The 261,843-nt window shown below is 46.0% G+C and overlaps 3 protein-coding genes and 1 pseudogene across 4 annotated transcripts; 2 read left to right on the top strand and 2 right to left on the bottom strand.

Moving 5' to 3' along the window:
- Positions 1-18,649: 18,649 nt before the first annotated feature.
- On the top strand, positions 18,650-42,130 carry ELMOD2 (ELMO domain containing 2). Of its 2 annotated transcripts, none has more exons than XM_075543762.1 (9): positions 18,650-18,737; positions 19,964-20,110; positions 22,946-22,974; positions 25,266-25,363; positions 27,323-27,452; positions 33,004-33,137; positions 36,480-36,548; positions 37,215-37,348; positions 41,894-42,130. In XM_075543762.1, the coding sequence occupies exons 2-9, from the start codon at positions 19,969-19,971 to the stop codon at positions 42,037-42,039; spliced, it is 882 nt and encodes a 293-aa protein (XP_075399877.1). In that variant the 5' UTR covers positions 18,650-18,737; positions 19,964-19,968; the 3' UTR covers positions 42,040-42,130. The 2 variants fall into 2 exon arrangements, with proteins under 2 accessions (XP_075399877.1, XP_075399878.1); XM_075543763.1 differs by having other exon boundaries at positions 18,699-18,816.
- Positions 42,131-46,723: 4,593 nt separating this feature from the next.
- On the bottom strand, positions 46,724-53,506 carry UCP1 (uncoupling protein 1). The gene is made up of 6 exons (XM_075544809.1): positions 53,381-53,506; positions 52,427-52,625; positions 49,044-49,244; positions 48,851-48,952; positions 47,873-48,053; positions 46,724-46,835 (listed from the first exon to the last, which is right to left on the bottom strand). Exons 1-6 carry the CDS (start codon positions 53,504-53,506, stop codon positions 46,724-46,726), a joined length of 921 nt encoding a protein of 306 aa, XP_075400924.1.
- Positions 53,507-93,349: 39,843 nt separating this feature from the next.
- TBC1D9 (TBC1 domain family member 9) lies at positions 93,350-237,703 on the bottom strand. The gene is made up of 21 exons (XM_075543761.1): positions 236,694-237,703; positions 174,986-175,096; positions 153,052-153,170; positions 144,518-144,746; positions 143,833-144,094; positions 142,068-142,275; positions 135,916-136,122; positions 133,773-133,943; positions 132,932-133,082; positions 122,828-123,042; positions 119,295-119,412; positions 115,761-116,046; positions 115,347-115,476; positions 106,713-106,811; positions 106,494-106,562; positions 104,381-104,621; positions 101,436-101,501; positions 100,409-100,495; positions 97,545-97,619; positions 97,348-97,451; positions 93,350-95,543 (listed from the first exon to the last, which is right to left on the bottom strand). Exons 1-21 carry the CDS (start codon positions 236,821-236,823, stop codon positions 94,815-94,817), a joined length of 3,807 nt encoding a protein of 1,268 aa, XP_075399876.1. The 5' UTR covers positions 236,824-237,703; the 3' UTR covers positions 93,350-94,814.
- On the top strand, positions 199,174-199,279 carry LOC142444084 (small nucleolar RNA SNORA66; annotated as a pseudogene).
- Positions 237,704-261,843: the final 24,140 nt, after the last annotated feature.

The following is a 261,843-nucleotide window of genomic DNA, read 5'->3' as shown; positions in this document are numbered from 1 at the left end:
TCCGCACAGCCTTCTGACTCTCACTACCATCCAGTGGAGTCGGGCTCATAGTGACTCTACAGGCCGGGGAAGACCTGTCCTGCTGGTTGTCCAAGACTGTAACTCTCTACGGGAGAGGAAAGCTTCCCCTTCTTCGACAGAGAGGCTCGTGGTTTCAAACCACTGACCTGGACAGCAGCCCAGCGTGTATCATGCTGTTCCTCAACTTCCCCCATTAGGAGCCCTGTTGGCATAGAGGTTAGCCGTCAGGGTGCTAACGGCAAGATCAGCAGTTTGAAACCACCAGCCACTTCGCAGAGGAAAGAGGAGGCTCTCTGCTCTCCTCAAGACTGCCAATCTCTCAGTGTCGGGATTGGCCCACTCTGACCCCACCGCAAGGAGGCAAAACACTAAGGGTGTGCGGCAGATCTGCCGGGGAAGCAGAGCAGGGAGGTCCCGAAGGAGTGCAAAGTTTAGGCTTTGAAGCCAGGGTGTAGCACCTCATCGGACTTGACTGGAGGACACTCCTAGAGATCAACAAACAGACCTTGAACTATTTACAGACTTTTCCTTTTCAAAAAATTTATTTATTTATTTGGGGGGAGGGTCATTGGCATTTTTGTTGCGGTGGTGGTCATTGTGATTTCTGTCTTTTTTTGTATTGCTATGCCTTGTTTTTTTATGTGCATATTATTATCTCTGCAGGTCTATCTAGGTAAGATAGGTTGGATGAACAATCTGGAGGGAAATAAAAACCAACAGGACCAATGATTGGGGGTAGGGGAGCATGAGAGAGGGAGAGGTGGGGGAAAGGAGTTGATGTTGACCAACCCAGGGACAAGGAACAACAAGTGATCCAAAATTAGTGGCAAGTAGGGTATGAGAGGCCTGGCAGAGCTTGATCAAGGACAGTGAAACCGAGAGAAATTACTGAAACCCAAATGAAGGCTGAGCATGATAGTGGGACAAGAGGAAAGGAAAAGGAAATAGAGGAAAGAACTAGGAGGCAAAGGGCATTTATAGAGGTCTAGATAAAGGCATGTACATATGTAAATATATTTATGTATGAAGATGGGGAAAATGTACCTGCATATATTTATAGGTTTAGTATTAAGGCAGCAGATGGACATTGGGCCTCGACTCAATACTCCCTCAATGCAAGAACACTTTGTTCGATTAAATTGGCATTCCATGATGCACAGATGAACGCGTGCATAAGCAAATGTGGTGAAGAAAGCTGATTGCATCCGGCTATCGAAAGATATAGCATCTGGGGTCTTAAAGGCTTGAAGGTAAACACACAGCCATCTAGCTCAGAAGCAACAAAGCCTACATGGAAGAAGCACACCAGCCTATGTGACTGTGAGGTGTTGTCGAAGGGATCAGGTATCAGGCATCAAAGAACAAAAAATCATAACATTGTAAATGAGGGGGCGTGCAGAGTGGAGACCCAAAGCCTATCTGTAGGTAATGGGACATCCATCCCCTTACAGAAGTGTCATGGGAAGGAGATGAGCCAGTCAGGGTACAGTGTAGTAACAATGAAACATACAACTTTCCTCTAATTCTTAATGCTTCCTCCCCCACCCGCCACTATCGTGATCCCAATTGTATCTTACAAATCTGGCTAGACCAGAGGATGTACACTGGCACAGATAGGAACTGGAAACACAGGGAATCCAGGGTGGATGATCCCTTCAGGACCAGTGGTGAGAGTGACGATACCAGAGCGTAGAGGGAGGTGAGGGTAGAAAGGGGGAACTGATTATAAGGATCTACATATAACCTCCTCCCTGGGATATGGACAACAGAAAAGTGGGTGAAAGGAGGGACACAATGGACAGGGTAAGACATGACAAAAAAATGAATAATTTATAAATTATCAAGGGTTCATGAGGGAGGGGGAGGCGAGAGGAAAAAAATAAGGAGCTGATACCTAGGGCTTAAGTGGAGAGCAAATGTTTTGAGAATGATGAAAGCCATGAATGTACAAATGTGCTTGACACAATGGCTGTATGTATGGATTGTGATGAGTTGTATGAGCCCCCAATAACATGATTTAAAAAAAAAAGATGGACAGTCTCAGAAACCCACAAGGGCAGTTCTGCATTGACCTGTAGGTTGCTATGAGTCAAAATTGACCCAAAGGGACTGAGTCGTGTGCTTGTTTTTCATCATTACTATCTTCATTCTATAGATGAGCAAACAGACAGAGAAGTTCCTGTAGACAATTTGCATCTGTACTTCAAGATCATAAGCGCTGATTATGGCTACCGGAATCCATGTATCTAAACTTTTGTATCTTGGGGAGTTCCATGTCTCCTCCCAGGTGAGAAGTAAAGAGTCAAATGTTCTGTGAAAGAAAATAAAACAGTCTGAGGTACTGTCCAAGGGAGACACAGTTCTATCCATCACCCACTCATCAAATCCCTCCAAAAAGCAAAAACAAACTCACAACCATCACGTCGATGCTGATTCATCCTGACAGTGGGAGCTAGATAACTATGTCAACTTGTATGAAAATGTTGAGGTGGTAGCCAATCTGTCAATTAGGTCATAGCCTGATGGCGCCACCATGTGGACATGGCCTTCTTATGAGGAGGGCCCTGGGAAGCTCCCCCTCTCGGCCTTCACCTTCCTGCTTGCTGAGAGCTGCTGGAGCCCTGCGACCTTTCCACTGACCTTGGTTACACTGGACTCTGTACCCACTGGCCTGTGATCTTACTGCATTCTGCATCATTGCGCGTGGCTGTGTGAATCTGAAGAGGGACTCATGGACTAAGATGTGACTTAAGGATTTGAGTTGGGCTGGGTTGGGATGTTTCCTTGATATATAATTACTTCTTGGCATAAAGTTCTTTTGTACATATATGAGTGTCTCTGGATTCATTTTTCTACTTAACCTGGCTTAACACAGCGACCCCATAGGACAGGGTAAAACTGGCCCTGTGTGTTTCTGAGAGTGTAACTGTCTATGGGAATAGAAAGTCCCATCTCTCTCCCTCAGAACGACTGGTGATTTCGAACTTCAGACTTTGCCAATCACAGCCCAACTTGTAACCACTATGCAACCAGAGCCGTGAGTTAAAGGTTCAGAAGTGGACTGCACTGTCACATTTTAATGTGTATGCCACCAGAATGAATCTTCCAATTAATGTTTATGTCTGACATATAATTTCTCTTTTCAAAACTAAATAACATGATATTTAATATCTTTCAGGACATTTATTGAACACCCACTCCCCTTCCATCTCTGAACTAGGGTCTGGGAATACAATTACTCACTGGCTGGTCCTTGGCTCCAAATCCTTCTTCACACTCAGATGTGGGCTGAGCCCCTCACACACTATTAAACATGTTCGAGACTCTGTTCAAATAGCACGTCCTCCCCAAACCACGAATGATCATCCAAGCATGTAGAGAGCAATTTCTAATTTAAGAGTCAGTGGGTATCGCAGTTAAGTGTTTGACTCTCAATTGAAAAGTTGACAGGTCAAACCCACTGAGAGACTGCTTGGAAGACAGATCTGGTCAAGTGCTTCTAAAAGCTCCAAGCCTTGACACCCCCGTGGAGCAGTTCCACGCTGTACCTGGGACTGCCAGGAGTAGGAATCTGATCAACAGTAACTCACCACAACAGCAGTGACCTGCAAACTCTCACAGTTCACCTCTCAGGACCCTCGCTGTGCCTCATATTTGATCTTCCTGTGCATATTTCATCTCCTCTGTCCCTTGCAGACAGACACCACATCTTACATGTTTCCATACCATCCATTGCGCATCACAGAGAGGCAGTGTCGATGGAAACTCAAGCCTGTGGTACAACTGAGCTACAAACAAAAGTCACCCTCTGCAGTCACTAGCTCCTACCATGTAAGACGACAGTGAAGACCACGCTAAGGAATGCAGTTGATAGAGAATACTGTGATGTTCTCCAAGACCTCGGAGCCCCTCTCCCACCCCCCACCCCCTTTAAGGTTTTCTTTGAAAAACGTAGTGTCACCTCTAAGCCCTGGGAAATTGTGGCGGAGTGAAAGTTCTTAAGATAACTCTCCTGTCCATGTCTCTGTAACACTCACCAAATAACTGGGTGGGACTATGCCGTAGGGGCGTGCCCAACACTGAGAGAGGATTGGTCAGTTTTAGTTGCCATTCTCCTCGCAGTAAGAGTGAGTCATGTCAGTAGGAAGAGAGAGAACTCCCAGGGCCATTGAAAGCAGAGATCTTAATGAAAGCAGAGCTCATTCAAGAAGCTTCTGTCTGAAGTGGCAGAGGCTGAGACCAAAGGTACCAGAGGCTATAGCAAGAAGACTGTGAGACATAACAGAGGAGCAGAGCCAGACTATGGGAATGGGAGGCAGAGCAATAGGCTGGCTTTGTGGCCCATGGAGACCGAGGCCAAGGGACTAGTCGGCTGAACGGCTGAGGATCAGAGGAGACTTGGCTGTTGGTTGAGGCCATGTGTGTGCAGAACAATGGCTGAATCTGGTAAAGACTACTTACTCATGCTGACTTGAGGTACCCTGTTAATAGTCCTATTAAGGGGTCTTAATTGTGAGTATTGTCTGTGAGCCCTGTGAGGACATTATAATGAGTCACCCAACCCAGCATAAAACAAGGGTGTCATGGGAAGCAGAACCATTGGGGTCGGAGTCCGTAAAGAAGGATGAGTGGGGGATGCAGTTCTGACCCCTGCCTCATACCAATAGGTAAGCCAGAGGAGGTCCTACATGCCCCCCCCACCCCATACCATTTTCTCAGAAACTCAGAATTGTCAGGCTCAAGAGAAGTATTCCTAAAGCAGTAGCAATAGATGGAGTATCCTCTAGGGATATTATCACTGTTACAAGTAGCCATTAAAACTTCTTTAGTTAACCTCAGTCTAAACATTGGTCCCAAGACTGTTATTAGTACTGAGCTGTGAGCTTAGTGGGGATAGATTTTTCTAGTCTCATAAACTGTAGAGTTTTGAAGTGAAAAAAATGACAAAACATAATAACTGGTGATACAATGTCAGTGGCCCAGGCCCGTTATTTTCTGTCCCAGGTTAGTTAGAAAGAAGTCCTCTGTTCCTGGGCTCAGCACAATATTATAGACAGCCCTATGTCTATAACAGCTGCCCTTCTCATACATAAGAAATGCCCAGAGACCTTATTGAAAACTGATTGTTGGGCCCACACCCCATGTTTCAGAATCACTAGGTGAAGTTTGGAACCCCACATTTGCATTGCTAACAATCCCAAGGTGATATTAAAGCGGCTGATCCAGGGAACCACACTTTGAGAACCACTGCAGGTTGTAAAACCAACAAAGATTAGATTTAAAATAAGTTTCTGTATATGAAAGGCAGGGTAGGTAGATCAACAGAGGCAATAACTGGACTGGTAATTCCCTAGGGCCATGGCAGGGGAGGTGGGGGGAATGTGAAGCTAACAGCAAAGAGTATCAGAAGAAAATATTTTGAGGTCGATTGTGGTGATGATTGCACAAATCTTCCAAATGTGATGGAATGATTAAATTGTATGGTTTGTAATGCATATGGCAATAAAATCATTTAGAAAATAATTAGTAGACAAGGATGCCCCTTGTCCCTACTCCTATGTAACATCGTGCTGGAGGTCCTAGCTAACAGTATGAGGCAAAGAAAAAACATCAAAGTATTCATCTGTGGAAGGAAGAGGTGAAATTCTCATTATTCGCAGATGATATGATTTATAAATGGAAAAATCCGAAAAGTCCACAGTAAAGTTCTAGAAGTGATAGAAGAATAGGAAATGGCAGGATACTAGATCAGCAGACAGAAGTCTATTGGACAGCTATTTAGATTGAACAAGACCACGGAAGAGGGGATCAAAAAGGTGGTACCCTTCACAGTAGTCACGCACAAATTGAAATATTGAGGGATATACCTGACTAAAAAATACAAAAGATTTGTATAAGGAAAACTACAGAACACTATTACAAGAAACCAAGAGTGACCTCAACAAATGGAAGGATAGCCCATGCTCATGGATCAGAAGACTCAATATAGTAAATATATCAGTTCTGCCCAAGGCACTATATAAGTTCAACGCTATCCTGATACAAACACCATCATCTTTCTTCAATGAATTGGAAAAACTGATTACCAACTTCATATGGAGAGGGAGGAAACCCAGAATCAGCAAGGAACTCCTCAAGAAGAAAGACAAAGTTGGAGGGCGTGCTTTACCTGAATTTAGCACCTATTATACATCCACAGTGGTCAAAACAATGCGGTATTGGTATAATGACAGATACTCAGACCAATGGAAAAGACTGAAAACCCAGAAATAAAATAATCAGCAAAGGCCCCCCAAAATATCAATTGGGAAGCAGATGCCCTCTTCAACAAGGGGTGCTGAAAAAAATGGATATCTACCTGCAGAAAATTAAGCAAGACCCTTATCTCACTCCATGAACAAAAATAAACTCAAGGTGAATCACAGACCTTGAGGAAAAACCCCGAAGTATTAGGGCCATCAATGAGGGAACTGGGACAAACATGAGAACTTTGGCTCAGGGAATACACAGGCTATCAGAAATAGGGAAGGACGCAAACACAAAGGAGCCACAAACTGATGAGTGGATATACTGAAAATAAAACATTTAGATACATCAAAAGAATTCGCCGATAGAATAATAAGAGAGTCTATGGACTGGGAAAACATCTTTAGTAATGACACATCAGACAAAGGCCTTATTACTAAAATCTACAATACTCTGCTAACTTTCAATAAGAAAAAAAACCCAAAACAATTGCCCACTGAGGAAGTGGGCAAAGCACCTGAACAGAAGTTTCACAGGAGCAGAAATCTAAATGGCCAATAAACATATGAGAAAATGTTCCAGATCATTAGCCCTAAGAGAAATGCAAATTAAAACAACTATGAGATACCACCTAACACCCTCAAAGATAGCCCACTTCAAAAAATCAGAAACTAACAAGTGTTGGAGGGGCTGTGGAGAGATAGCAACTCCCATCACTGCTGGTGTACCTGTAGGTATGTACAGCCACTATGGAAATTGATTTGGTGATATCTAAAAGAGATGGAAATTGAACTACCATAAGACCCAGCAATTCCCCTACTGGGTACATACCCAGAAGAGACAAGAAACAAACCAATGAACAGACACCTGTGCTTCAATGTTCACTGCGGCACAGTTCACAATCTCAAAGAGTTGGAAACAACCCAAATTTCCATAAACAGATGAATGGATTAAAAAACTGTGGTTCATACATACAGTGGAGTACTGCACATCGCTCAAAAGCAGCATTGAGTACATGAAGCACATCACCGCATGGGAAGAACTGGAGGAAATTATGTTAAGTGAAGTAAGCCAAGCACAAAAGGACAAGTACAACATGATTCCACTGAGATAAGGGAAAAAAAGCAAAAAGGGACATAGGGGGAAAGCTGCTATGTACATACATTCCTGGGGTGCAGTCCAGGTACTATGGTAGGAACCAAAGCCAACCAAGGGATACATTGACAGTCAACTAAAAAGGAGTGGAGGTAGGGGGGCCGGGGAAGAGACAGGGGTACCAGGGAGCAGGGCACTAACCTGTTAGGGGAGGGTATTGTTTATATCTCCATAGGAGAGGGAAACGGAACCAGACTTCAACCCAGCGCACCAAGACATGAATGCAACATACAGGCACGAAGCAGGAAACCAATAGAGAAGCCTGTGGGGCCGGCCCTCAATCCCAACTATATGGACACCCCCTACCCCCACCCCCATAGGAATGCACTTCAGAGGACCACACTGAAGCTGCCGCTCAGGAAGTGGGGTGCATCTGACTAGAGCTCACAGGAGCAAACAAAGAGGGAAGGAGAGAGAGTGGAACACATCCCAGCCCACTAAGCCCTGAGGACAATATCCAAGCTCTGAGCAGCCAATGCACAGAGAGGACCACAGGGCCGGTCCCACCAAGAGACACGACATACCTCACTGACCTATAGTGCTATGGGGGAAGCACTGGGGACATGGTGCGGGATATATGCCAGATCCGATCCCACTGCACCCAAGCGAAACACTAAGGACGTGCAGCAGAGCAACAAGGGGAGCAAAGCAACGAAGTCCCCGAGGAATGCCAAAGGTGGACTTTGGGGCCAGGATGTGCCACCCCAGCAGACTCGACTGGAAAATACTCCTAAAAGTCAACAGAGAGACTAGAATTGTTTGAGGCTTTTCATTGTTTGCTGTTAGTTTTTAATTTATTTTTATTTATTTATTGTTTTGTTTTAGTTGTTGTTGCCTTGTTTTTTGTTTTCTTTTTCGGTTATGTTTTACTTTGCTTTGTTTTTGCGCATATTATTGTCTATCTGGACAAGACAGGCAAGATGAAAATCTGGAGAGAGAACAATGGGACTGATGGTTCTGGGGGGACACGGGAGATGGGGAGATGGGGGAAAGTAAGGGGGCTGCCAACAAAGCCAGGGACAAGGGAACAGCAAATGATCTAACATTGATGATGAGAAGGACATAGGATGCTTGGAGGAGCTTGATCAAGGACAATGCAGCCAAGAGAATTACCAAAACCCAAATGAAGTCTGAACATGACAGTGGGACAAGAGGACAGTAAAAGGAAATAGAGGAAAGAACTGGGAAGCAAAGGGCATTAATAGAAGTCTAAATATGGGCATGTATATATCTATGTATATGTATATATGTGTATATATATTTATAATGCATTACAGCAGCAGATCGGCATTGGGCCTCCACTCAAGTACTCCCTCAATGGAAGAACCCTTTGTTCTACTAACACGGCACTCTGTGATGCTCACTTTCCCCGACAAGATCACTGAAGACAAGATAGGTATATAAGCAAATGTGGTGAAGAAAGCTGATGGTGCCCAGCTATCAAAAGATGTAACATCTGGAATCTTAAAGGCTTGAAGATAAAAAAGTGGCCATCTAGCTAAGAATGTACAAATGTGCTTTACACAATTGATGTATGTATAGATTTTGATGAGTTGTATGAGCCCCTAATAAAATGATGTTAAAATAAAGAAAATGGCTTGTGCAAGTGGGAGAGTTGTGATATTCTAAGTGCAGGGCTCAGTGTATATTGTGAGCTCAAAAGACAATGCCCCACAGACCTTGCAGGCAGCATGGCATCACGCAGGGGCTACACCAGAAAGGCTGAACATAGAGAACCCTGCTGCATGAAATGAGCCCTGCCTTGAAGCTGCCTGCACCCTTTCACGCGGGGCTGGAGCACGTGGATGGGAGAGGAAGCAGAGCCTGGCTTCCCCGGGAATGTGGAAGTGGCGGTCATTGGACCTTGTGGAAACCCCAGGATCAGTGGCTGTCCAATGAAAAGGGACCCACGATCACCATACATGTAGTTCTTTGATGCCCACCTCGCAGTGGGATGACAGGTTGTGCGATCCATTGTGCGGGGGTCTGCACTTGGAAGAATTGATCCAGAAAGCTCCCCCCACGCCCCCGCATCAATCCCCGTACTTAGGGTCAACAGAGCCTAATCGAACTGTGTAGGACAAAACCTCCTGGGTTGTGACTCAAGGTGGAATTATCCTACCCTAGACTCCTCAAACCAACGTATCCGGAATGCTGGGTCACTGGGAAAATGGCTGATGATAATAATGTAATCGACTTATACTCCAGGGGGCGTGATTGACAATGCTGCACTTCTTTATTTATTAGGAGTTTTGCTTTCTTGCTTGTAGCTTGGTTTTCTTTCTTTCTTTCTTTTGTATGTGTGTGTTTTGTTTGTTTGGTTGCTGGTTGGCTTACGGCTGCTATTAAAGCAGTGGGTCTTATAGGGTTTTGATTTTGTCATAGCATAACCACCAAAGTAACCCTGAACATGCAAACCCCATGGACAGGCAGATGGAGTCTGGGCTCCTACTTAAATCTAGCCCAAATTCAAGAAGTTAGTTCTGCTAATATGGCCCTGCTCAATACTCATTATCATGAAATGATCACTGAAGAATAAGGGAGCTATAGCAAAGTGTGGTGAGGAAAGCAGATGGTGCCCGGCTATCAATCAGAACAGTGTCTGGGAGCTCAAAGGCTTGTATTCACACAAGTAGCCATCTACTCAAGGAGGTAACTGAGTCCACACAGAAGGAGCACATCGGCTAGTGTGATCCAAAGATGACAACTACAAAATTTAAATATGGCAAAGGGAAAAGTATCAGAGCTAAAATGATGAACACCCAATTTGTAGAAGGCAATGGAGGACAGTGGGAGCCCAACACCCATCTGCAGAGTATCTGGTGAGACTGAGCTGATGGCAGATCCCCGCTAGCCACAGGCAACAGTCTCAAAGAGCCTTGCTGTCAGGCAGAGACCGTTGTAATCATGAATATGCTGGATGGAACTCAGTATTTGTCCAGGTGACCTCCCTATGGACCCGACCTGAATTGGTTCTGGGTGCAAGGATCACTTACTTGTACCACGACAGAAATTTCTTCCCTGGCATTCTGAATGTTGATGGCGGTCTTTTCTTTCGTACTCACTACTTGTATTTTTGTCTTTATATGATTTATTATTCTATCCTCGCCACCTTATTTCTATTTTGTTTTGTATTGTTTCTGTTGGGTTTTTCTTGTTTGTAAAGCATAGGAGGAGTGGATGCACAGTGATAATAACTGATATAAGGGTTTACTTTAATAGTGAATGCAGGAGTTGTGGGGGGGTTATAGGGAGAGAAAGGGGATTTCAGGAATAAATAAGGCAGGAGAGAAGAGTGAGTACTAGAACTGATGGTGATTGGACAACTCAATTTAAAGGTCATTTAACCATGGGGTGGGGGAATGTGCTGGAATTGATGTGGTAATGATTGTACAATTCTCCTGGATATGACTGAACTATTAAATTATATTATATGTAAATTATGTGTCAATAAAAGTGTTGGGGGGTGAAAATGATACAAACTAATAGAAGAAGTGGCAGAGGGAATGCGTGAGGATTTCCAAGTCAGCATTCAAGAGGACTGACAACTCTTGCCCCCTCCCTCTTAGAGCCCAGCCACTAGCTGTGAGGATGTCGAGATGAGGCTGCTGAATGACCAGAGGCTGCGGGGGAGAAAAGCCCAAGGTGGAGAGCCCATCAGGGACAGTCCAGCTCCAGCCATGGCCAAGCTGAATGTAGCAGTCTGAGAGACCTCAAATGACGCCAGAGGATTTGCCAAACTGAATCCAGTCAACCTACACAGTCGTAAGTAACCAGTTGTGGGCACGAGAAGATGGTAGGGAATCAGCTTCACGCTGCTGTCTTCTTCTGAATCAGCTTGATCTAAATGTGATCTACTGGTTAGCCCACTATATCGTCCCTCAGAAGTCCCATAGAACCTTCCACAATTACATACTTTTTCCTGGAGTATCCTCAGTGTTCCTTGATCAAAGCTTTCATCTTCCAGATGACACAGTTAGTCTGCTGGTTATTGTCTATGACTTGGTCAATATCTTTGTTAGGTTGAGTTCTTTAGAGAAGCCAAATCAGCGACACATGTGTGTGTGTGTTGTGTCTAAAACGAAATTCCTATCGAGCAGTGGCTAATAAAATTGTAGACATAGGTAAGTCCAGTTCAGCTCAAGTCAAACTTCTCCTGACTGATGGGAATCTGATGACTGGGAAGAAGGGTGACAAAGCAGAGGCAGCAGGGGGCGCCGGCTGGTGGATGCAGAGGTCACAGGTCCGCTGAATGAATCCATCATCCGTAGTCCACTGACAGCTCCTGGGATCGGTAGGTGATGGAATGTGGGATCAAGGAACCAAATACAACACTCAGCCCCAGCAGAAGGTGAGGGACCAAAGAGGATTTGACTCTGCTCCGTCTCTCTCTCTTATCCAAAAAGGCTGATGACACCAAGAGGCGTCATCAGTCTCCATCCCAATTGACAGGTTGGGCTCCACCCTACCCTCACCCAGGACCAACTCCCCAGCCATCACAATATCCAACCATTGCCCTGAAATAGTGAGCATACTGTCGTATGTGCCGTTTCACCTTGCCCATTACATGAACTGAGCTTCTTTGACTCGTGTGTGTGTGTGTGTGTGTGTGTGTGTGTGTGTTCACAGTCTGTGTAGCCACAGGCTGTTAGAACAGATCTCAACCATTCCTTACTCAGGAATGCTTATAGATAAACCAAGAAGCCTGCTTTATTTTGGCTAAAAGAAGGTCGAGACGTTCGACCGTGCAACAACAGAAATGAACTGCTTCTTGAGAGCTCTAAAATTAATCCTGAAGCAGTGACGCTCCTCACGCTCGTGTGTCTCCAGTGATGCTTGTTCCCATGATGTGAATTCTGGTGTGCGAACTTTGTTGTGCCACCTCCCGCTTTACGACTTCTCCCTGAGACTCCGCCCATGCTATAATAGATACCCCAGGTTTTGAGATACTTGGACGGTCTTAATTTGGGGAGATGGTTTTCACTAGAAATAAAGTGAAAGCAGTCCCTTGAAGGAGCCCTGGTGGTTCTGTTGGGGAAGTGTTAGGCTGCTAACGGCAAGGTCAGCGGTTCAAACCCACCAGCCATTCCCCAGGAGAAAGACGAGGTTACCTGCTTCTCTAAAGATGGAAAGCCCTCCACAGGGCCACTGGGCGTCGGAATGGACTCAATAGCACAAGCTTTGGCTTGAGTCAAATAAAAGCACGCAACCAGTTCCCGGCCATCAAATCCACGCAGACTGAAACACAGTGACCCTATAGCACAGAGCGGACCTTCCCCTCTGAGTTTGTGAAGCTGTGACTCTTTTCAGGAGTAGAGAGCCTCATCTCTCTCCCAGGGAGCAATTGGTGGTTTTCAATGGCTGGCCTTGCGGTTAGCAGCCAACATGCAATCCATGCTGATAAATTGGTTTTATGAACTCTTAACATTCGCAACTTTTGAGTAACAAATATCCCAGTGGTTGCCACTAGGTGCCAGTATTACATTTCAGTAAAACCTCTAAGCGGCCTGCAATTTAGTGTCCGACACGTCTAATAGCCTCTGTTAGTATCACTGGGCCCAGTACCATGTTTGGGTCCATGCCTATTAGAGATTTTTCAGGTAAGAGTTTCCCAAGGTTACCACTGCTTAGGATTCAATTCAAAGAAAGCTGCTCTCTTTTCTCTTCCTACTGTAGGCCTGAAGGACACCTGCTGGGTAAAGTGGAGGGAGGGGCGGTGAAAAGAGCCAGGCCCTCCAGGAGGGGGAGTGACAGGGTGGCTGCAACAGGGGGCTCGAGCCTGGGAAGGCACAGTGTTTCATTCTTCCTGCATAGAGTCGCGTGGGTCGGGACTGATTTGATGGCATCTAACAAGTCACTTTATTTGGACTGATAAGATCCCCAGGTATGGGTAAGGTGCTGAGCTGCTAACCACGGGGTCAGCAGTTTGAGATCAGCAGATGCAACTCGGGAGAAAAATGAGACTTTCCACTCCCATAAAGAGATCCAGTCTCAGAAACCCACGTGGGCAGTTCTGCCCAGTCCTACAGGGTCCTGATGAGTCAGAATTGAGTCGATAGCAGTGAGTTTGGTTTGCTTTTGAGTATCCTTGGATCTTTCTAAGGATAAACTCAATGTTCTTCCTTTTTTTCCACCTGTCTGACTGTCTGGTCTGTGCCTGACTTTCTTAATTAAAAGAGGGAAAGAAGACAAAGAAAAGTCTTTACATTTACCACGGACTCGGGTTTCCAACAGCTTTCAGTTGTTTCTTTAGCCAGCTGTGCCCTCCTCCCTCAGCGCTCCCTGAGGATTTCTGAGCTTGCCGCAAAAGCATGCTGCATTCCTGTTTGTCTAGTGTCCACTGCATCCCAGATTTGCCTGACGAGGTGGGGTGTCCTATGTCCTTGTCTGTGACCATCTGTGCTCCTTTGCTTCGTCTCTCCTCGCATGCTAACACATTCTTAGCCCTGAGGTGGCTGCAGAGGAGCCCTGGAGGCGTAGTGGTTACATGTTGGGCTGCTGCCTGCACAGTCTGCAGCTGGAAACCACGAAACACCCAGTGGGAGAAAGATGGTGCTTTCTACTCCCACAAAAAGTTATAGTCTCAGAAACCCACAGGGACCATCTACCTTCCCTATGGGGTCACTCTGAGTTGGCATCCACTCGGTGCCGGTGAGGTGAGTTGAGGAGGGAGGTTTGCAGAAGTAGCTCTTGTGCTCTATTCAGTAAATATTGGATTGCTAACCACAAGGTCGGCAGTTCAAAACCACCAGCCACTCTGCAGGAGAAAGATGAGACGTTCTAAGCCTGTAAAGACTTACAGTCTCAGAAACCCACAGTGGCAGGTCTACTCTGTCCCATGAGGTTGCTATGAGTTGGAATAGACTACATGGCCATGAGCAGTTTGTAGGGAAAGTCCCAAATCCGTTTACAGAGCCCCCAGGTGGATGAAGCCTCTACTCAACCCCTTCTGGCCGTTAACCAGCCATGTGAACAATCTTGCTCTCAGGCAGAGTGCTTTAGAAAGAGGATTACCAGCCCTGTACCCAGTTCACCAGCCCCAGGAAGAGGCAGTCTCTCTTATGGGCTGGTCTGGGTGTGTCCTTTTTGGAGATCCCCATACTGGGGTTACACAGTCACAAGTTAAGCCCTGATTGCTTTGGTTGGAAGGCCCCAGACAATGTGTAAGCTTTTCTGCCTAAGATAAGACACATGGTTTGTTTCCCAATTCTGTGGTCCCACCTGTAACTATGGTGTGATGATGTGCAGGCTATCATGCTTCTGCACATTCCCTTGGCTCTCCCATTGTCCCTTCTTAAAACTATCCCAGAGAACCTGTGGGTGCTGCTGTGACCTCATGCTCATGGTCTCTCTCTCCTCCAAATTACCTTTGCCTTTACAGTTTAAGAGTTAAAAATGTTCTCCTTCCTTGCCTCTGATATACGGGGTCTCTTTTGTACCCCAACACACTCTGATTATCTTCAAACCCTTGGATGTCATTACCACTTTGTGCTGAATGATGTGTCTTCATTTCGTCTTTGTCCTGTTTCCAAAACCAAAAAACGAAACTGCCATCAGGTTGATTCTGACTCATAGCAAGCGTGCAGGACAGGGCAGAACTGTCCCTGTGGGTTTCCGAGACTGTAACTCTTTATGGGAGCAGAGAGCCTCATCTTTCTCCCCTGGCGGAGCTGGTGATTTCAAACTGCAGACCTTGTGGTTGGCAGCCATGTATTGTACACTACACCACCGTAGCAACATACCTGGGATATGCACTTTCTTTTGTACCACCAAGCAATGCTTAGGACTTGTGGGAAGTGCATCTAGAGGGGCTGTGAAGCCTCACGTGAGAAGCGGAATCAGCCAAAGAAGCTAAAATCCTAGTGGGTCCCGGAAACCTGGGAGGAAGAGAAGCACCAGGAAGACCACCCCCCCCCCCCTGCGAGCATGTACTGGGAGGGGAGAAGGAGCTGAGCTGGGACAATTGGCAAGAACTGGACCTTTCTGACGCTTTGGTGTTGAGAGGGTCAGAGGCACAGGAAATCCAGATTGATGTTGACATCGTGTGGAAATTGAGGCGCTGAGAGGTGTGCTGTCCCAGAGGAGGATCCTTCCAACAGGGTCCCCATTGATACCCTCCTAGTGAACAGGGTGGCCTGGTTACTCTCATCAGCCACATGTTTGCAGAAAGCAATGGGCCACATTTCAAGGGAGTCTGTGTCATGGTTACAGAAACATGATTGGTAGCAGATCTCTATATCACAGTTTCACTCTATCTGTATGTCACAGTTGGATATAGAAATGGAAATGGACAATGATGAGGGCATGTACATTGCGCTAGACAGAGGAGCTCCCCAGATTGGTCCAGGGCTTTCTGACCAAGGCAACCAATGTATGACTCATGTCTATGTGACCCCCAAATGGCCATTTCCACCAAGGATGCACCCAGGCAAGCCCCTAAAGGGAGCCTGCCCCTCCCTGGATTGGTGAGGGTCCGAGGTAATCAGAGGTAATTCATGCTCTGCACTCTGGCTGAGGGCAACGCTGTTCACATCCCTGGTCAATGGTCAGAGGAGTTTAATAGAGGCTTACTTATTCCATGTGTGGACTCAGCAAAAGAATGTGGGGCTTTCAGTGTTATACTTAACCTTCTGCTAACACGGCGCTCAGAATTTATGCTCTTCGTACAGAGTACAGAACTCTGCTTCCAATAAATGCAGTCCAGTCAACTTCCTAGGTTCTAGCCGAAAGGATGAGCATTCTCTTGAAAAACACATAACAAAACTGTGAAGTGGGTCAAGAGACAGTTTGGAGACAAGGAAGAGAGAGTTCTTTCCTGTAGTTTCAACCCCCCATGTTGCCTTTCAAGGAAAAGGATTAAATGTAATTTTATTATCGAATTATTTTACTTCATGTTATATAGTTTATGTAATAATGGAGATACTCCTGAATAGAATTTGGTTTCTATTCCTTCATTTGTCAAATTGGCTCTGTACTTTGTCTTTCTGAATCCTTGAATATATTAGAATGTGTGTGTGTGTTTATTAGATTGTTTCTGAGATGGTCAAAGCCGTGGTATTTCAGTTGGTTCATATGCACGTGAAACATTGGACATGGAATAAGGAAAACAGAAGAGTAGCTACATTTGAATTATAATGTTGGGGAAGAACACTGAAAGTAAAATTGATTGCCAGAAGAACAAACAAATCTGTCTTGGAAGAAGTTCAGCCAGAGTGCTCCTTACAGACAAGGATGGTGAGACTTCTTCTCATGTACTTTGGACATGTCATCAGGAGAGACCAGTCCCTGGAAAATAGCATCATGCTGCCTCTTGTTCCTTTTCAATCCACGTTTTTCCTCAAGAAAAGAAAATGCTGATCTCTTGGGTCAGATCCTAGGTATGGTACTTACATAATCTCCTGTCAACTTATAAATGGGTGAGATCTAGCCTGTCAATCAGGCGATAGCCAATGAAGCCCCTGTGTTGGCATGGCCATCTCTTGAGGATTCTGGGAACTCCTGTATCCTCCCTGGAAGCCAGATGGACACTGTCTGCTTTGTCTTCCTGCTGACAAGCTACATGGAAGTACACTTAGGCAGCCAGAGCCCTGGAACTAGAGGAGCCAGCTGGAGACCCACACCAGCCATGCGATGCTTCCACCACACTGGATCCACAAGACTTTCCACCTACTGGCCTGTGACCTTCCTGCAGTCAGCATTATCGCATGGCTGCTTGAGGCTTAAAGGAATTTATGGACTAATATTGACATGTGGGGTATTGTCAGACTTATGGACTTGAGCTGGGCTGGGATGTTTTCTTAATGTACAAGTGCTCTTTGATAAAAAGTTCGCCTCAGACCCATATGAATGTCCATGAATTTGTTTCTCTAGTCCACCCACCCCAGACTAACACACTAGGGAATGTACTGGGCTGTACTGACTGGAAGCAGAGTCACGTTACTCTTGCCTGCACTTAGTACCATCTGCTGTAATAAATGTATTTTTTTTTTTTAGTGTGGGACTCCCTTTTGAAATATTGCCTGGTCTGTAACAAGTAACCAACAAATGGGCATTAATTAATGAAGTACTGTTCAAGGTTTTGATTATATCCATAAATTACTTTTTCAATAAAAACCACTAGTTAAGGAACACAGTTTTTGATAAATAAACCGTTAGATATTTATTGTTACAGGAGAAGTTCAGCTGTTTTCTCAACATATGAAGATGCTTCAAAAAGTACATGGGAACATTCTATTCGCTTTTCATTCTATTTTTTCCATGCACTCGTTGAAGCTCCCTCTTCTGGAGCCATTCTTACCTGTCACATATGGGCCAAGGGCAAGTCATTTGAGTTCCATTTCCTCATCCTCAAAGTGGAGCTCGTAAGACAGTGCTTAACCTTGGTGGTGGCGGCAGAGTTGGTTGCATGCAGGCTCTCCTAGGGAGCAAGAGGAGTTGAGAGGTACAATCTTGGATACACACAAGGCAGTGAGTTTGTAAACTTGAGGATCCCTGGAGGCATAGTGGGTTACAGCCATAATGATCTCACTACCACTGAGTCGATTCCGACTCACAACAATCCTATACGACAGGATATAGAACTTCCCCTTTACAGGAGCAGACAGCCTCTTCTTTCTACCACGGAGCCACGCGCAGTTTCGAACTGCTAGCCTTGTGGTTAGCAACCCATCCTGTAAACACCAGGCAGAAGGCTAGCATTTCCAAACCAAGAGCTGCTAGGCCGGACAAAGATGAGACTTTTGAATCCTGTTAAGAATTCGCCTCAGAAACCCAGAAGGTGCAGTTCGATCCCGTCTTATAGGATCACTATGAGCCAACGTGGCCTCCACTGCGGTGAGTCTCATTTTATTTTTTGTAAACTTGATACTGTAAGAATGACCAAAAATACAGTGATGCCTCTGGGCTTGGAACACTCTTCTTCCTCCTCCAGGAGACGGCTCAAACGACACCTTGGTATTAAGCATTCCCGACTCCACTGCATGTAATAGTTGAACGCAAAGGATCCCAGGTGTCTGGGGACAAGTCTCAAGAACAGCCCTAGGAAGCAGACGTCTTTAGGACCCGGTACTCTGCCGGGCTGCCGTTGCCACGGTAACCGCCTGGCGTCCCCAGCAGCCGAGCAGGCGCGCAGGGGCAACTTCGTCGGCCTTCCTTCGCCTGCTAGCGATAGGCGGAGCGCAGGCCAATCGGAGGACGCCGCGGGGGCGGGGGGCGGGCTCTGCCCTGGCAAGGCGATCCCTGGCTTTGCCCCCGACTTCCGGGTCGCGGTGCTTGCAGGGATCGCTCCGCGAGTAGCGTCGTTTCCGTTGCTGGCTGTGAGTGCAAGACTTGCAATTGGGGAAACCGAGGCATCTCCTGCCCCACCCCCACCCCGTAGCTCCTCCGCGCTGTGAGGTGGCTGTTGTTGTTGTTTTCCCTCCCCCAGCCCTACGCGGTTTGGTGCGCGAGCGCTGCGGGGTCCGTGTAATGTCCGCCGGCCCGGGACTGGCAGAGCTTTGTGGGAGCCGCTGCCCGAACCCAGCTCGGCCTGGTCTCGGGGAGGGGGGGGGCGCGGGGACAGCGACTCCCCGACGTCTGGGGGGCTCAGGCGCCAGGGGACGATCGTTGCCTGCGATGCCCATTCTGACTCTTCTTGTGATGTTGAGCGCGGACCTGGGGCAAACATGTTACAGATACAACATGTTACAGATACAATTGAGCCCACCTCCGAGGGCCATCGTTCCTGCACCCGGCGGCTGGGCTTTCCGAATCTGGCATTCCCTGCGGCCCTCGCCCCGGGACGATGCGCCTGCGGGGATCTTGTAGGCGAGGAGGAGATGAGGATTTTTGTGTTTATAAGCCCCCCCCTCACTTGACTCCCCACTCCGCTTTCCTTGAGAACTGGGGGAGTGTACGGAGGCTACGATCACTTTTATGGAAGATGTAGTTTTTTGTGTCCTGGTATTTCTGGCCCCGTTGCCTCTTTGAAATGAAAAGTCAGGAATTGACCAGGGTGATTTACTCGATGTTAAACTTGTAAACTTCATTTATCAAACCATGCATAGCGTTTTTGCTGACATCAGCTGAAAGAATTATCCTTAAGGGTTGAACAAAAGGGTTTTTTTTCTGTGTGAATACAATTCTGGTGTTTGGTGTGTATATATGTATATATATATATTTACATTCTTATTTCTTTGGTCTCTCTCGTTTTTGAACGTTGAGATCCAATATTGGAGGCATGAGAAATTAAAATAGCCATAAAAACAATTGTTTAGGCAAAAATTTTAAAGACCAGATTATTCTGGTTTTTGTTTTGCAATTTATTTAATAGTTTGGCTCTTAAGTTGTGATTTCTGCAGTTAGTAATTTTAAGCGCTACTTTGACCAGCCATCATTGAATTCCTCTATGGTGTGTATTACCACTTTTATCCTCTTCTGAACTGCTTCAGTCAGCACTACTACAGAATAGATACAGTGAAATACTCTGGTTTTGATGAGTTGATGAAATATATTAGTTTTGATGAGTTGGACACAAGCCTGTCTTCTGCATTTCTTTTTCCAGAAAACATGTTTATTTCTTTGTGGGACTTCTTCTACGGAAACTTTTTCCGATACTGGATGAAATGGATCTTACGACAGATGACTGGGAAGTGTGAATTGCAACGGATTTTTGATACCTATGTAGGTGCACAAAGGACATACAGGATAGGTAATACTAATTTGAAAAAAGAAATAAAAAACTGAAAATTGTAGCTCTGAATGGATTTTCCCTCTCAATGATTGTAGGGACGTATAGTCCCTGTGTGTCCTAATCAAGTCATTTGAACTCATTTTCATAAACTTTGAATTATGGCTATGGATCTTTCTCTAAAATGTTATAAATGTATAATAGAAATGAATTAGTATTTAATTCCCCTGGTATGAAAACAATGGTCTTCTGTGGCTCCTTCAGCTTACTATTTGCTCCTTCGGTTGCACCGACGTTCTAGAGAGAAATGGGTGCTTTTACAATCTCTTTGAAATTTCCACTCAATTGATGACAAAGGGTGAAGAGGTGGCCTTAGCCTCACTTTGAGAGTCAAGATCCTTCACCTGTCTTTGAATTTCTTATTGGGATCTGTGGAAGGCTGGTAACTAGGAAAGATTTCAACTCAACCAACTTCACTGCCGACAAGTGGATGTTGGCTCATAGCAACCCTGTCGGGCAGGGTGGAAGTGAACTCTTTATGGGAATAGAAAGCCCCATCTTTTGCCCACAGAGCAGCTGGTGGTTTTGAGCTGCTAACCTTGCAGTTAGTAACCCAACTCATAACCCACTAGGGCTCCTTAGCAAAGATTCCTAGCCACTCGATTCACATTGCCCAATATGGGATCACTAGCCACCTGGGCTGAGTACTTGAAAGGGGACTAGCTTAAATTGGAAAGAATGTTGCTGTCAAATATATACTGCATTTTCAGAGGCTTTCTATGAGAGAAAAAGTGCAAAACTGTCTCAACAACTTTATATTCATGAGATGTTGGTATGATAGTCATGTGGATCTATTGGGTGAAAAACAAAAGTGATTTTTTACCTGTTTCTTTTTCCTCTTGACTGTGGCTGCTAGGAACATGGGCTTGGGTTTTCCCCACGTTGCTCTCAAACCCAACATGTCCTTGCTACCACGTTAAATGAGCGTACAGATGAGTGATGGGGTCCCAGGGGAGCGGGAACTGTGGCCGAGGTTACTGCTGCCGGGTCACGATAAGGAGAACCAAGGAACTGCCACAGCAGTCCGGCCTTACTTGCTTGAGTGGGAAATCGCAGATGAAGCAGATTTCTGTTTTGTGTTGAACAAGCATGCTCCCACTGTGAAATTCCTGGTAGGTTTGGGGCACGGGACAGTGGCCGTTGGGCCAGGCCTCTCGGCATTAGAAGAATGATGGCCACAAAATGAGAGAGTAAACCTCAGGGCAGCTGGGCGGTTGAACTTTAATGACTTCCTGAGACGTCTCAGACCTCTCTGATTAAGGGATCCTTGCTTTATCTCGATTTGCCCTTTTGACCGCTCTGAGGAGAACTAAGTACCTCTTGATAAGAAACTTGCCATCCCTGTTGGCTGGTGCTCTGTGGTGTGGGGGAAGAGCCTGTGTTAAGGCTTTCTGTTGTGGCAAAAACATTCTCTCGAATTTTTTTCATCTCTGAGAGAAAGCCCTGGTGGCATAGGAGGAGGCAAGTTGGTCTGTTAACCACAAGGTCAGCTGTTCAAAACCACCAGCCACACCTGGGGGACAAAGATTTATAGTCTCAGAAACCCACAGGGACAGTTCTACTCTACTGCCTACTGGAGTTTGGATGGGCCAGTGTATCAGTAAAGCCTTTCTTGCCATCCCTCAGACAGAGCTGAGAACAGAGAGGCTGATTTGTGAATTGTCTGGGAGAGGAGAGTGGGCCAGAGAACCTAAAGTCCCTTCCTGGTCGCCTCTCTGTTGTGTGGTTCAGTTGCTCACGCCTCCAGTCTAAATGCTCCCTCTGTCGGGTGAACCAATGAAAGAGTCATAGCCGAGCGCATCTGCACTGGGGTCAACCCAAGACGGTTTTCTGGAATATGAACCATTCCTAGGCAGTCATGCATGAATTTGTGGGGGTGCGTAGACACTTGGGGCCTATACAGTGAGCCCAGAGGAAGTTTGGTCAGCTCTATCTCTGCAGGAGCCCTGGTAGCACAGTGGACTAAGCATTGGGCTGCTAACAGAAAGGTCAGCAGTTTGAACCCACTGGTCAGTCTACAGGAGGCAGATGAGGCCGTCTGTTTCCTTAAGAGTTTTGCAGCCTGGGACATCTGGGGAGCAGTTCGACTCTGCCGTGCATGGACTCTCTGAATCAGAATTGAATTGTCAGCAGAGGACTTTGGGACACACTTTGTAGAGATCCCTAACTCATTCAGCTCACTGCCACTGCCATGGAATCAAAACATGGAATCAAACACCTGTTATAGGACCAGGTGGAACTGGCCCAGTGAATTTCCGAGGCTGTAAATCTTCCTGGCAGCAGAAAGCCTCATCTCCAATCCCACAGAGCAGCTGGTGGGCTTGAATTCCTGACTTGGTGGATAACAGCCCAACACATAACTCACTACACTACTGGGTCTTTAGGGCTCACCAATGGTTTGCTCTTGGTTACTAACCTGGAGGGTGAGGGTTCAAACTTGTACAGCTGACCCATGAAAGAAAGGCGTGGTGGTCTGTTCCCATTAAGATCGTAGCCAAAAGGACACCTCCACCCCCGCCCCAGGGAACACTGCTACGTAAGTCAGAATTGACTCCCCAGCAACACGTTTGGTGTTTATCACTGCTGCTCTGGCATGTTTGTTGGGTTGAATCTATGGGATAATATTTCTCTATACTGCAACCTCTAAGATGCATTCTTTGTTATATAAGTAAAAATTGTATCTTCAGAACTTACTGAAATGTGTGATTGCCTTCATGTTTTTTACTTTTCATAAGCAGTAATTTAGAAACAGCATTTAAGGGACAACTTTTTGTTATTATTTTTTTTTCATTTCAGAACATTCCTTAACATACTCGAAGAATAAGGTAAGACTATATAGAGATGTTGATTCTAGAAAACAATGTGGAGGTTTGATTTTTTTTTAAAGAATATCTTGATTTTCAAACGAAATGTTCTAAATGCCCTAATAGAAGAGTCTTTGCTCTAATACGTAAGTGGTGTTCCATCCCAGATCTAGAACAGCAGTGTTCTCCAGCTGGATGGTGTGCCAGGACACCCCGGGGAGCTGTGAACAGAAAGACAACTGGGCCCCACCACCTGAGTTCAGTTTCCATTCCGACTGCATTTGTAACATGCTCCCAAAGAGTGCTGCTGCTGCTGCTGCTGCTGCTGCTCTTGGTGGCCAGGTGCAGCCCTTGTGAGAGCCATTGTGTTAGCACATCAGTGTCCTCTGGGGATCTGTTCGGGGCCCATGCTTCGTTTCTGTAGAACACAGTTTTTGCATTCTCCACACGGACCAGGCCGCATTTCTTACACACCCGCCTGAGAGGAAGCCCTTTTGCTTCTGCTGGTGTTTAAGCTTCAACATCTTTCCTGTAGCCAAATTATCCCCGAGCTTGGTGAACTAGACCTGGTTGACCATCTCTGAATCCTTACTGGTGGCTTAGAATATTCGATCCTTTTCCTTTGTAGCTTTGCGTTTTCTCTGGGGGAGGCAGGGCGAGCCTGCCCTCCTGTAAATAATTGTGAGCATTGCTTTATAGGGCCTGTATCTCCTTAAGATGCTTGGCTATTGAGTACCTCCACGCATGCAGTCATCCTTGGTCAGTTATCTATTACATGCAGAATATGAAAAGGGAAACCACATAGAATCTCCATCCTTAAGGAATGTACCACTTACATATCAAAATACAGTACAGACAAGGAGCTTGGTGGTACAGTGATTAAAAGCATCCATCGCTAACCGAAAGGTCAATGGTGCAGAAAGCCCCCGGCGTTCTAAGGGAGAAAGATGTAGGAGTCTGCTTCCACAAAGATTGTAGCTTTGGAAACCCTATGGGACAGTTCTGCTCTGTCCTACCAGTTAGGGAGTCCCCAAGACAGGGATCAGGGGACGCCCTGTGGACTTGTCATTTGAGCTGCTTTTAGAAATAGGGAGGGCTTATGTGTAAGGAGCTGCTTGCTTGAAAGCTTAGTGGTTCACACCCACTCGCTGCGACCAGAGAAAATTTTGGCAGGCAGTCTGCTTCTGTAAACATCTGCAGCCTCGGAAGCCCTACGGGGCAGTTCTGCCCTGTCCTGCAAGGTCACTGAGTGGGACTTGACTCGATGGCGCTAGGTTTGGTTTTCTTTCCTTTGCTTCCCCCATTGAATTACAGGGAAAGGGGAAAAGGGGTACTCTGGATGAAAGCCTCGGAGTCGGTGGGGGCAAGCTGTAGGTGTGCTCAGAAGTAACGCAGTTGAATTGACTTGGACTGTAAGGGTATCAAAAGATGGTAGCTAACGGAGGAGGAAAGAGAAACAGTTCAGAGATCAGGAAGGCATGTGTTTGCTTCTTTGTTTAAAGTATAGGTTCCAAAACTTATTTGGCTCACTACCCCCGCTTTTCAGAAAAAATAAAATAACTCAGTGCTCCTTAGAAATGAAAAACTATTGTTCCGTGGCCTCTAGTCCAGGATTAAGCATGGGTGCCTGCTTCTTGTAGCCCCTCTTGGTCATTTCCCTGCTCTGTGTGGAGTATCCCACCCACTCTGGGAAATCCTGGTTTCAAGGAAAGGCCCAGGGGATGTTTATAGCTGTATGGTTTTTCGATGTCATAGCCCCATGCACACACCAAGAAAAGAACCAAAATAGTCTCCCTAAGCTGGTGCTAGTGGCTGCAGTGCTGGTGGGGTTGCTGTGGTTTGGGGCTGCCAGGTAGATTGCAGCGACAGCGACCCCATGTGGCAGAGTGGAGCTGCGCTGTCGAATCGCCTTGGCCGTAGTAGTTATAGAAGCAGATTGTGGGATCTTTCCCCCACAGAGTCCCGGGGAGGGTTTGAACAGTCCCCCTTGGCTTAGCAGCCGAGCACTTAACCAGAGTACCACCAGGGGTCGGTTGATTTCTCCATTTAACGTTTTTAATACATAGATTTATTGTAATTATTATCATGCCATTAAAATTTGCTTCAGAAGCACAGGGTGGCTCCCTCATGAAGGACGCCTTTATCAGAAATGTCATGCTGCATCTCCTGCATCAGACAACCTGTACGGACACTTACATGAGTGCAGCCCTAGGGAGACTTGGAAACTAGCTTCTGAGTTAACCCGGTTAGATGACTCAACATTCACTCGTCTTTTTCAGCCATGGGATGCTTTTTATTCCGCTTCTGTTTAGGTCTTGCAGGAAGCTACCCGGGTCGTGCAGAGTGAGATTGACAAGTGTGTAGAAGATATCATGAAGGAGAAGAACATTAACTGTGAGAAGGATGTCAGGTATGCGGTTCTGCAGTGTTCTTTTCATTTTTTATGAGGCGCTAGTGTCCAGTGAGTGATTTGTGAGCGGTTAGGGGAGAAGGGCTTGTGGAACACAGCTAATCCGCTCTTCCCATTTCTCTAGATGAGGAACTTCATCTAGAGGCGTATGATGCAGTGGGGTATGCAGTTGGGTGCTAATGGCAAAGTCAGCAATGTGAGCCCATCAGCCACTCCTTGGAAGAAAGATGAGACTTTCTGTTCCATAGCCATGAAAAACCTGGGGGACTTGTAGGCGGCAGTTCTGCTCTGGCTGACAGGGTTTCTGTAAGTCAGACTCAACTCCGAAACAGTGAGTTTGGTTTTTGAGAGATAAAAGCAGAGCTAAGACCTGAGTTTTCTGGTCCTCAGCTGAGTGCTTTTGCCAATTTCTTTGGTAACAACATGACTTTCCCAAAGCTCAATGGCGCAACTGCTAGGTCCCTGTTCTTTAAATGTACCTCTGGTTTCCTTCACCCGCTGAAGGCCATCTTGCATCCTCTCATGTTAGCCAGGTGCCTTTGCTCCGTCCCTACTTAGAGCACTCTCAGACAACCAAACTCACTACCGTCATGTCGATTCTGGCTCATAGGAGCCCTGGTGGTGTAGTGGTTACATTTGGGCTGCTAACTGCAAGGTCAGCAAGCAGCTCAAAACCACCAGCCACGCCAAGGGGTAAAAATGAGGCTTTCTACTCCCATAAAGATTTACCATCTTGGAAACCCACGACAGAGTTCTACCCTACCCTGCAGGGTCTCTGTGAGTAGAGCACTCTAGCGTAGCATTGAAGCATTATACTGTAGTCATTGATTCGCTCGTGTTCTTCCCTGGTAAATTCTAAGTTCCTTAAGAAGAGGGGTGTTTGCTCACGTAGTTTTCATAACCCCAGTCATAGTGCATCAGCCGACCCAGTCGGTGGGCAGCAGTTTGTACTCTTTGTGTGTTAGTATACAGGAAGGGGCCATTTATTTTCCTGGAACAGGGATGGCAGAGGGGAGAGCTGTACGGTGACCCTTGGGTTGCACACTGATGAACGGGTAAGGGGGGACATTCTCTGAAGAAGGGCAGTGCCAGCAAGACACAGAGAGGTCGAGGTTTATGAATCTCATGGAACTTAGGGAGTCTTACGACTGGAGCGTTGACGATGTGGCTGGAGAATTGCTGAGCGCCTTGAATGCCACACGGAGGGATTTAGAATGTGTTCTCTGTTTTGATAAGCAAATAAGTTACATGATCAGATTTGATTTTTGGAAAGATGGGAAGATAGCCGTGGGGATGAGGATGCTGGAAGAGGGAATAAAGACAGAACCGTTCGGAAGCACTTGAGGCATTCCGACAGGAGATGATGAAGCCAAATAGCAGGGGGCCCAGGAGGGTGTCTTTGAGGCTCACTGCAGAGATGGTGGGATAAGAACGTGGGGACCTTTTGGATATGTTGTTGATAGAGTAAGAAGACAGTTAGAATTCTGCTTGCTCAAACTTGATACGTGATGCCTTTGACAGATTAGTCTTAGAAAGGGCCTGTTTCTGAGAAGATAAGCTGCGGTGTGGACCAGCTCAGATACCTGCTGTATCTCAGGTGGTTCATTGTATATGTTGGCTCCTTATATATTTGGAAATTGAGGTCTGTAGCTATGTCAAGAAATAAGAATTTGGAGTATATGATACTGTCTAGGGAAACCGTGAAAAATGGAAGAGAAAAAAAAATGTTTAACGGTTAAGTTTGCAATTCCTGCACGTCGTTCCCCTTTCCAGACCCTATTTCATTATATTGTACATAAGACTTTGTTCATGCTTCTTGTTTAAGGAGGTTCTTGGTGCATTTAGAAAGGCTCTTCTAACAGCTAAATGCGTTTCTGAGTAGACATAGGAATGGCACGCTGTGGAAGTCATTGCTTTATCGGGCTGTGATTTATAACTAATACATGTTACAATTTTCAGCTTCAAAATCTGCATGAAGGCTTGCTTGCTGCAGATATCTGGTTATAAACAGCTGTATGTGGATGTTGAAAACGAAAGAAAAAAGCCATATGATTCTGATAACATGCAGCATGAAAAGCTACTCCTCCAGGTAAGGTTCGTCTTGTCTGCTTGAGGCACTGGACAGATTCACTGGGCTTAAGTGGAATAAGACCACCTAGTTCACTTGCCTTTCAAAACATGTTTGGTTGATATGGGAAGATTTCTAGAGAAGTATTTTTACAGTTTTCTAATGAATATCATTAAAGGACAGTCCCCAAATTTTATTTTGATGTTTTTTATTCTGAAATAAATAACCAAATTGTACTGGGGGAGCTTTAAAGGATGGATCCACGAGCTTCATATTTTTTACTTTTTAATATACATTGAGTTAGATGCTTTCTCGGCATACTCTGTAACTGTTCACGTGGCCATGCGCCTTTCAGGTTACTGTGGGATTTACGGAGTGTCAGTTGCACATAATGCCACATTAGATTGAAAAACTAAGAGAATAAAGCAACTTGTTTGGAATGCTCTTATTCAGTGCTTCTTAATTATACAATGCAGGTGGACATGGACGCATTGGCGTCAACGAACACTAGCCCAGGCATTAGCATTAATGATCAGCTAGCCCATCTTAAGTGGGGCCTAGACCACACCCACAGCCTTCTGTTACACCTTTTTCAATTTAACTTTTAAATAGTTGGAGAAAATAACCTATCATGCTTGGAGTGATGACTTTGCCACAATTAAAGTTTCTGTGGAAAAGTCCGGAGCCTTAAAAGAAAATACTGTTGACCGCCGGTGAGAGGCATCATTGAAAAGCAATCGCGCTGTCTTTGACGATAGCTGTGTGAGCGGTCCCACGCTCTCCCAAGAAGAGCGATGAGAAATCTGTAATGGTATCTCTGTCCGAACGCTGACGAGGAGGCTGAGGATTGCAGCCCTGTGTGGTAAAAAAAGAAGAAAGAACATAAAAAGGGAACTTCCAAATAGAAAAGTTACTTTTTCACTGGTCCCAACCCTCCCTCTCCTGGCAAAGCGGATGGGCAGCTGCAGTACACTTGGACCCCAGCTTGCCTGCTCTCGTGTGTCATGCTTTGTGGTGAACTGTTGGGTCAGCCTGTTCTAATCTCTGGGAGCTGCCTGCAGGACCCCAGCTGTCCTCTGACCCAAATTGAACTTACCAACAGTGGGAGAGGGAGTGGTGAGCAGACAGAAGCCTGTGACCACCTGAATGCTACATAGTATAATAATCTAATGTCCCAAACTCAACAACAAAAAAATCACAAGACATACAATACAAAAAAAACCAAAAAACAAAATTGAAAAGGATGACCCATTCTAAAGAATAAGGCATAGGCGGAAAATTGTCTTTGGGGTAGCTGTAAACAAATTCTCTAACTCCAATCTCACTGACATCAAGTCCATGCTGACTCATAAGCTACCCTACAGGACAGGGTAGAACTGCCCCTGTGGATTTCCAAGACTGTAACTCTTCATAGGAATAGAAAGCCCCATTTTTCTCCCGAGGAGCAGCTGGTGGTTTTGAACTGATGACCTTAACCGAACCACCAGGGCTCCCTGTAGACAGATTAGAAGACTTTAAAACCTCAGTATTAAAATGCTCATAATCTAAACATACGTTCCCTCGCTTATTTGCCATACCACCTCCTTTACAGGAAAAAAGCTATCCAGTGTTCCCCTGGCAATTAAAAACTGGTGCTCTACCACATAATCCAGGATAAAGTGTAGGTACTTGCTTTTACAGTGTGCTTCCCCGCCCCCCCCCATTGTTCTAGCACCCCTCAGGGCGCTGGTGCCCATTTTGGGAATCACTGAATTAAAGGGATAAAATGAACTAAAAGGAAAAACGATATATAAGCAAAACAAATAATAAAGAGACACTATTAAAGGAACCAAACAGAATTCCTGGAGTTGAACTATAACCGAAATGAAGAATTTAGTGTACGGTCCCTACACATTTGAGCTGGAAGAGGAAGAAATCAGTAAACTGGAGAATAAAGAAGTTGAGATCATAGAGGCCGAAGGGACCCCCGCGGCTCAGGAAAATAACAAATGAAAACAAGAATCAGTGTAGCTAAGCTGGACCACCACTAAATGGGTTAACGTGTGTCATGGGATTCCTAGGAGAAGTGAGAGAAGAAGAATTGAAGAAATAATGTCAGAAAACATTCCAAATTTTGGAAAGTATTTGAATCTGTCCACAAATTTATGAATCTCAGTGAACTCCCAATAGGCTAAACCTAAAAAGATCCACCAAGAGACACATAACTAACACTCAAGCGCCAAAGAGAAGATGCTGAAGGCAAGAGAGAAGACATTGTCACATACGAGAAGGCCTCAGTAAGGTTCGGTGGCAATTTTCCTTAGAAACCTTGTAGGGAAGAAGGCGGGGAATGATTTAATTGAAGCAAAAACCCTGTCTCTGTGTGGCAACCTTGCCTTTAAGAAGGAGCTCAGGGTCCTAATGAATTCACGCTGGCTAGGCTTGCAGGGGAACTGCTACTGCAGTCCTTCTGATAGACTGGAGGGCGGGGTAGAAAAGAAAGATTTCCAACAGAGGTCATCTAATGGCACACATCAGGAAGGGGCCCATAGTATTTGGGTTTTATGATCTTCTTGGTTTTTAACTTTGGTAGTCACTTCTAAATGGCTCTGAAAGATCAATATATAAGCTATCCATTTAAGTTACTGGGCACATAATACATAGAGATGATAATAACAGCTACAGAAAGGTGGTAGAAGATGGAATTGTGTAGGAACAAAGTTTTTACATGTTACTGAAATTTAGTTGGTACGATTTAAACAACGTTGTTATACATGGGAGATGTTAGATGTGATGAGGCACCAGACCCAACCCAACTGCCTTTGAATCCATTCAGAGTAGAATTGTTCTTCAGATTTCTGAGACTATAGATCTTTACAAGAACAGGCAGCTTTATCTTCTGAAGAGTGGACTGTAGGTTTGAACGGTCAACCTTACAGTTAGCGACCCAATGCTTAAACATCTAAAAATGTAATGAAAACAGAGTCAAATGGCTCATTACTCCCTCCCTCCCCCAAGAAAAAAGAACTAACGAAACACAATTGATGGCAGTGCTGGAGAGAGTGAGGACCAACAATGTTTGAGATCTCGAAATAACAAACGGGCAGAAGTTAGTTTTTAGATATTGCTAATCAGCATGGATGTAAACAGATTGAACTTTCCAGTCAAAAAGCAGAGTGTGGTAAGTGGATTAAAAAAGAACTGATTTAGTGCTTCGGTTTTACCCCCCTGCTTTGTTGGCTGGCGAAAACTACTAACAGCCAACCAAGGAACTAGAGTTATGAACAGGAGCAGACGGAATGGCAGGTGTCCCCAGGTACAGCCCTCTCCTTTGCTGCAAGGCCAGCACTGACTACCATTACTGAGCGTTTCCATCAAGGGTTCTGTAGCCAAATGCTATTCAAAGAGGGGAAACTGGCATGACGTCTATCCAGAGCCATGAAAGCTTCGGGTGCCCCCTCCCACCCCCCACGCCCCGCCCCACCAACTACTGCCCTGAGATATTTTTTAAGCCTTATACCAAAAACCTATCCCCCGAAGTTTTATAAAAAACCAAGCCATAGTTTAGCTTAACTAGTAAGAAATGCCTACCTTTCAGGATCTATGTGGAATCAAATCACCCACAGCAGCTGGGAAGATTAGGTAGGAAACAGGATTGGGACAACTCCGGGAGAATACAAATTGTTGTGCACCTTGAAGAATACAGTGTCACTGAGTGGTCCATGCAGTCATTGTTGATTTGGTGTATGTTCTGCTATCTGCATCCTCTGTGGCAGCAATGAAAATAAAGTATATGCAACCTTGAAGATAAGGCAGGTTCCATCCCACAAGCTAATGCCACTGTAAAGCAAGGCACATAGATTTTAGTTTGTCTCCCGGTGCGTATGGAAGTTACGTGTACATGTGGCCGAGTAAGCGTGCAGCAGCTTTATGGAGAAGTCTGAAGTATTTCAGGAACTACTGGACTGACATAGGCACAAAGTGAGCACATGGCGTGGGAGATTGACACCCGCTGACGTGCTCATTGCAGGGTTTCCACAGCCTTCACTTCATGAAAACAGCAACCAAAGCCCTTCTATACAGCACCGACAAAATGAGGCTGGCCTTTATACTAAAAAACTGCTTAAAGTTCACAATATGAGAAAGTAGAGCAAAGCTCCCAGACGGAAGGAAGCAATGGAAGTAAGGGCAGAGAGCAATGGGATTGAGAATTGCAAGGCCGGAACTAGGAATTAGAAAGAATCAGTGAAACCACAGGTACATGTGTGGCTTCATATATATGTGAATATATGTGTGTGTATATATATGTATACTGGTTCTCAAAAACCAATGTGTATATATATACACATTGGTTTTTGAGAACCAGTGATTAGAGCATCTCTCACCACATCACTGAGGCCTTTCTGGCATATCAGACCCTTTGCTGAACTAACGTGAGCAACTTGCCTGAGTGGGTAGTGAAAGGAGAGACCAGATGAGAGACCCAGAGTTGCGACTGGGTGGGTTTCAGTGAGTGTTGGCCCTGTTCTGCAGCACTGTCCTGGACTTCACAGGTAATTTCAGGTAACAGGATACTTCTTTCATTTAAACCATGGCTGTTGATTTGGTTCCATCCCGTGGAGATCCCATGTGTGTCAGAGTAGAACTGCACTCCAGAGAAGGGTTTCGTGACTGATGTTTCACAATCAGTTGCCTTTCTTGCGAGGTGTGTAAGGGAGTCCGCACGCCAGTCTTCTGGCTGGTGGCCGAGGGCCATAACCCATGGCACCCTCCAGGGACTTCTGTTTCTCCCGTCAATGTCCTTGCCTCAGCGATGCCTGAAAAAGTAGTGAAACAGGGAAAATATATGTACTGCCGTTTTGCAAATTTTCACACGTTTCTTGTCAACTTTTATTAAGTATTTTCTTTGAAGACTCATGTTGTCTCTCCCCCCTCCCCCCTCATTTTGCAATGATGAGCTTGTTGGTGTGTAATATTGATAACTGTTCTAAATTCTTAGTCTTGGGGGGATATATTTAGCGAAAACCAAGTCTTTTTTTTTTCTTTTTAAACTGAAAATTTGTAAATTATTAGTCACATAGATTACAACATAATTCATACCCTTTCCTTCAGGATCCCTTTGTAACTTAGACCTATTTTTCTTCTTCTGATGTAGGCACTCATAACCCACCATCATAATAACAAAACACCAAGCCAGTTACCATTGCGTAGACTCTGACTTAATTATACAGTGTCTGAGACCAGGGCTAAGGACGTAGTGATGTGTTCTTCTCAGGAAGCAACTGACTGCTTTTGTCAGATATGTATTAACTAGAAGTCATGATATCTCACTGTTTTAGATTTCTGTGTATGATTGGCTATGTATTAAAAATCTATTTTTTTATATTGATCTTTATACTTTGGGAAAAGCTGCATGTTATGCTTTCTGTTGTAATTTCAAAGCTCTCAAAATACAGTTTTTCATCCCCGTGGTTTGTCCCCACATGTTCAGTGAAAGCATTCTACTTACTAGTAATATGGGCTATGAGAAGGGACTGTCGTGGTTAATGAAGGACATCACTATGACTTGTAATCTGGAAGCATGTTTGTGCAGCTTTGGAATCTCTTAATGCCCAAGAACAAGCTGAAGGCTAGAATCTCCAAGCAATGGGGCGACATTGGTTTCCAGGGTGATGATCCCAAAACAGACTTCAGAGGCATGGGCATACTTGGATTAATCAATCTTGTGTAAGTGAAAATAAACTTCCTTTCTCCTCTAAATGGAATTATATGCTCTCTTTGACTCAAATAAATTGTGATAGTAATTAATGTAGTTCTCCACACTATGAAGATTTTAATAGCTGCTATGCTTAAAAAAAAAAATAGGACGGCACTGGAAATTGACTTCATATGTGTTATGATCTCTTTACTTACGAATGCTTCCCCTTTTTTCTCTTCCTGACGACTCCCAATGCAGTGTATGTACATATATATATATATATATATATATATATATATATTTACATTTTTTTCTTAACTTTTTCTTACCCCCTTTCCTCCCTCGCTTATCTGATTTCATTTTGAGGAACAGAACCGGTGAAGATAGTAATATAAGCTCTCTCTCTACACTCTACTATGACACTGGCCTCAGTCCCTGACTTTGCTGAGACGGAACTTTCCTTTCTCTCCTCTGACACCTGTGTGCACGATGATCCAGCCAATATCCAAAACTGCGTGGCTCCAATCGGAATTGACAACCCAAACTAGCTGGAGACATAAATTGGAAAATTAATGTTCTCCCATGATGCAAGTGAATAGGTTCTAGTGTTTGAGTTCATTTGAATTGTAATCTGTGGGCCTGAGGTTAAATAGAATGGAGCATCTGACCATTAGAGAGTTTGGCTATTTCTTACTGTGGAAAAACTAGTCTCCAAATGGAGACAAATTAAATGAATATTTAAAGAAAGCATATAATTTCAAATGGATGGTTATTTGGGGGTGGGAACTAGAGGATGGGGTGTCAGTAATGTTTCCAATTTAAAAAGTATTTCATTTTTCTCTAATATCTACACCTTATCAATATGAAAATTCTCCATAATTCCACCTCAGTGTTAAATCACAGAAACCTTTACAAGAAATAGTAACAATTAACAAAACCAGATTGCCAATTTTGACTTTGTTAAACAGAAACCTGCACTTGAAATTTAAGTAGAATTCATATAGTTGGTTTTCTGTTTGGACATTATAAAATATTTGAAAATTCTTTATCATTTAGGTCACTCCAACCTGGTTTCTTTTTATCTTAACCTTTATAGGTTATATTTCTTGTCATTTTTAAACTACTAGAACAAAATATTGATGTTTGACTCTTGACTGTTAATGCTATTGTTTACTTTCTTAACTTTTGCTGAGTAACCTTGTTTTTGGCTCTGTATCAGAAATCAAGATTTCTCAGCATTTGCCAGAAGAGAATTCAAGTCAGCTTACAGTTTAAATAACTTAATAGAATCGGGCTCTAGGCTGCAGGAAGGGTTCTGGTAGCCCTTTAGATTACTTTGATATGTTTTCACCTTCTTAATGTCTCGTTTTAAGGTCCCCTGGTGGTATAGTGGTTATGCATTTGGCTGTTAACAGCAAGGCCAGCAGTTCTAAACCACAGGCCAGTCCTCAGGAGAAAGACTGGGTGTTCTACTCCCACAAAAGAGTGATGTAGTCTTGGACACTCCGACGGGCAGTTCTACCCTGTCCTACAGGATCACTGTGAGTTGGCGTCGACTCGATGGCCGTGAGCTTGGTCTTGTAGAACTTGTGTTGAAAATTGACCAGGGCTCATATGCATTTGTAATTATTTGTCAACGATACACAGATCAACCCCAACTTATGACAGGGTTCAGAGACCCTAGAGGTTGGTTCTCACATAAATTGAGTCCCTGTCTTTGTTTTCATTTGTATCAGTTCTGCCATTTATTATCAATATATTATACATTTGAACTTCATTCGTCTTTGGGATTTGGAAACTTTACTGGCACACTTACAAACAGGCTGACATCCAGATAGGAGGGCATTTCAAAATCTTCACAGAAAAATCCCGTAGCCTTTTCATTTCCATGTGTCCATGTATGTCCGTAAGTCCCCTTGCTTTACTCATATACAATGTACTAGGAAACCCAAACAGAGCATGGCTGGTAGCTAGTGCAGGTCGTTGAAACGCAAATGTGCCCTGAGCCTGGGACAGCGTGGACTGGAGTGGTGGTGAGCGCAGGACTAGATCCGATTCCTCTGTGTGGTGACACCTGCTGTCCCTGACTGGACCTAAGACTCCTTAGGCTCAAACGACAGGCAAAGTGAAAACATGGGACGAGCTGTTAAGAGTGAAGATGTGTAACATAAATAATGTATATTAAACAGGGAGATTTTATGGTGAATCTCTACTCATAAAAATTTTAATCATGATGCCTTCTAAAATTTAAGTAACAAAGGAATTTATTTGTCTACTTATCCTTACAAAAAACACCCAACCAGCCCAAGATTTTGTCCCTGTCTTTGAAAGCTCAAAGAGGTTGCTGTGGTACATGCCAAACGGCTTATGAGCCTTCCTTTGTAGTTTATAGACTTTTCTTGCATCTCCTCGTACCTCTGTTGTGGTTATTGTTTTAGTTGGATCACTTATTAAGAAAGTAGCTTTGGGTATTTTTCCTTTTAGTTAAAACAAGAAGTTGTTGGCTTGCTTCTAATTGCTCTGAAAATGCATTTAAACAGTAGAGACTTAGGTTTCCGTCGATGGAATAAGCCTAGGCGAAAGGAAGGATGTCCAGCGGGTGTGTATTGGCTGTTTTACAGAACATTGAAAAGAAAATGATAGCAACATGAGGAACTTTAGTTTTGCCTGTTTCAATTGCAGCACTATTGTTAATAGCCAAAAAGGTAGAATCAAGCCATACGTATGCCCGCCAGCACAGGAGTGGGTCAAGTACGGTGCACGTTCATATCCGCGTACTCTGCCTGAAGGGTTCCTGGTTCGTTCCACACGATGTTGAGCCATAAAAACATTATGCGGAAGGAAATAAGCTGGCCCCAAAGGGCAGGTATTGTATGAGTTCATTAGTATGAAGTGCTAATATCAGAGAGATCAGAGTTTACACGTGTGGTTCCCAGCTGTAGGAGGGAGAGAAAAGTATTGTTTAGGGAACACTGATCACTGGGAATGGGAATGGAAATTTGATAAGGAATTGGTATTGGTCAAACGAAATGATTAATTGATCTCACAGAATTATATACATGAAAAATGTTGAGCTGGTAAATACTTGTATTTTTTAACAACGTAACAAAAAAGGTAGGTAAAAAGTCTCTGTATAGATACTTGGTTAACATAGTTTGTAGTCCTACCAAGAAACTCTGTTGTATCCTAGATGGGCCGGATAGATCAGAATTAAAATAGATTCTGAAGCATATAAGTCATTGAAGTGATTTTGATAAAGTCCAAGGTCATTGTGGCAGTAAGCTAAGACTGTAACTTTTAAACACTGGTTCTGGATAGCATGAACGAGGAAGGACGCATGTGCATTTCACTCTTTTTCTTAAATTTTTTAGGTATTTCAGTGAAAATTACACCACTGCAGCGCATCAGATTCTCTCCCGCTCAAATCATCCAAAATTAGGGTAAGACGGGATATCTCCGAGAATTTGAGAGTATCGGATACCTTTCATTTTAATACTGCCCTCAATATTTTAACATACTATTTAATAATAAGATTAGGATACACTTTTAACACTAAAGGTGATCATGAACCAATTTTCTATGCATTTCAGTATATTTTTGCCACAAGATAGGGTTTATCTTCAAAAGAGAGCTAAGAGCTTTTATAATGAGTTTTTGTGAGAAGTAGATTTGAAAATGGAGATAGAAAGAGCCTTGCAATAAGAAAACATTGAAGCAACATGCAAATCGAAGCCATGATTAGTTTTCTCATTACTATTTTATCTTTATGTTCTGATGATGGTGTCAGATCATAAAAAAATAAATTAACTCGAGAAGACGATAGCTGATTAGTCAATGTATCTTAGGTTGTTTTTTGTTTTCTTTTAAGATTAATTTCAGACACTTGTAAGAACAGAGCTTTGTTTCTTAGATTATTAACCCCCTCCACATCAATAGCCCGTCAAGAACGCTTTCTGATCCATTCTGATGTTTGTTTGTAGGAAATATTGAAACTCAGTACTGTGTTAGAAACGGAATGAGCGATTTCACTAATTTTGTACAAAATTTGACATTTCTCTGATGAGCCGTGTGGCTGGCTGGTATAACTGGTGATGTTTCTGACATAGGTATTCTTATGCGATAGTTGGAATCAATCTTACAGAGATGGCTTACAGCTTACTGAAGAGTGAGGCTTTGAAGTTGTATCTCTACAACGCTGTTTCCGGGATACCAACAATGGAACACTTTCATCAGTTCTATTGTGAGTATTCGGGTTCGGGAATTAAAGCTGAGTACTTCCCAGAGAACTTGTAACCCACGAAGAATATATCTGACTTCATACTCTCAACAACAGTGAAACACGTGAAGGCTTTTTATTTAATGAACATAGTGTAAAACTTCTACCAAGTGTACAACTTATGCTTGTCATTTTACTGTTTACATTAACAACAAAAATAATAGAAGGAGGGTCCTCATGAATATTTCCTGTTCATTTCTATGTTTGTTGATTTTAAAAAAAATGTTATTTCTTCACATGCATATGAATAGAGTCAACTGTAAAATGAATTTCCCCTTGAATACAGGTTAATAAATGATGCTGAGTCCCGGGACAGACCATTTATATAATATTTTCTTACCGTTGCAAAGTAATATAAAGAAATTTCTCACCTTATTACTTCTTAATCAGTTTTCCTTGTCATATGATCAAAAACCAATGGTGTTAAAGGAAGAAGTCCAGGTATTAAAGGAAGAAGGTGTTAGTGAAGAAGAAAACTCTAAAAATTGATGGAATGCCAATTGAAATGTTTTAAAACACGGATGCAGTGCTGGGAGTACTCATTAATATATGCCAAGGAATTCAGAACGCAGCTACCTGCTCAGCCAACTAGAAGACCTGTTACTTGTGCCCCTTCCAAAGAAAAGTGGCCCAAAGGAATGTGAATAGGAAGCAATATCACTAATACCACTTGCAAGTAAAATGTTGCCGAAGATAATTCAGCACAGTTACAGCAGAACGTTGACAAGGAGCTGCCGGTATTTAAGCTGGATTTTGAAGTGGGCATGGGACAAAGGCTATCATTTGGATCTTGTCTGCGAGCAGAGAACATCAGAAAGATGTGCACTTGTATTTTATTGATGGTGCAGAGGCATTCAGTGTGTAGATCATAACACTGTAGATAACATTGCAGATAATGTGAATTACCGAAAACTTCCTGTACTCCCAAAGGTTCTGTACATTGACCAAGAGGCAGCCTTTCAGATGTAACATGGGGGTACTACAAAGTTTAAAATCAGGCAAGGGTTATGTCGCTCCATTGTATGTCACTCCATTGTCAGGGTTCTGTCGCTCCATTGTATTTATCTCATCTCTATGTGAGCACATGATCTGAGCTGGACTGTGTGAAGAAAACGTGGCATCAGGATTGTTGGCCGTTCATGTGCAGTTGACATAACCTTCTTTGTTGAAAATAAGGAGACCTTGAAGCACTTACTAGTGAAGCTCAACAGATACGGCTTCAGTGTGGATTAGCCCTCAATGTAAAGAATAGCAAACTCCCCCCAATTGTGCCAGTAGATACCATCGTGATAAACAGAAGTGATTGAAGTTGTGAAGGATCCCACTTTATTTGGATCCATAATCAGTGTTTATGGGAGCAGCAGTCAAGAAATCAAATGATGTATTATGGTGGACGAATCTGCTCACAAGACCTCATTTGAGCATGAAGAAGTGAAGATGTCATTTTGAGGACTAAGGAGCTCCTAACCCCAGCCGTGGTATGTTCAGTCACGTCGTGTCCACGTGGAAGATGGACCACGCATAGGAAGACTGGAGAGGAATCCTTGCATTTGGATGGCGGCGCTGCTGAAGAACACGGGAAGTTCGTGGCCTGCCAGAGCAACAAGCACACCTGCTGGAACAGTACAGCCAGCACGCGCCTTAGAATAAAAGATGGCAAGACATTGTCCTCCATACTTCGGATCTGTTACCAGGACGAAACAAAACAAACACCAAACTCAGTGCCGTCTGGTTAATTCTGGCTCTTATAAGACATAGTTATTTCAACTTCTGTAGGACAAAGAACTGCCCCTGTGAGTTTATGAGACCAACTCTTCTCAGGAGTAGAAAGTCTTCTCTTTCTCCCGTGGAGTAGCCAGTGGTTTGGAACTACTGGCCTCGTCGGCAGTAGCAGCCCAACAGCTAACCAGTCCCTGAAAAGGGCATCTTGCTTGCGAGAGGCGAGTCAGCAGAAGAGAGGAGAACCCTCAACAACACGGGCTGACAGATGGCTGCTCCAGTCGACTCAGATGCAGCACGTGTCAGGCTGGGGCAGGGCGGGCCTCTTGCGTTCCGTCGTACGTAGAGCACTAGGACAATTTGTCTCTCAACACGAAGCAGATGGTATTCCTTTGGAGCCTCGTTCTTTGCTTTTCGCACGTATCCTGTTTGACAAAAATGGTCCTTACTGTACATCAAGAAATTCATCTGAAATTTTTCCTTCAGCTGACTTTATGAAGGAAGGGTTCACAGCTGAAAATGTGATTGTCCTTGATGACTTGTGTTTGCTCGATGATCAGTATGTTTTAAAAGTGAAATTTTCATTTTTTATACTTGGCAGTTTTGATAACCAGCCACAATTTTTTTGCCTTTTAAAAAAATCAAATGATGTATTATGTTGGACAAATAATTGGGATTTAATACATATATGATTCCATGCTTCAGTCACGTCCACAATCAATTTCCAAATATTCTTTTTCTACATGGACTCCTTGACATCGTCTCCTTTTTGCCCGCCTCCACCACTGTATGCCTTCCTTCTGAACCCTGATTGTATTTGCTGTCCCTATAGGTTCATCGATCCTGGGTTTCATATTACCAAAAAAAGGAAAAGCATAGAACTCAGCTTCAAGAGGTGCTCTCCATTGGCTAAGACCTCTGAGACACACTCTAATACAGCGGTTCTCAACCTGTGGGTCGCGACCCCGTTGGGGGTCAAACGACCTTTTCACAGGGGTCGCCCGATTCATCACAGTAGCAAAATGACAGTTATAAACCAGCAAAGAAAATAATTGCATGCCCGGGGGGATCACCACTACATGAGGAACTGTATTAAAGGGTCGTGGCATTAGGAAGGTTGAGAACCGCTGCTCTAATATGAACAAACACAAAACAATCCCAACCAAAAATACAGAACATGGTGGAAGCCAGATCAGGTCCAGCCTGCATCATAGGGAGATCTACTGATAAAGTGTTGACTGTTCGGGTCAGATTCATGCTTTTGATCTTCTGTACTTGCTCTCCCAAGCACTGTTTACTGACCACTGTCCTCCTGTCCCTCAGTTTTAGTTAGGGGGCAGTTATTGAGCCCCCACCCCTTGTTTATCCTTCAAGAGGTCACGTATTTTTTCTTGAAAAGCCTTTCAGAGGGGAGATGAAACTGACGCAAACGGAGTTCATTTGATAGCAGCATAGAGAACCACGTGGGAGTGTTGCTATCTGGGCCCGTAGTTGAGCCTCTGCCTCTGTTTCTTCCCCTTTCAGCAAAATGAGACGAACTTGCCACCTACAGCAGAAGTTGTTGTGAGAGGAAATCACCTAATGGGCAGTTTATAAGGCTTGATTAGATAAATGCATCTGGTTGAAGACAAAAATGGGACTTAGGGATGGTTTTCAATTTACCTTTTTCTGTTCTCAACAATTTAATATGTTTATCCCCCCCCCCCCCAGCATATTGAGAGCGAATACAGATAGCCTCTCATTCCACAGTCACTACAGTTGCTACCACCATCGGTTCCAAGGCAGTCTCTCCCTTCTTGAACGCTGACAAGAGCTTCCTTTCACATCCCCTGAGCCCCTAACTTGATTCTTGTTTTGAAAGTCGCATAACTTCTGGGGGTGAATGTGATTCCTACCGTGAGGATATTGAGGAGCTGTTATGGCTACGCCGGGCTGTTTTAGCTATTTAGCTGCTGGCATACAGCATAGCAACTCAGGGCAGCCCCTGGGTGCAGAGTGGAACTGCTCCGTGGGGTTTTCTTGGCCGCGTTCTCTGTGGAGGCAGTCACCAGGCCTTTCTTCCTCGGAACCACCCAGGTGGCTTGAGTAGCCAGCCTTTCTTTGAGCCCCCAGCCAAATGCCACCTGTGCCACAAAGGCTGCTGAAGCTTCTGTCATACTTTTTTTAACGAGAGAAGAGGCTGCCAGTTCATGGAAAAGTAGAGCTCGCTCTTAGGCTTAGACATCAAGTACAATGTAGCTTTATCCCTGGTCTAACATTGGTATTTCTGAAGTTTCCCCTCTGTTTATTATTTTTCTCTTCCTAAGGTATCTTCTGAATGTCCTGCTCACATCTTGTTTGGTTTTTTATGTTGTTGAGAAAAGCAATAAGTGACATTAAATACTGAAGTTACCTTCGGGTTTTATAAAACTGTTCAGATCATCCTTCCAAGGATCATCAGGTTTCTGTGTGGTCAAGATTGCTTTAGACTGCTGTCTCCTGAGCTGGGGTTCAAGGCGTCCTCCTGCTGCAGTGGTTAGCGCGCTCGGCTGCGAACCAGGCCAGCAGCGGGCTCCCGCCAGCACCGCCACGGGAGGACGGTGAGGCGGCCTCGGGAATCTCGGGGGACAGTTCCACTCTGCCCTAAAGAGCCACTGTGAGTTGGAATAGACTGAACGGCAGTGGGTTTGCGTTATTTTGGTTTATTTTGCACATCGAATTTAGTAGCCAGTTTTGTGTTTTCAAAATGAGACCGTTTGTCATGTGAATTCACTCTCACGCATTGTATTTGTGTTTTCTTTTCACCTGCAGGCTACCTTGTCTATGAATTCGACAAGTTTTGGTTTGAAGAAAAGCCAGAAAGCATAATGTATTTCAACCAATACAGAGAGAAGTTTCATGAAAAGATTAAAAGACTTTTACTAGACTCGAACGTAGCACTCACTTTAAAGCTGTAAACCTTTACCCATAGTACTTCTATTTCTACCACAACATTTTGCACTCCCAATAGAATTTATATGTTGTAATAAAAATTATCTGAACCAGTTACACACCTTATATATAATTTCGTACAAAAAATGTTTCAGAAATTCTATTTACAAAAGCTAGTGGACAATCAGTGTATGTTTACAGTTGCTTATACACTGTTCTCCAAAGGTACCTTGCCCTTCCAAAGACCCCTCGGTAGCATTCTGTGACCTAGAGTCGGGAACTTGGGGCTCAGCCAGCCCATTTCACCTAAGCGTTAAATCAGGTTTTTGTGTTGTACTCAACCGAGGCAAAGTGGTCTTCATGTTTGCTGCGGTGTAGGTGGCCAACAGGTTGGCATCTTTCGAGGGCCCTTGTAAGGTGACTGTTCTGGTTTATTTTCTGCATCTTATTGTCTAAGTTGATGGACAAGAGCAGGTGATGAGGATGCATCTGCATCTGCCACACGTCCTGGTGTTGCTTCCTCATGAACAGCAAGGGTACAGACACATCAGAGGAGTACAGATAATGTCCTCCTTTCTGGTGTGCCTTGATGATTAGTATGAAAACTAACGGAGCAGTGTCAGTCTTGGTGACTTATCTTTTTATTTAAATGCCACGCTTTAAAATATGACAGTGTTACTGTGAAGCGTAGACGTTTTCTCATCCTAAGGTATTTGGTTATTCATCAGTGATAGGGGTGGAAAACCCTTATTGCTTGGAGTAAGGGCCATTTTATGAAGGTGCTTCACCTCTGTATTTTTGAAGAGAGATGTATTTGCTAAGAAAATCCAGAGTCTTTGTAATCAGAGGACAGTTTGTATTTCAATAAAGTTGTTCTTAAGGAATTAAGAAGAAAACACTTGTGAAGACAAAAAAAAACTCAGTGAAACAGCATGGGTTTATTGCCTTCGTGAGGACCCCTGCGTCTTGTCTGGACCCCATGGTTCTGATGTGTGGCTTGTCTGGGTCCCCTTGAGGAGTCGCCTGAGGACGACAACTATGCATTTCGTGTGGCTTTATTCTCCTAAAGTCTCAGGAGGACAGCAGATGCTGTCAGGGATTGGGGTAGTGATGATGTTCTAGTGGGGAAGCATGTTTTTGACATTTGTACTCAGTAAAAATAGCCAAGCGTTTGAAGGTAGATTCTCATCAGATTCCCAATTCTCCTTCAGTCCTTCAGAACACAGCCTATGAAAGACAACATTTAGTCTAAGACATGTTACCAACCACGTCTTTGAACCTTGTCCCTTAGCAAGTGTTGAAGGTCTGGCTCTTGAATTCGATAAAGCAACAGTTGAAACTCTCCGTTCATTCATTGACAAACCTTAATGCTTGTCCAGGAGAAGAGGAGTGGTAAGAAACACTGGAGTGGGAAATAACCAAAGCCACACCGGCCAGTACAAGGATGCAGAGGACATGCATTAGAATGGTTATTCTGTAAACAATTGAAAATGATTCTTCAAATGTGCTTCCTTTGATATTAGAATAGTGACGATTTCTTGAAGGGGCTTCTGACCCTTAGAGGTATGGTAACTTTAATGTGTTCATGTTTCACTAGAGCTCTGTGATATGTGGCAAACTCCTGACAGGGATCAGGTGTTGACCATTGTATCCGGTGTGAACTATCACACGGGAAGCAATTTCCTTGGCCTTTTATTCTTTGTGTTAAAAAATATTTACACTCTAATCTTTCAACAGCTGAGATCTTGAACCAGTCTTTTAAACCCTTGTCTGTGTCTTTACTAAAAGAGTGATTGGATTATGAAAGGGGAAACCTTTTCCGGAATTATTCTTTTAGGAAGGAAAACCAAACTTTATTGTTAACTTTAAACCGTCATTATATGGTTTGTTTAATATTCTGTTCTTTAAATCCAACTGTGTGCGTTATGGATATGATTCTGTTTTTATTTGAGAATCAGCCCTTTCAACGAGCTCTATGGTGAATTGATCTAAATGCCATCAGTAAATTCTAAAATTGGATCATTTGGAAACCAAGCTAAATGTCACTATTGGAAATTAGAATGTGAAATGAGCCTTCCGATTTGTATGTGACAGTGACATTTGTGAAAAGACAACTATAATAATGTCCAATAATAATGTCCGCCTCCCCTTTGCCCGTTCGTGTGTGTTAAAATTTTATGTAGTTTCAAATTTACATTTTGCATTTTATCTTTTTTATGTAATAGAATGTCAAAGTAGTAATGGGGTATTATGCTATTGTAGTAGCAGGAAAACGATGTGTTTTTAGCATCAAAACGTGGCTCAATGTTAAAATGAATTTTGTGTGTGGTAGGTTAGAGAAAGTTTGCCAAGACTAGCCTCGGAATGTTGTTGCCGCAAGGGTTAAAGTTCTGATTTGTTCTGAAGGACAATCTGTCAAGAATTTAAGAAATCAGGGGGTATCAGTGAACCTTAAGCAGCCTCTTTTTGCATATAAAAAATGGTGAGAGAACTAATTTTTCAGTCTTCCTGGCACCATTTACATTTTTGAAGAATGCCCAGCCTGGTTATTTCTTTCTTTCTTTTTTCTGTTTTAAGAGCTACCTGGATTCGTATGTATTTTTCTATGTCAAAATGTGCGTATTCTTCTTTATTCCAGTGTTCGCAATTGTTCATGTTCTCTCCCCTCTGCAAGCACTCAGTAAATCAGGACTTGGTGAACGACTTGCTTAAAGGAGAAGTGCCGTGCGCGCGCGTGCGTGTGTGTGTGTAGAGTGGACTGCTTGGGGCACAGGAGAGGGGTGTGGCTTGGCAATGTTTGATCATCTCTCTTGAAATCATGGTTGGGGACCAGCAGCTCTTTTCTCAGGTTCAATGCTCCACCCCACTTTTCTGTGAACCAGTCTAGGGAGGCTTAATTTCCATGTCCTTGTTTATGGGTCTCCGGCGCAAACCATTTTCAAACGAAGATTAATGGGATTGTTAAAATCTAAGCGAATCGTGTCTTGGACGTATTTTCTCCTGGCTTCAGCTTTGGATGAAAAACGTTTTTAAGGCGCAGGTAAGACGGCGGCTACATTATCATAAGGGAATCTTACGTTCTTGTGGAAGGATTTAAGCAGTAGCTTTCCCAGGGTGGCCAAGTGTCTGTTGGCAACTTAGAGAGTGGCTTTAGTCTTTGACTAAGGTGGTTGACATCTTGTGTGAAAGCAGTGGTGTGAAATGTGATGTCATGTTGTTCGGAATCTCAAATGAGCAAATAAAAAACATGTTGAACTTTTTCTAAGGCTCACTCTTATTTTCTTCCCCACCCCAATATCTCTTACCAAAGTTGTGTGTGTGCTCAAGAAACTTTGCTTTTCTTTAAGATTTTAATCTTATTCATGTTGCTAACCAGTGAGTCAAGATACGGAAGGGGGGATAAAACAAGCTTTGTGTTCTGTGAGTTTTAAACTTGGCCATTATTTTCTTACCTAAGACGCTGTTGAACGAGGACAATTGTGTATGGGACTGAAATTTGCTTCACTTTTAAAGAAGCCACCAGAAAACCATTGTCATCTCCCCACCGTCCACACTCAGCCTATTTTTGTAAAAGCCCAAACCCAAGTCACTGCCACCTGGTGGGCTCTGACTCATAGTGACCATGTAGGCCATGACAGAGCTACCCCCGGGGGTTTTCTGAGACCTTATTGCTTGGCAGTAGTAGAGAATCTTGTCTTTCTCCTTTGGAGTGGCTGGGTGGTTTCGAACTGCTCATCTTGTGATTAGCCCAACAGGTACACCACCAGGGAAGGACTCATGAATACGCTGTTGCATTGTTTTGTGTTGTTTTTGCTTCATAATACCTTGAAGCCGTGCTCACGTTATTTTATGGCTTGCTCATTCTGTAGTTTTACAGCTGTGCAGTGTTGCACTGTGTATGTGTGTGCACAAACATATAGACGACAGTTTTCCTTACTACGTGCAGCGTTTGGCCTTTGTGATTGAGCAGTGTCGGAAGGAGGACCTTGTAGGGCTGCAGAGGTGCCGATTCTCTGGGTGACCTTCCTCCTCCACGCAGTGGCTCGTCATGAGCTACGCATGCAGTGCCTGTTGCCCCACGCCCGCACCAAGCAGTGCACCGGCACTATGGGCACTTGCAGGCTGTGAGGAAAAGCTTACTGCAGGTGCCAACGATGAATTCGCCTTTGCCGAGAAGATGCTATGCATCCTGCCAGGAAGCTCAGGTGGCTGCGTCTGTCATTCCAAGGCACCTGCAATGACAGGTACCTCCTACAGCTGGCAGCGTGTGATTCCAGGAACAATGGAATAACTCTCATAGTAATGCCCCAGTGAACATAGTGTCCTAGAAACGGTGAGCCCTTCCACAAAACAAAGGTCCTGCACATTAAAAGCAGTACATTTCACATGAAGTGTATGCCTACTGGCTGGAAAGACTTTCGCTTGCAACCCAACTGTTTTGTGTTCCAAATGAACTCTCATGCTTTAGATCCAGGCGTAGATCCTAAAAGATAAACCCAGAAAAGTATTCGCAATCCTTTATTGACTAAACTAACTGGAAACTGTGATGAATAAATTAAAAGTCCTATCTTCTGTGGTAACTGTCCATTCTGAAGTATGTCTAAAATGGCATTTCACTCAGTTTCCCTTTATCACCAGCTGGAGCTATAATGAGAGCCTGTTAAAGTTCTTCAGGTTTAGCCCTGAAGTGAGGAACCAAGATAGCCCACATCAGTCAAATGCGGTGTCTTGCTTCGTCTTGGACAGTTCTCGCTTCAGCTGCTCAAAGCACACAAACATGATGACGTTCCAGGATGCCAGGCGCAAGAAGGACGGCACGAACCTAGAGAAATGGATGTGGCCACATGGTTAGCTGGATTGCTGACATCTGCAAGCGATTCACAGGCAGCTCTGCTGCTCTCATCTGCAGGTGTGTAAAAACACCTTCCCTTTCTCGGTGACTGCGTTTTTACAGACCCACGACACCCTTTCAAACCGGAGCACGGCAAACCCTTTCTGCCTTCACTCCAAGAATTTCTACCGTCTTTTAAAAAAATGTTTTAAGGAGTTTTTGTTTTGCTTTCGGACAAAGAGGTAGGAGATCATTAGGAACTAAAAAGGAGAAATCAAAGAATAACTGATGAATAAGTGAACGACACTACCTGATAGGCACCCTGTCTGGGTTGAGTATTAGACTACCAACCATCAGGTTGTTCGTTCAAAACCACCAGCCGCTGCACCAGAGTAAGGTGAGGCTGTGATGCCATACAGACTTGCAACCTGGGAAACCCTGTCAAGGGTTGCTTTGTGTCAGAATCCACTGACTGGCAGTGGATAGTCTTTCCTAGAAAGGTGCTTTCCAACATAATACTGTTTTTACTGGGGAAAATGATGTGCACAACACTGGTTTTTAGGAGGGTATGTATGGTAATTACCGCCCAATTTTCTGCATCAATTTCCTAGATCAGTGGCAATAATTTCCCCCGTGTTTGCTTTACTAAAATTCAGAAGCATACTAAATCAATTATCCAAAATAACAAAAATCAAAGCTTGTTTTCTCATCATGCCCTACTGTGCTTTCTTTCCCTTGTCTAGCTCCCTCCCCCGCCCCCAGAAGTCAAATTACTGACCCCATTTCCATTAGGTTGGGACCTCCGACACTGATTCTGAATGAGCCTCTGACCAAGGTCGAGCTCATTTATTAACCTGTTGTAGTCTTTCTAATTTCCTGCACCACAGAATTGGAGGTGGGAGAAACTTGTGGCAAAGACGGATAGTGGGTGTACACTGTGTGTACTAAGACTGGCAAGGTAAATGCCAGGTGTTCAGACCATACTGTTCCCAGGCACCCAGATACCTTCTCAGAAGATTATATCCTACCCTTTGAAAAACGCCGGCAGCCCTTCCTTGGTGAACATGTTCATCACGCAGTTGGGTACACTTGAGTAGAATCCTGGCGGAGAATTTATAAATCTGGTTTTCACCACATCTGCTGGAGAGGCCAGGAACGTCGTGCAAAATCCGGCAATCAGAGCAGCCAGTAAGTGACAGGGCACATCATCTGGAAGAGATCACAGGGATGGCAGCATGCGGTGAGAGAGCTTGCAGTCTATTCACCATAGATACCTCAATAAATACACCAATGGTTCTACTTGCCCTTGAAGAAAAAGACAATTAGAATATAGCTTCAGTGGATAATGAGCCATCGGGACCTAAAATAATGCCCAATCAACCCAAAACCTACTCCCACAGTGTCAATCTGACTCGCAGCAAGTCCAAAGGACAGTACAGCTAGCCCGTATGTTTTCCAGGACTGTTAGTCAAGTCGTCATCCAAACAGACTGCCACACCTTTCTGCCTCAGAGCCGGCCGCTGGTGGGCTGCACTTTCAGTTAGCCCAGCCTCCTTGGATGCATACGAAGCACTTCACACTTCTTTACTGAACCGACGCCATTGTCTAGGGAGACTTTGATCGACTCTGGAACCTATTAATGTTTTGGGGAATCTGCCCTATGTTAACTACTGTGTGCGTGAAACTGCTGATGAGCTGCTTACGTATCTAGCAGTTGTGCAGTGCTTGATGGACCCACCTCTGGAATTCTACTGTATAGTCAGATTGAAACAAAAGTCCCATAAACTGGTGTCAAAGGACACTAATACCGAGGTGGTTTGGTTGTAGCAAACATCCCCCAAACTTTCGCCATTTTCCTGCTTCTCGAAATAACCACATGTAACATTCAAAATCATTATTTTAAAAAGAGGACCATTAGAATTGAAGACTGCAGTCTAATGAGGCTGTGGAGGAGCCCGGGCATGAATGATCCGTGTGCCGACCTGTTGGTCACCACGGGAAGTTACCTGCTAGTATGTCGTTTTTCACCAAGGTGTGCTTCATTAGGTCGTATGTGACCAGCTCTACGCAGTTGATGATGATATTTCTGGCCAGATTGGGAGAAGTCCCTGGAAGAAAGAGTGCGTTAATCGTTTGTATGAGAAGGTGCTAACTCGAGATGTGCGTTTCAGTGGTCACCAAATCTTAGAAATCCGTTACCTTTCCAAAGACAGGTGAAGCCTTCCGTGGTGGCTATGATTCTATAAGCATTGTAGGTCCCGGTGTAGCGTGGTTTGAGCCCATGCAGATGGCTCTGTGCTTGAAGTCTGACCTTCACAACCTCCGTGGGCTGCCCGATGAACACGGCCACGCATCCCGTTGTTAAACCAGCCGAGATCCTGCTTCCTAAGGTAGCTGGTGCTATACAGGGAGGGAGAAGATGGGTGTTTGTTTTTTTTAAATCCAAGGCTCAAGCGTATCCAAATGCCTTTTTAATTTTTAGTGGATACTATTCATGGCAGCCCTCCTACCTTGATTCTACTTCCCTAAGGCCTGCCCACCTGTTGGTCATACATGAAACTTCTGTAAGGGCGCAAACCCCCGGCCAGCGAGTCCATGCTGATACGGGGTGTCTGCGGCTCTACGTCTTTATGGGAGTAGGTAGCGCTTTGTCCTGTGGAGCGGCTGCTGGGTTTGACCCTCTACCTGGGGGTTAGCAGTTCGACACTCCCCTACCGTGCCACCAGAACTCCTTGGCAACTTCAAAACTGGGAGAGAAAAGGAGACTTCCAAGGAAAACTAAAACTGCCCATCTACACTGGCTCGGTTCTGTCCTCTTGTTTAGTTCTGTTTTTCATTGTGGACCAAGTGAGAGGAGGCTTCCGTTTCCAATAATTCTTCATCAACAACCATGTCAATTGTTCGACCTAAGAAAGCCCAAGGGGACAAACGGCTCCCAATGGGGACAAAAATAAAAGTCATTTTTACGTGAAATTTTGAAAATATTTTTGTTAATATGGGGATTTAATAAAACTAGAGTCTTAGAATTATTTACAATTAAAATCCCTAATGATAGAGGACTGTAGCGTTGTAGTGTTTGTGTCTGGTGTCATCTTGTTGGGAGGGTTCAGACAGTAGTTTATTATGCCCTATCCTGGCATACAATGGTTACACATTGGCTCCTAACAGTTGGACCATTCGCAGTTTGAAGCCACCAGCTGCTCCAACGGGGGGAGAAGGTCTACTCCCATAAAGAGTGACAGCTCAGAAACCCACAGGTCGTTTTACCTGTGGTGCAGGATGGCCATGAGGCAGAACGGACTGGATGGCTGTGCGTTGGGTTCCTATTAGTAGGGGAGATGGTGGACGAGGATGACATCCCAGTTGGGAAAGAAGATGGGCAGTGACAAAGAGGAAGGCACGCAAAGAAATGGATGCACACCGTCTGCAACAGTGAGCTCAAACGTAACAATTGTGCGGACGTGCGGCACCTGGAAGTGGTACATTCTGCTGTACGTCGGGTCGCTATGAGTCGAAACCGACTCAATGGCACTGAACACTAACAGAAATCGCCTTTATCAATGGTCCCATAAATGTTTGATTTACACAGGTTACACAAGGCAGAAATGAAATCTGCTGTGATGGGCACAAAGAATATTCACTTTACAGCATTACATTCTAGCAGAATGCTGCCTTGGCTCATCTGCTCTGCCTGAGTCTCAGATCATTGCTAATGGCGTGGTCTTAGACCCATGGCTTCTCTGATACTTAGTTTCCATTCTGGACAATGGGGGTGGCAGTTTCTATCTCACTACATTGCCGCATTAATGAAATGATCCCCAGAATCCTTCCTACCAGGCAAGGGCAGTGGAGTGCAGTGGTTAAGAGCCTGGGCTCAGAAGCCAGAGCCCTTTGAAGTCATCAGACGTTGGAACGAGGCCCCTTTTGTTGCCCAGAGCTAAGCCCTGGACCATTTCCCCAACTGTAAGAGGAATAGTACCTTCCTACTTGTGGTCCACTTGCTGCCGGACAGCACCTAGCCCTCGAATGAACGAGAAAAGAACCAGCCTGGAGCACAGCACCGATCTGATGCCCAGGGGTCACTATGAGCCATAGTTTCCCGAATGACAGCACAGTTTTTTCTGATTGGTGGCTTGTGTTTCAAACTGACAGGAACTCTTGGCATGCACTCAGACTCAAATAGTGGGATTTGTTGTTTATGTCTACTTTCCTGCTCTGGGCATTTTTGTGATTAGAGGCCTTAGAAACATCTTAAAAAGAAAATTCATTTCCTAGTCTCTCTCTTCCCCCCCACCCCTCTCTCTCTGGCTGTTTTTATTCTCTGACAACCTGAGTTTTTCAACTTCGCCGTACTGAACTGGTTGTGTGCGGGCAAGTCTATGCCAACTTGTCACTCTAGGACAGAGCAGACCTGGTCTGTAGTAGTTATGCACTGGGCTGCGAGCCTCAAGGTTAGTTCTTCGACCCCACCAGCTGCTCCTGTCAGGATAAAGGCAGGGCTTTCTACTCCTGTAGAGGACTGCAGTCAGAACTTCCGGGGGCAGTTCTATGTGCTGTCCTGTGGGGTCACTAGGAGTCGGGACCCACTCGATGGCAGTGAGCTTAGTGTGTTTTATATCATTTCTAAGTTGTAATCACTATGGCTCAGATTGCCAGATTGCTTTTGTCTTCTTTCTGAAGAGTTCCTGTTGGTTGGAACCATTGTTTTCAATGAGCAATGCAGTGCTTCCCCATCGTTCCACCAGACCTCCTCACGCCCAAACTCCAGGGGAAGTTTGTTAAAACACAGATACGCTGAGTCCCACCCTGAGAGTCATCCTCAGCAGGCCTGGGGTAGTCCCGCCCTTGGTGTTTTAACAAGCTCCATTCTTTGGGGGACTTTGACTAAGCTGATGCTTCCCAAACCTCTTAAAGCGGCAAAGGGTGTGACTTGGAGGAATAAGGTGCGCCTGCCCCAAGTCGCCATACATCCGTCACTTCCCAGGCGTGTGAGAACTGGGCAGTAAATAGGAGAGCCACGGCAGAACCGATGCGTCTGAATATGGTGCTGGTGAAGAGCATTGGACGTGCCAGAAGAACACCCAAAGCTGCCTTGGGAGAAGTGCAGCCAGGAAGCTCAGAAGCAAGGGGAAGAGACTTCCTCTCGCGCCTTTTGGGCTTGTGGTCAGAAGAGAGCAGTCCCTGGTAAAGAAGACCACGCTTGGTCCAGTAGAAGGTCCGCGAAGGAGGGCTGCAACCATGGGCTGAAACAAGGACAGGGAGCATGGCCCCCGACTGGGGACACAGTGTGCCCCTGGGTTCTACAGAGTCACTGTGCGGTGCTAGCTACTGACAACAGCCCTAACAACAGTACCTCCAAAGGATTTCAAAGACTAGGTGATTTAAAGAAAATAATAGTGAACCAACTGTGAAAAACCCACTCTGTCCTTTTCTGTTTTTTAATGAACCAGGCTAATTCTCTGGGGGGTAAAGCTTCTAATAAGAGCGTTGCCATTTCCATAGAAGACCCCTACCCAGTGTGCTACGTTTTTAAACAGAGGTGGGGCCAAGGTGTGCTCCTCCAGAGAGCAAGGGAGACCTACCGTCTTTGCCCGCCGTGAAGTACTCCTGTACGGTGTCATAGAGGCCAATCCTCAGCGAGGCAAAGCTGATTTGTCGCTGGATGCCAGCGGGCAGCCCGCTGTAGAGCTTCGGGATGCCTTCCGTTCTTGCCAGCGTCTTGATCGTTCCCAAGACTCCTTTGTACTTAATGCCACTGGAGATCGGGCTTTCACCTTGGATCTGGAAATGGGAAGGGGACTTGTAGGAAGGAACTGAAGTGTAAAGTGCCTACGAGGGCGGGCCCTGCCTCCTGTAAGCGAGTCTGTGAATGTTACAGATGGCTAAAAGGCGCAGTGGCTAACGCTTTAGAGGTTCGAATCTACCCAGAGGCACTTCAGAAGACAAGCCTAGTGTGCTCCCTCTGAAAAGCCAGTCCTGGGGGACAAATGGAGCACAGGGCTACGCTGACACATAGGACACCATCGCCCTGAGCCCATGGACTCAGTGCTGCCTGCTTCCTGGTGGGGAAACAGACTGACAGCAGGCTGCCTCTGTGGGGATATTCTCCGAGATTTCCCCCTCCCCATGCTCCTATTTTAATTCTTTTTCATTCCCAGCAACTCCTCCCCAAGTATCTAGTTATTGGCTGGCTACAGAGGACACGGAACATCCCCTGTCCCTTCACAAACAACCCACTAAGCTCACGGCTTGGGGAACTGTCCCTGCAGAATTAAAGGATTGTACACTTAATACACATCGCTTTAGGGGTGGCGCAGCAACCCCCATTCTCTGTGACTCTTTGGGCCCTCCCGTTAACCCCAGGGAGAGGTCCGATTTCTGATGTTCCCTCATTCATTTCTGTAAAAGGGCCTACTCTTTGAAGGTGGCAGCTTACCTGTTAGCTAACACACAGCCAGTGAATGAAAGGCCGGCACAAGGCCCGCACAAGTGCCCTTCCTCCTGTAGCCCGCAGCCGCCCCAGTGAGTGCCCTTACCTGGAGCCGCACTTTGGCCGTGTCCAGCGGGAAGGTGATCAGGTCCGCCACGCAGGCTGACACCCCCGCCGAGAAGATCTTCACCCCCATGGTCGGGTGCACTTCGGAGGTGGTGGGGCTCACCATCTTTGCTCAGAAAGCCGAGTGGGGCGCGGGTGCAGAAGAAGGGTTTTAGCTCTCTGGCGGGACTTTGCTTTCTCGCTGGGCCTGGAGGGCTATGGACAAGAAGGGCTGGGGCAGTGGTGTGGCCTTGGTGGGGGGCAGGCAGTTGGCTCAGCCTCGGGGTCTCTTCTGGACCTGTCTCCCTTGCCACCTGCACCCAAAGCTGGAGAGCACCATGTGTCCCTGCCCCGAACCCAGTGACTTATATAGCCTGGTCCCTTGGGGGCTGGAACAGGCACGGGTCCAAGAACTGGGCCAAGAACCTGGCCTGGGCGTGCCCTGGGGTGCCGCTTCCCTCCCCTCCTTGCTCAGCACTGAAGGAGTCACCTTCAACTCCTCCAGCCTCTGCACCTCGCCTTCTGCGCCCTGTGCCCCACCAGCAGAGGGAGGCAGCGTGCCAAGGCGCCCCCGCCGGCCTCCCCCCGCACCCCACCCCAGACTTCTACCCTGGGTCAGAAGGGTCAGCCTTCCGCTGTGCACCCTGGGCTGGGTGGGAGCACCCCAAACAAGCCCAGCTCAGCCTGATCAGTGATCCCGCCTACTCAGGCTTCTCCCACCAGGGGCTCCTTCAGGCACTCCCCTCAGCCCTCTGACTTGCCTGGCACCTTGCTGGCACTGCCTGGGACTTTCACCTGCCCTTTCCTCAATGTTTAACTTTCAAATCTTCCGATTTCTTCTTTTGATGACCTCTTCTGGCAGGAGGTCATCAGTGATCATTTACTAAAGCGCTGGACAAAGTGAGGGATCGCGTGCTGTCTTTAGGGAGAGCAGGGGCCAGGACCCTGGAGGTCGCAGGGGGCCAGGTGCCACACTGCCTCCTATGGGCTCTGTGGCCCTGGGCAAGTCATCATCTTTAGGGATTTTGTTCCCACCATGTAAAAAGGTTCTAGAATTATCCTAGCTCTGAAATCCTAGGCTGCTTCCTACGGTGAAAAACATTGCAATGTGTGTGATGGGAAATCGCTGAGTTGTAGCCCATTAATATGGCCCTCCTAGTCATAATTCCTTGGGTGGTGTATTGATGAGAGAGCGAATTAGCGTAGCAGGGCTGGGGAGCTTTGCAAACATCTCTGAGCCCGAGTAGAACGCTTCCATAAGGTTGCTGGGAGCCTGAGTGTGTGTACTGGCCGCGGGCATTATGGGGAGAAGGGAAATACCAGGCCCCAGCTTTCAGGAACTTCTGAAAACGGAAGATCTTTGGGTGTCACCGGAGTCCATATGCAGACTCTACGGCTTGCTGGAACCTAACCCTGAAGTTAGCTGCCCCAAGAGTCAATGGAAGTCACAGAGCCACCTCCTGCAGGAGGAGGGAGGGGGATAGGACACAACGTTCACAGAGAGCAACTTTCAAATCCTCCATAAGCAAGGATGGCATGTGCTTTGCAAAAAACAAGGCCCGAGAGACTTCCAAGGGAGGTCTGGTTTGGAGGACATGCCCGAGGAGGTAAATGTTGAAGGGAGAAAACCCAAAACCGAACTCACCGTGACTCCCAGCGACCCTGTAGGATGGGGCAGACCTGCCCTGTGAGGGTCTGAGACTGTAACTGTTTATGGGAGTAGAAAACCCCATCTTTCTCCCATGTGGCGGCTGGTGGTTTCAAACCGCTGCCCTTCAGGGTCACAGCCCAATGTGCAACCAACCACTATGCCAGCAGGCCTCCAGCTTGAACATAGACTAGGTCTAAATAACAAGAAAAGAAAAGGAAGACAAGGTAAATTTTCTCCTCGGGAAATGCTTCTTGAAGTGAAGAGTGCAGGACGTGATCACTTGGCACAGGTTAAAAGTAAAGACCTTGGGGAAACACAAGGTGACTGTCTGGACTGGGAAAGCGTGTGCTGAGGAAGAATAAGAGAGAGGACGAGAAGTGGGTAAGAGATGAGGCCACAGTAGCCAAAGGAAGCCAGCCAAGAGCGGAGCCTGCAAACCTCACTGGAATATGGCTGCATGCACCATCCCATGTCTGCACGGCACTTCACACGGTGCAAGGTTCTCTCACACAACAGACAGCAAACTTTACACACGGTTGGCTGTGGAGTCAAAGGTCTTTGAAAGGTGATCCGGAAATAAAGAACTTGGGGAGTAGACTCGGGAAAGATGCCAACAGATTGTGACAAGATAGTTGGAATGGGGAGAGGTGTTTGTTTTGGTTTTGGGTTTTTTTTTTGAGGTAAGAAAATATTTTAGAGTCTTGGAATGGATGGTTGAATAGCTACATGCCCAATGATTAAGAAGCCAGACATATCTGGGGAGTGGTGGTTTGGAAGTGATGAGGGTGTGGTTACTTTCTATGGAAAGAGTACAATGAGATTAGAACAATGGGATAGAGGGTCCTACCATTGAACTACTGAGCGTCAGGGGCTGGGAGGAATGGGCTTGAGAGGGGGAAGAGAAGAAACAGTGGTATATCCAAAAAAACCCCAAACCCAAACTGACTGCCGTTGTGTCATTGCGGACTCATAGTCTCCAAGACTGCAAATCTTTACAGGACCAGAGAGCAGCCTCATCTTTGTCCTGAGGAGCATCTGGTGATTTTGATCTGCTGAGCTTGTGGTTACCAGGGCTCCATTATATCCAGCCACAGAATCACACCACTTGAGGAGAAAGAAGAGATTGGCTCCAAATCAAGGTCAAGTTTAGAAGAGATGTCAAGAGACCTCAAATAAAGGAAACCTGTAAAACATAATTTGGCCGTAAAACATAATTAGTGATGTTGGGGAGTATGTCTGCGGTGGAGTTATTAGGCTAGACAGAGACTAGTGAAGAACATTAGGTTTAGTCTAAGACATACGGGGTGCTATTGTTCCTGGCCGGCTCCCATGATCCTTTGCTGCCAATGCTTGATCCTCGACCCTCCCCCCAAACCTCTCTCTGGATTCATCACCACGGTTCTTTAAAGCCTAATCCCAAAGATTTTCCCACTCTTCCATTCCATCTGTGTGGGAATCCCTGTCCTTCGTCTAGTACACGGGCAGACTTGTGAATGATCTGACCACAGAACAAGATCGAACCGACACGTCATTCTTGAAGCTGCAGCCTAATAGTCCTTGCGACTTTGTCTTGTTCGCTGTGCTACTTGCTGTGGGAGCCGTTGGCCATCATGCAAGACGCCCTGCTTCTCTGAGGCTCTCCGTGATGGTGCAGGAGACTCCCACCAAGGTGCAAGGCATGAGAATGAAGCCATCTTGTATCCTCCAGAGAAAACCCGTCTGCCACTCACCGACTCATCCCCATCTGTCTGCCGAATAATAGAACTCAGAGGCATTGGTTCTGATCCATACCACTGAGTTGGTTCTGATTCATAGCACCCCTACGCGCAACAGAACAAAACACCGCACAAACACCGGCACCATCCTCACAGTCATTCTTGTGTCTGAGCCCATGGTTGCAGCCGCTGTGTCCATCCATCTTTCCCAAGCAGGATGTCCTTCTCCAGGGACTGGTCTTCTCTTGACAACGTCCGAAGTAAGTGAGGCAAAGTCACAGCGTCCTTGCCTCTACGGAGCATCTGACTCGACTTCTCCCAGGACAGCTTTGTTTTTCTTTTGGTAGTCCATGAGTCTTGGTACCGTCGTCTGTACCAGCACCACAATTCAAACGCTGAGAACCCAGCTGAGCCCTCTCCAGACACCTGGCCTGTAAAATTGTGAGCTCCAATGAGAGCCAGAATTGAACAGGGAGGGAAGGAGGGAAGGAGGCCTTTTTTTTCTCTCCTGTGTTTCACGCATTGTCTGGTTGTTTTACCTTCAACAAGATGCGACCTTACCGTTTCTCTATGGCAATGGTTCTCAACCTTCCTAATGTCATGACCCTTTAAGACAGTTCCTCATGTGGTGGTGACCCCCCAACCATAAAATGATTTTTGTTGCTACTTCATAACTGTAATGTTGCTACTGTTGTGAATTGGGTGACCCCTGTGAAAGGGTCGTTCAACCCGCAAAGGGGTCGCAACCCACAGATTGAGAACCGCTGTTCTATGGCTCTCTATTGAATGCAAGATATTTGAGTTTTCCTTCTCTGACAGGCTCCAGATCTTGCAAGTTTTACTGTATAATGCCATCGTTGTCATTTAAGCCAGCAGCAGATCATTAAACATGACTTTTACCTTTAGGAGAAGCTGGGAGTGGAATGACCTCTCTCTTTGCCGCTCCCTCCGCACTGCCTTCTTGATGAAGAGTTGGGTGGGCAGAGTGTGGATTTGCACTGTAAAAATGTTACCATACATTGTGGAAAGAAAACTGGGTGAACTCGGATGGTTTGTTTGTTTCTATGCAGCATGCGCTTACATATCTTGGAGACAGAGTATGGCCAACCAGAAGGGAAGGTGAAATAAAAGGGAAGTTACCACCAAGTCATCTCCCTCGGTCTGTCTCCTAACGGAAGCCAGCCATGGGTGTTAGGTGCATTGAGTGGGTTCCGGCTCCTGGTGACCCCGTGCATGCACAGGAGACTGAGACCCTGCCCGCTCCTGCACCATCCTCACCACTGCTCCTCTGGTGGCGCCTATTGTTGCAGCCACTGTGCCAATCCGTCTTGCCGAGGGGCTTCCTCTCAAACGTTAGGGATGTAGGTGGTCATCCTTAACAGGCGAAAGGTGGGGGGCAGAGACACGTGGAAGGGTAAAGGGGTTGACTGACACGAGACTGGGGCAAGAAGGGCTGCATCGGCCCCTGGGATCTGGAGGTGATCTGAGGGTGGCACTTGGTACCTCCAGGAGGCACTGTCAGGAGAGCCTGTGAGGTCAGGGGGCACAAGGTTCTGTAACTGACTCTGGGTTGCAAGACGCAGGCTGCCCTCGTGTCTGAGAGGCTCTAGAAAGTGGGAGAAAGTTTGTCTCAGGTTGGGAGAAAACAGTAGAGGAGAGGGCAGCATCTCCTGAGGGTCAAGTTTCCGCTCCGCTGGCACATCGAGGACAAGAGGTAAAGAGTAGGTCAGTGCGAGCAAGGGTGATTGACCGTCTGTGACGTAGCAAAGCAGTTGCAGCGAGTTTCCAGCGTACTTCATGCCTTATTTCTTCTTCTGAAACTGAACATTAAAAACTGCATTGGCTCAAAACGTGGTCTGACAGTAGTTACCAAGCAAAACGGCTCACAGTGACTACAAATGAGTAGCCGTGTTTGGCTTTCAGTAGCATCTTACTTTCCCACGATTCTCTCCTTAGCCACTGGTCAGCTATCTTCTAGTGAAGTCCCACAGATAAATGTGCAGATGACACAGAAAGACAATTGATGAAAGAGGAAATACACACTTTATGGATGGAGGGGGCATGTAGAGAATAGGAAATATAAGTATGTCACCTAATCAGTTAATACCTTGCTCCCTCAAATGATCATTTCAACACCTGCAGATATTATACAACTCAAACCTAATATGAATATCCATCTTGTAGCTGTCCATGGATTAAAGCATAGCATGATATTTATAAATGATAAATAACATAAGTATGATTACAGTATCAATGCTAAATACACTTTTACAATTCTTTTAGAAAACAATTGGCAGGGTGCAATGAACCAAGAACCTTCCCATTGTGTTTGATACAGTAATTCTACTTTTGCTTATTTCTTCTAAAACAATTACCCAAATGTGGAAAGGTTGTTTATAGAATGGTGCTTATTGCAGCTTAATATTTTACATAAAGGTCACGGGGAGGAGACAAGTCAGTGAGGGTGCAGTATAGCAATGATGAAACATACAACTTTCCTCTAGTTCTTAAATGTTTCCCCCCTCCCCACTATCATGATCCCAATTCTACCTTACAAATCCAGCTAGACCAGGGGCTGTGCACTGATAAGGATGGGAACTGGAAACACAGGGAATCCAGGACAGATGAACCCCTCAAGACCAGTGGTGAGAGTGGCGATATCAGGAGGGTGGAGGGAAGGTGGGGGTCAAAAGGGGGAACCAATGACAAGGATCTACATATACCCCCTCCCTGGGGATGGGCAACAGAAAAGTGGATGAAGGGAGAGAGAGTGTAAGACATGACAAAATAATAATAATTTATAAATTATCAAGGGTTTGTGGGGAGGGGCAGAAAGGGAGGGGAAAAATGAGGAGCCGATACCAAGGGCTTAACTAAAATGCAAATGTTTTGAGAATGATGATGGCAACAAATGTACAAATGTGCTTGACACATTGGATGTATTTATGGATTGTGGTAAGAGTTGTATGAGGCCCCAATGAAACGATTAAAAAATATTTACAACTGTAATTTAGTAGGGGTGGCTCTACTTTTGATTTGGGATCTAGTTGTGTAGGCATCTGGGTTGGTTGGAGGAACAGTGATTAGTGGTTCAGGAGCATATTAGTGGTCCCTAGCAATCAGTCTTGATGGATTGATAAGCACAAGGAGAGGCACCTACTGGAGAGCTGGGGAAATAGCAAGGAGAGGCAGGATGCTGTGTGGAGTTCACTGACCCAACCCCAAAGCAAGCAGAGAAAGATGATCACACTCTGTATTAGCAAGGACTGTCTCATTTCCTTTCTGATTGAGGTGGTATAGCATCATGCTTAAAGAACAGGTGGGTTTTGAAGAGAAAAAGCCCAAGTTCAAATTATATCTGTGATACCAGCTGGGCAAGCTTAGGCCAATTGCTTCACATCTCTGAAACTCACACTTGTGATTTTTACAATGCATATGTTTTGTCACTAGGTTATTCTTATTAATAAGCTGTTCTTCTGTGCTGAGAACACACACACATGATTTCACAGGCGCATGGACTTCGTGATGCTGGTTGCCATGGAGGCACCTGGCCGATGCATCTTATTGATGTTCCTTCATTTTCGCCGACCCTCTGAACCTCGTAAACTTAATGTTGTTAATTTAGCAACACCCACCTGTTAGATTGTATATTGCGATTGTACATTACAATGGTAAATTACATTACATTACAATTACAACTTTAATTGTAAACTACAGAGACCATTGTAAGCATTTCCCAAAATGTAACCCTCATGACAGAGAAAGATAAAGAAATCTGAAGGGACTTCCAGAGTTCGTGGGAAAATTCCAGTGCCAGTCCCGCAGACACTCCATTTGTTCCATGAACTTGTACTCCTGTAAGTCTCGTTTGCTAGGTGAGTAAACTGAGTCTTTATGTGCATCGTCCTAGGTCGCATGGTTAGTACAGCACACACACTTCTGATGCCCGTATGCTCAGCTATGTTACGTGTCACATATGAGCGTGCTGCCAAACTTCATAAAAAAACAAAAAAAATGTTTGTCTTCTAACTCCATTTTCCACTGACTTCTTGCAAGCCCCTGGACTGTTGCGATGATACTTTTCTATGTCTTGAAGATGTATATTGGCAAGGTAACCGCATATATTTCCTTCTATAAATCCTATCAAAATACAAAAGAACACATAAAGAATATACATATGCTTCTCTTGGCATGTGCGCTTTACTCAGAAGCTTGCAAAGACAAGAATAAAACTTATATTTCTTTTTTCGGAAATCTATCACTTTGTTTGGCTTCACCTCTAGTGGAATCTGATACCAGAGGTTACTGTTGGTGGCGGTGATAAGAACACACACTCGCTGCCATGAAGTCGAATGCTGACTCACAGCGACTCTATAGCATTCTATAGGTAGACCCGCCTCTGTAGGTTTCTGAGACTGTAACTCTCACAGGTGTAGAAGCCTCATCGTTCTCCCCAGGAATGGCTGGTGGTTTCGAACTGCTAGTCATGGTGTTAGGTACCATCACATTGATTTAGATTCATATCATCCCATAGAACTGCTCCATAGGGTTTCCAATTTTACAATTGTAAGTGTTTCATCCTGTTGTACCAAGAGTCATTGTGTGTTGGATCCAACTTGATGGCACCTAACAACAACAACCTTACAGGAATAGACCACTAGGTCTTTTCTTGATGGAGCAGTAGGGTGGTTTTGAACCACTACCCTTTCAGTTAGCACCTAGTGTTTCATCAATGCTCCTCCAGAACTCCTTGGCAGAAGAGATGAGAAACTTTAGAAACATTTATAAATTTAGAAAAAGTGAGACAGAGATAAAAGATCAGCAGTGGGAAGAGAAAATGAAAAGGAAGAGGTGACTTGGGGCGTGGGATGCTACTGTCCTCAGATATGTAACATAATCGAACCCAGTGGGATGGGTGAGATGTTTTCTCTGTGCAGAATAAGATTTTTTTTAAAAGGGGACGCTAATGAGTGGGCATGACAGGGGCACCGATTTTAGATAATAGTCTAAATGACCCAGAGATGGAATGGGGTGCGTTCTCTATCATGGCAGGTATTGCATTACAGGCCCTCAAATACTCCCTGCCATCTGAGACGCTAACTCTCTATGGGAGTAGAAAACCTCCATCTTTCTCCTGAAGAATGCCTGCCCCCAATCTCAAAAATCAAACTCACTGCTATCAAGTCAATTCCAACTCATCGCCACCCTGTAGGACAGGGTAGAACTGCTGCTGTGAGTTTCCAAGACTGAAACTCTTTATGGGCGAAGCAAGCCCTGTCTTCCTCCCAACGAACCGTTGGTGGTTTCGAACTGATGACCTTGAAGTTAGCTGCCCAATAAGTAACTACTATGTTACTAAGGCTCTTTGAATTATGGGCAGTTGCATGTAACATTCCGGGTAGATGATTTAGTGTGTGAAGGGCCTGGCGTTGAGCCTGTCATTTGCTTTGTAGGCCATTTATTTAATTTCTTTAAGCTTCTGCCCATATCATTAGAGCAATTGTCACTCTGATAATATTGTGATGAGGCAATTAAATCACGCTGTGAAGATTTTAGCTCTAGAACTATGGTGTGGCACATAGTAAGGGCATACATAATAAAGGAGTTACACTTCACATTTTTTTATTAAGGCAATTTGCATATTCACTTTCTGAGGTGTTGTAGGAAGCCAAGAGCATCCAACTAAAAGTTTCAGTAGTGGATGCTAAAAGTCACTTCACACCCTGAACTTTGGGGTTCGTGATTCTGTGACCAACCTGGGGGCCCAGTCATTACTGAGAGGCAGGATGCCAGGTCTCTGAATTGAGAACTAGGAGCAGTGTAGGGGTGAGGTGAGGACATTCCCGATGAGAACCCGTCTTGAGTCTCCAGTGCACGGTGGATGCTGAGCCTCTCTTTTGTTAAGGTCAGCTGTGCTGAATTAGAGGTCATGGCCTGGATTCAGACTCCTCTCCTCAAGTACGTCTTCTTCCTAGTCTCCCACTACAAATGGAAGTCGCAGAACAGTGCGTCCTACCTGGCAGAAAGGACTTGGTTAAAAGTCAGAGACTGCAGCCCTAACGTGGATGTAAGACAGGCCCTGGGCAAGGGAGCAAAGACTGACTGGGGTGACGCTGGAGCATTCTTTGCAAGACCTGCAGAGGTCCCTTCAAACACCACTTTCCTGTGTCCAAAACTATGGGGTGGGGGCAGAGGACTTCTCAGCTGGTGGCCTGACCTGTGAGCAAATGCTCCCTAGAGAACGATTGGTGTTGAGTGTCTGGGATAGATGACTCTTCAATAGCAGGCAAAGGTGCATTTATTTCTTCCACAGTGCGAGAAAACTGGGAGAAAGAAATCACTGTTTTCCACAACATTAACTTTATTGTCAGACGCTAAGGCCGTAAGTAAGGGGAACTGCTCACAGGGAATGTAGTGCCCCCACCTGTGAGGTGCTCAGGCTCCAGGACAACAACAGGCAAACCGCAATCTGAGATCAGTGCCCATAAGATATGCAATTATGTCTGTGCGCTTACAACGGCATACACATTCTTTTCACCTTTTCCTTGACTGGTGAAAGCAATTATTTGGAAGCCACTGTGGCTGGTTGGAAAATGTCTAAATCATATCAACGAGAGAAGAAAGCTTCTTTTTCACGATTCTCCCATGACCTGTACAATGACCTTTTGGTCATTGTCCAGGAGCGTTTCTTTGCCCGGCTGAACTTCACAAAGCGCACAGTTGAAGTTGAGCTTGCCGAAGGACATGCCCTTTGTCGTTATACTCCGCTCACATGGCTGGGTCTCTTTTGAAGGGTGAGTTTTATTTGCTAAGACCCTTTACTCAACTCTCTTGTCCAGCATTGCTCAGTAGACTATAAAGGGGGTCCACGTTTGTGATACCGATCCACTGGACCAAGCTGTTACAAAATATTTCCTTGTTCCATGAATGTCTAATTCCATATACACTGATTGAGCACTTACGACATATTCCCTGAGATGACAGCCACATGATGGAGGATTTTGATGTAATATGTTGAATATTATGTTGGACATGGAACCAGGAGATCCAAATGGATGCTAAGTGACGTTGACTCAGGTTTGACTTATAGCGACCTACGTACAAGAAGGAATCGCTGCCTGGTCCTGTTCCATCCTTACAATCATTGTCATGTTTGAGCCCACTGTTGCAGCCACTGGGTCAAACTCACCTCTTCTGTGGACCATCTCCTTGATTAAACATCATGTTCGTCACCAGGCACGGGCACCTTGATAAAATAGCTGAAGTAGGTGAGGCAGTCTCACATCCTCGCTTCTCAGGATCCTTCTGGCTGTACTTCTTCCAAGACAGATGTGTTTGCTCTTCTGGCAGGCGGTGGTACTTTCAGTATTCTTTGCCCAGCCCGTGAGTCAAATGCACCACTTCTTCCGTGGTCTTCCTCGCCCATTGTCCACCTTTCCTAGGCTTAGGAAGCAATGGAAAAACTCCTGACTTTGGCCAGGAATTCTTTCATTTTCAAAGTGGCACCTTTGTTTTCCAACACTTTAAAGAAGTTTTGTGTCCAGTGAAAAAGGTGGTTGGATGTCTTGTCAGCTGCTCCCATTAGAGTCATTTGTGGATCCAAGTAAAATGAGAAGAAAAGTAGCTGATCTGGAGTGTCGCGACTGAAAAGGCTTCCTGAAGAAGGAGCAGACAAGGTCGTGTCCTCAAGGGCACCTAGGAGTTAGTCAGACAAATGGGAATTGGGGAGGGAAATCATGCCAAGCTGATGAAATCGCCTAAGCCAAACATGGAGCCACAGAATAGCAATGTAAATGTGGGTAAATGAAAAAAAAAATGCATTGGTATTTCTGGATCATTAAATACATGGCAGGGGAATGCAAGAAAGTAGATTTGGGCTTATGGGTGCAGGGGAAATCCTAGAAGTTTGATCTTATTCTCTTGTAAGGAAGGAGGAGATTTTAAACAAGGGAAACGACAGGACTCGCTTTTATGATTTGGATAGGCTTATATGGTTTGGGGTTAAAGCTTGAGGGATACCAGACTGGGGGTGGTCTTATAAAAATGATTAGAGATGTGAGGGGAGGACAAGGGCCAATGGGGTCTCAGTCTAGGTTTATCATTTGGATGAGGGGAAAAGGCTATGGCAGAAGCTACCCCACCCAACCTAAACCCTACTCATAGCACGGGGACCCTGAACCTTTGCAGTATTGGTAGACTGTAGCTGAGACCCAGAATCACGGAAGAAAGTCGGAACCAGGGTACATGGCTCCCCTTACCCAAATTTGTGATTTGACCCACTGGGTCAAGTTGTTACCAAATTCTGACTAATTCCATGAATGTGTAATTCCACACACATTTATTGAGCACCTACTACATCTTCTCAGAGAGCCTAGGCTCCTGAATAGATCATTTTGTATTAGGAACTGATCACAGTGTTGTGTTCAGCTGGGAATAGGACGCAGGCCTCCTGCACGTGAGGGTTCCCACTTAGGCTCCCTTGGGGCTCCTGTCTGCTCTGCTCCGTTGGAAGTGAGGAGTAAGGAATCTAGGTGAAAGATGACGGCAGCCTGGCTCAGCGTGCTGCCAGGAGAAATGGGAGAAAGGTCAGGTCAAACTGACAAACTTTCACAGAGGGCATACTTCTGAAAGGAATCACTTCAGTAGCCGCTATAAGATGTAAGGGAGCGTGTGGAGCCCACGGAAAGTGGCCTGCATCTAAAAATGCAGGCAGCACACGGAGCCGTTGGAAGTTGAGTCAAAGAATCAGGGCGGAGGCACTGTAGACGCGCTGGGAGAAGGGCCTGGAAGACTGGACCATGGACTCCAGGAAGACCAAGCAGGTCACCACTTCGCTGCAGGGCCACAGAGTGTGTTACACTAGGATGTGTGTTGGATTTTCTTCCCCACATTTCCCCTTTCTCTCCATCTCCTTGAAGCAGGTAGCTGGGGTTATGCTCACTGCTTGAAGGGATGGAAAGTTGGGTGAGGAAGACATGATATACTGAAAAATCTTCGATTTTAGATTTATTCCCCAGATTCTGGACCAGAAAGGGAAAGAATGCTTAGCAATTAAATTTGGGGGAACACAATTCTACTTTTGGAAACTCTGCAGGGCGCAGGGCTGCTCGGACATGTGAGAATGAACTCGCCAACTGGTTTCACACGTGGAGGAAGATGACTTCCAAGAAGAACAAATACACAAGGAGTTCTAACCCTGCACCGATGCCTCTCCACACAGCCCCAGGAAGGAAGAGCAGCCTTGGGGGGTTTCCCTGCCCCAGGCCTTTAAAGGGGCTCCTTGAAGACCCTCCTCCCTCCCGGGCTTCACCCTGTACGCGATCTAGAGCGCGACTCCCGATGCAGGCCCTGCAGGACAACTAAGTCCATCTGCTGCCAGGTGTGCAGCAGGGGCGTTGTCCTACTGACGTGACAGGGCACCCCTGAACTTGCCGTCTGGGGAACATTCATCCCTGAGACCCTAATGGTAGGTCCATAAGGGGGACAAGCTGGGAAAATGTCCCCAAGGGAGAGAACCCACAACAAGAAAATAAGTGGTCTGAGATGCTCAATAGGGAAAAGAAAATACTAATTTATCATAAGCTAGTCAAGGGTTGGAAACCTCCCCATGCATTTTGGTGAAAATTGCGTGAGCAGGTTGACCAGCTTGTGGAGAGATGGATAAAAGTGAAGCGCTCAAGGATGAAGCTGAGGGCAAATCCTACTGTGGACGTTCAGAGGAGGCTCTGGACACACTGCACCCAGAACACCACTTGGCCTGGTGGGCCTGGGGTCATTCGGGCTTGCACTGGCACCAAGGGTTTCCTGGCACCAAGATGGGTCTACATAGTGTCTGCCCTCTGTGACCAAGCTTCGTGGTGAAGCACAATATTACTGTGGCTGCAGACCAAGCTGGGGGCGCCAGGTGGGGCAGCTCTCCCCCCATCACTTATGCAGCAAGTATCCCTATGTTAGTCTAGGTACATTAGAGAAACAAATCCACAGAAACCCATATGTATAATAGAGAGTTTTATATAAAGGGTAAGTACACATAAAGAAAATACCCCAATCCAGTGCTGCTCAAGCCCACAAGTCCAACATTAGCCCATATGTCTGACCTCAATCCACAAAGTCCTCCTCCATCCCAGAAAACACACACAATGATGTCAACCATAGGAGGAAAGCCGAATCAGTGAATGTATAAGCATTGCAGTATTGACAGGGGTCTCCACACGGCTGCTCCAGCACCCAGGGCTGCATTGGGGTAGGTCTGTGTGGCTTCTCCTCAGGGATGTCTTGCAGGAAGTGAGCCTTGCCAGCTGAAGCAGGGAATGGGCTAAGGCAGCTGCACCCTTGTCTGACCATCAGAAAGCAAGAGAACTGAGAACTAGAAAGGCGAGGCTCACCCAGCCATTTATCCCTCCTCCCTTCAATTAACCCCACATGTGTTTATCAGCCAGGTTGGCACAATAAACTTTAACTATCTCAATCCCAGTTTGTCTATCCTATAACCTTCCGTCCTGCCAGCCACAGAGGGGACCCAATGCCATCTCCTTTCCAGGAAAACTGTCCAGGGTGCTGTTGCAGGAGAGGTGCTCACCTGGTTTTGTCTCTGTAACTAGCCACAGCTTTCTGGAATGATGTGATGGATTGAACGTGTCCTCCTGAAATAAGTGGCGTAAATCCTCACCTTGACGTCTGCGGTTATAATCCCACTTGAGAATGGGTTGCCTTGGTTAATCAGTATGAATTAGTAGAAGGTGTATCTTGAATCAATCATTTTTGAGATAACAGAGAGAGAGAGAGAGAGAGAGAGAGAGAGAGAGAGAGAGTTAAGAGCTGGGATAAAGTGGTTGCCAAGACAAATGGGGATCTCCAAGCAGACAGGAATTAGAACCTGAAGAGACAGGGCCCTTCCTCCAGCACCAGCCCAGGAAGGCTGCTCCCAGGACCCGTGCTCTGATTTGACTCTTGGCCTCCTGCACTGTGGAAAGTAAATTGGTTTGGTAACGTCTCCCACTTGTTACTTGGCTTTTCTGTTACGGTGCCACTGAAGAGGAAAGACAGACTGTGGAACGAGAGGACAGGAGTGCTGCTTAGCAGACCCTTCAAACATGGAAGAGGTTGTGGTGTTGGGTAATGGGGAGAAGCTTCAAGCGTTTAAAATGCTTACTAGTAGAAGCCTAGGTTGTATTGACTAAGGAAGACGGCAGATGATGAGATACACTGGAAAGATGGCGCTGGTGAAATACATTGAGAGTCTCCAACCTGCCCAAAGAACAAACCAGGAGGTCTTGGAAGAAATACAGCCAGAATGTGCCTTAGAGGCAAGGAGGGTGATGCTTGGTCTCTTGTACTTTGGACATGTTGTCAGGAGAGACCTGCCCCTGGAGAAAGGAAGGTAGAGGAGCAGGCCTCTCTTTTAAAAAGAGGAACGCCATTTGTTGAGCTGGATCCGCACCGTGGCCGCAACAATGGGCTCACACATGGTAGGGCTGTGAGGATGGGACAGGACTGAGTCGTGTTTTGTCCTGTTGTGCGTCAGTCAGGGCTGACTTGACCACAATAACAACGTGAACAACAAGGTTGCCTTGAAAAGATTGTTGGTAGAGTTGTGGATTTTTTTAAATTGCTTTATTAGGGGCTCATACAACTCTTATCACAGTCCGTACATACATCGATTGTGTAAAGCACATTTGTACATCCATTGCCCTCATCGTTCTCAAAACACTTGCTCTCCACCTAAGCTCCTCATTTTATCCCCTCCCTTCCTGTTCCCCCTCCCTCATGAACCCTTGATCATTTATAAATTATTATTTTGTTATATCTTGCCTTGCCCGATGTCTCCCTTCACCTACTTTTCTGTTGTCTGTCCCCCAGGGAGGAGGTCACATGTAGATCCTTGTAATCGGTTCCCTGTTTCCTATTCACCCTCCCTCTACCCTCCCAGTATCACCACTCACACCACTGGTGTCCTGAAGGGATCATCCATCCTGGGTTCCCTGCGCTTCCAGTTCCTCTCTGTGCCAGTGTGCATCCTCTGGTCTAGCTAGATTGTAAGGTAGAATTGGGATCATGATAGTGGGGGTAGTGGTGGGAGGAAGCATTTAGGAACTAGAGGAAAGTTGTATTTTTCATCATTGCTACATCACACCCTGACTAGCTCGTCTCCTCCCTGAGATACTTCTATAAGGGGATGTCCAGGGGCCTACAAATGGGATTTGGGTCTCCACTCTGCACCCTCCCCCATTCACTATGATAAGATTTTTTTGTTCTGATGATGCCTGATACCTGATCCCTTCAACACCTTGTGATCACACAGGCTGGTGTGCTTCTTCCATGTGTGTTTTGTTGCTGCTGAGCTACATAGTCATTTGTTTACCTTCAAGCCTTTAAGACCCCAGATGCTATATCTCTTGATAACCGGGCACCATCAGCTTTCTTCGCCACATTTGCTTATGCACCCATTTGTCTTGAGCGATCATATGAAGGAGGTGAGCACACAATGGTATGATTTTTTGTTCTTTGATGCGTGATGATTGATCCCTTTGGTACCTCATGATCACACAGGCTGGTATACTTCTTTCATGTGGGTTTTGTTGCTTCTGAGCTAGATGGCTGCTTGTTTACCTTCAAGCTATTAAGACCCCAGATGCTATCTCTTTTGATAGCTGGGCACCATCAGCTTTCTTAACCACATTTACTTATTCACCTGCTTTGTCTTCAGCAGTTGTGCCAGGAAGGCGAGCATCATAGAATGCCAATTTAATAGAATAAAGTCTTCTCTTTTTTTTATAAAACATTTTATTAGGGACTCATACAACTCTTATCACAATCCATACATACATCAATTGTGTAAAGCACATCTGTACATTCTTTGCCCACGTCATTTTCAAAGCATTTGCTCTCCACTTAAGCCCTTTGCATCAGGTCCTCTTTTTTCCCCTCCCACCTTGCTCCCCCCTCCATCATGAGCCCTTGATGATTTATAAATTATTATTTAGTCGTATTCTTGTATTGAGGGAGTACTTGAGTGGAGGCCCAATGTCCTTCTGCTACCTTAATATTAAACCTATAAATATATGCACATAGATCTATTTCCCCACATCATATCTATTTGCATATGTAAATGCCTTTATTTAGACCTCTATAAATGTTCTTTGCCTCTTAGCTCTTCCCTCTATTTCCTTTGACTTTCCTCTTGTCCCACTATCATGTTAGCCTTCTTTTGGGTTTCAGTAATTCCTCTTGGTTACATTACCATTGATCACACTCTACCAGGCCTCCTACACCTTCCTCACCACCTATTTGGATCACTTGTATTTTCCTTGTCCTTGGGTTTGTTAATGCCACTACCTTTCCCCCACCTCTCCCTCTCCCATGTCCCGCTGGAATTATCGGTCCAGTTGTTTTCTCATCCAGATTGTTCATCCAGCCTATTTTATTTAGACAAACCTGCAGAGATAATAACATGCACAAAAACAAGACAGAGAAAAACCAAGCAACAATATACAACACAACAACAACAACAAATGACAAAAAACACACAACAAGAAAGAAAAGCTTGTAGTTAGTCCAAGGACTGTTGGCCTTTAGGAATGTTTTCCAGTCCAGTTTGTTGAGCACCATGCCCTGGCCCTAAAGTCCACCTTCAGCATTCCCTGGGGACCTCACTGCTCCATTCCCTTGCTGTTCTGTTACACCCCAAGCTTTGCCTTGGTGTGGCAGGATCAGATTGGGTGCCATTCCCACACTGTGTCTTCAGTGTTGTCCCGTGTAGGGCTATGGGTCAGTGAGAGATGTCATGTCTCATAGAGGGGCTGGCCATGTGGTCCTCTCTGTGGACTGGCTGCTCTAATCTGGAACACTGTCCTCAAGGACTGGTGGACCAGGATGTGCTCCACTCTCTCCTCCTCCCCCTTCATCCGCTCCCGTGTACTCTGATCAGATAGGGCCCTCTCCTGAGTTATGGATTTTAGAAGCAATTCTGTGAGGGCTGAGAAGGAAGAGAAGCTAGCTACAGCGGAAGTCCCTAATGTCTTAGAGAATGGATATGTTGTCAGCAATGGCAGGGTGCTGGAATTGTGGGCATTACATATGCTTCAGGTGAGGTTTTAAACATACACATTATGAAGGCATGAAGAAGGGAGATTCTTTATATACAAAACTTATCAAAATTATTTTCAAGTACTTGATGGAAGGTAGAACTTGAAAGTGATGACCTTGAATAGTGGATGGGTAAGATTTCTAAGCAAGATCTTAAAGAGGCCCCATGACTCTTCCTCAATGCTTATGGTCACATGTGTAAGGAAAGAGATGGACTTAGAAGTGACCTGTGCACATGCCCTAGAATGTACACCAAGGGTGTAACTATGTGACTCGATTAAAGAGAGGAAGCCTGTGACTGATGGCCCGAACCAACTCTCACAGCAGAAAACCCATCCAGTTAGGCTGAGTTCACCTGGGTTTATCTCTACAGGGTTCCTGTCGCTTGGAATTCCACAGGGAAGGAACAGGTCCCAGGAGCTATGTTTGTTGCCTACAAGGAAAGAAAAGGACCGTCCTGGAGCAGCTGGCAGACCAAGAGCACTGTGGGAGGTGCATGGGAGGCAGGAGCTTCTCCGTTTGGCAATGTGAGGCCATGGCCACAGCCAGGTTTCCAAGAGTGGGATCTTACCACGCCAGTTCTGGAGCATGAGGCTGAGGTTAAAGTAGATCTCGGGGAGGAGCCAGCCCCCAAGGCTGAAGGCGTGGAATCGTCATGCCCAAGGGGTAGACGAGCAGGGCCTTCAAAGAATTGAGGGAGTGGGGTTGTGACTCAGATGGACAAGGAGAACAGGGCTGTCCAAACTCAAAGGAGTATCATTGCTGTCCCAGTGAGCCTAGAAGGGGGCTGAAGCCCAAGGCCAAGAGGCTTTCACCCAGCATCCAGAGAGTATGGCCAACACCCAGAGTCTTAAAGCCAGAACACTGCCTAAATGATCTTAAAAAGCAGATTCTTTTCAATCCTTGATAAATAATGTAACATTTTTTGCTATTTTTGTTTGTTTGTTTTGGAAGCGACAATCCTTTCTTTTCTTCCAGTTTCTTTCATTGATGACAGAAACGCCTAGCCTGCCTTGGTTCACCAGTGTACTTCGCCAACTGAAACCTCATAATCTGGATCTTGCAGGTTCACACGTGTGAAGAACGTTTGCCCCAGGATGCACCATGTCTAAAGCAGCAGCCATATCTGTTTTAAATGATCCCAAAGATCGATTTGGGGCTTGGAGTGATGGAAGACTTTTTGGATGAGGTGATGGATTGAGCGTATTTTGCATATAGCAAGTGATATTTCTTACTCTTGATCTTCCATGCATGTTTCTGTCACTTCCCCTAAATGATGGGGTGGGACTCTGCACATGGGGTATGGGAAACGTTAATAGAAGGGATTGGTCAATTACGGTTGTCATTGCTCTGGCTATAAAGTACAATCTCGGAAGAAAGAACAGAGAGAATTCCTGGGAGCCCCGGGGTGTCATAGCTATGAATCGGGCTGTGAACCACAAGGCTGACAAGTGGAAACTACCAGACTGTCTGAAGGAACCTTTCTTCCTCCATAAAGAGTTACAGCCTTGGAAACTTCCCGGGCAGTTCTGCCCTGTCCCACAGGGTCACTGTGATGTGGAATCGATTTGATGGCAGTGAGTTTGGTTGTTTTTTATCAAAGAAACAGAGCCACTTGTCTCTGGATGACTACTCCCATGAGTCTAGCCTGATATCATACTTTACTCACGTGTTCAGGGCTAATTCCATCGGGGTGCTTGAGCTCGGGTGGACTATGGAATTGTTGCTCTTGCTAAGGACAAAAGAACGGAACAAAACAAACATGCCAGCAAGAGAAGTGTTGCCTTCAACGAACAGTCAACGAAAAAGACTCTGTCTTTGATATCTTCTGATTCCGGCTTGTGCTACAATGTACCTTCCCATCTAAACTCCATCACTGTGAACAGTTTCCATGAGTTCTGTGTGGCCATTGCAATAGATTATCAGAGCGGGCAGCAGAGCAGAGTGCCATCATATTTCCTATGCTCTCCTGCAGAGTGACAGAAGGATGGAGCAGGCTCCTCGGTCAGCCATGGGTTGGAGTGGAACCGATTCCCCTCCACGTGCAGCCAAAGGAAATCAGATGTGACCTCCATGCTGCTTTAGCACAAACACGTGAAATATTAGCCATCACAGGGTAGCACATTATGGGTTGAATTGTGTTCCCCCGAAATATGTGCTGCAGATCTTAGTAACCTCTAAACCCATGGGGAATAGGATCTCGTCATGAGGAAGGATGACTGTGGGGAGTATCTTCAATGAATCTCTTTTGAAATAGTAAAAAGAGAGAGAGAGATTAAACAATCAAGAGAATGAGCACAGAGAGGGTAAGCCAGATGCCATGAGACAAGGTGGTGGTTCTGGGGAGTATGGGAGAAGAGGAGACAGGGGTGGTGGTGGTGGTGGTGAGTCAATTACGTCAGGGGCAGGGCAAATAGCAAGGGACCTAAAAATGACGGCGAGGAGGGGGTAGGGTTTCTGATGGTGTTTGACTAATTGTAATGTATCCGAGAGGATTTTCTGAGAGGCGAATGATGGGTGAACACGATAGTGGGGCAGGAGGAAGGAAAAAAGAAGTAGAGGAAAGAGCTAGGAAGTAAAAATGATATATATATCGGTATAAATATGTATATGTGTAAACATATAAAGATGGGTGTATTTGTCAGTTTATGTAAAGATATATGTGTGTAAAGACAAGGAAGTAGATGGACTTGGGGCCTCTACTTAAATCTTACCTCAGTACAAGACGGGTTTGTTCTAATATTCTAGCAAGGCCTGATACCCACCTCCCTGACACAATCGCTGAAGACAAAATGGGTACATAAGCAAATGTGGTGAAGATAGCTGTTGGTGCCCAGCTATTAAAAGATACAGTGTCTGGAGTCTTAAAGGGTTAACGTTAAACATGTGTCCATCTAGCAGGGAAGCAACAAAGCCCACATGGAAGAAGCACAGCAGCCTGTGTGATCATGAGATGTCGTCAAGAACAGGTATCAGAAGCTTAAAAACAAGCAATCAAATTGATGTGAAGGAGTGTGGACAAAGTGGGACCTCAACGCCCCCTGTAAGATAATTGGACAGTCCCTCACAGAAGGGCCACACAGAAGGGATGAAATATCCAGGGTGCACTATAACACTGCTGAAACACATAACTATACTCTGGTTCTTTAATATTTCCTCCTCCCACTATTATGGCCTTAGTTTGCCTCACTAATCTTGCTAGACCTGTATATGTACACTTGTACTATCAAGATCTTTCCATGCATGCAATCCAAGATAGATAAACCCCTCAGAAACAGCAATGGGTGTAATGATTCCCTGAAGGCATGGGAAGAGAAGGGAAGGGGGAGCTGATAGCAATGATGACTGTATGACCCCATTTGAGGGAACGAACAATAGAATTGTAGGTGAGTGGATCCATTGATAGTGTAAGATATGAAAATAATAATAATATAATATATTAAGGGTCTATGGGGTGATATGGAGGAGTTAAAGGGAGACTGATATTAAAGAGTTCAAGAAGGAAAGCGTGTTGAAAGTGATGATGACTGCAATTGTACAATTATGTTTGAGCTAATGGAACTATAGATTCTAATAATATCTTTAAAAGCTCCTAATAAAGTGTTTTTTTAAAAAAAAAAAAAGGTGGTGGTGACATTGAGCCAGCTCCGATGTTTAGCGACTGTACGTGTCACAGAAACACCACCAGACCGATGCCATCCTCACAATGGGTTTTCTGTCTGAGCCCGTTGTTGCAGCCACTGTGTCAACCCATCTCATTGAGGGCCTTCCTCTTTTTGCTGATTCTGATAGAATGTTCCTAGAAATATAGACACAGGAGGATCTCAAACAAAACAAACAAAACAAACAAAACGCACCAGGAAGCAGAAGCTGAAGAGGCAAGAGCCTCCCTCCAGACCCAAGACCCAGAGCGATAGAAAGCCTTTCCCAAAAGCCAGCCCTCTGAACTTGGATTCTTGCCTCTTAAAGTGTGAGGAAATAATTCCCACAAAACCCACGCATGCTAGATACTTGTGTTACAGTGACGCTGCATGGCAAAGGCACACACCTTTACCCTTCACGGCTGTCAAGTTAACAACCCTCTGGGACGGGGTGCAGCTGCTCCTGTGAGCTGCTGAGCTTGTACCTCTTCACAGGAGCAGAAACCTCATTTTTCTTTAAAGGCACATAGCAACATGGGCATGTATGGAAACGTATAAGAAAACAAGGACCAGAAGAACAGCCAGTATCACCGTTAGCCTCGAAATGCCAGCTGGTGTTAGAAATACCTCCGGGAAGAGCCAGGAGATGGAAAATAAAAGCCAGTGAAAAATGCGCTGTCTGCATCTCAACAGGATCCTGCAATTTGATCAAGTGCTTTGAGGACTGTTTCTAGAGACTGCTGCTCTTTTCAGCAACACACAAGTCAGTCTCGCAAACAGCTGCCTGGCATTGTGAGCCTTAGACTGTAACAATATCCCCAGTTTTCACGGCTCGGTATGAGAAACAGCTATCAGTCAGTGTCACAGAGTATCTTTGGATTTCCATGGTATGCATCAACCTATAACTTTTGTAAATGTAACCTTTGTTTTGTGTTTTGAGATATCGGACTTTTATACTCAAGTTATGAAATAATCTCCTGTTAAATTATTTCTTTTGTGGCCTTTTGTATTCAGAGCTTAAGTTCATTAACAGCAAATTTGTTACTTACACTTATCTAAAATCCACCAAACTTCACATAAGCACCATAAATATTTCGTTTTCTCACAGTACTTATGTTGACAATGCAATCCATGCATTTGCTCTGGGAGATCCATCTCTCTCTCTCTCTGAATCCACAGACACTTTATCTTTGTTCAGATCTTCGCTCTGCAACATTCAGAAGTACTGACTGCCATTTTTCATGTAACGACTCTTATATGCCTGACTTTTGAATTTGTTGGACACGAGTCTCAATCCAGCTCTGTAACCTGGACACTTTGTCATGCATAATCTTAACGAGAGGCAACTTTAAACATTAGTTGCTTAAATTTCAACCAGTTCTTTACATAAGATTCAGAGCTTTTACTAATGCAAGCACAAGTTTTTAAAAACAATTTTTCATAAGCAGGTGCTGGCTCGGGGATGAGTACTAAGAGTTGGTACTAGTTAGAAAAAAATGTATTCACTATCGACTTTTCTGTTAATGTGGAATATTTCAGAAAGTTAGATATACAAGGTCCAAGTTTATTAAAAAGGTTTTTTTTTTTTTGCCCTTTAAGGTGTATGTGCTGAGTGCCCCAAGAGTACTGAACACCTGTGCTTTTAACTCACTTATTTACTTTTCAAGGGTAAACTCAGTTAATAAAAAAAAATCCAACAGAGCATTTTCTATCCATAAAATTATTTCTGATGGTGAAGTTAGTATTCCAGGGAAGCGGGAAACTATGGGGAGCCAACACATGCAAGATTTCACATCTTCTCCAGGTATGAAAACGCTCTGTCTTCCGCTCTGCATCTGGGGCGGGACTTCGATCGTCCCTTGCCTCTCACACTCAGCATACACAAAGGTAGAGTTGAGAGTGAACCCAGCCTAACCTTCCTACCAGTCTTTAGTGATTAGAAAGAACAATTTGTTTAGGACAGGATTTAAGAGCGAATGGTGTCCAGGGAAGCAAATATTTCAAGGGAGTTGTTTCAACATCTGTTCATAAAGTTTTGAATGAACATCTCTAAGTCAGGAAGCAATCAGCTGTGCAGAGCTCAGAAACTGGTTAAGATGCTGACCGCGTGGTCAGCAGCAGGTCAGTGGGGAGCTCATTCTTCCACGGAAGCTTCCTCCGTAGCTGTGCTCGGGCTATGCATGACGTAGACAGAGAGGGTGCTCCAAGAAACCGAGATGGGCTTCGGTCGAGAAGGAGAGGCTGAGCCACTGCAGAGAGAAACCCTGCTGCCATTGTTGTTGTTAGGTGCCATTAAGTCAGCTCTGACCCATAGCTTTACCAAGCACGATGTGGTCTGGTCTCTCCTGACAATGTGTCCAAAGTACATAAGAGGGAGTCCTAGCATCCTCGACTCTAAGGAGCCCTCTGGCCCGACTTCTTCCAACACAGATTGGTTTCTCTTTTTAGCAGTCCATGGGCTTTAAATATTTCCACAGAGAAACACTAGGGGGCTTCAAAAAGTTTGTGTGAAAATGGAATTGAAAGACAGTAAGAATTTTCGCTTTCATTTTACGAAGCCTTCTGGTATATGGACAAGGCTCAAGCAATTCATTCGGGATTGGAAAGGTTCAAAGCCAAGTCAGGAGAGAGAGGCATGATCTGAGATGATGTTGAAGAAACAACCAGCTGCTAGGGAGTCTACCAGCACTTCCTGGTAGAGTTAGAAAGCACTTAGGGTATTGAGGTGGTTAGATGTTATGCCAACTTAATGGTACCTGTGTGGGCGATGGGCTCCAACCTTTCCCTCAGGTGGTAGCCTGGTGGGAACCTCTTGGTGGTGTGGCCATCTAATGAGAGAAACACTAGGACTCTCTCTCTCTCTCTCCCTCTCCCTCTCCCTCTATGTGGGCCAAACCCTGGGGCTGTCAGTGTCCTGCCATGTTCCCACCAACTGTAGATCCATGTGACTCTGTACTCCCTGGCCTGCCTGTAATCTTCCTGCTTCTACTTCCTTGACCTGCAGCCATGTGAGTCTACAGAGAGCTCTGGCTAGCATCAGACCCATGGACTTGAGTTGGACTGAACTTGGCCACTTTCTGGATATATTTCTTGAAATAAAGTTAGCTGATCTAAATAGAAACACATCTATCTTGATCTAAAATTATTTCTTGAAAAAAGTTCTTTATTATGCATATATTAGTGCCCCTGCTTATTGTTTCTTTAGACAGCCCAGTCTAACATGAACATGGTGTCGTTTCATTTGAAATGGTGATTCATGGTGGCAGTAGGATCTCCCGTGGGTTTGAAGGTTGTGGATTAATTTCCATAGACAGCATACCAGTGAGGAACTAATAGATGAAAGTATTTTTGCTTGACTATATTTACTGCTAAATAAGTTGCAAAAAAGAATGACACAATAATAAAACTTCTATGTATCTTTCTTAGCATGCCTGTCTTTCTAAATAAAAACATCACCCACCACCCCAAAAGGAAAAAAATATTGGATAAGAGAAGAAAGTTATTAAGCAAGGACTCAGTGTCTGGGTGTCCTCCTACGGGGCCCCTTTTCCTTTGGGTGAGGACTACCTGATGGAGCTCAGAAGTTGTGTTGAATCATCCTGGACATTTGCAAGTACAACCTTCTTTCCCAGGCCAGCCACATCCCTGGCATTGTCAGTCACATGCTTAGAGTCTCAAGAGCTTCACATGAACCTCAGGAGGCAGAGGGTTACAGTGAAAAGGTCTGGGACTCTGAAGTCAGAAATGCAATTCAAATCGTGGTTTTACCAGTTGCTTTCTCTATGAGATTGATAAAGAGTCTTACTTTTTTGTTGTCAAATGGAGATAATAAATATTTGCCTTGGAGGCTTGTGAGAATTAAGAATGATATACTGTATATAAAACTCCGGACAATGGATGCAAGTGAAATGGAAGTGGTTATTGTTATAAGCAAAAAGAACCTTGCTTGCTAGAAATGAACAGTATTTGAAGCTCTGTCTGATGAAGATCAAAGACTACAGCCTGCAATATGAATTACATCTCAACATAAATACAAACAACAAAAGCAACAAAATTCCTCAACAATAAAGCAAACAAGCAAAACAACTGGGCCCACAAGCAACATTGAGTTAAACAGGGAAAAGACTGTAGTTAGTTCTCAATGAGTTCATTTTACTTAGATCCACAGTCAACATCCATCAAAACAGCAGTCCAAAAATCAAACCATGTATCTCACTGAGCAAATCTCCTGAAAACCAACTCTTTAAAGTTTTAAAGAGCAAAGAGGTCACTTTGAGGACTCAGCTGCATCAAACTCATGTGGTGGAGCTGGATAAGAAATGAGGAAGGCCTGGAAGAATCACTGCACTTGAATTTCGGTGATGGCAAAGAATATTGAAAGTACCATGTACTGCCAGAAAAACCAACAAATCTACCTTGGAAGATGAGCAGCCAGAATGCCCTTCAGAAGCAAAGGGATGCTTTGTTCTAATGACCTGGCATTCGTTGATGCTTACCTTCCCGACATGCTTGCTGAAGACAAAAATGGGTGCATAAACAAATGTGGTGAAGAAAGCTGATGGTGCCCGGCTATCAAAAGATATAGCGTCTGGGGTCTTAAAGGCGTGAAGATAAACAAGCGGCCATCTAGCTCAGAAGCAACAAAGCCCACATGGAAGAAGCACACCAGCCTGTCTGATCACGAGGTGTCGAAGGCATCAGGTATAAGGCATCATCGGGAAAAAAAAATCTTAACCATAGTGAATGAAGGGGGATGTGCAGAGTGGAGACCCAAAAACCATTTGTCAGTCACTGGAGATCCCCTCACAGAGGGGTCGAGGGGAGGAGATGAGCCAGTCAGGGTGTGATGAAGCACAGATGAAGAATACAACTTTCCTCCAGTTCCTAAATGCTTCCTCCCCACCAACTATCATGATCTGCATTCTACCATGCAAGTCTGGATAGAGCAGAGGCTGTACACTGGTGCAGATAGGAACTGGAGGCACAGGGAATCCAGGGTGGATGATTCCTTCAGGACCAGGCGTGTGAGTGGCGATACTGGGAGGGCAGAGGGTGAGTGGGCTGGAAAGAGGGAACTGATTACAAGGATCTACATGTGACCTCCTCCCTGGGGGATGGACAACAGAAAGGGAGATGCTAGACAGAGCAAGATATGACAAAATAATAATTTATAAATCATCAAGGGCTCATGAGGGAGGGGGGAGTGGGGAGGGAGGGGGAAAAAGAGGACTTGATGCAAAGGGCTTAAGTGGAGAGCAAATGCTTTGAAAATGATGAGGGCAAAGAATGTACAGATGTGCTTTATACAATTGATGTATGTATGGATTGTGATAAGAGTTGTATGAGTCCCTAATAAAATGTTTTTTAAAAAGTTACCATTCTGGGAAACCGCTGGAGCTGCTCTGCTCTGCCCTACAGGGTTGCTATGGGGCAGAACCGACTCTGTGGCAGTGAGTTTGTAGACTTCCTTCTCCATCCTTCCCTGCTTGACTACTTATTCATTCACATATTGATTCAAAAAACAAAAAATGAGCCCCCCTTCACTTGTGGGCCCTGGTCGTGTCTCCCGGCTACATGGTGACTAGCAGATGGCATTGGCGCTGAGATCCTGAGTGCTGCCCGTGAGAAAGAGCAGATCCTGAGCAGTGCTCTCTCTGCGGCCACTTTGCAGAAAATCACGCTTCCTTTTGTAGCCTCCCATTCATGTCACAACACAGAGCATCAATTTGGGTCAGGCATTCCTGTAGCGTGCTGATCCTGTCTCCGTGGACGCAAGTCTTCAACCGGACCTTACTGCCTGTCTCCTCAAAGTAAGAATTCTCAATGTTGCCACTGGGTCAGGTCAACTATTCCATGCAAATGTGCTGGTTATTGTGGAGCTAGATGAGGGGGTACCGCCCCTCAAACAGGACAAACTCCGCTGGGTGAAGCGGTGCTTTTGTAGTACCAATTTTCCCCACTAGGCAAGCATCCAACAGCTTGCTCTGTTATAGAACCCAGTGTGTCGCCTGGGAAGGTTCTCTCTGGCCAGTTAATTTTTTCATAAAAGCAGTGTTGCTCGAGCCTTGTTGATTTGGTGATGGCTGATTTAAGGTAATGGCATGCAGCTGTGAAATTGGTTCCTGCTCGGGAAAAATGCCACAGAAATTCTTGTGATGCTTCACACAGCTTACGAGGACAGCACTATGGGGGGAAATGCAAGTGTATGAGTGGTTTCCTCGTTTCAAAATAGGTGAAATGCCAGTTGGACATGTGTTCTGAACATCCATCAACTTCCTGAACGGACGAAAATGTTGACTCAGAGTGCCTTTAGAGTTCATTTCTATTTAGAGGTTCTGAAAAGATAGCATAACGGTGTGTGACCAAAAAAGGCCTGATTTGTGGCAGAAGGGGGACTGTGTTTTCCACCGCGACAGAGCACCTGCTCATGCAGCCATCTCAGTGCATCGTTTTTGACAAAACACAGCATGTCCCTTTTGTCCCACACACCTTACTCACTTGACCTCACTCTGTGTGACTCCTTTTGATTCTGCCAATGAAGAGGGACATGAAAGGACAACAATTTGATGACAAAGAAGTGACGAGAAAAATGAGGGAGGCACTGTCAGACATCCAAACAGATGAATTTGAAAATGTTTCCAAGAATGGAATCACAGATTTGGCAAAAGCATTAAGTGTCATGGAGAGTAAGTACTTTGAAGGTGATAAGGTTGTTTCATAAAAAAAATGTAAATATGTAGCTTTGAAAAAAATCTGGTTTTTTTTGGGGGGGGTTATTCCCCTCATATAGATACATACACATACATATATGTTCCCTTTATACTTACACATACATAGACACACATACACATATCGATGCGTGTGCATATTCATATACATGAACCTGGGTGACATAGTGGTTACTCCTGGTCAACCCAGGTCAGTAGTTCGAAACCCATAGCTGCTCTGTGGGAGAAGGATGAGGCTTTTGACTCCCAGAAGGCGATACAGCCTCAGAAACACTCAGGGCAGTTCCACTTTGTCCTATGGGTCACTGTGCCTCAGCATCCACTCCCTGGCAGCACAGCTGGGCTTTTGTTAATCCACCCACCCTCTCTGAGCATGTCGAGTAGGCATGGGGGGAGTGCTCCTCTGCCTACCCGCTTTCTCTCCTTATCCGAGTCCCACGTGCCACTGTGGGGAACCTCGTGCATGTGTGTGGGACCTTGCAGCGTGTGCATCCAGCTCCAGATTGCACCCTGCAAGCAAGCTGATACAGACGCCCTTCGACCCTAGGCTGCCTGTGCCCAGGATTTGTAGATTTCTCAGAACAGGATGCTCTGACAGGATCCTCTGATGGGGTGGCCCAGGCCCAGGTGGTCACAGTCCCCTTGGTCCCTCAGACTGCCCCAGGAGCAGCCCGGCCAGAGGAAACCATTACTAGAGCACAGGGTGCGTGGGAGAACACCAGTTAGCCAATGCTGAGGGCCCCACAGAGCCCAAAGGCTCCCTCTTTGGTGGCAGTCAGCTGTTTAGTTGCTGGCATTCGGTGCTGCCGAGTCAGTTCCTACCGCAGCGTTCCTCTGCACAGCAGAACAGAGGCTGTCCGACTCGGGCCAGCCTCACAAGCAGTACAGCCACCGTGTCAGTACATCTCGGCAAGGGCCTGCCTCCTTTGCTGCCCGTCTACACTTCCAAGCATGTTGTCCTTTTCTGGAGACGGGATGGTTTTTAAAGTACCACTCAATCTAGGCAGAGGAAAGGTTAGCCTACAAGTTTAGCTTCCCGAAGCACTTCTTTTCTTCTCTTTACTAGTTAGGGTTCACTAAATTCTTCCCTCTGACATTGGGCCTCCACTCAAGTACTCCCTCAATGCAAGAATATGTTCTTCTATTAAAATGGCATTCCATGATGCTCACCTTCCCGACACAACCGGTGAAGACACATGTGCATAAGCAAATGTGGTGAAGAAAGCTGATGGTTCCCGATTATCAAAAGATATAGCGTCTGGGGTCTTAAAGGCTTGAAGATAAACAAGCAGCCATCTAGCTCAGAAGCAACAAAGACGACATGGAAGAAGCACACCAGCCTGTGTGATCATAAGGTATCAATAGGATCAGGTATCAGGCATCATCAGAACAAAAAATCTTACCATAGTGAATGAGGGGGCAAGTGTGGAGTGGAGACTCAAAGCCCATTTGTAGGCCACTGGACATCCCCTTGCAGAAGGGTTTCGCAGAGGAGAGGAGCCAGTCAGGGTGAGATGTAGCAAAGATGAAAAATACAACTTTCCTCTAGTTCCTAAATGCTCCTCTTCTCCCCCCCCCCCCCCCCACCACTATCATGATCCCATTTCTACCTTGCAAGTCTGGCTAGACCAGAGGATGTACACTGGTACGGATAGGAACCGGAAACACAGGGAATCCAGGGCGGATGATCCCTTCAGGACCAGTGGGGTGAGTGGAGATACTGGGAGGGTAGAGGGAGGATGGATTGGAAAGGGGAAACTGATTACAAGAATCTACATGTGACCTCCTCCCTGGGGGATGGACAACAGAAAAGTGGGTGAAGGGAGTCATTGGACAGGGAAAGATATGACAAAATAATGTTTTATAAATTATAAAGAGTTAATGAGGGAGGGGGAGCTGGGAGGGAGGAGAAAAAAATGAGGACCTGATGCCAGGGGCTTAAGTGGAGAGCAAATGTTTTGAGAATGATGAGGGCAATGAATGTACAGATGTGCTTTACATAATTGATGTATGTATGTATGGTCATAAGAACTGTATGAGCCCCTAATATAATGATTAAAAAAAAAAACTTCCCTTCCTTTGTTTCTGGCGAGGGGTTGGTTCAAAGGAAGCTGTGGTTAATGAGGAAGGGGCAAACAAAGAGGGTGCAGGGCCTCCCTCTGGAAAGAGCAGAGGTTTGTGTGTTTGCCAGTTCGCCAGAATCTTTATGGTCTCCTGGGCACCCCATGAGTCTCAAGAGTGGAATTGTGTGCTCTGTCAAGTTCTCAATGCTCATGTTCCCAAAACAGGACATTAGGCTTTTCTTCGGAGGACCTTTGGGGGACAGGGGAGGCTCAAGGTCCAAGTCAGTTACCAGCCACGTGTGTGAACCCTGTGCAGTACCCAGGGATGTGGCCAACGGAACGCAGAAGTGGCAGGTTCCTAAGGGGGCTACCGATCCTTCCTTCGTCTTGATGTTTCTGAAACCTGGCCTAGTTCTTCTATCCAGTGAGCTTTCCCTTTCACATAAGGGCTCATTTGCATACCAAATGTGGGCCAGGACAATGACCCTGCCTTGTTGGCCGAGGGACCTGTAGTGCAAGGCCTGCCCTGCATTGATGCCTCCGCCAAGGGCCAGTTTTATGATTTTAAAGGCAGTACTCTACAATCTTTAAAGTTTTCCCTCCTTTTAGCTTTGTTGACATTTCTCCACTCCGACCCTCAGTGTTTTTAAAAGAGCTCTTAAAGCAGTGGTTCTCAACCTGTGGGTCATGACCCCTTTGGCGCTTGAATGACCCTTTCACAGGGGTCCCCAAAGACCATCAGAAAACACATCTTTCCGACGGTCTTAGGAACTGAGACACTGTTCCTTTATCCTTCTCCAGGCCGGTCCGCCCACATGCAGATATGCCCACATACGGGTACCTGGTGTGAAGACGGTTACCCGTGCTACACCACGCTTCTAGACAAAATTTCATTTATTTGTCATTAGAAATAAATATTTCGCAACATAGAATTGCATGTTGCTTTTGTGAGTAATCATTATGCTTTAATTATGTTCAATTTGTAACAATGAAAGTACATCCTGCATATCAGATATTTACATTATGATCACAACAGTAGCAAAATTACAGTGATGCAGTAGTAATGAAAATAATTTTATGGTTGGGGGGTCACCACACATGAGGAACTGCAATAAAGGGTCAGAGCATTAGGAAGGTTGAGAACCACTGCCTTAATGGAAGCAACTGAGGTGGTCTCCTCAGAGGAAATTCACCCTCACATTGAAAAGGGTCCGGTAAAGACATGGAGGATCTTTGGAAGGTTGGAGATCGGGTTGGCATCAATCATGTTTTGGGATGTGATTGGGGTGGGGGCATGGGAGGTGGTTGGGGAGACAAGCCAATGGATGCCTGGTCATCAGGGTTGGCCCCCAGGTAAGCGGTCCTGTCCCAGGGGCATGCCCTCAGTGGAAGGCTCTGGGCCCCGAGATGCAGCTTGGCACACCCACATTCTCACTTTGGCACACTCAACAAAAGGTTGATTTTGCCAGTTTAAGGCCATGGACCCAAGAGGAAACGACTCTGTAAGCAGAAGTGAAATCCTGGGCAAATATTTAATACTAGATGAGGTGTCTGTTATAAAGGAGGCAGCTATCTTGCTTAGATTGAATATTTTCATTTCTTTTTTTTTTTTGGTCTCCTGTCTCCCGACACAGAATAAAGTGTGTTGTGGCCATCAAGCGCTGCCTGCAGGGGATGGACGCGCTTGTCAAATTCTTTTGGATTATGTCTTTTTTTTTCTTCCAGTTCCACTTGAACTTAAAGGTCTGCCCTAATTATCGACTGCGAGAAGGGGCAAATGTATCCTTTCGGTTCTGACTGAAGAAGTAGAAAGAATTAAGCAGAATATATTGCATTTGGGTCTCAAAGTAAACCACGGGGGCTAGTCTTCAACCCAACACCACCCCCTAGTGGGAGAATCATGAAAAGAAACCCAAACCCGAATTCGCTGCCCAGTGGCTGCCCACTCAGAGTCAGCCTGTAGGTCAAGGCAGAGCTGCCCTTGGGGGTTTCTGAGAAGGCAACTCTTTACGGGAGGCCAGAGTCCTGTCTCTTGCCAGAAGAGCGGGTGGTAGTTTCCAACTACTGACCTGTTTGCATAAGATATGCTGCAGGGGGGAAAATTGAATCGATAATTATCTAGGCCCATCTTTATTGAGGCAGAAAGCCACCTCTCTGTCCCTGGGTTTGGAATCTGTTGATGGGCAGTGGACCCGTTACCTCTGCGCCACTTGGGCTTGCTGACTACAGCTTATGGGAAGATTACATGTAGCGGAGGAGTAAGGCCACGCGGCCACTTATCAAAAACCCCTCAGCCTTGGGCTGGGCCAATGGATGGGTGCAGCTGTCACATCCCAGGAAAGGCAATCCTATCCGGTTCCTTTTGGGCCCCGGAGTGCTCGGGGCCTCGGGACTGGCCTGGAGGAAAAGGTGGCACGGAGACAGTGGTGCACCCAGCCTGTGGGACTCCAACCACTGTGCCCGATCACCACGCACGCTCAACCCGGCCGCAGCACCACCAAGCCGCAGTCGACCCTCAAATAGTCAGGTTTGCGGTCCCTGATTCGAAAGAAGATTAAGCATCACAAAAAAGTTCTGAACTTTCCATGCCAACAATCTCTGTGATGGATGTCTCCCAGGACAATCCAGAGAGCTCACACGTTACCTCCTCTTTCACGTGCCTGGCTCCGATGGATAGGGCTTTGTTTCTGGTCAGAAGAACCTCTGGGGAGTTGTACACGGAAAATACTTGCACCTTGTTACAAACTATAGATGTTGATCTAGACTTCCGGTGTCGATCTTCAGCACTGGCGTCTGATGTTAAGATGTCCTTTGGGGCCTGTGGTAACATTCCCTATAGACCACATCAATTGCCAAAAAATTCCTTTCATCTCTAAAGATTGAAAAATCACCACTCGCCTCTATTTCTGGCTCGTAGCTCTAAATTTGGGGCAAGGCAGGCCTTGAGCGGAGGGATTGGAATCTCACACTTGGAGCATAGATTTTGACATCAGAAGAAAGGAGGTCAAGACTTAGGCACCGGAGATAGTAATTGGGGAAATGAACGGAAATATCTTGGATATTTTTGGTCCCTCGCCTTTTACGACAGCAAGGAGTTCTGAGAATGATGTCGCAGGATGGAAGCATCGCTCAACTCTTCAGCGCATCTCAACCACTGGCACGTGGATTATAAGTCAAAAAGAGAGCTGGGAGCCATGAGGGATCACACATCATTAAACACTTGTTTTTCTTGTTGAGCGGCTTGAAGCAGAAGAAAGCACAATGACCGTGATGCTGACAGAACCCCTGGGATGGTGGCCCTTAGTCACCCCTCAAAACACCCTTGTAGCTCAGTTTCAGCCAAAGAACAGAAAAGTCTATCGGGGGGAATAATAACGCGTTAAGAGTAATCAGCCACAATCGAGACAAAAGAGCAGCCTTTCCCCAAGGACAAAGCTGAGAAGGAAAAATGGAACCAAGAAGCCCAGAGAGGAGTGGTTCCGCGATGTGACATTGAAGGGCTATCAGTGAGCAGCATGCGTATGACACAGTATGTGTGTGAGTAGCTGGATGCAAAACTGATGCTCAGCACTGGGGACCTTCCAGCAATTCATAATACAAAGTGTAAGCCAGCAGAAAACATCATTACATTGGTGTTTTAGAAATTTCACCGAAGTAGCATCTGGAAAGAGTAAATAGAGAGTGTGAAGGGAGGAACTCAGAACAGATAAAAATGTTAACTGACTACAATCTCTCCATCTTTGTTGTAATCCAAATGTTTGTCTCTTTTTTCCTTTTTTATATAAACCATTCTACTGGGGTTTTTTACAGCTCTTATAACAATCCATATTATCAATTGTATCCAGTACATTTGTATATATGTCGCCATCATCATTTTCAAAATATTTCCTTTCTACTTGAGCCCTTGGTATCAGCTTCTCTTTTTACGCCTCCCGCTACCCCCTCATGAGCCCTTGATAAATTGTGTTATTATTTCCATATTATACTGCAGCCTGGCTGACTTGTCTCTTCCTTGTGACCCTTCTGTGAGGGGATGTCCAATTGTCTACAGATGGGCTTTGGGTCTCCACTCCAGCCCTTCTTGTTCACATTTATATGGTTGTTTGTTTGGGGGTTTCTGATGCCTGATACCTGATCCCGTCAACAGCTCATGATCACACAGGCTGGTGTGCTTCTTCCATGTGGGCTTCGTTGCTTTCAAGCTAGATGGCTGCTTGTTTAACTTCAAGCCTTTAAGACCCCAGATGCTCTATCTTGTAATAGCGGGGCACCATCAGCTTTCTTCACCACATTTGCTTAGGCACCGCGTTGTCTTCAGCGATGGTATCAGTAAGGGAGCATTACAGAATGATGTTTTGAGAGCCACACGTATCCATATGTACACACGTATGAAAGTGTGACACGAACTTCCAGATTTAACCATCTCTTCGGTTGTTGCTGTTGAGTCAACTTTTCACTCCTCGTGGTTCCACGTGATAGCACGAAACTGCCCCGCAGGGTGAAGTGGGCAGTAAAACTCGGCTGTACTATGCGCAGGACTCTCTCCACAGATGGCCAAGTCTTTCTCCCACAGAGCAACTGAGTGGGTTCAAACCAACAACCTTCAGTTGACAACCCAGCAGTTAACTGTCGCACCATGAGGGGGGACAACAGCTGCAGCGTCCATTATATTACACACAGTCTGAATAATGACCAAGGAGCCAACTGAATGACTGCCTTCCAGGCTTTTTTTCTTTCTTTCTTTTTAATGGAGCCCCTCTAGAAACCTGTTGGAGTTTTCAGGATTGAGGACTTAGGATCCACATGTCACCTTGGATTTCCTCTCTGGGGTCCCTTGTTGACTGGGTGTAAGGGTCGGGCTACTGGAAATGCCAAGAGTGTCAACGAGAGGCACGATGCTGAGGGCCCGCTCAGTCAATAGATCTGTTTTTTTTCTTTGATCATTATTATTATTAATGATAATATGTGTTGGTGAAATAATCTGTACTGGTGTATGCACAGGAAGGGTATGATTGGCTTTTGCAAGCAGATCATAGGTCTTTCTTCTAAGGTACCTCCAGTTAACTCTGAACCATTAACACTTTTTAGTTGGTATTCAAACAACCTTTCCTGCCACCCAAGGATTCCTTTATGTTCTAGGGCAGTGGATCTCAACCTTCCTCAGGCCGCGACCCTGTCATACAGTGGTGGTGACCCCAAACCATAACATTATTTTTGTTCCTACCTCATCACTGTAAGTTTGTCACTGTTATGAATCGGGCGACCCCTGTGAAAGGGTTGTCCGACCCCCAAAGGGGTCGCGACCCACAGGTTGAGAACTGCTGTTCTAGGGTAGAGTTCAATAAGCCAATAACAAATAGAGAGTGTAACAGAACTAAGAGAATGACAAACAGTTTTATACTCAGAGACCAAGAAATAATTATGGGTAAAACGATGAAGACGAAAGATAATTTTCTCCAAGATGGAGAAAGGAAAACTAAAGACCATGGATGCGGATCAGTCAGTCTATTTGGGGCTGATGTTGAGAGCAGCAACCCAGTTGTTCCAGTTCTTTACTGGACTCGGAATCACGTGTCCATCCGAGAGAAAGTGGGCTTAGGGTTAGAGCGTTTGGAGCGCGCAGTGGAAAATTATAATACCTGTTTGGGGAAGCTAGGAGAGGACGTCGATCAGGGACATGGACAGTGATTCTTAAACGGCATTCATGACCCATGCGGGGGGGGGAGCTTCAGGTGAAACGTTGGGCTGTTAGCACCTATTCGAACCCGCCAGTGATGTCATGGGAGGAAGACGCTGCTGTCTGCCTCTCTAGGGAGCTGCAGCTTTGGAGATCCCAGGGGCCAGCGCTCCTCTGCCCAACAGGTAAGGTCTCTGTGAGTCAGAACTGACTCCATGGTAGCAAACACCGAGCGAGACACGCGGCTTGAGAGGTCAGATCCAACGTGAGTGAAGAAGGTGGATGTTTGTAGTGACTCAAGATTATCTCACATCCATGACAAAGTCAGAACCCTTCCCGAATTCCAGTCCAGTCCGCAAACCCCTTGTGACCATTTAACCTGACACATTCATAGTGGAAGTCCTCCGGACCAACTCCCCGACAGCTTCTCATCATGTCTCCATGAACGCAAACTTGACTCCTAGGGCTGTGGAGGTCTGGCCTCAGTGGTTAACCCTGTTCTCTCTCCTTTGCCATATGCATCCGTCAGCAAACTTAGACTCCTTTTGAAAGCTCCACTCAGTGTGAGGGCCAGATTTTATGTCAACTTCCACCTGTGTGCAAGGCTAGGGGTGGACTCAACTCCATCAATCAGGTCACAGCCTGATGGTGCCTCTTTGGGAGTGTGGCGTAGCCAAAGAGGGACACTGGGAACTTCCCCTCTCTCTTTCCCCTTTACCTCCCTGGATCTCTGTGTCTGCCTCCTGAGACACCTTTGGTGCCCTGCCACGAATTCCCTGACCTGGATCCTTGTGATGCTGCATCCACCAGCCCGTGGTCCCCCTGCTTCTAGGCATCTATCTGTACCATCAGCCTGCAGCTAGCCGAGTCTGAAGAGAGCCCCATCTGGCAGCACACCCATGGACTTGATTTGGACTGGGCTGGGCTGCCTTCTTGATATGAAATTACGTTTTGACAGAAAGCTCTTTTGTATACGTACTTGACAACCCAGACTAGCTCAGCATCCAGCTGCTTCGCACCATCAAGCGACCTTCTGCGTGAAATCTTCTCTGGCCACCTTTTGTAAAATTTCCCCAGCTCCCTCATTCCAGAATTTCAAATAGCTGTTTTGTTTCACCGGTGAATGCACCGCCAACAACAAATATGGGGAATTTGTTTATCTTGCTTATGCTTTGTGCCACCGATCAGGACGTGAATTTCCTCGGAAAGCATGCACTCTTCTGTGTTGCTTGCTGCTGGAACCTCGATCCTAGAACACCACACAGCAGATGGTCACAATACATGAAGTAAATGCTTTCCCTAGATGTACTGTAAGTCTCAAAAAATCATCCCCAGCCTCGTTCTAGGGATGTGGCATCAGTCTGATTCTTCCCCAGGCAAGTATTCCAAGAGATGCTACAAGGTTTTGGTCTGTACTGTTATTGCGTTCTCTCTAGGAAGGACGAGGGGAGGAAATCGTTGTCAAGCTACGAAGTCCTAATAGCCTACAGTTGGCCCTCGCCCCTCTGCCTCCAGCTGCTGTGCAGACCCACCTCCCCAGGCAGCAGTGACATCGTGAACCCACGGAGATCATCCTAGTCTTACCCTTCGCATGCTGTACGCTGAACTCCAAATCCCCCCAGTTCTCGTCTCCTGTCGCTGTCAGGTGCCACCACGCTGGCTCTGACTCACGCAACCTCACGCAGCAGAACAAACCCTGCCGGTCCTGCACCATCCTCGTCATCGTTCCCACTGTTGCAACCACTGTGTCCACCCATCTCCTCGAGGCCTTCCTGTTTCACTGCCCCTCTGCTTTACCAAGCCTGATGCCCTTCTCCAGGGACTGGTCTCTCCTGGCCACATGTCCAAAGGATGTAAGATGACGTTTCTCCGTCCTTGCTTCTAAAAAGCATTCTCTGACTTACTTCTTCCCACACAGATCCGTTTGTCCTTTCAGCTGTCTATGGTACTTTCTTTCTTTAAACATAATTTGGGGGGCTCTTACGACAATCCATGTATCCATTGTGTCAAGCACATTTGTACACATGTTGCCATCATCCTTTTAAAAACATTTTTCTTTCTACTTGAGCCCTTGGTTTCTGCTCCTCCTCATTTTCCCCTCCCTCCCTGGCCTCCTACCCTCATGAACCCATGATAAATTATTTTCATATCTTACTCCATCCGCTGTCTCCCTTCACCCATGTGTCTGCTGTTCATCATCCAGTGTGTGAATGTTTTACATCGATTCTTCTCCAGCACAATTCAAATGTATGTATATATGTATGTATATATATTTATATAATGGTAAAATATCTATATTACAAAACATTTGCCGATTCAACATTGTTTACCTGTACAATTCAGCACTGCGTGAGTGATGACTTGCTTTCCTCCTCCCCTTGGTAACAACTTATAACCAAGTTAACCTTTTTAAAATATCAGGCTATCGGGAATGCACTCGTTGAAAGGCACGGGCCTCCAAGCATTCTGTAAAGGAGTCATTTTAATACATCAACCCCATCCATTGCTGCTATTTTCAGAGTCAGGCGAGAAGTTGCTGCTGTAACACAAGGACCTTCCCACAGAAAGGGTCAATGTGCATGGAGGAACCTGTGTCCAGACACCAGGACAAGGCAGGCAGCTGCCAAGGCCTCCCTGTCAGACACTAGGCTAAGACGCCTACACCAAGTGAGGAGAGCCTGTGGAAACTCTGGGGACAGGGCAATGGAGAAGCCTCGCCAGCCTGCCCACAGAAACTTGATGTGAACAAAGCACGTCGTAGAAGGCAGTTGCTGCCAGGGGTTGGTGTGTAAGCCTCGCACCTACTGCCTGTAGCTTCTGTGTAGCTCATCCATCCTCCCCACCGAGTCAGCCTTGGAGTGCTGCTGGCTGGCTGGCACCCTAGGACCTGTGTTTCCTTCAGCAGAGTCCCTGGCACACTGCCTATCTAACACCCAGCTTCTAGATGGCTTACTCCTGTCCCTTAGCAGCTGTTTTCTCTGCTGAGTTTTATATGTGAAAGGGTGCTGGGCTGGACCCTCACCAAAATGAGATCTCAAGTCCACGAGGCCACACGACACTGTGCCCACAGGGAACAGAGCCACAGAGCTGGACCTGAGTGACCACACAGGGAAGATGCTAAGTCACAATAAATGAGAATCAAAGAGGATCTTCTATGGAGACACTAGGAGGTGCAACACACCCATTAAACATGAGACAACTTGACTTTTTCAGGAGTTGCTCTGTGGAAAACACTGGCCCAGGGGAAATGATTCTCCCTTGTCTTCTGACAAGGTGAGTCAACCAACAATGTACTGGTCTCATAGACGAAGCGGGACTTTTCTGCCCCAGGGCCTATGATGCCTCCCTAGGTATTATTTAGAAGCAAATACAGACTTAACATTGCCTTCAAATCGTCTTTTGCTTCTGTGAGAAAAGCACTCTGGTATCCTGATGGAGTAAGGACAGTGTTACAGCTGAATGCGCTCGGCATCAATAGAGCCGTGCGTTTCGTGAACTGGGTGCTGTCCCATGATGTCCCTCTCAATGACAATGGGGGAGCCTGGCCCCGCTGACGTCTGGAGGCTGTTCCTTCCCATGCATGCCTACTTCCCTCCCAGTCACGTACATGAGAGCGTTCTGATGCTGTTTTTACCTCTCGAGGCATCTCCAAGTAACCTTCAAAACTAAAATAGATGCAACAAAAACACCAGCAAACCTAACTGATAAGCCACAGTTGATTCTGACTCAGCAGCCCTGCCGAGAGGAAATGACCTTGGGGATTTCAAGGAGAAAATCCGGCCATTTCTCCACCGAGAAGCTAGTGGGTTTGAACTGCTGACCTTGTGGTTGGCAGTCCAGCGAGGGATCCACTATGGCACCAGGGTTCCTGGGAACCTATGGAACCACCAGGGTGTGATACTCTCCGAGTCAAATGAGATCAGTGGTTACTTGACCCAACACATGAAGCAGGTGCCATCTGCTCACCACCTGTGTGCCACAGAACTTTATTTCACGGGCCTCCCATGCCGGCTCATCTGGCAGGTAGATCTCCAAGTCTTTCTAAGTCACTCAGCTCTGGGTAGACTGAGCCTCCAGCCTGGCTCCCAGCACTGCACCTTAGCCACCTGACCACCGGGCTGCAGGTAAAACACGTAACACACGATAGTTCCGTTTACTAACAAGGAACAAAAAGAGTTTTCGTTCTTTTTGTAGGAAAAGAGTTTAAAATGACCTTTCTGATCTAGTCTCTTCCCTACCTTACATGCACTCATGTACGCACACCTCTGCAGATGGCATTTGTTTCCTCCACCTGTCTGGCTATAAGGGTGACTCCAAAGTCCCCTAATGAAATGTCCCCCGCCCCAAGCTGTCAACGGAACAATGCTTCTAACCTACTCAGGAGAGCAAACATTGAGATTGGAAACAATATCCGAGTATCTGATGTCTTTTATTTGCTCACATTGATCCTACTTGAGGTTAACACTACTTCATTGGACAGGTTTTTAAAAAAATCATCCTGTAAACAAAAGAGAAAACAGCAGCAACGACTGAGATAAGGACACACGGCATTACGATACGACATCGCGCTGTTGAAAGAATAATCAGAAGGCGTAAAGAAACTGGGACCACGGTTGTGCGTTCAATGGGGGTGGAGGGGGGGGCGGGGGAAGCCCTCCCATGTTTGTGAAAATCAAAGTCAACAGAGGAGGACAAATTAAGCAAGAGATCAAAGTGCAGGCGTGCTACTTCCATTTCCACATCCATCCAGGAAAGAGATGGAACAGACTAACCTTTTTATAAAGTGACAAGCCCTGGTTGAAAACATTCAGTTGTGTTATCTTGCAGACATTTCCAGCTTACATTCTCCCTACTTTACATGGATTTTAGTGGCCAGATGGTCCCATGAGAGACACAGCAGGATTTCTGGGATCCAGGGAGATTACAGACATGGCAAAGTTGAACGGCTTGAGTTTTGCTTCCTTTGCCATGGAAAAGAAAGAACCGCAAAGCCAATCCCCAAACTATCAGCACTTGTACTTTTTCCAGTGTGGGGGGTGAGGGGGGAAGAGGCATCTACCATCTTAGCTGCCACTTGCAGATCCTCCGTAACACAAGAGGACGCGGGCCGGCGGATGCCATGGAACGGGACAGCGTTTCTGCTCGTGCGTTTGTTCTGAGAAGACGAACCGGCCTGGCTACGTCTCCAGCGTGCCCAGAGCCAAGTGCTAGTCCGGCATCACATGCCAATCATCCACGCAGTCACACTGGCGTCGATCCTTACGTGCGTTTCCTCTGAGGGGGGACACCGTCTGCTGATCACGAGTTTTGAATCGAGAGGACGTTTTACAAAGTCTCTCTTAAATCCTAAAAAAATACCTTGCGTGGCTCCTCCCGTGGTGTGGTGAGGGACTTACCCGGCTGGCGATGTCTTTCCCATGTCACACCGTTCCTTCCGTTTCCTCAAACTTTTATTTTACTTAAAAAGCCCAAGGTACACAAATGACGACCACCGTAGTGAACATTAAATAACATTATTTTTTTTAACCATGTATACAGCTCAACAGCAAGAATAATAAGTTATAATACACACATATATCACTGACAGATTCATCTCGTTTGATTATTTTTTTTTCAGTTTTCTTTTTAAATCCACGGAATAAACAGTATTCTGATACATCCCCGCCCACCCCCTCCCGCCTCACCAATAGAGTAAGAGTGTGTACAGTACCTACACTGAGGTGCTTACATTGTTTCCCGACAGTTTTCGTTGTATTATATTATGAAAACACCAGGCTTCCAGCCAGGTCCTAATAAATATTTAATTTAAAAGAAAGTCAGCCCAACACAGAAGAAATAAAAAAGACCCTCCCCTGCCCCGTCCCTCCCTCCCTCGTCAGCCTGACAGGGCCGAGATCTCGTAGTCGCTGGTCGAGGTGAGCGGCTTGCCCATCATGCGGATGTTTTTCGCACTGGTCACCCTGGCCAGCATGCACACGGGCCTGTCAAAGTACTTCACCAGGGCGGGCTCCGTTAACAGCGAGGCCAGGAACTGCTCGAACGTGATGGCCCAGTCCCGGTCCAGGCTGGTGCCCTGGGGCAGCGCTGCCGTGCCCTGGCCACTGAGCACCAGGACCGTGTCCTCCCCGATGTCCTCGCAGTGCAGCTTGTCCTCCTCGTGGGAGCCAGCACTCAGCACCGAGTAGGACGACATGGAGCTGTCGTCCTTGGTGTCGTCGTCTGAGATCAGCATGGAGGAGCACGCCCCGTTGTCCCGGGGCGAGGAGTCCTCCAGCTTGATGTCCTCCATCTGTCCTCCCAGGGAGTGCTCCTCGCTCTCGGCTGTCACGGTGGCCGGGAGGGGGTCTACCGGCTCCGCCGCGACGTAGGGCTGGCCGGGCCCTTTCTTGGAGAAGAGCGTGCCCGGGAGGCTCTGGTTGCAGGGCGGCCCACTGCCCGCGGTCCCGCCGCCCTCCTTGGCAGGCTGGGTGATGAAGAGTTTGCCCACTTCCCCGATCTCAAGCAGGAGGCTGGTCACCGCTGCCGTGGCGTGGTACAGCTCCTGCTCGTTGGGGTCCTCGCTGAACATGTTGTACATGGTCTTGCACAGCTCGATGAACTGGCCCTGCGACATGATCGAGAAAAACGGAAGAACTGACTCTCCTGGGGAGCACAGAGGGCAGGATGGGGAAGTTCAAAGGGATCTATGACTCCACTGAAAAGGATCTCCGGGGCCCCTGGCTGTCGCTAATGGTGAGCACGCTGGGCTGCTAACCGAGAGGTTGGAAGTTTGAGTCTACCCTGCCGCCGGACCACAGAGGAAGGCTTTGATGATCTCCTTCTAAAAGATCCGCCACTGAAAGCCATGGGGCGCAGTCCTCTTGTCACTTTCCCATCTGCTCACTCTGTCACTGCCACCGAGTCCATGCTGACTCATAGCCACCCTACAAGACAGGGCAGGACTGCCCCTGTGAGTTTCTGACACTGTAACTGTGTATGGGACTAAAAAGGCCTGCCTTTGTCTTTCTCCTGCTAGTGGTTTCAAACTATCGACCTTTTGGATAGCAGCCCAATGTGTAACCATTATGTCACCCAGGTCAAATCCCAAATGTTGCCATGAATTGGAATGAACTGATGGCATTTGATTCACTCACTCACTCACTCACTCAATCACACTCACTCACTCACTCCTCACTCAATCACTCACTCTCTCACTCACTACTCACTCACTCCTCACTCACTTACTCACTCACTCACTCACTCACTCACTCACTCACTCACTCACTCCTCACTCACCCACTTACTCACTCACTCAGGGATAATAAGTCAGTTCTGACTCATAGCAACTCTACCGGACAGGGTAGAACTGCCTCCGTGTGTTTCCAACACTTTAACTCTTTACAGGTGCAGAAAGCCTCTTCTTTCTTTAGCCGAGCAGCTGGTGGTTTCGAACTGCTGACTTTGAGGTTAGCAGCCCAATGCGTAACCACTATGCCACCAGGGCTCCTGTAATTGGTTAAAGGATCTCTAAAATGTCCTACATATAGAATAGATTTCTTTATTGTTTAAAGTTTTTAAATTAATACTCTTCCCCTGGTTAAAACGATGGCTCTTCAAATACCCATGAAAGCAGAGTGAATAAAGTTGCTGCATGTGCAACACCTAGATGCAAAAATGATGAACGGAACCTGGAATGCTGTACATTGGACTCATTGCTTTCCTTCTTTGGTTTTAGGATTTTCAGAAAATCCCAGTCACCATCTCCTTTCCTCTTCCATATGTGTCTCCATTTTTCAAAGGTTGGCTCACCCACTCTTTTCCAGGGCATATCCCTGATCTTTCCTGGCATAATATTTCATAATTCAACTTAGAATTTTATCTTGGTTCATAATTCTGCACATTGTTTTATAGCTCTCGTTACATTTCAGCTCTTTAAGGACAAACACGTCAGATATCTCTATAGGTGAACCCTCGCTCATTGCCATCGACTCAGCAACCCTATAGCACTGCCCCGGGGGCTTCTGAGACGAACTCTTTACGGGAGCGGAAAGCCTCATCTTTCTCCCGAGGAGCGGTGGGTGATTTCCAAGTGCTGGCCTTGCGGTTAGCAGCCCGGGCTCCTTAGTTGAGCGTACTGGTCCTTAAGTAGTGTCTTGAGTCTTTGAGAGTGCTTCCGGTCGGGAGTGAGAAACCAGTGTTCTCAAACTTGACTATGCTTTGGCTCACATTTTCTCTGAACAGAATATTTTTGATGTGCGCACACACACGATTGACAAACTCAGACAGATACCAGATTCGAACAGCTACAGACGAAGGACCCTAGGTTAGTTACCGTGGTCCTCGAGAGATGCTGACTCTACATTTTTCTATGTCAGGAAAACAACAGCTTCAAGGTTTGAAATGGATGTGTTCAATTGGTAAGCACTTACCTGATTCAGTTTGGGTAAATCCTTTGCGTTCTTTGACTTAGCTTTATTGTCTGAAGTCCAAAGTCTCAAGTAGTTACGGTTTTCTTGAGAATTTGCCCTCTTCCCTAAAAGGCAAATGTTAAAAAATAAGTGGCCAGAGGTCAAGACACTAGTACGCAAGCATCTGGAAGCCAAGCTACAGAGGAGAGGGTCACTACCTTTGTCCGGCTTTAGGCTCACAGTCACGAAGCCATCGTCCGCGCTCTGCTTGCTTCTGCTCTCTAAGCCAACAACTACCGGTGGAAGGAAAAATGAAAATTGACATGATATGTCATAGAAAGTATAAAAAAATGTTGTCAAATTTTGCAAATAAAATAAAAATACAGGGCAGTCACAGTTCAATATGAATTTCAGATAAACAACCAAAAAATTTTTTTAGTGTTTCCCATGTAGTATTTCTCAGCATAAGTATGTCCCAAATATTGAATGGCAAAAGCTTATTACACTAAAAAAATAACTTGTTGCTCATCAGAGATTCAAATTTTACTAAGGGTCTTATATTTTATCTGGCCATCCTGCCTCTGGGTCATAGGTTTCCAAACTTATTTGGCCTACCATCCCCTTTTCTGGACGTAAACAAAAAATTAATTGACTCACAGTTCTCTGGCAAAGAACAGCTATTGTGCTATACCCCACAATAAAGTGTAGGTATCCGCTTTTGCAGCCTCCTGAGAAGACCCAGTGCCCCCAGCGGGAACCGCTCTGGTGAGCACTGCTCTAGGTGAAGGGCTTAAAGATTGTGAGGTTTGCCCCAGTGAATACTGATTTCCCTCTCCTGACTGCTAGACTTAAAGAGCCCTGCTGTGTCCTGGTTATACTTTGGTCTGCTAACTGCAGGGTCAGTGGTTCGAAACCACTAGCCACTCCGAGGGTGAGAGATGGGGCTTTCTAATCCTGTAAAGAGTTAGCCTCAGAAACAAGGGCAGTTCTACCCTGTCCTATAGGGCCACGATGTCACGTGCTGGTAGCATAGTGGGGTATACTGCACTGCTAAGCAACCTCCTGCCTCTCTGTGGAAAACAGGGCAGACAGTCTGCTTCTTGACACACAGCCTCAGAAATCCTCTGGAGCAATTCTGCTCGGTCCTGGAAGGTGGCTAGGTGTCAGTGAGTTGTTCAGGCCGTTCACAAGCATCTCTACTTAAAAGGATTATACTTATTGTTTTTTGTATATTAGTACACATACTATTGGCATACATACTATTGAGTTACTGCTGGCCAATGGAAAAATCAAAACAAAACCCAAGAACTCACTCTTTTAAGGAAACTAAAATCTAGCTAGGTTAAAAATCACCAGCTCCCCCACCAAAAACACTTTTGGTAAAGTTTTGCCAAAATTTTAACTCACTTCTATGGAGTTGATTCCAACTCGTGGATGTGGGATAGGGCAGAACTGCCCCTGTGGGTTTCCGAGGCTGTGAATCTCCCCGCGAGTAGAAAGCCTGCTCTTTCTCCCACCGAGCGGCCCAGCACGCAGCCCAAAGTGTATCCCGGTCTTCCAGCCTCATCACTGGCCATTTCAGAAATCTGGCTTTCCAGGAACTCATCTGAAATTGCTTTCTTTGTCCTTAAAGTACAGCATTTACAGGCCACGTATGGACTCCCAAAGAGAGGGGCATGGAACATTCTCAGTTTCCTGTTCAGCTTGTTGGCTGGAAGGGTGTCTTCCGGCTCTTGCCCAGCCAGCTCCAAAAGGTGGCGGGCTCGCCAGGGATGTGACCATCACTGCACATGATGTTCAATACATCTCGGCAGTTTTTAAGACAGAGCGAGAACTACGTAGGATATCTGACTAAAAAACAAGCAACAACAACAAAACCCTTTTCCCTAATTGCTGGAAATGATTTAAGAAATAATACAGTCACATATACTTAATGTATTGGAAACTCCTAAAGGGACAGATATACCGTATTTGAGAACTATGTTTTCAAAGAATTTTTAATGATACACTCACTGATTTTACAGGGAAAAATGATATATAAAATTGTTGGATATTAATTACATATATTATTATTGTAAGTACATATGTCCAAGGAATAATAATTAAAAAAAGAAGTAAAGGGGCTTCAAAAAGTTCATGGACCAGTAGGATGAAAAGACAATGGAATTTAAAAAAAAGAATGGAATTTTGAAGTGATTTTTTTTTAGTGCTTCCTTGAACTTCAAGACAGTGGAAGGTGTTAAGGCATCTTTGTGTGCATCCTTTCCTTAAATGAGTGTCTACGCTGCGTTTACAAAGGGGCTTTGAAAAATGGAAAGGGAATTAAGAGAGACTGGATTTTTCCCCAGGAACTGTTGGAACAGTAGTCAATGGTTACCCATGCCATGAGTACTGCCAGGAAGGCTAATAAGGTGTTCTGGCAACCATGTCCTGCATCTTCTCAATCAAGTCCCATGACACGCAGGCCGACAGCCCTCATCTCCATTTCCCACACAAGGAATCTGAGACTGAGAGACACGGGAGACCCACCTGAGCTCATATGCACAACAATGTGCAGAGCAGATATTCGGGTGAGCTCCAGCCCTTTGCCTCAGAGCCTCAGTGCTAGGAATAAAAATAATAAGAATGAATCGGGCTTTTTCCTCTCCACTCAATGCCGTAAGGCCTAAGCTGTGCTTATTTTGAGGATCAAAAGTTTTAAGAAGCAAGAGAAACTCACAATTCATCTCAGACTTGGATGAAGACACAGAGTTTCCCTACTGACAAGGTAAACCACTGAGCGTAGTAGCAAACTGAGCGACATCACTCGGGATCCCAGAGACAAGTGGTAGAAGGCTTATTATTTGCAGACACAAACCACACTGCTAATCGTTGTGTATGTAGACCTAGCAATCATCTAGAGCCAGGGGAGTTGAACCTTGTGTGTCCAGGGGTGGGCAGTAAACACTTTGGACTTAGACGGTAACATACGAGACAACTGTGTTCACATACTTCATTAACTGACTAATTTTGGAAGCAAGTCCTTTGTCATAGAAAGCTTGTTGAAAGGAAGAGAGTGCCTTTGATGAGACATGCCACTTACCGTGTGTACATTCTGGGGTGATATCTTCAAAGAAGTACTGAGTTGCTTCAAAAGCAGAATCTGGCTCATCTTGATCAGAGGATGGCTCTAGAGAGGAGGAGGAAGATAATTCGTTCTCATATAGGCGGAAGCATGACTCAAGGAAAGTGGGCTTTAGTTATTTTTAAAAATATGACACCAGAGGAAGGTGAAGCTGCAGTTACAGAGGTGGGACAGGCTCATACCTGAGGGGCCTTGAACGCTGCTGCCGCTGAAACCTTAGCAACAAGGGGAGGTGGGTCTCTTTTGCTTCAATTCTAATTCACCTTCCTTTTAATTAACTCAAATAACACCCCTTGCATTTCCCATTTCTGGGGGATTTTACAAATCCTGTGGAAGTGTTTTATAAACCAAATTGCAGGAAATCTATGCGGTATAAACACAATTCCCAATCTATGCTTTTTTTGTTAGCTGCAACTGAGGCAATTCCAACTGAAGATGATCCCATAGGTATACAGTAGAATTGCTCAATCCAGTTATATAGTTTTACTCTACTCATGCTATTTTTGGTGCTAATCCTTTATTGATTTATCTTAGTAGTCCCTAGGATTTCTAGCAGGTATTTATATCACGTGCCCTTCAGTTCAATAACAGATATTTGCCGACTGGCTCAAATGGAAGCCAACCAAGATCAAAACTGAGCTCTTGCCACCTGCAACTGACACACCTCCCACCTGTTCCGCCGAGGCTGGCGCTGAGCCCGGCTTTACCATCACGTACAATCGCAGAATCTCCTACATTTCCTCTCAAAATCCTTGTTCCCACGGGTTACCGAAAACTATTTTTTCTTCTACCTGCAGACGTCTGCTCTTCCCTGGGACCCTGCACGCTGGTTTGGAGAAACTGTAAACAGTCATGATTTGGTTCATTCTGAGGGGTCAAGGACTGGCTCTGCGGACCCCGAGAGGCAAGCAGCTGGTGCCAACAGAGAGGTTTCAAGTTGGCTCCAGGTGACAAGCACTGGCGCTCCCCTGGGGAGCTCACTTACCAGGCAAGACGTGCATTTTGTACAGGAGTTTGAGTTTCTCCGTGAGATCCCCATGACACGCGGCACCTACGAGTCACAGAAAGAGCCCCATCAAAGACTCTGGGTGTGTCGGTGACCCCTCCAGGCTCAGAAAGTGGGAAACCATCCACGATGGGACAGGTTCTTGCATTTGGAGAAAGACCTAAAGATGTTGCAGCATTGTGTGACCATGGAGTCTCCCTCCTACCACCCCCCACCCCATGCGCAATGGAGGTAAGTGCTGCTTCGTGGCCCCCTGCCATCCCTCGGGTGCGTGATGAATCAGACACTGGTGATCCAGAGGGCTCTCCTTGGCTGACTTTCAGAAGTCGATTTCCAGGCCTTTCCCAGGCATCGGTCTCAGATGATCTGTAGAAAGCTCTGTGGAAACCAGGGCAGCAGTCCGGCAACACGCCCGCCACTGATGAGCAGGTGGAGGCTACACAAGAGGTCCATGGGCCTGGAAACAAAGCCGGGTCTCCCCCGTGGAAGGCGAGAATCCCACCACTGCGTGGGGCAGACCCTTTGCACTTAGTATGCGATCTTCATTAAAGTCAGTGAAATCATTCACATTCACTTTTGTTTCTTTCTGCATGACGTGTCTCCGCATGCCTCCTTTCTCCTTATTCTGATCAACTCTGGCAATGGTTTGAAAATGTTTCATTCTCATTCAAAGATGATATTGTAAAGGATCCTTTGAGAGCAGTAGTGATTACGTTGGGGCAGAAAAAAATTAAAATAAGGCCAAAGCAGCCTTCAACTTTATCTAGATTGTTTCCCTATCATGTTTAGTGAGGAGGATGGGTTTCTGTACTAGCTGTCTAAGTAAGCACGAAGAACTCACTCCTGCCACGGAGTCGATTCAGACTCACAGCAGCCCTGACAGAGGAGCGCTGCTCCATGGGGCTATGAGGTGGTGTGTCTTCCCAGGAGTAGAAACGCTCATCTTTCTATGGAGGAGGCCTTGTAGGTTTGAAATCACGGACCCTGTGGTTACATAGGCCACTCTGCCACCCAGAGGTCCTTAATTTTTTTTTTTTTTGCCGTCCTCATTGTGGAGTAGTGTGAGCAGAAGGGACCTACATGACAAACAGCCTCTAGTTCACTCCTGGCTCCGCCATGTGCTACCTGTGCCTCCCGATTCAGTTCAAGAGCATAGTTATTGACTGGTGAAAGGCCGATGTCCGAGCAAGTGACAGAGCTTGTTTGGCAATTCCTGTCTTTAGCTGAAAATGGGCACGATCGGAGTAAGGAGGGAGATGACAAAGGATACCAACAGCCCCACCACAGGCCTGGACTCCAGTCTCAGCGCTCCCACTTCAATGAACCATTGCAGAAGCAGCGAGCCTCTTTTTTCTCCCGAGGAGAGGCTGGTGGGTTTGAACCGCCAACCTTGCAGGAAGCAGTCCAATGCTTACCAAGCTAAGTTCACGGAATGTCAGAGAGCAGATGCCGGCACACAGTACATGCTGTTCAGGTGCCACCTCTCATGATTGTGATTGCCTCACAGGATTGTTGTTTTGATTAAAGGACAGAGTGCACGTTCGTCTAAAACATCCAGAACAGTGTCTGGGCTCAACAAATGCTGGGTCTACTCTGCCTCCAACCTTTGAAGCAGATTCACAAAGGCTTTAGAGACAATCATGATCTTAACAATTTTTTTTTAAACACCGTTTTCGTCTGGCCTATAAGGAGCCCTTATAGTGCAGTGGTTACAGTTTGGGCTCCAATCCTCAAGGTCAGCAGTTCAAAGCCACCAGCTGCCCTTCAGGAAGAAGACAGGGCTCAGAAACTCATGGGGGACAGTTCTACCCTGGCCTACAGGTTTGCTATGAGTTGGCACTGACTGAATGGCATTCAGTTTGGTTTTGGTAAATCGTCTAGAAATTAGATAACGTTAGGGAACCCTTTGGACTCATGGTTGGAGCCTTTCCTTGGGTGGGTCCTTAATTGCACAGCTGTTACGGCTTTTTAGCTCAAGGTGGAAAGCATCGTGAAATATCATGACATTTTCTATATGACAGAAACGGGATGTCTGATTCACGGTGCTCCTGTGTATAACTAAATGAAACACTGCCCGGTCCTGCACCGCGCTCCCAATTGCTCATCTGTTGAGTTCACTATCGTAACCCCTGGGTCAAATCCAGCTCATTGAGTGTCTTCCGTTTTGTTTTGGTTTTTTTTAGCCGATCCTCTACTTTACCACGAATGATATCCTTCTTCAGGGACGTGTCCCAAGTACGTGGGACAAACCTTCACCAGCCTTGCTTCAATGGCACCGTCTGGTTGCACTTCTTCTGAGACAGATGGGTTGATTCTTCCGGCCGTGCCTGGTACATTCAATCTTGGTTCAAAGACGTCAATTCTCCCGCAGTCTTCTGTGTTCACGGTCCAGCTGTGATTGCGTGTGAGTGACCGAAGACCATGGCTTATGTCCGGTGCATCTTAGCTTTCAAAGGGACCTCTTTGCTTGTTAGCACTTTCAAGAGGTCTTGGACAGCCGATCTATTTGTAGGATCTTGATCTCCCCACTACCACTTCTCTCTCTATAAATATATATTCTTTAAAAGAAAAGTCAATCTACTCAAGCATTTCTTTTGCTTCTTATAGTTTTCCTGATTTGTGGCTTCAGTGCTCAGTCTGAGTTAGCAATTTATTGCCCTGCAGATTCTCTGATAATGTACTTTTAACTAATGTAGGGGCATTTAATGATCTGTTCATATAATATCTGTTCATATAACATGTCCATGACGTGAAAGCTAATTGTATGGTTTGCAAAACTTGGCAATTAGTTCACTGCCCTCTCAACCCAGTGTTCTAAGGCTGTACAGCTGTGGCCCTGTGTGGCAGCACTGCTGGTCACTGGGTGACCTCTGCCTGTGCACCCCTCCCTCCACCACTCCTGTCCCCGGGCTCTTTGTCCTTACTTAACCCAGCGACAAACTCTCGGAAGTTAATCAGCGAGTCTCCGTTTTCATCCAGCAGCTGGAACAGGCGCGAAGCCAGCACATCCGAGTGGGCTCCGCACGCCCAGGGGAAGAGCAGCGCAAACATGCCCTTGAACTGCTCGAAGTCGATGCGGTACTGCTCCAGGTAAGGCAGGCTGGGGTCGTGCCGGTCCAGCGCATTGCTGCTCCCGCCCCAGTAGCAGCTGGTTAGGTGTTCTGCCTGAGAAAGCAAGGAACAGGACGATGAGGGGACTCCATCACACAGCCCAGACCAGGCGGTTTGGGGAATGGCCTTCGGTCACCCTGTGTGTATCCATTGGGATTTAGGTCAACTTGTGCCTCCCCCTCTTCCCTGTCCCTCCCTCTGTGGCCTCTTCATTCTGCATGTATTGCCACCTGCCCAGCCCCTCCATGCCAGCGAGTTCTGTGGGTTTCATCTGGCAACAAGGATGTGGTTCGGGGACTGGAGGCAGGTGAAGAAAGAGAGGGGAAGAGCCCCCCTTGGCCCCCCCTTAACCACAGCTTCACATACATTTTAAGGAAAGCATTCCCATGATGAGGAACACACTTTTTAAAAAATGTACCGTATATTTCAAAGGCTTATGAGGTTTCACCTGAAACAATTCTGTAATTTAGGGCCTCTGAGTCAAGATCACTCAGCCAGTTCCTGATGAAGCGTTAGCTTTGCTGACTCCCAGTTTAGTGACCCATCTTTACGCATAGCCCCTGCCTTCCCTGTCACAGAAGCCACATAATGCTCATCACACACACAGACGGACAAAGCTACCCGCTGGGATGCTCTTCCTTCGGTCCATTGGGAATGTTACATTACTGTGTGCCACTGATCTGCTTTATTTTTTAAATGTCTTATTTTTTAAAACCTTCCGTAATATGGTTCTCACATGCCCACCCCAGACCCTTCTTCCTTCAGTGGGTTGATGTAGATGCACAGTGACCCCGTGCAGCAGAGGGAAACAGCCCCTCATGGTTTTCCAGGCTGTAATCTTCACAGGAACAGAAAGCCTCATCTTTCTCCCATGGAGTGGTTCCTGGGTTTGAACTGCTGACCCTGCATTTAGCAATCCTACTCTTAATCCAACTGCCCCTCTTGATACATGTACAAGTTTCTATTGAGAACAATTAGATTTGTCTAGGAAGATGTACAGTCAGGATGCTGCCTACAGGCAAGGCTCATTAGGCTTCATCTCACATCCCTGAGACATGTTGTCAGGTGAGACCAGCCCCTGGAGAAGGACATCATGCTTACTAAAATACAGGGGCAGTGAAAAAGGGGAAGGCCCTTGACAAGACAGACCGACAGTGGGCTCCTACATAGCAACAACTGAGGATGGTGCAGGGCCAGGCAGTGTTTCATTTTGTTGTATTTACCTGTGATATTTGTAGCATACTTATGATAAAAATGTTTTTCTAGAATAAAAGAGTATTTATTACCTTGTCTACTAATATGATGCTTTCTTACTAAGAATTAAAATTATGATAAAACAGAAGGCAACATTTAGTCAATTGAGCTTCTCCTGAAACAGTCCAATAACCCTACTCTTAATGTAGTTAGCTGCATATTGTCTTCCTTTAAATGTGGAACCTCGTTGTCACTGAGGGCTAAGCAATGGGCTCCTCACCACAAGGCTGGTGGTTCAAACCCATCAATTGCTGCATGGGAGAAAGATGAGATCGACTGATCCCATAATGATTCACAGTTTTGGAAATTCTCCTTAGATCCACTCTGAGTCAGAATTGATTCTGTGACACTGAGTTATTCAGCTTAATATAGGAAATGACCGCTCATAATCACTCACCGCAGAATTTGAACTTAATTGACTTTATGACAGTGAGCACTGTAAAGTAATATCACATTTCCTGAGGCCCAAGGAGACAGTTACAATTTCAGTGGGTTGAAAGACAGCAAACATCTCAGTCCTTAATGATGAAAATACATTTGTCTTTCATAGTAAGCCCTCCAGCTTCATTTCTATGAGTGGGACTACTTCACGCTACCCTTCCAGAAAAAGGAAGAGAAATTAAACTTCGGAAGCGAGTTCTTCGAGTGCACAGGTGTTTGGGTTACAGGTACCTTGAAAAGAGCGTAGAGTTCTTCCAGCTCATCGATGGAGAAGGAGGTTTCGGTCACAATGGTGCGCACCTGGAAAGCAGGAGCACAAAGAATTTCCCAGACTCACAAGGGGCCCTGTTAGGGAGACTCCCGCGCGTCTTCTCGCAGACCGTCTTTGGTTCTGCCCACAAGGAATTCATGAACCAGGGCGTGGAGGCGAAAGGATGGAGGAAGGCTCACCACGTTCCGCTTGGTGGTGTCCTCCAGGGTCTGGATCACCTTCAGTCTCTGTTTGAACCGCATCTGCTCAATCACATCTGCCCGGATGGTCCCAAATTTCTGAAGAACAACAAACAAACAAACAAACACACAATAAAACCACGGCTGCGCACATTGCGTCAACAGAATCAGAGGGGACACAGTCCTGACACACGTGAGGAGGTCTGCCACGGGGCGGGCAGTCTAGACAATTCCTTTCCTTAAGGAAGAGGGAATTCTCAAGCATCTTAGCAGCTGGACTATATTTCAAAAACCACAGGGTCTTCCTTAAGGATATACCTATATATCCAAGAAGGTTGGGGGTTACAGAAGGCTGTAAAGGCCATTTGCTCAGGGAGGCAAACAAACAAACAAACACATGCCTTAAAGGAAGCAGTGTTTTTCACACAAGAAGAAAGGCTACACCTCAGACCGGGACACGGGAAACAGCATCAGTGGGAGGCTCCCCTCTCCTCATCTCTAATTCAACAGCCTTTGTCCTTCTGGTCCAGAAATCGATATGTGTGTCTCTGCCTGGCAGACACCCTCTCTTCAAACTCCAAAATAGCTCGTGCAGCCTAAGTTGTTTGTTGATCTCAATTTCCAAAATTGAGCGAAACTTCCTTTCTGCAGGCTGAATATCATGCCTGGTAGAGTAGAGGGCCAGCGAAAAAGAGGAAGGCCCTCAGTGGGACGGACGGACGGGTGGACTGGGTTGGACATAGGGTGGGTGAGCCAGAGCTGATTCAAGGACATCTCCTTCCAGCAGTGACAATGACATATCTAACCTCCCTTTGAGGGTCGGAGGGATTCTTTTCAAAGCAGGCAGTTCTTTTGCTGCTTTGCTGCCCCGATTACTGATACCAACTACACAGCTCTTCCTGTCTCCCCGATGTTTCCCTGCTCACCCACACAGCCTTGGGACACTGGGCAAGAGCTGGAGGAAAGGATGCGGAGATGGCTCTGCCCCATAGCCCACATCTCTATTCTCTAACCTGTCGGCCTCTCATCATAGCTCCTGCCTGGCAGAAGAGGCCCCCCAGCTCTGCTGGGCAGCCTCTCCGTGGACCATTTTATCTTTCAGAGCTTTCCCTTGTGTTGCCGGGAAGACAGATTAAAAAAAAAATGACGACGGGGGCCAAGCTCCATCAAGTTCAGGAGGCTTTGTTTGCCTTTCTACATCCTCTAGAGAAGACTTTAAATATTTAAATGCTGTCTGCCCACCACACAGAAATGCGCTGAGCAAAAGGGCAACCTTGCTAAGATCCAGGATCCAGGATTCATTTGTTTTTAAAGAATACTACATCGGCCCGATTCTGCTCAGAAGAATGTCTCTTCCCTCGTGGCACGTTCTGCAGGGACATAGGACAGGGGTCCAGACTGCTGGTCCGAGGACTGAGCACCACTCAGAACTGAGTCTTTTCTTTCATCAGAAAGCCCCCACCAGTTCCTTTGGTCTCTGAAGGCCCTGAGGAGGCCAAGCCTGTGCTGATGGCCCAGGTAGGTAGCTCTGGTCCAGAGGGCTCCCTCTGCGCCTCACCCACTGGTAGCACCTGGAGGTGGTGACCTCCAAAGCCACCAAGGTCCTGTCTGGTGGCCTGGGTGCTCTGGCTGCCATGCCCTGTCTGCATGCCAGCAACCTGGTCATGTGCAACCAGGGAGAGTTCTGCACCCACGTGGACCGCCTCCTGCGGGCTCTGTGGGATACGCCAGGGGCATCGTAGGGCTGCTCTCTGCCACATGCTCCCCAGGAGCCTGTCAACTGCCATGGTGGCCAAGCTGTCTCCTGTCCACCAGCGAAAGTGTGAGCGTGTCCCACTGGCTCTGTTCTGTCATGAGCTGAGCCAAGCTGCCCCCTGCACCAGGTGATCCTGGGTCCTTCTACCCCTCCCCCCCATCCCCATCACCTTCACCATGGACCAACCTGGTGACACCCTCGACCTGATGCTGACTCATGGCCACCTTCAGAAACATCTGTCTCCCCTGCTCCTGTGCCACCCACCCCCAAGGCGTTCAGCCAGGAGGTGGGCTGCACATTCAAGGTCATTGGATAAGTGTTGGACTACTGACGGCAAGGTCTGTGGTTCAAACTCACCAGTCGCTAGGAGGGAGAAAGACGGGGCTGCCTGCTCCTATAACGACTTACAGCCTCCGAAGGCCTGTGGCTGGGACTCCAATCAGATCGTTAGGGGAGCCAGAGACCAAGAGGTAGGAGAGGGATTCTCAGATACAATAAAAAAGCATTTCCTCCCCAATCCCACCCTGCCTGCTGGTAGGCTGTGCTAGGGGTGGGGATAGATTTTCAGAAGGAAGCAGGGTGAGAGGAGTCAGAAGAAGACAAAAGAGGGACCAGGATATGAAGTCAGTGTGACTTTTCTCAATGACATTCCACGTTCACCGAATAAATTGCCTTCCTGTACGTGCCGGAGAAAGACTGAGCTTTTGAATCCCAGAGTTACACTCGGAAAGCCCCATAGGCTGTCCTTCACTGTCCTATAGGGTTGCCAGGAGGCGTAATCAGCTCGAGGCAGTGAGTTTTTAAAAATGGTACGGTGATTTTTAAAGCAGCATCAATTCATGGTAATATTCTCATCTCTCCTAAGTCTTTCTGAGAAAGCAGGACTCTATTGAGAACCTAGACATATGCTCCTCCAAATGCCCATGGCTTTTGATGTCTGTGTCTCCCAAAAGGGAGTCCCCCCCATGACGGGAGGTGTTGCAATTCACACGCACATGGACACACTCACACACGCACATGCACGCGTGCGCACACACACAGGTCGTGTGCATAACAGAACAAGACACTGCACATTCCTCTGCTGTCTCCATGGTTGTCGCTGTTCTTGTATCCACTGTTGTGGTTACTGCACGTCAATCCCGTGACTGAGGGTGTCCCTCGGTTTCGCTGACCCTCCTACTGTACCAAACGCTATGTCTTTAAAGAAAACGTGTTTGTTATGTGCAGGGAATTTTTTCGACACTTTCATTGTCAAGGCGTGTTGACAGGATATTACTTTAGGCTTGAATATGCTGGTTAAGAGATAACACAGATCACGAGAAGCACATTCAAGTTAGATAGAGCCAACTTTTAAATCCCATTCCAACACACGAACTTGGGCAAGTTCTTCAACACCCCAGCCCCCATTCTATACCCCCTCATCGTTCCACTGTCTGTTAATGAGGCGTCATCATTGCACCAAGTCCCCAGGCTTTCCAGAATTCAATCTGATTCGGCAATGCAGTGTCTACTGTCATGATATGTTTTGCCTGGAATTTACCTTAAAGGTTACTCTCAAGAAGAGATCATTGACCGGCAGCCAGGAGGCTAAACAGTCATGATGTGTTTGCTTGGCCTAAGGTTACGATTTAAAAATTTAAGGCAATTCAAAATTTAAAAAACGTTCTAGCACGATGGGTTCCCATCCCAGGTGGCCAGGGCCTAGCAGGATTTTGCCCTCCAGGATTGAGGCTCACCCTCTCCTACTGTCTTAACCCCTTGTCCACTTGTCCTTCTGTGACTCTGCCTTAGAACCTTTGCTTGACATATGCATCGTTGAAGGTAAAATTCAGCCTGGAAAGAAGGCATCTGGGCATGGTAGAAAGGGCACAATTTCAACACTAGCTCCAGAGGCAAGGCCCAGATTTCATGGAAATGAATGAACTTCAAGTTCTATTATCAGTGTTCACAAAGCCTTTCTACTGAGGCAGCCCCCTGTGGACTTGAACCTACAATATTTCGGTCAGTGGCAGCCAGAGAATACCCTGTGGGGCACCGCTTTATGCTGACACACATACCAAGTGTCTAACAGTTTTGCAGCAACCCAAAGAGGTACTTCTTATTGTTCACTGATACACAGAGAACAGAAAATAAAGTTCTTTAAGAACAACCTGTCTCTGTTTCATGTCGCTGTTGGGTGGCTTGTAACTCATTGGTTTCAAGGCTCCTCAGTTAGTGGTTTCAAAGGCTCCTCAGCTGCTTCTCTAATTGATGTATGTGCATGTCTCTAACTCTATCACCATGCTACCTGGCTCCCCCCCCCCCTCCCCCGCTCGGGCTTCAAGGGCAGGGAGCTCCTCTTTGGGTCCCGGCTCTGCCACTTTCAAGCAGTCTGACTTGGAACAATTTGCTCGGCCTTTCTCACCTGACGTTGTCACCTGTGGATGGATTAACACTTTCCTTGCTGTGCTATCTGTGGAGTCCCCGCCCGAGCCTCGCACAGGGCAGGCTCTCAATGAGCAGCCACTAGGACAGTCATCAGGAGTGGGCTGCTCACGACTCTGACTTCTCACGATCGCCTGACCTTCTGTACAGACTGCACTTCATGGGCCATTAGCCAGCCAGCCAGCCAGACACATATATGTATGGTGTTTGCTTCCCTCTGCTCCTGGAACCACCTTGCCCTCGAAGGATGAGATCAGTTGGACTTGACTCCAGGGCACAGGGCTTGATTTTGGTGCTTTCCAGAAAGGGGGCCGGTGATGCAGTGGGGAAGCCCTCAGCTGCTAGTCAGAAGGTCAGTGGTTTGAACCACCAGATGTTTTGCGGGAGAATTATGTGGGAATCTGCTTATGGAAAGATTTACAGCCTTGGAAACTCGGTAGTGTAGTTCTATTCTGTCTTCCACGGTAGCTATGAATCAGAGTTGACTTAAAGGAGATGGTGAGTGCCTTCCAGCGTCTTCCTAAGGTGACACCAGCAATTCAGTGCTCAGCTGGTAACCAAAAGGCTGGTAGTTTGAATCCACTGAGAGCCACCTCCGAAGAAAGGCCTGGTAGTTTTACTGTCACAAGAAAACAGTCACTTAAAACTCAATGAAGAAGCACCGTTCTAGTCTAGCCCACTGAGGACCATGAGTGGCAGTGACCCCGTGGCAAATGGTCTGGTGTCTTTCAGGGGCGTCATTTCTAGGATTCTCATTTCCAGCTGGGACTAGGTCTTCCACTCCTTGTATAAAGGCCAAACCAGCTACTGTGGAGTGGATCTGACTCATGGGGCCTCCGGTATGTCCAAGCAGAACTATCCTGCCACATGACCTGGCTTGTCAAGGATGGTGACCTCCAGGCTATTTTCCCACGAGGGCTCTGGGTGGATCCAAACCCCTATTTCATACTGGTTCATTCCTGTTGGATCCCCAGATGGAGAATTTTCGTCCCCTCTCCCAAAGACTGTGAAGCAGAATCAACATTTTAACAAGGTCCCCCAGTGGAGTGGGCCCTGCTTTGAGCTTCTGACCTCACTGCCAGAGGCTAGGACCCACCAGCCTCCCCTTGGGAGAACACTGAGCTTACTCTCCTGAAAAGATGTACAGCTTGGGACACCCAGGGGCTATTTCGACTCTGTCCTATAAGGGTTGCTATGAGATGGGATTAACATGATGGCAGTGAGTTTCAAAATCTGTAAGATTTTAGAATTATAGACTTTTAATTCAGGATATTGCTAAAAACGTTGCTTCTCGTTCAGTATACCTGGGATGGAAATATAAATCCTCAGCAGGAGACCTAACGAGTCTCTTTCGGTTTGTTGTCTGGCCCTTCGCTGTGTCACGCAGGGCCTCTTATCCACTTCTTAGGGAACTCTCAAAGCACACAAGCACGCACACTCGGCACACTCAGGCAGAAAGCGGTCTCAGGACGGCCGCACAATTGGGGCTTGGGAAACTGACCGGCAGGATGGTTGCCCTCCGGGCATTTATAAAGTCATGCCCCTTCTCTGGTCATCACGCTAACCCTGACCAATGTCTTCACGCATCTCCACCAACCCTGACCCGATCACAAAGGCAGAGGTGCTTGCCGGATTTTGTTTCCAATTGTTCTGTTTTCAGAGCTAATCATCCTGAAGCGCAAAGAATCGAGAGGTGCTTTAAACCTCAGAAAATCCAGCCAGACCGGCCTCAGTCCACAGTCGCCGTCAGAGGCCTGCTCCGCATCAAGGTTGAGCTTTCCAGCCCTCACCTGCCTCTGGGATCAAGGTCAAACTTTGGATGACTCCGGCGCTAAAACCATCTAGGGGAGAACTTTATTTATTTATTTTAAATGCTTTGGCTGCATGGCCAGAGATTTAGATTTAATTAGTCTGGCATGGTGCCTGGGAATGTATAGCTTTAAAAGCTGTGCAGGAGATTTTAGTGCACCGTCACAACTGACAACCATCAACAGTGGGTTAGGTATGTGGTTGGTAACCACAAGGTCGCTAGTTCAAACTCAGCAGACGCTCCTAGGGGGAACGCTGGGGCTGCCTGTTCCTGTAAAGATGTACAGCCTGCACAAGCACTATGGAGCATCCCTACTGCGACCTACGGGGTTGCTCTGACGATCTACACTGACCGGCTGCCAGCAGGCTGTTTCTGATTCACAGTGACACTAAGTGGAGCGCCTGAGACTGTGACTCTTGACCGGCGCAGGCAGCCTTCTCTCTCTCCCGCAGAGCAAGTGGAGGTTGAAAAGGCTGCTCTTATGGTTAGCACCCCAGCACCCAGTCACAGTACAGCCAGGGCTCCCAGAAGGGTGGGAGGTGAGTTCGTGGTGCCCTCTTTGGATTGCTCTAGAAGGGAATGGAGAGTCCCAGGAAAGGGGAGCAGGGTGGTGCTGATGAAGCACACAGGAGCTGAGCTAATAAAGGCAGAGGAAGGCAGCTGTCGTCACCACGAAAACTCAGCCAGACAGTACGTAAAGGGAACCCAGGCTGGTCTCCAAGCTCTCCTTCTCCCATTACAACGGACAGAGTGCTGACCTTGGTGGCATGCCTTTGACCTTGGTGGCATGCCGGGCTACCTAATGACGCTGAGCACAAAGCCCACGTTTCCTTACAGTAAGCATGATTTCTTTGATCCAGAATGCTTTTAGCAATCAAGGTCTCGGGTTTGCCTTTAGAAAAACATCCCCACAGGCATAATAGTAACCGCTGTCTGTAACCCCGTGGTCTCTCTTCCTGGAAGAATTATCATATAGAATTTCTGATAGAGTATGATCTGAAACTCCTGGAGCCAGGATTAAACATACATAAACAAAACCCTGCATTATGAGAATAATCCTGAGGAGATAATAAAGTGGAGCAACCATTTTCAATCTCTCCCACTGAAAATATAAATTGGGGCAGCCTTTATGGAATTTTCCCCATGTGTCAGGAACTTGGAGGTAATCCATAATTTGGCTCTATTGCTAGAAATCATCCTTAGAACTCTAAGGCAATACTCAGAGCGTTGATGTTTGTATACAAGTTTATCACACAGTGACCAATGGAACGGACAATGTGGAAGCATTTGAAAATACTGAGCACAGCTCACAAAAAGGAACTGGTAGGTTAAATGAAGGCTAGGACCACCTAAAAGCAGGTTACTAAGAATCTACTAAAATCATGTCTTCAAGCAACATTTAGTGCACTACAGAATACTTCTGGGCTACTTTAAGTGAAAAATAACGCTACAAAACAGTATTTAATAGTACTTCACATTTTAAACGCACACTGCACATAGGAGGAAAATACTGGGAGGGAAATATGATTAAATGCTCATCGATATTGTCGATGGTTTTCGTCCCAGTGTTCTACAGTTTCTGCAAGCGCACAATGGGCCTGCATTACTTCTATGATCTTAAGTTATAAGTAAAAATGTTCTGGTTTTAATTTGCATATTCTCAAATAGTAAAAACAAACAAACAAACACACCAGTCTTTCTTCCATTAGGAGTAAAGAATTCAGATTCTGGGCTGAGGAGCCCCACCTTGTTTTTTTTAAGCACTAAATTTCTGTCTCCAAAAGAGACTTTTTCTAACCCCTCCCCCTCTCCCCAGTTCTCTCTTCTTTTGGTTGCTGCGGGGTGGAAGGCAGCCCATCACCAACCACGCATCCCCAGCATCTAGATTGGGCAAGGTGTGCTCAGCAGAGTATTGCTCTGATCTCCTTGTAAAGGATCGTTCTGATGAAGGCTTGCCAAGCCAAGGGGCGAGGGACTTGCCAACCCATCTGGCATTCATGGGTTCAGAGTCCTGGGAGTCCTACAAACTGGCACATGCTCTAGGGCATCGGGCACTGTGGCCCCCTTGTCTCCGGAGGTCCTGCGATTCCACTTGGGGATTCAGCATGAGATCAAGCTCACTACTGACCACACCCTCACTCTCTCCCTAGCTGCAGGCCTAGCAGCTCCACAGAAAGGCTAGGACTCTGGTTTCCGGCGATGGAGCAGGACTAGCTTGTCTGCTTCAGAGAAGCCCTAAGTGCTGGTGCCGCAGGAAGTGAGCGGAATTGCACACTCACAATCCCTGTGCTGGCTCTCACCACCCTCCCTCCTCATCCCACCCAGAGATGGATCAGAGCTTGTCCAGGGTCCAGCACCAAGGTGGGCGAAGCAAAGAGCTAGAGGGCCAGAGCTTGTCATGCCATGTACTGTCACAGTACCACGTGACAGGAAATCCTAGACTGGGCCAGTGCCCAGGCCTGCCTGATTTCCAAACCACGGGCCAATAGCTGGCCACTGGCAGACAGCTGATGCCTTTCTGAAACTGGCTCTCATAATGCAAGAAGCGTCAGGCACACTTGTGGGAGAACCCATTCCCATGATGGGGATGCTTGACACACATCCAGCTGAGCCCCCGCAGTCCTCTTGGGATGCCCTGGCCTACCTCATAGGAGGTTCTGATGAGTCTGAAGATGTCCACCTCGGGGTAAGGTTCCACGTCGTCGCTGAGCAGGGAGTGGAGGTGAGGGATGGGGGGCAGCGTGCTGTCTTTATTGGTCACGCTGTCTAAGTACCTGGGCGGAGAAGAGAATCAGCCGTCATGGGAGACGAATATGGAAACCCCCCACTACAGGTCATCATTCTTCAAAGACACATCTAAGTAGTAAATTAAGTAAATGTGGTTAAAACATTTACTTAACTTCTAAATCAAAAGCACATGAAAATGTGGGTCAGCCCTGACCCCCAGAAGGAAACGGTCACCAGGATTACCGTGAGACCCGCGAAGAGTCGCGAAACCCACGAGATAATGCAGGTCGTAAGAACAGGGTGCTTTTTCAAACTGGGCTGAGGGAGTTACCTTCCCAAAACAGTCATGGCCTCGCCGTCGTCCTTGCAGTGTAACAGCTTGTCCACGTTTGCATCCAACACAGCCAGGGCCAACTGGAATATCACTTTGATTCCTTCATAGAAGAAACAGTCGACAACCACAACCGCACTCTCAAAGGGCATCACACTGAGGAACAACGTGAGGAACCACGACAGGGAGATGGTGGAGATCACCCCCAGATCCTGCATGCAGTCGTAGAGCTGCGGCACATAGTCTCGGGCCAGGTCCTCGAACACGCCCTGGTCCACCAGAGCGCCTGCATCACAGGGGACACACAAAGGCAGAGGCTGATCAGTCACACCTTCTGGCGGAGGAACCCAGTCAAATGCAGTGACTGTCACCCTCCAGATCGCCACGTTTGTCTCTGCTGAGACAAGAGTTCTTGCTCTTTTCTGCTAAGTGCGGTACCAGGGAACAATCTGTTAGGGGATGAAGGTGTCAGCCCTTCCATCCAGTGTAGTCACCAGATTTACTAGGGCGGTCCCTTCTCTCGCTCTCGGTGCTTGTCCAGGGCTGTTTGACCTACCCATTAGGCAGCACTTGCCTGCTCAGAATAAGAGTTGCTCCAAGACTTTGTGACAGTCAATTATTTTGCTGCCAATGTAACATTTGGTTAGGCCTGAAATGTCTAGCTTTGAGTTAGTTTATTGTGCCAACCTGGCTGATAAACACATGTGGGGTTAATTGAAGGGCGGAGAGATAAATGGCTCGGTGAGCCTGGCCTTTCTAGTTCTCTGGTCTCTTGCTTTGTGATGGTCGGACCAAGGTGCAGCTGCCTTAGCAGTTCCTGCTTCAGCTTGCAAGACTGACTTCTAACAAGACATCCCCAAGGAAAAGCCACATGGACCTACCCCGATGTAGCCCTGGGTGCTGGAGCAGCTGTGTGGAGACCTCTGCCAGCACTGAGATGCTTACATTTTCACTGACTCAGCTTTCCTCCTGCAGTCAGCATCATTGTGTGTGTTTTGTGGGATGGAGGAGGACTTTGTGGATTGGTGTTGGACATATGGGCTAATGTTGGATTTGTGGGCTTGGGCAACACTGGGCTGGGATGTTTTCTTAATGTGCACTTACCCTTTATATAAAACTCTCTCTTATACATGAGTTTCTGTGGATTTGTTTCTCTAAAGTACCAAGACTAACACAAGCTTCAACCAGTTATTATTGGGAAAACCCTTATTTTTAATATAATGTGGCTTTGGCAATTCCTCAGCAAGTTAAACATACATTTACCATATTTGCTTTTTTTGGTAGATAACCAGGGGAATTGAAGGTATCTGATGACATAAACTCACGGTCATCGTGTCGATACCGACTCATAGGGATCCTAGAGGACAGGGTACAACTGTCTCTGTGGGTTTCTGAGACTGCAGCTGTTCACGAGAGTAGAAAGCCTCATCTTTCTCCCATGGAGCAGCTGGTAGGTTCAAACTGCTGACCTTGCAGTTAGCAGCCCAATGCATAATCACTATGCCACCAAGGCTCCTTATGTTTATAAAGGACACTCATGTATGAGTGTCCATAGCAAAGCTATTTGAAATAAGACAAAAGATGGCAACAATCTAAATACTTCTGATGAAGAAATAAGTCAGTAAAATGTGGTCACACGGATAGTATTCACACATACAATACAGACATACGCTGTGACATGGATGACCCTTGAAAACACACTAAGTGAATGGATCCAGATACAAAAGGCCACGTACTGTATCATTCCATTTAAAAGAAAACTCAAAAAGAAACAGCTGGCAGGTGGCTGCCAAGGCTGGGGGCAGGAAGAATGGAGAGTGGTAATGAAAGGGGTATAAAAATTGCCCTCACTGCCAGTGAGTCGATTCTGACTCCTAGTGACCCTTTAGGACCTATTAGACCTGCCCCTGTGGGCTTCTGAGCCTGCAACTCTCTATGGGAGTAGAAAGTCTCATCTTGCTTCCGTGGAGCTCCGAATGGTTTTGAACTGCTGGCCTGGCATTCAGCAGCCCAGCACTTTACCCACTCTGCCACCAGGGCTCCAGTGGGTTAAAGGTCTCTATTTGGGTTGACAGAAAAATTCTGGGAAGAATACAGGTGATAGCTGTGAATAGCCTTGGGAATGAACTTAATACTGAGTTGTATACTTCCAAATAGCTAGAATGTTGTCTGTAGACATGTGTTTATGTTTTAAAAATCTATTTCCCGTCTGAGTATACAGTCCTTACATGTGAACTATATCTTGTTTCTTAAAACTTCAAAACATTACCCCAAAAAGGTGAAAAACGAGGGGCACAATAATAATGATCATTCTAACTAGGCAAGCTCATGGTAAAAATTCAACCAACTCACTGCCATTTCTGAGAACAGTCTCTGAATCAAAATCGTGTGCCAAAGGCTCAGCAGAAGGCAGAACCCCAGAGGGGAGGGTAAAGCACACATTTTCCTAATCGAGCAAAAGAAAGTTTGTCCTGCTAAAATGAACACCTAGCACTTGAGGCATTTATATGGAAAAGTAGTAATAATTTGTTCAAAAAGGAGTCATTGCTTGCTTTAGCACGAGGCCAGTGAGCGGCTTTCAATCAACATGCCCCCTCTAGCCATCATTCTGTATTCAATGTACTCTAATTCCAGACTCTGCATTGGCGGCTGTCATGCCATTTTGGAGCGCGTAGTCTACTAGACCAATGGACCGGAGTAGGGAGTCATTAGCACCTGACCTTTCAGAGGGTGCGAACCAAGCCACGCCCTGCGTTTCCTTGGGGGCATCTGTAAGACTGCGTATTCCTCGGATAAGGGATGTGCCTCCATACGGCTCTCCGACTCACCACATCACCCGAATCTCATGCCACTATTTCCCGACTGAGCTTTCCGAGAAGCAGGAAGACATTTTTAGCTTCTGGCTCTGGACCCTGCATTTGACTAGCCTCTCTGACCTTTGAACTCGTGAGTGCACAGCACCTCCCATCACCACGTGGGACATTTCCTCCGAGTTTCTGGGGAAGGTGCAGCACACAGGGGTGTGAGAGGCAACACTCAAGGGAGGAGTGGAGAATGGAGCAGAGCATCTTGGAAGAGTTGGACATCTGGGGACATCTTCGATCTCCAACGCCTTGGGACTAGTCTGGCGTGAATTCTCCTAAAAGACAGTATTACCACACCCGCATCTGACAAGCACTGTTTTCTCTATTTTAGCTACTGCCTATACAGCCAACCTCTGCTCTATGGGAGTGCCATGCCTCCCATTGAAGCCTGCATCTGAAAGCTCGATGCTGACGCGCAGTGTGTTCCATGCGGCTCTCCCATGTCTGAGAGTCGGACACCCACCTCACATGTTTTCTCAAGTGATTTCTACAGCCATGATTCATGTTCGTGATCATGCGTTCCATGAGGCTCCTTCTCGTAAAACCCGTGTTTACCCAAACACCCTCATTGCCATGTTGGAAGACTAGCAACCCAAAGGCTTTGGGTGCGGTTCCCGCTGGTGGCCCTGTTCTGGAAACCTCTTCCTCCTCAGGCCCAGGGCACACGTACCGACCACTCTGGTGTTGTAGTAATCGGGAAGCATGCGCTCACACAGAGCCACAAGCAGCCAGAAAGCCTCCTCTTCTTTGGCATAGAGAAGCAGCACCGATGTGACAATGTTCATGGCCTACAGGGACAAAAGAGGATGCCACCACGCACACGTTAGAAAGTTAACACGGAAGCCACCGCGTTAGCTTAGCAGAGGGGCTGAGTTAGTCTCTCAAGGGTCAGCCACCTTTTTCGGGACAAAGCCAGAAAGACAGTGCTTGCGACTCTGCAGGTCAGCTTGTCTGTCACATCTTCCTCTGTGTTTTGTTCGGTGGCTGCTGTTAGCTGACCCCGAGTCACAGCCCCCAACTCATAGGGGCTCCGTGCACGAAGGAATGGAGTGCCACCCAGTTCTGCGCCACTCTCACAGGGCTTTCACTCACGGACACCGGGACGCAGTGGCCAGGCCTTTCTTCTGTCTCTATCTGCATCTGGAAGCACCTCTGAAACCCAGTCAGCTCACAGCAACACGCGTCTCCACTGACAGTAGCTGCCGTTGAGGCGCAATGGCCTCTGATCTAAGTTAATTAAGTCCAAAATTCTACCACTAAACCTTTATTACCCTCAAAATATTTTGTTTCAGGACCCTTAAACGTGTAAAAATACCCGGTTCTGGAATTTTTAACTGCCAATACCCCAAATCAAACTCACTGCTATCCAATCGATTCTGAACCATAGTGACCCTATAGAACAGGGTGGAATGGCATCTGTCAGTTTCTGAGACTGTAACTCTTTGTGGGAGTAGAAAGCTCCATCTTCCTCTTGTGGAGTGGCTGCTGGTCTCGAACTGCTGATCTTGCAGTTAGCAACCCCACACATAACCACCAGGCCACCAGGGCTTCATTCACTCTTAAGATTTACCAGCACAACCAGCAAGCTCTCATTCAACAACTTTCCCCAATGGCTATTTTCCCAAGCTCTCCACCTGTTACAACCTCCCAGCATTGTACATCCTTAAATCAGCTCCTTTTAACTATAAAAGCTTCTATTACAACTACACGGGGCTCCAGGCTCTCCTCAGGCAACAATGAAACCATTCAACGTTGGCATCCCCACCCGTTATTTCCATAAAGACGGTGGCGATGAGTTACAGTGACTGACATTCTACAGTCACCAACTCTTATTAAGAGACAGTCTCAGACTGAGTATAACCAGATCGACACTGCATGATTAGCACTCTTAATTAAAAAGAGGGATATCAAAAGATAAGCCAACTAACTTCTGCACTTCCTTTGATCTAGAGATCAGTCGTCATTCAGCAGGTTTCTGTAGTATATGATTTTAAAAGGGCATTTTGTTTTATGAGGCCCTTTTTGGTAAATCCTACTCAATATCTCCCCAGGTGAAACCATGACTCAAACCCTTCTTGCTTCTGGTAGGCCCTGGCCCCATCATGAGGTGGTCAGTAAGGGGTTGCTGGTGCTCCCCTGTTCCCACTGCCTCCCCTTGACTCCACTCTCGGGGTCTAACTTATAATCAGCTGTGATGGGGCTTGGGGGAAACAGAGAGGTGTTAGACTTCACAGGGTTTAAATGCTTGTGTCAGCAAGGAGAGAGAAGACAGACATAAAGGCGAATAAATGCGAACGTGGTACCGTCTTGGAGTGGAGACGTTGCATGACACACACTCTTTGATGGGATGTCAGAGCTTCCATGACGAGCACTAGGACTGTCAAAGCTACCTTTCTACCTTTTATAGCAGGGACCCTCATCCATTTTGAGTCTCCATCCACATAGGTTCTGCCGCCATTGAATTCTTCCTGACCCAAAACTAAAAAAATACCACACTCACTGCCATCGAGATGATTCCAACTCATGCATCGTGACCTTATAGGTCAGAACCCCCCCTGGGTTTCCAAGGCTACCACTTTAAAGGAGTGGAGAGCCTCCTCTTTCTCTTGCTGAGCTGCTGGCGGTTTTGAACTGCTGAATTGCTGATCTTGTGGGTAGCAGCCCAATGTGGAACCCAGCATGCTAGCAGGGCTTCTTCCTTCTGACCTTGGACTTGCACCTGCACTGCACACCGCTTCGCCCTCAGGCAGTGGGTTTTGTTGCAACTCCCCTGGACAGTCCGGGGTTGGGGTGGGGGTGGGGGGCAGTTTTGATTTCAAGGACTTTCCTGGAAGAGCCTTTGATGGGCACTGGGGAACCAGGTTTGCATGGTTATGAGACATGTCCCCACTGAGGTGGCCAGAGGGTCCCAGTAGCAATAAACAGCCTGCATATCCCACTGTCCCTTTCCCGATTCTGTAGTCTTGTGTCCTTGAGGAATCAGTCCACCACCAATCATGACCGGGTGACGATCTCTTTGGTTTTCCATGTTGGTTATTCGTTGGGTTGCCATCTGAAAGGTCAGTAGTTGGACACCAGCAGTCCCTCCGAGGGGGAAAGGCAGTCTTTCTATGCCCGTAGAGAGTGACAGCCTCAGAAACATCCAGGGGCTGTCAGGGTCTTCATTAGTCAGAACTGACGTGATGGCAGTGAGTTTGGCTTTTTTGGTCTCTATAAGGAGCCAATTGGCTAGGAATCCTTTGGACACTCTTAGGGCCGCATGCCGATGGTCTCCTTTATCTGCATGGCTCACTTTTCTCTTTGTCCTATTTAAGACTTCATAAAGGGACACAAGGGCTCAGGGAGAAAGCAAACGCTTTGAGAATGATGAGGACGACGAATGTACAAATGTGCGTGACCCAATGGATGGATGGATGGATTGTGACAAGAGTTGTACGAGCCTCCAAGAAAATGATTTCCAAAAGACAAGAGCAAAAACAAAACATACAAACAAAACAAGACTTCCATCAAGGAGTCTCCGATACAGGTTCGTGTTTGGGTCCGTGTTCTCAGGGACGTACTGTTCTAATGGGCACTGACGAAAGCCACAGGAGATCGGCTTTACACTTAAGGCCAAGCTTGCTTAGGAGCATTGGCAGGAGGAGGATTTTGTCAAGTCAGCATTCAAGGCCTTGTGCCTACTGATGCTGGCTTTCCATTACTCCAGGGCGGGCCCCAAACAGCCAACCTCACGGCATGGAGTCAACACTGACTCATGGTGACGCTATCGCAGGGATTCTGGGACTGCTACTCTACGGAAGTAGAACATCTCATCCTTCACCCAATCACAGAGCGAGACGACTCTCCAGAAGGACGGTCCCTCTTGTCTTCCGGTTCCTCCGTTCAGAGAAGCAGGTCTCAACCCAGGGTAGTTTTGCTGCCCTCCTCCATACCAGGGGGACTTGGACAACATCTGAGGGCAGTTTTAATTGTCATCCAATAGCCAGAGGCCAGGGGTGTCACTAAATAGGCTTCCCAGCCTAAGGCAGCACCCACAACCAAGAATGACCATGCCCCACAGATCCCCTGGCCAACCCTGATCCATCCACGGAATGTGGTTCACCACGAAGCCTTCCTTGTCATCATCTACTAGCTGCCAGCTGACGAAACACGGGCACCGCATCCCTCCCCACCTTCCGAGCTTCAACGGCCGGTGGCATTTACCTGGCAATATCCTATGTTAGGATTCCGGAAAGCATAAGCGGTTAGGACTCTCCTCAGCGCTGCAATGCCCATTTCATTCTGGAACGCCGGGTGCTCCGGAAGGGAGCGGTGCAAGTCTCTCTCGATCTCCTCTGTGGCGAGGTTGTACTTTCCCATGGACTTCTCCACGAGGTCCTCATAGTAGCCAGGGTGCGTGGCCTTCTCGTTGATGGCACCTGGAAAGTGTCCACCAGAACACGCCACGATGAAAACCACGCTCTGGCCATTGGTCTGTACGCACGACTTACCCGACGATGCCGCTCCTCCTGCTGGAGGCTGGTTTGCCTTATAATAACCATAGGGGGATGACGTGGGGTGTGGGGCCCACTGCTAGACTGGCCTGCGTCCCTGGGTCTCCATCCGGGTTTCAGGCCCAGAGGAAGCAGGCTATTTCAAAAATAATCAGGCCAACCCCCAACAGGGCTTCCCAGGAGCTCAGAAGCAGGTCCAAAGGGCTTCTTAGGGGCAGTCAAGGAGCGGGAGTCAGAGGGCAACACGATACATCCTCCCCAACCTCTCCCTGCAGTCACGGCAGCTTCTCCTTGTGTTTTAGGGGTTTCCTTTAAGTTGCACTTGACAAAAGAGATTCCTCCTCTCAAAAAAAATTTGAAATGTGTCTCTGGAAGTGCTAGTTCGTGAGTGAAGGGCTTTGATGAACAAGATGTTCTAGAATAAGAGAGACGCTTCTCAATTGCAGAGCGTCTGGCAGTGACAGCGTCCCCAGCAGAGGAGCTGCTATTCTGGAGAGTGTTGCTCGGGTGGTCAGGAAGGGCTTACCACGCGCTTGAGGTATCTGCATTGTAACTTTCTTTTAGGTGGAAACCCTGTACTCAAACATACATATGTGTTTCATACAGATATGTGTGTTGTCTTTAAATATAACACACACACATGTGGAGTCCAGGGTTACTTATATGAATACGCATTTAAAGCCACGGCTAAAACCCAATGCTATCTAGTGGACACCAATTCTTTGCTCCCTCACTAAGGTTCCCAAGGCTGCAAAGCTTTACAGAAGCAGAGAGCCTCATCTTTCACCCGGGGAGCGGCTGGCGGGTTTGAATCACCAACTCTCTGGTGAGCAGTCCAATGCTTACCCCTGTCTAGTGTCTACAGTATGTAAAAACAAAACCCACTCTCATCACATCAATTTTGACTTGTCGTGACCCCAGATTGGGTTCTCAAGGGTGTACATCTTTATGGGAGCAGATACCCCAAACACCAAGGCTCCTAATATATAGCACACCTATGTATGCACATATATGTATACAGTATACAACATATAAATGAGAATACTATCACTTCTTACAGAGTTCCTCATGTACTATACACATAGCACACTCTCTGTAGTACACTATATATTTATGTATATACTCTATATAGTACACTATAGATATTCATGCATAGCACCTGTGTGTGTGTGTGTGTGTGTGTGTGTCTCCAAAGAGGACTTGAGGCATTTGAATGACTATTCTCATGAAGAATATTGGGAGCACGATGGACTGTCGAAAGAACGAACGAATCTGTCCAGGAAGAAGGACGGTCAGTATGTCCCTTACAAGGGAAGACAGTGAGACGTTGTCTCATGTACCTGGGCACGTTATCAAGAGACATTGGTGCAGAAGGCCATCGGCATGGTGAAGTAGCGGAGCAGGGAAAAGGAGGAAGGCCCTCAATAAGACGGCCGGCCGCAGTGGCTTCAACCAGGGGCTCACCCACAGCCACTGCGAGGGCAGCGCAGGACCGGGCAGTGTTTTGATCTGCTGTACATAGGGTCTCTAGGGGTTGGACTGACCTGACAGCACCTAGCAACCTCAGACAACAACCACGTATAGAGGATGCTACATTCCTGTGTACCCAGCACTCGAGGAGCTGGGCTAAGCCCTTAGCTGACAAGAAAATGGCGGGCAGTCCCATAGACTCAGCCACTCTGCGGGCAAAAGCAATGTCTGGAAGCCCTGTGGGCTGGCTCTGCCTTGTCCCATGGGGTCACTACGGGTTGGAATCAGTTTGGCAACAACACCGTTAGCTTTGGTATCTGAAAGTCAATCAAATATGATGGCTACAAATTCCCAGAACTCTGTATTAAACAAAGCTCTCACGATGTGAACCAAATGTTTCCCAGCATGTCCCTCACCTGGGTCTGCACACCACTGACAAAGTCGGTCCCCTTGAAGCTGCTATGTAGATTGGAGCTGTTTTTTGAAAATATCCTAATAAGACTAAGGCGGAGACAGTCTATCAGCTGTCATTCTCTGAAAGCACTGGGCTGGTTAAACATGTGTGCTTTTATTCATGCCTGTGCACGCTTGAATTGGAAACCCACCTGCAATACACATGGGCTTACTCTCATAGGCATAGAAGAGGAATTCAAAAAATGGGTGGAAATTTACACTTTTTAATGCCAGTTTTCCACAGATGTGGGGGAGGTCAGATGCTTACAGGCATCCTCCCTGAGAGTGATCAGTTGCCAGACCACAGGGGTGGGCCTGCTCCCTGCTGCTGGAGACAATGGACTATTTCCTCCTAAAGCTTGCAACCATTAGCTTGGTTCCTGTAGGTGGGGTGCACACCCTACTGATAATGGTCTTTATAAGTTGAGCTAGGGTACAGGTCAAACTGGCTCTGTGACATCCAAAGTTAGGCTGCTATCCTGTATCTAGGATCCGCCCATCTTGCCACATGTATACCCCCAATCCCTCCTCTTCCTATTGCATGGATACCCCTGGATCACGCCCTCCCATTACTGTATTACCTATAGCACAACCCCTTCCTGTGACGTATGTCCTCACCTGTAATTAGGGGGACTGTAAGTCTCCAAAGAATATAAAAGCCTTGGTTAGTTTTATATATCTCTCTCCACGTGGACCACCGAGTGGGGCTGAGGTGAGCATGCTACCATGAAGTGTGTCTGACTCCATTATTTCAATCTCTCTCTTTTATCTCTCATGCTCTCTATGACTTTACTATAATCTTTGTATGGCTGGATCAATACCAGGCTGGCTTCTAGCAGCAAGTGACCTTGAATCTCCCACACACACCTGCGGAGCTGAGCAGAGCTGGCTATGGAACCTGTCAGCAGCTTTGCCAGTTCTTCTTTCTTTTACTTATGGCCCGTTTTGCTCACGGCCCATTTGGCTCAGTGCCCACTTTGTTTTCGACACACCGCTCTGCACCTGGCACGAATACACCCGGAACCAGGAAGACACCTTACATTCCAGAAACCCGGACATACCTCTATCTCCCAATCCCTGACTACAGTTCCTTATATGGACTTAAAACAGCCCACTCACATGTTCCCCGGCTATATAAACACCACTCCTGTAGTCTGGAGTGTGACTCCCTCGCTCGGACACTGTGGACCGTGGGACTTCGCCCAGGCGGGGATTTTCTCCCCAATACATCCTGCTTGCTCTAATTCTACTGATTTGATCTTTGGTGTCTCTCGACTACCTCACAATATTTACTTATTATCGCTGTACAATTGTGACTACGGGACTTGTGATGATGTGTTAGGGGATGGCTTCCCTTGACACACAAACATTTTGAAGCCTCACTGTATATGTGCGTGTTAACTATGCACATGTACTGTGTACTATGTACACATAAATAATTTATAGATATCTGAGTTTATTTTTAGTCATAGAGCAAGCAGTGAGTTTAGAGTTTAAGAATAGACTGAAACCAAAGGCTTGGCACCAAGAGAGGCACTTTCCCATTTCTACTTGCTCTGGCAAAAAGTAGCCTGAGGAACAACAAGGTCACACTGCCTTATGTTCTGTTCTATGGTAGAATTTAAGATCTATAAACTTCCAGAGAAGCTGGATTCTATTAAGAACACAGCATCAGGATTGGAGGAAGGCTGATTAACTCCTGTGATCGGCAGGTGATACAACCCTGAGTGCTGAAAGTGGGGAGGAGCTGAGGCACTTGCTGATGGAGATCAAGGACTGCAGCCTTCAGTCTGGGTTACGATTCAATGTAAGGAAGACCAAAATCCGCACAACTGGACCAGTAAGTAACATCATGATAAATGGAGAAAGGTTGAAGTTGTCAAGGATTTCATCTTGCTTGGCTCCATCAACCATGTTCACCCAGAAGCCAAGGAGCAGTTAAAGATCAAAAGACTCACGACACTGGGTCAATCTGCTTCACAAGACCTCGTTAATGTGCTGAAAATCAAGGCTGCATTACTTTGAGGACGCAGGTGGGTCTGACCTGAGCCATGCTATTTTCCATCACCTCATAGGCATGTGAAAGTTGGGCACTGCTTAAGGAAGACTGACGAAGAATAGCCATATTGGAGTTATGGTGATAGCAAAGAATCTTCAAAGCATCGTGGGATGCCCACAGAACAAACCCACTTCCCTTGGAAGTAGTACAGTCAGAATGCTCCTTAGAGGCCAGCGGGGGAGAGTTCATCGCACGTTCTTTGGATACGCTATCTGGAGAGACTGGTCCCTAGAGAAGGAGATCATGTGTGGCCAAGCAGAGGGCAGAGAGAGAGAGGAAGGCCCTCAATGAGATGGACTGACCCAGTGGCTGCCACAGTGGCCTCAAACATACAGACAATGATGAAGGCAGCAAAGGACTGGGCGGTGTTTCATTCTGTTGGGCACAGGGTCACCAGGTGTCGGACCCACTTGATGGCACCTAACGAGAACCCCCCCACACCAGCATCTCTTGACAGTGGTCTGCATTCCACTCTGAGTTACTTCATTGTGCTAACCTGGCTGATAAACACATGTGGGATTAACTGAAGGGCGGAGGGATAAATGGCTCGCCTTTTCTAGTTCTTGGGTCTCTTGCTTTGTGATGGTCGCACCAGGGTGCAGCTGCCTTAGCCAGTTCCCTGCTTCAGCTGGCAAGGCTGACTTCCTGCAAAACATCCCCAAGGAGAAGCCACATGGACCTACCCTGATGCAGCCCTGGGTGCTGGAGCACCTGTGTGGAGACCCCTGCCAGCGCTGAGATGCTTACACATTCACTGACTCGGCTTTCCTCCTGCAGTCGGCATAGTTGTGTCTGTTTTGTGAGATGGAGGAGGACTTTGTGGACTGGAGTTGGACATATGGGTTAATGGGTTAATGTTGGACTTGTGGGCTCGGGCAGTACTGGGTTGGGATGTTTTCTTGATGCACACTAACCTATATATAAAACTCTGTCTTCTACATGAGTTTCTGTGGATTTGTTTTTCTAAAGTACCCAGACTAATACACACTCCAACGGGCGCAACGAGTCCAAGTTCTGGAGCAGAAACCTGAGATCTTGGGAGTCAGGACTGGACCCACCCTGGGCTCCCTGATGGGCATGCGGCTCTCTCCCACTGGAAGGAAGCCCTCTCAGGAGACTGGAGAAAATGTGGCTCAGTTTCCTACCAGCAGAGGGCAGTGTCTGGACCTGGCACCCTCTGCCCTCCCCCATGCACACTGTGGGAGGAAGCACTGGGTGTGACTTACACACATCTTGGCAACAGCACTGGGTACACTGGCTTCCTGGTGCCTCACTGGGATGTCCATGTTAATCCAAAAGGTGGCTGCAAAGAACCTCCCATTTGATTAAGGAGGATGAAACTGGGATGTTTTGTTTATTCTGTCTGCATCAGGTTGTCAAGGTGACTAGTTTCTTCGGGTTAGTGTGTGATGTTTTTGGCTTTCTTTCGGTGTGATGTTATTGATGTCATCTCACATCTCATCAGACTAACAAAAAAAAAACCGCTCAGTTTTTTCCTAAAGAATAAATCACTACATGGTAAAATTGTACACTGAAAAGACAGAGAAGCAACCGTCACACCGGGTGTCAGAGAAACTGACACTTGTTCTTAATCGGGGACTAGCTTAGGCACAGGGAAGAAAGAATGATGTAAAGAACTGAACCGAACGTTTCAAAGAGCAACTCAAGAGCACAAGTTGAAATATTATAACAAAACATGCAAAGACACAGAGTTAGAAAACCAAAAGAGAGTCTCAGAAATGGAAAGAACTCCAGAAAAAAAGAAAAAGAAAGCAAGCCGCGAGTTGTAAGATGCAAGATTCAATAGGCCCAACAGTGGATGATACAGGGAGCCTCACAAGAAGGCGGACCCAAAAGGAACTAGTCAACATTCAACCATTACAAGATGTAGCAGAGGAGCAAGAACCAATGGCCCTGAAGGAAGAAGTCCAAGGTGTACTGAAAGCATTAGCCAAAAAAGAAAAAAGCTCCAGGAAATGTTTTAACATGTTGATAAAGCGCTGGAAGCAGTCACTCGTCTGTGCCAGGTCATGTGGAAGACAGCGACTTGGCCCACTGACCGGAATAAGTCTGTATTTGTACCCACTCCAAAGAAAGGTGACTCAATGGAATGTTCAAATTATAGAACAATACCTTTGCCATCACACACAGAAGATCATCCAGCATCTGTTTCAGCAGTACATGGACAGGGAGCTGTCAGGGGTTCAGGTTATATTCAGAAGAAGACATGCAACAGGGATGTCATTGCTGACATTAGATGGATCATGGCTGCACATGCCAGAAAGGTGTTTCCATGTGTTTTATTGACTGTGGAAAAGCAGTTGGCTGGATGGGTCATAACAAATCAAGGACAGTCTTGAGAAGAACGGGAATTCCAAGACACCTAATTGTGCTCATTCGGAATGTGTACATGGATCAAGAGGGAGTTGGACAAAGCGACAACGGGACTACTGAGTGGGTTTAAATCAGGAAACATCTGTAACAGAGGTGCATCCTCTCACCATCCTAATTCAATCTGTATGCTCAGCAAATCATCAGAGAAGCTGGCTGATATGAAGAAGATGGTAGCATCAGGATTGGAGAGAAGGCTTGTTAACAACCTGCAATACGCAGATGACACACCTTGCTTGCTTTGAGTGAGGACTTGAAACGCCGGCTGATGAAGGTCAAGGATTTCAGAAGGGATTATGACTCAGTGTAAAGGGAAAAAAATCCTGACAACTGGACTAATAGACAGCATCAAGATAGAGAAAAAAACTGAAGTTGTCAAGGGTTGAATCCCCAATCAATGGTCCGGGAAGCCACAGTCGAGAGATCACATGAAGGACTGCACTGGGGAAATCTGCTGCACAGGCCTCTTTAAAGGCTGACAAGCAAGGACGACTTTGGGGCAATTTTGAGGACTGGGGTGCACCCTAACTCTAGTGTGGTACTTTCAACGGCCTCAAGGCTTGTGAAAGTAAGACAACGAATAAGGAAGTGCTAGAGAAAAATTGATACACTTTAACGATGGTATTGATGAAGAATATTGAAAGTACCATGGACTGCTCAAAGAACAAAGACATCTTTCTGGGAAGAAGTAAGGCCAGAGTTCCCCTTAGAGGCAGGATGACGGAACTGCTTCTCATGTACTTGGGATAAGTGATAAGAAGAGACCGTTCCCTGGAGGAGGATATCGTGCTTGGTAAAATGGAGCGACAGCGACAAAGAGCAAAGCCCTCGGGTGGATGGACTGACTCAGGAGCTGCAACAATGGGCTCAAACAAGAACACTTGTGAGGTCGGGGCGGGGCTGGCTGGTGTTCTGTTCCGCTGCACATAGCTCTACGATGAGTTAGGAGATGCAAATGACTGGAAAGCACCTAACAACCACCACCACCACCACCACCACCACAGCATCCTATCAATCTAGTAACTATTTTAAACTATACTTTCTTTTTCTTCAATAAGTTTTATAATAGCATTTGTCACTGACCATCTTAGGCCCAAAGAAAAAGGAATCATTACATTTCAGTCCTCTCAACATGAAGAATCAGTCTCAGGGGAAAGTAGTTAAGTGAACTTGGCAGATAACCAAAAAGGATGGGGGATTACATACACCCAGAGGTGCCTGGGAAGAGAAGTCTGGTGATCAATTTGGAACAGCCAGTGTTGAGAACCCCCTGGAGCAGATCCACTCTGACACACAACTCCTGACATACACGGACTTGAGGACAGTGGGCCTGGGTTTTTGAGAGCACATGACTTGTATATTGAAAGAACCAGTGAAGCCCATAGGACTGAGCTAATGCTTACGACAGAACAGATCCCTGGGAGCACACTGGTGCTTCTGGATAGGAGCATGCCATGGTGGGCCTAAAGGGCCCCCTGTTTCTAAACTAGGGTCCAAAGGTTTGACCTGACAGGGCCGTCTCCCGGCCTGGTCTGCAGACGTGGAGATGGAGGCACTCGGGCCACAGGGTTCATGGATATGTCCCCCGTGTCCTGCTTGGCACTCCCCCCTGACGTAGTATGGTGTGATCTGGGGAGGCGGTCTGTTCTGGTGTGGATCCTGGCCTCATGGCTATAGCTCTGATGATGAGCAGAGTACTCAGGAGGAGACAAAAAAAAAATCAAGAATGTTCTCCTCCATCCCTGTTCCTCCTTCTTTCTCAAACCCAGGAAGGGCTGCTTTGACCAGGAGCCACCCTTTGTGACATCCCTCAATGAATACGCTGAGAAAGATTCCATAGAAGAATCCTATCAAGCTGAATTGCAAATCCTCATGGCACCCAGACATCTTGGAGCCATAGAAACTGGATGAACCCTGCTGTGTTTATTGTGCTAACCTGGCTGATAAACACTGTGGGGTTAACTGAAGGGCAGAGAGATAAATGGCTTGGTGAGCCTCGCCTTTCTAGTTCTCAGGTCTCTTGCTTTGTGATAGTCAGACCAGGTCTCAGCAGTTCCCTGCTTCAGCTTGCAAGTCTGACTTCCTGCAAGACATCCCCAAGGAGAAGCCGCATGGACCTACGCTGATGAGACTCCTGCCAGCGCTGAGATGCTTATACATTCACTGAGTCGGCTTTCCTCCTGCAGTCGGCATCATTGTGTGTGCTTTGTGAGATGGAGGAGGACTTTGTGGATTGGTGTTGGACATATGGGTTAATGGGTTAGTGTTGGACTTGTGGGCTTGGGCAGCACTGAATTGGGATGTTTTCTTGATATGCACTATCTTATACATAAGTTGCTGTGGGTTTGTTTCTCTAAAGTACCCAGACTAACACACCTGGAAATCATTGTCCTGAGAAAATTTTGAAGCCTGAACCCAAGGGCATCTCCCAAAGACTTCTTTAAACCAAGTAACACCTTAGGTTCTCATTAAAGAAGGTCTCCCATGGGTGTGGCCCAAGACATTTTAAGAACTACCTAGTGGGGCCCAGGGGGCAGCAGTCACTTGAGAGATCATCTGGGAAGCCCGGAGGACAGTGGGCTTATGCTGACAGGGAAGGGACAACTCCCAACAGGAGTCTGCAAGTTGTCACACCACTTGAAGCATCAATGTCACGGAATTCTACATATAGAAATTGTGGAATCTTCATGTGTTCTATTGTGCCTACTTTTAACAACAAATCCATGTCTAACGTCTTCAAACACATGTTTACAATGTAACAATAAATGTAAAGGGAGATCTTAAGCAAAAAAAAAAAAAAATCCCAGGGAAGTTTTACAGAGCTGGAAGATCAAAAGAGAACTTAAAAATCAAAGTGCTATATTTTACTTCAATCTCTTTTTCTTTGGTCCTAGACTAACTAGCTTTTGTGAGGCGACGGATGGGATTCTGAAGCTGGCACTTCATTTGTGCTGCTTCAGTTTAGTTGGTGTCCACTATTAAAAAAATGCCAACTCATGGGGGCCTCGTGTGCTCAGAGAACTGGGCTTCCACCCTGGTGATGACAGAGTAAGCATTGAGTTGCTCACAACAAGGTTGTCAGTTCAAACATACCAGCCACACTATGGAAGAGAGGTGAGGCCCTCTGTTCCAATAAGATTTAAACTCCATGAAGTGTCGCTGTGAGTCAGAGTTGATCCTATAGCAGCGGCTCTGCCAGGTCTCTCTTCTGCAGTGGTGGTTAGATTCAAACAACCATTTGGTTAGTAGCTGAGAGCCAAGTTCTCCACCATCCACAGGCCAGTCTTTATTTACTTATATATATATTTTTTACCAAGGCAGAGTAATTCAGAGACTTCAGCACTGACTCAGATTCATTTCTGATTTGGGGGCTGCCCTGTTGAGCGGCCCCCCTGATGGGAGACAGAGGTGGGCAGTGCCCCCTCTCCCTGTAGGCCGTACCTGAGAGCAACAGCCACAGCTCCCCGCGCATGCTCTCCGGGATGCCCTTCAACACCAGCTCTCGAGACTTCTCCGTGCGGTACATGCAGATCCCTTGCCCGTACTCAGCAAAGTGAATCTTCCAAGCTTGCTCTTTCAAAAACTCTTTGGCCTGAAAACGGACGAGGAAACATGACCACATCTCGGTGTGCTCAGAGGATGGTACGGGGAGGTGTGGTGCCAGGCAGGGGCATTTTCCCTACTGAACGGAGGGGCCCTGCGAGGTACAACTCCTTTTATCCATGAGCAGAGGTGGCTGCTTTACAGCAGGGGTGACCTTATTGCTGAGCGCCCAGGGGAAATACATTCTTGTAGAAAGGAAACAAGAGAGCGGAAAATTCAACGGCAGAGAGAAAGAGAGAGAGGGAGAACAACTCACTTAAGTTTCTTGCTGTCATTGCCTCCAGCTGTCATTGCCTCCAGCTTATTTAATCAGCTGCAGGCTATTGACTCAGAAGGATGCAGATTACATTTATGCTTTAAGTCGACACCTCTAGGATCAAAGTGAATCTTTATTTTTCTATGTGAGCTGAGAAATGGGGTACTTATTTTGGGACGACTAAGATAAAAGCTAAAAATAAAACAAAACAAAGCTCCCCCTGCCCACTCCCCCCCAAAAGAATCCACCCTCTCTAAATCTTGTCTCTTTCCACATAACCGCTAGGAACCCGCATGACTTATTTTGACCAAGCCTGCTTTGCTTACAGAACTCTATCGACAGACTTCCATCTGTTTGCTGAAGCGGCTTTCAGTGCCGTGCTTCTGGTAAGGAGCTCTCCACGCAGGGGTAGGGGCTGCTCACCAGTTTAGGGTTGAATTCCTCGGGCGAGCGCCGCCGGTACATGGTCATCAGGGCCTGCGTGGCTGTTGGGACACTGTTGCCATTCAAATTGAACTGGCGTTCTCCGTCGGTGTCCCAGCTCGCGCTTCTCTGGGGGCTGGAGGACACGAGGCTGCTGGGCCGAGAATACACCTGTCGGTGGAGAGAGGAAGGAGACACTCACTGGAGGCACCCTCTCTATAGGTACCAATGACTACACTCTAATCTCCAAGGTGTTTCTTGCTCTTGGGAGAAGTTAAGAGAAAGGCAGCAGTCCAACATTTTGGCAGGCATCAGACCTGGGCAAGACTCTTTGGGTAGGGTAAGCTGTTAAGCACTCAATGGAAAGGTGGGCAGTTCAAGACTACCCAGAGGTGCCTTGGAAAATACAGCTGCGGATCTGTTTCCGAGAAGCCACAAGCATCGAAAGCTCTAAGGAGTGTCAGTACAGATGCTAGCTGGGTCTGGGCCAGGGACTGCAGTGTTTCTGTGCTTCCTCTGTGGTTTACAAGTATTTTTACAGCAAGGTAGTGGCTATTTATCTCTCTTACGTATGCAGAGCCTGCCAAGGAGGATTCAGGAGACTCCCCCTTCCTCTCCAGGTTCCAGTGCCTCCAAAGTGTTCCCATTCTTATGGCGCCCCATCCACTTAGCGAGCCTTCTCAGGGCTCCAGGGGCTTTGTAAGTGAAGATGTTCATCCACAGCCCCCTTGATCAGGAACCCGATAGGTGCGCTCTTTTGAGAAGGGCCTGTCTCCAGGTTGAGACTTTGTTTAATGACTTGTGTGTCGTTCCCAACAGTTTTAGTACAAAAAAGTCCGTCAAAAAGTATTACTGCTAAGGTTCCAGTTCATGCGTACACAGACATATTTCAGACATGTATAAACACAGCTCTGGGACAGGTAAATAGCTGTCCATAAGTTCTCTCCGAGACACAGTTAAGATACTTAAAAATTAAGAAAAAGGAAGGGGGCGGGGAGAAGATACTGAAAGTAGGGGATGGGGAAACAGTTGCGTGTGAAGATCAGCTAGCTCAAAAAGCTGATTGTTCAGTCCTTTAGGCAATATTGAAATGAAGAAAGATGATTTTATAGAACTAATTATATATAACCCAGGAGCCCTGGTGGCATGGTGGGTCCTAAGCTGGGCTGCTAACAGTAAGGTGAGCAGTTCGAAACCACGAGCAATCCCCCAGGAGAGAGGAGGCCTTCTACACCCGTAAAGATTGATAGTCTCAGACACCCACAGGGGCAGTTCTACTCTGTCCTATAGTGCTGCTATGAATTGGAATCAACTTGATGGCAGTTGAGTCTTTAACTCATAACTGGGCATGAGTCTTAGCAAGGGTTAATCAAAACAATGGCTTCTGAGAGGATCTACTGTGGCAGTTTAATCCATGTAAATTCAATGTCCTCTCAGGTGGTTCTAGCCAACTGATGGGGAGATCTGGAAGGGGTGATCTTGATAGATTAGACACAGGATTGTCCTAAGGGGAGGGCAATGCCAGGAATACAGAGCCCAGAAGTGTTTTCCCATCAAGCCATGCACGTGCTCATCCTTTGAGGAAAACAAGAACTGGCCCATGAGACGCTCCATGAGACCCGGATCCCGGCCGGGTGAGGGCCCTGATCTTGTACTCCTTAGACTTCCTTTGGTTCCCCAAACTCAAAGAACACTGAGCAGGAACATGATCGGAGTCCCTCGAGGACGACAACACCATGGGACTTGTTCTCGATCGAGGCACCCAGAAGCGTCTTGCTCTATCTAGATGGAGGACATGCTGACAAATCATAGCTTCGTATTCCAATGTTTTTGTTTAATAAAGGTTTATCTGATTTTATAGCAATACTTTTTGATTCCCCTTCCTATGAGAACCAGATTCTGTTGCTAGGTAACCAGGGCTAATGAGAAGAAGGGTCCTTCCTATGATCCCATGCAAGCTCCATGAGATCCAAAAGGGTCCTGGGAGCTTGCTGTGGTGTCTAGGAATGTGGTTTGTGTTGGCAAGGCTGCAATCTTGGGGAGCAAACAAATGCCTACGGACGTGAACCCTCTGGGCGGCATAACAGGACCAACCAGAGATGCCCTTGGGGTCACAGTCCCGGCCGCGGACTTCTCTACAGACCTCGTCGTCTGAACTGTTGCAGCTTCCGGCAAGCTCTTTGTCGGAGTAGATTTTGGACGTGGTCTGTTGCAGGAAGTCAGAGATCCTCTGCACTAAAAAGTCTCTGTCTTTTAAATTGGCGAAGAGGAAGGTCATTCTGTTCCTCGTGCTGATGGACAGGGGGCTGGGGAGCACGCTGGAGCTATCGGCCTTTTCCACAATTGTCACCTGGAAACACACACATACAACAAAGAACATCACTTGGCAGGGCCGTGCCCAACCGCGGTCGACAGAGCAGCGCCAGAGAAGGACTTTCATATTTCATTAAGACGTCCTGCAGGTCACTGCCGACGAGCTGATACAGTAAACCATTTCTAACAAAGCAAGCGGGAGGGTATACCAGAAGCCGGAATCATCTGGCCAGTTCCCAATTGAGAGTGGTATTGGTTCCCAAAGAGACTTTCGGCGACACTTTTGGTTTGCATAGACCAGTGGTTCTCAACCTTCCTAAAGCCACAACCTTTTCATACAGTTCCTCATGTTGTGGTGACCCCCAACCATAACATTAGTTTCATTGCTACTTCATAACTGTCATTTTGCTACTTTTCTGAATCATAATATCTGATATGCAGGATGTATTTTCATTGTTACAAATTGAACATAATGAAAGCATAGTGAATAACCATAAAAAACAATACATCATCAGATACTGTGAAATATTTATTTCTAATGACAAATCAATGAACTTTTGTCTTGTAGCATGGGGAATAGCCTTCACACCAGGTACTCGTCTGGGGGCGTATCTACATGTGGGCGGACCCGCTTGGAGATGGATAGAGGAGCGGTGTCTGGGTTCCTAAGACCATCAGGCATGTGTTTTCCGATAGTCTTAGGTGACCCCTTTGAAAGGATCATTCAACCCCCAGTGGGGTCACTACCCACAGGTTGAGAACCACGGGGGTGCTACTGTCCTCTAGAAGGTAGGGGTCCAGGATGCTGCCTCACAGCTACAGAGCACAGGGTGCCCCCACCCCACAGCCCAACCTAAAACGTCCATCGTGCTGGAACGGATAAAGCCTGCAGTCAAGGAATCCTCGGCTTTTCATGGCACATATATGGAACCCGATGAAATCGTAGGCAGAGGCCACAAGCGAATGAAAACTGCCCAGACATTGGTTCCTTGAGCCGTGCTTCGTGTTGGGAGCATCCCCAAATGCCTCCAGTCCTGTGGGACTCCGGGGCTTTGCATCCTACGGCTCCTACCACTCCAAGTGGAAAGGCTCGACTCCTGAACCGACATGTGATCGGCTTCACTGCTGTGCTATTTGCACTGGTCAACCATGTGTGTGCGTGTATGTGCACACGTGTGTGTGTGTGTGTGTGTGCATGTTAAGCAAGACTAACATCGAGACAGAAGGAAGAGGGGAGCTGTCTGTTTCAGCTCTGGAATGAAGGCGTACTTGGTGGTTTGTAATTGGGGTCTCATCCACGGGAGACCAGGATACATGCACCACAACCATTTTCTGCAGCACATTAAGGAAGATCAACAAAAAGCCCTCACGCGAGCCCGCGATGAACTGCTCGTTTGCAGCAGCTCCGGCTAGACACTTAGACCTACGTCTCAACCTCCACTTCATCAGTAGCAGCTCCTCTAGGCTTTTCACTGTTGGTCATCATTTTCACATGAGCTATACATTTCCTCCAGAGCAGGATTTTCAAACTCTCCCCTGACCCCATCTCTAGGGTAAGAAGCCTATTTAAGTTGCAAAAAGGCTGTGCGTCCCTGATTGCCAGAACGAGGTGGGCTGGGGCCCAGAAGGGGAAAAACTACAGGACCTGACAGCGACTCGCAAAGTGATGTCTTACAAATTAAGAAAAATCATGTGTGTGCTTGTGTACGTTTGCCTTAAAGGAATCTCCTAAGAAGTTAATCAAAAGTTGGTATTTAAAATATTTACCCTTGTATATATAAGATGGACTTATGATTGGGAAAAAAAAAAGACACTTCGTCTGGAATGTGCATGTAATGAAGGACCTCATCGGGTCATCTCGATGTCTTAGGCGTTTCTTTCCCACCTGTAGCAACATATATTTCCCATGACCGTGCAAACATTTCACGTCGGTGGGAAAGTGAAATGACTTGGTATGGCACTTCCATCCACAGCCATTGTCATTCCCACCAAGTAACTGGGTGGGAGCTTCCAAACAAGGTATAGAGGAGTCTAACTCAGGGACTTGCTAGTTTTGTTGTTCCACTGAGTGTGAAGGGGCCATTGCAGAAGCAGATGCAGAATGCCACCAGCAGCAATACGAGCCATGCATGGAAAAACGGCAGCCAGACCATGAGGAAGGAGCCATGCTGACCGCCATGCGCCACGGGACAGAGCAGTTGCCTCTGGCTGACAGAAAGAGGAAAGCTGAGTGCCTGTGGGCAGGAGGCTGGTCTGAAAAGTAATGTGCCTGGCACTGGGCTAGAGGCCATGGGGCCACACAGCTTATAGGCTGAGGACCAGAGAGCCTGCAGCATGGCTGAGAAGAGGCACTGCGGACTGCCCTTAATGTTTTCTTGATCCCGACTTAGACCTGTAAACTCTTCTGAAAAGACTCAGAATTCATGAGGGTTCCCTGAGTTCTGTGTGGTCACTGGGCTTTCTACTCTCACCAACAGTTCCGGTCTCGGAGCCCTGCAGGGGCTGCTCTGAGTCAGCACTGACTCAGTGGCTGCCAGTTTGTCTTTTTACTGCAATGGATTATGGAACCCAATGGAAAAGTACAGTGTCGTAGGAGGGATGGCTGGTGTGAGAATGGGGCAAAGAAGGGTGAAGGGAAGAGGCATATTTGGCCTCTGCCTTGTGGCATTTGACCTTGTGCTAGTGTGGTGTTGGCATCTCCTCCCTTATGTGACCGGAGGAAATCAGGAGTGGCCATCATGGCATTCATGAGCATCTGTCAATGTGGTCCACCCAAGGACATACATTGTGCTTCGGTGGCTTTGCATGTTGCCAGGATGCGGGAAGCTATGCCCCAGTATTCCCAATACCAGTAGGGGCACTTTTGGTGGACAGGTTTCAGCAGACTTTCCAGACGAAGACAGGTCCAGGATCTGCTTCCCCCCAAGTAGCCAATGAAAACCTAATAGGTCACAGCAGAGCACTGTCCCCCTTGCTAACTTCGGACACATCATCAAGAAGGACCACTCACTGGTGGAGAACCCCAGGTTTGCAGACATGCAGGACTAGTGAGGGACGCACACTGGGCTGGGCTGACATACGAGCTGCAACGAGGGAGCCGCCAGATATGGCGATCCCCATGACGATGATGCAGCACTGTGTGATGCTTGTTCCGATGTGCATAAGGTCCCCAAGGATCCGGGTTGACGTCATGGGAAGAGGATCATCAATATTAAATTAGACAAGCAGAAACTGTTGAATTGGTGTCTGCTTCACGGGGCATATTCTCAACAACAACAACATAAATACAGTTTAGAGGACAATGAGTCAGAGTTGATTCCATGACAGTGATCTGTCATTAAGTCTACATAGCCTTACATGTCAGCAGTCCTGCTCCGTAGTTCAGCTTATTTATAAATAGTCCACACAAGGACCGATTCCCTCCCTTTGTCGTGGAGCAATGCACCCCCACAAGGCTCCTCAGAAGCGAGGCTCATGAGACTTGGTCTCACGTGTTATCCAGAGGGGCCCGTCCCGGGAGAAGGACATTGTGCGTGGTGAAGCCGAGGGGCGGTGAAGAAGAGCGAGCCCCTCCAGGAGATGAACTGAACACAGTGGCTGCAACAAGGGGCTCGCAGATCGCAACAAGTGTGAGGGTGGGGCAGGACCAGGCAGCGTTTCGTTGGGGGGTGCACAGGGTTGCTATGAGTCGGGACGCATTCGCCAGCGCCTAACAACACGGGCCTGAAAGCGCCTGTTGATGCGGGATGTCCCTCTACCCCAGCGTCTTGCTCAGCCATCCAGCAGCTTAACTCAGTTCACAAAGAGCTGCCGATCACAGAGAGATTTCTCTCCGCACTCAGGCACCGGATGAGTGGGGGAGCCCCCACCATATTGCTATCGTCATCTAAAAGTAATAGAAATTACATTCAGTGCTCTGCTCCTTCCATTAGTCAGGGTCAGGGAGCCACCAATCAGCTCAGTGATTCATTGGGTTACAGGGATGGGCGCTGCTGTCGCATCGGTAATGTCTCTGAAGCTGTATCCTCCCCCCACCACCCTCTTTATTTATTGCAAATGCTCCCTCCACACACGGTCCCCTCCTCAGGTGGACTGACTTATGTTGGCCCTACTGCCTGTTAGGGAAGGCCGAGGACAGAAGGCGCCTGTGTGAGACGGGGCATGGACATCAATCAAGCCCCTTGTGCTCTCACCCGTGGACCCCAAATTGCACTAAACTGTAAACAGAGCTAACTTGACCCAGGACCCCGACTTGGTGAACAGAAGGGGGAGCAGATGCCTCGACAGCTGCTTGCAGCCCGTCTCTGCTCCCCATTTCCCCTGGGAGGAAGGCACATTGATGACTCACTCAGATTCACAGACGACACAACCACGTCCGTTCTTAGTCCAGAATGGGTTTCCCCGCCCCCCACCTTCCGGTCACTCCGCTTTTAATACATTTGGCAGCAGACTTTGGCCAAAACTCCTAAGAAGGTAACTTAGTGGAAGAAAAGCAGGACTCGTGTTTCAGAGCCAACTATACGCATGGCTGGGTATTCCGTCTCAGGATTCACAATGTCCTCCACAATGTATTTGAGACCAATTAGCTCACCCTGTCAGGAGGGGAACTTCGAGACGCCAATTTCCTAACATTTTGCATTTTATACGAGCCGCCCGCTCGGCTGCTGGGAATGTACAATGTAAGTAAGACTATGCACGTGACTGGAGGAAAAATGGGAAGGAAAGGGGCAAGCAGCAATGACTCACTGAGGAAACGGCACCTACCGGCGCTAATGGAACAGCAGGAGCCACCCGAAACCACAGGGCGGGAATATTTGATCATGTGGGGAAACGGTTAAGACATACTCACTGGGAAGAGAAAGAAGCAGAAAGTCCAAGGCCCTCTCAATGACATCATGTTTGTCCTGGGTATGACATCTACCCAGCAAGGCGAAGGAACGAGTGGGGGAGGGGCACGAGGAAACCGTGAATGAGCAACCCGTGGTTGAAACCTCTGAGTCAGGGGTCCTCAAGCTTTTTAAACAGGGGGCCAGTTCACTGTCCCTCAAACCATTGGAGGGCCGGACTATAGTTTTTTAAAAAGCTATGAACAAATTCCTATGCACACTGCACATATCTTATTTTGAAGTAAAAAAACAAATAAGGCAAAAACACCAGGCAAGCCACATAAATGTCCTCTGCAGGCCACATGTGACCCATGGGCTGCAGTGTGAGGACCCCTGCTCTGAGTGGGGGAGTTAGTTTGGCTTTCTCTTCACTTGTCTACATGTGTGCAAATTCTATGTAACAATAGGCTTTGCTTTTAAAATAAGAAAGAAAGCCAGGACCAAAAGGAAGGGGCAACTTGAAGCCTTTCTGTACGACCGGGACTCAACAACCGAGCAGCCTGGATTAGAGGGTCCAAGTGCCAGGCCGCCTTGGGATCTAGAAAGGGAATGTTAGGATGGGAGCTGTTAGTTTAGAAATCGCAAGACTGCCAACCCAGCACTGCCCCTTCCCTCACCCGAGCCCGAAGTCCTTCGCAACCCCAAACCTTGCAGCAAAGCTTTGGAGAAGTACCACACTGACCTCTGTGACAGACGCCACCGCCCCTCCAGACACCTGGACAGTGTCTTAGGCTTTACCGTTCGTGGCTGTTAGCTGCAGGATGGATTAAAAGACATACTCCAAAGCTGGGAGAGGTCCAGGCTGCCGTCTGGGGTGGAGCTCAATGTGGTCCTGAACAAACTTACTGCCTCTGATTCCCAGCCTGGATGACAGCTTTGAGACTGAGTGACCCTCCTGCTGTGAACCAGGCTGCCTTGGAAGAAGGGGGTCTCACAAATCCCGCAGAGCAGTGACCACACACACCAGGGCTGTGGGTACCACCAAAGACCATGGTTGGTTAAAACCCAACCAAGTGCTGGTAAACCATATTCTTGGTTCACACCGAGAGACGTCACAAAGGACACTCCTCGGGCAGACCTTTTAGCGGACACTTACCTCCCGGAGCGGGATAATGAGACTACACAAGTTCTCCTCCTTGCTGGTGAAACAGATGTAATTTGTGGACACAAACATCTGGCCCAGAATGTGCATCTTGTTAAAGGGGGTCCAGAGGGTACAGTCTGTGTGGCCATCTAATTTTTCGTCTTTGGGCAGCCGGAAAAGCGCACGGTATCTCTCACTCTTGGCCCGAGCATCAAGATCCCTAGAAAGCAATAATAACTCATCTCATGCAACAAAGACACCTTACTGAGCCGGCTACACGCCCCCAGCCCTAGAAGATAGGACCACCGCCATGGCTACCTCCCATCTCCAAGATGGCGGAGGCAGCTTCAACTTCACCTATCGCGAGAAGTTCGTCCCACTGTCTGATTAGCCTTGAGGTCGGACATCTGGGCTGCCCTGAGAACCTTCGGTTGTAGTCATTAACATCTTGTCGCAATCACACAGCTTCACTGATCGTCATTACCAAATACAGGCTGGTGTGCTTCTTCCATGTGGGCTTTGTTGCTTCTGAGCTGGATGGCCGCTTGCTGGCCTTCAAGACTTTAGGACCCCAGACGCTGTATCTGTGGATGGCTGGGAGCCATCAGTTTTCTTCACCACACTTGCTTAGGCCCCCGTTTGTCTTCAGCGCTCGTATGGATCATGGGGGCGACGATGGGGCAGGAGCCTTGGTGTCACCGTGGGTGAAGTGTTGGGCTGTTAATTAGCTGCAGACCCACCAGCTACTCTGTATCAGAAAGATGAGTCTAACTGCTCCCTTAAAGACGGAGACTGGAGAACCCTAAGGAGCAGCCTCCTGGATCCTACATGCTTTACTGTGGCTCGGACTCGACCAGGAAACAGCGGTAGATTTATCTGAGGTCTCAGCTGCTCTGCAGGCGAAGGATGAGGTGGTCCACCACTCCCCTAAAGATTTACAACCTCAGAAACCCACCTGGGCAGAGCTAACCACCCGCCCACGTGCTCCCAGGCACTCTAAGGCCAACGGGTTTCTATCCTACCGTGTCTCACTTAGAGAACTCTGAGTGTCCGAAGCCGTCTTTGTCCGTTTCATACCTGTAGCCAGGAAAGTGTCCAGAACACTTGAGGCTGTTCACAATGGGTTAAAGCGAATCAAGGAGCGTGGGTGTCTTGTTTAGAAAGTCTACAAGGCTTGGTCTCAGACAGAGAGCCTAGTAAAGTCGATGATGGTAGATGTCATTAGGCTAAAAAATGATAACTTATCATTTGATCCCCCTTTGACCCATTTAAAAGTTGCTTCCGTTGGAGAAAAAAAAAGTGAAGGGAAAATACACTGAGCTCCTGGTCTGACCACAGAGCAGGGCTGTGGGTGGGCTGGCTGTCATGCAGAGTGCATTAGGAGGTGATTCCTGCCCATGCAGTTAGGTCAAAACTTAACACCTGATCATTTGATCTCCCTTTTGACCCATTTTACATTGATTCTGGTTTTAAAATATTTTCAATTTTCTTTTCACTTAAGGTTTTTCTGCATATGAAAGCCACACTAAGTAAATCTATAGAGACAGTAACGGCATTGCTAGTTTCTTGGAGTGGGAGGTCTGGCAGGGGAGGTTGGGTGGAGATGGGGAGCAGAGAACAAGGAGAACCGGAAAGAAGGAAATGTTCTAGAGGTGATTGTGGCAATGGGTGTACGACTCCTCTTGATGTGACTGGGCTACTGAATTGTAGGCTTTGTGGATAATGGGTCCCTAAAGCCGGTCTGCTTTGTTTCCCACAGAAACTCTCCAAGACTCACCGTTTGAGAGCAGACACTTTCTTCGGAGACTTCTTTTTCAGCTTGGGCAGGGATCTGTCCTGCTCAAAGCCCTCATTGTCCAGGAGCTGCCTCATGGCGATGTTGGCCAGCTGCTCCATCAGCTGGAAGGTCTCGTTGATGTTCAGGAACACAGAGAAGAAGTGCTCGCTGGACCTGGTGCTCACTTTGATCACGTCAGGCAGAAGCAGGGTGGCATTCTTCTCAAGCTGCGTGATGTCCACCCACCGGATGACCAGTTTGGCTGAGTGCAGGGAACAAGGCAGGTCAACACTCTATGACTCATAACTTGTTTCACATTCTGCCATCTCACATCCCCAGACCCCAATCCCGCTAAGCTCCTTTCTGTGTGTCGGCCCGTACATGTGGTTGTTTTGTTCGTGAGTAGACAGAGAAATTTGGGACCGCATCAACAGTAAGTTCATAAACAGTATAGATTTGAGTCTCTTTCTACTAAATTACTTCTACCCTCCATGTATCTCTGTTACCTCATGGCTAATTTCTCTAAACATGTTGAAGTAAAAGACTATCCTATTCACTTTTTACACACAACTCTGATCCATTTGCAACACGTAGTTCCAGTGCAATCATTTAATATGGTTTACGTGCCCAGTGAAAAGTTCAGTCCACCTTCTCAAGCGTCTCCTTGAAATTCCAGACAACTTACCTTCCCTTCCCATAAGGAAAGAATAGAAACACAGGTGGTTAATACTGAGGTACATCCAGCCCTGTCGGGGGACCTTTCCCTTCCAGTAACTGCAAGAGTAATAGTTGACCAGTTTCTCCTCCTCGGGCATCCCAAAGAGCCGATGGAATTTCACAATGGCTTCCTTAAACTTCTCGGTGTCATCGTCTTCCTTTACGTCGTTGATTTTGTTATACTCCGCGATGATGCCCTGCGGAGAGAGGAAGCCCAGAGAATACACCTGTAATCACTACAAGCAAAACAGCCCAGAGCATACACCTGGAATCACTACAAGCAAAACACCGACTGATGAATTCGGCAGAAAGGCTAGTTAAAAACTCAAAGTCACTTAACAAGTAGCATTTGTGAAGTGAATGATTTCAAACGGCATCACCGATTTTATTATCTGTTTATTGGTGCTATTCATTTTATCAGGCTTACTTGGAAGGAAGCCCAATGTTTTTATTTAGCAAATGAGGCGATGTTAACCCACAGGCCAACTTCCTGCCTGATTCAAAACCAACTCAAATCTTTCATGAATAGCAAACTTGACCGTGAACAGGAGAGGGAAGGAAGACCAGGGTGCATGGCTCTATGTATTAGCCTGGGCACACTAGAGAAACAAATCCACAGAAACTCATATGTATAAGAGAGAGTTTTATATAAAGGGTAAGTGCACATCAAGAAAATATCCCAACCCAGTGCTGCCCAAGCCCACAAGTCCAACATTAACCCTTATGTCCGACACCAATCCACAAAGTCCTCCTCCATCTCACAAAACACACACTATGACACCGACTGCAGGAGGAAAGCCGAATCAGTGAACATACATGTACGCATCTCAGCGCTGGCAGGGGTCTCCACACGGCTGCTCCAGCACCCAGGGCAGCATCAGGGTAGGTCCATGTGGCTTTTCCTCAGGGATGTCTCACAGAAAGTGAACCTTGCCAGCTGAAGCAGGGAACTGGCTAAGGCAGCTGTAACCTGATCCGACCATCAAGAGACCCAAGAACTAGAAAGGCAAGGCTCACCGAGTCATTTATCTCTCCACCCTTCAATGAACTCCACATGTGTTTATTGGCCAGGTTGGCACAATATACTTTAACTATCTCACTCTAATTGGCACTTGGATTCAGAGCTTTTGTCTTACGGTCATGGCTAGTATCAAAGAATCCAGAAAAATGGCACAAACAACCATTTCAGCAGAAAATCATTTGAGTACAAAAATTATATTAGACATACATATTTTGGATGGTTGGAAAGGTAATGAAATATTTGCATAGCAAGCAAGTAAATGGTTTAACCTGCAAAAGGAGAGGTCTTTTATTGCTCCCAATGTTTCTTTAGTTCTCTGAAAATTGACTTCCACATACAAAGGAGCTTAAAAATTCATGGAAAAATAGAATTGAAAGATATCTGAATTTCTTCCCTGAACTTTTTGATGCCCTCCTCTCCCGAGCATTTATCTCTTAAGAAACCCTGGTGAGTTATGCATTGGGCTGCCAACCACAAGGTCAGTGGTTCAAATCCACCAGTCACTTGATGGGATAAAGATTAGACTATATGTTCCCATAATGATTGATAGCCTTAGAAGCCCTCAGGGGCAGTTCTATTCTATCTTACAGCGTATCTATGAGTCAGAATTGCTTTGGTTGGATACCTGTTGAGAAAAAAATGCCCCCTCTTAAATGACATCTTTGATTTTGTAACCACAACCCCCCCTGCCCCCATCTTATGATCTTTGATGTCAAGGCAGCACTGGAAAGCCATGAGCTTGAGATCATGAAAGCCTTCGGTTCTGACGCGGAACACAGCATGGCGGATCTGTGTGCATGGGGGCAGTCTCTCCAATTCTCCCTGACATGGGAGATGCAGCCTTTTCCTGACCTGCCTTCTGTATCCTAAACCCCGAAAACCACAACTGCCTCACACCTGGAATTCCTGCCCGCAGACAGTGTTTCCCAAAGTGGGTGATACCACCCCCCCGGGGGGGCAGGTGGGGGCTTCAAAAGCAGATACTTACCCCTTATCCTGGATTATGGACTTTTAAACCAACATTTTTAATTGCCAGCCTGGGGGGATGAGTACATTTTTTCTGAAATGAGGGCAATAGGCATAATAAGTTTGGGAACCTCTCCATTAGTCTTTTGCTTCCAGTACAGCCGTGAAGAGCACTCTGGCCTTACTTCTTTGAGTATGGATTGGTTTGTCGCTTTAGCAATCCTAGGTACTTTCACCATTCTTCTCTGGCACCACAATCTAAACGTGCCGATTCTTCTACAGGCTTCCTTAAGTCAAGATCCAACTTGTGCACACCATCCATATTTGGGATTAAACCTAAATGATCACCTGATCTCTCATAGTAACTACTACAAAAGCAAACAAACCAACCATTGACATTGAGCCGATTCTGATTCATGGCAACCCCATGCACGCTGGAACAGAATTAGGCTCCGCTGGATTTTCAGGGGCTGATTTTCAGAAGTAGATACCCAGATCTTTCCTCTGAAGTACCTTTAGGGGGATTTGAGTTACCAACCTTTTAGTGACTAGCCAACCGCTTAATCATTTGTGTCACCCACGGTCTCCATTATAGACAAACCACACTTTCCACTAGTGGAATCTGTTCCAAATAGCTTGTCATCCAAGTGTTTTAAGACCTTCTTGCCGGTGGTTCTTCTGGTCCACCTTAGACCTGCCTATCTGCTTGCCTAAGTTCAGACGATTCTGTGCATTGAATCCTACCCACAACCCAGTGTCTGGTCCAACTCCCACCACCCTGTGAACTTCTCCCAGTGATGATGCTACTTCCACACGGTCAGTACTGCCGATTCTCTCAGTGCCGTGGCTGGACTGAGACTCTTTCCTAACTTTTATTTTCACTGACATATGTTCTAGTCCTCTTGTCAGCATTGGTGAGGTTTAGTCTTCTATAATCTCAATCTCCATTCAATTTTAGTTAAAAGTAAATATAAGCATAAACAATGACCATAACAGCAAATAGTGGGCTTACAATGCAAACACCACATCAAGGCAAGTCTGTAACCCACTCTTCTAACATGAAATTGCCCCTAAGCCTCTCCTGTACCATCTTTTCTCTCCAAGGGAGAAAGATGCCTTTGGGCTCTTGCAAAGATTTTAGCCTCAGAAATCAACAGGGACAGTTCTGCTCTGCCTAGCAGCGTCACTATGAGTCAGAATGGACTATAGGGCAGGGAGTTTGGGGGGAGCAGCTCTGCTGGAGAAAGATGTGGCAACCTGCTTCAATAGAGATTACAGCTAAGGAAGCCCCAGGGGGCAGCTCAACTCTGCCCCATGGAGTTGCTGCGAGTCAGAATCCACTCAACGGTCCACAACAACCCAACATCGTACCTCTATATTCGCCTACATTATACAGGGACTGACAAAGAATGTTGTTATCTCTCTGCAGGTGCCGTGGTTACGTGTTGGGCTGCAATCCCCATGGTTGGCAGTTCAAAGCCACCAGCAGCTGCTCAGAAGAAAGACTTGGTTTTTACTCCCATAAACAGTCATGGTCTAGGTGGTGTAGTGGGTCCCACGCTGGGCTACTAACTGCAAGGTAAGCAGTTCAGAAACACCAGTTGCTCTGCGAGAGAAGGATGGGGCTTTCTACTCCCATAAAGATTTATAGTCTCAGAAACTCACAAGGGCAGTGCTACTCAGCCCTATGGGGTCAGTTGGTGTGAGTTGGAATGGACTGGATGACAGCGAGTGAGTGAGTCTGTGAGAGACTGTCAATTAAATAAGCTTAAGTTATACTTCCGAATTGCAATGGAAGTATCTTACGAGAATAGATTTCAGCCTTTACTATGTCATCCAGAGACGGGGAATTCTACATTTAAAGTTCAAATGCTAGTAATCTCTATGATGGGAAGTATCAGACTGCTGACTCCTGTTATTTGACCACACAGCAGAGAAGGCTGGCCGGCCACGGAAGCAGTCACATACTTTCCTGTGAGCCTAAGTTAAGATCGCCTCCCGCTCACCACTTCTGATATTTCTCTCTGAGAGAACAGACATGTTCCAGGCAACTTTCGGGCTAAGCAGGCTGTGAGGCTGTTAGGTGTCACCGAGTTACTTCCAACTCAAAACAGGACAAAACACCACCGGGTCCTGCGCCGTCCTTGCAGTTGTTCTTATGTCTGAGCCCATTGCTGCGCCCACACTGTCCATCCGTCTTGTCAAGGGCCTTACCATTTTTCACTGCCCCTTCACTTTACCAAACGTGATGTCCTTCTCCAGGGACTGGTCTCTCCTGACAACATGTAGAAATAAGTGAGACCAGGTCTTGCCATCCTTGCCTCCAAGGCGCATTCTCGTTGTACTTCTTCCAAGACAGATTTGTTTGTTCTTTCTGGCAATCCATGTCCATTTCCAAGAGTCTTTGTTAGTACCCCAATTCAAATGCACCGATGCTTCCTCAGTTTACATTAGTCAATGTTCAACTTTCACACGCATGAGGCAACTGAGAATACATGCCATGGCTTGGTCAGACTCACCCTAGTCCTTAAAGTAATATCCTTGTTTTTCAACACCGTGGAGAGATCTTGTGCAGCAGATTTATTCAATACAATGCATCATTTGATCTCTTCACTGCTGCTTCCGTGAGCATTGATTATGAATCCCAACAAGATGAAATCATTGACAACTTCAATCTTTTCTCCATTTATCATGAAGTTACCTATTGGTCCAGTTGGGACAATTGGTAGCTTAGTGGTTATGGATTGGGGTGTGATTCACAAGGCCTGAAGTTTGAAACCACCCACTCCATGGGGGAAAAAAAGGGGGCTTTTACTCCTGTAAACAGTTAAAGAGTCTTGGAAACTCGAAAGGGCAGTTTGACCCAGTCTTAGAGAGTCACTGTAAGTCGGTATCCACTTGATGGCAGTGAGAATGACAGGTTTTGATAGAGGGTCACATTAGGGGACTTAGAGGCAGGCAGGGAGAGGGCACTAGACCGATTTTTGGGGAAGAAAGAAGCCAGTGTATGCATGGAAGAGGGATGAGAAAAAGAAAATCTATCCTTGCTGGCCAATATATTTATAGCCTATATGACATTTGACACCTGGCAATTCCTTTAGCGGGATCTCAAAAAAGTATATAAGAATGAACAAAGAATAAATATCTGAGTCCATGCAATGACTGAATAAGAACTGTCCGCTAGGAGACTAGTAGTTGGGTGTGAAAGTAATCCTATTAGCCAATCACCACAGAATGAGCCTAGAGACCCGCAGGAGCTAAGATTCTCTTTGTCCCCGGGCCCCGGCAGCGGGGCTCTTATCTAAGGCAAGAAAATGGAAAGCCCACTGGGAAGGAGCGGCAGATAACAATCAATGATGCTCCTATGTTCATGGACAGTCTGGGATGAAAACATAGGGAATTCTCTCCACAAGCTTTCCCAAGCTACTTGCTATAGCTAAACTTTTTTTTCCTGACTGTAAAAGTACTACATGCCTATGTAAAAAGTTTAGTAAAAAAGATAATAAAATTGGACCATTCTGTGAAATTTTAAAGAGGAACAAAATGTCAGATTCTGGTCTACAGTTCCTCCTAAAGTTGAAAGTAGAAAAAAGCTTTCTAACTTTGACTGAAAAGCTAGTTGTTAAAATAGTAAAAAAAAAAAAAAAAATTGAAAACTCAGATTAGATAAAAATTTTAAAGTTTGTGTGTCAAAAACTACCATAGGCAAAATCAAAAGACAAAACCAGAAATCATTGTCAACATATTCTCATGTCATTCATAAAAGGAGAATAGACCTTTTGTACAATAACTTTCAAAAAATTAAAGAAAAATAAGATCAAAAAGCCAAAAATGTTTAATTTCATTCATAAGATAAAGACAAATTAAAACACCAAAATATCATTCATTTATTACCCAAAGATTCTAAAAACCGACAATGCACTTTGCTGGCAAGTTTGTGGAGAATGCAAAATTTCACAATCCTATGGACGGGAATTTCGCAATTGCCAACCAAATCACCCATGAATTCATTCACACTTTTAGGAAATACCACTTAAAGCAGTGTACTCTAAAGCCAGTACAAACTTTCATGCACATGAAAACATGTATGTTGCATTATCTGCAAGGGCCAAATATTGGAAATCAGCTAAGTGTCTAATAGCATATAGCTGGAAAATAGTAAGGTATTACATGCAATGTGGATAACAGAGTATAAAAATGACATCAAGTGGAGACAGCCAGTAAGTGTCAAATCAGATTTCCAGTAGCTTAGTTAATAGTTGAGAGCTCTGGTGGCATAGTGGCTTATGAACTGACCTGCTAACCACAAGTCAGCAGTTCGAAACCACCAGCCACTTCGAAGGAGAAAAATGAGGCTTTCTACTCCTGTGAAGAGTTATAGCCTCAGAGACCCACAGGGGCAGCTATCCTCTGTCCTCTGGGGTAACGATAAACTGGAAAGGGCTCAATATAGTAAATTTGCTTTAGGGTTTTTAGTTACTTGAATATTATCAGTGTTCACTTCTTAGTTTTATTAAATGCACCATAGTTGTCGAAGATGTCAATCTTAAAGGAAACACGGAGGGATGTCATTGTCTAAGATGTCAGTATTAAAGGGGTACATGGAGGGAATTCTTTGTACTATATTTGTTGTTCTTCTCTAAATCTAAAATTGTTTCAAATTTAAGAAACAAAATTAAGGAGAAAAACCTTAGACACAAACAACCGAAGAGCATGTCAGAAATCTCTATGGACGAGTGCTGAGTGTTCTCCAGGAGGTATTGGGTAAGGGGCACAACGTGCAGCGAAGCACCCGTGAAATGAAGCCTTTCTGGCAGAATTAAAGGGAAGTAAGAAGAAAACACAGATGAGCTTATCTATCTGATCATCTTTACAGAAAGAAACACGGGAAATGACCTGGTAATGACGGAAGTTGCCTGTCTACCTCCGAGCAACAGACACACAGGAAAGTAGGGGAGCAGAATGGGGAGAGATCTGGGGAGGAATCTGCACGTTGGGGAGACTGTGAACGTTTCACGTATTCAGAAAAGCACGTTAAGCAATGAGGGGGAGAAAAGGAACCCCAAACTGTAAGCAAATGCTTTGAAGTGTTCAGAGCTGGGGCGGGACAAGCACAGGATGAGCCTGGGCTACTTGCCATATCAGAATGAAGTGCTCCAAAACCATACTGGGAGCGGGCCACAGGGACATGGACTGTGTAAGTGCTCCCTGGCTAAGCCTGAAACAATGAAGTCCATCATTAAATCACAAACCAAGGAAAAGCACGGAAACCTATGAGCTCATATCCGGAATAACTAGATAGGTAAATTAAACGGTTTATACATTTTATAAAACAATACTGAGTGCCAACTGGTCAAAGGGGAAAATGTGGGATAGGAGAAATCAACAGATTCGAGTAAAGACTACAGCTGGATATTAAATTAAGGGGGGGGACGTGGGATTTTGATGAGGGGCAGGATATTTGTGTCACCACAATGTGTTTCTTATAGAAAATTACAAATTGTTTATCATTTGCTAAGGCAAATTAGGAACGATACAGTGGAGAAATAACTGGATTATCAAAATCTACATCCCTGCTAAGAGGCTTGTGGGTATTGTGTTCCTCCAGAAATGATACCCTGTGAAGGACACAGTGAACTTTATACAGTCTGCCAGCCAGGAATACACAATACAAAATTTTGCAAAAGGGAAAACCTGGCAAACTCAACATAAAGAATGGGCTATTAACAAAACAGAACCGAAAAGAGGGGTCAATGGTGATGAAAAATGCGCATTGCTTAAGGGTAAGTGTACAGCTGACTACGCTGTGCTTCAAATAAACTATACATCTATAAATGGTAGTTGAATTGGCCAAAGCTACGTGAGAGACAAATTTACACCACCCATGAGAGAGGGGAGAGAGAGACGAGAGAGCGGGCGCACACGAGCTGTGAAGGCTGCTTACACCTAAGACTCCTAGGATTTGATTACTTGGTTGGAAGGTAGAGTCATGTTTTCATGGGACATCCGGTTCACTGGCTTACCAATGGTCCTATAAAGGACAGCATAGTTACGGTGCCATATTAAGACAGAGCATCAGTTTTAAATCTACACTTGGTTACCACAAATATTGCCAGGGAAGAACCTATCCTTCCTCTGATAGCTCCCCAGTGGCACACACACGTGTGTTCTCCACCACTAATGGAAAGGGTGGGGGTTCCCAGCCAGCCAGCAGCGCCCTGCAAGAAAGGCCAGGCAATCTGCTTCTGTAGACGACAGCCCAGGAAACTCGAGAGAGCATGTCTGCCCTCTAACAACAGCTGGGGCCCCCAAGAGTCGGAATGGACCCAGCGGTGACAGGGATCCCAACAGGAAAAACACACGGCAACATGGAGGGGAAAATGCCTCGCAAAGAGAGCACACAGAGAAGGCAGCCATGGAGCAAAATGTTCACAGGGTCGACGGGTGTGTGGTGTATGGTTGATTTTTTTTTGCATGTGACGTCAATGCAATCTAGACAGGTAGAACCTCACTACCTGCACTTTGCCTCTCACGAACGTGGTGATGTCATTCTCGTTCTCGAAGATGGAGAGCGTCTGCAGAAGGTTCTGCTCCAGCCATTCCCAGTGCTCCGTGATCTCTTTCCTGGAACCACCTGCGTGCACACGAGAACGGTCATCAGAAACTGTTACAGCGCAGGACGGCACACGGGTGGAACAGCCAGCCTCCCTTCATCAGGAACCTGTGCCCTCAAAGGCCACTCCTCAAAGGCATCCCCATAGCCCTGCCTGCAAGTGCTCCTCTCAGGGAGGGATGACTGCTGTCCACGGAAGTCCCGTCGTGATGTGAAAACCCAGATGTAAATGTTTTGCTAGCATCTGAGAGGAGGTCAATAGCTGCGCTGTCCAGCAAACGTGCAGGCCGCTGTTTCTGATAAGAAGGTGGCAATTTTTCCTTACATTCACCTTTCTGGATCCCGAAGGTTTGCACTTTACAGAGTCAGGGAGCTCTTGTTGCAATGCTAGGTTACAGTTGTTAAGTTGCAACAAAGAGGAGAGCTTTCAGATGCCACTGGAGATCTGATGTAACCACCTCCTACCGTGGGCAAACTCCATCCCCACGCCCTTCAATTATGAATGAGATGTGAAAGCGGACTGTCTCTAGGGGCGAGCAGCTGCCTGGTTCTCAGGAGCATGAGCTGGGATGAGGTCATCCTTGCAGCCTCCAACAGAGATTCTGCATTTGGGTCAGTAATCAGGACACATAACCTTCAAACGGAAACCACCTTGGCTTAGAAACATACCACGTAACCTTGACCCTGCCTTCTGCTCACAAATGCAGGGCATTAAGGGGCCACCATGAGATGTGGCTTTAAAGATACAGGAATAAATTCCCTTCCTCTGTTCAAGCTCTGGGGTTGTTAAAGTTCCTACAGAAAAGGACAACAAACCAACAAAATCTGCTTTTAAAGTAAATCATCCACCTGTGAGGGGGCTTCATAAAGTTCCAGGGAAATGCAGTGAAAAGATCATGGAGTTTTCCCACAACTCTGCTGAAGCCCTCTTCGGGGTAGATAGATCAAATGCTCTACGCTTTCCAGAAGGAGAGAGGGAACTTGGAAGTCTACTGATTTAGCTGGCAAGCATCTCCTTAGATTTCCAAGTTATCTTTTAATTGATTTCTTAAAAGCACCTCCTCTCTCTGTTCCTTGTCACCAGTGATTCAAAAATAGCTCAGAATCTCACTGATTCCTTCCTGACAAAGAAGGAAAGGCACAAGTGGGTCGACAAATACACTGGGAACCCCCTGAGAAAACGGGGGGCCTGCTTCAGGGGTCCTCTCTGTGTTCTCTTTCTAGAGCAGCAGTGCGAAACCCATCCAACCCAGAGGCTCATTTTTGTCCCTTATAAGATGAAATGCCACAAGCCAGGTTATTGGAAGGTCAGGATAAGTTGTTTAAATCACTGAATTCATAAACGATCATCTGAAATGTTAACATCCATCTAATTCATGATTCAAACAAAAAAGCCATAAGCGCCCACCACAATCATGATAAAAAGTTAAGCTTCAACATTGCTTACACAGAAGACTTAGCAGAGGGGGAAGAGGAGGTTTCTTACAGGAGCGGCTACTGAAATCCACCCCAACGCTGTGCCACTGAACATGACGGCCCCACAGGAGGACTTCGGAAACTGTGAATCTTTTTAGGGGAGCTACTAGAATAAACTGCCAGAATGTCTAAATTGGCATATATTTTTTCTTGGTTCATTCATTTATGGATGGAAAATGGTGTTGTTCTGTGTCCCCAAATTATGTTAAAGTCCTAACCACTACACAGGTCAATATGAGCCATTCGGGATGTGGGGGGTTTCTTTTGTGATGGGAATGAGGTGGTCAGAATGGGGTGATCCTAAACCTGACTGCTCCCAGCGGCACCGTGTAACCTGTGCAGACTAGGCATAGACACACAGCAGAAGGATGCCACACGACTCCATGAGGAAGTACTGTGCACCAAGGAACACCCAGCACAGGCAAGGAAGGGTGCCCTGCTAGATCCAATGCCCTGCTTGGCACTCTGGCCTTCCAAACTCTGAGCCAATACATTCCTGTTCGGTGAAGCCAGCCATTTAGGGTTTTCTTTTTGTTTGTTTGTTACTGAAGCACCAGGTAGTGAAGGCAGAGTCACTGTCACGCATGTTATAAACCACAGGAGGATGCTGTCCTGCAAGGTTACAGCATGAGCTCAGGGCACTTGAGGCCCCACCCCTCTCTGCCCCCAGCCAGTTGTATGACTTTAGACAGTTTACTTTATCCTCCTCTCGCTGAAATTCGTTACTTGGAAAGTAAGATGACAATGTCCAGGAGTCCAGAAAGACAGAGAATGTTGGGAAACTGATTGTGGTAGCAATTGTACACTTCTGCGTGATGTGATGGAACTATGGAATGATATATGTATTAACTCCCAGTTAATAATAAATTTTAACAAAAAGAAAGTGAGACTAATGGAAAGGGAAACAACAAAAAAAACCCCCACCTATCTTACAGCAATACTATGAAAACCACAAGGGGACACATGTGCAGATAAGGTTTGGTGGCACAGTGTTTAAAGTGCTCACTTGCTAGCCTAGAAGTCATCAGTTGGAACCCATCAGCTGATCCTGGGAAGAATGCTATAGTGCTCTGTTTCCATAAAGATATTCCCTATGGGGAAGTTCTATTGTGACGAACAGAGATGCTTTGAGTTGAGATCCACTTGAATGCAATAGGCTTTGGTGAAGGTGATAGTTAGGTTTATTGTGCCAACTAGGCCCCCAAAGGAACTTGTGGTCGGAGTTTAATCAGGTCACAGCTTGATTGGAGGGTGATGAGATAAATGGCTTTCCAAGGCCTGCTCCCTTCTCTCATTCTCCCTGGTGACTGGACCAGCACTCTGTTGCCTGAGCTAGTCCACTGTCTCACCTGTGTGCTGCACTACTGTGGGTTGAACCAACTCGTGGGTCATGTTGCCTTGCCGAGCATCGCTGAGGTTCCACCGAGACCTGTTTTCACCACACTGCTGGTACGTATGTCACTTAAGCTTAAGGCCGGTGGATCCTGTTGCTATGCATACATCATGAGACCCCTTGGGGCTGGCTTCGCTAAGCTCCCAACCTACTGACTGACTGTTGCTGTCCAACCCTGCTGACTTTGCCTGTCTGCTGTCTGCTTCCATGACCTTGGACCAGCAGCCCTTGGACCAGCAGCCCTAGTGAGTTTCACCTGAGTTGAACTGAGCCCTCTGTACTGCTGTGTGGATTCATTAGCCATTATAAACACACACACACACACACACACACACACACACACACACACAATCATAAGAGTCCTGGTTTTGTTTCTCTAAAGAACTCTGCCTAATACAGTAAATATCTAGAGACACACTTTGAAAAGCAGAACATACTTTACAACTGTAAAGCACAGTGTTTACTTGGATCCACAATCAATGCTCTTGGAAGCAGCAGCCAAGGAATCAAACATCAGCATGTCGCATGGGCAAATCTCCTGCACAAGACTTTCAAGAGCTGTAGTCTAAGGACGGCACTTTGAGGGCGGAGCCTTGGTGTTTCTAATCGTCTCATTAGATAGTTAAAGTTTATTGTGCCAACCTGGCCAATAAACACATGTGGGGTTAATTGAAGGGCGGAGAGATAAATGGCTCGATGAGCCTTGCCTTTCAAGTTCTTGGGTCTCTTGCTTTGTGATGGTAGGACCAGGGTACAGCTGCCTTAGCCAGTTCCCTTCTTTAGCTAGCAAGGCTCACTTCCTACAAGACATCCCTGAGGAGAAGCCACATGGACCTACCCCGATGCAGCCGTGGGTGCTGGAGCAGCCGTGTGGAGACCCCTGCCAGTGCTGAGATGCTTACACATTCTCTGACTCGGCTTTCCTCCTGCAGTCAGCATCACAGAGTGTGTTTTGTGAGATGGAGGAGGACTTTGCGGATTGGTGTTGGACATATGGGCTAATGCTGGACTTGTGGGCTTGGGCAGCACTGGGTTGGATGTTTTCTTCATGTGCACTTACCCTTTCTATAAAACTCCCTCTTATACATATAGGTTTCTGTGGGTGTGTTTCTCTAAAATACCCAGACTAACACACCTCATAAACATATATAATTGGACAACAGATAAAGAAGAAACAGAGAAGAACTGATCCCTTTGAATGACGGTGCTGGCAACGAATACTGAAAGCACCATGGGCTTCCAGAAGAAGAAATAAACGTGTCTGGGAAGAAGTACAGTCAGAATGCTCCTCAGTGGCAAGGAACACATGAGACTTTGTCTTACACACTTCGGACAATGTTTCGTTTGCGGTATGGAGGGTTGGAATAGACTTGATACGTCTAACAACGACGACGACAACGACATCTAGACCTAACAGCCTAAGAATTCTAGAAGATTCGATCTCAGGTAAATACTTTGTGTATCATTATATGGCAGTAGTTCTAACACATATTCTTTGCTGAAAGAGAAAACCAACAACTGTGATAACTTCAAGAACTGAACTACAGCTTCCTGTCTATGTCTAACAGCTACTTTCCAGAGAGGACCGTGTTAAGTTAAAGGATCCAAAACACTATGTAGGGAGGTGCTCTTTTATGTGTGTGAGCATGTATATATATACACACACATTTATGTATACAATCTATCACATATATGTATGTCTCTTCTAACACGTCCTGGTGGTGCTATGGGCCAGGCACTGGGTTACTGACTGCAAGTTGGGCAGTTCAAACCCACCCACCCCCCCCCCTTGGGGAGAAAGATGAGGTTATCTGTTCTCATAAAGATTTCTGGCCTCAGAAACCCCCCGTAGGGTTATTAGACATTGGAATCAACTTGAGGGCAGTGAAACCGGGTGTACGTGGCATCCACTCTGAATACACACGCAAGATTAAAGGAGGCCACGTGCTGAGGCTCCTGAGTCTGGAGACTAGAATTCTGAGTATACCTATGAGGATGGAATGACTCCACCGAGAGACAAAATGGGTTCTGAAGACACCAATCTAGTTCAGCCTATCTCTGGGCGCAAATGGCCACTTCTATCCAGGTCGCAGCCCAGAACAAAGTCCCCTCTCTAGGAGGCACAGAGCAAACACTTTGGTTCACACCGGGGGAGCTGTGCCGGTGCTTCCCGCAGGCTCATTCAGGACCACTGAGGCTCAAAGGAGGCAGGCAGGCACGCACAATGAATGCGCCTTATAAATGGCTCGGTCAATCCCCAAGTGAGAGCAAGCGCTGCAGGCCTCGAGCCTGTGGACCCGAAGTCCCGGTCGTTTAAAGTGAGACGGAACACAAAGCGGACTCTGAACCCGACTGCTCTATTGACCCAGCAGTTTGAAGGTTGATGTGTTAGACAGATAAAGGAAGGGGCCTGGCTGTAGATCTCCTGGAAAGGATGCAATGCACAGGAAGAAGGCAGGCAAAACAAGCCGAGCAGGTTGTGTAGTCCAATTGGAACAACAAAGAAAGCTAGAGATGGTAATCAAAGACTTCCAGAAATCCAAGTGAAAGCATTCTGATGTGTTACCACAAGGTCAACACCGGACAGGCTTAAAGTTCCTCACAAGCAGTTTCGGAAAAATGAGAAGCTCTATCATTTAGAGCAGTGTGTGTGTGTGTGTGTGTGTGTGTGTGTGTGTGTTTAGTTTAGCTCTGTTTTGATCAGCCGTATGCCCGAGTGGATACCTGGACACATTTTAAATGTTCTCTAATAACGGTGGACGATTGCAAATCCTCCTCCCCTAACTGAAACGTACCTTAACGTACACGAGGTCTACTGGAAATTAAAAAAGAAGACAGTAGAAATACGAAGGCGCATGAGGACGAGCCCACAAAAAGAGTCTTTCCTGTGTGACTGTGGGAATCCTGAAGAGAAGGCTTACGGCCCCACGGGTGGACCGGCTGTAGGTAAGTCTTTTACAATCGTGGGAAGCTGTGCACTCCGGCCTGAGACGGAAGCACTTCCTTTTGAACTCCACGATAACTGAGAAGTCAGAATGATGCGTGCCCCAAGGGGATGAGCATTGCCGAGCAATAAAAAACGTTCAATGATAAAACATTGAAAATGATTTAAAAATCGATCTAATTAAAACTATATGTAACTACAAGCAGGTTAAACACCACAACAACGAGGACTAAATCTATCATTTAATTGTGCTTACCAAATGCCAGGAGCCTAGCTTTAAGTAAGACACGTTACCAAACTCAACCTCACAGCAAATTCAGCCCCCTTTCTATGTGAGGGGACTGGTATTTAGGAAGGCTACATCTCTAAGAATCCAACCCAGATTTGTCTGGCTCTGGCTCTAAAGTTTGGATGCGTAGCTGCTACATGGCACTGACTCTCACCATAATGAAGCAGGAGCTGCGGTGGGGCAGGGGAGAAAGCATTTCGGACCCATGGAGAAAGCACTTGGCTGCTGATGCAGTGGATGGTGATTCGAGCCCACCAGCTGCTTCAAGACAGCAAGACGCGGTGGTCTGCTCCTGTCAAGAGTCCCAGTCCAGGAAACGATAAGGGAGCTCTACCCTGTCCTAGAGGCCCAAGAGGAGCCGTGATTGACTTGATCGTATATGACAACGATGGAAGAGTATACTCTTGTATGACAAGAAGTTAAATGGTCTGGAATTAGCTTGGTTATTGGGGGGCGGGGGACAGCTAACAGTTCGGAAAATCGATTTTGAAGTAGAAAAAAATATCTGGTCTCAAATCCCTACCGTGACATGTACTAGTGGTGTGACCTTGGGCAAGTCACCTAAGGTCATTGTTTTATTTTCTGTGTCTGTCATATATAAGTCACAGGATCCACCTACCTACATTGGTCGGTGCTGGGGACGAAATAAGATAACCTAGGTAAAATCCTGAGGACAGGTCTCGAAGGTAGCAAACACTATGGAAGCAGAGCCCGTGCTACAGGCATGCAGCAGCAGAATCCGGGAGGCCAGCCTGCGCGGTCTTAGGTACGTTGGTCGAGGAGGGGCAAAGCAAAATAAAGCGAACTCAAGTTTTCTCTTCTCTTCTTTTAGGACTACATTCCACAAAGCAAGCTATGGGGAGGGAACAATAAGTTGTTTGAATTGCTGGATGCAAAAATGATGATCTGAAATCTAAACCCCCACCTAATTCCCAATAAGAAGTCAAAACAAACAAAACAAAACAAAAAAAGGCTAAACTTCCAGATTGCTTGCATGGAATGCAAAACATACATGAAATTGAAGTCAGACCCATCTAGACCCACTTATGGAGCTTTCACAAGCGTCTCCCATGCCTCTTCTTGGGGGGCATGACAGTCCACTCGTGGCTTTCAGATCACTTTGAAAAGATAGCGGCAGAGTCCCCTTTGGGACGGAACACTCAGCAGTTGAAGGTCTCTCCATTTAGAGGTGCCTCGGGCGCTTTGCGCACTGCTGGTGGGCCCGTGCTCAGGATTTAGCTAGGTTACCTTATTTGGTCCCCAGCACAAACCAATGTAGGTAGGTGGCTCCTGCTACTTATATATGACAGACACAGAAAATGAAGCACAAAGACCTTAAGTATGTGCATAAGGAGCTCGGATGGCAGAGTCATTAGATGTCCCATTGCTAAGGGATCGGTTGGTCACTGGGACACTGCAGACTCTGTGGGAGACACCATGTGGTAGTGCTCCTGGAAAGATGCAGCCCTGGAACTCCCTTGGGGCAGCCCACTCTGTGCTGTCAGGCTGTCCTGACTTGAAGCGGACTCAAGGACACACACCTATATGATAAGAAACACACCGCCACCGAGTTGACGCCAGCGCACAGCGACCCTGTAAGACCGGGCAGCACTACCCTGCTAGTGAGCCAGACTGTAACCGTTGACAGGACGAGAGGGCCTGTCTGTCTCCCAAGGTCATTGCCAACTGCTGTCCTTTTGAAGGTCAGACCAGCCCGTAACCACTCTGCCACCAGAGCCCCGGTCTTTACAATCTATTTTTCTGCAACGAACATATGTATTGCTTAAGGAAGTAAATTAAGAAAAAAATCATTTTATTAGGGGCTTGTACAACTCTTACCACAATCCGTCCATCCATCCATTGTGTCAAGCACATTTGTACATTTCTTGCCATCACCATTCTCAAAACATTTTCTTTCTACTGGGGCTCTTGGTATCAGCTTCTCATTTTTAACACTCTCTCCCCCACCTTCCCTGCCTCACGAACCCTTGATAATTTATAAACAAATTTTTTCATGTCTTACACTGTCCGATGTCTCCCTTCACCCACTTTTCTGTTGTCTGTCCCCCAGAAAGGGGGTTATATGTAGATCATTGAGATCAGCTCCCCCTTTCTACTTCACCTTCTCCTTATCCTCCTGATATCGCTACTCTCATTATTGGTCCTGAGGGGGTTTACCTGTCCTGGATTCCCTGTGTTTCCAGTTCCTATCTGTACCAGTGTACACCCTCTGGTCTAGCCAGAATTTTAAGGTAGAATTGGGATCATGATAGTGTGTGTGTGTGGGGGGCAGCATTTAGGAACTAGAGGAAAGTTGTATGTTTCATCAGTGCTATACTGCACCCTGACTGGCTTGTCTCCTCCCGGCAATTCTTCTGTAAGGGGATGAAGGAAGTAAATATTTTAAAAGTGACATGTTCCCAAAGGTAGGAGACTAATACCTGAGAGACACACACCAGGGGAGGATTATAAAAATGCCTGCTGAGTTCCACAGAATGTCCTTACTTCACATGGAAGGTGACTTCATTCCCCAACGTACTCTCCATCTACGGCAGAAGACTAGCAGGGACAGAACTGGTGAGCAATCATTAATTCAACTCTGGATCCTCCCAGTTACTGACTCCAAGATGGTTTAACCAAAAAGCCAGCACAGTCCTTCTTAAAACATACTGGGCTGGGAGGGGGAGTCTTGGAACCTTGGCCCTGGCTGCACAACAAACATGGTAAAACTAGTACGAGCATTTGGACAATTCCCCATGCTTTTGCATTCCATTCGAGTAGAGTTAGGCAAGAGGAAGGCTGCCATACACATAATCTTCCAGCTCTGAAAGGAGTTGCCAACCAGGTTAGGATGAGATTCTGGAATAGTAAAGAAACGGGAACTAAGAGCATTGGTCAGGGCTGGTATCCGTGCATGCTCAGCAAGCACACTCTCCCTTCTTCGTTCAGCCTGTGTCTCCTGTCTGACCATCGCATGTGTCCAGAAGAAACTGCCGAGAGCTCATCCTTTCACGCTGTTTCTAAGTCTTCTCCTTTGCTGTCCCCGAGCCCCTCTCTCTACATAAGGTCCCTAGAATCAGCTGCTGTTTCAATGTCCCCGCGGAGGCAGAGACTCTTAATTGTTCGCATGTGAACTATGCAAAACAGACTGCTTTTTACCTTCACCCACTGGGTGCTGTGGAGGAAAAGGACTGGCTTCTCACTTCTGTCTAGGACCACCAAGTACACATCACAGCTGTTGGGGACAAAGCTGTACCTGTTTTATTCCCTGCTGGGAGCTCCACGTGCAAAATCATCATTCACCAGAGGGTGGGAGAGGCAGAATCAGCTGACAGCCAGCTTCCCATAGCTAGCTGGGCAAGTTCCCGTTTTTAGAGATGGCAAAAAGTATGATTCACTATGCAAAATACTCTCCTCTCAGCTTGAATTGGTAGCATATTAAGCACCAACCAAAAAGAATGGAGGCTCCATCCTGGGTCCTTATGAAAAGAAAGCGTAAGAGAAAGTGTTATCACTGAATGTTTTTTGTCAATTAGAGCTCTCGGTGCCAAGTGGATATACAAAACCCGACTTCCTCAAACCATCTGGGTGCAGTGATTCAGAAACAATCAAGAGAAATATATGGCAATATCGCCATCCATCTGTCAGTTTGTCACACTGCTTACATGTCACTCTGATGCTGGAAGCTAGATCATCTGCATTTGCACTTCCTGCAGGTTCACCTGGGGTGGACAGGTTTCAGTAGAACTTTTGACACTAAGGCAGGCGTGTGGGGGGCGGGGGGGGCGGGGAGCTCTCGTGATCTGTTTATGAGAATTAGCCAATTATAACCTCTTGGGTCACAACAGGACACTGCCCAACTTCGCTCTCTTTGGACATGTCATCGGGGACATGTCATCCATTGCTAGAGAGGGGCACTGTGTTTGGTGCAGCAGAGGGCCATCGAGGGTGAGGGAGGCAGACAGGCACAATCTGCACGAAGGTGGACCCAGAACATGCCGGCCACTGTGAGGCCAAAGCAGCGCCAGGCATTTTCCGTCCTGCTGTGCACACGGCTACCGTGAGTCAGAACTGGCTTGACAGATGGAAACAGCTCTTTAAAAATTGTCAAGTGACTCTAAAGGCTAGGCATATTATATTGGCAGTAAGCTGGACTACGTCAATATCATAACTACCTCCTGCCTGGTTCCAGGTGGTTCAAGTCTAATGCAAACCACACAACTGGAATTTAGTGTTAGGCTGTTGATGAAGTGGCCCAGGCCAAGGCACTGCTGGTAGATACTCCCTTTAATTCAATTTACGCCTATTGAGAGTCCTTATACCATGGGGCTTATAACAAGGTTTTATCATCCTATGGCTTCCACAGCGTGAATTTTAGACTTCAGCAATGTTCAGCTGAAGTTTCTCTGCCAGGAACAATTCAGGAAAGCAAGCTTTCAACATATCATCCAGCCCCACGTCAACTGTCATTTTGTGGAAAGTACTATTAGAAATACAAGCAGAAAATTCAGCACACCAAAGAAATAGTTTTCAAAGTCTCAGCCTTGGCATGAGAAGGAGTCAGCAATTTGGATTTTAAATGGAAATCGATTAGAAAGCAAAATTAACGAGTGAATGGGGCCTGCACAATGGCTTGTCACTTCCGTGGAGTCTTCCATAAGGAAATTCTGGAGTTGTCTCTATGGGTAATCAATACATACAAAAGCTAACACCATTCTAGCTTTATTACATCATTGTAATAAATAAATAAATTACATCATGTAGCCGTGATAGGCATCACTAACAGGGAAGATGAAATGTATCTTTGTGGTATAAATAATGACATCAGTAGTTACAGGCTCATTTTCTGTAGCTTGGGTGTGATAGTTTATTGTGCCAGCCTGGCCGATAAACACAAGTGGGATTAATTGAAGGGCGGAGAGATAAGTGGCTCCGTGAGCCTCGCCTTTCTTGTCTCTCGCTCTTTAATCATCGGACCAGTGTGCAGCTGCCTTGCTTGTTCTGTGCCTCAATTTAAAGGGCACACTACCTGTGGGACGCCTAGCCTGTGGACTGTGTCGCTGTAAGGTGAGGTCCCTTTAAGATCACAGGGATGAAATTTATATCTCCGGAGCTGAGGACTGACAGATGGTGACCTGGCAGAAGGTTGGTGACCTGCCTTGCTGTTTGCTGCCTGTCCTGGGATAGCCTAGATCTCAAGATATGAAGGACTACCTGATGGCCCTCAAGACTTGAAGGACTGCTAGTGTCTCACAACTCTCACGGGAGTGAGTCGCACTGAGCCATTTGTACTGCTTTATAATTTAACTGTTCATTTCTTATTTATCAATCTGTTTATAACTTAACTGTTCATTTCTTGTGTTATATATCTATTTATATATATAAGTATTAGCAACCTGGTTTTATCTCTCTAGAGAACCCTGTCTAACACATTTGGCTTGGCAAATAATTTAGGAAAACCCCTATTCCGCCCATGTAGTCCTGGATTATTGCATCGTTGAATGGGAAAGGTCAGAGACAGGCTGAGAGGCAGCAAGGTGGGGTAGTAGGGCACATAAAAGGTTGGAGGCGAGTACACTAGGAAAAGGACAACACTAGTTCCTCCTCACATCACCTTGACCTGAGAAGGCCAGGAGCCTAGAGTACTGTAATGCAGATTCCAAGACTCCGAAGGACACTGGCTTCCAAAAGACATCAAAGAGCGTTTCTGAAGTTGAGTGAGAGTGAATCTAAAAAGTGCTGGGAACATCCACAGTGTGTTGAGGGGGTTACTGGCTCGGCTTGGTGTTTAATTTCCTACCTTGTTAGTTCTTCACTGCTGGCCCTCAAGTCTCTCTTAGCACATGCCTGGTAGGGACCAGCATGGATATACTTGATCCTCAACATGTGAAGACAGATCCAATCCCTCCTCATCACTGGCTGCCCTTGGGGTGCCCCCTCCTCTCTTTCTGACCCTAGCCACCTGGATCTAGGTCAGAGTTCACATGTTAAATGAACATCATCCTCATATTGTTAAACAGACACACATCAGTCACAAGTTTGAAGAGTCCACATAAAACCCCAATGTCCTGGTCTGCTGGCCACAAATTAGGGGTGACTAAAAAGGACACACACTGTATGAGACCACTGTTATAAAAAATTAATAATCAGGAAAAGGTTTTCATATGAACCTTAGCTGGCTACCAGCGGTGGGAGGGGAAGGGAGGGCAGGGTAAGTAGCAGGCTAGAGTAAGGGAGGGAAGGTGTCAACTGGGGTGAACAAGAAGAGGGAGCTGAGGGTAGGGAGGGGGGAAGTGGACAGGAGCAGAGTAAGCCATTGGGAGGCTTGATAAGTTGTTGAATCCAAAAACATTTTTCGTATATGTAAACACCTACAAAGTTCACAAAAGTTAGAAGAACAATTTTGGGGGACGGGGTGTGACTTTCCACTCCTCATTCATCTTACCAGTTGCAAATGTGGAAGTCCACATGACACCCTGACTTTCGGACCTGCTTTCTCTCTCTGCTCCACAATCCACAGGAACAACACCCCCACTCCTGATCTGCAGGTTGCTGCCCTGCACTGGCTTGTGTTACTGTGATGCAGGAAGGTATCCACCAGTATTTCCAGTTTCAGCAGGGTTACCCTAGGTGGACTGGTTTCCGTGGCACTTCCAGATTCAGACTAAGACACAGGAAGGAGGACAAGGGCATTTGCTTCGGAGAGATACGCCACGGACAACCTTGTGAACAACAGCAAATCACTATCTGTGACAGTGACGGAAGCTAAACCCCTCCTACTGGAAGGCACTCAGAAAGCAAGTGGGGCAGAGCTGCTCCGTGAAGTACAGCCAACCTTAATGGGATTTGTGGCAGAAAAGCTTTCTGGATCTTCACTTGCTGATGGGGCACTACTGAACAGGAGACGAAACAACTGCGAAAGCCTACACTAATCAAAACACGGAATGCATGAAGTCTGAATCTAGGAAAACTAGGCATTGTCTAAAATGAGAATGGAATGCATAAAGCTTAATAGTTTAGGCATTAGTGAACTGAAATTGGAGTGGTACTGGCTGCTTTTAGTCAATTATATGGTTATGATGATCGATTACTGGGAAAGACATGATGCTTAGTAAAGTCACAGGGCAGTGGAAAAGAGGCAGGCCCTACACGAGACGGATGGAAACAGTGGCTGCAACAGTGGGCTGCAACAGAAGAACAATTGTGAGGACGGTGCAGGGCTGGACAGGGGTCCATTCTGTTGTCCTCAGGGTCCTTATGAGCAAGAACGGACTCATTGGCACCTAACAACCTGGTTACCCTGCTGGAATGACGAGCTGAGGAGGAAGGGCATTCGCATTCATCACCAAAATGAATATTTCAAGAAATGCTCTGAAACAAAATGCTGACTGCAACAAGACAGAGTTCAAGAAATTACCTACAAGAAATACCAGTTAATATACTGTTACTCAAATCCGCACACCAACCACTAAAATCAGAGATGAAGGCGGTAAAGAATTCTACCGACATGTGCTTTCTGAAACTGACCTAAGAGGGAATCCAGAGGTCATGATCGTTACTGGTGCCTGCAATGTTAAGTGTGAAAACAGAGAGGCAGGGTCTGTTCTTGGAAAACATGGCCTCGGCGATAGAAACAAAGGTAAAGATTGCATGATGTAACTTTGCAATGCCAACAACTTCTTAACTGCAAAGACCTTTTTTCAACATCAGCGGGCAACTATACATGTGGATTTTACCAGATAGAATACACACGAATCACAACAACTGCATCTGAAGGAAGAGACCATGGAGAAGCTCAGTATCACCAGCCAAAACAAGGCTGGAGCTGACTGTAAACAGACCATGAGCTGCTCAGATTAAAGTTCAGGTTGAAGCTGAAGAAAAATTTTAAAAGTCCACACGAGCCAACATATAACCATGAGTCTATCCCACCTGAATTTAAAGGCATCTCAAGAAGATATTTGGCACACTGAACACTAATATGCCTGAAGACCTGACCAGCTGTGAGTGGACATCAGGAACATACAGGAAGGAAGTGTGTGAGACAGTGTTCTCTAGAGAAACAAAACCAGGACACTTATGATGATCGATAGATAGATAGATCGATAGGTAGACAGACACAGCACAAAGGAATATAACTGATAATTAGTCCACATAGAAGTACAGAGGGCTCAGTTTAACTCACTTCCATGGAATATTAAGTTCTTCAACTCACGAGGGCAGCTGGGTCCAAGGTAAAGGGAGCAGACAGTTGAGTCTTTCTTAGGGCAATGTAGGCAGTCCCACCTCAGGCAGCAGACATCAGGGCGGGTCACCAAAATCAGCAAGACGACAGGATCCGACAATCCTAAGCTCAAGCAATCTATACACCAGCAGTGTGGCAAAGCAGGTCTGGAAGAAACTTCAAGCTCTAGCAGGTCTTGAAAAAATCTCAGGCTCTACTGATATGATTCACAGGTAGGCAGTCTCACAGGTAGTGTAGCTCACAAGTTGAGGCAGAGAACTAACAGCTGCATGCTGGTCTGATCACTGGAGAAGAGAGAGAGATAGGGCTTGCTGAGCCATTTATCTCTTTGCCCTCCAATCAAAATGCAACCTGATTATTCACACGTGTTCCTATTGGCCAGGTGGGCACAATAAACCTACCTATCACAGGAAGCAAAAGATCATTAAAAAACATCAAAGAAAGAAGGTAAAAGAGTATCTGAAAGTTGCTGTCAGATGTAGGTGCCTGAAGCAAATGGAGAAAGGATGAAGTGAAAACATTAGACAATTTTAAAGGGCAGCTTGTGAAGAAAATGTAAATCATGAGCAGAGACCTGGAGTTGGAAAACCAAGAGGAAGAACACACTTCATCAAGTTGAAAGAAATGAAGAGAATCTTCGAGTCTGGAATTGTAATATTGAACAATTCTCAGGGCGAAACAAGGCGCCTCGGAGACAGAGTGGATCAGATAGCTGATAACCAAAAGTCAGTGGTTCAAAACCAATGGTCTGTCGATGGGAGAAAAATAAACCATCTGCTCCTGTAAAGATTTAAAACTTCCCGGCAAAGGGGCAGTTCCAGTCTGTTCTAGAGAGTTCTATGAGTTGGGATAGACTCAAGAGAAAGAAGGGTTTGGTATTAAAAAAATGTTTTTAATATGGGCAAAATATTGAATGGTGCAAGAAGTATCCAAAGGACAGGAAATAATATACAGGCATTGTAACCAAAAGAGCGGTCCATGTTCAATCATTTCAAAAGCTAGTATATGATCAAAAGCATCTGGAACTGAAGGAAGAAGTCCAAGATGTACTACTGAAGCTACCAGGAGGAAAGAAACCTCAGAAAATCAAACTGGCTGCCGCAGAGTCTACTCCAACTCCTGAGGAAGGTGAGAGCAGAACTGCCTGTGTGGGGTTCTGAGGCTGGTTCCCTTTAAGGGAGTAGAAAGTGTGGTCTTTCTCCCCACAGAGGGGCTGGCGGTTTCAAACTGCTGACCTTTTGCTTGGCTGGCCAGGAATTTACAGAATATCAACGGCGGTGTTTCACAAACTGATGCAGTACTGGAAGCCCTCACTCGTCTGTGTGAAGACACTTAGAAGACAGTCACTTGGATACCATTGCTAATCTCAAATGAACCCTGGTCAAAAGCCGAGACTATCAGAAAGATATTTACTTCTGTTTTATGGGTGATGCAAAGACATTCAATTGTGTGTATCATAACGAACTGTGGATAACTTTGCTCAAAAAGGGAATTTTAACACATTTACTTGTGTACGTGCAAAACCTGTACAGAGACCAAGAGGGAGTCATTTGAACAGAAGACGGGAATACTGCATGCTTTAAAATCAGGAAAGATGGGCTTTAAGACTGAACCCTTGCCCCACTCTCATACACTCCTATGTCGAGCAAAAACCCATGAAGCTGGACGGTAAGAAGGACACAGCGCTGCTATTGGGTAACCTGGGGCTGCAGGGTGACAACTCCTTGCTTGCTAAAAGCTAAGAGAACTTGAAGCACTTAATTATGAAAACCAAAGACTACAGCCTTCAGCATGGATCACAACTCAAATGCATAGAAACAAATCTCCACACAACTGGACCAGTAGAAAACATCATGATAAATGGAGAAAGGGTCAAATTTGTCAAGGATTTCATTTCCCTTGGCTCATAGTCAATGTTTATGGAAGTTGCAGTCAAGAAACCCAATGAGGTTTGGCCACTGGGAAACTCTACCGCCCGAAATCTCTTGGAAGTGGTAAAGAGGGGAAAAAAGGAAAAAGAAAGTGTTAAAGAGCAAAGACTTCATGTAGAGGTGAAAGATGGATCAAGCTATGGTATTTTCGATAGTTTTTCAAATGCCCCCAGAAGCTGGGTAATGAATAAGATCTTGAGAAAAATTGAGGCATGGGGTATTGATGAAGAATACTGCAGTTACTGTGGACTGCCAAAGGAAGAAGTAGAACCAGAGTGCCCCTTCCAAATCAGGAGGGTGAGACTTTTGTCTCACGTGGTTTGAATATGTCCTCAGAAGAAACCAGTCCTTTCAAAGAGCACCATTCTTGGTAGAGCGGTGGGCTAGCGACAGAGAGGAAGACACTCAACGGAATGGAATGACAAGTAGCTGCAGCCGTGGGTTCAAACATAACAATTGTGAGGCTAGCACAAGGCAAGGTGTTCTTTTGTTCTCTTGTACACAGAGTAGTGGAGGGTCCAAAGTAGCTCGACAGCACCCAACAACATGTAATCACAGTTATGGCTACAGGTTTATTATTTCCAAGTGATAGAAACAAAGACACCGAGGGCAAGATCTGGGAGAGTTCTAAATGTGGAGCTTCAGTGTTTCCAGGGATATGCTACTGATATAATTAAAGTTTATTGTGCCAACCTGGCTGATAAACACATGTGGGGTTAATTGAAGGGCGGAGAGATAAATGGCTCAGTGAGCCTTGCCTTTCTAGTTCTCGGGTCTCTTGCTTTCTGATGGTCGCACCAGGGTGCAGCTGCCTTAGCCAGTTCCCTGTTTCAGCTGGCAAGGCTCGCTTCCTGCAAGATATCCCCATGGAGAAGCCGCATGGACCTACCCCGATGCAGCCCTGGGTGCTGGAGCAGTTGTGTGGAGAGCCCTGCCAGTGCTGAGGTGCTTACACATTCACTGATTCGACTCTTCTCTTGCAGTCGGCAGTACAGTGTGTGTTTTGTGAGATGGAGGAGGCCTTTGTGGATTGGTGTTGGACATTTGGGTTTCTGTGGATTTGTTTCTCTAATGTACCCAGAGTAACACAACTACTCACGCCAGAACAGACGTTCCTGCGGGCCAGAGGCTCAGCAGGCACTCCTCGTTCATGGCTTTCGCCAGCTAGTCCTGCGTGTTAAGCTAAGTTGTGCCTTCTGGGGTTATTGCCATCCACTTAAGGTGAATGTTTTCTCATCTGGCCAGCACACACTTGCCAACACAACTCAGACCAAGGTCCCCAAATGATTACAAGGATTATATTCCAGAATCAAGGACAGAGACCACCTTAGTCAGGCACTTTGTTTCACAACACGATTCTAGACTGCTTGCCAACTGAATGCCTCCATTTACCTCACGCCAACCACCCCAGGACCCTTCATGTCCCACCGCTGCTACTCAGTTAATTCCCCTTGTACCGAGGGAGACTGCGTGGACGAATGGAGTGAGGGCTGGTTTACACCTGCCCGGTTTACACTGCGGAGTCTGCCTTCTTCAGCGGCGTAGCATCCCTCGCCTTTTATCCAGGATCCTTTCCTCTTGTTCCAGCCCCTAGCCTTCATGCCGAGTTGGCTTCCCCCATGCTTTAAACAGTGGTCTCAACTTTCCTAATGCCGCGACCCTTTCATACACTTCCTCATATTGTAGTGACCCCTCCAGCCATAACATTATTTTCGTTGCTACTTCATAACTGTCATTTTGCTACTCTTATGAATCAGTCAAGCCCCGTGAAAGGGTTGTTTGATGCCCCCAGAGGGGTCGCGACCCACAGGTTGAGAACCGCTGCTTTAAACTATGATACCTTTCCTTCATTCACCAACCCAACCCAACCCAAACCAAACCCAAACCACTGCCATTGAGTTGCTTTCAACTCACAGTGACCCAGGGTAGGGTTTCCCAGATGGAATAGCCAGTGGCTAGTGGGTTTGAACCGCAGCCCTTCAGTTTAGCAGCCTACTACTTACTCCACAGGACCACAATTGCCCCTTCCTTCAATCAAAACTTGTAAACAGATATGTTGGATTATTTCTCACAGGGTTGTTTACATCTTAACTAGAATAAGTTTAGAGGGATATAGTCACAATATCAGAATTTGGGGTATTTCTGATTTCTAGCAGACTGAAAATACACCCATAAAACTATCCTAATTCACCTATCATGGCCAGTCCAGATTTCTGTATTGAATTGGGTAGCCAGAAATCAAATGTAATGATATCTTATTTGTTTACAGTAGGTTAATTTTACTATATATTTGTGTCTTCACTAAACCGGAAGTCTCTCGAGAGTGGAGCCTGAATTTGATTTTTTATATCTCTAGGTACTAGTGTAGCACTTCCTACCAAGTAGAGATTAATTTTCTAAATGAATAAAGCCAACTAAAAGAAATCCCAGTGGCTGAAGTTAGATCAATTTGAGAAACAAAATTAATGAAGTAGTATTGAATTCTAGTCCAAAGTATAAAAGAAATAAATGATATGAAGAAATAATTGAATACATTAAGAAACAAGTGGGCAAAGACAAATCTCATGCAGAGGAAGTCCAAATGAATTATATACTCACCCCTGAAAAACAAACAAAAGACAAAAAGAAATCCAAACTCACTGCCATCAAATCCATTGCCACTTAAGTGACCCTCTAGGACAGGATAGAATCACCCCGCTGGCTTTTCGAGATTGTAAAGTCTTTGCTGTGAGGAGTCATTGGGTCAGTTCTGACCCACAGTGACCTTCTGCACAACAGAACAAAACATGAAATGATCTTGTGCCAGCCTCACAATTGCTCCTGCGCATTGTTGCATCCACTGGGCTAATCCATTTCCTTGAGAGTCTTCCTCTTTTTCCCTACCCTTCCACTTTACCAAGGAAGATGTCCTTCTCCAAGGACGGGTCTCTCCTGACAATACATCCAAAGTATGTAAGACCAAGTCCTGCCATCCTTGCCTCTCAGGAGCACTCTGGTCTTACTTCTTCCAACACAGATCAGTTTGTGCTTTCAGCAGTCCACGGTAACTTTCAACACTCTTCTCCAGCACAAGTCAAATACATCCATACTTCTTCAGTCTTCCTAATTCAATGTCCAGCTTTCACATGCATGCGATGCAATGGAAAATGCCATGGCTCGGATCAGGCTCACCTGTGTCCTGAAAGTGACAGTCTTGCTTTTCAATCCTCTAACAATATGCTGTGCAGCAGAACACCTATTGCCATGCATCGTTTGCTCTCTTGACTGCTACTCTCACGAGCATCGCGTGTGGATCAAGCAAGACAAGATCCTTGACATCTTCAACCTCTTCTCTATTTATCATGATGCTACCCCCTAGTCCAGCTGTGAGCATTTTTATCTTTTATACATTGAGCAGTAGTCCACACTGCAGGCTACAATCCTTGATCTTCATAAGCAAGTGCTTCAATTCCTCCTCACTTTCAGAAAGGAAGGTATGTCATCTGTGCTTTTCCATTTGTTAATAAGCCTCCCTCCAACTTGATGCCACATTCTTCTTCATGTAATCCAGTTTCTCTGATGATCTGCTCAGCATACAGATGGAATAAGTATAGAGAAAGGATACTATCCTGACACACACCTTTGCTGATTTCGGACCATGCAGTGCTTCCTTGTTCTGTTCACCCAACTCCCTCTTGATCTGTGTTCAAGTTTAAATAAGCACGATGAGGTTTCTGGAATTCCCAGTTTTCTAAAAACTATCTACAGTTTATTATGGTCTGCACAGAGGAATGGCTTTGCGTGCTCAATGAAACACAAGTAAACACTGGTATTCTCTGCCTGGAGTCAAAAGCCAACTGATATCAGCAATGATATCCTTTGTTATAGCCTCTTCTGAATCCGACCTGAACTTCTGCCCATTCCCTCAACTGTTGTTGGATTATTTCTGGCAAAATTTTACCTGTGTGTGATATCAAAGATATTGTTCTATAGTCTGAGCATTCCTTGGGCCACTTTTCTTTGGAATGGGCACAGATGTGGATCTCTTCCAAGCAGTTGGCCATGTAGCTGTCTTCCAAATTTCCTGGCATAAACAAATGAATGCTTCCAGTGCTTCAGCATCTTGTTGAAACATTTTAGTTGATATTCCATCTATTCCTGGAGCCTTCCCTGTGTCTCCCCCCTCCCCGCCCGCCCCTAGCTAAATGCATGGGAGTAGAATGCCTTTTTAATACATTTCTGGGAGTAGGGAGCCTCTTCTTTCTTGCCCAGAGCAGCTGTTCATTTCAACCTGCTGAGCTTAAGGTTCGAAGCCCACGGTTCCTCTGCCCTCGAGAGAGGAGGTGCCAGCCTCGCCAGTCCTTCAGCATGGGCTACATAGGGTGACTTCTTTCCAGAGAGTAAGCGTAGTACGGAGATATCTCCAAGCACTATGACGTCAACGGGAAGATCAGGGCACAATCGTAGGATGTGCCTGTGCTGGGCTGTGCCAGAAACAGGGATTTACTTTTCTGAGCTTGCAACCCCCAATTCTGAATCCCAGTCTAATCCCGAGAAAAGTAATGGGCAGACCCCAATTGACGGATATCCCACAATAGGTCTGACCAATCTTCCTCAAAACTGTCCAGGGGGTGGGGGGAGCTGTCCGGGAAAGCCTGAGAAACTGCCGCACTCTAGAAGCCTAAGAGACACGATGATTCAATGTAATGTAATTATGTGACGATGAAATAAACCTGAATAGCGTGGGCTTTCCCTAATAGTGATGGGCCAGCAGTGATGCCTTAATCACCAAAACATGACCCGCAGTGATAACAGAAGAGGCTGGGTACCAGGATGGGGAGGAGGGCAGTCCGAGGGGAATTCTCTGTTCCACTTCCAGTTTCCACACACTGAGAACGACTGTAACAATTGAAGTCTATCATCTGGTAATTCAATAGAGGGACCCATGCCCTTGCTCCTTATTTTCTCTTCTGGTTATTTTTCAGTCACACGCAAGCAATGGGCTGACGAAGCCTTGGCGAGTCTGCGTTAGAGATGACTCGTGAGAGACCCCAGGAGAGCAGGCATGGTTACCATTATTTTTCACCCAGCACCCCCAGGCAGACGATTCCGAGGAGAAAGAAACCGTCTTGACTCACTAGGAAGCCCTGTGTTCGTATATAACACACATTCCTTAGCACACACACAAGCATTCCGCGCGCTCCTTTTTAGTTCCCAGCTTCCCCGGAAGTTAGGCTGAAGCCACGTGACTCGTCCCACACAAAGGACCACAGGAGGAGTGGTCTGTGACACTCTGCCCTCAGAGAAGGTAACGTTGGAGGCCTTGTGTTCCGTCACTACGGTTGCAAGAGGCCACGTGAGCTCTGTCGATGAGTCCCCCAGAGTGGGAAAGCAGTCTTTGGGACCGCTGCCTTAAGCTACGGAGATTTCAGGTTCACCTGTTGAAAGAGCTCAAATGAATTTCCATAGTATCCCAAATGACTACACTCCACTGGCAAATGGGGTCCCCTGACCCCCTTCCAACAGAAAGCTGTCAATTATAGTACTCCTCTGAGATAGTTCAATGTACTGGTACTTACCACAGGCAATGGTCCAATAGACCAGAGAGTCTGGGGTCTGGTATAAAATCCGGTAGGGAGCCACCCTGGCACTGGAGTCCAATACGACATCAAGGGTGCCCACCAAGAGGCCTGCAGGAAAGGGAAGAGACAGGTAAGTGTTTCCTAAGTGCTTCCAATGTTCCCACAGGTGTGTTAGACTGCCCAAGAGCACCTCCCACTGTATTGCCCCTCCACTAAGATTGAGGCCGCTCTCCATGACTTACACCAACAAGCTGAAAGACAGGCCCTCGCCATCTGCTTTCAGAGATCATGAAAAGGGAACAACGGCCCTCGGAGCCCTGGGGACACCATGGGGATGCTCAGCTTGTCCCTAAAAGATTGCTGACTGGAGCCCAGGCTGCAGGAGGAAGTCCTGGAGGTGTGTTGATTGACCAGCTCGCTCCCATGGTCCCAGCTGAGGCAAGCCTGACTGTCCAGCAACTGACTTCAGGAATTTATCTGTGAAAAAGGCATGTGTCCCCGAGACCAATGTGCACGGAAGATGAGCCAGCGCTTCCCATTTTCCCATCAGCAATGTTGTTGACAAAGAAAGGGAAAAGATCAAAACCATAAACCTGACGGGAACCTCGAAAACCTTGTCAGTTGATCCCCCCCCACCCCCACACACGTTGGACCTGATCTGATGTCCAACAGTCTCTGTGTTGTTCCTCCCTTTTATTTTCCCCTTTTCTTTTTACTGGGGTTTAGCCCTGATGTGTTTTGTCACTGGGGGGTCGCCCTCTTGAATTTTTGTTAAATGCTTTTCTGGTTTTCGGTGTATGAAACCCATCATAGATGAACCCAGAGAGACAGCAAGTAGAATAAAGGAGTGTTTTTGGGGGGGGGGTAGGGAGACAGTGGGAGAGGATACGGGTCAAGGGGAGCCGATATCAAGGAGTTCAAGAAGAAAGAGAATGTTTTGAAACCGATTGTGGTAGCAATTGTGCAATGCCGCGTGATGTAATTGAACTATGGGATGACATGATAGCCATAGTAGCTCCCAATAAGAAGGGTTTTTTTGGGGGGGGGTGTAGTGGGGTGTGGGTGTTAAGAGCAGATGGCAGCTTGGTGTGTCCAGCGGGACACTGTTTCTGAGGCAACGTCTTCCCAGGCTGACCAGGTGAGCTTGTCGGGTCACATGGCTGTACTATCCCGGGTTACAAGGGATGTACAAGCCTAGTTCTCATGCAGAGATCCACCTTCGATACTTCAAGCTGAGATGTCAGGTACAGTAGTAACAGTAAAAGGTTCCCAACTGACATGTCCAGACTGGAAGGCACACCAGTGACCACTTCTTTTAAGAAGCCTACATGGCTTTCCCTCCAGTAAGCTGTGCCCCTGAGCTACACTGAGCTGGCACTGAGCACCAGAGATGCCCGCACTCCCACAGCCCAGGCTCGAACTCTGCAAGACCTGGAAAAGTGAATTCTCCTTACAGCAGGCATACCAGAGTCACAGAAATTAAATGCCCATGATTCCGCTAAAGCCAGAACACAGAACCGCACACAGAGCAGGGCTGGAACTGGAGGTCAAGTGGAAACCTGAGCAAGTTCTATAATCTTCTGGCAAGACATTTTCTCCCCCAAATCTTGGTTCTCTCAATTTCAAAATGGAGATATCACTATCACAACGCTGTTCCTGAAGACTGATTCTAACAGGACGTAGGGGCAATGAAGCAGGAGTCCTGGTGTCGCAGTGATAACACTTGGGCTACCTACTACAAGGTCAACAGTTCGAAACCACCAGCCACTCCTCAGGATTTCTACTCCTGTCAAGAGTTATAGTCTTGGAAACCTACAGGAGTAGGTCCACCTTGTCAAAATCGACCTGAAGACAGTGAGGTGCTTATTTTTAGGGGCTACTTGGTGGTTGGGATGATGTACATGTGAGGCACCCTCCCTAGAGCCTGGCAGGATCCATTTAACCTTATTCTTGCCTAAACTGCATCTCTATTGTAGATGCCTTTGCGATGGACTTGATGGTGGCTTAGACACGGGGGTGGGGGCGCGTGCGGGGAGAGGCCCTCCTGCCCTGCACGGCTGAAAGGAAATTGCACCCAGGAAAGTTCTATGTTCAGTGCCTTCCCATGATGCTTTATTGAATCCGAATCACAAGGTTGCAAAGGCTCTACTGTTGTAATCCTATAATAACATCTTGAGGTTTAGTCTTGCACCCAAACTGACCACATGGGGTCCACCACCACCACCACCACCACCATCAGTTGCCATTCAGTCATGGGGACCCCTGAAGCAATGTGCCAGCACAATACCACTGAAAGTCACCACCCACCCCACCCCGCTCTGTTCATGAATGCTGTGCCAACGTGGAATCCAGGACGAAAGCCGTGATCAGAGGGGTTACTTCCTGATGCGGCTCTGCAACCCGGGCAGGCCATCTAACTTCTCAGCGCTGCGATTTCCTTGTTGTAAAGTGGGGCTAAAAGCACTTGCCTTCCTGAACGGGGCTATCACTCAAAAAGTCTATGCAAGGGGAAGCACTATAGTTGCCCTTGGCCTCTGTTCAAGGGCATGGGGCTCATTTAGAGTCATTCCAAACCACAGTGGCCATTAGTGGACCCGAACAAACTGGAAGTGTGTGTGTGTGTGTGTGTGTGTGTGTGTGTGTGTGTGAGAGAGAGAGAGAGAGAGAGAGATTTAGCTCAACGTGGAAATTAGTTCATTTGCTTTGCTCTGTCTTGTGTTCAATACGTTAAAAATAAACTTCTTAGAGACAGCAGCGATTTTTAGATTTCACCAAAATACCACACATATTTATCTGCATGCGTTGCTTCCTTTCTCTGATCACCTAAAAAAAACCACAAAACACCTCACTGCCATCGAGTCGATTCTGACTCACAGCGACCCTACAAGGCCATGGTAGAACTGTCCCTGTGGGTTTCTGACACTGTAACTCTTTACAGAAGTAAAAAGCCTCGTCTTTCTCCCACGGAGCGCCTGGTGGTTTTGAACTGCTGACCTCGTGGTTAGCAGTCCAACAGGTATCCCACTAACCACCGGGGATCCTTGACAATGCTTTAGTGAAAAGACCTAAAATTACTTTTCCATTTTCTGTACCAAAAGAAGGTGTCACGGTTTGTGGGGAAAACGGAATTCAAAGCGAATGGAATTTTCGCAGGAACATCTTGAGGCCCCGTCATCTAGTCATTCCAAAGAGTAGAAAATAGTCCTAGCTGAGAAAACCGGCCTTCTACCAGACTCCTCTGGGAGGAAAACAGTGCCTGCTGCTAAAGACACTCTAATTCGAAATAGAAACTCAATTGTCATGAGAACTGGTTGTCTCCCCCTCTTTTTTTCTGAATCAAACATTAAAAACAAAATGTTGGAAATGATTTGCGTGTGCGTCCCCCATGTTGGTGCCAAGGCACACAGACTTCCGCCTGGGCTTAGGGATTCGCTCACAGTGTGGGTAGGTGTGTTGCTGTCGAACCGACTCTGAGCCATGACGGCTTCATGAACATGCCCCAGCATCATCACCCTATCACTCCCAGGAGGCTCCACTCTGTCTCTCAAGGGTCTCCCACCCCTGGCTGACCCTCTGCTTCACCAAACATGGTGAATCCCTCCTGCGGGCCTGTCCAAAGCCGCTGAGTCACGCGGCGTTCTGTTGCGGTCCTTGGTGATGTGTAGGAGTAGACGGCCCTTTCCTCCTCGCCTGACTTAGTCTGAGAGCTTGGCGGAAAGCCTCACAGCGTGGACGGTGCTGCCGGCGTGTAGAAGAGCAGTGGGCTGGCTTTCTGCGGCACAGCAGCACACAGGCCACTGCAGTACAACCGACAGACAGGGGGTGATGGCCGAGGCGAGGACTTCAGAGTAAATGCCACTTTCCCCAGCCCTGAACGGGCAGTCACAACAAGTGCCATCCACCTCGTCTATGATGTAAATGAGAAGTACTAGACACAGCCATGCCCAAGGCAGGGCTCATGCTGCCATGTTTTCACGTGACTCACAGACAGGAGACTGCTGTTAAATGCAGGTGAGTCGGCTCCGACCCATAGCGACCCTCAGGACAGCAGAGTGGAACACCACCCAGTGCTGCCCCACCCTCACACTGGTTGTTACGTTCGAGCCCGTGGCTGCAGCCACTGTGTCAATCCATCGTGTCAAGGGCCTTCCTCTTTTTCACTCTTCTGCATATTCGGATCCTGGTAGCTCAATAGTTAAGCACTCAGAAGACGATAATCAAAAAGCTGGGGATTCAGAGTCCCATAGTTGCTCCAAGGGAGAATCCACTCCCACGGAGATGAGCGCCTGGAGTCCCTGTGGGGCGTGGAGAGGGTTCCACTCCACACTGTCACAGGGGGGTGCTGTGAGCTGGCATCAACTGGGTAACACCCAGCAACAGTACGACCCTCCTTCTGACTCTAAACCAAACTCCTGCCGTGAGCTGACTCTGACTCACAGCGACCCCGGAGGATGGAGCAGAGCTGCCCTCGCGGGCTTTGGAGACTGCTGACTCTTTACAGGAGCCGAAAGCCTCCTCTTTCTCCTGCGAAACAGCTGGACGTTTCCAATGGCCACTCTGCAGTTAGCAACGGAGTGCGGAACCTCCCGGCGTGCCTGACATCACCACCTGAAGGCACACACCAAGAGCGAACGTCTTGGCGAAAATTGTCTGCAACCTGAAGGCCCTGGATATGCAGACAAAAGTCAAGATTGGAAATTGAGGTAGGGAGTTGGCTAGCAACGGAGGAGACTCCCTCATTCTACAGTAGGTGCAGGGGTCCCGAGAGAAAGGAGGGCTTTGCTAAGATGCATGAACACAGTGGCTTATGCAACGTCACCTCCTCGGTGAAGCTCACTCTGCTTTCCCTCCTAATGCTGATCAGTCAGGCCGATTCCTATCATCTCACAGTGCCCCTGCCCCGCCCCACTCCGGGCTCCGGGTCTTCCCCGCTGCACAGGCTCAGAGCTCCTGGGTGGCAGAGGCCACTGGACCCTTCAGGACCTATCAGCCCCACGCTGCTCTGAACACGGGAAGTGCTGGAGGCACGTTTGAAGAAGAGACCGTGTTTGATAAGTTTTGAAAATGTAAATAGTAATTGCAAATGTAAATCCTGAGCTTTGCTGACACAAGAAACAAGCTTCCAGGGCAGAAAGAAAAGCACTCTTCCTCTGCCGGCTATCCCTACAGAACACTATGCAATAAAATCGCGTTTAGAAGAACACACCAGATAAATAAATAAGTAAAACGTCCATCAGGATTTTCTCAGGAGTCGGATTACTCAGACCTCTATACTGGATGTCAAAATACTGAACCTCTTCCTGATTTCCCACACAAAGCACTGTTTTAGCAGCCGCTTTAGTCAGCTATTTCGGGTGTTAAACACCCTTTAGTCACCTTAGATGGCAGTCCTCATGCTAACGCCTGCTGCATGTACTTCCTTCCTGCAGGCGTGTGGCGCTTTCAAGGAGATTCAGAAAACACTGCAATTCGTTGGAGCTTTTCGGGGGGGGGGGGGTGGGAAGGGGGGCAGGGACTGTGTTTGTCCATCTGCCGCGGGATCTCTTTGGACAGCATGAAAGCTAAAACTGGCCTGAGCCTGAAGATCGTGCATTTCCTCTGAGAGCCTCCGACATGTTGGAAGGCAGCCAGAGAGCAGGCGGAGAGGACAAAGTCCCGCAGTGGTCAGCGGAGCACCCCAGGCATCGCCTCAACGATGTGGTCAGTTTTGTAGCCATTTTCCGTCCTGGGGATAATGATACAAACTAGGGTGTAGGTATGTGCTGTGTCTGATATGTACTATATCCACCTTTCAAATGAAAGGGTCCAAACTACAGAGGAGTCTAGGAACTAACTTACAAAAGGTATTTACTACCAACACTCGGGATTGTTAACATCCTCTCCAATTTGCTAATTCGTTTTTAAAGAGAAAAATAATAGACATAATAAAGGTCCCCTTTGTGCCTCCTCAGGAGCCCCGGTGGCTCTATGGGTTAAGCATGAGGTTGCCAACTCACGAGGTCAGAGGTTCGCACCCACCATCCACTCCAGAGGATAAAGATGAGAATTTCCAAGAAAATCTCTTGCAAAGATTTGCAGTGTCAGAAACCCCCTGGGAACACCCCCACCCAACTCACTTCCATGGGGTCAATTCTGACCCACAGCAACCACACAGGACAGGGGAGACTGGTTTCCAAGACTGTATCTCTTCAGAGGAGTAGAAAATCTTATCTCTTCCTCAATGGAGTGGCTGGTGGTTTCAAACTGCTAATCTTATGTTTAGCATCCCAACTGGTAAGCACTCCTTCCGAATCCCCCGCAAGCAGTTATTCACTGTTCTACAGGGTCTCTAAGAGTCAGACGCGGTGGTGATTTGGGTCTTTGTCTGGTTTGTGCCTCCTCAATCCTGTCTCTCCCTCTCCCTTCAGCATTCTCAACTTGCTTTGTATTCCCTGCCCCCACTCTGATCCCTATACTTTTATTTCCCTGTGATGTACATGTAAATAGGTTTTACACTAATGTGTATTTTAAATTCACATTAATGATAAACAATAGATACTGTTGAGCTACTTATATTTTTATCCGATTGTGTTTGTGAATCTGATCCATTCATTCTGAATGCAATATCCTAGCACAAACATGCATTTTAACAACCCCATATTCCTAATGCGGTGCTGAAGAGGAACACTGCAAGTACCACGGACTGCCAAAAGGACAAACAGATCTGTGTTGGAAGAAGTCAGGTCAGCGTGCTCCTTAGAGGCTGGGATGGCAAGACTTGGTCTTACATAGTTTGGACATCTTGTCAGGAGAGCCCGGTCCTTGGAGACAGATATCATGTGTGGTAAGCGGAGGGGCAGCAAAAAAGAAGGTGGTCCTCAAGGTGATGGATTGACACGTGGCTGCATCAATGGGCTCAGACACAGGAGCAACTGGGAGGGCAGCACAGGGTCGGGTGGTGCTGCGTTCTGTTGTGCCTGGGTCACTTTGGGCTGAAGCCGACTAGATGGCCTCTAGCAATGCTATTCCTAACAGGGAGCGTTTGGACCCGTTTCTAATGGTTTGTCCAAGTGGAAATGACAAGCCTCTTCTGTGTACAAGACTTCTTAATCATGCGACCACAATTCTTCAGTCATAGAACAGTGCATTGTAAAGCCTCACTACAACCTTTAAAAGTACAAAAGGGGTTGGGCCAGTTCATTCTCTTACTAGGCAAGGATGGCAAGATTTAAGTGCTCTGGACATGTTGGTCGGAGACTCACTGTGGTGAGATAGTTAGTTTATTGTGCCAGCCTGGCCGATAAACACAAGTGGGATTAATTGGAGGGCGGAGAGATAAATGGCTCGGTGAGCCTCGCCTTTCTTGTCTCTCGCTCTTTGATTATCAGACTAATGCGCGGCTGCCTTGCTTGTTCTGTGCCTCAGTTTGCAAGCTACACTATCTGTGGGACACCTAACCTGTGGGCTGTGTCACTGTAATTTGAGGTTCCTTCAAGACCTGCTTTGCCACACAATTGGAATGTACATCTCTGGAATTGGGGACTGACAGTTGGTGACCTGCCTTGCTGTTTGCTGCCTGTGCTGGGATAGCCTAGCTCTCTCTACAGAGGACTACCTGGTGGCTCTCAAGACGTGAAGCACTGCTAGTGTATCACAACTATCTCGCAGGAGTGAGTTGCACTGAGCCATTTGTACTGCTTTATAATTTAACTGTTCATTTCTTGTATTATATATCTATCTGTATATAACTTAACAGTTCATTTCTTGTGTTATATATCTAACTATCTTTATAAATATATATGAAATTATCAGCAATCTGGTTTTGTCTCTCTAGAGAACATCTAACACACCTGGAGATGAACATCAAGCCTTATAGAGCAGGCGGGCAGTGAAGGAGAGCAGAGCCCTCAGGGAGATGGAATGACACCACGGCTGCCACAATGGACCCACCCCCCGGAACAATTGTGAAGATGGTGGAGGACCAGGCAGTGCTTCATGCCGGTGAGCATACGGTTGCTACGGGCGGGAACCAACTTGACGGGGGCACCTAACAACAACACTAACAAACACCTGTCTCTCCACAAATTCCCCAAGAGTCAGTAGTATAAAATGTTGCCCATCTCAATAGGAGACGTAATATGTACACATTCAAGGCTGTGCAGAAGCCCTTTTACTTGTCTTCAGTGACCTTTCATATTTTCTTCCTTCAAAACTTCTATTTCTTTCGAAACAGAGGTCAAGGGTGAGATGCAGTGCATTAATGTGGCCCATCTAACGATGACCCCTCATGTGCTGTATCGTCCTTCTGGACTCGGTGCCTAGGGATGCGGTTCCAGTTTGGAGGCACGCTCGCTCTTCTAAGGCACAGGATCAAGGATGGTTAAGTCCCGGCCTTTGTAGAGGGCGTGAACTTCACACCCTGGGCTTCCCAGAAGCATTTTTAGGCTTGGCTTTTTTTCCCTGAGGCTGTGACCTACCACACCACCCTTTGATTGTCTTCCTAGGGCATATGGTAGGGTCAAAGGCAAAAGCTACCACTCCATAAGAGCCATCAGACCCAGAGAAAGAAGGCCCAAGTTCATGTCCAAGAGAGATCTTTGAAGTGTTAGAGGCCAAATCAGAGGCACCAGAGATGTGGCACAGAGACTACGAGGCAGAGCAAAAGGAGAATTGCTCAGACGATGGGTCTGGGAGCTGAAACCACAGCCTGGCTTCCAGGTTCAGGGAGGCAAAGGCCGGGGAGCCATGTGGCTAAGTCACTGAGGACCAAAGAGACTTGCTGCTGGCAAGGAGAGGTGTTGCTGTGGAACAAATGGTATGTTCCCGGTTCACTGATCCTCACTTGTGGGGACCGAATGACTCCCCTAGTAGCCCCCTTCATGGTGCGGCTAGCCTGCGAGCTCTGTGCCCACTGCAAGGAGTCATAATGCCTTGGGAGGCGCGTTGGTGTCAGAATAGGCGAGGAAGGCGGGAGAGGGAAGGCATATCAAACCCTACCGTGAACCCACAAGTGAGCTAGAGGAGGTCAGCTATGGCCCCAGTGCTGTTGACTCGAAGGACTCCCCTACTCATTTGCTCTTTCCCTCAGCACTCTCCTCTCCCCTCAACAGGCAATGCACCCCTCACCCTCAAATTTCCCAACGATTCACGATGCCCTTTTCTACACTCTGCCACCCGTCCTGCAGTTTAGAATGCTAAAGCCGTTTGCCCATTGTTGTCTGCTTTTTTAAAAAGGTACCGTTTCCTCTCGTTAAACTGTGAGGGCAGAGACAGTTTTCTTCATTTGGGGATTCTTCAAGCCTAAAATAATGCCCAGCCAAGTGTGATGAATATTTACAATACGGGCCAGAGTTTCCAACTCAATGGACATTGGAGAAACCAAAAACTAGTTGCAGGACTTTTCCATCTTTGCATACTAATACCCAATACAAGGCCAACCCCAAACCAAACCGATTACCAGGGAGTCGGTTGCATGGTCCCCCCATATAGGGCTTCTCAGCTCTGAACAGGGGCAAACCCATCTTGCACCTAGTGGCAACTGGTGGGTCTGAACTCCCAACCTTGCAGCTAGCAGCCCAACATCTAGCCACCAACACCAGCAGGGCTGCTGCTTTCCATAATTAAAAATTTCCAAGAATCTTACAACCAGGGAGAAAAAGAAGACTAGGCAGTTACATCTCAAGCAGTGTAAGGTAACGCAAACAGAGCTCACATCTGAGACGTTCTACCACGGGGAAAGCATTTCTCTAACGTCAGGAGTAATTTGGCTGTTTTAAATTACTGTTGAGGAAAAAAAGTTACTGGTGAGATTTATCTGGAATTAAACAAGATTAAAAGCATAAATACTGAGGCATAGAGCAAGTCTATTTTTCTACCTTTGGAGAGAAATCAGCAGTTGTTGACAAAAAGCAAGAAAATCCTATTTAACCCCTTTATGCCCAAGACGCAGATCAGAACACTTTGGGTTTGCACGCCATAGGGGCTAGGCAAGATATTACAAAAACTGCCTGTGTACAGCCAGGTAGACCAGTGCTGGCTCTGCCAGGTGAGGATCAGTTCCAGACCTATGAGCCTTGAGTTCAGTGTCAACTTGAATCATGTGAACGGAAACGTGGGCTAATGTTGGCCAGCTACATCGTGTGTGAGAGAATCGTGACAGTGTTTTCTTCTGTGTCTGGAGTTGGGGGCAGGGGGAGACTTGTTGGAGGGTGTGGGTATGGCTAGACACAGGGCAATCTGTCTTCTGTTTCAGAAGCTCAAAGAGTCAAACAGATATTCTCAAGTGCAGGGACCCCTGGTCAGAAGGGAGAGTGTCTGCCTGCCACATCTGAGAGCGCTTTCATTTTCCTAAGCACCAGCTGTTCTCCCCACCCCACGCCAGCATCTTTTGGGGAAGAAAGGGCTTCTCAATACGGGTCCTGGAACTGCCCCTCACTCCAGAATTTACTTGAGAGGACAGCACTAAAGCTGCAGGTAGAGGAGAGGGGCATGTTCGATCAGAACAAATGGGAGCAAAGAAGGGGGAGGAAGAGAGAGTGGAGCACATCCTGACCCATCAGGCCTGGAGGACGATATCTCTGCTCTGAACAGCCAATGGACAGAGTGGACAATATGGCTGATCCCCCTATGAGACACACCATCCCTTGATGGCCCAGGACCCTAAGGGGGACAACACTGGAGACTCAGTGTAGGGACTGGCCCAGACTGACCCTGTGACACCGAGGCAAACCACTAAAAGTGTGTGGCAGAGCAACCATGGGAGCAGAGCAGGGAGCCCCCAAAGGAGTACAAAGGACAGACTCTGGGGCCAAAGGATGGTACCCCATTGGACCTGACTGAAGGTCACGCCCAGAGATCAAATATCAGACCTTGATCTATTTACAGGTTTTTCTTTCTTTTAACAATTTTTTCTTTTAATTCGTTTATTCTTCTATGGGTATTTGGTTTCCTTTTTTGTTGTCGTAGCTGTGTTCTCACTCATCGCCTATCTTGCTATGGCTTGATTTTTGGTGCACATTATTATCTCTACAGATCTATCTAGATAAGATAGACTGGATGAATAGGCTGGAGGAGAGAACAACAGGACCAATGGTTCCAGGGGGACATGGGAGAGGGGGAGGAGGGGGCAAGGAGGTGGTGCTGACCAACCCAGGAACAGGGGAGCAACAAGTAATCCAAAATCAGTAGCAAGGAGGGTGTGAGAGGCCTGGTTGGGATTTAGCAAGGGCAAGGTAAGCGAAAGAAATTACTGAAACCCAAATGAAGGCTGAGCATGACAGTGGGACAAGAGGACAGTAAAAGGAAATAGAGGAAAGAACTAGGTGACAAAGGGTAGTTATAGAGGTCCAAAGACTGGAATGTACATGTGTAAATATATTTATATGAGTGTAGGGAAACAGATCTATGTGCATATAGGTTTAGTACTAAGGCAGCAGATGGACATTGGGCCTCCACTCAAGCACTTACTCAATGCAAGAGCACTTTGTTCTATTAAATTGGCATTCCAGGGATGCACACCTTCCCGACACGATTGCTGAAGAAAAATGTGTGCATAAGCAAATGTGGTGAAGAAAGCTGACGGTGCCTGGCTATCAAAAGATATAGCGTCTGGAGTCTTAAAGGCTTGAAGACAAAGAAGAGGCCATCTAGCTGAGAAACATCAAAGCCCACATGGAAGAAGTACACCAGCTTGGCTGACCACGAGGTGTAGACGAGACTAATTATTAGACATCAAAGAACTAAAAATCACATCAGTAGGTTTCCACCTTCCTGATACGATCACTGAAGACAAACGTGTGCATAAGCAAAGGTGGTGAAGAAAGTTAATGGTGCCCAGCTATCAAAAGATATAGCATTTGGGGTCTTAAAGGATTGAAGATAAAACAAGTGGCCATCTAGCTCAGAAGCAACAAAACCCACTTGGAAGAAATACACCAGCCTGTGTGACCATGAGCTGTCAAAAGGATCAGGCATCAAGCATCAAGGAACAAAAAAATCATATCATTGAAAATGTGGGTGAGTGCAGAGTAGAGACTCAAAGCCTATTGGTAGCCAACCAGACACCCCTTACTGAAGGGTTGTGGGGAGGAGATGAACCACTCAGGGTGCAGGGTAGTAACGATGAAACATGTAACTTTCCTCTAGTTCTTAAATGCTTCCTCCCCCCACTATCATAATCCCAATTCTACCTTACAAAGCTGGCTAGACCAGAGGATGTACATAAGCACAGATAGCAACTGGAAACACAGGGAATCCAGGACAGATGATTCCTTTGGGACCAGTGGTGATGCCTGGAGGGTGGAGAGAATGTGAGGTAGAAAGGGGGAACCGGTTATAAGAATCTACATATAGCCTCCTCCCTGGGAGGTGGACAGCAGAGAAGAAGGCAGGGAAAGAGGACAATGTAATATATAACAAAATAATAATAATTTATGAATGATGAAGGGTACATGAGGGAGGGGGGAGTGGGGAGGGAGGGGTAAAATGAGCAGCAGATATTAAGGGCTCAAGTAGAAGGCAAATGTTTTGAGAATGATGATGGCGACAAATGTACATATGTTCTTGACACAATGGTTGGATGTATGGATTGTGATAAGAGTTGTATGAGCCCCCAATAAAATGATTTCTTTTAAATTCAAAAAGAAAATATGCATCCTGGAAAACAAGTAGCTAATCTACAAGGCTTTCTTCTAACCTCAACCATTCCAATTGCACGTGTACCTGGCCTGCCGAAAAGACTACCCTTTGTTTATGCAGCGAGAGCGCGCCTGACTACACGCACGTGCGCATTCATCGCCACCTGTAAGATACAGAGGAGTTCATGGGAAGCATGGTTATAGAGACACACACAGTTGACGCTGTCAGATAGGACCGGGTTTCTCACACTATGTGTGATCAGGGGCCACCTTTTACTTGCTTGCTGCCCCCTACACCCCCAATTCTGTGACAGACTGATACTTTTGTCAATACGGCGGTGATGTTGTCAAGTACTGTCGAGTTGGTTCTGAAGCTTAGCGAGCCACGCACAACAGGAAGAACCACTGACCAGCCCGGCACCATCCTCAAAACCGCCACTGTTGCAGCCACTGTGTCATTCCATACATTGACGGTCTTCCTGTTTTTCACTGGTCCTCTACTTGTAAGAGATGGTACATATCATCTTTTTGTAAAACGTATACAATATGGAAAAATACATATGAGATACGAGCCTACAACAGGCAAACTGCTACTAGAGGTTTTAACTAGAGGTTTTAACTGATCATTCCCAATCTCTGCTCCTAGCTCCTGGCTGAGTGGAAATAAACAGTTCATAACCTGGCACGCTCAGTAGAACTACGTTAGGGAATGGGAGGCTCTGGGACAGTCCTTTTCCCGGGAGAGTTTATCCGCATCCTGTGGAGTTTTAAAAAGGACACGGACTCGGGAACTTTGCCTTTGGAAAAAGGAAAGAAACCAAACCAAACGGACGGCTGTTCACACACGCAAACTAAAGTAACACTCCACCAGATCACATCTCAGTAGAACAAGAGCAGGAGAGAAGTATGGGGTTTCTGTTGCCCATCTCTCCCGCAGGCACTGAGAATTTGAGTATTAGGCAATTCCGCAGAGGATCTAGGCTCTCTTCTGACAAAGAGGGACTTCCACTGGGAGGGGCAGGATGACAAGGCTAAAAGAGGCATCCTCTCCCTCCCGCGGAGTGTTCCACACAGAGATTCTGGACCACGGGGGACTGGAAATGGCAGCTTGTACAAAGAGCCAGAAAGATACAGCTCAGAAGCAAACAAAGGACCGAGGATGGACATGTTCCCCTCCTCGAGAGATGAGGCACAGGATGGCTTTTCACTAAAGGCACAGGGCAGCAGCTCCGGGGGCATTGTGTCTGGCAGGGCTTTGTCCTGCAGCCAGTCAGTCCTGCGCTGCCAGGAGCTCCCAGGCACCTTCCCGGGGTGCGGCTTCCAGGAGCTGCTCCAGTTAGCCCTTCACGGCAGTCTCTTTAAAGTCCCACAGGCCGCTTCCTGCAGAGAAGGCAGGCAGCTGGTGCTGATTTTTCCTTCTCTTTGGTACAATGTCTGAGACAGAATCATTCAAAAGATTTTATATATATAATTTTTTTCCCCAATGTCTTTCTTTCCACCCCAGTCAGGATCCACCATCCTGTGGGATTCAATGCTTGATGAAAATGCAGGTCCCCTTGTTAAAAAAAAAACACAAACTTAGGAAATCCAAGATACTGAAGATAAAATGTGGACACCAAAGGGGAGGGGAGGCAGGACGGAAAAAAGAAGAGCTGATACCAAGGGCTCAATAGAAAGTAAATGTCTAGGGAAAAAATGATAGCAGATATGCTTGATACAACTGATGTGTAGATTGTTCTAAGAGTTGTAAGAGCCCCCAATAATATGATCTTTAAAAAATGTGACACCAAGCACAGGGTCCCATACGCAGAGGGTCCTATGGGGCTGCAAAAGCCTCATGCCAAGGCAACTGTCCCCTGCTGCAGTGACATGCCAGGAGTTCACCCTCACAGACAAGGTTGTTGTTCGTGGACACTTTCGACCGAGATTCCAATCTGCTCAGATGGACAGAGAGCCAGGCAGACAATGGGGCTGAATATTCAGAGGCACTCTGGGCACCTGTGCGATCCAGTTTCTCAAAGCAGCCTGCTAAGGAGCAAGTGGAATTGTTATTTTAGTAACATTTACAGCTGCTTTTATTTTATTTTAATTGCAGCAGGAAGGTACCTGGATCCTAATTTGATCTGCAGGGGTAGGTCTGGGAACCTGGAACCAAGGGCTCAAAGCCAGCCCAGATCAGCCAGGAGAGAGAATGGGGAGACGCTTTGGTGCCATGGGAGTAGTTTATCCCTACGATGCCAACACCAACATCTATGAGCTACAGACCGGCCACCACTCCTGGGACACCTGGACACGATGCCCGTGGACCTGCGTGTCTCGGGTGAACTGCACTGGCAGCCGCTGCTCACAAGCCTGTGATGACTGTCAAGGCTTCTAATTTGTGCTACCTCTCACTCGGCACAGTCAGTGGTTCAAAACTGCTAGCCACTCCACCGGAGAAAGATGAGGCTGTCTGCTCCCATAAAGCTTCACAGCCTCGGACACTCAAAAGGGCAGTTCTACTTGGTATAGGGTCTATAGGGGTGCTATAGCCCTGGTGCTGTAGTGGTTATGCATTGGGCTGCTAACAGCAAGGTCAGCAGTTTGAAACCACCGAGGGAGAAGGGCAACACTTTCTACTCCCATAAAGAGTTAATCTCAGAAACACACAGGGGCGTTCTTACCCTGTCCTATCGGGTCGCTATGAACCAGAATTTGATAAGCTTAAGAAACTGGTGACATAACAAATTAAGCACTGGGTTGCTTTCACAAGGTCAGTGGTTCAAGCCCATTGCTACACCATTCAAAGATGGGACAGTCTGCTCCTGTCAAGAGATATAGCCTGGGCAGACTTAGGGAGCTATTCCATGGGGTTGCTATGAATCACAATTGACTCAATGAGAACGGGTTTGGGTCTAAGCTTAAACCCCATAATGAGATACTACTACTAGGACATAGAAGTGATTCGGGACTTAAAATTACATCTAAGAAATGACCTAGAATAGTGATGCAAGTTATAGTACATCTGAAAAGCTAAGTCATTTAAAATCATGTTGCAGGTATTTAATGGCTCAGATAAATGCATCTTGGTGTGCAGGTGGTATGTACAAGGGTTATCAGTCAGCACTAAGCAAAAGGACACTCGATGGAATCTGCCAACTATGCCAAGGAGGAAAGGACCTGGCACTCTTACAAAGATAACAGCCCAGGAATGGCTCTGGGCAGTTCTACCTCTCTTAAAGGATCACTCTGAGTCCGACTCACCTGGACAGCACACAGCAGCAATGTCACGTAAGACAAAGACAGAAGAGGATTTCATCACAAAACTGAACTGGATTTTAGCAGAAAGACAAGTGGGAGTCTACACCACAAATGAGAATGTGTGTGTGAGTTTTGAAAAGCTACAAAAATAAATGCAAATATTAACATACTGGTACATAAAGGAAGAGATCGTTTCATTTTCTCCTGCACACTCTTCTTTGTTTTAAAAAATTGGGTAATGTGCATGCAATACCTGTAAAATGAAGGGAAAAGATACTGTAACTCCAAACAACATTATAGTTAGAATTTACTTTCTGCCCTCAAAGATAAATCATGTCATCAAGTGGTTATAGACCTGCTGCATCATTTCGTGTAACCATGGTTACTATTCTGGTTGACAGGATGCAACATGCATGCTAGGGGTCAATATCTAAATGGGTGGAAGCCTCAATCATATACTTCAGTGGAAAGGAGCTTGGTTTCTGCAGAAAGAGAGAGGAAAACACAACACAAAAAAATCCCTTCATGTTTTTTCCCTTTGGTAAGGTCAGTGTGGTAGTTACACAATTTCATGTCAACTTGAGAAAAGAATGGAAGGGTGGAGCCTAGCCTGTCAACCAGGTACAGCCTGGTGATTGTTCCTTGTGGGTGTGGCCTCCTCATGAGGATTCTGGGAACTTCCTCTCTTCCTCCCTGGAGGTGGGACACACTCTCTACTTCACCTTCCTCTTGACAAGATGCATGGAGCTACACTGATGGCAGACAGAGAAAGGAGATGCATCCACTGCCACTGGAACTACAAGACTTTGCATCCACCAGCCTGTGACCATCCTGCATTCTGCATCATTGCATGTGACCTTGCGAGTCCAAAGAAGGACTTAAGGGCTAATACTGGATTTATAGACTTGATCTGGACTGGACTGGGATGTTGTCTGAATATTCAATTGCTCTTTATACAAAGCTCTCGCTTACACACGTGAGTGTTCCTGGGTTTGTTTCTCTAGTCAACCTGGCCTCACAGTCACCAATGCTACAAACTGACATGTCTTCATATACAAAGCACCATATTCCACAATACACTTGTACTCACAGCCACTGAGTTGATTCCAACTTATAGCCACCCTATATATAGTTTTCAAGCCTGTAAATATTTACTGAACTAGCCTGCCTCATTCTCGTTCCTCAGACTGGCTAGTGGGTTTGAACTGCTGACTTTCTGAGTTGGCCGCTCAATATGTAGCCCACTACACTACCAGTTTGTGTTAGACAGGGCACTCTAGAGGAAAAAAACCCAGAATGCTAATAATTTTATATATATATAAATTATAAAGCAGTGCAAATGGCTCCTGTGAGACAGTTGTGAGACACTGGCAGTCCTTCAAGTCTTGAGGGCCGCTGGGTATTCCTCTAGAGCAATTTAGGCTATCTGGGGGCACAGGCAGAAAACAGCAAGGCAGGTCACCAACAGTCAGCCAGATGACAGGGTCCTACAGTCCCCAGCTCAAGAGGTGTAAATTCCAATGGTGTGGTGAAGCAGGTCTTGAAGGAATCTCAAATTACAGCGACACAGTACATGGGTTAGGTGTCCCACAGGTAGTGTAGCTTGGAAATTGAGGCACAGAACAAGCAAGGCAGCTGCACACTGGTCCGGTGATCAAAGAATGAGAGACAAGAAAGGTGAGGCTCACTGAGCTATTTATCTCTCCACCCTTCAATTAATCCCACATGTGTTTATCGTCCAGGTTGGCACAATAAACTAACTACATCACAGTTATCTTAGGTACATTCTCTTAACACTGTTAAAGAATATCATAATTGTTGCTAGGTACAGTTGAGTTGGATGCTATGTAAACAGAATGAAAGAGATTGTGCCATCCTCACAATTTACTGTTTGAACCTGTTACTGTAACCAGTGTATCAACCCAACTCATTGGGCATTTTTTCCTTTTCATTGATTCTCTACCAAGCATTATGTCTTTTTCCAGAGACTCCTCTCTCCTGAAAAGGTGGAATGGCATAGTGGGTCACACATTGGGCTGCTAACCTTAAGGTCTACAGTTCAAAATCACCAGGCACTCCATGGGGAAAGGATGAGGCTTTCCATTCCCCGAATGATGTACAGCACTAGCAATCCAAAGGGGGGTAGTTAGTCTGTCTGGCAGGGTCGCTACGAGTCAGAATTGAATTCATGGCAGTGAGTTTGGTTTGGGGTTCTGGTCTCTCCTGATCATATATCTAAGGTATGTGAAACTAAGGATTGCCATTCTGGATGCACTGCTTCCAAGATAGATTTGTTTATTGGGGGGGGGGGGGGTTAAGGTACTTTCAATATTCTTCACCAGCCCCCCAATTTCAATGCATCAATGCTTATGCAGGTTTCCTTAGTCACTGCCCAACTTTCACATCCATATGAGGAGACTGAAATCACACTGGTTTGGGTCAGGCACACCTCTGTCCTCAAAGGACCTCTTGGTTCTTCAATGCTTTAAAGTGGTCTGGTGCAGTTGATTTGCCCAAAAGAACACGTCTTAGATTTACCTTAAGTAGGTTGTCTGAAATCAAGAAGTCTAGGAGTTTTTAAAATAATGACAATAAAATTAAATAAATGGAATGAGCTCTAATCTACATCACCTCATTTTCATTACATCTGCAAAAATGGCATAAGGGCCACCTCTGACCTCCTCAGGCTTCAGGAGGGAGGAGAGCCCCAACTCCACTTCTGCCCAGGGATGATTCCCACGAGGCAGAGGTCTGACACGCCTCCACTCTCCCACCTTCTTTACCCTGCTCTGATACGAACCACCCCTCCCACGGCACTCTGCTTCTCGGCTGCATTTAATAATTCACTGGGGGATTCCGACAGTACCCATGATTGTGGGGCTTCTTAGGAAAGCTAATAGGCGACAGTGCAAGATCTGAAACATGAAGCATACATTTCTTTTGCCCCAAGGGCTTCTTCTGAGTCATGATGGTTGGCACACCTATCTCTGTTCCTTGACCTCAGCCACACATGCCCCTTGGCCTCTGGCCTGCTTGGGTAATTATAACAATTGATAAATGGCCAGAGGACCCCCACTCTGCAAGCCCACCTCCCGCTGAAGGCAGGAAGCCCACCGCTCTGCCTTCTGGTCTCAGCAGCCACGGCTTCTTCTCCATACACGGATCCTGGATGGACTCCATTCTTCTTTCTTCACGGTCATGGTAGTCTCTGTTCCCGCTTTTGAAATGGCTCCAATCTTACTCAGCAGAATGGTAAAACTGACCAATCACAAGTCAGAGTACTCTACACCTTATTTGCATACTCTGATCTGTATAGTTATGGAGAGCTCAGAGCCAGGTGATGTAATTTCACTTCTCCATAATACCCATGGTATTGCTTTCTTCTATATACAAGTGAGACAAAAAAAATAATACATCCAAATATCTCCCTCAGAAGTGTCAGGAGGTGGAGATCCCCTCATAGAGGGGTTTAGGAGAGAAGACGGGTCAGTCAGGGTGCAATGTAGTACCGATGAAGAACACAGCTTTCCCCCAGATCCTGGATGCTTCCTCCCCTCAACTACCATGATCCGAATTCTACCTTGCAGGGCTGGATAGGACAGAGGCTGTACACTGGTGCATATGGGGGCTGGAGGCACAGGGAATCCAGGGTGGATGATACCTTCAGGACCAAGGGTGTGAGGGGCAATGCTGGGAGAGTGGAGGGTGAGTGGGTTGGAAAGGGGGAACTGATTACAAGGATCCACATGTGACCTCTTCCCTGGGAGAGGGACAGCAGAGAAGGGGGGGAAGGGAGACTCCGGATAGGGCAAGATATGACAAAATAACGATGTATAAATTACCAAGGGCACATGAGGAAGGGGGGAGCGGGGAGGGAGGGGAAAAAAAAGAGGACCTGATGCAAAGGGCTTAAGTGGAGAGCAAATTTTTGAGAATGATTGGGGCAGGGAATGTATGGATGTGCTTTATACAATTGATGTATGTATATGTATGGATTGTGATAAAAGTTATATGAGTCCCTAATAAAATGTAAAAAAAAGAAAAGAGGAGGAAAAAAAAGAAAATGCTTAGGGCAAAGAATGTACAGATGTGCTTTATACAATTGATGTATGTATACGTATGGACTGTGATAAGAGTTGTATGAGCCCCTAATAAATTGTTTAAAAAATAAATAAATAAAATAACTAAAAAAAAGTGTCAGGAGGGGTCTAAACTACTGATAACAGCATAACTAATGAGTTCAGGATAATGATAACAGGAATAACTAATGAGTTCTTCTTGAGAGCAATTTGGCAAGTGATGTAGCATGGGAAAGAATCAAGGGATCATTTTGTTTGGTTAGAACTATAGTTTTTTGGAAAGTAGTTTTTATATTGTTGGGAGCACATGTTATCAAATATACTTTGAACTATTTATAATGTCAAGGCATTATGATAAAAAGATAATGCAACTGCTATCAAATTTTCCAGGAGATAAGACTATGGGACGATTTGTCCCTGTGCCTTTCTGGACATGTGTTGGCTACCCTAGTGGGCGGGGTCAGAGGAAGCATGGGGGATGGGATCACAGGGCCTGGGATAAGGCCGGTTTTCATACAGGTAAGCACACCAGGCCACTCGACACCAGGCCACTCCTAGGGTGGTGGCTTAGTTGTCTCTGCACCAAGAAGGCCTCTCTGTGGAGAACAGCCAGGGGACTTTTGAATTTAAAAGTTAATCCAACATTTTTTTCTCCATATTATTAATGGCTTAGAAATACTCGTCTTAGAAATACTGAGCATTCGGAGAATACAGATTTGCGTTCATGTGATGTTGTGTCAATATTCTGTGTGCACTAAAGTGCTAAATATGATGCTGTTTCTTAAGGAGGTTGGGTTGTTGTGCACATGATTAACCGTGCAGAATGTAGATGCTGAAAGCTAAGGATACTCACTTAGAACTAATGGGGCTTTCTTCAGTTTGATCAAAATGTACAATCTCCTTTTGATAGAAACACACGAGTCCTTTGATGCTTTGTCCCGAGTCTACACTCCTGAGTCTGTTAATGTTGGACAGCTTTGCTCCGTGCACTTTCCAGGGTATATGGAATGTCTTTTAATTGAATTTTCGATATTCTGAAGTCAATTCTATGCTACATTTTCCAATTAGTAAATGACTAGAGGTGACTATTTAAATAAACAAACACACACAAACAGAATGAGGCAGGCCGATCAGATCTCCTCTCACAAGAATTTGAACTGAGAAAAGCCGAGTGCTCCGAAAAGCTCAAGTTAAGAGGATCCATGAGAAAGGGAATGTGACAAGCCAATCGGCTTGTGAAGAAGCAGGGCCCAGGTATACAGCGACCATATAAAGAAGACCTGCAGAAAGGCAGTCGCCTGCCAGCTCAGAATGGAACAAGACACAGATAGCAGCAGACAGCAGACTACAGCATCTTTGGGAGAGGAGAACCAGAAGACATTCCTCAATTCCTTCTGGCAGGTTCTCTCCCTGTCAGCTTCCCAGGCCTGGCTCCAGTTCTCGTGTCCCCCAGCGACAAAATGCAGGCCTTGGGGTTACCAGAATGAGTTTGCGTTTCTTGCCACCAAGATCTCCCAAGTAAAATTCTAACTACTTAGCTTCATTTAAATATGAGGAGGTGTCCCCCCCTCTTGCCCCCCCCCAAATAACTAAAACAGAGAAAAAGCTCCACTGAGCATATTCCCTGGGTCCATCCCAAGGTTCTCTCTGGTCATTGAATTTTTTCTGTGAAAGCCATTTCTCTTGAACCTCGGTTTTTCTGATGGCCAATTTAAGAGAACAGCATGCGGCTGTGAAATTTTGTTTCCTGCTCAGGAAAAATGCCAAAGAAACTGCTGTGATGTTGAACACAGCTTACAAGGACAGCGCTATGGGAAAACCTCAAGTGTATGAGTGGTTTTCTTGTTTCAAAAAAGCTGGTGTTGATTGGTGACAAACCTCATTCTGGACATCTATCAATTTACCAAACAGACGAAATGTTGACTCATCATCCATTTGGAGTTGGTTCCACCAGGTCAGACTGTTAACCAAGCTTTCTATTTAGAGGTTCTACAAAGGTAGCTTTACAGTGCGTGACCAAAAGGAGACCTGATTCGTGACAGACAGGGGACTCATTTTGCCATCATGACAATGCACCTGCTCACGCTCACATAGCCATCTCAGTGCACCAGATGTTGACAAAAAACAGCATGCCTCTCTTGGCCCATGCACCTTACTCACCTGACCTCACTCCATGTGACTACTTTTTGTTTCTTCAAATGCAGAGGGACATGAAAGCACAGCAAGTTGATGACGTGGAAGAGACGAAGAAAGAAACGAAGGAGGTGCTGTCAGCCATGCAAACAGATGAGTTTGAAAGATATTTCAAGGAATGGAGTCACAGATTTGACAAATGTATGAAGTGTAATGCAGAGTACTTTGAAGGTGATACAGTTGTTTTGTAAAATATTTAAATACATAGCTTTGGGGGAAAATCCATTTTGGGGGAGTACCCCCTCATAGGGTCTCTGAGTAAGTCCTTTGTTCTACACCACAGCAAGACAAGTGTTATATGAGAGGGTACAGGGTATTATCAGCAATTTAATAACATGCTTTGCAGCTTTGCATCGGAATATTCCAGAACAGATTAAAATAGCAGCTATAAAGCTGTAATTAAAACTCTCTTGCTATTTACAAGGGAGCGATTCAGTAGCAGCTTGGCTTAGTTACAAGGAGTTTGGTCTGACCTCAACATGTTGAGGACACAGACAACTCATCTTGCATTCCCTCTGCAGAAGAATGCTGCTTTGGCTCCGTTTGAGTTACCTGGATTTAAGACCAACGAATTTCCCACAGAAATTTCAGATTAAAATGGATCAAATGAGGGAGCATTCTTCACCTAAGGCACAGATAAAGTTTTAAAGACAAGTCGAATACGGATGGCCTACAAATAAGAGACCATTGTTCACCAAAGCATGAGAGAGACCCGACAAGAAGAATCCCGACAAGAATGGTTTGTCAAGTTGTCTGCTCTTTTGTAATAAATGTACCGAACCTATGAATGTAGAGGAGCACCTATCTTGGATACAATATAAGTACATTGGATCCAAATGGGATTTCCTAGAAAGCAGTTCAGAGATTAAGAAGTGAGGCTCATCAATCTACTTGTAAAATCAACCAAAGAAAATACTATGGGTCCTAAAATGTCCAAAAGAAAACTCCTGGAATTAGCAGAGGAAGTTAAGCCAAGCTGCAGGATACAAGGTCAACAAGCCAAAATTGGCTAGGTTTTTACACATAAGCAATGAAAGATCTGAAAGAGAATTAAGGAAAGAATCCCATTTATAAGAGCTTCGAAGAGAATAAAAACAAGGAAAAGACTCTCATCAAGGACACGAAGGACTTATCAAATGAGAACACTAAAGCACTGCTGGAAGAGATAAAGGAAGACTTAAATAAAGGGAAAGACGTTCCATGTTCATGGGTTGATGGTGTGACATCATTAAGAGATCAATAGTACCAAAACAGATCTATAGATTAAATGCAATCTCATTAAAAATATCAACAGCCTTCTTTATAGAAATAGGAAAACCAATCCTCAATTTTACATGGAAAGACAAGAGGCCCCCAATGAGCTAAAGCAATGCTGAAAGAGAAGTCCAAAGTAGGAGGACTCCTATTTCCTGATTTTAAGACATATGTAAATACAGTCAGCTACAGGAAACAAAACCACCTGGTACTGAATAGAACAGAGAATCTAGAAATACACTGACACATCTATGGTCATCTGATGTTTGACACGAGTGCTAAGTCTATTCCATGGAGAAAGGAGTATCTTCAATACATGCTGCTTAGAAAATTCAAATTTCCACAAATGGAAAAATGAAACAAGATTCATGCCCCACCCCATACACACACACACACACATTCAACAATGAATTGGGGACCTAAATATAAAAAGTAAAATTATAAAAAACTAGACTTATAAAATTCTGCAAAGAGAAAGGAGAGGTAATATATCAGCCCAAGCTTTTAACAATGGGCCATCGAATATAATAACAGAAGCATAAACAACAGAAAACAAAATAGGCAAATGGAAATTCATAAAAATTTAAAACTTTAGGTCCTCAAGAACATTTACCAAAAAGTGAAAAGACAAGCTATTGATCAGGAGAGTATCTTTAGAACCCATTATGTTGCAGTCAAGTAACATGGTTCCTTTAGCCATCATTCCTTTATGTGATGCATTACAATTCTGGATGCTAGGCCTGTGGTTACACTCCCATTTTGGATGGAGTTCTCTGTGCTACTAAAGGACGGGTATTTAGGTGGGATTAAGACCTGACTTCAGGGAACCAGGTTTGCTAAAGTAATTGTGGGGATAGTACTGGTTTAGCCTCAGGGACTACTGAGGTAGTTCATTCTTTCCTACTACAGTACAAACAACAACAAAACCAGACCTGACTTCAGTAAAAGGTGGGAAACAAGTCACACCCCTTTTGCTGGGGATATGTGTGTCTGTGTATATATATAATAATTTTATTGGGGTTTCTTATAGTTCTTTTTTAAAAAATCATTTTATTGGAGGCTCACACAATTACTATCACAATCCATACATCCATCCATTGTGTCAAGCACATATGTACATTTGTTGCCATCATCATTCTCAAAACATTTGCCTTCCACTTGAACCCTTAATATCAGCTGCTCGTTTTCCCCCTCCCTCCCCTCCCCCTATATTATGAACCTTTAATAATTCATAAATTGTTATTATTTTGTCATATGTTACACTGTCCGATGTCTCCCCTTGCCCTCTTCTCTGCTGTCCACCCCCCAGGAAGGAGGCTATACGTAGATTCTTGTAATCAGTTCCCCCTTTCTATCCCATGTTCCCTCCACCCTCCAGGCATCGCCACTCTCACCACTGGTCCTGGAGGAGTCATCTATCCTGGATTCCTTGTGTTTCCAGTTGCTATCTATACCAATGTACATCATCTGGTGTAGCCAGATTTGTAAGGTAGAATTGGGATTATGATAGTTGGGGGGAGGAAATATTTAAGAACTAGAGGAAAGTTATGTTTCTTTGTTGCTACCCTGCACCCTGACTGGCTCATCTCCTCCCCACAACCCTTCAGTAAGAGAGTGTCCAGTTCGTTGCCCATGGGCTTTCAGTCTCCACTCTGCACTCACCCACATTTTCAATGATATGATTTTTTGTTCCTTGATGCTTGATACCTGATTCCTTTGACAGCTCGTGGTCACACAGGCTGGTGTGTTTCTTCCATGTGGGCTTTGTTGCTTCTGAACTAGATGGCCACTTGTTTATCTTCGAGCATCCAAGACCCCAGACACTATATCTTTTGATAGCCGGGAACCATAAGTTTTCTTCACATTTGCTTATGCACACATTTGTCTTTATTGATTGTATCAGGAAGGTGGGCACCCACTTACATGATTTTTAGTTTTTGATGTCTGATAACTGGTCCTCTTACAGCTCTTATAACAATCCATGCATCAGTTGTTTCAAGCATATTTGTACAGATGTTGCCAACATTATATTCAAAACATTTCAACTTAACCCTTGTATAAGCTCCTTTCTTTCCTCCCTCCTCTACCCTTCCACCCTTGTGAACACTTGATAAATTACAAATTATTATTAATTTCATATCTTATACCATGTGCTGTCTCTCTTCACCCATGTTTCTGTTGTTCACCCCCCTCAGAGTGTGTGTGTGTGGAGGGAGGGGTTACATATTGATCATTGTGATCAGCTCCTCATTTCTCCTCCTTCTCTCCCCCACCCTCTCCCTACCCTCATGGCATCACTACTCCCTTTACTGTTCCTGAGGGGGTTATCTGTCCTGGAGTCCATGTCAAGAACTCTGGTCTAGCCAGGTTTGGAAGGCAAAACTGGGGTCATAATAGTGGAGGAGAGGAAGCATTAAAGAACTAGAGTTTGTTAGGGTTACCAAAGAAACAAATTCATAGACACTCATATGTGTAAAAGAAAGAGCTTTATATAAAAGAATAATTGTATATTAAGAAAACATCCGAGCGCAGCCTTAATCAAGTCCATAAGTCTGATATTAGCCCTTATGTCTGATACCAGTCTCTACATTCCTTTTCAGACTCATGAACAGACGCAATGACACCAAATGCAGGAAGATCAAAGGCCAGTGGGTGGAAAGTCTTGTGATCATGGAAGCATCTCAGCGCTAGTGTGGGTCTCCAGCTCCAGGGCTCTGGCTCCATCAGTGGACTCCAAGAGGCTTGTCAACAGGAATGTCTCACAGGGAGTACTCTGGCCTTCAGTGAGCTATTTATCTCCATAGCACCAACAAATGAAGTCATCAAGCTGTGACCTAATTGACAGGCTAAACTCTGCCTCTTCACTTTGAATACTCTCAAATTGACACCAGATTACGTAACTACCACAGACTACCCCTTGTCACCCTGACACTTTCACATAACTCTTCAGCCATTGATAATTGTCATTATGTAACTACCATACTGAGTAATGTTGTGTGTTTCATTGGTGCCATACTGCACCCTGGCTGACTCGTCCCTTCCTTGTGACCATTCTGTGAGGGGATGCCCACTTGTCCACAGATGGGCTTTGGGTGTCCACACCGACCGACCACCCTTGTTCGCATTGATAAGATTGTTGGTTTTGGATCTCTGATGCTGGGGGCATCTTTAAGACCACTTTACCAGAGGGTGTCTGACCTACAATACCGCTCGGCTGTCTTTGGGCATCTTCGGCTTCTGGCTCTGGACCCTGTATTTGGCTTGCCTCTGCCTGAGTTCTGAATGTGGGACTTGCCGCGTGAGGCGCTTCCTTAAAGTTTCATGAGTCCGGAGGACACTGCAGGGAACTGCAGAACCCAGAGAAGGAAGAGAGTACACTCCAGGGAGGAATGAGGAGACATGGAGCAGAACACCATCTAGGCAGAGTTGGATATCTGGGACAGCTTTAATCTCCAATAGTTTTGGACAAGTCTAGCATTCATACTTCAAAAATAAATTATTGCCGCAGCCATATGTCCAGTAAGAATTTAATAATCAAAATATACATAAAATATATCACAACACAAAAACTAAATGACCTAATCATAAAAGACGAAAAGCCTCGCGTAAACATGTCCTCAAAGCAGCCACTGGACACGTGAAGAGAGGCTGTCGTCAGACCTTTGAAAGGTACAAATCAACACCACAGAGAGATAACACCTCACACCCACTAAGATCAAAACAAACCAAGAATAACAAATGTTGGATGGAGTGTGGGGAAGCTAGACCCCTATCCATCCCTGGTGGGATGCACAATGGAACAGCTTTGGAACGGTGCTTCAAAACTAAAACCAGAATTACGAACTGATCCAACAATTCTACTCCTAGGCACACAGGGCTCAGTTAAAAATAAATTTTAACAAGGATTGCTACGAGGGCTCCTATTCATCCATGCACAAGTTTATTGCGGACCAGACACATCTAGGCAAGTCTTTGCAATCAGTCAATGGTTACCGACAAGGTTGTTTGGTTGGTTTTAGTTTTGAACAGTTTATTGTGCTTTAGGCAAAAGTTTACACAGCAAAGTAGTCACGCATTCAACACCTCGTACACTGATGGTTCCATGAAATAGGGGGTAACACTCCCCATGTCCACTCTGTCTTCTCCTTTTCCAGGCCCTTCCTCACCTTCTTCTCCTTGCTTTTGGACAGGTGTTGCCCTTTTGGTCAGACTGAGTTGACTGTCCTAGGAGCACATCCTTCCTGGATGGAAGTGTGCAGTGTGCAGCCCACTCTGACTTGGCTGACGTGTTCTCCAATTGTAGCTTCAGTTCCAGATTCCAAGGGTATCTTAGCACAATGGTTTGGGGGTTCCTCCAGTCTCCTGTCACTTCAGTAACAGTGCATGTGTAGGTTTTTTGGTTTTGTTTGGTTTAAATAGCATTCCACATTTTTAGCACATTCTAACCAGAGCCTTCTACGGCATCTCTGGCAGAGCAGTGAGTGGTAGGCTAGCACCATCTAATTCTTTTGGTCTCAGGTTAAAGGAGGCCAAGGATTGTTTGGCCCATTAGTTTTGAGGACTAATTCTTTTCTTTCTTTTTTTCAAATCATTTTTTATTATGTTTGGTTTTATTTAATCTTCCTTAAGAGTGATTTCAAAAAAGGTGTGGGGAAGGGGTCTAATTAAAACAGACACCTCCAAGGAGAATGCTGGATGAGTTAAAAGCAAGGCAGAGAGGTCAGGAGCAGAGGGACTTCAAAGGAGGTAATCCTGAGAAGATTTCCTCGAAATGCACAGGAAGATGCTGCGGGCTAATTCGGAAGGATTTGGGGGGGAAACTTTGGTTAGAAAACGGCCAGGAGAAGTAAGCCAAGATGTACCGTATATACTAAAGTATAAGCCAAGGCACCTAATTTCACCGCAAAAAACTGCATTAAAAATGTGCCAGAAAAACTCGGTTTCTACTCGAGTATATACGTTATATTTGTTTTCCCCAGCAAATAATGTGCCTGCTGATTCTATGAAGACAGCTGGAGTTGTCCTGTGAGAACTGCGTTGGGAAACCTTTCCCTGCCCCACCTACAGCCCTGACTGAGCCCCTGCAGACTTCTCTTCGTTTCCTGAACTCAAAAAACATTTCAAAGGAGCACTACTGGAATCGGTTAAAGAGGCAAAAGTGCTGTTTTGATGTGGTATAAACCAACGATTGCAGATTCCTTCAGAGAAGGGTTAGCAAGACAGGACACTCACCTTCAGCAAGATTCCGACCCGATGGAAGATGTGTCAAAAAGAATAGCTTCGCAGTTTGAGATCGCTGTTTAATAAAGTTTCTATGATTTTTTCAGCAATATTTTTGGGCTTCACATGGGATATCTCAAACGATTTGAAAGCAGAAACAGAAACACGTGCACCAATGTCCACTGCAGCTCTATGCCTATAGTCAGTGGTAGAAACAACCTAAATGCCCGCCAGCAGGTGAATGATAAATAAAATGTGGAACGTATGAGGGGCTTCAGAAAGTTCATGGGAAAATTCCATTATCCGTTCATTCCATGTCGCTACGAATATATTGAATGCCCTTCATACATCAAATACACACACGATACATGATGTCCATTTAAAGCATTTAAACTGAGTTTACAACAGTGAGAGTTCTTTAAAAGAAATCCTTCTAATTTTGGTCTCAATCAATCTATGTAGTTAATGAAAAACTACAGGGAATCAATCCTATGAAAACACATTTTACACACACAAAAAGATAATGTCATACAAGAATTCCTTTTTTGCCAGTGTTTCTAGTAATCATCGAAATATCACTGCCGGCCTCCAATAATCACTCTAATCAAAATATCACTCTAATAATCATCGAAATATCACTGTCCACCTCCAAGTCGGCCACACCAAACAAAAAGTCGTGCTGCTGGAGAATCAACGTAGCTTCACTCAATCCAGCAGAAGCGCACAGAAGACCCGCGTCAGCTTTCTTCCCTGTCTTGCCACAGTTTAAAAGACATTGTAAACTTGCCACAGTTTAGAACACAAGCAGAGAAAGAGAGAAAAGGAAAGAAGAGTTGAAGAGGGCTTGGTTTGGTTTTGTTCTTTGCAAGTCAGCTACACAGTAACAAAGTTGCAAGCATTGTTAAGACTGGCCAGCGTTCCCCTTCGCCAGCTGCAGACAGACAGCTGTCCCAGGGATCCAGCCCAGTGGCTTCTTTTTGTGGTCCATTCACTCTCTCGTCTCCTTGTAAAGTCAGCCTGCGTGGCCCATTGTGATCAAGGTGTCACTCGTGGGTATCAAGCACGTGTGTCTGTCTAGGACACGTCAGCTGTACTCGTGAATAGAAAGGCCGGTATTAAAGCAAAGCAAACGTCCCTGCCAGTGAGTCCGTTGTGATCGTTCCCACCTCACTGGACAGGGTACACCTGCCGCTGTGGGTTTCGGAGGCTGTGGACCTTTCCGGGAGCAGAAAGCACCCCCGTTCTCATTGGGAATGCATGGTGTGTTCAAACGGCAGACCTGTGGTCAGCAGCCCCATGCGTCACCCACCATGTCACCACGAGGCAAAGGCCTTTGGCTGAAAGTGGGCCAGGCAGCAGTAGGTGTCTGGCTCATCGCAGCACACTCCCTGGCTTGGCGCTTTGCTGCTTGCAAGTCAAGGCCTCTAAGAATTTGAGAACACAGATCACGGAAACAGATTCTTTCCCCAGCTCAGCCACGGTGTGAAGATTGTGTGATTGGGTAGTGTGTGCTCTGCGCACTTCGAGATTGAGTGTCACCCAGACTGGGCAACGTTGGGCAGGCAGGAAAGAAGCCAGGCTCCCTGCATATCAAAGTTACTCGCTGCCCTTTATGGATTCTGACTCATGACGACCCCATTAGTGTTCAGAGCAGAACTGCTCCGTGAGGTTTTCAACAAGAACCAGGCCTTCCTCCCATGAGGCCGCTGCTTAATGTTCCCGGGTCTTTGAGGTCCCTGTTCCCCAGAGGTGGGCCTGGAAATGAGGGACAAGTATGCAGTGTGCTGGCTCTCCCGCCGATTCTCTTGGCCCTTAGGACAACTGGTGAAGTCTCCTTACCCCTGTGTACAAAGACTGCCTTTCTCTGAGTGTGCTAGGTTGTGCAAGTAGGTGGGGTCTCTGTATTGGGCTAAATAAAGCATAAAACTCTTTCAGATAACCACACAACACCCTGCAAAATTTTTCCACATTTGCTTGGGATGCATACTGACCTTCAATGAAGATGAAAGTATGTCATGTTTATCCATGTAGTGCCACACAAAATAAGCTTTACTTCATTTAAATATATATTTCCCAGGTCACCATCTTGCATGTTGGTAATATGTTCTTCAGTATACAATACCCAGGATGGATGAACCTTTAGAGACAGTAAATAAAACAAGGGCTCCTGGGCGTTTCAATGAAGGGCTTCGCTGAGTTAAAGGAGAGGAATGCTTTCACACTGATTGTGGTAGCAATTGTACAAGACTGGTTGATGTGATTTAACTTTGGAACATGATATCTGTATTAGCTCCCAATAAAATGGTTTGGAGGAAAAAATATATATATCCTTAAGTATTGAGATTCTTTAAAACATGACTTATCAGAGACCAAATGGTCAACAGCTATTTAGAAACAAAAATGAAAATTTAAAGGGTAGGGACACTAAATTAATGAAAATGGAACAACCAGAAGAGAAATGATGAAGCATGCATGCACAGTTATAGAATCTGTGAGGTGCACAGCTCACTCCTGTGTCACTCCATGTAATGTGTGCTCACTGTCCCAGACCCATTAGCCTTGTCTAGAGCCTATGGTGGCCCACAAGGATGACTACACATGCCTACTCTCAAACCACTCCGACAACGATTACCAGGGAAACCTGGAAAAGTGCAGCTCTCTCAACGTGCATCCTGGAGCATGCCCTACAATCCAAAGGAGGCATTTCAATTTCGTCCTTGATGGAGATGGGAACGTGCAGAACACGGCAAGGTTAGCCTACAGTGTGCAAAGCATTCCTGATTCCACTTTCCACTCCCAATCTGAGCCGCTGTGCGCTTCTGTTTCCTGTCACTGCGTCGAACAATGATGCGGTCTCCCCGGCTTATCTCCCAGGCTGGCAGGGAAGATTAGAGGAGACATGGTAGATGGAAGTGTTTTGTAAACTATCAAGTTCTTGAGAGAATGCTTAATCTTAGAGCTTTAGGCCATACACTTTCATCTCCCTTTGCTCTGGAGAAAGCGACTGAGCGCTGCAGGGAACCGTATCTGCCAAAGCCGTGCTGTGAATGTTAGCAGGCGGGCACCACAGAGAGTGGCAGAGGCAAAGGAATCAGCAGGGGCTCAGTTCTGGAGGCAAGTACTTCCATCCTTATCATGAAACACTGGCGCCGGATACTGTGAACAGGACACCTGGCGGGGCAGTGGAAATGTGATACAGCTCACCTGCCTTTGAGGAGAGCAGGATCTAGTGAAGAACACAGACGGCAGTCACTACAATGCACCGTGTGCTCATGTCCGTCCAAGGACACCCAGCAAACGGAATCGAATAGGTGCTCAAGCAGGAGGCAGTTTGGGATGGGGGTGGGCTCTGTACCTGGCTTCGGGAGTCGGTGGTGGTGTTAGACGCTGTAGAAGCAATTGCCAACTCATTAGCAGCCCCGTGTGATGGAAGGGCCTTCTAGGTTGTAATCTCCATGGAAGCAGACCTCTTTTCCCACTCTGCAGCAGGGTGAGGGTCAACCCCCTCTTAGTGTTAGCAGCTGGGTGCTTCCAGGTGCTTGAGCTGGGCTTCGTCGAGGGTAGCATTTAAAAGCAGGAGCTTTGCATTGAAATTTGGGGAGACTCCTGATTCCACTGTTCTTCTAGGGTCCTGACCTTGGAGCAATCTGTGTAATTTAGAGAAACCACATTTTCTTCACGCATCCCAAGGACCTGGGAAAGGATCTTTCTGAATAACTGCATCTTTCTGCCATGGATGGGCGTGGGTTAAGGAGTGATGGACAGCACACAGTTGTGTAATGCCTTGCACTTGGTAAGCACTCAACAAACAGTGCACATGACAGCTGCTGGAGTCCCTGGTTGGTGTAAATAGATAAACTCAGCTGACAACTGAGGATTGGAGGTTCAACTCCTTCCACAGGTGCCTTGGAAGAAATTTTAACAAACAAAGATGCTTCAAAGTTCTGCTCAACCCCTTCTAACTGGAAACACTTGGGCCTTGGGAAGTAAAGCAGGTGGGAAGCCTGCAACTACACAGCCATTTTTTTCTGGCTGTGATTTAACCGTTCAGCCCATGAACCTCCCGTGATTAAATTGCACCCCTCTGATTCCTGTTTCTTCATCTTCCTAACTCCCGGGGGACCCCAACCGAACATCCTGCCAAAGAGTCGGTTCCAGCACGCAACAATCCCAGATGGGGATTCCAAACCTGTAAATCTTCCCAGGAACCGGTAGGTTTGACTTTCTCCCACAGAGCAGCTGGTGGGCCTAAGATGCCAACCTGGTGGTTAGCAGTCCAACAACAAACCTAGGGTACCACCTGAGTAGGGAGATGGGAAACACTGGAACTTGGCTATGGGCTCTGTGTCAGGACAAGGTGAGGCATGTAGCCCCATCTTCCTATTAAGAACAGGATCATTTTACCTGGTGTCTGGTGCGTATTCTCCAATCAGATTGTGTTTTGGTATCTTTTCCAGCCAGCACCCCAATTCTTTGTGCCCACAGTCCTTCTGCTTCACAACTCCTTCCTGCCTCTGCTTAGACCTTGTCAACAATGTGCTGCTGACACCTTACTAGGCTGTGGGTCTAAGTTCCCAGCTCCATTCTCTCTGCCCAGGCCTGGCCCATTACCAACCCAAGAACAATCTCCTTCCCACCAGGGGTTCTCACCAGGAATTGATTTTTCAATCAATGGTTGAAATAGAGCCGATGCAAGGAGGGGTACAAAGTCCACAGGAGCAGAGGCTTTTCGGGATGGAAAAACAATTAATGGGCCCAACTTCAACACTAAGAATAATACCAAAGAGCTTAACAGGACACAAGAGAAGGAGCATAGGGTGTTATGGACACCCAACATTGTTCTACCAACGTGACCACTGTGATCCAAGGGAGGTTTGGGACAGGTGGGAGGTCCCGCTGATCACTCTTTTCCTTCTAAATTTTCTTATTTTTTTAATTGAGCTATAATTAATATATCCTACAAAGGACTGAACATTGATTCAATCCTATCCAAAAGGGGCTGTACAATCATCATCCCCATCTGCTTTGGAGGTTTTTATTTTCTTCATTTACACATTGAGGCTGATTCCCATTTCCCTCTCCCTCTCGCCTGTCCCCAGGTAATCCTCAATCCCATTGCTTTTTCAGATGTCCTTAAACCCCAGTTTCCATAAACAGACAATCATACAAGACTACGGCAGACAGCAAGAAAGGATGCATCACCAATGGCCATAACAGAGGCCTCAATCTCATAGGATGCAGAGAATATGAAAAGCGTACGATACATTCACATTGGGCCCACGTGGGGATCAGATCACAGAATGGTACATTCCAGTCTGAGCCCTGCAATTGCTAAAAATCCCCTTTTCCGAGGCTCACTCTTTGATTGGAACAATGTTTTGTTCTTTCAAGTCTATGTGTGTTGGGGATTTGCTCGGAGCTCAACCCATGCAGTGGCCTACACCCCTTGCAATGACACTCCATCGTTGCCCATAACTGAAAACAGAAAGGCAAAAAAAACTCAGACCCAGAAGATACAGCAGCCATTCAACCAGCACCAAGTGTACTTGTCGAAATCCTTTTTCTGGGCCTTTTATCTCGAGTTTTAGTGCTTCCACCCCAGAAATGCTAGCAGAATAGTATTAACACACACATGCCGTTAGTAAACACAAATGTGGTTCTTCCCAGTGGGGAGGCTAGAAGCCTGACTTCAGGATGCTGCTTCTAAGAGGGAGGTTTTCTGTTCACTTTGGTGAAAATCTGTGTCTCAGCTTTTCCACCATGCTTCTTGGTGGTTCCTGTAGATCTCCACGTGGCATCTGTCTGTCCCCCATCCCTGCCTACTGGCTTCTGTGCCTAACCTGCTCTTTTTTATTAGTAATCATTTTATTAGGGGCTCTTACAGATATTATAAGAATTCATAAATCAATTGTATCAAGCAAATTTGTTCAGATGCTCCTCATCATCATTTTCAAAACATTTTCTAATTGAGCCCTTTGATATCAGCTCCTCGTTATTCCCTACCTACCTACCCTACCACCCTCAGGAACCCTTAATTATATATTGGTCTTATTATTTTTTTCATATCTTACAATAGCCGGTGTATTCATTCACCCACAGTTCTGTTATTCCATCCCCTCGAGGAGGTCATGCATCCGTCATTGCTATCCCCTTTCCTTCCCATACCCTCATGGAATCATTGTTCCCATGACTGCTTCTGACGCATTGGGGTTAGGATTGACAACACATAATTTGAGAAGACACAATTCAATCCATAACACCTTTCCAACTGGTTCTACTGGCAGACAGCCAAACCACCTATCTACTACTGAGATAGTTAATGTTTATGGTGCGAACATGGCCGATAAACACCCATGGGGTTAACTGGAGGACGGAGAGATAAATGGCTCGGTGAGCCTCCCCTTTCTAATTCTCAGATCTCTTGCTTTGTGATGGTCGGACCAGGGTGCAGTTGCGTTAGCCAGTTCTTGCTTCAGCTGGCAAGACTCACTTCCTGCAAGACATCCCTGAGGAGAAGCCACATGGACCGACTCCGATGCAGCCCTGGGTGCTGGAGCAGCTGTATGGAGACCCCTGCCAGTGCTGAGATGCTTACACATTCACTGATTTGGCTTTCCTCCTGCAGTCGGCCACACTGCGTGTATTTTGTGAGATGGAGGAGGACTTTGTACATTGGTGTTGGATATATGGGCTAATGTTGAACTTGTGGGCTTGGGCAGCACTGGGTTGGGATGTTTTCTTGATGTACACTTACCCTTTATATAAACTCTCTTACACATGAGTTTCTGTGGATTTGTTCTCTAAAGTACTCACACTAACACAACTACCTAAAGCACTAAATACCAATGTCAAGAAAAGGAAGGCTTCTCTCCAGTCTGAACCTGGATCAGAGGCCTAAATATGCCTGACCATCCCCTGCAGATACAGGTTTAATTGTGGATATTTCTACATACATAATTGGAGGTGCTATATGTGCATTAGTATAGACAAAGCAGAGCACACAAGGGACACAGTCATGGAAACTACTTAAACACAACCAAACCCTTTGCAGAACAACATCCCTAGGCTGCAAGGCAAGACAACACAGCCTTGGGCGTGTCTGCACCAGCTGACACCACCTAGTTCCCAGAGACAATGTTCTGCATCTGACATTGGTGAGGAGTGTCTAAGGCCTTACAAGTTTGTGAGTGGCCATCTGAGAGACGCATTCATCAGGAGCAAAAGAGAGTGAAGAAAACCAGACTGAACGGAGAGATTCATCTAAAGGAGTCAGAACCACATGGACTACAGCCTATATGAGCCTGAGACCAGAAGAACTAGATGGTACCTGGCTAGCACTACCGACTATTCTGATGGGATCATGACAGAAGATCCTGGTCAGAGTGGGGGAAAAAACCAGAACAACAAACAAGAAAATCATTTTTAAAATACCAGATTTAGTGGTCTGTCTGGGTCTGGAGGAATCCCCAAGACTGTGTCCCTGGGATACCGTTCTGGCCTGGCACTGAAGGCATTCCCAGAGACCATCTGTCTGTCCCTGCTCCACAGTAGACTCTCTCACTGCCGTCAAGTCCGTTCCTAGGGATCGCGCCTCTAGAACAGGGTGAAGCTTCCCTGGGGGTTTCTGAGACCGAACACTCACCGGAGCAGAAGGTCTCATCTTTCCCCTCCCTGGGGTAGGTGGGGGAGTCAAACTTTCCTCACAGCTCCGCACCCCCGAGGTTCATTGAACAGCGCCATCTGAGAGGTCTGTGCTCTTTGCAACACTTAATCTCACAAGATCAAAGTGTGCCCAAAGTCAAAACGAGAAGGTAAAAGTGGTAGAAAATTCTGATGAAAGCCAATTAGAGGTCAGGGCAGGAAGGAGGAGAACTCTGACATACTGTTTGGAATGTATCCAACGCCGGGGAAGGCTGCACGTACAAACTAGTGAGGGGCTGGGAAAGTAGCTTGTTCTGTAAATAGAGCATAATAAAAAATCTGAAATAAAGCCTGCATCTGTGCCCTGAGCAGTCAACTTACTCCACATATCCACTTAATGACTTACTCATTCAGCAAGCAGTCATAAGCACCTGCTATTAGGATGGATCATGGCAATGTTACGGGAATCTTAAGAAAGCACTGGTTTAGGGCAAGTAAATTGTCTAATTCAGCGGTTCTCGACCTGTTGCCCGATTCATAACAGTAGTTAAATCACAGTGATGAAGTAGCAACGAAAATAATTGTATGTTTGGGGACTCACCACAACACGAGGAACTGTATTAAAAGGTCGCGGCGTTAGGAAGGTTCAGAACTACTGATCGAATGTCAGATGGATGCTAAAAGTATGATTCTGGCCTAATTCTTAAAAGTGAGACCATGCTAAGCCACCTTTCATCCTTCGTTTTTATAAGATTGTTTTCGTTTTCTGTCCCATGCTATTCTTTCTTTGTTTATTCTTTTACTTGACTCTGAAAAGACTCCCATCCCTTGTCTGTTTGTTTGTTTAAAATCCCACCTTTGTCCTTTTCTGGATGTATGCTTGACCCCCTCATCCTTTTTGTTCTCACATACCGGAAACACTACCCCACGCCAACTTGCCATTCCCTTGCGTGCTCACTGAATGGCAGCTCAATCTTCTTTGGAGTTCTTGCTTATCATCTCTCAGTACCTCTGTTTTAAAAAGTCTCCTTCCCTCATCCAAATGCCTTTCAGCCTCCTTTATATTTCTTGAGATTATCAAATCATATTGCATGTTGGAAATCATGGTACTTTTTCATTAGAATCCTTTCAACTGACAAAGACTTTAACTGTGTCTGAGTAAGGATGGCATCCAGAATTGCAACTTCAATGACTTCTAATAATTATTTTCTGTAAGCTGCGTATTCATCTTCTTTTCTCAGAACCTTGGTTTGCTCAAGGACAATCACAATTTATAACCAGAAGAATACACAAATCTTGTTGGAAGGCGTCCAGTCAGAATGCTCCTTAGAGGTGAGGATGGAAAGATGTTGTCTCACGTACTTTGGACATGAACCTGTTTTCGGGGAGACAAGTCTCTCAAAAGGGTCATCGTGATTGACAAAGTTGAGGAGCAGGATCATCTCTCTGTCTCTGTGTATCGTTTCCTTTATAAGAGAATCTATCATATGCCCTAATCCAGTATCGCCACAAGTCAACCTAACCAATCACATCTTCAGACCCTACTGCCAAATAAAGAAGCATCCACAAGAACCAGGTCAAGACTCTTACTGTTTGTTTTTGAGGCATAGTTCAATCTATAACAAGGAATAAAGTTGTGAACATTTTTCTGAAATTCCTTTGGAATCTAACCAAATTCACAACAGATGAGTCATTTAAAAAAACCAATATATTCTCGTGCATTTATTCACACTTGCATTAGTTCACACTTGTCTCGGTTACAGATGGGTAAGTTTACTTACGGCAGTGCTCGTTGGTTTGGAGAAAGTTGGAAAATGACCTGAATGCCCAGGAATGGTTAAACACATGATAGTATTGTCCTATCATGCACGACTGATAACAACTCCTTGCATCGGTCACAGCTAGCTCCGTAGGATTTGACTCTTTGGCGTGACGGTTAAGTGCCCTGCTGCTGACTTGGAGCTTGGAAGCCCCCCATCTCCGGGGAGTTGGGGGGGTAGGGAGGCCTGCCCACAGAACCACTGACAGGCCAAGAAACCTTCTGCAGGCACTTCTCCCTCCTAGGGGGTCAGTCAGAATGGACTCACAACAATAGCACCCCTTCGTAAAGACAGAATACTTTGTATCCTGACATGGGAAGGTAAACTATTCCTAAGGGGGAGGCCGGAAAAAAGGCTGGTGCAGAAAAACCCTTCTGTAAAAAGGAATGGGGGACGGCTGGGATAAGCCTACATATGCTTCTATGGTGCAGTCGACCTGGGCGTGCTTGTCTGGGTGCAAATGAACAGAGTGGGCACCCAGCGTGAGTGGCTAATGGGCAGATGGGGTCACAGGGCTTCCCAGCTGTTGGCCTTTTACTCGTGGGGGACTTTTGAAGCACATGAATGCATTACTTATTCAAACTGAAAGCATGAAAAGTTTCTTCTGGGCCATGTCAACGCAGAGGTCCTTGGGGTGAAAATAACTCATTGGCTCAAGAATTATGGGGTGAGGAGGGCTGGAGGGGGTGTTGCTATAGAGCTCTCCAACTCTGCCCCCAGAGGGTCCCCACCACTTGAAATGATCCTGATGATGCGTAAGGACGCTCGAGGGAGTGGCAGTCTCCTTCCCTGTATCATTTTTCCAAAGAAGAGCCTTAAAGGTTAAAGAAAGGAAATCCAACCAAATCTCCTAGCACTAACTTATTTTTTTTAATGACATTGGGAAGTGACCTGCACCCACAGAACCAAGTATACACGTCTGAGGCAGACAGCTCGCTGACAGAGATTAGACCATGACATGTGCACCAACAGCAAGACTATAAAACCAACAAAGGTCAAACTTAGCTACATTCACGAATTCAGGGGGCTGGGTTGAAAACTAAATGACCATGTTCTCCGTCCTTGAAGAGCCAGCCTCGGAGACCTTCATGATCGGTCCTCCTCTGTCCCATCCGGTCACAAGGAGTGAGAATTGACTCGACGGACTATTGGAACGAGTGCCTGGCCCACTTCTCTCCAATTCTGCACGTGCTGACTCTGCCACCGTGTTTCTCGACTCAGATTCAAGAGACCGGCGTTTAGTAGGTTTCGTGTTAAACATTAGACTTCTTCTGGAGATGCAGGCTGCTTCTGTCATTTTCTCAGTGACTCATGACAGCTGATCTGAAGCCCGCGCAGTGACAAAGCCACGCATGTCTTTTGGGTGGGGAAGATGGTTTTAAGTGTGCCACCATCAGCTGAAATGGAGCTGGTTCAAGGCATCTTGAAAGACAGGTCTTGGGATTTGTTCCCCAAGGGTCTCATCCTTGAAAACCTTAAGCGGCTGTTCTACTACACATACACACACACACATACACACACACACACCATAATTTTCTACAGATTGGACAGCAGCGAACAAGAAGTCAGTCACGTGGTGATTATTCTGACAACACAGATCATGGCTGTCCTAGGCTGTAAGTGATCGTCATCATTGGTATCACAGTGAAAATCAAAATGGCAACTTTAAAAATTACAGCGAGAGCTCACAGGAGTTCATGGGCCTTCATATGCACAACTCTGTCTTAGAAGAAGTACATTGTCCTTAGAGGCGACAATGCGGAGACTGGGTCTCACGTACTTTGGCTACGCTTTCCGGCGAGAAGAGTCAGGGGCAGGACATTATGCTGGGTCAAGTGGAGGGGCAGAGAAAAAGAGGAAGACTCTCAGCAAGAGAGACGGACACTGCGGCTGCGACCACGGGCTTGAGCAGAAGACAATCGTGAGACTGGTGCAAGATGGGGAGGCTGTGCGGGGGACTGCTGGGAGTGGGAACGCACTTGATAACTAACGCCTCACAAGAACAACAATAAGTGCAAACAGATTTGGTTTGCACAAGCCCTCTCTGCATCTTTCTCCACAGTGGTGGAGGTGCCACTGTCTGGCTCTCAAGTACCAGCTGATGGCCCAGGAGCAGGGTGCGGACTGGAGCATGCGTGACAGTCTAATCCAGATCTAGCACAAGTGACAGTTCTCCACAGAAAGCACCTACATTTCGATATGCCTTGGGGAGGGGGCTACCTCATGAAGCCTCCGCGAAAGCCAAGAGATGAATCGGAGCATTTTCTACATCTGTCACACTCATTGCTGAGTCAAGTAGCGCAAGCATAAGGATGATGTCATTCATCTCTGCAGCCTCAGCGCTTGACGTGTGATTAGCACCCCAAATCTGTTGGCAGGGTGAAGGAGTGAATAAATGCATGAGCAAGCGACGGACTGGCCAGTGAGCAAAAGAAAAAACAAAAAAAGCAAAAACCAAGCAGCCTGGTAGTTCTCTCTGAGAAGTCAGCTGGTGTCTCTGTGATCATTGCACATAGCCTCTTAGAGCCTTTTGGACGGAAAATATTTCTCTGCATAGATTGTGCTTTAAAGTTAGTCAGCGCACCACAAAAAATATAACAGGGTTTCCACGTGCTGCATTTGTTTTTAAACCATTTGCTAGTGCAGAACGGAGAGTCATTCTGATACCTGGCCTGATACAAAATCGAAAACAAGTGGATCCTACTGGGCAAAGGGACTAAAGAAAGCAGTGTGGCAAAGGCTTCCCTGCTGAATGCAGGGTGTGCCATGATGGTCAAGGTCACTGACTGCACATCTCTTTACTACCGCGTTTCCCTTCAGTCAGTCAGGTTGGCCATGATCTAATATAAGGTGAAGAGAAACCGACAGCGGTCTCAAACTCAGGCCATTTGTGAATTGCAGGAAGATAGTGGAAAACTAGTAAGTCACTGTGCCAAAACTTGCAAAGCCTTTAAGTTGGCCATTGTAGATGAGGTGGCGATCGGCTTCCGCTGATGAAACAATGTTACAAGTTAACAGGAGCACTGTGGGCCCCTCCTTGCATGGCGTTGTTCCCCTGGCTATGCTCTTCACCCCTGGGGCGGCCTATAGGTCACTCGGCCCTCATTCTCTACAGCTGTGGAGCTGCCACGAATCAGTTACCCTTTTGCAAGTCTGGTATTTCAGGTTTCCCAGAAATAGCACACTGGTACAGATAGGAACTGGAAACACACGGAATCCAGGGCAGATGATCCCTTTAGGACCAGTGCTGAGAGTGGCGATATCGGGAGGGTGGAGGGAGGATGGGTTGGAAAGGGGGAACCGACTACAAGGATCTACATGTGACCTCCTCCCTGGGGGACAGACAACAGAAAGGTGGGTGAAGGGAGACATCCAACAGGGAAAGATATGACAAAATAATAATTTATAAATTATCAAGGGCTCATGAGGGAAGGGGATCTGGGAGGGAGGGGAAAAATGAGGACCTGATGCCAGGGGCTTAAGTGGAGAGCAAATGTTTTGAGAATGATGAGGGCAATGAATGTACAGATGTGCTTTACACAATTGATGTATGGATGGATTGTGATAAGAGTTGTATGAGCCCCTAATAAAATGATTCAAAAAAAAAAAACAACCACTCCACTAGACTTCGGAAGGTGGGCTCGAGTCTAGTTGCAATGACAACGAGGCAGGGAAGAGGAGGCACCTCCAAGGGGTGCAAACCGTTCAGACCTGAGCTGCCCACCTAGAAGTTGGCGGTCCACCTCTGCCGTGAGGCACTTTAGATAAAAAAAAAAAAACCCTAGTCATTTACTTCCCAAACCCAGCCGTTGGAAAACCCTACAGGGTGCGGTTCCACAGGGACACACATGAGAAGTTCCCGGGAGTCACCATCGACTCCACAACAACTGCTTAGGGACAGATCAACCCAGCGAATTCTTATTTCACATATTATAGACCAGGGGTCCTCAAACTTTTTAAACAGAGACCAGTTCACTGTCCCTCAGATCTGTTGGAGGGCCAAACTATAGTTTTTAAAAAAAACTATGAACAAATTCCTATCTATGCACACTGCACAGATCTTATTTTGTAGTTAGAAAAAACAGCCTGTGTGACCACAAGCTGTCGAAGGGATCAGGTATCAAGCATCAAGGAACAAAAAAATCATATCATCGAAAATGTGGGTGAGAGCAGAGTAGAGACTCAAAGCCCAATGGTAGCCAACCGGACACCCCTTGCTGAGGGGTTGTGGGGAGGAGATGAACCAAGCAGGGTGCAGGGTAGCAATGATGAAACATATAACTTTCCTCTAGTTCTTAAATAACCCCCCCCCCCAACCCTCATGATCCCAATTCTACCTTGAAAATCTGGCTAGACCAGAGGAGGTACATTGGTACAGATAGCAACTGGAAACACAGGGAATCCAGGACAGATGACTCCTCCAGAACCAGTGATGAGAGTGGCGATGCCTGGAGGGTGGGAAGAATGTGGGGTAGAAAGGGGGAACTGATTACAAGAATCTACGTATAGCCTCCTCCCTGGGGGAGGGACAGAAGAGAAGAGGGCAGGGGAAGACGTCAGACAGTGTAATATATGACAAAATAATAATAATTTATGAATTATGTAGGGTTCACGAGGGAGGGCGGAGTGGGGAGGGAGGGGGAAAATGAGCAGCAGATATTAAGGGCTCAAGTAGAAGGCAAATGTTTTGAGAATGATGATGGCAACAAATGTACATATGTTCTTGACACAAAGGATGTATATATGGATTGTGATAAGAATTGTATGAGCCCCCAATAAAATGATTTTTTTAAATTTGCAAAAACACCCGGTGGGCTGGATAAATGTCCTCGGTGGACCACATGTGGTCCGCAGGCTGTAGTTTGAGGATGCCTGTTATAGACAGACACACGTTTGAGCAGATCACCGTTGTTTCGGTGAGTAAACTAATGCTAAAATTCTCTGATATCCTTAAAAGGATATCATATTCAATTACACATTCCAAGTCCAACTTGTCGATCCCAACAGCAAAGAACCTAATGCACGTGCTCAACACCTCTCCAAGCCCACTGCCACTGAGCCAATCATGATGTGCAGTGATGCTGTAGGACCAGGCAGAGCTGCCCTGGTGGACTGCAAAGATGGGAACTTTTCACGGGAGGAGAAAACCTCATCCTTCTCCCTTGAACTGGCTGGTGGGATCAAACAGCTGACCTTGTGGTCAGCAACCTGGGGCTCCTTTATGAAGATGCGTGTTGACTCACTGAGTCAACTCCGACTCAATGACCCTTTGTATAACTGCCTCTGAACTCCTTTCTGAACACACGAGGGAGAGGGTGATTTCGCTTCCAGATACCTTGCTCTACATTCCCCTTCTTCCTCTTGATTTCTAAAATAGAATTTTAAAAAGGTGATACCACAGAGTTTTCTCCCTTTGTTAAAACATCCACTCCAAAACTCCAAAACTCACTGCCACGAACTCAAGTCTGACTACGAATATCCCCATTGAGCAAGCACTTCACATAGAAGGAGAACGCTATTGCAGTTACTGTGACCTGTAATGTAGCCAAACACACTCTGGCAGTGTTTGCCAGGGCTTATTGCCTTCACCCACAGTAAGAAGTAAAAACTGGTACTCACTTCATCTCTTCCTGAAACCTCCAGAAGCTTCAAATCTTATTAAGTCCCGCTTTGACTCAAAGCACTGACAGGATTTTTCTGAAAGTCGGTCCTTGGTAAGACCTATAACCGGGGATGGGTTCACCAAGAGTATCTCTTCCCTGTGAGACTACTACAATTAACGCTGGTCTTAAGGCTGATGTCTCCCAAATTGGTAACACAGCCCAAGGGCACCTGGTTGTGCAAAAGTCCCACATTAAACTGTTGTGACCACGGCAGTAAAGCTCTTACTCTAAAACAGTGGTTCTCAACCTGTGGGTCGCCTAACCCCCAGGAAAACGCATCTTTCCGATGGTCTTAGGAACCCAGACCCGCTCCTCTGTCAGTCTCCAGACAGGTCCGCCCACATGCAGATATACTGATCTGGTAAGAAAGAAGCTATCTCAACCTTCACACACTGATGTTGGCTTTTCACCATTTACGCGTACTGTCACAAAATGTAGCAACGTAGTTTCCTGTTGTTATATTAACACTGTTACCCATGCTACACCATGCTCCAGGACAAATTTCATTAATGTGTAATTAGAAATAAGTATTTCACAATATATAATTACATATTGTTTTTTTGTGATTATTCACTATGCTTTCATGGGGTTCAACTTGTAACAATGAAAATACATCCTGCATATCAAATATATATATTATGATGAAAAACAGTAGCAAAATTAGAATTATGAAGTTGGGGTCACCGCAACACAAGGAACTGCATTTTATGGTTGGGGTCACCGCAACACAAGGAACTGAATTGAAGGGTCACGGCATTAGGAAGATTGAGAACCGCTGGTCTACAGGCTTTCAAAGATGTTACATCAACGCAAGAGGCATGTGATGCCACTGTCTACCTGAGACATCTATAAGAAGCAGATGTGTATCCGCCGATACAGATAGAGAGCTCTGCTAAAGAGCCAGATGCCACGTGTAGCACATATGAATGACGGGTACTCTCCCCCAAGATGAAGAAGGCTGTAGATAGAACTTCCAGACAACCATTGTCCATCTGGAATGGGCTCAGTTCTGACATTCTTCTAAACAAGTGGTCAAAAGGAACGGCCTGTCTTCAGGGGATGCAGGTCAAAGAGTGCCCGACGACATGGTGGTAAGGAGGAGTGAACTATAATGGAAACCACCAACCGCTCCATGGGAGAAAGAGGAGGCGTTAGGCTACTGTGACGAGTTACACTCTCAGAAACCCTTGGGAGCCGTGTCACCCAGCCCCGTGAGTCCCTGTCAACTAAAGGGAAATGAGTCTGACTTTCACTCTCTCCCCACACTTTTCCTGAGACCATGGGGGCCAGGGGCTCATTTAAATTTGTGACTGAAGTTCCAGAAATGTCTAGGGGTGAAGGGATAGGGCTATGGAGTGGGTGAGCTGGTGGACTGAAAGCGGAGCGCTGGGTTTACATCCCACAAGCTTGCGTACTTACTAGCTGCGCGACTTCAGGCTCGGTCGCCTTCTCTGCAGAACGAAAACTGCGATAAGGGAGGTGCTGTGACAGCAGATGGCACGCACACAACACAGTTAGGGGCTCTCTGTAAGTGCTCTACTTGTGTTATATATTATCGTTCATTATTATTAGGAAATCTGCCCAAATCCAGAAACTGTTCCTGACCACCCACATTATAGAGATGATTTCTAAAACCACCTGAGAGGCCAAAGGGTGAAACGTTTTGCAAGCTGGTGTTCGCCTTCTGGATTGAATCCCTGCTCTTCAATCGATGCACTGTCGTGCTAAAATCAGGAAACCATTCACAGCGGGCCTCAGCGCCACGGAATGAGCTCGCTAACACTGTGGTTCTGGACTGGGCAGCTAACCGCAGGGTCAGCGACTCTAATCCATCAGCTGCTCTGCGGAAGGAAACAGGAAGCTGGCTGCTCCCATACTGATCTGCAGTCTTGGAGACTCTGAGTTCAGTCTAGGGTCACTGTGAGTTGGACTTGACCTCATGACGGTTTGGCTTTGAGGGTTTCAGTGTATTCAAGGAGCCCAGCTGTTACTGTGTGTTGGGTCGTGAGTCATGGGCTGGCAGTTCAAGCCCACTAGTCATTCACAGGATGAAGACAAGGTTCCCGTACATATTTAGAGTCTTGGGAACCCTATCTAGGGCTGCTCTGTGCCAGAGTCAACTTGGTAACAGTGAGTTTGGGTTGATTCAGTGCATTCTGATATATTTTCATTTGCTCTTCCCCAATATCTTGAAAAACGTGTATCTTTTTCTCACCTTATATTTATATGAAAAGCTGAAGCTTATATATTTATGTATGTGTATAAATCCTTTCCTCTTTATATTACATCATAAAGTTGAAATGTTTTTTAACCACTCCATTGGATCTCCAGACTGATTTCAGTAAAAAACACTGCCACTTCAATGTTCCATCTTTTACTTCAGATAGGTAAGCGAAACTACCATCCAGCAGGAATAGAGGTGAGTGCCGTGGTGGAATGATGGGCTTTCTCATTCTCACTCCTTATTCTACAACTCTTCATAATAAAAGCCCCGACTTACTAAACTCTGGTGGGTTCCCCGTGCTGGTCTAAACACATGCCATGCATACATGTGCACAGTCCTGACACACAGCTACTACCTTTACTCCTGAGGACTCCCGATGCTGCAGCCGGAATTCAGAACGACTGGCTGATCCCAAGGAAAACGATGAGGCCTTGCACTCACATGATGCGCCCTAGTCCAGGAACCCTTGGGGAGCAGTTCTCGGTCACATCACGTTACTACAAGTTGGAGCTGACATCCTGGCAGTTATAACTTTGGGTACTTTTATCTCCACTGTAGATAGAGATATGGCAGAGAGCTTCAATTTGTCCAGATCACATCAGCTGGAAACATATGGTTGGTGGGGTTTGAAGTCAGTCCAAAGCTAGTCTGTATTTTTGAGCAGTTTGTGCATTGCACGAAGGCACCTGGATGAGAGGGACAAACAAAACTCACTGCCATCGAGTGGATGCCGACTCACAGCGACACCGACCCACAGAGAGAACTGCCCCCTGTGGGTTTCTGAGAGTCTAAGGAGAGTAGAAAGCCCCATCTGTCTTCCAAGGTGTGGCTGGTGGTTTTGAACTGCTGACCTTGTGGTTAGCAGCCCAACTCCTACCCACTATACCATCAGGGTTTCTCGTGGAGGAGGGGCCGGCGGTGTTAAAATTCGGCCCTGGCTCTGCCTAGGAACTTGTACCTTCTTCCCAGGAGCAGGGCTGGGAAGGATGCCCTTTTCTCACCGCACAGAATTCAGTGTTCTGTCTGTGGACATAGCTGGCTCATAAAGCCATGCTCTTACCCACAATTCTCTGACCTTAAGCACTAGATAGCTGTCCCTAACTTAAAATATGAGTAAACTTATGCATCATGTATAATACATACCAAGTTCTAAGTCATTAAAGGGAAGTGAGTTTTAGGACTCTTCAGCATAGCCCTTCAGCCTCTTTCGCTGACTTCCAGGACAGCCAGTCTTCATGGCCTCAGCAGAAACGTGCCCCGGGATTATTGAGAAAGAAAACCAAACACTTCCAGTGATCTTTGTGTAAATGCCACCCTGGTGAAATCCACGAGCACATTCTGCCTTAATCGCTAGCCAGACACCAATGACGAGGCCTTCAAAAGAACGGCAAGAACACTTTGGGGAAATCAGAATACCTTTCCTAATTAGGACATGGTTACTGTTTATTCACCCATGCTCTCGAAGTCCTAAATAAAACAGTGCTCTGCTTTCATCTCATTAAGGAGTTACTTAATTAACTGATATGAAATCTGCCCTTGGCCATGTAATGTCAGCCACACCAGTGAACACCAGTTTCACCACGACCAGTGAACACCGTTTCAGCAGGAATCATATCTTCGGAAGCTGATGTGTGCTACCAAGCCCCAGAATCCCCTCACAGCTACCAGGAGACCAGAGCGTCTGTGGAAAATGGGAGCGTTTGAATCAGGAAGACGCTGGGGCCCATTTCAAAGATGCCGGTGAGCAGCAGCCAATGAACACTTGGACATACAGCCAACAATCTACATTTCTATTTATAGTTACAGGCATCCCCGTGACACCACATAAAACCAGTCAGCACAACCACCACCTCTAGCTAGCTACCCACACCTGAGCGGTGGCCTCTCCCTTTAGCACCCTCACTTTCCCAGCCCTCATCGCTTCCAGCATCTCTGAGACAGTGGACTTGAGTATTCCTCTCTATTTACCACCTGCACTCTCAAAACACTGCCGCTTCTCAAGGCCTCATCGTCGGGAAAGAGGTACTAAATCCCATGTTAATATTAATACAGAATTGGAAACCAGCTGAGCAGTCAGCAATTAAAATAATATGGGTACATTCATTCAATGAAACACTATATAGCAATTAAAACACGGTTTACAAAATCCTGTACAACGTCTTACTCCATCTTCAGTTTTAAGAGAGTGCTACATACAGGGATAAACAGAGGATCAGAAGAAGGGCTACACAGCTGTCAGTGATTGCCTCTAGTGGCTGGTTTTCCATCATGAAAACATGTGAATCATTTTCTAACTTGATGGTTGTAAGTGGTGAATAAATGCCTTTCTGTCACAAAGTACCTGCAAGTTTAATCACAGTAGCGGCACATGAGGGGGAGTCAAAGAACTGCTATGAAATCATAGAAACTCCCGTTAAACCAACATTCCACAGCATGAAGCTTTTGTTTCTCAACAGATCCTCCATATAGGTCGATATATGTCCTTCCACCTTTCTAACCCTCCCCAGAAGGATTCTGAGCAGTTCAATTTGTACTTCACCAACATGACAGATTTGCCACCCACAAGGGATTCAACCAGTGTTCCTCTGAAATGTTCCTTGGGTTTGGGGAGCAATGAGATGTCTCACGGGAGATGAGGCCTGTGGGGTATACAGAGTGAGGTTTCCCACCAGAAGTCTCACAGTCTTTATGATTCTCAAAGAATGAGCAGGTGCGTTATCATGATGGAGGGGTGCGTGGGGGGCAAAAGTATTCTCAACACAATTTTCCTGGCCTTTCTCTCACACCAATTCGTATTTCAAATTTCATAAAAATTCTTTATCATTTGATTGCCATATGTCCTTCAAGAAACTGTCAACCCTTTGGGGCCCCCCAAAATAGTAAAAAAATTGCGACAATCTTCTGAGCAGATCCTGTCTGAAGCCACTATTTAGAATGGACTTTGGGGGGGGGGCGGGGGAGTCGGGGGTAAGGCACTTTCACAAGACTAAGACAAGTGTCCGACTGAGAGAACTTATCTGCAGTCATTCATTATATTGCAGAGACACATAGGTGCACATTTTGTTTGGAAGAAGGTTATGCATGTATGAACAAAGTCGCTTTTGGTAACGAAGTGAGGTACACTTTGGATTGTGAACCTCCAAGGTCAGCAGTTCAAAACCACCAGCCGCTCTGCAGGGCAAAGGTGTGACTTTGTATTCTCATGGAACGTTAATAGTCTCGGAAACCTACAGGGGCAGTTCTACGCTGTCCTATGGAGTCGTGTGAGCCGCCATCAACTCAACGGTGTTGAGTTTGGGTATTTATAAATTGGATCTCTATTAGCAATACTTTTTTGCTTCGACAGCTGTACATGCTATCAACAGAAAAGGGAACCATGCTTGCTACACAGGAGAATCAAAGAAAACCCTCAGTGAGATGGACTAACACGATAGCCACACCAATAGGGTCAAAGAAACAAACGATCTCAAAGATGGCGCGGGGCATGGCAAGGGTTCCCTCTGGGATCTGTAAGGCCGCCATGATCTATACTCGATGCGAGAACAAGCAATGCCACTATTAACAGCGGAAAAACAAAAAGACAGAATGAGGAGAGCACGCATTTCCAAATTTGGGCAAAGGACATTTCTTTGTTTAAAATGTTCTTAAAATGTTCAATGTCTTTAAAACCTGACCTTTGCAATATAAACTCTTCCCCTCATTACCTCCCTCCCACTCACCTTCGAAAATAAGTTAGTTGATTTTCAAATGCCAGGAATTATTAAACACGTAGGTACTAATCCCTTTTTTATTTAGCTGGAGTCAGGACCAGACTTGCCCAGAAAACAAAGAATTTTTTTTCAGAAATAATAACTTTTTCCAAAGAGATTGCTCCTTGTTCTCTACCTCCCCCATGGGTTTGGGGGCAGGGTGGGGTGGGGGAGTGGGGACTGGAAGGTGGGGCTGGCTTGATGCCAACGCTTCTCTGTAAGTTCAGCAAACAGTTCCACATTCCATAAAACAGTGTCGAGTTCTGGTTACGTGTCTCTACATGCTCATTTTCGTCAGCGTGCGCCTTCTGTTTTCTCCTTCGCTTCTCCTGGAATGCGAGCTTAACAGCACACGGAACTGCACGAAGCGTCTTTAACCTGGTACGTGATGCAGACACCTGGCACGCGAGTGCGATTTCAAAGCACGGAGGGACAGTCACTTGTCACACCTGGATTCGGAAAAGAGGAGTCATGGTAGTAGAGTGGGTGGCTCCTAACCACAGGCTGCTGGTGATAGAGCGCGGGCCGTGAGGAGGATGGCCAAACTGTGTTCGGTGACGCCTGGTTCTCTGGGAGGAGCTGACCTGACAGCACCTAACAACAGCACAGCCCTCCTGATGCAGGCACGGCCACACATTCCTGAAGAGCCATGCCTTCATTCCAGTCTATGAGTGTCCGGCTGAAGCAGGCCCAATGTGAGACTGTGCATCTTGCTTGCTCCTGCCTTCCAGCTGCGGGAGAAGACACAGCCTCACTCTGGTGCCCGCAGCTCCGGACGCACGATTGCTGTTTTAAGACAGGGCTCCCTTGGCCTTGGTGTCATCGTAAGATCATCTTTTTCTTTCCTTTTCCTTTCTCTCTATCGCTCTTCCCTTTTGAAGTTCACCCAAGTACAAATTCCAACTCTGCGTGTTGTTAGCCTGACTTTGTAAGCGCTTAATTTCTTACAGCTTATCAGTGGCAGAGGATCTAATCTCTAAGACTGAGGTGGAGAGTTTGGTGCAAAAAGATTTCAGCAAATGGTAGCTCCTCGGCTTTTATCCATTTGCTACCAGTTGGACGTCAACCCATGAAAGCCCTGTGTAAGGTCCTGAGTCATGGGACCAGTTAACAAATGTGGCTGCTAATTAAAAGGCGGGAGGGAAGTTTGAGTCTTCCCACAGGGACCTCAGAAGAAAGGGCTGGTGATCTACTTTATAAAAATCAGCCATTGACTGCAGTTGGAATCAGCCATTGAAACTGTATGAAATACAGTTGTGCCCATATGTGTGTACGTTGTGAAATTAATGGAAATGTGTAATAAAGGATTATATAGCGGCATTTTGAAGCTTTCCCTACGAAGATTAAAAGACCCACCACAAAAGTATCTTTCAGAAAGAATGTATTTTACATTATTCATTATCGTAATGGACATGTAAATCTAACAAAATGCCAAGGGAAGGATATGGTAAATTAATTCATGATTTCTTCTTTTTCTGCTTTAATTAGAGAGTTGACTCTGCTTCTGTTTTTATTAGACTGACTTTGGTTCCTGGGTTAACACAAAGATTTAACACGTTCAGTTGGACAAGTGAGATGCAAAGCGTTTTCCTCCTTAAAGAGCAGACCCAAACCAGAACTACAGCCAAGCTCACGGCCTCCAGGGGGTGCCAGGGGGTGCTGCCCCTGCGACGTGCTGAGACGGTCTCGCCTTACAGGCGTGGAGAGGCCCGCGTTTCTCCCGCACAGCAGAGGCCTCGCCTAACAGCACCACCGCCACACCACCAGAGTCTAGTCTGGCTAAACTGTGTGATTCATTTAAGAGATCCATTAAGACTTTTCTAACTTTTCCCTCGAGATCTGGATCTAAAATGCTCATTAGATGAAACTCTTTTCTACTGAACTCCAAGCATGTAATCGAGACATAAAAACTGCAGTCTATAGCAAGGTGTGGACCTTTTTGTGCACAGTGTAAACAGCGATCAAATCTTTCGTGTTCTGTTTGACCTCCACTACAGCAAGCCTTTGAATAATAGCACCGGGAAAGCTAGGCAGGTAGGGGTGAGAGGGCAGTGACGGCTGCGCTTCACAGGCCTCACCTCCTGGACCAGACAGCTCGCTGTCCACCTGCCTTGGTGCTGCGGGAGTCAAACGGAACATAGAAGTGTTGGTTCGTCTAATGACAGCTTCAAATCTAGATTTCCAGTGGAGAGTTAGAAAAAGGATCTGAATGGATTTCTTCAGGGAATCGCACAGTTTAGGAAACCCCGCAATCCAACACTCTTTTAGAAGATGGATAGATGGCAAAGCCGCCATTTGAAATAAACTAGAATCCAGTGGCAACCACTAAGCATGACCCGGCAGGAGGTCTATCTTTTGAGCTCTGTAAGCACTGGAGCATGTGCCTGATAGGAGCAACAACAACAAATGGCATGTGGGCTGAAGGCTTCTTCAAAGGTCTCTGGTTCAACTACTCCAGAGTGTTTCCAAGCCACAAACTTCTAACTGACCAATAACAGTCGTAAAGTTAGTATTTCAGCTCACTTGCATCCACAATCAATGCTCCTGGAAGCAGCAGTCAAGAGATCAAACAAAGACATTGCATTGGGTAAGTCTGCTGCACAAGACTGCTTGAAAATGTTGACAAGCAAGGGAGTGACTTTGACGATTAAGGTGCGCCGGACCCGAGCCAGGGTATCTTCAATCATCTCATATGCATGTGGGTGTTGGACATTGAACGAGGAAGACTGAAGACAGACAGACATACTTGAATTATGGCAATGTTGAATGAAGAATGTCGAAAATACCCAGGACTGCCGAACAAACAAACAAATCCACCTTGGAAGAAGTACAGCCGGAATGCTCCTTAGAGGCCAGGATGGGGAGTCCTGGTCCCACTTACTCTGGAGATGTTGTCAGGAGAGAGCAGTCCTTGGACATCATGCTTGGTAAAGCACATGGGCAAAGCAAAAACAAGAGGAAGGCTTTGCACAGGCTGGGTTGACAAGGATCCGGCAGCGCTTCCTTCGGTTATACATGGAGTCACCATGAGTCAGAACCGACTTCCTAACCATCACACGCAGGAAGCTAAAAGGAGGGCTTTCCCTTGTTTTGTTTTCTGCTTCAAGCTTCTCCCCTTGGTGGACTCACTTTGTCACTGCCAGTTTTCACGCCATGATTCTGACTCCTAGTGACCCCATGGGACAGAGTAAAATGACCCCAGACTTTCCAAGGCTGAAAATCTTTATGGGTGCTGAGTGTCCCCTGTTTGTCCCAGAGCAGTTGGTAGGTCCAAAGGAGCACTTAACTACCTGGGGATCCTGCAGCTGCCAAAGACAGCTATTATTCATGGAGAAAGAGAAAGAGAGAGGGAGAGGGAGAGGGAGAGGGAGAGAGAGAGAGAGAGAGAGACTACTGACAGAGCTTTCCGAATGTGTCCGTCAGGAAGGAAAGGGAGATGAGTTGAAGGATGCTGAGTGAGGTGTGATGAATTACTCTAATGTGGCCATTTTCGCTGTGGTTCTTGTGACTCAACAATGACGGAAGAGGACTATGTAAACAAGGTGTTTGTGTCCCACTGAAAGGGTTGGGCAGCTTGCTGGCGATGCAGAAAGATCACATGGAACCCCTGCAAGAGTGGGAGCATGCAAGCCCAGTGTGTGGAACTTCAAAGAAGGGCTAGGTCTGGTTTTCTAGTCAGACTTACCGGGAGCAGAGTGGAGGCGATCTCACAACAAGCTGAAGCCGAGTACATCCTTTGGGCCCATGCTGAGAACCTCCTAGACCCACACGAGGGAGAAGGGCAGTAGTAACATTGGAGACAGCAAAAAGCTGTGACAGAGGAACACCTGTGCCTGACTAGAGTAGCAGGAGGCAGGGTGGTGGGCTTCCTGACCCAAGGTATTAGCTGTCTCTAGTTAGTCTGCTGGCTCATGCAGTGAGAAAGCCCAATGCCTTCAGGCAGGAGGCAGAGTGGGGTGTCTGCATACCCTTATTGGTGAAACTAAAGAGCTTTGTAACACTTGTTTGAGAAGAGTACAGGCTGAGGGCCAAATGGGTGAAGAGTCCAGAGAGAAGCTATCCTGACTGAAGAACTGTATCCTGGCTGGTTCCTCGCCCTGGATTGTAACCTGCTGTGTTCAGAATAAACCCTAGAAACGCAAGCACAGATGGTGAGTTCTGTGCAGCTATTGAAAAACAAAAATCATTCAACCCAGCAGAGGCGCCAAGTGCAGACGGTTTTGGGTGGAACTGGTAAAAAGTAGAGGAAGGACAGCTGGATTCGGAAGTGGTTTAAAAAAATTGGAAGAGGAGGCTTGTGTGACCTCTACCTCATAGGAATTAACCTTGGGCTAATGTTGATCTCAATTCTCTCTCCCACCTCTTGTGACGTTAGATGAAGGGCAATTCTGACATGCCCTTTTTACACTGACCAAAAATGACCTTCTCACAAAAGCCTGAATATTTGACTTAAATTTGTTAAATTGCCTAAATGCCTGACATCAGACCCCCCTTTGCTTTACCAGCATCCTTTAAACCCTGTCGTGTCCTTGTGAACCATGCGGCTCTCCCGTGACTCATGCCTTGTCATCAATAAGTTAGACACAGTTGTCTCCTAACGCTTGCATTTGGTCCTGCGCAAGGAGAGTCTCATAAGATGGCATGATCCATAAATGGTCCTTTATGATTTCTGCATTTTACACAGCAGCTCATAAAATCCTTACAAGGGCGTGAAAAGGTTAATAAGACATTTTTTCATCAGGAAATGAAGCTCTGGAAAGATGAGGAGTTTCTCCAATCATAAGTGGGGTGGGGGGTTGAATTCAGGTGTCTATCTACTATGAAATGACCTGGGAATAGTAAAGCCCCGTGAGGGAGGTCATGCACTCCAAACCAACATCACAGAAATCCCAGAAAAAGCCACCATCACGGTTTTCCCGTTTCACCCATGGAATAACTTGGTACTCTTTGAGATTTCATCCTCCAAAATTCAGAACACGACTATCCTGAGGAAAAAAAAAATTGTTAATGAAGGCCAAGACTTGCAGCCTTCAGTGTGGATTACAACTCAATGTCAAGAAGACCCAAATCCTCATCAATGGACCGATAGATAAATGGCGGAAAGACTGAAGTTATCAAAGATTTGGTCTTGCTTAGCTCCATAATCAGTGCTCATGGAGGCAGCCGCCAAGACGTGAAAAGATTCATTGCATTAGACAAAGTAGCTGCATGAGACCTCTTTGGAGAACTGAAAAGCAGGGATGTTACTGTGTTTACCACGGTGCACCTGAGCCAAGCCATGGCATTTTCCATCATCTCGCATGCACGTGACAGTTGGACGTTGATAAAGAAGAGTACAGAAGAATCAGAGCATTTGAACTGTGCTGCGGGACAACAGTATCTGTCTTGGAAGAGTATGGCCAACGTGCTCCTTAAAGGAGGAGAGTAAGGCTTCTTTTTCCATACTTTGGACATGGAATTAGGAGACCAGTCCCTGGAGAAGGGCATCAAGCTTGGTAACGAGGTGAAGCAGCCAAAAAGAGGAAGGCTCTCAATGAGAGAGATTGACACATGGCTGCAACAGTGGCTCAGACATCGGAACGATGGTGAGGACGGCACAGGAGCGGGTGTGCTTTGTTCTGGGGGGACAGGGTCTCCATGGGACCTGACAATATCAACGGTTCCCAACAGGGTACACCTCAGTGGTGCAGTGGCAGGATTCTTATCTTTCATGCTGGGCAATTCCCGGCCAGTGCAGCAGCTCACGCCTCACTACCACCCTGTCAGGGGAGCCTTGGGTTTCAGAGGAGCTTCTAGACTAAGATGGGCTAGAAAAGAAAGGCTTGGAAATCGACTTCTGAAAATCAGCCACTGAAAACCCTATGCGTTACCCCGGCGGAATCCATAACGGATTATGGGAATAGCCAGCAACCAGTGTTCCCCCCACTGGACATGGATAGAGCATGTACGAATCAGGCAGGCTTGATAAGGACTGAGGAGTTCCAAATTCCTGATGCGTACACAGTGACTACAAAACAGACGTTGTATGTACTGGCCTGGGAAGCACACCCAATTGACATCTTGACCCCCTCATAAACTGAGGCCCTTCTGTACAAGCTGACCGCATCAGGGATAAATGCCGTGACCCCGAGAACAAGACGTCTGCCTCGATTGAACAAGTGAACTGTTCGATTGTATGGTATGTGGATTGGGTCCAATAAAACTGTTGAAAAAAAGAAACTGAACTGAAACAACAAAAAGGACAAGAAGGCCACCTCAACCCCTGAGATTTCTGAAAGGAAATGGGAATTCTTTTTCTCCAGCCTAGTGTCTGTGTCCAGTTTACAAACACGCTCAAAGAAGACCGGAGTTCTCAGAGGCAACGCAAACTGTATGCATCTTCTCTTCCTGCTTCTTTGTAGAATAAGGCGACTTTCCCAGACAAATTGGTGTGGATGACTAAATGACTCTGTGGACAACATTCCCCTGAGTCTGAGAGTCATGCGCGGAGAGTCGGAAAGCCATGGAAAACTTGCTTCTGTCTAATCATGCTCTTCTTCAAGCAGTGCTTGCTCATATGTAAATGTTACAAGTCAATCCTGTATACAGGTATAGACTATGTGCCCAACCCAACATTCCAAAAGTCATGAGTGTTGACACCAAACTCCAGTAGATGCACAATAGACTGGAATGGCTCTTACATATAAATAAATCTACAAAGAAAAACAATAACTGGCAAGGACAACTGGAAACAATTTAGCTAATGCTACCAATTAACAAGATATAAGTATTTGCCCTAAACCCAAACACCTGTCAAACAATAAGACTACTCACCTTTATAACCATCTTGTCAAGGGTAATATATCAATACAAAATCAACTAGGTCCCCACTTATTAGAAATGTGATCTGTGAGAAGTCATTAAATATCTCTAAAATATTAGTTTCCTCTTCTATAAAATGGGGATAATGGAAACAACAAATCTTTCAATGGAATGGGCAGAAGTATTCAGTCGTCGAATTTTGGTCTCCCACCACGTGGGGGATTTGGCATCCAATCTCAGACAATGCATCTCCACGAAAGAAAGAAATCAGAAGACAATGGAACCATCTTAAAGAAATTATCTGCCAAACACTCAAAAGCAAGATAACCTGGAAGACCGAAAACAAGGTAAAGACATTTTTTGGGCACACAAAACTGAAAAATTATGCCACCATCATGTTCTCGCTGAAGGATACAGACTAAAAGATGTTTTTCAGGCATCAGGAAAAATTATTCCAGATGAAAAATCAGAGAAGAAACAAGGAAGGTGACAAAAGCAGTAAATATGCCTTGAATAGACTTTTACAAAGAAGGTGGTAAATTATATGTTCTTGGGTTGAAAACACATAGGAATTAAAATATGTTACAACAGTAGTATGTCAGTTGAGGGTGGAAGGACACAAAGTGAAGGTTTCCCAGGGTGCTTGTATTATCTCAAAAAAAGAATCCAAAGTACTAATAAAATGTTGAAAATTAAAAATAATACTTAACAATAGACTTTTATGATTCAACAGTGAATGTTTACTCTATAAGGTAAACATTAAAATGAACAGTAAAATGAATTTAAAACTCTGAGTGGAGGGTGTGAAGAATCTAATCATATATAGGTATATATATATGTATTATGCATATATACATAATGATTAATAATATATGTATATTAGTCCCCACCTCCCATCTAAAGGCAAGGAAGGGAAATAAAAAGAACATAGGGCAGGTACAAAAAATATAATTAAGAGGCAAAGATTTTTCAGATTAAACTAAGTAGGAGGATCAACAGCCTATAGTTTATAAAGGCCAATTCAAATATAGGGATACAGAAAGGATAGAAGTGAAAGTAGGAGAAAAGGCCCACCAGACAAAAGCTAGCCAAAATAACTATGATGTAATTCTAGTAATATGAAGCAAAGTAGACTCTATAGCAAAAAAGCACATCTGAGATTCAGAAAACCACTGAATGATGACAAAAGCTTCAATTCACCAGTATTATATAATTAATTATATATGTATACGCACCTAATGATGTAGCCTCAAAACCTATAAACCAAAGTTAGAAGCTACACGGAGAAATGGTGAACACTACAACAGAGGAAGAACTGAGTGTAACCGGCACTGAGAGGAGATGACAAAATACTTAGGGGTACCCATCTACAGGAGGGGCTTTACAAAGTTCACAGAGAATAAAATTAAAAGGTCATTTTACCACAGATTTTGAAGACCCTTCAGATAGATAGATAGATAGATAGATAGATAGATAGATAGATAGATAGATAGATAGATAGATAATGGACAATATGAACAGTATTCAGTACCTGTAATGCATATATTCTTTTCAAGCACAATATGTGGCATTTATAAAAAAATTGACCACTGACAGAGCATAAAGCAAGTCAATAAATTTTAAAACATGAAAATCCTACAAAATATCATTTCTGATTGCAGTAAAATGAACTCAAATGTTTTGGCAGAAACTCTAGGTCAAAGAAAAACATCAGAGTGAAAAGTAGAAAATATTCTGAACCAAATCCCCACCAACAGCCCACATATTAACATCACTCAGCTGACACATGAGCCCATGTCATGCACAGAGAGGGAAATGCGGAGTCCTCAAATTCATTTTAAAAAATGGGCTAAATATCCATAAACCAAGTACTGTTTCCAAGATTTGGGAAAAAAACAATCAATTTGTGCCAAAAGAAAATACAAAAAGAGCAAAGATTAATGAAATAGGCAAGATATAGACAACAGAAAGGGAAGTCACCAGTGGGTGTTGCTGGGGCATTGGTACGATTCTATTGGTCATAGAAAATTTGTTCAGTGCAAGGTGTTGTCTTTGTGATAAGTCAGTGCTCTGAATTTTTGCTTTGTGCCCTTCCCGGGCACACGTAAAGTCTCGGTTGAAAGAGTCTGACACATCCACCGTAGAAGACTTCATTGCATTGATGCCCATGTGTACTGGTATCATCATGCCTGAAATCAGAAACAGTATATATATACACACGCACACACACGTAAGGGTATTTTATATAGCTTCCTGCCGTTTTGTCTAGCTATATAAACTACCGACTATTAACATTTCACCAGCAGCATGGTGAAACAGTACTCCTAGTCAGTCCACAATGGGTGGGTTACTGAGTGGACGATGATGCACTGGTCCAGATCATGCACATTATACAAAGTTCTAAGATCTTCCAGGCAATTAATTTCCACTAAGGGATACTCCATGCTTGCTCTTGTCTCCTCTGTTCCCAAGCCATTTTCCTTTAACTCTCAGTTGAAGGATTCTTTCCTCAGTCTTGACTTGCTCCCACCCTTAATCCTAGCCAGTGCTAATACAGTACCAGGTTCCTCTCTTTATGGTACTGTGCTAGCTATTACACTTGCCTGCTTCCCAGATCAAGTCTCCATGGGGGGCTGACCCATGCAGACTACACCAGCAGGACTCCCTGGGAAACTGGTCTCTGGGTGCCCCAGCTGGGAGACTGGAGCGCTCAGGTCTTGTGAAACCTACTCCTCAGTCTACATTTCCAAATGTAGCTGCTTCCCTCCAGGCCAGAGCTCTTTCTCCAAGGCTCCTGCCCCCATGGACTCCAGTAACCTCAGTCCTGCCCCTTGGTGTCCTGAGCCACTGCTACCCTGCGACCTGCCCCACTGTCTCTGCAACGTTCTGGTAATCCTGCCTTTCAAGGCCCTTCATTTGATCTAGGTTGGATTCTGTTTTCAGCTGGGATCCTGTGGAGTGGCAATTTTGCATTTATTATTTTGTTGGTGATGATTTCATCAGCATCTCTCTCCTGCCATCAGGCTGTAAACGTGATGGCCCTAAAAGCTAAGCAAGTAAATATTGGTTAATGATTGAATGAGTCAATGAGTGAACTTACATTAGAATTTAGAATATCGTCGGTACTCGTGTATAAACCCATTTTCCCAGAACATTTCTAATGCAGTTTTGGGGTTAAAAATTAGGTGCCATAGCTGATATTTGGGTTGGCTTATATTTGCGTATATACGGTCTATGGTGGGGGAAACTGTTAACAAGCTTGGCGGCTAGCCAGAAGGTTGGAGGTTCAAGTCCATCCAGAAGCATCTCTGAAGAAAAGCTTAGCAATCTACTTTCACCGAATAAGCCATCGAAAACCCCATGTCACACAAGCCTGGGGTCACTCTGGGTTAGAAGTTGCTCATGGATGGCTGAGCCTTTTTTAATTCGTAGCACAAAGACTTCTGCAAATGTTCCTGCTACATTTGATGTGGCGCCAGTCTAGCCCAGTAAACACTCTACTTCTGCTGATTGAAAACAACCTCTGTTAGTAAAACTATTTCTACTCATGGCAGTGATTTCAATTACTGCATGAGTAACTGTCAAGATTTCTCAGTTAGAAAGATACCTGTATGGCCCTGCAGTAAGTCAGTAACAACGTGATTCCAAGTGGAATATGGCCATTTGGCGCTCCCGAAGAGTCAGTTAGAAACATAACAAAACTCTTACATTGATAAGGAAGGTTCTGAAATTCTCAGAAACCAGTGATCTGGGAAAATAAATAGTATTACATTAAGTGGGTGGGTTAACTCTAAGCCAGAAATGTTCTTTGTTGACTGCTACAATAAATTATCTTCTTAACCTCATAGTCCTGGGCTTAAAGAAGATCATTTGGACCCTAAAATTAGCCATGCAAATTACATATTAATATATATTCTTAGATCTCTCCTATGAAATGAACTATAAAGTCCTGGTTTCAGGCCACTGACCAGAATTTCCAGACATCATATTCCTTTCTCCTTTGTGACTGGAAGGTGTAGAAAGTTGCTTGCTACGAACATCTGGAGCACGAGAAAGCCCTGTCAAGTACACACCCGTGTGCAATGTACCACCTGACACCAGGCCTTCAATCTCGAGAAACTGAGCTTTTACATTGTAATCACACAATGAGCTACATTTTCCATTATGAAGGATTCTTTATTTGACAGGAGGGCATTTTGAACAATTTCCCTAGCATGCCAAATTTTAGTGGGGGGAAGCATCTGGAACTCTGAAGAGGTCAAACTTCACCTCTTTTCTAAAAGCTCTGCTAAGTTTTTCATGGTGAGAAGTACTCCAGTTCTGGACTGTCTAACGGAGAGAGGGGCAGGTCCAATTTCTCTAGTATGCTAGGAGTATGAGATTATTTGTAACTTTCCACCACACGGACAATTAAGTTGATAAAACGAAGCCACACTGCATGGGGCAGAGTTTTGTCTGTCCATCATTCTGAAGGATATGATACTGCTTTGGTGACAGTCGTAAGGTTAATAATACCTTGGGGTAGGGGGTGGGGTGGTGGGGATGGAATTAAGAGAGTTTAAATGCAGTTTAATCCTTTCTTGCAAGCAGAGCCAGATAACTGGCTTTGTTTTCGGTGCAACAGAAGAATTCCTGCTACATTATTCATTCCCTTCCGTCATAACTAATGTTGGAAATGACCACACCAGCTCCTTACAGATTGCTTCCGTGGAAACAAAAGAGTACTTTATACCTCATCCTGCTATTTCCAATAAGGACGACGAAGCAAAGGCTAACCTCCTACCTCTTACTGGAATAGAAAGAGATCACACACACACACACACACACACACACACAAATCACGCACTGGGGCCCAAGGGTGGGCAGGCAATTAGGTACTGCATCACTGCATCTAATGCATGAAGGTTAATACTCTCCCTACCCTAGCTCACTCATCTCCATTCTCACCAACAACACCCACTTACTAGTACTAGAGGGCACAACACCGACAGGGTCAGGTAAAAAGCATTCCCTCTAGCCAGAAAAATCTCCACTCCCGATGCCCAGCACACGCCAAGGCGGGGCCCCTGGGTGCTCAGCCCCAGGAGAACGGGCGGCGCCTCGTGGGGGGGGGGGGGGAGGACCGCAACCCCAGGCCCTCGGGCGGCGCCTTTGCGTCGGGGAGGGGGCGCCCACAGCAGGGTCCACCGGGGTAGGGGGGTCCTTACCCGCCAGTCCGCCGCCGCCGCCCCCATCGCCCGCGTGCCCCTTCCTCCGCTGCAGGATGAAGTAGGGGTTGGCTCTCTCTGTGATCCACAGCGCGTTGGCCAGCAGCACCTCCTCGGGGTTCACCCACATGGTCCCAGCCTCGGCGGGCCGACGCACAATGGGGCCGCAGGTCGGATCGGGCGCACACGGGCGCGCCCCGGCGCGCACTCCCGGGCACACGCGCGCCCGCCCGCTACTTCACCAGGGGGCGGCCCTCGGCCGCCAGGCCGCAACAAAGCCCCAGCGGGCGGCCAGGGAGGACGGCGCGAGCCCGGCCTGCAGCGAGCAGCATCCTCCCCGCGGAGTCGGCGCTCCGCCGCGGGCGCACCCGCCCAGGCCGCCGCCTGCCGCGCCGCGTCTCCGGTCCCACGGCGGCGGCAAGGCGAGCCGGAGGGTGGGGATGGGGTGAGGGGTGGTGGAGGAAGTGTGGGCTCAGTCCGGGGATCCGGATCCGCGGCGGCTGGCGAGGCTCTGGGCCCGGACGGGCTGGGGCGCTGCTGGGGCCGCCGCGCGGGCCAGCGAGCAGTGGCCTCCTAGGTCTGGGCGGGCTCGGGGCTCGGCGCACCTTTGGATCCACGTCCCCGCCTCTTGGTCCCGCGGCGAGGCGCCGCTCCCGGCCGGGCGGACGCTCCGGACGCAGCGAGTGAAGGACGACAGCTCAGCTCCCCGGGAGCCAGCCTGGGTGGCACCAGCTTCCCGGGACGCGGGTCCCCCTCGGGTTCTGTGCGCCGAACCGGGCTGCTTTGGGCGGACCGCGGGAGCGTGCGCTAGGCACCGGGCCCACCGCCCGCCCCAGCAGCGAGGACGCGGCCAGCCTGCGTGGGTGTGTGTATGCTGTGTAAGTGTGCGCCCTGTGTGTGTTTAAGGTGGACGCTCGGAACGATAACTCCTCCCCCTCTTCCTTGGAAACCTGAGTTTCAGGGCTCCGGACCTGCAGCTGCGCTCGACCAATGGATGCCTGTGTTTTTGTTTCCTGCATCCTTTGAGCAGGTCACGCGCTTGAACTTGTCACCGTCTGTGGCCCCTCCCCCTTGCCATTCCATAGTAATTAAAGTGGCCTAGCTAAGTGCATTACATCATTTCTTTCCTTGACCTGTAGAGCAAGCGCAAGAGCGAAGTTGGAAGCTGCCCAAAAGCTTAGATCAACTAATTCACACCGCAGCTGTTCACATGTCAGGTACCTGGAGCATCAAGAACCAGGCATGACAGAATTCAGGGATTTGTCCATAGCTTATTAATGGATTACATATTCATTTTCTGAGATAGTGAAACCAAAAGCTCATAAAACAGACCAGCTTTATGCCTGGCCAGTTGTACTGGCTCCCTGTTTTATTCTGACTGTCTTGGGGCGATCCCAGGCCATCTGCCCCATGTGGCTGCTGGTGTGTGTTTCCACCTGTTTGCATCCAAGACCTCTCAGGACAGCGCCCGATGGAGGGGGGTAGGCTCATTTTCCCAGATAATGAGAATATGTCACACTCGGCTTTGTCTGGGATATTGGGTAACCACGGGGATTTCTTTCTTTCCAAACAAGCAACACATCTGATGTAAGTCTGCCTTGTGCGGACTTCAAGATGTTTGTTTAGATAAATGTCACTCATATCCCATCATGATAGTCCTTCAAAGGACTGACTGCTCACTTAACTAGCCTTTGAAATGAGGCTCCCCTGGAGCTGTTTTCTAGCCAGGGCGCTCTCAAGAAACCAAACGTTCCCTTTCTATCACTACACTGGCTGGCCCCCTTCTTTTGGACACTTTCAAGTTCTAGGCACTGGTGGAAAGGATTCTTTGTATATTTAACAAAAAGCCTCATTTGGCATCTTCAGCCACAATGTAATGTTTTTAGCCACAAGATCTTACTGTAAACAGGAAAATGATTTTTTAAACTTACTGCTATCGAGTCAATGCTGACTCAAAGCAACCCCCTGTGAGTTTCCAAGAGTGTAATTGTTCATGAGAGTAGAAAATCCGGTCTTTTTCCCACTGAATTGCCGGTGGTTTCGAACTGCCGACCCTATGGATTGCACTCTAACACCAACCCTCTGCACCACCAGGGCTGCTGTTACACAAGAAAATAAACAACAACAAATAATATTACATATCACACCTATATAAACATCAGATAAGTAATTTAGTTATATATTTTAATATGTTTGAAGTGCATTCACCACTTTATGCAATAAAATATTTTTATTTATTTCTACCAAGTATTTTAACACTACCCTTTGGAGTATCCTTATCGTTCTCTTCAAAGTTGTCTTTGACACCAATATCTTCACCCTACCCCTGAGGTAAGTTTAACATTTGTTTATCTGTTGCGGCTAGAATGCTATTTACTTACATAATTCATTCATTCATTCGCTCAGCGTTGCAGCAATATGTTCACGGCTGCTAACTGCAAGGTCAGCAGTAAAGAGTTGCAGCCTCAGAAACCCACAGGGCAATTCAACCTTGTCCTATCGAATCAATCCAGTGGCAGTGGGTTTGGTTTGGGAATTTTATGGTCCCCCAAGGAGCCCCCAGTAGCTTAGTGGGTTATACGTTCAGCTAATAACCACAGCGTCAGCAGTTAGAACCCACTAGCTGCTCTGAAGGAGAAAGATGAGACTTTCTACTCCCATAAAGATGTACAGCCCCACACACCCACAGAGGCAGGTCTACTCTGTCCCCTGGATTGTATAATTCAGAATTGGCTTGATAGCAGTGAGCTTGAATTTTTGTTGCTAGTTTCATAATGGTATGCCACTTAATAAAATGTCATTTTGTAAACAATTTTAAAATAACAATTAAATATCCAGTAGCCATGGTGGTGGAGTGGTTACCTGTTGTGCTTTCATCTGAATGGATGGAAGTTCTATACCACCAGCAGCTGTGTCGGAGAAAGACTGGGCTTTTGACACCTGTAAACAGTTGAATGATGCAGGAAGCGTCAAGACAAGATGAAAAGCATACAGAGAGGCACTGTACCAAAGAGAACTAGTCGAGAGTCCATCATTTCAGGAGGTTGCATATGACCAAGAACCAATGGTAGTGAAGGAAGACATTCAAGCTGCACTAAATATATTAACCAAAAACAAGGCAGCAGGAATTGATAGGATACCCATGAAAATGTTTCCACAAGCTGATGAAGCACTGGAAGCACTCACTAATCTATGCCAGGAAATTTGGAAGACTCCTACTTGTTCAACCGACTGGAAGAGATCCATATTTGTGCCCATTCCAAAGAAACGTGACTCGACAGAATGCTTGAACCATACAGCAACATCATTGATTAAAAAAAAAAAGACATGCAAGTAAAATTTAGCTTAACATCATCCAACAGTGGTCACAGCAGTCCATTTACAGAGGTTCAGCCCAGATTCGGAAGAGGACATGAATATCCTCTGATGTCAATGCTGATGTCAGATGGATCTTGACCCAAAGCAGAAAATACCAGAAAGATGTTTACTTGTGTTTCATTGACTATGCAAAGGCATTCGACTGTGTGGACCATAATAAACCAGGGATAACCTTGAGAAGAATGGGAAATGTCCATTGTGCTCATTCGGAACTTGTATATGGAACAAGAAAGTGTGCAAACACAACCGCAGAATACTACATGGTTTAAAAACAGGAAAGGTGTGCAGCCGTGTTGCATTCTCTCACTATACTTGTTCAAAGTGTATGCTAAGCCAGTCATCAGAAGCTGGATTTTACAAAGAAGAGTGCAGCATCAGGATTGAAGGAAGGCTTATCAACCACCTGCAACATGCAGATGGCACACCTTGCCTGCTCAAAGTGAGGAGCACCTGAAGCGCTCGCTGATGCAGATCGAGATTGCCGCCTTCAGTGTGGCTTACAGCTCAGTGTAAGACCAAAATTCTCACAACCAGACCTATAAGTAACATCATGATAAATGGAGGAAAGGTTAAAGATGCCAAGGGTTTTGTCTTGCTTGGATCTGCAATCTATGCTCATGGTAGCCACAGTCGAGAAATCAAAAGACGTATTGCGTTAGGTAAATCTGCGGCACAAAGCCTCTTTAGCCTGTTGAAGAGCAAGGAGGTGACTTTGAGGGGTAAGGTGCCCCTGACCCCAGCCCTGGTGTTTCCCATTGCCTCATGAGCATGTGGAATGTGGACCCTGAATAAGGCAAGCTGGGTAGAATTGATGTATTTGAATTGTGCTGCTGGAGAAAACCAGTGAAAGTACTGTTGACTGCTACAAAGACAACCCAGTGTGTATTGGGAGAAGTGAGGCCAGAGCGCTCCTTAGAGGCAGGGTGACAAAGGTCTCATGTACTGCGGATAGATTGTCAGGAGAGACCAATGCCTGGAGTAGGTCTGTTGTGCTAAGGGTCGCTATGGGTCAGAGTACCTACCACCGACAACAAGAAACAGTTCCTGTCTCATAAACCCACAGGGGTCACTGTGAGTCAACATGGACTTGATGGCATTCATTTTATCTCAAAGGCGATCTCATACTGCAGAAGAAGCAGAGCAGTCAACAGATGCCTAGAGAAGGCCAATGTCACTGTCTTTGTTTGAGCCTCCTTTCAGCTCCCCATTCTCTTTGCCTCAAATCATTGCTTATTTTGGACATATCACTAAGAAAGGGGAAATACTAGAAAAGGCCATTGTGTTTGCCAAAGTTGTTGTTGTTGCTCTCGGATGACACCGAATGAATTCCAGCTCATAGTGTCTGAGTAGAATTGCTGCCAGGCTTTGGGGTTTGTAATCTTTTCAGAAGATTTCCAGGTCTTTTCCCCCAAAGAATTTCAGCGAAAAGAAGAGAAACAGTCAGTCCCATGAACTGATGGAATAACAACTACAATGGGCTGGAATGGACAATTGATGATGAAAATGATTCCAGGTCTAGCCCCAGTTTGTTCTGTATAGCAACAATGGTGCAATGCTTGGAAGAACTGACTCAAACAGAGATTCTGATCGAGCAAGCTATTGGTTTAGAGGCAAAATTGTACAAGCAATACATTTGATTTTAGCGATTCCCACAGATTTCTCCCTGTTTTGAGTTTTCACCTTCAGAGTAGTGCATTTCCTTCTCTTGCTCCCTTTCTTTAAATAAGACCACTTCTTTGCCTTTTCTCTGCTTTAAAATACCATGGAATCCCTGACACTTTCTTATTTCTTCCCAGCCCAACCCCAATCTCTGTCCAGCCCACCCAGCCAACCCCAGGCTCCACTCCATGACCTGGTTCTCTCAGGAGTATGGGAGAGAAAGAAGGCTGGAGAACACCATCTTTAAAAAAAACACACACAAACGTTTTATTAGGGGCTCATACAACTCTTACCACACTCCATACATATATATACATCAACTGTATAAAGCACATCTGTACATTCTTTGCCCTAATCATTTTCAAAGCATTTGCTCTCCACTTCAGCCCTTTGCATCAGGTCCTCTTTTTTCCCCTCCCTCCCCACTCCCCCCTCCCTCTTTAGCCCTTGATAATTTATAGATTATTATTTTGTCATATCTTACCCTATCTGGCGTCTCCCTTCACCCCCTTTTCTGTTGTCCGTCCCCCGGGGAGGAGAACACTATCTTTACTCACAATTCCATCACTGAGTTAGTTAGTTTATTGTGCCAACCTGGCTGATAAACACATGTGGTGTTAATTGAAGGGCGGAGGGATAAATGGCTCGATAAATCTCCCCTTTCTAGTTCTTGGGTCTCTTGCTTTGTTATGATCAGACCAGGGTGCAGCTGCCTTAGCCAGTTCCTGCTTCAGCTGGCAAGGGTCACTTCCTGCAAGACATCCCCAAGGAGAAGCCACATGGACCTACCCTGATGCAGCCCTGGGTGCTGGAGCAGTTGTGTGGAGACCCCTGCCAATGCTGAGATGCTTAAACATTCACTGATTCGGCTTCCCTCCTGCAGTCGGTATCACTGTGTGTGTTTTGTGAGATGGAGGAGGACTTTGTGGATTGGTGTCAGACATATGGGTTAATGTTGGACCTGTGGGCTTGGGGAGCACTGGGTTGGGATGTTTTCTGGATGTGCACTTACCCTTTATATAAAACTCTCTCTTATACATATGAGTCTCTGTGGATTTGTTTCTCTAAAGAACCCAGACTAACACAATCACCCAGCAGAAACACCGCAAGTGGCTTTAACAAGCAGAAATGTATTCGCTTGGCATTTAGGACATTGTAAGTTTGAATTCAGAGTGCTGACTCAAATGGAAGTTCCTTGTCTCCTTTCAACATCTCTGGGAACTTCAAGAGCTCTACATGTCTTGACCTAGGAGGTTCTCGCCACAGCAACTCTGGGTCCAAAAGATGCACTCTGCTGCCAGCTCTTCTATTCTTTGTGGTAGTCAGGTGCCTTTCTCTGCTGACTTCTCTCCTTTTATCTTTCGTAGGACAAAGGTGATGCAGTTCACACCGCCAGATACGCCCCTTTCGTCTGGTCAGAGTGGTGACCTGCGTAAGGTGTTGCCTTCCATCCTAATTCCCTTACAAGTGACCATCGATCACATGTGGAGGGTGATTACATCATCACATAGCAACCAAACCACTGGAAACGATGGCCCGGGCAAGCTGACGCATATCTGAGGGGCTATCATTCAATCCAACCATGATAAAGACTTTCCCAGTGGATCAGAGTTGCTAAACCAGCTGGAAAAACTAGATAGACCTGTCAGTGCAATGTCAACTCTGTCAGTAATACAGCTAATAGATGATCCCGCTTTCAGTGGCGACATACATCTGCAGCCTGGACCGTCCATACTGTATAGTGTGATTTGAGGGTAGAGATTCCTCGGCAGTGTCTGATCCTTCGGGATCTTATCCCCATTCACGTATCCCTCATTCAGCCACGGCACCTTTTCAATTCTGAGGTGGAGGTTCTGGGAAATAGAAATGGATAAGCCATGGTTCCTCTCCAATTGGCCAGGTGCCCTCCATCACATACACCTGTGTGTATGAAGGAATGGGGTGAGTGGGCATGGCAAGGGCAGGTAGTGAAGCAATATACTCGCAGATACTATTTTTCTAAGTTGTAGACCTTTAGACCACTGAGTGTGCTGGAGGACACCCTGCCTACTTCAAGTTGCAGGAGGACTACAGCATTGTCTAGCTATTGTTATACAGCTCCTGGATTAGAACATGTAGATCCTAAGCAAGGAAATTATTGTGGAATTTCGAAGCCTAAAATTAGCTTTAGGGACTTATGAAGAAAGGGCCTTAAGAGCTGCCGGGTTAGGGACTTACGAAGAAAAGGCCTTATGTACTGCCCGTGTCACTTCATATACTAGGAAAGGACAGCCCAGGTTAAAGAGGGTACAGATAATAGAGAGGGCACAGATAATAGAGAGGGTATGGATACTTGACCGCAGAGCTGGAAACCAGCCTCACAGCTTTGAAGGCGGTCCCTAACTACAAAACTCACTTCTGTCTTTATTTGGTATTGGCCACACTTCTCCAGAATACAGAGAGTTCATGAGTAGGTGAGGGTTTCAAGGGCTGGGATCTGGGGCTGAGATGCACTGATGGGCCAGATCCGAGTCACGCGACTGCTCTGACACAGAATGGGACAGAGGGGATTGATGGTGAGTGTGGGAAAGTCCTTCACAGAAGAGCTGAGAAAGGCTAGCAGGAAGAAGCAAAAGGGCTGCTGGGCAAGAGCCACTCACAGTCACTCACTGACATCAAAACAAAACAAATCCCACTGCCATCCAGTCAATGCCGACTGACTATGACCCTGTAGGGCAGGGTAGAACTAACTGCCCCTCTGAGTTTCTGAGACAGTAATGTTATGGATGTAGAAAACCTGGTCTTTCTCCTGTGGACCGGGTGGTGATTTAGAACTGCTGGCCTTATGGTTGGCAGCCCAATGCATAACCACCACATCATCGGGGCTCCTGTGGCACATAGTAGGCCTCCATAAATGATGGTGGAGCTTGTTGTTTAGTAGGTCTAGTTCTCCATGCAAACTCGGAAAGCAGGTTGTGACTTTTAATAAAAAAAAAAAATCCTGAGCCTTTCTTTCCTGTCCAGTGAACTAGAAATTTAACCTTCGTATTCATTGACACTTACCTTCATCCCCACCAATAGATTATGCCAGAGTTTGAATTCTTCCTTGACACTGGAATTTTGAATTGGCGCCGCTAATGACACTGGTCACTGCCAACATGTTTTCTGAAGGCTCAGAGGTACCTCTGCTGCTTGGCTGCCATACTTGGGCACAGGAACTTGTGAGAGGCTGATGACCCTATAAGCTAGTGTCCAGCCCACCAGACCAACCACACAGCTATCCTGTTTTGTGTCTCAGGCCTTGGCAGGGAGTAGGGCAGCATTTTTGCTGTCAGGGCTGTGTCACTATGTAAAACAGGGTCATCTTCAAATTGTTCTCCAACTAGTGGTTAAAAAGAAACCTTGCTTTGCAGTGGGTTAAACATTGAACTGCTAATCGTTCAAACTCACCAGACACTGCAGACAAAGGTTAGGTTATCAGAACCCAAAAGGATTTAGTTTCAGAAGCCATAGGGAACAGCTCTACTCTATCCTATAGGGGTGCCATGAGTGGGGATTGACTTAGTGGCAGTGGCTTTGATTTTAGAGTACTTGAAGGCCCAATACTTGGTCATCTCTTTGAATGGCTAATTTTTTTCAAACATTTTATTAGGGACTCATACAGCTCTTATCACAATCCATATATACATCAGTTGTGTAAAGCACATTTGTACGTTCTTTGCCCTCATCATTTTCAAAACATTTGCTCTCCACTTAAGCCCTTTGTATCAAGTCCTCTTTCCCCCCCTCCATCCCCACTCCCCCCTCCCTCATGCGCCCTCGATATTTTATAAATTATTATTTTGTCTTATCTTGCCCTATCCGGCGTCTCCCTTCACCCCCTTTTCTGTTGTCCATCCCCCAGGGAGGAGGTCACATGTAGATCCTTGTAATCGGTTCCCTCTTTCCAACCCCTTCTCCCTCTACCCTCCCAGTATCGCCCCTCACACCCCTGGTTCTGAAGGTATCATCCGCCCTGGATTCCCCGTGCCTCCAGCTCCTGTCTGCACCAGTGTACGTCCTCTGCAATATCCAGACTTGCAAGGTAGAATTTGGATCATGGTGAGGGGGGGAGCATTTAAGAACTGGAGGAAAGCTGTATCCTTCATCAGTGCTACATCGCACCCTGACTGACTCATCTCCTCCCTAGACCCCTTTGTAAGGGGATCTCCAGTGGCTGACAAATGGGCTTTGGGTCTCCACTCTACACTTCCCCCTTCATTCACTGAATGGCTAATTTTATAATAAAAACTAACTGTTGGTAGGTAACGTATAAGTTTTCATAAATTCTGATACATATTCTGTTCTAGGTGCAGGGGCCCATTAAGCTTTGTCTTCACAAAGAAACTGCTCTTCTGTCTTAATGGTCACTCCTTCCTTTTTTTCCCACCAGGACACTCACCTTTAGCTCTCTCTCTTTACGAGGCTTTTTGAAAACAACCCCTCAAAGAACAGTTGCCTTTAAGCAGTCTCAGCTTCCACTTGAGTCACGATTATACTTAAGGTCTAGGTGTCAATGCTTTAAAAACTTGTCTATCAGCATTAAGAGGGGAGGTTAGAGTCACCTAGAGGCACCTTGGCAGAAAGGCCTGGTGACCTGCTTCTGAAAAATCAACTATTGACAACTGTGGGTCACAGCTCTGCTCAGACACATGGAGGGTCACCGTGCGTTGGAATCAACTTGATGGAAATTAATTGTTTAGGTTTGTGCATGTGAGGGGAACATAAATTACCTCAAAAATAATCCAAGAGATGGAGAATGGGGAGAAGTGATAGGACAAGAGGCAATTTTGAGGTGGCAGTCGGGACAGTGATGGAATGGTTCAGTATCTTGATTATTGGTGAAGCTCTTCAACTCTGCATTTTTCCAAACTCCTAGAACTACACAAAAATGAGTAAAATCTACTATATGAAATTTAAGCTAAATTTTAGCAATAATACAGTAACAAAGAGCAGAATTATACACCTATCCCTCCCTTATTAGCATGGCGAGGATGCAGAGGCCAAGGTCATTGTGCAAACATTGGTTATGGCTAATTTCACATCAGATCACATCACATTTTACATGGAGGATGACAATATCAGATATAACTGCCAAATTAAACCAGCACTTAACTGCCAAATCTTGTCATATAACTGAATGGTTGATTGCCGAGCCACTGAGAATCATGATCCAGCCAAGCTGACACATAATCTCCATCTTTATAGCCCAAAGAATGTTTCCCTCACACCTCAGTGTTGATTATTTCCAGAGTTTCCAAACAAGATTACAGATTATAGGCTAGAATATAATCGGAAGATGCTAGTTTTAGGCTGAGTGATCTAGAGGAACTGAACCAATAAAGCAGATAAACAGATGTTGATTTCAAGTAAATGTTTCAAGCAGTTGGGGGAACTGGCAAGCCCTCACTACTGCAGGTATCTCCTGACAAATCTCAACTAGGCCGATGAGGTGACTGGCTGCAGATTGTGTCCTCGGAACCAAAGGTCATAGCATGAGAAACTGGAAGCAGCAAGCATGAGCAAGCAAGCTGTGGCAGAATGTTCATATACACTGGATGTTAGTCCCATTCCCCCAAGGACAACTTCCTTGCATCAGATTACAAAATGGAAGATAAATGACATACTAAGGAGATGACGTCTGTGTTGTGGTGAGGCTGAGAGCTACGTCACTGGGATTTCAGCTGCCAGCAGGGTCACCCAAAGTGAACAGGGTTCAATGAAGCTTTGGGATGAGTGATTCCCAACCTTCCTCAAGCCACTACCCCCTTTTAACACAGTTCCTCGTGTGGTGGTGACCCACAACCATAGCATTACTTTCCTTCTTCATACCTGTCATTTTGCTACTGTTATGAATCAGTTGACCCCTGTGAAAGGGTCGTTCGACCCCCCAAAGGGGTCGCGACCCACTGATTGAGAACCATTGTTAAACTAAGAACAGACTATAAAGAAGGACTTGGCTACCCATTTGGTGGAAGTAGTCTCTGAAAATCTGATGCATAGCTTCAAATCGTAATCAGATACTGGTGGCCTAATGAATGTAAGCAGAACATTGTCTGAGAGAGTGCTGGGAGATGCTGAGGAGGAGCTGATTTTTCAAAATAGAGTCTACCATGGTGACCTTAATGGAGGAAAGCCTATGGGAGTGGAGCCCGTAGGATCTTCATTTGCTGATGGAACACAAATCAAGGTAAAAGAGAGTGCTCCAATTATCTCAATTGTAATAATTGGGTGTAGAAAGTATGAACCTAGGAAAATAGGAAGTCATCAAAAATGAGGTGGAACCCATAAAGATCAGTATCCCAGGCATGAGTGAATGAAAATGGACTGGTGTTGGCCGTTTTGAATGAGAAAATCATATATATGGTTTACTAAGCTGGGAATGACACAAGCAAGAGGAATGGTGTTTCATTCATAATCAAAACGAACATTTTCAACATCTATTTTTAAGTGCAATGCTGTCAGTGATAGGAGTATCTCTATTGATCTTCAAATAAATGAAATCAATACAACTATTATTCAGATTTATGCACCAATTGCCAATGCTAGTGATGAGGAAATTGAAGAATTCTACCAAAAACTTCAGTCAGAAATTGATTAAGCATACAATCAAGATACGTTGACAATTTCTGGTGAATGCAAAAGTTGGAAACAAAACAAAAGGAAGATTAGATGGAAAACATAGTCTTGGTCATATAAATGAAGCTGGAGGTCACATGATAGAATTTTGCCAGATGAACACTTTTTCATAGCAAATACCCTTTTTCAACAATATAAAATGACTTCTCCAGACGAACTATACAGAAATCAAATTGCGTACTTCTGTGGATGAATACAATGGAAAAGGTCACAATTATCAGCCAAAACCAGACTAGACGCTGACTCTGGAACAGACCGTAAATTGCTCCTATGTAAGTTCAGATTGAAGCTTAAGAAAATGAAAACAAATCCACAAGAGCCATAACACACACTTGAATCTACCCCACCTGAGTTTTGAGAACATCTCAGAAACAGATTTGACCCACTGAACTCTAATGACAAACACCTGATGAGGTATGGGAGAGAGAAATCAAGAGCATCATTCATGAAGAATAAAAAAGGTCATTAAAAAAGGCAGGAAATAAAAGTTCAAAGTGGATGTCAGAAAAAACCGACATCTGCTCTTACTCATAGAATAGCTAAGGCAAATGGAAGAAATGAAGTCAAAGAGCTGAAAGAAAATTTCAAAAGGCAGCTAGAGAAGACAAATACTCTAATGCAATGTGCAGAGACCCAGAGTTAAGAAACAAACAACACTTTCAGCATATCTTAAACTGAAATAATTTTTAAAACTCAAACCTCATTTTAAATTTTTAAAGATTCTTTGAGAAAAATATTGAACTTTGCAGGAAGCATTAAGAGAAGACGGAAAGGATACACAGATTCACTGTAACAAAAGGAACTCGTCAACATTCTACCACGTCAGGAGGTAGCATATGAGCAAGAACCAATGGACTAAAGAAAGAAGTTCAAGGTGCACTGAATGCATTAGCCAAAAACAAGGCTCCAGGAATTGATGGAAAACCAATGTAAACATTTCAACAAACCGATGAAATACTGGGAGCACTTACTGATCTAGGCCAGGAAATTTGGAAGACAGCTCCTAGGCCAACTGACTATAAGAGATCCACATATGTGCCCATTCCAAAGGAAGGTGACCTAAGATAATGCTCAGAGCAATATCATTGATATCCCATGCAAGTAAATTGTTGCCAAAGATAATCCAACAATGGTTGCAGCAGTACATTGACAGGGAGCTGTCAGAGGCTCAGGTCGGATTCAGAAGAGGACATGGGACAAGGGATCTCATTGCTGATGTCAGTGGATCTTGGCTCAAAACAGAACACCAGAAAGATGTTTACTTGTGTTTTATTACCTATTAAAAAAGGCTTTGGAATACATACATCATACAAAGTATGGATGGTGTTGAGAAGCATGGGGATTCCAGAACACCACTTTGTGCTCATGAGGAACTTGTAGGTAGATCAAGTGGCCGTTCTGCAAACAGAACAGGGACTAGGGCGTGGTTTACAATCAGGAAAGCTGTGTATGAGGGTTGCATCCCCTCATCATACTTAGTCAACCAATCTTTATGCCGAACAAATCATCAGAGAAGCTGGATTGTATGAAGAAGAATGTGACATCAAAATTGAAGGAAGGCTTATTAACAACCTGCAAAATACAGATGACACACCTTGCTTGCTGAAAGTGAGGAAGAACTGAGGTATTTGCTGATGAAGATCAAATATTTCAACCTTCAGTATGGATTACAACTCAATGTAAAGAAGATCAAAATGCCCCAATCTAGAGCACTGCATAGCATTATGATAAATGGAGAAAAAACTGTATTTGTAAAAGATTGCACTGGATTTTGTAAACAAGGAGGTTACTTTGAAGATCAAGGTGTAACTGACTCAAGCCATGATATTTTCAATCGCCTCTTATATGTGTGGAAGTTGGATATTGAATAAAGAAGACGGAATAAGAATCTATGTATTTGAATTATGGTGTATGCCAACGATTATCGAAAGTGTCATAGACTTCCAAAAGAACAGCTCTATCTTTCCTGGAAGACACGCAGCCAGAATTCTCCTTGCAGGCAAGGATGGTGAGACTTCATCTCACATACATCGCACATTCTGACTGGTGAGATTGGTCGCTGGTAAAGTAGAGAAGCAGGGGAAAAGTGGAAGGCCCTCAGGGAGGCTGCATCAATGGGCTCAAGCATGGGAACAATGGTGAAGATGGTGCAGGACAGGGCGGTGGTTTGTTCTGTTGTGCATATGGCCACCGTGCACAACCACAATTACTCAATCACACTTAACAACAGCAAGAAGGAGATTCCTGACCTCACCAAGTTGACCCATAGTGTTTACCATGACAACCACCAAATCTTTGAAAATCTTTAATGATAAAACATTGACTTAACGCTCTGACCAAGGATGAAAATTCTCCATAGAATTCCATGTTCACTCAATCGTGCTATATTTTCAATGAGGATACAAAAATGATTAATACTCATGGATAATTTATGGCTGATAATTTGGAATAGTAAACAAATGGGTCAGAGTTTAAATAAAAACTTTCACTGAGAAAACTACTCACTTCACTAAGGGAGAAATGTTAGAGTTTTGTAATTCTCAATGGATAAATGTTACCTATAGATTAAGAAAAAGACGCCCCCCCCCCAAAGGAGGGAAGGAGCTCCACTTTACTTTTCGAAGGAGCCCTCAACCTCTCTTTAGCCATTTATCAACAGTTTTCTTTTAATGAAGTGTATTGTCCTCCATTGAAATCATTTCTTTTTTCTATAATCTACGGACCTGAATGGATATTCCATCATAAAATTGTACTGGTGACAATTTGCCTTTGTTTTCGTCACATGTGATTCTCTTTTAGGTCGTGAAAAGCAATCTTCCAGAAACAGGGAATGTGCTAAATCACGTTGATTTTTATTTCAATGAAAATCGCAGCTTGCTTTTGGTGGCAATGACTCAGTCGATCAGATTGGAAGCTTAGCTATTCTGTCGCTGAATATAACTTTTAGAAAACACAATTTCCTCATCAGTCTCTTATGCAGAGGCAGCCCTTGCCCACCTAAAGAATGGAGAAGAGCATTGAAAGCAAAAATAGATAACCATTAAATGCCCGTTTCTTTAGACTGCGGCTCTTCAATTCGAACATGAAATCTCAATTAAGAAGGAAATGAAAAAAAGAAAATCCATTTTATTTGTGCCCGTGGCCGTTCACAGAATTCTAGACTGCCTACACAATGGTCACTGATTGGCGGATAAATGTAACAGGCTGTAACAGAGCTTGCTGTTGAGCAGGTTTTCGATTCATGGGCCCCCACGTTCAATGAGATGGGATTGTTGTCATTTGTAGGTCTTTCATTGGCTGACTTTTCCGAATTGGGCTTTTTCTCCACTGTCTTAATTTAGGCGCTTTGCTAAAACGTTTTCAGCATCATCGGAACATGCAAGCCTCCGTCGATATATGTGGTAACTACATTTGAGACACACGGTTTCAAAATTGAGCCAGATTCCCCTGACGCTGAGCATCTCTTCCCCCTGTATAAGAGATTGCATTTCATTAACTCAACTCAGTGTAGTTAGCTGTGTTTAAAGTTGCAAATGACGAACTTAGAAGTTGGGACTGGGATGTAAGTGTATTTTTGTTGTTAGCTGTCGTTGAGTTGGCCCCCTCAAGTAACGGCACCTCCAAGTACAACAGCACAAGTTCAGTGCCGTCCACAGGATTGGTAGTAGACTGTGCAGATCGGACCATCGTGGTCCCAGTGGGTTTCCCGGCATATTTTCAGTAGGTCACCAGGCTTTTCATACAGGAGATGAAGGATATCCTGGAGTGGCCCAGGCAACCCTCTGGAGTTCTAGATATGTTCAATGAATGTTTCTCTTGAGGCTTAAATTCCAGTCCCACAAATTAGTGATGTTCATGGTTAACATATTAGAAAATGCAGATAAGAACAAAAAGAAAAGGTTCTAAATCTATAGGTTTATAGGTGTGTGTATTTTTCTTTTCAAGCATCAGCACCTCTTGGTCTATATACAGGTTCCAGGAGCACACAATGAAATGCTCTAGAACTCCCATTCTTCTCAATGTTGTCCATCATTTATGAAGATCCCGCAGTTGAATTTAGATAGTCAATGGAACACAAATAAACACTCTTTACTTTCAGCCAAGATCCGTGTGATATCAGCCATGATCATTCTTGTTCCATGTCATTTCTAAATCTGACTTGAATTCTGACAGCTCCGTTTCTGTAGTCCTACAATTCCTGCTCAGTGATCTTCAGCAAAGTCTGACTTGTCCTGTGCACAGAGAGAACAACATGGCTGGCCCCACTGTGACACATGATGCCCCTCAGGGACTAAGGGCGAGACAGGGGACAGCACCGGAGACACAGTGTGGGAACTGCACCTGACCTGATCCCACCACACCGAGGCAAATCATTGGGGGAGTGCAGCGGAACAGCAAGGGAATGGAGTGGCAAGGTCCCCAGGGAATGCTGAAAGTGGACTTCGGGGCCAGGGCGTGGTGCCCCAACAGACTGGACTGGAAAACGCTCCTAAGGGCCAGCAAACGATCCCTGAACTAACTACAAGCTTTTCCTCTGTGAAGTGCTTTGTTTTGTTCTTTGTCAGTGGTTTGGTTTTGATGTTTTGTTGTCCGGTTATATACTGTTGCTTTGTTTTCCTCTGTCTTGTTTTCGTGCATGTTAGTGTCTCCACAGGTCTGTCTGAATAGGACAGGCTGGATGAACTATCTGGAAGAAAAACAACGGGACCGACAGTTCCGGGGGGACTTGGGGTGGGTGTGGGGAGGGGGTAAGGAAGTTGTGTTAACAAACACAGGGACAAGGGAACAACACGGGAACCAAAATGGTAGTGAAGGGAAAGTGGCAGGCCTGGTAGGGAATGATCAAGGCTAAGGTTGCGTAGAGAAGAGGTATAGCTGTAGCCCAGGTGGGGACGGAGCATGATAGTAGGGGAGGAGGAATGTCAAGGGAGATGGAGGAAGGAGCTGGGAGTCAAGGGGCATTTATGGAGGTCTAGACAAAGACATGTACATGCAAATATATATATGAGAATGGGGAAATAGATCTATGTGTCTATATTTATAGGTTTAGTATTAAGGTGGCAGAAGGACCTTGGGCCTCTACTCAAGCACTCCCTCAATGCATGAATACCTTCTTTTATTAAATTGGAACTCTATGATGCTCACTCTCCCGACACAACTGCTGAAGCCAAAGTGGATGAACAAGTAAATGTGGTGAAGAAAGCTGATGGTGCCTGGCTATCAAAAGAGATAGTGTCTGGGTTCTTAAAGGCTTGAAGATAAACAAGCGGCCATCTAGCTCAGAAGCAACAAAGCCCACATGGAAGAACACACAAACCTGTGTGATCACGTGGTCCCGAAGGGATCAGTTATCAGGCATCAAAGAACAAAAAATCATATCATTGGCTGCACACCTCCATGATATGATCGCCGAAGACAAACAGGTGCATAAGTAAATGTGGCGAAGAAAGCTGATGGTGCTTGGCTATCGAAAGAGATAGTGTCTGGGGTCTTAAAGGCTTGAAGGTAAACAAGTGGCCATCTAGCTCAGAAGCAATAAAGTGCACATGGAAGAAGCACACCAGCCTGTGCGATCACGAGATGCCAAAGGGACCAGGTATAAGGCATCATGCAAAAAAAAGAAGAATATATATATATATATATATATATATATATATATATATATATATATATGGTATATATATATACCATAGTGAATGAAGGGGGAAGAGCAGAGAGGAGACCCAAGGCTCAAGTGTCGGCCACTGGAGATCCCCTCACAGAGGGGTTTAGGAGAGGAGACGGGTCAGTCAGGGTGCAATGTAATACCGATAAAGAACACAGCTTTCCCCCAGATCCTGGATGCTGCCTCCCCCCAACTACCATGATCCGAAGTCTACCTTGCAGGACTGAATAGGGCAGAGATTGTACACTGGTGCATATGGGAGCTGGAGGCACAGGGAATCCAAGGTGGTTGATACCTTCAGGACCAGGGGTATGAGGGGCGAGGCTGGGAGAGTGGAGGGTGAGTGGGTTGGAAAGGGGGAACTGATTAAAAGGATCCACCTGTGACCTCCTGCCTGGGAGATGGACGGCAGAGAAGGGGGGGGGGAGGGAGACTCCGGATAGGGCAAGATATGACAAAATAACAATCTGTGGATTATAAAGGGCTCATGAGGGAGGGGGGAGTGGGGAGGGAGGGGGATAAAAAAGAGGACCTGATGCAGAGAGCTTAAGTGGAGAGCAAATGCTTTGAGAGTGATTATGTCAAAGAATGCACGGAAGTGCTTTATACAATTGATGTATGTATATGTGTGGATTGTGATAAGAGTTGTATGAGCCCCTAATAAAATGTTTTAAAAAAAATAAAAGCACCATATTCCTTCTAAAAAAATCTGACTTGTGTGATATTAATTATATTGTTCAATAATTTTGGCATTCTACTGGGTCACCTTTCTTTGAAATGGGTACAAACATGGATCTCTTAGAGTCCATTGACCAGGTAGCTGAATTCTGGATTTCTTGGGATAGAGAAGTGAGCATTTCCAGCTTCCAGGGCACTATTACCATTCAAAGATAACAGTTGGTTTTTGGTGGACATTCTCCCAAATACCAATCTGTGCATATTAGAACTTATAGACAGAGATGACCTTTATTTCTTACCAAGTGCTATTTTGCAAAAACACAGTTTTGCACCTGGATTACAAAGATTTCTTTAATTTTTTTTTCATGTTCAGAGTTAATCTAAAAATTAGGACTATAATTATAGCCTCTTTCTCTCAGAGCACCTGTGGATGAATTCGTGGGAAAATTTTTGTTTATGCTCCACCCTCTTTAAATAAAAAAAATCATGCTGAATATAAAGGTAACACAGCATTTGCCATTTAAACAATCAATCTATATACAAGGGGCGGGGGGTTACCCAAAAGAACTGGGAATTTTTTTTCAAAGCTACATATTAAATTTTATTTTTTTTACAAAACAACCTTATAACCTTCAAAGTACTCTCGGTTACACCTAATACATTTGTCAAATCTGCTATTCCATTCTTGGAAACATTTTTCAAACTCATCTGTTTGGATGTCTGTCAGCACCTTCCTCATTTTTCTTCACCTCTTCTATGTTATCAAATCTCTGTCCTTTCATGTTCTTCTTCATTAGCGGGAACAAAAGGAAGTTTCACAGAGTGAGGTCAGGTGAGTAAGGTGAATGGGGCAAGAGAGGCATGCTGTTTTTGCCAAAAACTGGTGCCCTGAAAGGACGGCATGAGCAGGCGCATTGTCATAGTAGCAAAACCAGTCCCACATCTGCCACAAATGAGGCCTTTTATGTTACACACTGATATGAAATCTTTTCAGAACCGCTAAATAGAAAACTTTATTAACAGTCTGACCAGGTGGAATTAACTCCAAATGCACTAGGAGTTATTCCATTCAGGAAGTTGACATAAGTCCAGAATGAGGTTTGTCATCAATCAACATTTTATCTTTTTTGAAAGGAGAAAACCACTCACCACGCATACACTTTCCCATAAAGCTGTCCTTGTAAGCTGTGTTCAACATCACAATGGTTTCTGCAGCTCTTTTTCCTGAACAGGAAACCAAATTTCACTGCCACACACGGTTCTCTTAAACCAGCCATCACAAAAAATGAAGTTCCAGCGAAAGTGCTTTTACGAAAAAATTCACTGTGACCAGAGAGAAACTTCCCAGACGACATCACTGAGTGCACTAACTCAGAGTGAGTTGCTTGATGCTCACCTAGCAGGAAAAATGCGTACTAGGAAAGCTCCGCTCCACCCAGTGCAATGCCATTTCAAGGGGGCGAGGGGTGTACCTCCTCATATGTAAAATTCAATGACATTAATATAGCCATCATATTGTTCAAATATCACTATTAGCCGTTCCCAACCTTTCCCATCACAATTAATAGGACCCCAGTGTAACCTAAGCAATGAGTCTTCTTTCCTCCTCCATCTGCTGCCCCTGGTAGCAACTACTCTATGCTCTTGTCACCAGGCCCTAAAAGGAATCAAAGTAATGCTTAGAAACGTCAGTGATTACCTCAGCATTTTTCTCAAATGTGTACTGGAAACGGGGCTGTCGGGAGCCATGAGGCCCGGCCATTGTCTTGATCTTTATTGCCTGAGCTCTGTAACTTTCCACAGGAACTGTTTGTTCTGTGGTCATTGTTCTCAGGGAAACACTTGTGGCTTGTTTTCCCGCTTTATTGTTCTCAGGGAAACACCTGCGACTTGTTTCCCTTTCCCTAGCCTATATAAGCTGTAGCCTTTTACCCAATTAATGAGACTTGATCAGACTGCTGTCTTATCTCCATTTCTCAGGTCTCTTGTCCCCCCCAATTCCCACTCCCTCCTCCAGGGTCCGTGTTGAAGTTCCCGCGGTCGGGACATCTGGCACCCAACATGAGGCCTGGATACGAGGGATACCGTGAGGAAGAGGGCACCAAAGGAGGCTGGGGGAGTAAAAGTGAAAGAAAAACCCTTCGGCCGCCATGGGAGCCTGCCGCGCCGAGACTGAAGGTCAGTAAAAGCGCCTGAAAATGGAACAAGAATTAAGCCAGCATCAGATTTATGTTAAACAGTTGAAAGAGGCTTTAAAAACATGAGGAGTAAAGGTTAAAAGTTGTGATTTATTTAAATTTTTTTTGCTTTATAAAAGATGCTTGTCCTTGGTTTCTGCAGGAAAGGGCGATTGATATAAAAAGATGGAAAAGGGTTGGCAGAGCTTTGGAGCATTATTATGAGGTCTTTGGACCGGAAAGAATTCCTGTTACAGCTTTTTCTTATTGGAATTTAATTAAAGATTTGATAGAAAGGAGAGTTGTCTGTAAATAACGGCGGCCATCGCCCAGATGGAAGAAATATTAAAAGTCAGTTCTAAAACAGATCTCAGAGAGTCTCCACCAGAGAAGGAGATTGACATTATTTCCCTGGAAAGTGATGAAGAGGGGACCAAGGGTTCTCCTATAATAGAGGAACTTAAAGAAAAAATTTGTCAGCTCAAGGAACAGATAAAACTAGAAGAGTTACATCAGTCTTTGATTACCAGGCTGCAGACACTGAGACCCAGGGAGTCAAAGGGTGTCAGAACCAGAGAAAGGGACGGAAATGGCCCGCCCACTTCAACAGCCTAGGCAACATCTCCCTACAAAGAAAATGCCTGCAGAAAGAGAGGAGGGGGATTTCTCTCCTTTACATACTTTCCCAGTTACCGAGACCATAGATGAGCAGGGGGGGAGCCTGTCCAAAATTATGTTGGGCTCAAATTCGCCCTCATAAAGGAATTAAAAAAGGCTGTTTCTCAATATGGGGCTACCTCTCCATACAGCTTAGCCCTTTTAGATTCTTTGGCTGAACGGGCTTTTACCCTATCTCTTACCATTTTTGGGCCCCTTGGTTAGCCTATTACTCTTGCTCTCACTGGGACCTGTGGTGGTTACCAAGCTCATGGCATTGATCAAGCAACAGATTGAGGCCATCCAGGCAAAGCCTATACAGGTCCATTACCATCGCCTTGAGATATGCGAACAGGGTGGCTCATACGAGTAGGTATGATAAGACCCCCTGCCCTTGTGTGCTGAACTGGACAGTCAATGACGGGTAAGATCGGCACAAGACATACCAACCTAAGACAGACATTGGTTTGCTCTTATTTTATGAAAGCATTCCATTGATCAATGACGGGTAAGGATGACTCTTGATGCCTGACAACCTAAGACAGACGCAGTTCCCGAAGGGATCTCTCTTGGCTTGGCCCTAACCTTGCCTGTCTGGAGCCATGAAGGCCCGGCCATTGTCTTGATCTTTATTGCCTGAGCTCTGTAACTTTCCACAGGAACTGTTTGTTCTGTGGTCATTGTTCTCAGGGAAACACCTGCGGCTTGCTTTCCCGCTTTATTGTTCTCAGGGAAACACCTGCAGCTGGCTTCCCCCATTCTCAGGGAAACACCTGCGGGTTGTTTCCCTTTCCCTGGCCTATATAAGCTGTAGCCTTTTACTCAATTAACGAGACTTGAACAGATTGCTGTCTTGTCTCCATTTCTCATGTCTCTTGTCCCCCCAATTCCCACTCCCTCCTCCAGGGTCCGCGTTGAAGTTCCCGTGGGTCGGGATACGGGGCAATATAAATGACCTGCTTTGTCCCCTCTCAAAGACACTGCCAATGGTGACTTGGTGTTTTGCCAGCCGTGGGGGTGTTGCACTCAGCAAGTCACCTTCTATAATGGCTGTTTCACCACATTTTGATGAATCTAATGTGTTTTTCAAAATTATTTCTAGAACTTCTTTTTTTTTCAGTTAAAATGTAAGCATTTAAAGATATTTAAATTGTTGTTTTCCTAACCAGTTCTTTCTCTTTATCTTATCGGATGTGCTTTTGCCAACCATCATTCTTTTGTGGAATTTGATTTCCATCATCCTTAATGGGTTAATGTATATAATATTCATAGTGAATATTTGTATTTTTGTATGCTTATAATCCAAACAATTCTCTTCTCTGCACACTGCCAGAGAGGTGGTGTCTCCCAATTCCAAAGCCAAGATGAAGAGGGACAGATATTCCTTCTCTGAGCCACATGGCTATTAAAATGTTAATTGTAGTCTTTAATCACTCCATGAGATACTTCTGTCTGGGGCTTTGACCCTGTGTTAGTCTGGGTAGACTAGAGAAACAAATCCACATATGTGTATGAGAAAGAGATTTATATACGTGTTTAAGAAAGATTTATATACAAGAGCAATTGAACATTGAGAAAACAACCCAGCCCAGTCCAGATAAAGTCCATAAGTCCTATATTAGCCCATATGTCTGATAACAATCTATAAAGTCTTCTTCAGACTCACAAAGCACATGGAGTGATGCCGAATGCAGAAGATCTCAGGCCAGTGGGTAGAAAATCTTTGGATTCATTGTCATTGGAAACATCTCAGTGCTGGCAGGGTCTCTTCATGGCTTCTCCAGCTTCAGAGGTCTGGTTGCATCATGGTAGGTCCATGTAGCTTCTCCAATTTCGGGTACTGGTGTAGTTCTATGTGTCTTGTTAGCTGCAATGTCTCCCAGGGACTGGCAGAGAGAGAGAGAGAGAGAGAGAGAGAGAGAGAGAGAGAGAGAGAGAGAAGTATCTCCTGCCTCCAAGGAGGACATACTAGAGTTTTCCCAGAATCCTCAGGGGAAGGTCATGCCCACAGAGGCATCATTGGCTGTGACCAGATTAACAGACTAGACTCCACTCCTTCACTCTTAATCCTCTGAGGTCCCAAGTTGACACCAGATTATGTAACTACCACAGACCCTTAGGGAAGTGAGCAGCTGAAGTGGCAGTAGAAATCATAAAATAGGTGAGGCATGATTACATTAGGGGGTGGTGTGAGGATCAAATGATTGTAATCGTCCAGGCAAAGGAACATGCTGCACGAACTAGAATAATGCGTGGGAAACAGAGAGGGAGAGATGAAGAGGAAACTGAGAAGCTGTGTCATCTGTACTGAGGAATTATTTGAATGTTGGGGGAGATGGAGAATTCTAACATAATCATGCTCTCTAGCTGGTCGAGTGGTTGATAAACTAGATAGGGAAGGGGGCAAGCCCGGGTCGGTAAAGGCTGTGATATCAGTTTGGGTCATTTCAAGTCTTTGGGAAACTAGGTGGAGGTGTGGTCAGTAGGAAATGGTGGGTCTGGATTTGGGCAAAGACAGTGGGGCAGGAGGTGAAATTTGGGAACCTCTGGAATATGGGTGACAAAATGAAGGAAGCAAAGTGAACATTCTATTTTCGGTCAACAATGGATATTCTCTTTAGTAGAAGTGTTTAATACAATATTTGTTGTATGTCTAAAATGCAAATCTAATTAGGCACTTCCCATTTCATCTCAGAATGTTAATCTGCAGGTTAGGTAGCAATCAGACTATGCGAATCTGATCACTAGAGTGAAGAGCAAAGGAAAGGAGTGTGAGCCACAAGCAGAAACACGAAGGCAACGGGCAGAATCATAACATACTAAGTGGAACTGCAAGTGTTTAATGGGACTACATGAGTGATACAAACATTCTGGATTACTAACCCAAAGACTGAACGTTTGAATCCACCCAGAGGTGTTTCAGAAAAACAAAAACAAAAATAACCTAGCAATCTTCTACTTTAAAAAAAATTAGTCTTAGAAAACCTTAGGGATCTAAGTTCTACTCTATTACATATGGGGCAAACATAAGTTGAAAAAGATTCCGTGGTAATTGGTTTAATTGGTAAAGTAACTCAATGACATAAAAAGGATTTGATAAGGAAGTCTCTTGAAGGAGAGAATGGGGAATACAATCAACAGAATGATTAAGTATGATAACAACTGAAAAAAAAGAGATGTCATTTAGAAAGTGTGTACCTTCCTAGGGCTGTGGTGGGGACAGGTGACTAGATTCGAGAGAAAGTGGGTTGTCTCCACTAAATGCCTATTCAAAATGAAAATTAGCTATCCGTGCCACAATAAAGGGGTTGGAAAGAAATCAGGCCCACTAATTAGACACCTATGGGAAAATCCAAACCTGAGCATGCTCAGATAAAAGTCACAAGTCACCTAGGCTCAGGTGAAGGGAAACTTGTGGCCCCCACACAACACCAGGCATATGATGTTGCACAGGTGTGCTTGAACTCAGCCCATAAGGTTGGCCAGTACCCTCACCCATGCCCCGTCGGACCCCCAAGTGGGGATAGAAGGGGCAAGCTATCCCTCTCGCAGCTCAGAGGGTGAGATGCCCCTGCCCCCGACCTTGGGGCCTGCTCACTCTCTTGTGTTTTCCTGCTCCTGGCTCCACAGGGTTGGTTTTTAGCTCCTGCTCAGGTATTCTTTCCCCATCTTTTTCTGCATTCCCCTGAAGTGGCCATTTTCAGTCACAAACTCTACAGCCCTCGCCATGCAGCCTTACACACTTTCCAGCGATGGTGTGTACCTTTTGAGACTGGACTACCTGAGACTCCCCTTTCCCTTGAAAACTTACTTGGATTACAAAAGTACTTCTGCCCGGTGAATTCTTTCAGCATTGAGAAGCCATAACTGAAGTAAGTAAACCACCTGTGTTCGTCTGGGTAGACCAGGGAAAGAAATCCATAGACACGCATAGGTGTATAAGCAAGAGCTTTATATAAAGAGCAATTTAACGTTGAGAAAACATCCCAGTCCAGATCAAGTCCATAAGTCCAATATTAGCCCATATGTCCATTACCAATCTAAAGTCCTCTTCAGATTCATGAAGCATATGCAAGGATGCCGAATGTAGATCACAGGCCAGTGAGTGGGAAGTCTTGTGGAGCCAGTGGTGTTGTAAGCATCTCAGCGCTGGCACGGATCTCCATGCAGCTGCTCCACCTCAGAGCACTAGCGTAGCTCCAATGTGTCTTGCCAACTGCAATGTCTCGCAGGAAGTGAGCCTGTGTCCCATCTCCAGTGAGCTATTTATCTCCTTAGG

Source organism: Tenrec ecaudatus, chromosome 3, assembly GCF_050624435.1.
Source record: "Tenrec ecaudatus isolate mTenEca1 chromosome 3, mTenEca1.hap1, whole genome shotgun sequence".
Taxonomy (NCBI): domain Eukaryota; kingdom Metazoa; phylum Chordata; class Mammalia; order Afrosoricida; family Tenrecidae; genus Tenrec; species Tenrec ecaudatus.
The sequence above is the reverse complement of the archived record's forward strand: the minus strand, read 5'-3'. Positions and strand labels throughout refer to the sequence as shown.

What these genes read in the sequence shown, in the direction of transcription:
- ELMOD2 (XM_075543762.1), top strand. Translation starts at nt 19,969, where the DNA reads ATGTTTATTTCTTTGTGGGACTTCTTCTACGGAAACTTTTTCCGATAC. An exon ending in ATGAAAAGCTACTCCTCCAG is followed by an intron (nt 27,453 to 33,003) that starts GTAAGGTTCGTC and finishes ATGTTTGTGCAG; the next exon opens with CTTTGGAATCTCTTAATGCC. An exon ending in TCAAATCATCCAAAATTAGG is followed by an intron (nt 36,549 to 37,214) that starts GTAAGACGGGAT and finishes TTTCTGACATAG; the next exon opens with GTATTCTTATGCGATAGTTG.
- UCP1 (XM_075544809.1), bottom strand. Translation starts at nt 53,506, where the DNA reads ATGGTGAGCCCCACCACCTCCGAAGTGCACCCGACCATGGGGGTGAAG. An exon ending in CGGCCAAAGTGCGGCTCCAG is followed by an intron (nt 52,626 to 53,380) that starts GTAAGGGCACTC and finishes TCCCATTTCCAG; the next exon opens with ATCCAAGGTGAAAGCCCGAT. An exon ending in CTTCACGGCGGGCAAAGACG is followed by an intron (nt 49,245 to 52,426) that starts GTAGGTCTCCCT and finishes CTCCCTGTATAG; the next exon opens with CACCAGCTACCTTAGGAAGC.
- TBC1D9 (XM_075543761.1), bottom strand. Translation starts at nt 236,823, where the DNA reads ATGTGGGTGAACCCCGAGGAGGTGCTGCTGGCCAACGCGCTGTGGATC. An exon ending in CGGCGGCGGCGGACTGGCGG is followed by an intron (nt 175,097 to 236,693) that starts GTAAGGACCCCC and finishes CCTTTCCTGCAG; the next exon opens with GCCTCTTGGTGGGCACCCTT. An exon ending in CTATTGGACCATTGCCTGTG is followed by an intron (nt 153,171 to 174,985) that starts GTAAGTACCAGT and finishes GTGTGCACGCAG; the next exon opens with GTGGTTCCAGGAAAGAGATC.